The sequence below is a fragment of the Dermacentor albipictus genome, chromosome 1 (genome assembly GCF_038994185.2).
Source record: "Dermacentor albipictus isolate Rhodes 1998 colony chromosome 1, USDA_Dalb.pri_finalv2, whole genome shotgun sequence".
Classification (NCBI taxonomy): Eukaryota; Metazoa; Arthropoda; class Arachnida; order Ixodida; family Ixodidae; genus Dermacentor; species Dermacentor albipictus.
The window spans coordinates 203,475,869-203,764,226 of NC_091821.1; the positions used below are offsets into that span (position 1 = coordinate 203,475,869).

General features: G+C 45.6%; 7 protein-coding genes and 3 long non-coding RNA genes across 17 annotated transcripts in view; 2 read left to right on the forward strand and 8 right to left on the reverse strand.

Moving 5' to 3' along the window:
• Positions 1-17,730: 17,730 nt before the first annotated feature.
• LOC139054146 (tubulin beta chain) lies at positions 17,731-21,374 on the reverse strand. Of its 2 annotated transcripts, none has more exons than XM_070530755.1 (7): positions 21,219-21,374; positions 20,316-20,424; positions 19,757-19,864; positions 18,990-19,234; positions 18,671-18,870; positions 18,085-18,521; positions 17,731-17,983 (listed from the first exon to the last, which is right to left on the reverse strand). In XM_070530755.1, exons 1-7 carry the CDS (start codon positions 21,273-21,275, stop codon positions 17,802-17,804), a joined length of 1,338 nt encoding a protein of 445 aa, XP_070386856.1. In that variant the 5' UTR covers positions 21,276-21,374; the 3' UTR covers positions 17,731-17,801. The 2 variants fall into 2 exon arrangements, with proteins under 2 accessions (XP_070386856.1, XP_070386855.1); XM_070530754.1 differs by having other exon boundaries at positions 19,757-19,867.
• Positions 21,375-77,924: 56,550 nt separating this feature from the next.
• Positions 77,925-82,227, reverse strand: LOC139054149 (uncharacterized). 2 transcript variants are annotated; one of them, XR_011511043.1, is made up of 3 exons: positions 82,093-82,227; positions 80,275-80,382; positions 77,925-79,199 (listed from the first exon to the last, which is right to left on the reverse strand). It is a non-coding gene; the product is annotated as an uncharacterized lncRNA (long non-coding RNA). The 2 variants fall into 2 exon arrangements; XR_011511044.1 differs by having other exon boundaries at positions 82,041-82,224.
• A 3,754-nt stretch (positions 82,228-85,981) lies between these two features.
• LOC139054147 (NEDD8-conjugating enzyme UBE2F-like) lies at positions 85,982-86,944 on the reverse strand. The gene has a single exon (XM_070530756.1). The coding sequence runs from the start codon at positions 86,759-86,761 to the stop codon at positions 86,189-86,191; it is 573 nt and encodes a 190-aa protein (XP_070386857.1). The 5' UTR covers positions 86,762-86,944; the 3' UTR covers positions 85,982-86,188.
• Positions 86,945-87,540: 596 nt separating this feature from the next.
• Positions 87,541-109,939, forward strand: LOC139054148 (uncharacterized). 2 transcript variants are annotated; one of them, XR_011511041.1, is made up of 6 exons: positions 87,589-87,663; positions 87,751-87,855; positions 87,936-88,033; positions 95,263-95,329; positions 95,431-95,516; positions 109,580-109,939. It is a non-coding gene; the product is annotated as an uncharacterized lncRNA (long non-coding RNA). The 2 variants fall into 2 exon arrangements; XR_011511042.1 differs by lacking the exon at positions 87,751-87,855 and having other exon boundaries at positions 87,541-87,663.
• A 6,908-nt stretch (positions 109,940-116,847) lies between these two features.
• Positions 116,848-118,275, reverse strand: LOC139054151 (uncharacterized). Its single transcript, XR_011511045.1, has 3 exons — positions 118,216-118,275; positions 117,766-117,842; positions 116,848-116,920 (listed from the first exon to the last, which is right to left on the reverse strand). It is a non-coding gene; the product is annotated as an uncharacterized lncRNA (long non-coding RNA).
• Positions 118,276-128,852: 10,577 nt separating this feature from the next.
• On the reverse strand, positions 128,853-151,912 carry LOC139054153 (lysozyme c-1-like). The gene is made up of 6 exons (XM_070530759.1): positions 151,777-151,912; positions 144,994-145,135; positions 142,405-142,496; positions 133,308-133,371; positions 131,690-131,765; positions 128,853-131,054 (listed from the first exon to the last, which is right to left on the reverse strand). Exons 1-6 carry the CDS (start codon positions 151,837-151,839, stop codon positions 130,940-130,942), a joined length of 552 nt encoding a protein of 183 aa, XP_070386860.1. The 5' UTR covers positions 151,840-151,912; the 3' UTR covers positions 128,853-130,939.
• Positions 151,913-153,263: 1,351 nt separating this feature from the next.
• Positions 153,264-167,632, reverse strand: LOC139054152 (uncharacterized). Of its 2 annotated transcripts, none has more exons than XM_070530758.1 (7): positions 167,431-167,632; positions 167,278-167,365; positions 166,019-166,118; positions 164,922-165,012; positions 158,970-159,093; positions 154,063-154,318; positions 153,264-153,601 (listed from the first exon to the last, which is right to left on the reverse strand). In XM_070530758.1, the coding sequence occupies exons 1-7, from the start codon at positions 167,438-167,440 to the stop codon at positions 153,440-153,442; spliced, it is 831 nt and encodes a 276-aa protein (XP_070386859.1). In that variant the 5' UTR covers positions 167,441-167,632; the 3' UTR covers positions 153,264-153,439. The 2 variants fall into 2 exon arrangements, with proteins under 2 accessions (XP_070386859.1, XP_070386858.1); XM_070530757.1 differs by having other exon boundaries at positions 167,428-167,631.
• A 5,921-nt stretch (positions 167,633-173,553) lies between these two features.
• Positions 173,554-197,600, reverse strand: LOC139056289 (uncharacterized). The gene is made up of 6 exons (XM_070534396.1): positions 197,062-197,600; positions 196,866-196,978; positions 196,012-196,189; positions 183,750-183,995; positions 175,079-175,286; positions 173,554-173,926 (listed from the first exon to the last, which is right to left on the reverse strand). The coding sequence occupies exons 1-6, from the start codon at positions 197,495-197,497 to the stop codon at positions 173,803-173,805; spliced, it is 1,305 nt and encodes a 434-aa protein (XP_070390497.1). The 5' UTR covers positions 197,498-197,600; the 3' UTR covers positions 173,554-173,802.
• Positions 197,601-214,444: 16,844 nt separating this feature from the next.
• Positions 214,445-265,920, reverse strand: Sec5 (secretory 5). 2 transcript variants are annotated; one of them, XM_070530761.1, is made up of 27 exons: positions 265,646-265,919; positions 265,390-265,517; positions 265,118-265,288; positions 263,537-263,669; positions 259,734-259,777; positions 258,220-258,289; positions 257,573-257,697; positions 257,405-257,482; positions 257,150-257,295; positions 251,496-251,577; positions 251,311-251,413; positions 249,266-249,378; positions 249,020-249,183; positions 246,440-246,478; positions 241,351-241,538; positions 232,374-232,495; positions 232,208-232,281; positions 230,247-230,330; positions 229,989-230,119; positions 229,528-229,612; positions 229,350-229,466; positions 224,167-224,308; positions 220,593-220,648; positions 219,907-220,029; positions 214,910-214,971; positions 214,757-214,816; positions 214,445-214,669 (listed from the first exon to the last, which is right to left on the reverse strand). In XM_070530761.1, the coding sequence occupies exons 2-27, from the start codon at positions 265,496-265,498 to the stop codon at positions 214,582-214,584; spliced, it is 2,709 nt and encodes a 902-aa protein (XP_070386862.1). In that variant the 5' UTR covers positions 265,499-265,517; positions 265,646-265,919; the 3' UTR covers positions 214,445-214,581. The 2 variants fall into 2 exon arrangements, with proteins under 2 accessions (XP_070386862.1, XP_070386863.1); XM_070530762.1 differs by lacking the exons at positions 214,445-214,669; positions 214,757-214,816; positions 214,910-214,971; positions 224,167-224,308 and having other exon boundaries at positions 265,646-265,920.
• Positions 265,921-266,275: 355 nt separating this feature from the next.
• Positions 266,276-288,358, forward strand: part of Usp10 (ubiquitin specific protease 10) — a 116,627-nt gene continuing 94,544 nt past the window's right edge. For 2 of the 3 annotated variants that reach the window (XM_070530763.1, XM_070530764.1), the window contains exons 1-2: positions 266,276-266,433; positions 281,169-281,258. In XM_070530763.1, coding sequence (XP_070386864.1) covers positions 266,305-266,433; positions 281,169-281,258 — 219 coding nt within the window. In that variant the 5' untranslated portion in view covers positions 266,276-266,304. Of the gene's footprint in view, positions 266,434-281,168; positions 281,259-285,326; positions 285,365-288,358 lie in introns of all 3 variants that reach the window. The other variant, XM_070530765.1, reaches the window with a different exon arrangement.

The window sequence follows — 288,358 nt, forward strand, 5'->3', positions numbered from 1 at the left end:
GAATTGAAAAATTATAGGCCCAGTAGCTTACTTCCAGTATTGTATTATATTTTCACCAAGATCATTTCCAGTAGATAAAGGGCAAGACTTGACTTTCAGTCAACCAAGGGAACAGGCTGACTTCACGAAGGGATACTCTACATACAATGGATCACATCCATGTCATCAATGAGGTAATCGAGAAATCTGCAGAGTACAATCAGCCTCTCTACATGGCTTTCATAGATTACGAAAAGGCATTTGATTCAGTAGAGATACCAGCAGTCATAGAGGCATTATGTAATCAAGGAGTACAGGAGGCTTACGTAATTATCTTGGAAAATATCTACAAAGATTCCACAGCGACCTTAATTCTGCACAAGAAAAGTAGTAAGATAACTAAAAAAAAGGGGTCAGACAAGGAGACACAATCTCTCCAATGCTATTCACTGCATGCTTGGAAGAAGTATTCAAGCTGTTAAATTGGGACGGCTTAGGCGTAAGGATTAATGGCGAATATCTCAGCAACCTTCAGTTTGCAGATGATATTGTCCTGTTCAGCAACACTGGAGACGAGTTACAACAAATGCTTGAGAATGTTAACAGAGAAAGTGTAAGAGTGGGGTGGAAGTTTAATATGCAAATGACAAAGATAATTATCAATAGCCTGGCAAGGGAACAAGAGTTCAGGATCGCCAGTCAGCCTCTGGAGTCTGCAAAGGAATACGTTTACCTAGGTCCATTACTCACAGGGGACCCTGATCATGAGAAGGAAATTTATAGAAGAATAAAATTGGGTTGGAGTGCATATGGCAGACATACTCAGATCCTTACTGGAAGCTTACTATTATCGCTAAGGAGAAAGGTGTGCAATCAGTGCATTCTACCGTTGCTAACACATGGGGCAGAAACTTCGAGACTGACAAAGAAGCTTGAAAACATGTTAAGGACCACACAAAGAGTGATGGAACGAAGATTGATAGGCGTAACGTTAAGAGACAGGAAGAGACTGGCGTAGATCAGAGAACAAACAGGCATAGCCAATATTCTAATTGACATTAAGAGAAAGAAATAGAGCTGGGCAGGTCATGTAATGCATAGGTTAGATAACCGGTGGACTATTAGGGTTACAGAATGGGTGCTAAGAGAAGGCAAACGCAGTCGAGGGCGGCAAAAGACTAGGTAGGGTGATGGAATTAAAAAATTTGCAGGCGCAAGTTGAAATTGGCTGGCGCAGCACAGGGGTAATTGGAGATCAGAGGGATAGGCCTTCATTTTGCAGTGGAGTTAGAATAGGTTGATGATGATATATATATATATATATATATTATTTGAACACATTATACTGCATGTGTCCTCTCATTAAATAATACTCCAGGAAGACATTCTATTAATATACGAGGGTGAATCAGAACGTCCTTGCCCTTTTTTTGTTTGTTTTTTTTGGCCACATTACGGCAGTAAATGCAAAGTCAGCATATCCATTGGACCTTTCGTGGACCTGCCCAGCCTTATCTGCCATTAGCCTCGCGGCACAGCGCTGCTGTCATTTGTTGAAAATGGCAATTGCGCTTCACATGTCCACAGTGTATGAGCAACGAAGTGTGATTCATTTTCTATGGAGCAAGGGCCGAACGCCTATCGAAATCCACAGGGAAATGCAGCCCACATATGGGGAAAGGTGTCTAGCTTTGAGAAATGTGAGGTGGTGGTGTTGTGAATTCACAAAAGGCTGTGAAGACTTGCATGACAATGGGTGTTCAGGGAGGCCGTGTGCGTCACTGACTGACAACAACAGCGTCTCAAATTTAGTGCTGCGATGGGACAAATGTCTGAACCGGTGCAGGGTAATACACAGAAAAAATAAATTTTCTGTGTATTACCGCTAATACTCCCCACATTCCTTCTAAATATAGCTTAGCGTTAATAGGCAGTGCACTTGAAAAAACACGGACACAAAGAAATGAAGTGCTGAAAAAATTCGGCGCTTCATTTTTTTTGTGTCCGTGGATACCCGTGTTCTCAGGTATGCTTATTTATTAAGTCCATGTTTTTTCAAGTGTGATGCTATAACCGAGTCATCAATTGCCAACTAGCTTATCAGGACATCTGAAGGTATAAATATAAACTCCATGAAGGAGCTAGTTTTTCCAGGACACCATTAAAACAAACATATAACATTTTCGAGCACTTTTATATAGTTGCACTAGTTCCTTCGCTGTAACAACTTGCAGAGCAATGTTGGAAGCAATGTGAACATTTAGCACCATACTGTTATGGGAAAATATTAACTCAGACTGGTAACATGGCCCACCCCTGCAACCAAGGCCAAGGTCAGCACGAGCTCAGCACACCAGCCAAAATCATTGTCATCGTCTTTGTTGATGAACAAAGCACCCGTCACACAACTCCTGGCAGCAAAAGCACCGTCCCGGTGCCTTCTATGGCGAAGAGCAAGCAGCGGTATAGTACGGCTTGAGATGGGAGACATTAATGATTTCAGCCATAGGTCCCATAGATCACGATGTGGGGACCAGGGAGGAGACCTCATGTCACGTTAGTGACTTGATGCAAGAGGCGGTATGGGCCAAGATACCATTAGAGGAGTCTGTTTGAGAGTCTGACACGATGAAAAGGTATTCAGAGCAAGATGAGGGATTCAGGCTTAAAGTGCGCATCCTGGTGGTGATGGTTGTAACTAGTCTTTTGAGCAATGTGGGACACAGACAGATGATTACAGGCAATTGTTCAGGTGATGGCAGCATGGGCAAGCGGATGCCCGTGCTGACATTGCCGGGTACACAGTACTTGAGACTACATCAGAAGGAAGCAACATGTCGAGGGGCAGGAGAAGATGACATCCAGGCAAGAGTAGAGCAGCCAGAAGTGTCGATGTCATGAAGTGTTATATGCAAATGTAACAAAACATAATGGGGTGTCACAGTCGTGATGATCATCAGACACATACCGTGCATGGAAAGCATGCCTCTGCGCTTAGGGTTCAGCATTCCGTAAGTCCACTAGATTTGGGATGATATGCAGTTGTGAATGTGTGGTGAGTCGAGCACGAGCACTGAAGTTTGTCCACAACCTTCGAAAGAAAGCAGTGGCCGCGATCAGTGATGAGCTCACAAGGGGAGCCATGTTGTAGAAATACATTGTGGAGGAGAAAGTCTGAAATGTTGGTGGCGCAGCTAGTTGGGTTAACCCACTTGATTGTGTAGCGCGTAGCATGGTCTCTGGCAACAACAATCCATTTTTTACCGAAATTATACGTGGGGAAAGGTCGTAGCAAGGCCATTCTAATGCCAGAAAACGAGTCGCCAGGGGCAGCAGTGAGCTGAAGGAAACCAGCTGGGAGCAAGAAAGGCTTCTTGTGATGTTGGAAAAGTTCACAAGATGCAACATAGCATCAGACGGATCAATATAAGCTGGGCCAGATGAACTGCCATTGCACACGGTCAAATGTATGAGATATATCCAAGTGTCCGGCATTTGGGGTATCGTGAGGTTCTGTAAGAACTACGAAGATCTTGCAGAACAACAAGGAGGTAAGCTCTCTAGGTAGAAGCTGCCCGTGTACCATTAGAAATGAAGTTAGGTTGCGTAACAACAAGGAGTAGGCCTCTCTAGGTAGAAGTTGCCTGTATACCATTAGAAATGAAGATTAGTTTGCTGAATTCCTCTTTAGTGCGCTTTTCCCTCGATTATCAGCATTCGCAGAAATTAAGTGAACATATTATTTAACTATAAAATACGGAGCACAGCCATGCAAACAATATAACCAGCTTTTAGTCAGTTGAAAAAATTATCAAATGAAAAGTTAAGAACGTAAAAGAGACCTCAGATGTGGGCGACAGAGACCTGGAAATGACAAGTTTGGGTGCAGGAAGAGGAGTGGGGGGGGGCTTTGCACCAGGTCCCTCGCACCCTCTTTGAGAAACTTCAGAGGGTGCCTGAGCCTCCGAGCCTCCCCGCAACACCCCCCTCCCCCCCATCCTAACAGTCGGTGCCTATGCCTCGAAGTCAAAGTTTATTTGACATCACACGTGCAGGTATACATGATCCGATGTCAGGGAGACAGGCAAAAGCCCTGAAAATTGGCTTGACGAAGATCTGTGCCCTCTAAGAAGGCAGAAGAATGAAATGAGTGATTAGAGGTATAATATATACAAATAGAGTCATATTTTCTCTTTTTCAGTGCAACGGCCTTATACAATTTCTATCAACATAGAAAATACATTTACAATAATGTTATACAATTGAAAAGAAGATTTCATAGTGAACAGGGCAATTGCATAGTATACATATAGCAGAATTAAATGAACATGTCAACAAGAAACGAATATATAATAAATTGGTAAATAGTAAGAAATTAGTTTTACATTTTAAGGATAAGGACACAGTGAGTTCAGAAGGGATGGCAGTATGTATTGTAACATTTGAGTATCATAGTTAGGTTCGTATGTGACGGTGACGTGTTGGGCAATTGATTTTTTGTTAGGCTCAACAGGTGCTCAAAGAAAGGGTTGTCTTTGCGGTTTCCCAACCTATAACGTTTCCATAAAGCATGATTGTACAGTGAATCAACTTGCTGCAAGCCAATTTTAGTAAATAGTGGTTCTGTATGAGCATGAAATGGTGAGTTTGTAATAGTGTGCATGGCTTTTCTCTGAAGTACTTGAAGTTTCTGAAGATTTGATGCAGTTGTTTTCCCCCAAACCAAGAAACAATAGTTAGTATGGGTAAGAAAAAGTGCATTATAAATCAATAAAGTTATGTATGTTGGTAGTGATCAATGCAATCTTGTTAGCACTCCGACCGCATAAGCAAAGTTTGTTAGTAACCATATTTACATGTTGATTCCAAGCCAGGTGCCACAACTTCAAAAATTGTATTCCAAATAATAAGGACACTACTAACAATATTACACTGATTCTTTGGATTAAACAGCACTGCTTTAGTTTCATTAGTGTTTATAGGGAATAAGTCTTGATGAGTAAATCTTGATGACATGTCACTAGATCCTGTAACATCTTACAAATACATTGGCATCCACATCATCAGCAATCTTTCTTCATGCATTCATGGTGACTATGTTGCGAAGAACATTAACCGCATACTGGGTTACTTACGTAATAATTTTTCCCAATAACTATCGTCGCTAATACTACATCTGTATAAAACACTTGTTCGCCCTAAACTAGAATATGCATGTGCTATCTGGGATCCTAATCACATAATGCTTTCCGCTGCCCTTGAATCCATTCAGAACTGCACTGCTAATTTTATTTTGTAATATTACTCCTGTCATGCCGATCCAAAATTAAGACGGGGCGTTCAGACACAGTAGCACATTGTGGTACAGAAGTTACATAAACAGGGATTAAGTGCATCAGACAGGTTGGCCTGTATTTTGGTAGGTGGACCTATCTTAGTTGGAGGCAGCCTTGTCATTCTCAGTGAGCTAGTTTCAATGGGTTAGAACTCGTTGAGGATGACAAAGCTGCCTTTCACAAAGATAGGTCCACCTATCGAAACGCAGGTGAGTTAGGTTTAATTGGTTAAAACTAACCCTCTGCGGCCATATCGGCCATATTGTTCCCCCATCTACCAAATTTGATTTCAGTGGCTGATAGTTCTCCCAGGATAGCAGGCTAAATTCTACACCGTAACTGAATGACACACTTTGAACTTTGCTTACACGTCACCCATAACCTTCACCCTACATTCACAAAATATAAACAGGGTGACTAATTTATTCATTGAGGACACCACAGGCATCTTACTTAATGCATGAAAATAAGGAGACCCTCCATTTTCACAAAATGCAAACTCGGTGCGATGTATAATACTTTTGCGACAATGGGGAACAGCTGATAATGACCATATAACAATTTTAAGCACTTAAGAAATTTTTCACAAAGGGTGCAATTACCTGGCTACACTCAATGATCTGACTGAAAATTTGCCCATGCATCACGCATAATATGCCCCCTATTCCCTCAGAATGTCAACTTTGTGGCACATTGAGTAAACCCAATGTCCTGATGGGGCTTTTGCTAGTAGGGCTTCTGCTGCCAGGAGTTGTTTTAAGACGCACTGTAAACAAAGCATGCTCTCACTTTGCTTTGTTCCCAAAATCTTGTCATTATACTCCAATTATTAAAGCTGTTCCTTTTCTCCTCCCATGTACGTATTATTGTGCTGGAACCACAACTTCAAAGTTTGTGTGCCATCTTGCCATACAAATGTGTAATGATTCTTTCATCCCCAAAACTAGCACAAAATGGAGCTGCCTTCTCACCTCCATTGCCGCCATCACAGACACCAAGAGCTTCAACGGTATCATTAATGATGCCTTTTGTTAATGTTACTTGTTTTGAAGTTGCTATTTTATCTGCACAATCCTTATAAATTCACTCTCCTTCCTGTAATGCCCTTGGAGCGAGGAGATATGTTGAACAAATTTTGCTAAATAGATAAATAAATAAATAAATTAGTAAACATGCCTGTGTTCTGCGCAATTCATACTCTTAGCTTTTTATCCCTCCACATGTTCAAATAAATGTGAATTAAAACTCCATCACAATAGAGACACATAAGCTGTGAAAAGAGTAATATCAATTCACGGGGTTTAAAGTCCCAAAGCGACACTAGGGGTGAAAGAGATGCCATGATGTAGGGCTTCGGATTTTGACCACTGGGTTTGTTAATGCACACCTAAATCTAAGTACACAATCATTTTTCTGTTTTGCCCTCATCAAAATGCAGCTACCACAGCTGGGAATCAAACCCGCGACCTCATGCTCAGCAGAACACCATGGCCACTGTGCCACCATGGCGGGTGTATATGAAAACAGTGCCTTTCTTTGTTTTAAGTGTATAAAAATGAGAAGGGACAAAATCCACTCTCAACCATGCTGTGTACCAAGCTATTACAGCAACCAGGGCACCACCACTACAACACCTGTGCAACTTAGCATAGGATTCCAAGAGCTGCCAAGCTAAGAATGGATCACACCAACAAACGCCATTAAATTTTCCCCATGCTTCATGAACTAACCTCTCATTTCGCGAGTGCGAGTTCAGTGCTAGCTCCTGCTCATGCAGAACTAGCATAGCACTTGCACGAGCGGTTCTTTTGCAAAGGGCGTCGTGCCGAGCCGTTCCGTCTGAGCCGGCTCTTCTGGGTGCGACTTCGGTAGTTCTCAATCTTTCTCCGCGTTCCAAACGTCCGACCATGTTCGTTCGAGTTCCAGTCAGCTCGACTCGGACTCGGCTGCCGTTCTGTTTTCTGTCATCTGCCGTCGCTCTCGCCCAGCTCTTCTCCGCTTGCGTGCAGCTCCGCTCAGATCGTCGGCTCACGGCTCTCAAAGGCGAGATCGCGCAAGCATCTCGTTTCGCTACCACCGTACTTTCGTCAGCACGGCGAGGCGGGAGTGACAGCGTCTTATTGCCAATAATCACAAGATAAAGGGTTATCAGTATTAAAGCTTCGCGCTTTTAGAAGAAGAAATTGTTAGTCACAATCATATTCAAAATACATATAACACACTTATTCCGCTAACGCATTTGTCGTTTTTCTCGAAGCGAAAGAACTAGACTATGCATACCACAGCTAGGTTACAGATTTAAATGAACCGGTGAGCCGTTCAAATGAACCAGTTCATTCCATTGAGCTGAGCCGTCCCGAGCGACTCACTGAAGTGAGCCGTCTTGCCCATCTCTACCTATGACAAGAGGTTCAGGTGAGGAGAAAGGACGCTCGAGTTTGTGAAAATGCATACTTGAAGCATTAAACAACAGGAGGACAGATTAACTGAATACGAGACATGACCAAAATTTATTCTCAGAAAACCATGCTTATTTATCTGTCTACACAGATTATGAGCAAAATAAAACACTGCGCAAGCGCGCTCCTAACCCCCCCCCCCCCCCCAAAAAAGTAAAATCCAATCATGGGGGCACTGGTAGTGTTGGATGTGCAGCGTTTTTATCTAGCACTATCAGTGCCCACATGATAAGGGCCTGATTCAGAGCTTGCCTTTATGTATTACGCTTTCGCAGCATTTCTTTAACGTTTTTATGCGCATAGCGGTGCACGATTGAATTTTAGTTTTTTTTTTTTTGGGGGGGGGGGTGGATAGGAGCGCGCTTGCGCAGTGTTTTATTCTAATACTTATAGGTGTTATAGGTATTTATGTTGTATTATGCGTTGGAGCGCGCTTGCGCAATGTTGTATTATGTTATGGACAGTGTCGACAAATAAATACGCGTGCTTTTAAAAAAAATTAAATTATGGGGTTTTACGTGCCAAAACCACTTTCTGATTAAGAGGCATGCCGTTGTGGAGGACTCCGTTCCTGAACGTTCCGCTCTCCGAGCACTTCGGCAAGTCGACGCGCTACGTCCTGCTCAGCTACCAAATCGTCCCATCACGGGCGCGACGTGCTGAAGACGACGAGGACGTGAGCAAGAACTTGTGTGTGTGTGTGTGTGTGTGTGTGTGTGTGTGCGTGCGTGCGTGCGTGCGTGTGTGTGTGTGTGTGTGTGTGTGTGTGTGTGTGTGTGTGTGTGTGTGTGTGTGTGTGTGTGTGTGTGTGTGTGTGTGAAAAAATATGGGTTCGCGGTTGCCCTTGTTCTAGTATATATATATATATAATAAACTAGAACAAGGGCAACCGAGGGGGACCGATATATACTGCGCTGCGCTCAGCCAATCAGCGCATCCGCGCGTTGGTTGTCTCAGAGCACTGTTGCGCGTTGTGGCGCGTATATGTGTATATATTGTAACGAAGCGATAAGAGGCCGTCCCTCCGAACGCCTGCTTTACTTGTTCACTAGTTCATACTCTTCGTATTCGCTCTCTCATTTTCGCGCTGCCCTGCGCCTTTCATCTTTACGGTCGGCCACGCTGCAAGTTTCCGGCGCGACTTCGTGACCACTCTGATGGCCGAAGGTGGCTCTGGCGAACGGCATTGGCTGTTTCGGGGGGGGGGGGGGGGGGGGGGAGTCGCAGGTCTATCCCGTCGCAGTTGGGAAAGCGCGGCAGGAAATCATGGACTATAGCGGCCTGCCACACTGACGCGCGCCGTGCCAACAGCGAATCCGTCTGCTCGACCGTCGGGTGCGTCTTCGCTGCGTCAATTGACGCTGCGAAGACGCCTGAGAGATAAAAATTTAGCATAGAACGCTTTAATTGGAAAAAGAGACGCAGAAGAAAATGTCCCTAATAACATGTCAGCAGGACCCGATGAAATCCCCCCAAAATTGTAGGACGCTTAAGCTTCGCCTTTAAGAGTGGAACGCGCTAGCATTAAAAAATCCCTGGCTTTCTGGTAGAAACGCGGCCTCTTGCGTGGGCCGGTCTCCTGTTATTGTTTCGCGCTTTTAATAAGTTCTGAGATGATCCAACATAAAAGATATGCGCTATCGGTGTTCTTTTTTTTTCTCATCACATTCGTTTGTGGGCTGTCATTCTCAAAATTCCGAGGAATAATTCTGTCAAGAATGTAAGGCAACGCGTGAGTAACTTTGGTGATAGAAGAGGCGTTGGGTATGCGTGGTTCGGAAGACGGTCGACGCTGGACACCGGACGCGGGACGCCGACGCCGGGTTTTTTGCGAAATGCGGCCCTTAATGCTATCGCTTTAATACAGCTAGACAGAAACCTCGGTCCAAAGTGCGTGGCACTGCTGACTAGTGCATAGAGCAAGCGGTGAGAACGAAGAAAATTACGGTTTGATGGCGTGAAAGCAAGATGGACCTCATCTACAAAGGTACAGGTGATAAGGATAATACGAGCTCATGCAGGCCAGTTACAGTAACGTCGGTTATATACAGTATATAATGGCAATGCAAGCCATAAAATTGGAACTGTCGAAGTGGGTGGAGAAGAATGACGTACTGGGGGAACTGCAGAATGGGTTCAGGGCAGGCAGACGTTCAGAGGATATGTTTGTACTAACTTAGCGCATAGATATTAAAGGAGCCTATGACAACGTAGACAGGGAATTGTTATGGGATATTCTTAAGCACGAAGGCATAGAAGACTATTTCGTGGAGCTGCTGAGGGAGATACAGGGTGTTTCATCGAACGTTTTCAAATTAAAAAGGAAAACCTGCCTGCGGCAGACAGCACAATTCTAGTCCATGAGCTGGTCTACTCGAAGAGGCGGACATTACTTTCACACACACACACACAAAAAATAGAATGAATAATCGACTAACAAGAATTCACTAATCAGTTTTGACTAATTACCTTATGACACATATTGCAATTTACAAGTTCTAGCGGGTGAGACTGCAAGACATGTCCACTTGAAGAGAATTCTGTGGATGACTCCACTTACGAGATATGCGCCGTCAAACTCGCGGTAAAAATGCATTGTCGTTCTACTTGCTCTCTTTAAAAAAAAAAACAAAAAAAAACGTCGTTTTATGCATTGGAGCACAATATTACCCGAATGCCAATGGATTTCCTCGCAAAGTTCGGGAATTAATGTCGCGTAACATACTTTCATTCGAAAGCACGCGCACCACTTCATCGCCCGCTGAGAGAGAGAGAGATTGTAGAGACGCCATTGCGTTCTTCAGTCGTCACGCCTTTCCCTCCTCCCCACTCTAGAAAGTTTCGGTTCAGGACCTGTAAGGACTTTCGATCCATGACGGAACTCACGTTGTCGTTGTTGAGATGCCATGGTATCTCGTAAAGTACAGAGTCACCGACTTGAAGGTCAAGCAGAAATATTTCCTGTATCATAGATTATTCTTAGTGTGATGGGCGAACGAGCTGAAGCGCAATTTTCTTTGCGTCCTCAACAGTTTCACTTCGCCGCTACAATTTGGCCAGGTAAGATAGAATTACGTGCATCAGGTAGGAATTAAGGTGCGTAACCATACTGTAAAAATATACATGTGTAAAAAACAAAGGAAAAAGAAACGGAAGATGAATATTCTTGCTACGGACAATTTCATTCATTTGAAAGAGATTATTTTATTTTCAAAATGATTTTTTTATGCTAATGGCCAAAGGCACAATTTTTCTTGATTTTAACAGACTTGCTCCCCATACAGTACATTGAGAAACTTCGCATCAGTACTGTGAGCGAAATGAGATTTGTCTCTTTACTATCCTCAATTAAAATTTGTGTGCAACGTTACCAGCCACGCTAGTATACGCAGATAGATCTCGTATGTACGAGCCAATTGGTCTGTTTCTTAATAAAGCACAGCTGCAGTCGGGGCGAGTCAAATGCCACTAAGATCATGTCTATATGAACTCGTAGAGCGGATGCTTGGTTGTGTCGAGTAGTATCGAGTGCCTCGGCGCCAGGTCTCGTGCTGTGGTCACACCTCGTATATGGCTGACGTAGTGCTTGTCTGTATATGTATAATCTGTTGCAACCGCATCCCATGACTAACTGAAAGTTGTAGTCATTAACGGAGCAAAAGTGGCTCCCTTAATATCCCATTAAGACCCATATAGGAAAAAACTCTTCCAAGTTATGCAAGAACGACGAAACAGTTTATTTTGGTAAAATCCCAGAATAGAGAGCTAAGAATTAATTGATGCTTTTTGTCTTATTTTCTCACATAAAATTTTTTACAGTACAGTAACTTCGTGAGCAGACCTATCGTACTCATCGACGACGTCCAAGACTCCTGTGGTTCATCATTGATCTTGCATTTAAAGGGACCGCCGACAACTGGCCAGAATGTGTTGCGAGACGTTGATGGGAATGAAATGACCATGATTTATAGTAGTAGAATCCAGCGCACTGTTCGCGACTTAAGTAGGAATTATAATGAGATTACTGTACGTAAGTCGACTGTTATTAAGTGCAGCATAATTATTGCGTAAATTTTGCAGTTGGTATATTATTAGATACTCAAGCATCATTCTACGCTTCGGAAATCAAAATCACACGCATGGCTACGGCGGCATTCTGAACTTCGTATCACGTGTAAAGGCGTCGTTTCGTTTTCGATCCGATTGGTTCAGTTTTGACCGAAGCAGCTCGACAGGAAACCACATGAATCGCAGGAACATCGACTTGTTAAACAAAATCATACTTTGTCACAGCTGCAACCACACATACCCGCCGCGGTTGCTTAGTGGCTATGGGGTTGGGCTGCTAAGCACGAGGTCGCAGTATCGAATCCCGGCCACAGCGGCCGCATTTCGACGGGAGCGAAATGCGCAAACGCTCGTGTACTTGGATTTAGGTGCGCGTTAAAGAACCCCAGGTGGTCCAAATTTCCGGAGTCCCTTACTACGGCGTGCCTCATAATCAGATCATTGTTTTTGCACATGAAACCCGTAAATTTCTTTTTTTTTCTTTTTTTTAACGGCTACACGTGTCGTCTTCCTTCCACTAATGCCGGCGCATAATCGTTATCGCGCTCATTTGTTAACGTTTTCAGCATGCTTCCAGTGAACTACATCCTCACTGCAGATCGAAAAATTCTGATAAAAAATGTTCCACGGCGTTTTCCGCGTTAGCACTTCATGATTAGACACTCTGACCGGTAAGATTTCCATTGCAATAAAAAAACTGGTACCATGAAAATTGGTTGTCAGTCCCTTTAAGTCTGGTGACTACTGTTTGATTCGTCCGCTCGTTTATACCGTGGTATTGTGGATGATGAGATGACGTAAACAGTTGGTGTACTTGGAAAAACTCGCTCCCCAACTCTGGGCCGTCCAGCAGGTCGACGACGCCGCCAGGAAACTCAACCTCCCGGTTCCGTCGTGGGAGACGCCCACTCCATGAGAGCCCAAAGCTCTCGTGGCCTGCAGGACCTTGAATAAAGTTGATTGCCTTCCTTCTTTGGTTGTGTTTTCGAAACTGCTTAACTTTTGATGCTGCGACCGCTGTTGCACGATCTTATAGCAACTTCCGTGGTTACCACCTGCGAAAATGCTTTTTAAACAGGAAATGTAGACGCGGCTCTTTCCACTTCTGTGAGCGAACGCCCATGCACAACGAGTGGTATCAAGCGGATGAATGTTTTTGATTTAACTATATCCGCAAAATTATCCAATTGGGTCCATTGCAAGAAGGTCGTAGGATTCTTCAGCTGCAGGGAGTGACTCGAGCTATCCGTACTTTTTTGCTTTCCTCTTCTAGCAATTCTGGCATGTGTCACAACGTCGCATGTAATTTGCGACGTCGGTTATTTATTTATTTATTTATTTATTTATTTATTTATTAGATAATACCTGTGTCACCTCGAAGGCATTGTCGCAGGGGGAAAAGTTCGAGAAAGGCGTATTAAATCGTTCCTAGAAATAAGTAAAGAATGCATAAAGTAATAGAACATCAAGGTATCAAGGTAAGGAGCACAGAGCATACGCGAACATTTTCAAGCGTCACAGAGAATTAAAACAAAATTAAGACAGTAATGCATTGTCACAAACACAGGCGGGAATAAAAATATTAATTATCAGGTATTGAAACACATTCCTCCAGTAACAAATTCCAGTCTGTCAGAGTTTGTGGAAAAAAAAAAAAGATTTGGCAAAACGGTGGGAATTACAGCTGCATTCGCGCACCTGCTCCGAGTGGTTGAGTCGAGTCGAGACATAAGTTGGATCCGACAGGTAGTTGCGGCTATCGATGCCTGTTTTATTGTAGAAAATACGGTAGAAGAATTTCGCGATTAACGTTTCCCAGCCCAGCAATGCTTCTGTTTCAGTGATACTTTCGAAAGGGTGGTAATTATTGAAGACGAGGCGTGCAGCCTGATTTTGAAGTTTTTCTATTACTTTTATCAAATAGTCCTCATATGGGTCCGAAATCATAGAGGCGTAATCGGGGATACATCTGACATGCAAAAAATAAAGTGTTTCTTTAACTTCTTTGGACGCTTATTTGAAATTTCTACGAATAAAAAAATCATTTTGCTTGCCTTAGATACTGACTGCTGGATTTGCGCGTTCCATTTAAGTTTCGGCGTGAAAAGAACACCAAGGTACTTGCACTCCTAGACTATTTTCATTGTTGTGTTTTGAGCTTTTTATTGTGTTTGAGGTTCGGATTTTTTATTGGAAAAACAGATGTGATTACACGTATTAATCTTCAGATTCATTTGCCAGCGTAGACACCAATTTGCTATTTTATCAAGGTCCCTCTACAAGATTGTTACATCTGATCGTGAATTTATTTCTCTGTCAAGAACACAGTCATCTGCAAATAATTTCAAGGGGACTGTATGTCATCTACAATGTCATCAATATATATATATATATATATATATATATATATATATATATATATATATATATATATATATATATATATATATATATATATATATATATATACCTATTAGGAAGTACACCCATTAGGAACCACGTACTGTTTACGACCATTTAGATAGTTACAAATCCAGTTTCGGGTTTTATTAGGTATGTTCAAAGACGTTTAACTTAATATTCAGCAAGTGATGAGATATTGTGTCAAATGCTTTTTTAAAGTCAAGGAATAGTGCAGAAGGTGTTGACAAATGAATTAGTCTTAATTAATTAATCAAATTCTCAATTATTATAATTAGATGAAAAGTGGCAATGAGAAAACTGTAGAGCAACATGAAAATCTCATACAGCTTTCTGTTGCTCAATATACGTGCTACATAAAAGTGTTTTTCCGAGCGTAAAAGAAGCTCGCCAATACACACAAAATTGCCGCGCGACTGGCCGCTCGACGCACTCTGCGAGGCCAATTCTTGGACGTTTCACTATCATTATTTCTCAGGATGTCTACTAAGTTGACATTTCCAAATTCCCTGAGTTTTCTAGTTTTTCCCTGAGTGCCTTTGCAAAATTCCTTGAGTGATGAAGAACTGTTTTATGTCAAGACGGGCTGAAACCATATCGCCCGATGCTGTCACTGATATGAAAGCATATGAAAAAAAATATTTAAAAAACGACTTTATCCAATTTGAATACTAAGGAGTAGTGTTTATGTTATTCAAAAAGAGAATAAAAGGGGGGGGGGCGGGGGGAGGGCGGTGTTAGTAAAATGCACAGCAAATAAGATGTCTTCGAAAAAAATTGCAAATGGAGTCGGACATTCTCAAATACGAATAAAAGGAAGCATACAGAAGCAACTATTTTCGAACATTAACTATTTCTATCAACTGATAGCAAGCTCAGTGGTATGAGGCCCGAACTTTGTCACAATTAAGTTTCTCTCTCAAAGGTCGTCAACTGTCCTGACATATATGTCAGGACAGTTGAGGTATACTCTCAGCCCGCGCACGACGCCTCAATGTTGTGTTTCACTGCTTTAAAGAAATTATTTTGGTTTGGATAAGGGAAAGCTGCATCTCGGCATCAGACAACACTGTTTCTTGAGCTCAAGCTCCTTCAAAACGACGGAAGCACGCTTCCTTTCCCGTTCATTCCTCAATGCGTAGGTCCTTTCTGTTCTTGTCCTCCTTCCGCCACTCCTTCGCCCCACGGACCATTTGAAGCATCTTCTTGGTCAGTTGCACAGTCCACGTCCGATTTTTCAATCTCCCTAGGGGCCGCGAAAACGTTCGAAAAATCGGCCAGTTGGAAAAAAAAATAAATGCATGTCATTTACTGCCCTTAGGGGTTCAAACCGCCACAAGCACATTCAAAAACGCTCTGAAAACCTGTCGGTACACGTATTACGCATATCGGTGCTCGTACTGTGACAGGCAATACCGGGTGCACGCGTGTATAATTAAGGAATAGATACTATGTACCGTGGCAATAGCCTCTCCCCACGCTTGTTATGCTTCACTGCAATACTTTTGCGTACGCTCCACCAAGTAACATTTCTGTACAGAGACGAAGCTGACTTTCGGGAACCGGCATTATGCAACGCGCGGTGCTTTCCAAGCTTCTAAGCCAGTCGCGAGGACAACAAAGGCGTAGTCCGTGGCATTGCTGACAGCAGCGAATTCTTTCAATAAAAAACACGGCACCCAACGTCGAAGCAGCTAGGCCTAGCGTTGCCGCAGTGGCGGCTACGGCTGCCAGCTGATCTGCGTGCTAGAGCGCCGGTTCGAGGCGGCGAGATAATCAACATGGCAACGGTGGTGGCCTGAATTAATGCCGTTGCAGACCTGCGGCGAGGGCAAAACGTCCGGAAAATCGGACGGCGAAGAGTTCTTGCGTCCAAAATGTCAGGCGCTCTGGTACATTGACTTTATGGGGTACGTGGTGGTGCCGCGAAGCCGTCCGAATTATCGGGAATTAGGAAAGTCGATCGTTGACTGCACACTGGCAACTCCTCCAGCCGATGACAGGGCGTCAAAGACGATTCATTACGATTCCTGTCTGTTACTCGAGCCAGCATTACCGCGACTTTCGACCCTTTCAATAAAACTATTTTCCCTGATAGAGGCACAAATTCCTCGAGTTTTCCCCGACTACTCGAAATCCCCGAGAATTCCCGTTTTTCCTGGTTGGTAGACACCGTTTCTCAAGTTGCATCGCACTGTATGTTTATCGGTTTTCTCGGCAAGCAACTTCCCGTTACTCGTTTTCCTTAATGCAGTACATTTATTGTTTTGTGCTTATATGCCATGCCTTTTAATGTGCTTCTACCGTTCCCTTTCCATTCCAGTGAACTTACCAGAAGCTAGCATCAACAAGTTCATAGATCAAAGCTTCACGACATTAGCCGGGTTGCCCGCGCAGGCGAGCGTCAGTGCGCGCTTTCTACTACTCACTGAACATTGCAGCACCGACGCCGTAGCAGAAACCTTCCTCGCGGAAGTGCTTGCTGCACACCCGAGTTGCAGTCGATGGCTGCTTGCGGGTCTTAAATTTCACCATCAAGCTTCACGCAGCTTTTTTGTCCTGCGGGTACGTGTCTAAGGCTGACACCGGGCACCGTTGCGTACGTCCGGCACTGCGGTACCGAGCAGTAGCCTACCATGCTGGACGCCTCCAAAGGCAGCCACTACCTATTATAGTGCTTTCAAGTGTTGTCAAGCAGACACTCGAAGCGGGAAAACCTCCCCAGTTAATCAGGACCGCAGCGCAAGTGACGTTAAACTTTCGTTTTGAGCTTGATAGCGTACGAGTTGGCGATTCCTGGAGCTGTGCAACAGCACTTCCGACATTGGCACGCTCGTCCAGCCGTTAGTACTAGCGCGGAGCGCACCTTGGCGACGTCTGCGGAGGGCAGTGGCAGCACCGCTACGCGTGGCGCATGTTGTAGAGCAATCTGCCGCGGAGAACCTTAAATTACTTTGTTATACAAGCAAATACACTGTAGTGGTCTTCGTTGTAGCGGAGCTCACAATACATTGCGACATGCAAGACGACGCATGCTTCTGGCTTAGGCAACAATGTCAAACAAGGCCACAAAAGTCAAAGTAGTAGCACACATAATGCAGGCTTATGTAAGCATGAACTGTGCCATGATTTAGTGCTTCTATGCCTCGACAGTTAAGCTACATTCACCACTAGCCTAACATATCTTCAAATCGCACAACTGTCCCCATAGAATAAGCCAGCGCTGAAGCAAGGGTGAAATTTCCTAAACTACACACACAGAACTAAGGGGTATACATTCGGAACATTCAAACACCTCAAGCATCTCTAAAGCAATTACAGATGTTTATTACTGGCAGCACCTGCCATGGATCATAATTGCTTCTGTGTGCAAGAACTACCCCAAGCAGTCTGGGCAAAAGCGGGGTGCCCTGTACAAAAGATAGTGGTTAAAACCATGACACCTGTAGTGTAAAAAAAGAACAATATTAAATAAAAAACTTTATTTTGGAGAAAAATAAAAGCACCATTATCTCCAATTCTTTAAAAATTGGCTTGCTTATGCCTCTGCTTGGGCCTCCTCTTCATCTTCAAACTCTCCTTCCTCATCAGCTGTGGCCTCCTGGTACTGCTGGTACTCAGAGACCAGGTCATTCATGTTCGACTCTGCCTCTGTGAACTCCATCTCATCCATACCTTCCCCAGTGTACCAGTGAAGGAAGGCCTTGCGCCTGAACATGGCTGCAAAAAGAAATAACACACATTCAGTGCAGTGAGTGAATGCACATAATACCAATAAATGCAGTCCAAAGATTCTCTTTCATAAGAAAGGCGAGACTGACCAGTGAATTGTTCAGAGATTCTCTTAAACAGCTCCTGGATGGCAGTGCTGTTGCCAATGAATGTGGCAGACATCTTGAGACCACGGGGTGGAATGTCGCACACTGCAGTCTTCACATTGTTTGGGATCCACTCTACAAAGTAGCTAGAGTTCTTGTTCTGCACGTTGAGCATCTGCTCGTCAACTTCTCGCATACTCATTCGGCCCCTGAAAACAGCAGCAACTGTGAGGTAGCGGCCGTGGCGTGGATCACAGGCCGCCATCATGTTCTTTGCATCAAACATCTGCTGTGTCAGTTCCGGCACAGTCAGTGCTCTGTACTGCTGGCTGCCACGCGATGTCAGTGGAGCAAAGCCAGGCATGAAGAAGTGCAGACGTGGGAAGGGCACCATGTTGACAGCCAGTTTACGCAGGTCGGCATTCAGTTGGCCAGGGAACCTGAGAGCAAACAATTTTAGCAGTAAGGCACTGCAATGAACTCGAAGGAAACCAAACTCCTAGGGTTACGGGCTAAAACATGCAATAGTGAAAACAGCAATGTAGGGCACAAAATTTTGTAGCAATGCAGAGGAATCATGTATGCATACCTCAGACAAGTTGTGACGCCAGACATTGTTGCCGAAACTAGGTGGTTGAGATCGCCATATGTAGGAGTGGTGAGCTTGAGGGTTCTGAAGCAAATGTCATAGAGAGCCTCATTGTCGATGCAGTAAGTTTCATCAGTGTTTTCCACCAGCTGGTGCACGGAAAGGGTGGCATTGTAGGGCTCAACAACAGTGTCTGAAACCTGCATAAAGGATGGGTAATGTACCGTGAGCACAACTTGCAGAAATTGAAAAACTGCATGGAAACAATTGAAGGGCATGGAGGAATGAAAAGCGAGGCACACAAAGAGTATTCACAAACCTTAGGCGATGGAACAACACTGAATGTGTTCATGATGCGGTCAGGGTACTCTTCACGAATTTTGGAGATAAGAAGTGTGCCCATGCCAGACCCAGTACCTCCACCGAGAGAATGGGTAAGCTGGAATCCTTGCAGACAGTCGCAGCCCTCTGCTTCCTTGCGAACAACATCCAGAACTGAGTCCACCAATTCAGCGCCTTCCGTGTAGTGTCCCTTTGCCCAGTTATTGCCTGCACCACTTTGGCCTGAAAAGGTAGATGAAAAGGAGGTGCAGACTTGGGAGTTAAATTCAATGGCAGCTGTAGTGAAAACATTCACATCCCAAGGAAGTGCAGGCAGCAATGTCAGAGGCACACACTAAGTTGCCATAAAAGCAAGCAGGGTGCACACAAGCGAAGAGCGTATATGAATACTTCAGCAAGAAATGCAATACACGTACGCAAATAAAAAGGCTTGCTGGTGCTGCGCAACACTATTGAAAAAGTTCCTGACTCCACAGTAAATTAGGCTGTCCAATTGGGGTTGTCCAACTGCCCCAAAGCAGCACAAGGGCTATGAGAAATCATGCGTGGGGCTCTGGATTAGTTTGGACTACACGTGGTGTATATAATATGTTCTTTAAGCTTGGTACACAAACATATTTACATTCATACTAAGGGAATTGCAGCTGCCAAGGTTGCAAATCGAACCCACTGTCTTGTGCCCAGCAGCAGAGCATCAAAACTCTGTCAGGTAGTAAATTGCTGTGTGGAGAGAAAAATACTCACCGAACACAAAGTTGTCTGGTCGGAAGAGTTGTCCGAAAGGCCCAGACCGCACAGAGTCCATGGTGCCAGGCTCCAAGTCCACAAGAATGGCACGAGGCACGTATTTACCTCCTCAAGCAAAAAGAAAATCGCCACTTAGTGGCAGTTCACACGCACTGGGGACAATAATTTGCACAGTATAAAATCTGTGGCCCTTAAATGTGGCAACACTTAGCCAAGTGCAGTTAGAAGTTTAAGAAGAAACTCCCAACTGCGCAGCTTCACATAAGTTGCATTTTAATTTAAAGCTACAAAACATGCCCTTTCAACATCCAGCAACATAAGAAAGCAAAATATATACTGTAAAGAGAAAACATCAAAACTGAACTACATTGCAAAATCAGCGAGAAAAACGAAAATGGCGACAACAAATTGCGAACGGCGACACTTATATGATGGGCGCAGGCGGGCCGCCCTTCGCTGTTCCGGCATTGGTCAGACATGAGCAGCCCAAAACAACGGAAGGGCGGGCCCAAGATGTACGCCATGTTATAGACGAAAGCAACGAATAAGCAAGTACCAGAGGCTTCATTGTAGTATACATTGATCCGTTCTAACTGAAGGTCCGAGTCCCCGTGGTAAGTTCCGGTGGGGTCGATGCCATGTTCGTCCGAGATAACCTCCCAAAACTGCAAGCAAAGTACATAACAACATGCATAGTCTCGCACGGAAGAAAAAATATATACAGAGAGAGCACACTCATTTCATTAGTTGATGTGCGCGCGGCAATTGTCGAATTGCGCGCCACGACATTTCATTGAAACGACTGGGGCCGCTTGGCGGCAACCGGCTATCTTTGTTAAGCTATAGCCTAGATGGGAACCGGCCTCTGCCGGTTGAAAAATCTGCGCTACCAAAATGCAGAGAAACGTTGAATCACACAACACACACAACCTAAATGACACACAGTTCTGCAAGAATTGGTCGTGTACAAGATGTACTAGTCGTATCTGTGTCGGATCGCACTGCGTGGAGCCACACCCCGTACAAAAAGCCAAGCTCGGATAATTGAACCTTAACATGTAACAATGCATCTCATGTCGAACTCTCGCCATGTCTACAAGTAGCCAGTTGTGCTAGTGTACTACAATTATGTATGGGTGTTAAGAATATGTTATGGTAACAGCTAGGATTTAATGACGCCATAGCGTTCAGTCTAAACAGGAACCGGCAAAGGAGGCAGGCGCACATGTGGATTTCTTCGCGTAGAGCAACTTCTTTACTCTTGAGGTTTTATGCACGTCGCCAAGAACGCAGTTCCCATGTACGTTCAAAACACTGATTCGATTTCTGCCGATCAAAATTAACGGACACACCCGAGCACGAAGAAATCGCTGGAATGCAATTAAGGAAAAGCTGACAAATTTGAGCAACAAGAGCAATTCCAGTTCAACTACGAAGTCAAAAGCAGCTTCCACGTTACCTTCGCTCCGATTTGATTTCCGCACTGCCCGGCCTGAATGTGGACTATCTCACGCATCCTGAGACTTGAATTTGACACTACACCTCCAACGCCGAGATGATGACTGCCTGCGCGGCACAGGGGAAAGGGAATTTATAGCAGCGCTCGCTGCACGGGTGGCCGTTGTGAGCTCCGCTCATACGTGTTCCTACGCGTAGGTGTGGCAATTTTTTGACCCACAAAAGCGTGATAAAATAGGCTTAATAGGTACGAAATAAAACTGCAAACGCCGACAAACTTCTTTACTGCGCGTGAAACTTTGTAGCTTTGGAAAATTATTGCAATGCGGCGAGAACTATTTCTCCAGCGTACCTCTCGATGTCAGCGCCGCCTTTCGTAGTGGTGAGAGATCCGGTCTGTGCGCCTCGCCCTGCGCGCCGGCGGCTGCGCCGAGGACAATCGAGGCTGGGCCAGCTGGGCAGGCTGTGTGTGCAGGGAGCGCTGTGCGTCTAGAGCGCTACGCCCCGAGGCAAAAGCACTTCGAGACGCGCGGATGCCTAAAGAATGCTATGCATTCTGTGCCTACTTTAGTTCACTTTGAGCCTATCTATCTAACCCATCATGCCGTCGTGGTCGTTTTTTCAGGATATGCCTGACATGCATGCAGTCAAGATATTCATGATGATGTCACAGTCGGTAATGTGGAAAGAAGACGACGCTGATGGTGGTCTTAGAGACGACGAAGAAGTGTTTAACAGTATCGATGCTCTACGCTTGTTGGCTCAGCCATTAAAAGCCACTTGTAAATAGACGAACGCTTCTTCCTTCCCGTAACCATATCAATGTCATGATCTATTCTATCACGCCGTTGTGGTCATTTCTTTAACTATATTATCTCAGGATATGTAGCACATGACATGAGTGACAAGTATGCATGTCCTTACATGACAGGAATGGCATGTATTGTGACGTGAATGCCATGACATAAATGACGTGTCATCACGTGAATTACATGTTATGCCATGACTGAATGGCTTGATTGACATGACATGTGACACCACGAAATGCATGACATAACATAATGTCGGCGCCTTGCTTCTTTAGTGACACGTAGACTCGCATAACACACACAATTGCTTACTTTACACAAAGACGTTCGCCCATCTGGTAAATGTTTGAAAAAGCACCGAACGGTGCTGGATAGCCAGCTGCCTGCAAAATGCTTCACATAACGTCGATTCCCACACTTCGTTGGATGCGAATTATTTATTCATTTATTTCCTTTTTTTCTGGTTGCGCGTGTTACCTGCCGCGTCTGCGATATCTGGTACTTGCGGCAATATGTGGGAACTACTTTGATGCGAGCTAGATTCTGTACTTCTATCAGGGCTCCTATCAAACACTTATTTCATCTTTCTCACACAAACGCACAAGGATGTTCCGCTGTACGCTCGGCAAGATCGCGTTGCAGTCAGCCGCTTGGTTGAGTAGCGTAGCAACAAATAATAATAATAATAATAATAATAATAATAATAATAATAATAATAATAATAATAATAATAATAATAATAATAATAATAATAATAAAACGCCGAGTGGGATACAAATTTGGGATAGTTTATATTAAATGTCAGAGCCTGCGCGTTCGTTTAGCGTTTTTGTGTTGGGTTGGATGGCGCTGCTTGCTGGTAAACCCACACACATATTTCTGCTGCCTCCAAGTGTCTGTGCGCAGCGTTTTCACTCAGAGACGATGTCGCTCGAGTCGGGTAGTGCAATGTAATTAGCTCTGTGTTTCAGTTACAAACGTTACGTTCGCAATGTGTCATACATAATTATCAGGTTTACTCTCTCTCTCTTTTCCCCCCGCTTTGCAATATGTTATTCCCATAGTCCCTCCCTATGCAGAGTAACATGTCAGCAGTCATATTCACCCCAGCAAAAATATCTGCGTTCCAATTTTCTCCAGACAACGAAAATGCAAACGTACGGCTTTTGCTGACATGCCATGAGCCACATTAGACTTAACAACAGAAGAATGAATGTGTTAATTTGGCATCTAATCTTTTTTATACCCTCCACCGTGACATCACCGCTCGATGTCATGCATAAAAGAGCATGAAAGTTATCATTGTCGGCAACTGCCTTACACAGCAAGTGCCACGGGAGACGCTTGTCCATCATCTCAACAATAAAGAGATAGAGAGAGACAGAAAATAAGGAGAGGAAAGAGTTCTATAGGAAACCCTCTGTGATCCGCTTAGCTAGGACCAAACTTGCTTCATTGCGGTGTACTAAAAGTGCCGCGTGGGCTCGACACGCAACGAGTGAACAATAGTGTAATTTTGATTCTTTGTTTTGAGCGCATGCTTACAACTGCAGCTACAGTATAGATGTAGCTATGCTTCTATTTTTTTTATTTTTTTTTACCACGTAACGTGTGCTATACACGAGCTCGGAAAGCTTTATGGTATGCCTTGCGTCGAAATGAATGTTGGCAGATTTCTAAATGCCAAGATCTCTTTCGGTCGGGCTACTGCATCATCACCATCATCATGGTTACACCCACTGCAGGGCAAAGGCCTCTCGCATACTACTCCAACTACCCTGGTCATGTACTAATTGTGGCCATGTTGTCCCTCCAAACTTCTTAATCTCATCCGCCCACCCAACTTTCTGCCGCCCCCTGCTACGCTTCACTTCCCTTGGAATCCAGTCGTAACCCTTAATGACCATCGGTTATTTTCCCTCCTCATTATATGTCCTGCCCGTGCCCATTTCTTTTTCTTGATTTCAACTAAGATGTAATGAACTCGCGTTTGTTCGCTCACCCAATCTGTTCTTTTCTTATCCCTTAACGTTACACCTATCAATCTTCTTTCCATAGCACGTTGCGTAGTCCTCAATTTAAGTAGAACCCTTTTCGTAAGCCTCCAGGTTTCTGTCCCGTAGGTGAGTACTGGTAAAACACAGCTATTATACACTTTTGATAATGGCAACCTGCTGTTCATGATCTGAGAATGCCTGCCAAACGCACTCCAGCCCATTCTTATTCTTCTGGTTATTTCAGTCTCATGATCCGGATCCGCAGTCACTACCTGTCCTAAGTATATGTATTCCCTTACCACTTCCAGTGCCTCGCTACCTATCGTAAACTGCTGTTCTCTTCCGAGACTGTTAAACATTAGTTTTCTGCAGAATAATATTTAGACCCACCCTTCTGCTTCGCCTCTCCAGGTCAGTGAGCATGCACTGCAGTTGTTCCCCTGAGTTACTAAGCAAGGCAATATCATCAGCGAATCGCAAGTTACTAAGGTATTCTCCATTAACTCTTATACCCAATTCTTCCCAGTCCAAGTCTCTGAATACCGCCTGTAAACACGCCGTGAATAGCATCGGAGAGATCGTACCTCCCTGCCTGACGCCTTTCTTTATTGGGATTTTGTTGCTTTCTTTATGGAGGACTACGGTGGCTGTGAAGCCGCTATAGATATCTTCCAGTATTTTTACATATGGCTCATCTACACCCTGATTCCGCAATGCCTCCATGACTGCTGAGGTTTCGACTGAATCAAACGCTTTTTCGTAATCAATGAAGGCTATATGTAATGGTTGGGTATATTCTGCACATTTCTCTATCACCTGATTGATAGTGTGAATATGCTCTATTGTTGAGTAGCCTTTACGGAGTCCTGCCTGGTCCTTTGGTTGACAGAAGTCTAAGGTGTTCCTGATTCTATTTGCGATTACCTTAAGAAATACTTTGTAGACAACGGACAGTAAGCTGATCGGCCTATAATATTTCAAGTCTTTGGCGTCCCCTTTCTTATGGATTAAGACTATGTTAGCGTTCTTCCAAGATTCCGGTACGCTCGAAGTCATGAGGCATTGCGTATACAGGGTGGCCAGTTGTATGATGCTTGTATGATGATGAGTTGTATGATCTTGTATGATGCCAGGGTTAGCGGAGAGTATAAGTGTCACATATAAGAGGGAAGATAAAATAAAATGGTAGACGAAGAAAGGTTTCAAGAAGACGACGAGGAGGGCGTTAAGAATGACGTGGATTAACCGAGGACGAAAGAAGACAAAGAAGAAGTTCTCAGTGAGGTGACAAGAGATGATTGGTGGAGAAGTATCCGGTGAGATGGAAAGCGATGATTGGTGGAGAAGAGAAGAAGACGAAGAGAAGGATTACGTGGACTAACAAGAAGGCTATAAAAGAGCGAGGAAGGGCGAGACACAGGGGGAAGAAGAAAGCAGCGGAGACTCGGCGGGTGAGGGACGGTTCGACCGGAAGAGAGCGACGCCGGCTACTGCTCCGGCGTGCTCGTGTTCTACGGCTTTGCACTGCAGACTTCCTGCCGTTCCTGAGCCCGTTCCGGGGAGTCCACGGAGGACGCCACCACCTGCTACGGCCAGGGGTGTCTCTACCGCTGTTGCCACCCTTCCGGGTGGTGCCCCAACGCCAACGTCATCGGCCACACCTCCACGGGCGCTTGGACCGGGAGCGTGTACGACGCAACCAACGACGCCTCCAGCGACGCCAGCCCTCGAACGTCGAACGCCACTCCGACGCCGGCTACGGGACCCACACCACGCCATATCCGCACCGAACCAGACGTGAGCACGAACGCCAACCACTCTCAATAGGACGCTAGTGGCATTGTTACCGGTTCGTGTGTACTGATAGTTTTTGTATCTTGTGTATTAGTTTTGTTAGGTTTGTGTGCTGCTGTTCGTGTCACGTGGGTTCTATTAAATGTGCATCTGTGTGGGTACACCTGTCGCCTAGTCCATTCTTTCGGCCAGAGTGTTCTCCGGAGGAGATCCGTGCCAAAGACAAGTGGCGAGCCTGCCAGGATTTATTTCCTTGTTGTTTTTTTTTGCGTTGTCTCGGATCTTTCCGATCTCTCGACGGCAGAAAGTATGGATTTGGCAAAAACGCTAGAACTTGCGCTCAAGCTAGGGTTAAGCAAGGAAGAGGCGATGCGTCTCTGGGATGAGAAGAAGCAAAGAGGCAGAGAGAGGAAAGGGCGCAAGCACGCGCAGATGCTCGCGAGGCAGAGGAGCGAGAGGCTAGAAGAGCTAGTGAGGCAGAAGAGCGAGAGGCTAGAAGAGCTCGCGAGGCAGAAGAACAGGAGAAAAGGATAGAACGAGAGAAGGAGTTAATTTTGTGGAAACAGGCGCATATCGCAGGAGGCTATGAGGGGATCACGGACGATGATCCGCATTCTTTAGCTGGTACCGAGTCCCCTAGACCTGCTATAGTTTGTCCAAGAAAGTTGATGGCCCCTTTTGATGACAAAAGAGATGATTTGGACGCGTATCCGCAACGATTCCAGCGGATAGCTCTGGAACAAGACCAAGCTGCATGCGTTGCCGACTCTCGGGCAGAACTTGTCACACCATCTGAAGTTCCACATCTGAAAGGAAAACAAACGCCACTGGGAAATGAGGTGGTGACTGGAGCACCGAAGTCAAAAGAAGCAATGCCGGTGGCGGTGGGGCAAATAGGGGACCGTCCTGTATTGGTGCTTAGAGACAGCGGAGCCAACACAGCTTTGGTAAGGAGAAGCCTGGTGAAGGACGAGGAGCTTACAGGGGAAACATCGAGCCTCACTCTCGCAGATAGCACAGTAGGGTACATTCCTGAAGCCAGGATACGAGTTTCCACGGCATATTATACCGGACAGGTATCAAAATGCGTAGAGCAGCCCATCTACGATCCCATCTTGGGGAACATTACGGGTGCCGGAAGTGTCGAGGACCCCGATCCCGAGTGGAGGATGCTCGACGTTGAAGAACACCCAAAGGAGGAAAGGCCCACGACAGCTCAGGCGAGTGATGGGGGTGAGGGAGCAGTCAGTTTCTCTTCGGCAGTGGAGACAAGAGCTCAAGCGAGAGGCAGAGCAACGCAGCGTTTGGAAAGAAAGGAAGAGGGTAAGGAGAAGAGATCCAAAGACAAGAAACGCACAACCAAAGACATGTCCAAAGACAAGCGCACGAGCAATGACAAGTCCAAAGACAAAAAGAGCAAGAGCAAAGACAATAAAAGCAAAGGCAAGGATAGTAAAGAAAAGAAGAAAAAGAAGGGTTTCTGTCCCTGGCTAAGAAGCAAAAGCAGCAAGAGCAGCAAGAGCACCACAGAGGAAGTGGGGGGCAAGCGCAAATCCAAGAAGGCCAAGAAAGGTTCCTTTAAGGAAGGCAGCTCGAGATCGAGAAGCAAAGATAAGGCTGGCAAGGCTAAGTCCAGCAAGGAGAAGGCGGGCAAAGGAAGCAAGGAGAAGGCGGACAAAGGCAATAAGCAGAAGTCGAGCAATGAGCGGGGCTCCAAGAGGCACAGCAAGGAAAAGAGCAGCAAGGAGAAAGACAACAAGGATATGCAAAGTAAAGAAAAGCAACAAAGCAAGGAGCAACACCATAACAAGGATAAGCACGGAAGCAAAGGAAAGCATAGCAAGGACAAGCAGAGTAAGGAGTCCAGTAAGTCCACTTTAGCCTTACAAGAATACGCATTTCAGGTGGAATATATTAAAGGCAGAGATAACGTGGCAACGGACATCACGAGCAGAGCCAACTGAACAGCTCTAGGTATCTCTGGGAGGTATCTTGTTGTTGCTGCTGTGCTATGTATCTCGGCGATGTATCGTGTTGTTGGTGTTGTTGTGGTTGTTATGTGATTATACAAAGGAGTGTGTTTTGGACATTAACATGTTTATTAAGGACACCGTGTGGACAATTGCATTGTTCTGAAAACGCAGTTAAGTTGTGGACATTAACATGTTTAGAACACCGTATGGACAACGGCAGTGATGTGTTAGTGGTGTGCTTTTGGTGTGTGCTGGTCATCTGCGTTGTGCTGTGTGGTGTGCTCGGGCCAGAATCGCCACAGAAGATAGTCGGCTGGCTGGATGGCTTGAAGAGAAGGACGACTTGAGCAGTTTTTCAGGGAAAAACTCTTGAGAGAGGGGGCCCTTGTCACATATAAGAGGGAAGATAAAATAAAATAATAGACGAAGAAAGGTTTCAAGAAGACGACGAGGAGGGCGTTAAGAATGACGTGGATTAACCGAGGACGAAAGAAGACAAAGAAGTTCTCAGTGAGGTGACAAGAGATGATTGGTGGAGAAGTATCCGGTGAGATGGAAAGCGATGATTGGTGGAGAAGAGAAGACGAAGAGAAGGATTACGTGGACTAACAAGAAGGCTATAAAAGAGCGAGGAAGGGCGAGACACAGGGGGAAGAAAGCTGCGGAGAATCGGCGGGTGAGGGACGGTTCGACCGGAAGAGAGCGACGCCGGCTACTGCTCCGGCGTGCTCGTGTTCTACGGCTTTGCACCGCAGACTTCCTGCCGTTCCTGAGCCCGTTCCGGGGAGTCCACGGAGGACGCCACCACCTGCTACGGCCAGGGGTGTCTCTACCGCTGTTGCCACCCTTCCGGGTGGTGCCCCAACGCCAACGTCATCGGCCACACCTCCACGGGCGCTTGGACCGGGAGCGTGTACGACGCAACCAACGACGCCTCCAGCGACGCCAGCCCTCGAACGTCGAACGCCACTTCGACGCCGGCTACGGGACTCACACCACGCCACATCCGCACCGAACCAGACGTGAGCACGAACGCCAACCACTTTCAATAGGACGCTAGTGGCATTGTTACCGGTTCGTGTGTACTGATAGTTTTTGTATCTTGTGTATTAGTTTTGTTAGGTTTGTGTGCTGCTGTTCGTGTCACGTGGGTTCTATTAAATGTGCATCTGTGTGGGTACACCTGTCGCCTAGTCCATTCTTTCGGCCAGAGTGTTCTCCGGAGGAGATCCGTGACATGGTCTATTTCATTTCTAGTCTCACCCTTCGGGCTACTCCACGTCCACTTTCGCCTATCCCGTTTGCGGAAGAAGGTATTCATTATCCTCATATTATTCTGTTCCGCAAACTCTACCAATAACTCCCCCCTGATATTCCTAGTGCCTATGCCATATTCCCCCACTGCCTTGTCTCCAGCCTGCTTTTTGCCTACCTTGGCATTAAAGTCACCCATTAGTATAGTGTATTTAGTTTTCACTCTACCCATCGCCGATTCCACGTTTTCATAGAAGCTTTCGACTTCCTGATTATCATGACTTGATGTAGGGGCGTAGACCTGTACGACCTTCAATGTGTACCTCTATTAAGTTTCACAAGAAGACCTGCCACCCTCTCGTTAATGCTAGAGTTCCTGTATGTTACCAGCTATATCCTTATTAATCAGGAATCCGACTCCTAGTTCTCCTCTCTCCGCTAAGCCCCGGTAGCGCAGGACGTGCCCGCTTTTCAGCACTGTATATGCTTCTTTCGTCCTCCTAACTTCACTGAGCCCTATTATATCCCATTTACTGCCCTCTAATTCGTCCAATAGCACTGTTAGACTCGCCTCACTAGATAATGTTCTAGCGTTAAACGTTGCCAGGTTCAGTTTCCAATGGCGGCCTGTCCGGAGCCAGGGATTCTTAGCACCCTCTACTGCGTCGCAGGTGTGACCGCCGCCGTGGTCAGTTGCTGGGTACTGAGGGCCGGGGTTTGATTGTTGTGTTCATATAGGAGGTTGTGGCCAAGTAGTGCACCAGGGTGGCCAATCGTGCTCTGGTGAGGGAGTGCGTTACCGGTTCTGGTCACCGGGATCAGGCCACATTCCAGGCCTGTTTATGCAATGTTATCAACACGCGGATTTTTTTTTAATCCGGTGGAAAATTGCGCGGCACCGGGATTCGAACCACGGTCCTCTTGCACGCGAGTCGGATGTTCTACCTCTACGCCACCGCTGCACTCTCTGCAGGGTGCTGCCAAATACAGCACGTTACACTAATAAACTATAGCGCATTTGTTTTTTTCGAGTCAGCAGAGGTTAGCTCTAAACATCTCTAAAAGCAAGTTTGTAATATTTAGCGCAAAAAATAAATGCGCATTACTTCTCAGGGACCTGATGATGAACGACAGCCCTCTCCAGCATGTGCACCGCACCAAATCGCCCGGAGTCATGTATACTAGGCAAGTGCGTTCATGCGCAGCTTCACGTATGTTCTAAATACAGCCGTCCTTTACAAAGCGCGACACATCTTTCCATTGAACACACTTCTGACGCTATATCGTTAATTTGTATACGCTGTCGTATAACAATGTATCAGTGTCTACGAACGAACATACTATACTGGACTACAGCCCATCCAAGTTATAGAACACGGCAGGATCTTGTTTCTACGAATGCGAGATTCAGTAAACTTTGCTTTTCCGGTCCTAAACATACTGGTAAATACGGTGCGCGTCCCGATAATTTCGTTTTGGTAATGTAACACACACCCCTCAAAACCATATCATTCCACATACAAGTCCCACGCGCCAGAGCCAACTGCTGGGAGCTGCTTGCCAACATAACTATAGCCACACTCATATTAAACTAGGCACAGTTTATTCTCGCAAATGTGGACTTACCGGAGCCACCGCGGCGCATCGTATATCACGAACAGCTGTTATCGACACATCCTTATGCAGCTCGCATCCTCGTGTGCTACAACTGCCACCAAACTGGCTACAAACAGGACATTCGCACCAACACGGACATCTGCGCTTTGTGCGGCACATCCCATGCCGATGGTGGCGAGGCATGTCCGGTTTCCGGGCCACACTGCCGTTTGTGCAACACGACTGGCCACCTAGCCACTGACAGTACAGTCGGCGTCACCCTTGTGTAGAGCGCGGGAACGGCGGCTGCCTGGGCACTCAGGAGCCAGCGAGCGTCGTCTAAGGTTGTTGCTGGGCCCTGACGTGCCCAGCAGCTACCGTTAGGAGACCTCACACAAGGAGCAGGTGGACGGCCTCGTGCAGCAAGTCCCGCAACATACTGGGATAGCAACACGAGCGCATCATGACGTCGTCACAAGAGCCATGCGTACCACGGCTGCCACAACAACCTTTCGACATCCGTGCCCTTGATGAGGCAATGACAAGCGCGATCACCGCAGCTGTGTCTTCCCAACAACAACAGCATATCAATCACGGCAGTGGGAAGCAAACTACAAAAGCAAGCACAGCAACAGCTTGACATCCTAAACCAGCCCTCCTCGGCATATGAGAATCGCACAGCGACAGAACGGTCTTGGCGGTTGGCACCTACCACTAAACCCTTTACAACCATCATGGCTGACATACTTCAAGAGGCAAGACGAATGGGCTGTACGCGCCCGAGTCCCCGGCGGTTCTCCAATGGAACAGCGAGGGACTCGGCACCCATGCGCCGGAGCTGAACCTGCTGTTTGCGCAGACTGGTCACCCGCGGTTCCTGCTCCTGCAGGAAACGCGGAGCCAAGCCGCGAAAATACGGGCGTTCACTGGTTACTACCAACCCAGCAGCCGACATGACGACAGGCGTCGTCGACAGGTTGTCGAAGCCCAAGCAGCAGTGTTTGTTCACAACTCGTGCGCCGCGAGTCCAGATTGACAGATCCGCGTACTGCACAACTCACCAGGAAGTAGTGGCTGTACAATGTAAGCTCGACAGATGCTCCACCATCATTGCCGCTTCTGTGTACATGCGGCCTTATACGAGCAGACGGCAGTCCAGAATACGTATTTGATTGGATTGCGTGTTTACAAACTCGGTACCCATAAGAACGTCTTCTCATTGGGGGCGACTTCAACGCCCCAAACACGCAGTGAGGCTATATGAGAAGATATCGGCGCGTGGCACAGCACTGGTGGATGCAGCGGAGCGCCTGCTTTTGCAAAACGAACTCGACTATCCTACCCGTCATGCCCTACATCTGCAACAGCAAAACACGACCCCTGACTTTACGTAGTCCCAACTATAGGTATTGTGCGGGGGTAGCGCTGTCACTCAAGCGCCATGGGCAGCGACCATTACCCAATCTGGATCGGTGTCTACGGAACTACTAACCGTCGGTCCAGGCGGAAAATTCGCACTGTTGTCTGAGCCAGCTTCAGAGGGCGGATAGCCAGCTACGAGCGCACGCTATACATTTGGCGACTCGTCTACAACTAGCCAGCCGGGAGGCTAAAGGCGACCTCGAGGTGCTTGCCGACTTGCCTTCGCGTAATGCCCACTTACTCAATATGTGGGATCATAGTACCCTACTTTAAGCCAACTATAGAGCCAAATGACACTGCTACAGGGACCTACTGAGGGTGCGTCGACTCACAGGGGACTTGCGCGAAGCGCTTTATTTAGAGCCACTTATTTTACAAGGGGAAGGGTGACAGGGGAGGCTGCGAGAGCAAGAGCGCAGCTATCGCCGTGCTAGGGCATGCTATGCAACATCCCTCCGGACTTTTTTGTTTAGGACACTCGAATACGGAACGTAGCGGTCAGGGGGTCTCCTGTTGCGAACTGGGTAGTGACGCTCAGGCAGTGCAGACTCCTATAGCTAGCCCGGAGAACTGGAACCCTGGCATGGCGGACCGGAGGCTGGTTGACTTGAGGCTGTGGCTCCGGCTCCAGGAACGGCACTAGATGCGCCATAGTGTCATCTTCCGGTGGCACACGCTCGATGTGGTTCTTGTGACGAACCCACTGAAACACACCTCGAGGAGTAACGACACTTAGTTTACATGAAACTGGACCTGCCTGCACGAGCACAGTAGCTGATCGAGAACCATTTCTCACCCAACCTAAAGTTCCGGGCCTTAACACAGTCACCAATACTTAAGTGCTTGTGAATTCTTCGACCCGGCACTGTCGTAGAGTTTGCGTGAACTACCTTGTGGAGACCTTTTCATGAACCGAGGGCAATGCCAGATCGAGCCGTGTGCGCAAGCATTTGCGAAGGAACAGGACCGCTTAAACTTCGTCTGTTGTGGTGTGTGGAGTGTTACGATAAGCTAACAGGAAGTCTCCGAGAGCCGACTGTAGTGATGCAAAGGAATTCCTTCGTTCCGCTGTCTTTGCCGACTGCACGAAGCGTTCTGCTTGACCGTTACTGCTATGATGATACGGTGCGGTGCGCGCATGACGAGTATCAATGCTCCGCATGTACACAGCTAGCAAAAGTATTGGGCGTAAACTGATGGCCATTATATTATACGAGGGTCGCCGGAAAACCAAAATGGCAGAACAAACGGTGCAATCTGTCGTCTGTTTTCAAGTGTCTTTCATCACGAATACCTCGAGCCACTTGGCGTACTCGTCTATGACGACAAGTAGCGTGACACCCTTGAATGGACCTGCGAAGTTCACGTGAACTCGTTCCCAAGGAAGGCTCGGCCAAGCCCATCGGCATGCAGCGGAGCGGGGCAAGGGAAGTTACGTTGCAACTGACAGGACTGGCAGCTGCTTACTTGATGCTCGACGTCGCGTGCTATGGTTGGCTACTACCACTACTACACATAACTTTTCGCCAACCCCTTGGTCCACGTGATTCAAGGGCACCACTGGTGCATATCCTCTAGCATGAACGACCGGAAACGTTAGGGAATGACGACGCGGTTACCAAGCACCACGCATCCTTGCTGCAAAGAAAGTTCATTACTTGGTGCGCGATTAGGCCATTCCTTCAACACGTACTGCGAGTCAGCGTTCAACAATGGGTCTCGTCTCGTCTCGTCTCTTTAGAAATTTCCCGGCAATACACAAGCAGCGCGCTGAAGCGTAGAACATAAATGTTGTCTTTCTGTGCTTCACCGAAGGCCTGAAGTGGAAGACGGGAAAGGCAGTCGGAATCTGCATTTTGGAACGGCTTGAACTTTAGAGTAAAGTTGCACGCAGACTAAAGAATAGGGGAATAAGAATTCCCCGCCGAATGTCGTGGCGTCTTGGAGGTACCGGAACCAAGACCGCACGTCAACTTGTACTAGCGACGCCCATATCTAGCGTAACGTATGTAGCTATTGTCTACAGGGTGACGATGCAGCACGTCCAGAACTTGAACTTCTTATACAACGAGGCTCCCCGTTATAACTGGACTACCACGTCACACCCGGCTGGATTACCTGCGCTGTTATGCGCAACGCCCGCCAGCTTCGTCGTAAGTCAACATGCTAGGGTCGTGCAGTCCTGCGTGCTCTTGGAGAGACATCGGACCCGCTGCTAAAACCTGCACCACGGACTGACGCCGCTATAGCAAATGTGTCCTCCGCTACCTCTGTACGGAAACGCGTGGATCCCCGTCGCCACCCTCAGCGCAGACAGCATTACGCGAACAGACACGTGCAGAGCCTTGCTCGCGTCGAAGCATGCTCACATGTACACGGAGGCTGCCTTCCGCACTACGCCCGATAGCACATGAACCACAGTTAGGCATCACCGCATTGATTTGGAACGAACACGTGCCCAGGAATACTACACTGGAGACCAAGGAACTCTGGACGCATTGATGGCTCAAATATAGCGATCCGCGACGCCCTGCACTGGCGCCCTTGAGAAACCCTCGCCACTGTCTACATGGCGGGACGTGCGCGTAGTATACGTGCGCCTCTCAACGACCCCATTGGCAGTGGCGCACGCCACTGCAAGCCATCTTAGCGTCCGATTGCCGCAGCGACATAGTAAGCTTCGTGTCCCATTACGGCAACAGCAGCTTTGAACAACGAATGGAACGCCGAGAGTTCCGCGAGCCCCTGACACACTGCACACCCAAGGCTAGAGTTTGTCATGTGCTAGTGCACAAGACCAGCACTGGTGTGACGCTTACTCCGGACGTAGTGGCGTGCTGGCGTACGTGCGCATTAAGATATATAGAAAGAAAAAAAATATCGGAAGACGCTGTGGCTCACTTGCCTCCTGCACAGATGGGTTGCCCTGCGTGCGACACGACGGCTTCACCAACAGTTCGACGCCTCTTGTGGGACTGCCTAAAGTTCCAGGCCCTTCGGCAGAAGCATCGAGACCAAGTGGCTAGCTACGAAGAGTGGACCCGTCCGTCAACGGAAACCGGCAGCGTTCCGCGAACGCTCTACACCTTTGCGGTGCAATTGGGCATCGTCCGCATGGGGTAGAGCGTAGCAACTCTCAACGGCTGGCTGCCTTGATTTCCTAATATCCCTCCACCCTTTAGGCTAAGGAACCATCCGTAGTAAATAAAGCTTGATCATCATCATCCCGCAATTCCTTCTGGTGCCTCCTGCAACAAAAAATAAACTTTGCTTATCCGCCAAAATCGTTAACCTAGGGCGCTGTAACATAAAGCTATTCCAAACTTTTCTATTCCAATTCTGCAATCAGACCTCCTCGAATGGTCAAAAACTTTTTTGGACCAACCCCACTTCATCTGTCTTTCACGCGACGTCACGAAAACCGCGATAGCTCCCCATATGATGTGACGTGCACACACTGATTATGCATGATTCGACCGAACAAATGAGAGAGAGAGAGAAGAAACTTTATTAATGAATGGCCGGCAATTTCGTTGTGGTGGCCTCAGGTGGCGGCTCCAAGTCCTTGAACTCGGGCGGCATCTTTGGCTTGCCGGACGGCCCAGAGTTGGTCTGCCAACTCTGAACTTTTGAGAGCCGCCTCCCAGCGGCGGCGGCGCCGATGGAGAAGGTCCCCAGCGGGACCCGCAGCTGGGGCGGCGTCGGGGAGAAGCGAGCTCGAGGCTTCCCGTACTGTGGTAACGGCCGCGATTACGGACGCGTCGCGAACGGATGTGGTCCCATTACCGTGGTTGCCGGCACATTCCCATAGCATATGTCGCAGCGTTGCTCGCTGTCCGCAAGCTTTACAGGCATCTGTGGGATATAAACCTGGGTAGAAGTGATGTAGGACCGCGGGGCTAGGGTAGCTGTGCGTCTGGAGCAAGCGTAAAGTTACGGCCTCATTCCTGTTTAACTTGTCGTGTGGTGGCGGGAATGTGCGTCTTTGGAGTCTGTAGTGTTGGGTGAGATCTCTGAACGTGGTCAGGCGATCACCCCATGCCCATTGTGATTCTTGTTGCTGTGTTTCCGTTGTAGTGTCCCGATCCGGCATATCCGATGCCAGTGGCGTAGCTAGGTCGTCTGGCACCCGGGGCCCTTAGCTCTTCTCTCACGCCCCCCTACCCCCCCCCCCCACCGGGTGTAGGCGAAGAAGGCGAGGATATCGACAATTTTCGGGTGTCTTCAGACGTATATGACACCCCCCTCCCCCCCTACTGGCCCCGTGCACCCGGGGCCCACGGCCCCCCGGCCCCCCCTGTTGCTACGCCACTGTCCGATGCCCCGCTCTCGGGGGCGGAGGCGGCCACATAATCAGCGGCGGCTCGGCGTGTGAGTCCTCGAGCCGTGGCGTGGGCCGCCTCGTTGCCCGCGAGCGGGACATCGGTGTGTGCCGGGGTCCAGAGGAGGAAGACTGTAGAATTTTGGGGTTGCGAGGGCGATGACGAGCCGCCGTCGTCACAAATTTGGAGTATGCGGACCGCTTCCCGCGAGACGCGACCGCGCGCGAAGCCGCGGATTGCCGCCTGCGAGTCGCTGATCACGATCGCAGCGCTAGGCACCGTGGCCAGTGCTAGGGCTATTGCGGCTTCTTCGGCCGCCTCCGTGTGTCCTGTGGTCACTGTAGCGCTCGCGAGGCACTTACCCGTGCGGTCTACAACCGCGATCGCGTGTGCACTTTTCTCTCCTTCATATCGCGCAGCGTCTACGTACACCGCCTCGTTGTTGTTGCCAAACTTCTTCTGAAGGTCTCTGGCTCGTTTGTTGCGCCTCGCGGCGTGGTGCGTCGGGTGCATGTTTTTGGGAAGCGGCGGGATGATCAGGCGGTCGCGGACCGAGGCCTGAACCGCCATCTTTTCTCCATGCTGAGTGTGGTACGCGATGCCGAGTTTCTCGAGGATGCATCGACCTGTCTTTGAATTAGATAATCGTTCGTACTGCGCAATGTCGTGCGCCTCGATTAACTCGTCAAGTGAGTTGTGAAGCCCGAGCTCCAGAAACTTCTCGGTGCTCGCGTTGAGTGGAACGCCGACCGCCCTCTTAAAAGCCTTTCGTATCATGCATTCGACCTTGTTTTTTTCGCACCCTATCCACTTAAGGTAGGGGGCAACATACGTTATGCGGCTTATCGCGTACGCCTGCACGAGACGGATCGCGCAGTCTTCACGCATACCATTGCGTCTATTCGTGATGCGACGCAAGAGTCGGATCGTGTCATCTACCGAACGACGAAGTCTTCGCACCGTCTCTCCGTTATGGCCATTTGCCTGCAGGTGTAACCCCAGGATTCTAATTTTGTCTACGTGCGGTACGGGAGTACCATCTGCCAATATAATACGTATTTTGGAGTATTCCCGTTCTTCGTCGCGCAGGGTTTTACGACCTCTCCTTGTGGGTTTGTAGATTAACAGTTCGGACTTGGTAGCCGAGCACTCGAGGCCCGTTCCACGCAAGTAATTCTGGACCGCATCTATATACCCCTGCCTGTAGCGTTCGCTCGACGTGACCGCCACATCCTCCCCCGGGAACCCAGAGGGTGATGTCATCCGCGTATAGACTATGATGCAATCCTTCTACTTCTGTTAATTTCTCGGGTAGACCGAGTAGAACTAAATTAAAGAGTAATGGTGATATGACGGATCCTTGCGGCGTGCCGGACGGACCCGTCTCAAATTCCGGCGATTCCTCGTCGCCAACGACGATGCATGCACGCCTGCACGCGAGGAAATCTCTAACGTAATTATACGTTCTTTGGCCAAGTCCTAACGTTCTAATTGTTTTTAAGATTGCTTCGTGTTTAACGTTATCGAAGGCCTTTTTAATATCCAGGCCGAGGATTGCCTTAGTGGAGCTGGAAGTGTCGTCTACGATCTGGTGTTTAAGCTGAAGCAATACGTCCTGTGAGGAGAGGTTGCGGCGTAATCCTAGCATGGTGTGCGGGAACTCGTCACGATCCTCGAGAAAGTCGGTCACGCGGGTGAGAACTGCGTGTTCCATGACTTTGCCAACGCAAGACGTAAGCGAAATCGGTCTTAGATTATCGAGGGTAACTTGCTTGCCGGGTTTTGGAATCATGATAACGCGGGCCCGTTTCCACGCTTCGGGAAGGGAGCCCCCTCGCCAGCACTCGTTGACGTAGGTCGCGAGGCGGGAGATCGACTCATCGTCTAGGTTACGGAGAGTCTTGTTGGTAACCCGGTCCGGGCCGGGCGCCGATCGGGTGTTTAGTTCGAACAGGACTATCCGAATTTCCGCTTCGCTAAATTCCGCGTCCAATTTCTCGTTTGCGACGCCGTCGTATTCGGCATATTGGATGCTTTCGGCCTTCTTAAAGTAACGATCACGTATTGCGTCGAAGAAGTTATCACCTTTGTAATCTCTTACTAGTCTACGAGTCTTGTGGCCTTGAGCGGCCCTTGTTTCCTCCGGATCTAATAGGTGCCGAAAAAGGCGCGAAGCGCTCGCCCCGGCCATCTGCCTCTCGAGGCCGTTGCACGTGTCTTCCCACTGTGCCCTGGATACCTGGAGTGCGTGTTCTTCGATCTCTCTGTCTAATTGTGCTATGCGTTTGCGCAAAGCCTTATTGTGTCTTTGACATTTCCATCTCTTTAGAAGTGCTCGCTTTGCTTCCCACATGTGTAGCAGCCTGCTGTCAATTATCTCAAGGTTCGCCTCGGGCGGAACTTCGCTCGTTGCCGCGTCTACATCCTTTCTGAGCGTCGCGGTCCACTTGTCTATGTCCGTAATCGGCTCATCGCCTCGCCCCGCTTCTTCTCGTTTCTTGCGGAACGCGTCCCACTTCACAAGTTTGAGTTTACGGCCTTTGCTTACAGGGTTAGTCCCACGACCGCTCGGGCCCGTGCCTATCGTCATCTCGATCAGCATGTGGTCACTTCCTAAATCTTCTTGCGTGTTTTGCCAGTGCGCTGTGGTTACGTTCGAAACGAACGCGAGGTCGGGTAGCGTGTCGACACTCACGCTGTTCCCTCGGCGTGTGGGATCGGCGGGATTCGCGATCAGTTCAAGCCCATAGTCTTGCGAGTCTTCCCAAAGGTGTTTGCCTTTGGGTGTTTCTCGGGCGTAGCCCCAGGCTCCGTGGGGCGCATTAAAGTCGCCCGCAACAACTAGAGGCTCGCCGCCAGCAGCCGCGCGCGCGCCCCGGAGCAGGTCCGCGAAGCGGTGCTGCAGCGTGGGTTTACTGTACACGTTAAGGACGAAGAGTCCGCGGCCACACTTAGGAATTAATTCTACGAATACGTGAGGTATCTTTACGGAGGGAAGTTCGCGCTGCGCTACAGTGACGTTACGCCGAACGAGCACGGCGGCGACCGGCAACGGGCGGGGCGGGGGCGACGGCCGGCGCGCCACCCCCGCCCCTGGCCCCGCGCCATCTGCCACGTGGGGTGTAGACCGTTTCCTTCTTTGTCTGTTGTCCGTCGCGGTCGCATCTATGGCCTTGTAGCCAGCTAGTTTGACCGGATGGTTTGTCTCCTGTAAAAGGATTACGTCCGGTTTCGTCTCGCGGCTGCGTATGAATTGCTGGATATTAGCGCGCTTCCTCCTGTAGCCCCGGCAGTTCCACTGCCAGATGGTGTATTGTTGTTGTTTCCCAGTGTTAGTGTGGTTCGTTGCGTGTGTAGCCATGATGATGCCTGTGTTTAATTTAACCCGTCGCCATCGAGGCGACTTGGTTGCTGCTGCGGTTGTGTCTCTACGTCTGTGAGCGTGCTTTGCTGCGGCTGATTGTGTTGTTGTTGTCTAGAGTAGGGCTTGCTCATCGTTCTTATTGGTCTACCCGCAGCTGGCGGCAGCCTCGCTTCTATGTCGTCTATGCGCGCCAAGTGCGCGGCGAGCATTTGTGTTATTTGCTCAGAGAGCTTAGCCACCGCGTTATTAAACATTTCGTTCATATGTGCCGTCTGTTTTGCAAAACGTTCCTCGAGGCTCTTCTCGATGCCGTCTATTCGTTTCTCTAATTTCTCGTAACGGCCGCATGGCTGTTTGGTGTCGGGTCTTGCGGGATCTATAGTGCGATCCTTTTCGCGGTAACTGGACGATTATCCCGTTCATCCGCCGTCTCCATCGAGCTACCCTCGTCATCCGTGTCCAACCCGGCCGGCTCAGGCCGAGATGGAGTCGGTGATCGAGGCACCGAGGATGGCGGCATCATCGTGTGACGTTGCTGTGGTTGCTGCGATTGTGGAGGCTCGCCTTTCAATTTGAAATTTTCCTCTCTAAGGAGCGCGTTTTCGCGTTTAAGCTCGGCAATCATCGATTCTAATGGTTCTAGGCGTTGTCGTAGTACTCGCTCTATCGCTCGCTCGAGCTCGTTCCCACCGCCGCCTCCGACGGCGGGCCCGCCAGGGCGTCCCACCGGAGCGCCTCCGCCGCCGGGAGAAGCGGCGACAGCCGCCCAGCTCACCTGCTGCCCAGTGCTCCTGTGACCTTGTTGCTGCTGCCACGGCTGCTGCTGCTGACTTTGTTGACTGATGTGGCCGACAGCTGCGATGCCCGGACCGGCACCACCGCGCGCCATCGACGTGCTTCTCGGCCGCTGTGGCCGGTGGCGAGAGCGGGATCGGGATCGGGATTTTCCCACGGCGCCCTTCCCGCCGCGGCTAGCCGAGCTTCCTCTTCGGTTGTCGGTGACTAAATGACGGTCTATCTCTGGGTAATTCAGGTAGTAGCATCCGTTGCCATTACAGTCGCTGCTGCTGTTGTAACAGCTGCCGTACTCTGCGGCCGCTTCTTCCTCTTCTTGTCTTTTCCGCTCTAGCTGGCGGCGCTTGACTATGTACGGGGTCTTGTATCGCGCCTTGCACCTGCGGTCTCCCGTGAAGTGTCCCTTGCCACATAGTCGACAACGCGGCTCGCATTGGTGGTCAGGCGACGGATTGTTGCGTCCGCATCCACGGCAAATCTTGTCGTTGGGGTTGGGGCACACGTCGGCGCGGTGTCCCACCCTCCCGCACTCGTAACATACGTCAATTTGCTTCCTGTAGAGGGAGCATCTGACGAGCATAGGTCCGTAATATACGTATCTCGGTACGTGGAACCCGTCGAACAGAACGATTATGTTGTCTGTGTTGCCCATGCGCTTGGCGTGCAGCACACCGGGGTTGCGCTGCGTCACTAGATTAGCGATGACGTCTGCCGGGCTCTCGGTCTTTGTAATGTTCCTGATCAGGCCCTTGGAAGTGTTCTCCGGGGCGGCTTGATAGGCGTTCGCCTCGAACTCTCAGTCTCCGATGCAAAGCTTGCTGATAGCTCCGTAACGTTTAGCTCTGTCTTCAGACGGTGTGCTGAGCACCACAACGTTCTGTTTAACGTTCAGGCAGATGCTATCTTCCCCGGCCGCTTCTCTGCTTACACCCGCCGCGTTACGTAGGCAGCAGTAAATGCGATCCGTCCCGTAATCGCGTACGTTGAAACCGCCTCGGGGGCGTACGACGATTTTGTAATCGTCCGGCGGTAACTCTGGCATTCGGCTTGCCATGGCAATCTGATGCACTTGTCGGGCGTACTTCCTTTTGTACTGCGCTGAGGTGGTTCCCGTATTCGACGTGGCTGCCGTCCGTCGCTGCATATGCTCCTGCTGGTTATCCGCCGACTCGGTCACACCGTTGGCCTGTTTCTTCCTCTTAACATCGCACCACCCTGCTCCCTCGCCGAAATCTTGCGGCCTGATCTCTGTTCCTTCTACCTGGACAACTTCCATTTAACGCCGGGAAAGGCCTGGCACGTTGCCGTCGGCGACTGGGAGCCCCAATGAGCTCCGGCGACAAGTTAGGCTTTGCAAGCCCAGCCGCCGTGGCGGCCGCGCAATGGTGGCGTACGTGGAGATGCTAGGCTTAGCTTGCCGCGCTTGCGTGGCGGACAAAAGGCGCTGCCTATCGTCCAGAATATGGGCCCACCTGGCAGAACTTGACGTTGAGGGAGTCCTGAAGCTTCCGCCTGTCGCTGGCAAGAAGAATTTCCACGAGAAGTTCGGTAAACCGCCAAAAACATAGGAAAGTAGCGGAGCCGACACGAAGCACGTCCGCCCTGTGTGGTCTTCCCCGAACAAATGAAAAATAGTTATTTATGATTCGACGCCTTTTTACCATTAGACCTCGGGTATTGGTCAAAAGTTTTAGGGCTGCACCCACTTCACCTAACTGTCACGCGACGTCGCAAAACCGCAAAAACTCACCGCGTCAGAGTGACGTGTACGCGTTCAAGATGCATTAACATGCCGAACAAAACTTTTTTTTCTCTGAATAGCCGCAGGCTGCCCCGTTCCGACAGGAATAAAACATGGCTGTCACCGATCGTAGAGGCACTGGCTACTCGCACCTGTGAAGCGAGGGACCTGCTATAAACTAGGAGGTCACTAGGAGGTCTCCGCCTCTTTCTTTAGTCTAGCGATTGCGTTCTCGTTGTTGCTGCGGTATATATATATATATATATATATATATATATATATATATATATATATATATATGGTGAATCCGTCCAAAAATTTAATAGGTTGCCTGCGGCATATAGCACAATTCTAATTCATGAGGTGGTCTACTCGAAGCGGCGGACACTAGACAAAAAATGAAATTCATAATCGACAAATCAACAGAAATACACGAATTACGTTGTTTTGACCAAATATCTTATGTCCCATGCTGCAATTTACAAACTCTAGCCGTGGAGTTCGCAAGGCGGATCCACTTGGAACGAATTCTCAGGATCACAGCAGTTTCGAGATGTTCCTGAACTCTGCGGAGAAATGCATTGGCGTTCCAGCTACTTTTGTGCTTGAATGCATAAAACGACGTTTCCTTAAGAACGTAACTATAAAAATTATATATATATATATATATATATATATATATATATATATATAAACGAGAAGAAGGGGGGTTAACCGAGGGGCCCGATATTTATTAGTCATATCATCAAACACTGCCAGCGTTTGTTGGCTTCTCATGATATGACTATATATATATATATATATATATATATATATATATATATATATATATATGTGTGTGTGTGTGTGTGTGTGTGTGTGTGTGTGTGTGTGTGTGTGTGTGTGTGTGTGTGTGTGTGTGCGCAATTATAATTTCCAGTTCTTCAAGTTTTGGGGCGCACCGCTAACAAACAGCAAAATTTCACTTCGGACCGGAAACAAGACGCAATAGAAGACGCTCAATTCCCCTGCGCGACAGACGAAACGCATAGACAGCGCTGCCGCGAATTTAAAGAAGACGCGAACGGTGCAGTCTCCCCACAAAACTTGGGCACAATAAGCTTTATTCAGAACAGCACGCGAGGGAAGTACATTCGAGTCGCTACGCGGTTGGCGCGCACACGGTTCCTGCTCGCTTCCGTCATTGGTTTAATTAACGACGCGCCTAGAATGAGTGCGCTGTACGGGAGCCATTAAAGGGAACCCTCGAATTTGCCCGCGGAGAACGAAGGGAAGGAGAGAGAGAGAAAGAAAGATGACGTCGGCGCACCACAGGACGTGGACGTGTGTACTGCGGTTGCGGCCGCTTTGTATACGTATTCGTGGTCGCGAAAAAAAGAATAAGTAAACAAATAAATAGAGAGAGAGAGAGAGAGAACGGAGAGAGAGGATTCTGCGTTGGCGAGCGGCGGCGTGGGCACTGGCCGGTCGGCTTTTCGCCGAGCAGGGAGAGGGGCGTCTCCGCGAGAGCAGAACAAAACCCACTGCAAGGGGAGACTGTATGAGGCGAATAGACGGAGAGACCCGGGTCTTTATCGCATGAAGGTCAAGCAGTCTGGCGCGGACGGCCCGAAGCGGAGGAAATAAAAGGCCTGCAACAGCGCTGACCAAAATAATCCCCGAAGCGTCGTGTGCCCCGACTAAGATTAATAGCCAACGACGGCCATCGTCATTGCTCGACATGTCGTGCACGTGCCGCTGATGTTACAACCGAGTGCTTTGCGAAAGGGTATAGTATGCTATCTCGGGCGCCCATGGTAAGAAGCTCACTCTTCCCGCTTTCCTCCTTCGGGGATGAAAAATAAAAAACAAAAACGTGTCACTCGCGGTTCGAGTTAGATAATTACAGACGTGCGCATCACTCAGGTTCACGCACAAATGACAACATCAACAATGATGATGACGACGAAGACGACAGCAGCAAATCAGGTCTATTTGACTGCAGAATCAACGTATAGGTCGCTGAGGACATAAGTTACTACGTACCTCATGAGCGTTTTCAAAACAGGCTCGAAATACATTGTAACGAGCAATGCACGTACACGCACGCACACACAAACACACGTGCACAACAAGCGCTTGTGTGTGTCGTGTTCTCTCCGTGGTGTCTGTTCTCGCGTGGTTAAGGAATATGTATCGTAAATCGACGTGCCCAGCAACAACTCATCTTGAATAAAATGTTGCTTAGCCTCGCCAAGCCAATGGCAGCGAAACTGGCACGCGACAGCCCTGTGTGTGTGTGTTTGTCAGCGACATGAGACGTGTTACAAATTTTGGCAACAAGTTCTTAGGAGACATAGCCATACTACGCTACTGAGTTCGTAACGGCGTCAGTTAATGTTTCGAATTAGAAACCATGTGGGGTGCGGTGGTATATCAAGGCAGAAAGCTGGGCTAGTTGGTGTGTCTGTGTCCCTGTTATTCGCGCTAGCCTTTTTGATTAGCGGTGGTATACGCCACAGAGGAGAACAACACAAGTTATCAGCGGAAACACGCCTACGGGCGCCATTTAGGCCGCGGTGTTTGATAACTTGCAATCGTGGACTCATTGCAGTGCTTCATCATCACGCAGAATTATCGGAGCGAATGTCTGGAGAGAATGCATTTAAGGAAATGCGAAAATACTGGTTGCACTACTTTGCTTTACATTTTTTTTTCGTTTTTTTTGCGCGTGGAAATTGTCTCGGATAATTGCTGCATGAGGAAAACTAATAGACTGTTCTATCGTCTTCCGCACCAGCCACTCGTCAAGACGTCCTTAAATACTCGCTCAAGCCATGGTTTTGCAGAATGCTTGATTATATATACTGTAAGTACGGTCTGTCTTAAAGTCGAATTTCATGCCAGCTAATATTGGAGGGGATAGGCGTAGCGTTTCGTCTGTCCACTGGATGCTTACTGGATGGATGGATGGATGCAATAAGGTCCTGAGGTACGCGACTCAGCGCGCTGCGGGCCGTTCCCACGTTGGGACAGTCAGGCCTTGCCCGACCGCCGCATCGTGGGCCCTCTGGACAGCCCATAGTTGCTGACATAATGCATTTCATGGCCCTGGTAGAGATTAAGCGGGTGCGGTTCGTTTTGTTGTTGCACGCGCGGTCACCGGGCCGGTTCCACGTCCGGCGCTGTGATTGGTACGTGTGCAAAACGCCGGTGCAGCCAAGGTTTGTCCCACGTCAAAGAACGGAGTGGTAGTCGCTCGTACGCCAACAATTCATCTATTCTGCTTTTTCTAGCGTAGTCTATTCTTTAAGGAAGTAGAATACATTATATTCTAGTATACTCTTACCTAAATAGTTATACTATACATAAAAGGAGACGCCGAGCTCCTGCTGAAAGTAATCAGGATCCCTCTTCACAAAAGTAATGCTTATGATTTTGTGCAATTCGGAATATTTGTGCAGCTAATCAGTTTACTGACGGATGCGTTAGCTGTGGGCGAGGCATTCTCGCGCGCACCTCGATATGAGCGATACCTAATTACTAAGGAATGGAGGAAGTATACAGAAACCGAACAAAAATGAATTATCCACGTACATTGCAAGAACCTTTGTATGCATAATGCGACCACAAGGGCCCCCGCATGCGAGACGGAGAAGCCGCGTCTGGCAGAGGGCCAGCTGCCCGCGTCCGCCGGAGACGAGCCGCGCACGGACGCGAGGGAGAAACGTGCGTACACGTCAGAGCGCGTTTTGAACCTTGCCTTTGAAAGCACATGTCGTGGCGGCGAGTTGACTGTGTTGACGCAACACAAGTGTCGGTTCAAGTATTCTGGGTTTGTCACATAGTACCTGTTGTTCGTCGAACAATAACGTACGCATTTCTTTCCTGCAGACGTGGCTTTGAAATCGACGAAAGCGAGCGCCGCTCATAATTTATTGCAGCTCTTCTAGGGCCGTAGTGTAAACTTAAAAGCACAAAGAAAGAATGTGGCATTGTCGGATAATAATTTGCGCATTGTCGAATTCCATCCGGACGCTTGCTTTATATAGCGCCCGATTCCAATCACAAAGTATTGATTCTTACACCGCGCAACAAGCTGCCCGGAGTGAGAGCGCCGATAGGCGCTGAGTTGCGGTTCACCTAAATCTTATTAGCTGAGCGGCGGTGACTATAATTGCCTGCGTCTTGTACTGCGCTTGCGCTATGCCGAATGCGATTTAATTATTTGTGCGGCACGATGCACATAAGCACGTGTGCCTTCTCCCTGACCTCGCATTCGTATATGCGTGAATGAATCTCGAACGAAGACTTCCGGCTGCCTGTCGCAGTTGTATATCATAATATTGTCCACTGATCAGAACAAAATTATATTCCGTCGTTGATGTTGAAAATAAAATTGACTGGACTCTGTTCTTTTTTTTTTTTTTTTTTGCCGTGGCGCATGTCGCTTATGGTGCACAATGCATTGTAAGTGCCGCGTGGCTTATCGCCCTGTTATACCTCACTTTATTATTAATATTTCTTTTTCGTAACGCGTCAGATGGCTAGATAATTATGCCGTCAACTGCACTCACTATCGTCACCCTGGGGCGCGAAACAGGCGTTTTACTTCGCCATATCAAACGCGTCGCTGTGGCGCTATCGCTGACGCAATGGAGCGCGGGGTTCCGTGGCGGAGGGATGCCGCCGCACTTCTTCGTCTTCGGTCACTGTGTGTTTGTTTGTTCTTTTTTTTCTTTTTTTCCCCCTTTCCTTCCTGCCAGCGTCGTGTCGTCTCGCGAGAGCATTGCCTTTTATAGCGAGCCGCTCGGGAAGCAGACGGGAGGCAGAGTACGGGCAAGTCTCGCCGCAGAACGTCTCGCTGCGTGGATCTGCGAACCGCGGCGGTGTGCGCCTGCCAAACGGAGTAGCGCCCCGCTCGCGTATTTCTACTAGGGGCCAAATTCCTACGTTGCTTGAGGAGTTGCTTGCGAAGGGGTTTCGCAGGCGGGGCGCTTGTTAGCGTTCGCGTTATCTCCATCGAACGCGACCCTAAATGCGTGCGTCTTCTACAGAGAAGATCCTGCGGAGGGTGGAATCATTCATTTTTCTGTAATCAATACAATCAATATATATAATCAGTATTGCGCTGCTATTGAAAGTAAGTCTTATGTCATTCTGTTTTTGCAAGACACATCGCCATGCGCGGAGGAAACATTCTTGGAACTGTCTTACATGCATCCACGAGAGTCGCATTCAACTATTCTGCGCTTAACTCATCTCAGTCTAAGCAGTGCTTTTGCTGAGATCCAATGGGTGTGGCGCCTTTGTTCGAAATGACAGTGCCTGCAGGCACCACTTCCGACGAGAAGGCAAACGACTCAAGAGTCCGCAAAATGGCAACGAAGTGAACGGCGACAGCGCAGTAAGACCACGCGTTCGGGTTTGTGCGCACTCATGCCTGTGTTTCTACGCGCCTCATCCACACTGCATAACCATGATAACAGTATAAGTGTGCGTAGACTTTTGTAGTAGCATATTTGGCTGTCTGCGCAGGGTCGCCATTGATGTCGTCCAAACAGCATCCAGTGCCAGCCCGGCCGTCACTTGAAGAGTCCAGACTGAAGTTCTTGCGCTTCCGCCAAAGGGCCTCTTCTCCTCGGGCGTCCGCTCCTGTTGGGCCGGCCAGTGAGCTCTTCGTGTCTAGACGGGGAAGTGCACTGGGCTGACTTCTTCTCCAGCTGACTTTTCTTTATGCCGTGCGCCTTCCTCCGCGCTCTGTCTCTGCTTCTTCGCACCGCGCTGGCCGCCCGGCGGCGGCGTGCGGGCTCTTTTGCTCCGTTTTACTTGCCCTCCTCGCTTCCGCCCTTTCAGGAGGAAAGTTAGCCAACTATAAACACACCGACGACGAGACGCAAGAAACGCATCCGCCCCGCCTGCGCGGCTGCTGGGAACAGAGGCGAACCGCCGGAGCAGCCTCGGGGCTCCTCCGCGCCTGCCATCAGCGAAACGTGGCCCCCGGGGGCCACCATAGCGAACGATCACTGCACAAAAGGGCCTGGTCCAAGGAATTCGCGCATGGTGCGCGGATCTATAGTGTGCGCGGAACTATCCACGCTCAATTACTAAACTCCACTTTTACGGGTGTTTGCGCCACCAGCATAACTCACAGCTGTGTAATGCCAGACCTGGCTATTTTGTTCATTCTACCTACTGCCTATGACGACGAAAAATATCATATGCGAACACTAATAAACGAAACAGCGTAGGAGAAAACAGTTTACAGTGCTCAGATCAACCTTCTTCAATAACACGAATTAATTGAACACTGCGACCCCTGACAAAAAAATTCACCGACGATTACTATGCTTCCTAATGCGAAATTTGAGCGCAGCTCTAGACGTGTTTTCATTACGCGATATATATTGGCTGGCGCGGACAATCTGCCTCGTGCGGCGCGTTGCAAACGGAGCGAAGTGTGGCGCTTATGCCTCGCTAATCGGGAGATCGCGAGAGGCAGCGCGTGGGTGACGTGTGGGCCCGAGTCACAGCAGCCGCCGCAGACAGACCCCACAGACGAGGCGCGCTACTCTGGCGCCATCTCGTAGCTATCGTTGCCGCCCTACGCTTCTCACGCCACACCCTCCTCCTCCGCCTCCCTCCTTGCGTGTTTTATCCCCCGCTGTGCTCCGCGTTCGCTCTCTCATCCTTCGCTGTGCTCGTTCGTTCGGTTACGCCGTCGTCGGCGCTCGCCGCAGGAACGGGCGCCAAGAGCTGCGCTCTGAAAGCAGCTTACAGGCACGACTCTACATCCGCGACCTTACCGTATGACGCATAGAGATGTTAACGACAACACGCAAGCGGTCTCAGGTCTGTGCAGCCGAAAACAAATACATGGAATTGAGGTATTTCTATTTTCTCTCTGAGTGAGCAAATTTCGGTTCGTCATTCAGACATGTCGCTTAATAGCGTTCTTTCTTTTTTTAACCGTTCTCTTAAACCAGCATGATAGACAGGAGCAGCCAGCATAACGTTACACATGTTCTGTCATCCTTGTGTCAAGTTACGCTAATCGAATCTGTCAGTATGCCCCGACTGGCCTATATTCGATGCCGCCGAGTCGAGCACGGTGACCTTACAGAAAAGTAAGCACTGCGTCAATTTTAGCAGTCCGAGTGAACGACGCGTCCATCATCTACCGTTGATCCTAGCTATCCTCGAGGAAAGCGTCGTCCTTTCCTACTTTCGGCATAGCTACTGCCTAATTTCTAGCCACCTGCGGAGGTGGCGCAGTGGATATATGTCCTGCTGCTGCTGAGCACGAGGGCACGGGTTCGATTACCGGCCGTAGCGGCCGCATTTCGATGCGTGCTAAATCCAAAAATGCTGGTGTATATAGATGTATGTTCTCGTTAAAGAACCTCGGGTGGTCAAAATTAATCCGGAGCTCTCCATTACGGCGTCTCTCATACATCGACGTTGCTTCGGGACTTAACTCCACTAATCAATCATACCAATTTCTAGCTGTTAGTCACCGGTTCCGATACATTACTGTTCGTATACAAACACAAGCACTTCTTTCAGTCGTGCTGTCTGCTACGAATTCCAAAGTTTCCGGTGACGTGCAGAAAATGCCACAATCCCTCACAGCTAACAATCGCGTGACCATTCAGTGCAACATCATCGTTGAAAACTGTATGGGAGTCGTCCGGACCATGTCCTGACGCGCACCTCGGTCGTCCGTGGAACTGTAGTTACCGCGAAAGTGCAAGCACTTCTATATGGCCATTTTTGTTCTGCACGATGATGAGTCTCTGAGAGGATGAAGTGCGATAGACCGCTGACATTCTGGCCGGCACTCTGAACTTGCGCGTACATTATCGACTTGCTTTCACGCGTCGTCGTCAGGGCAACAATTGCAGCCCCCCAACTGCTCTGTTTCGTCGTTCTTGCTTTTAATTTCGTAGAAGCAGACTAGTACAGCGGGCGACGGCGTTTGCGTGTGTGCGTCCGGTGCAGAACGGGACGCCGCGCGCATGGCATCGATTTTTTTCGCTGGAAGTGACTTCATGCGACCTTGAAAGCGCGGGCCGCGTCGTGGGCGCGCGGTGTGTATTGCGCCAGGAAGGCGAACCCGAGGAAGAGAAATACAGTTGTCGCTTGTCCTGGCTTTTCGCAATCTAATCGCAGCGCACACAGCCGTAATATTACGGCATACTACACTGGTCGGTTTCAGAGCTCCATGGCCGCTCATTAAAGCTCATATATAAGACAGCAACTAAGTTTATACATACGCACCAGTGGCTATTATGAAGCCTGATTATTGCTATTAGATCCACTTATTCTGATACTATAGCTTTAAAACTGCCTCGTACTGCCATTGTGGCACTGTCCGGAGCGTTCTCTAAAAACCCGCCACACTGGCTTAGCAACTATATGGCGTCCTGCTACTGAGCTTGGCCGTGGGTTCGATTCTCAACCACGGCGGCGGCATTTCAGTTGCGGCGGAGTGTGGACAAACACACACGGCGTCTCTCATACCCTGTGTGTTGCTTCTAGACTTTGAAACCTACGATTTAATTAATCATAATCAGAACATGTCCCACAAGTTGCCGGTGTGCCGAATTCGGGCCGACATGAAACCAGCTACCGGCGCGTTTAGAGGAATCCGCCGTCCTTTTCTAACGCCCCACACTAGAACGCTTATTAAGAATTGACTGCAGGTTGTGCACTGAAATTCGTGGTGCACTAGCGTATATGAACGCTACTATCTTCTGTAACGTGAAAAGAAACTTCGTCACATGCCTCGCTCCACCTTTCGCAACTTCAGGGCGTCATTATAAAGCCGCGCGCTCCAGGAATCTTTGAAAAGGCGTGACATGTTCGATGGAACATCAGTGATCGTAAAGAAAAAGAAAAAAAAGAAAGAATCGCTCCAAGCGTTTCAAGTGTGTTGAAGGCTGTGCATTCGTTGAACAAAGTGGCGATCCCGGCCGTTTTCGTCTCCTTGTAAGTTACGAAGTCGCACGAGCGTCGCCAGTGAAGGTATCCGCGCTGGTAGTGTGCCGACGTGCCGTGGTCAGACATCTGCTGCCAGCCCGGGAGAAAGACGGAACCTATGACTACACCTCCCACCGAGAACATAATGTTCGGGCAAAGTGATGTACGCCAATACAACCGGGCTAAGCTAGCTGTATACCATCGCTGGACGCTGCAGGCGATCGCGCGGTCATCGCAGCGCGCCGGTGTCTGAATGGTTATATCGTCCGCGCGCCTTCGCGCACGCGGCGAGCAGGCAGGCGCCACGCACCGCCGAGCACGTCGGCCGGCTGCCTCCTCCCGAAGCCGCGTCACCCGCTGAGCGAGATGCCAAGGCCGCGCGCTGCCACCGCCCGTGAATGCACACGCCTCCGCCCCTCGACACCGCCCGAAAAAATGCAGAGCACCGCGAACGGGGGTTGCCGCCTCGCGTGTGATTCAGTTGCAGGCCATTGCGTAAACACGCGTCCCTGTGGCTTTCCTCGTCACGAGTAACACCGGGCCAACTTTGCTGCTTTCTTTTGGGTCTGTCTGAGGCATCAGAGCGAACCGGCTAGGGGAAGGTGGCTTCCGCAATTTCGCCCCGAAAGTGACCAGTTAAGGTGGCAACAAACGTCAGACTCGCCGTGTCTTTTGTTCTTTTCTCTCTCTCTCTCTCTCTCTCTCTCTCTCTCTCTGTTTGTCTGTTGACTGTTTCGTTCACTGTTGTCAAATTCAACGTGCACCGCGTTGATAAAGCAGAAAAAAAAATTGACTCGTTGTCGCGTCCCTGCGAAAGTGGATGTACCGTGGAGCTGTTGCAAAAGCACCGCTACAACTGCTGGGGGGGGGGGGGGGGGGTGGTACGCAATGCTTTTTTGATGGTTCGGATGCTTGTTTTTAGCCTGTTCTTTATTGAAACGTATACTGTTCTGCGTGTTGCATGGGCGATTTCAATGAATGTATGCACTGTTTGCTTCACTTTGCCGAGTGCTTGTAGCATCTGCCTTACGCGGGGGATGAGCCATTGTGTTTTTGCTTGCTTAGGAGGGTCCACGATACACCCCAGAGAGACAAGAACTTGCCAAAGCTTTCCAAAAACTGGACAATCGGCCGCTTTCTGTGCAGGTGCTGCTGGAACACCGCCCCCATCGCGCGTTGGCCCATAAAGCGGTGAAGGCGCTTTTGTGCTTCTTAAGGACGACGGGCTTGTGCGACCACCTGTGACTACTAATGCAATTTCTGTAAGACCACACACGTCAGCGAACTCACCGCAAATTCCTTCTTTCCTTCCCTCCTCTCTCTCTCCTTGTTATCTTTGTTTCCCCCTTCCCCATTCCCCCGGCGTAGGGTAGCCAACCGGACATTATTCTGGTTAACCTCCCTGCCTTTTACTTATCTCTTTCCCTGGAAGAAGAAGAAGGCGCCGACTAGTGCGGACGTGGAAAGATCGGCTCCCGCTTTCGTAAATATTTTCGGTCTGCTTTTTGTGTCACCTACCACGGAAATGCACGCCATTCGACACGGTTTCTTCTGAGGACTTCCTTTGGTGAGTGGCCTTTGCGCGGAAGCCGTGGAACTTTTTGTGTAGACCACGCCGCGGCGACGCTAGGCGCGGGTAGGCTTAGGCCTAACGCGACGAAGAGGGGCATTATGCCCGAAGTAGAAATGGTGTTAGGAGAGGCAATCTCCCCCGAAGAAGCCAACAGCCCAGGCTGGACGACAGCGTTGGGCAAGCACAAGAAAGCCCTGCAAGAAACACCAGTTTCAACGAACAAGAGAGCTCACATGGGCTCGAAGGGTGGCTGCCGCACGGCTGCCCCGCAAGGCGTGTTGCAACGTCTCGCAGCCTCGTCGAGGCTCCCCAGACTACCTAGGGAGCACATACGAATTATTGTCCGCCCAAGGGGCGGGCTTGACGTCAAGAAGATAAGCCAAATCAAGCTGGCTCAAGCCTTGGCCATGGCGGCTGCACTAGCCCCCACAGAAACTGAGGGCGACGTAATCTGCCCTAATTTCACTCAAAACGTTCTCGTCGTATCCACCCCGGAGAAGAAGAACGCCGCCGCTTATGCAGGAATCCAGCAAATCCGCATAAGCGAAGGACTCTACAAAGTAGCCGCATACATAGCGGCCCCAGACAACACCTGCAAAGGGGTCATACGAGGGGTCGACGCAGACATCAGCGAGGCCCAACTCCAGCGCATGATTGTCAACCATCGTAACCCGAAGGCTCTGGAAGTCAAACGAATTAAGAACACCACCACAGTGGTTGTCCTCTTCGACGGCATGAAAGTGCCTAACTATGTCATGTGCGGCGTCAGCCTTCTGCGCTGCACGCTCTACAAACGCCAAACCGAGGTGTGCTACGCGTGTGGCGGCTTGGGACATCGCGCGGACGTCTGCCCCAACCCCACCAATGAGGATTGCCGGGGCTGCGGACTAAGCTCACCACCCGATGACCACCAGTGTTCGCCGAAGTGCGCCCTTTGCGGAGGCCCGCATCTTACGGCGGACAAAACGTGTAAGCAGCGCTTTCAAGTCCCATACGTCGTACGCAGACGCCGACGGCGCCGTAAGCGCGCCAACAACAAGCACCAGCAGCAACAGCTGGCCAAGGAGAACAGGCCACGTGGCTCCAGCGCGGCGGGAGCCCCCAGGAGGGAGCGCTCCGTCACGCCCTCTGGTCGACAACGCAGCCTCTCCAGAGGGCGCTCTCGTTCCCGAGGGCGCTCTAGCTCCCGGGTTCGGATCCAGGAAACGCCAACCTGGGCCGATCGTGTCAAGTCGAAGCAGACGACGCCGGCTTCAAAGGTAACGCAGGTAGCATTGCCGGAGCATAAGGTTGATCCCAGAGTCGCTCAACTCATGCAAGAGAACGCTCGACTCAAAGCAGAAATGCAGCAGATGAGGGCCGACTTTGAGTCTTTCCGTAAGTCGTACCCCTCGCAAGTCGAGAAGCAACCGGTGCCCCCCTCAGGGGAGCCACAGGCGCGCTCGGGTAAACGTAGGGCCGCGCCCCCAGAGGGGGACGCTGACTCTATGGAGACCGAGTCCAATAACAAGGACTTAGAAAGCATGCAGCGGGCTATTCAGCAGCTCGCTGAAAGCGTGACTGTCCTCCTTAAAAGGATGGCGTCCCTGGAAAGTGCACAGGCCGCGTTAGCTACGGCTAGACAGCCTTCGAGGGAGCCCCGTCGGGCACCTTTACCCGCAAGCGCCGTCCCCGTCAACAAGACGGTGGAATGGCCAATCCAAGGCAATCACCATGGCGGTCAATCCCAATAAGTTGGTTGTGTGGCAGTGGAACTGTGCCAGTTTCCAACGGCGCAAAGCTCCGCTGCAGCAATTCGTTTCGGCACAGGCGGTCAAACCGCACGTAATTCTTTTACAAGAAACTCTCGATGACGCGCCCACCTTCCCGGGATACCGGGTTGTATCGATACGGGAGGAAGGAAAGCGGGGTTTAGCAACCTTGGTCGCACGGAAGTGCTCCTTTCAAGTACACAAATTACAAATTGGCAGAACTAGGGCGGAAATCATTATGGTCGAAATTATCCCTAACAATTGGCTTAAGAGCAGTGTCTTTCTTTTAAACATATACAGCTCGCCGTCGGATCAACGGCAGTCATTCGCCACGATCATGACAAAGGCGGTGGCCCTGAGCAAGGGAGCCCCCATAGTGATAGCGGGTGACTTCAATGCCCCCCACAATGCCTGGGGATACCCCCGCCAATCCACCAAGGGCAATCTCCTTGTCCAGGCAGTTGCTGACTGCTCACTGGAATTGATTACGGATGCTCAATACCCGACGCGAACCGGCACGTCGGTAGTCCGAGACACCACTCCGGACCTGGCGTTCGTCAAGAACGCCCCCGGAGCAGGATGGCAAAATTTGCAAGAGAACCTGGGCAGCGACCACTTCATTGTGGAGATTACCCTAACGATTAGCACAGCCCCTACCAGGGAATTTAAAGTGACGGATTGGGATGCCTTCCGGAAAATACGGAAGGCGGACCAGACCGACTACGATAATCTCGATAGTCTGTTCACAAGACTACAGAAGGACGTACAAGCTGCGACCAAGGTGGTTAAGACCGACCTAAAGGTAGATCGTATGGACGCGCGCCTTGCACACCTCCTAGAAGCCAAAAACTCCATCCTGCAACGCTGGAGAACGCACAGACTCCACCGCCGGCTTCGTAAGAAAATTGCGGAGCTCAATCGTACAATTGAAACTCATTCCATCGAACTGTCCAAACAACAATGGAATGAAGTGTGCTCCTCGGTTGATGGGCAGATGAGAACGGGGGGCAAATGGAACCTGCTCAAACACTTACTCGACGACTCGCAAACCAAAAGCAATCAGAGACTAGCCATCGATCGCATAGTTCATAATCAAAAGGCGGCGGGCGTATTTGAACACGTCCTCTTGCAAGAGTTGGCCGAAAAGTATCTTCCGCTGGGCCACTCCGGTGACGGGGATTATCCTTGTTATCGGGGGGGAGCGGTGGGGGAGCTCGACGCCCCCTTCACGGAATCCGAAATCTGGGAGGTGCTGCAAACGCTCAACGGTCGCTCTGCGCCGGGCCCGGATGGCATCTCCAATAAGCTCCTCCGAAACTTGGACGAACAATCAGTTGCGCTGCTCACCGGGGAGGTCAATAAAATTTGGGAAACGGGCCTAGTCCCCGACTCCTGGAAGACAGCCTCAGTGGTGCTCATCCCGAAACCAGGCAAACCTCTTGGGCCGGAGAACATGCGGCCCATCTCGCTCACGTCCTGCGTGGGTAAGGTGGCCGAACATGTCATTCACAACCGTATATCTAGGCATATAGAAAATAATGAGTTATTCCCTCACAACATGGTCGGCTTTCGGCCGGCACTCTCCACACAGGACGTCATGTTACTTATAAAGAGGCAAATCATTGATGTCGACACTAGAGACACTCGGGGCATCCTTGCTCTAGACTTGTCCAAGGCTTTTGATAACATCTCGCACCGGTTCGTACTAGACGCCATCTCAGATCTGGGCCTGGGGCCACGATTCCATGCGTACGTTAGCTCCTTCCTCAGGGATCGCAAGGCCACTGTCAAAATAGGGCAAATCAAATCGAAGGAATTTACATTGGGAGCGAGAGGCACCCCGCAAGGGGCGGTCATCTCTCCCCTACTGTTTAACATCGCCATGAAGGGCCTCTCGGACAGACTGGCCACAGTAAGAGGAACGGGTCACGCCCTCTACGCCGATGATATTACCGTGTGGTGCTTGGGAGGGTCTGACGCTGCAGTTGAGAGTGCGCTCCAAGAGGCGCTCGACATCACAGAACACTTCCTACTAGACACGGGCCTGAGTCTGTCACCAACCAAGTCCGAACTTCTATTGTATAGGCCCACCCGACGGGGGGTTAGGTGCTCCACACCCTTAGATCAAATTACCATAGCCCTCTATACGAAGGACGGACAACAAATTCACAGAGTGGATATCATCAGGGTCCTCGGACTCTTGCTGGAATCTCGCGGGGGCAACTCACAGACTATAGCCCGCATTACTTCAAAGACGGAGAATATGCTTCGGCTTATCCTCAGGGTCTCGAACCGCAGAGGGGGTTTAAGCGAGAGCAATCTACTCAGACTCTACCACGCGTTTCTGATGAGCCACGTTAACTATGTAGCCTCCGCGTTGCGCTGGTCTAAAGGGGATGAGGCCAAAATCGACGCCCTCATGCGCAAAAGCATCAAGCGCGTGCTGGGTTTACCACTCACTACCAGCACCGCGCGTCTCATGCAACTAGGCATGCACAACACCCTATCAGAGGTGATCGAGGCCCAACGAGTGGCTCAAATAATGCGACTATCATCATCGCGAGCGGGGAGACGCATCCTCGAATCCGTTGGATGCGGTCACCAGGAAATCACGGAGCGCAACGTGACCCTATCACCCATGGTCCGAGATACGTTCAAGGTAGATCCCATGCCACGTAACGTCCACCCTCAATACAATGTAGGGCGCCGGGTAGCCAGGGCTCGTTCCCTGTTAAAAGCGGCTGCTGCCACTCCGAATCTGGCATGTTTCGTTGATGCCGCCCAGTACGAGTGCTCTGATCACTATGCCGTAGTTTCGGTTGACTGTAATGGCACTCTCATTAATTCAGCATCCGTGCGGAAGGTTTCTTCAACAGTAGCCGAGCAAGTTGCTATAGCTATAGCACTGAAGGACCCTCTACGTTCCAATATCTTTACAGACTCCAGATCGGCAGCCCGAGCTTTCGCCTCCGGCTCGATCTCAAAGGAGGCGGCGGCCATCCTCGGCAGCGAGGGGGCTGCTGGTTTTCATAGCATCAAATGGTTCCCGGCCCATATGGGAATCAATGTACACTCTGAGCTTGTTAACGCCAATGAGTTGGCCCATGACTGTGCGCGAGGTCTTACACACCGCGGCGGTTCAGGTGGACTCACGGGCGGCGACTTAGGGCTGTATAGGGATTCGCTTCTCACCTTCCACGAAGTCTTGACACATTATCAACTTGCTCGGCGGGCCTTTCCGCTACCACACCCTAAACTTAATAGACCACAATCGTCGGCGTTTCGCATGCTTCAGACGGGGTCATTTCCCTCCAGGGGCAGATTCAGTCACTTCGCGCCTAACGTAGAACCCCACTGTCCAGACTGTGGGGAGGCGTACTGCTCCTTGTCCCATATGCTCTGGCAATGCCCTGCGTTACGCAGCTCATCGCTAACCACTCTAACCGACTGGGAGGCAGCCCTTAAGAGCGGCGACCTCTCAGAGCAACTACGGGCTGTCCAGAGGGCCTGCGACAGGGCGGAGGACCACGATCTTCCGACCCCGACGTGGGTGCGGCCCGCGACGGCTACGGGGACTCCCTGAAAAGGGGGGTACCCTAACGCCGGTTCCTCAGGACCATTAATAAAGTTCTTTGTCTGTCTGTCTGTCTCTTTCCCTCCTTCCTAGGAGGGTACGAGCCATTGCTGATGATGACAATTTCTGCTCATGGACGGACACGAAAATTGCCGACCACCGAGAGCCTTGTAAGACCGTATACTATGTGCTTGCCAGCACAAGTGAGCGAGCTTCCCCCGAGTCCGTTACGTAGCGTAAGCGAAGCGCTTTCTTGCACAATGAGTCGTTGGTGTGTGCCTTTCCCGTGATTGAACATCGAGGTCACAAGGCGACAGAGAGAACAAACATTCCTCGTGATCACAAAGGACTTCGCTGCACACTTGTCAGGCCCCGTCTCGTCGTGAGATGGCACTGAAAAGGAATCCTTCACCCGAGGCGTCTGTGTGTTTTGTGGCTCACCCACCGGGCTTAGTTGAGCTGAGCGTGTAGAATAATGCACACCGCGTAAGCTTTTCCCGATATTCTTTAGTTTAGTTTAGTTTAGTTTAGTTTAGTGTATCAGTGTGTTTCGCGTGCCGAAAAAAAAAGACATGTATGTGCTCGCATACACGCACCCCCCTCGCAAACACACACATACGTACACTGTACGTAAAAATAAATATGAAAACAAAGTTGACATTCCAGCAATCTTGCTGGGCGTGCTATCTCGTTAGGTGGGTAACACACTCAACTTAAATAATCAGAATCTAACCTTTCTTTCTCGTCCAATATTCGTAAGAGGCCGATGGCGGAAAACGCCACAGCAAACGCAGATTGGTAAGCGTTGGAGTGATTGGGCTGACATTTTGACGCCGCTGCAATAATCGACGACCAGCAGCGACACAGAATAATATATCCATCGTATAAACTGTAATTAAATGCCGCAGCTGTTTACAACACCTAGACGAGAGGGATATAGGACGGTTTATAATGCGAGCTCAGCATCTTTTTTAATGCCCGTTCGTCCCACTACGTGACAGCATGCAACCAACGCAAAATCACGACAAAAAGATTATGCACATCCGACGCACATATGTTGTACGTAAAGCGAGGCTCTTCGTGAAGCGGGTAGTTAAATGATCTACACCTAAATGGAATGCGTGCAGTTGTCTTTATTTTGGCCTTGAGCAACGTCTAATCTCACACAATACTTATGCACCGAACATGCGAGAACTTCTTCAACGTCATGCAATGTTCACATTTATGCACTACACCGTTCACAAGCTATGCCGAACAGCAAACAGGGGTTAATGCGAATTCACACTGTGACGCGTCGCCGCCAGCAAAATCTGCGAGATTCAACCACGTTGAAGCGCCCCCAAGAAAAGAGATTACGCATAAAATGGATCGGGCCTGCTTTCCGTTCGGGTTGCTCGACGACCGTGATTGGCCTCTACAAGTGCCTCTGGCGTTAACGTCAGTTCGAGCGAGGCCGGGAGTCTCTCGCATGGCGAGGACCATCAACGGCAGCGCGGGAACGGGTTGCCGCGGGTGCCGCCTTGACCATCAGTGCATATCTTCCGCTTCAGGCACAGTTCTTGCCAATCTAGCTGGCGTCCGCTTGTGGTAGGTTATCGTCGAGGTGAACTTAATCTGTTATGAAAATTTCAGTGTAATTTGGTCTTGATTGCTTACTGGTGTGCTTGGGTTGGACTATTTCGTACGGAGGTCAAGACAGTTGTGTAGAATGCCCGAGCCGCGTTCTCCAGACTGTGCTGGCGACATCGGCGATAACACGTGGTGCAAAGCCGGCTGCATGCGAGCACGCACGGCTGCATTCATGAGATGCTATGCCTCCTCCCGCACTGCTGATCGCTTTGTGCTTTGGCAGCTGCTTTGGCCGTCAGGAACGAGTGCGTTCTGTACAAGTTTATTGACCTCTGTACTACGCTGTGCCGCACAGTAACTTTTGATGAGCTGCCAGTTGTAACATATGTTCGTATCATATTATTCTGAAAAATAATCTTAAGAAATATATAAGAAAAGTCAATGCTCACTTGTCTTACTTAAATGTCATATCGGTTTAGTTATACTTGACAAGCTGTATACCAGACAAGAGTTGTACCAGACAAGCTAATGCCACGAGATGACCCATCAGTAAGTCACCCATATATTCATTGCGCTTAAATATAGCAACATAAATTTTTAGGCGCGTCTACATCAATGAAAACATTTGTAAAGTCTTGAGTAGGACCGCAGTAAAGACTGCAGCATTTGCATTCCGGTGTCATGCTTAGGATTTGGTGTAGATGCATGCCTAGATTATCCTATAATAGAACAAATCGCAATACTACAGAATCTATGTGAGGCTACAATTCCGATAGCTGATGCCAATGCTTTACGTGGGCAGGATCTGAAATCTGAAGCCTGTTTCTGAACGCACTCTACTCTATGAAACGTTACTTACAAAGTAACACTACTGCTAACAAAGCCTGCTATTATGGCTTGCAGTACTAAGTAAAGAAGGATGGGAAATACTTTTGTACACTTTATTCCACAGAATACTTTCTGCAGCATGGGTAGATGTAAATAAGTACATTATATAGATGATAAAAGGCCAGCCCAGCCTCAAAACTCAAATAATATACCACAGTGAACAACAATAAAGAAGTCTGTGCAGAAGGACATCGATACATTTGGAATATACAGGAAAAGCAGGATAGATAACCAGGCGGCGCTTGTGTCGGCGTAATGTGGTGCCGTATTTAAAAAAAAAATGTATGATTTCATAATATATGCAGCTCGTGTATGCAGCCCATGTACGCAGCGTAAAGAGCTTCGCTGGTGAGCCGTCCCCTAAGAATGTGGCGGCCTCACGAATTTTTTTATGCGTATTGTTCACCAGTCAGTCGAGCTGCCTGTCAGGCGTCGACGCATTGGTGACTAAAGTAAGCTTGCAGTCACCCACACGCAACACCCACAACGTATAGAGCCTTGTTCGTTATGTCTATGTATATGTCTCATGACGGCGAGAGACTGGCAGACAGTACAGGAGTCGTTCAAGATAAAGAGAGACAAGCTTTAACGATATGCTCGATATGTTAGCGTGGCTGATCGCCTGGCATGCTATTCCAGGTGCTGGGTGAAAATTAGTTGTCAAAGCTACTGGGCAGAACTCGATGCGAACTTATTATGTCAACAGCGGCATTCGATATCAGTAACTGGCGAGCTGTTCGCGGTAGCGTTTGTAACATTAAAGCGACTGTAGCTCTGAATATTATTAACCTAACGTTTTCAGCGACGCTTTATCGTTTTCTTTTTACCTGTTTCTTTGGTAGCAGGGATTCATGCAGCCTTTGGTTGCGTGTCCCAGCTAACGTTAGCGAAACTGGTCAACAACAACAACAACAACAACAACAACAACAACAACAACAACAACAACAACAACAACAACAACAACAACAACAACAACAACAACAACAACAACAACAACAACAACAACAACAACAACAACAACAACAATAACAACAACAACAACATGATTTAGAAAACACAGTGGCACTTGTCTTCTTACGATCGTAAGACCTACGTTGGTCGGTCTTCACACTTCTGAAGACCAAACACGTACGGTATAGGTTTTACAATTGTATTTTGCACCGTCTCTCTTAAATGTTTTTTTTTTTCGTTCAACAGCTTGGCTAACGTTAGCTGGGACACACGGTAGAGCGAATGCATTCGCAACTTATCGCCCTGGCGAGTTACCGGTCAGGGAAAAGTGTAACTTGTCACACCAAGGCTCCCGGAACGCACAGCTTGCCCCGGAGCTTCGTTTGAAGGCCACCAGTCTGCGTCGTCAATGTAAGGTCGTTATCTCGTGTAGTATTCCGTGTAGTAATATTGAATAGTCAAACGCAGACGCTTATTTTTCGAGCTGGAATATTTATTTTGGTGTAATTAGGCATTATGCTTGTACTAACTAGTGAAGAAAAGACACCTAACTATCAAAGAGAAATTGGATCAGTTTTAAACACAAGATCACTAATTGTCATTAAAAAAAACTGAGCGACTAAACTCTCAACATCTATGGAGCTGGTAGCAAACAACACTTCTTTGAATGAACGGCTGCTGTATGACTAGCCCTCCAAAAGCTTTAAGTAAATGGTGACTGAAAAAAAAAGAAGAAGAAAGGAAGAGGAGAGGAGGCTGCCGAAGGACTTGTGTGTAGTAAACACATGTAAAAGAGCCTGTTGCAAGACAAAAAAACTCACTGATTGTAAAACTGCTCAGCAAACCACACATCTCCCTGCACGATCTATCCAAACAGCTGGAATGTCCATATCGCAAGGCAACATTTCTGAAACGTCATCGAAATGTCTTTCCTGGATATAAAAAGTAACATGAAAAGTTACCAAAAACCAAAAAGAGTCCCAGAATGCCGCTGAGATTTTAAATGTCTTAATTAAAACGCTATCAACCAAAACAACCCTCTTTAGTCTCCAGAACGGCCCTGTGGGGCTAAACCTTTCCATAAAAATACCATCAAAAACAAAACAGCCCGTTTAGTCCCGAAATGGTACCACATGCTTCGCGAGTGCATGTTTTGTGGTGCCACGGAGCAGGTGTAAACGTTACGTGTTCGTTTTTAGTGCGTTTTGTGCGGTGGTTCTTTGTATCGAGCTCCTTCAGCCGTTTTTTGCGAGGCTCTTGGTTTGCCGCTCATCATTCCACGAGGTATTTATGCCCAAATTTAACAGAGAAGCTTGGAAACGGCAGCTGGTGTTGCTCGTTGTGGGTGGAAGCGGCTTGAGTGTCATTGTGCACGTATATGAGCGCGTCGTTCGAAGTCACGAATTAGTACTGCGTGTATTGTGAGGGTGAGCATAAAATAACGGGCGTTACAGAAAGGTAAGATGAACACCCTTAAGACGACCTAATCGTGTCAAGGCTAATTTATTCATGTGTTTAAAATACGCGATTCGCCTCGTTTTTCTCCTTTGTGTTTTATTCCTGAACCATAGCGGCCGTCAAAGATAGATCACGATGATTCTTACGCCGTACCTGTCGGTCGTTTCGTTTTGATTCGCAACAACATTGTTTTTATTTCAATGCCCAACTCCAAGGAACAAGTTTCCGACGGTTTTTCGGAATCCGCCAACGTCGGCCGGCTTTCATGCTTTGCCATTTCGTACGTCCACTCTTAAAAAGAGCTTGCACCATTGGGGGCTTGTCTTGTCTCAAAACAATAATCGCCATCTATCTTGCCCAGATATCCTTTTTAACGCTGCGCGCCCGGTACTTCCAGGTCACGAACCGTGCGCGCGTTATCAACGTGACAACGGTGCAGTCGACATCTCCTATGGAGATTCAAGGTGTCTGTCTCCATGTGCATCCTCCCACATGCACTCAGTGCACACTCTCTTCCTATTTATATTCCCCTTTCCCTCACCCCTAGTGCAGGGTAGCGAACCGGACGCTCGTCTGGTTCTCTCTCCCTGCCTTTCCTCTCCTTGCTTTCCATCTCTCTCCCATCAGAACGTTTGTGGGGCATTTCGAGGAGATAGGGGGGCCCTGTTTGCAGTTTTGACTTTTGGGCCTCCTGTTGTAAATATACTTATGCACCCCGTACTGTAAATACGAAATAAAAACTTTGGAAAAGCCTTGGAATATGTGGTTTGAGACATGACTTGACTGCCAAATACATTAAATGATAGAATACAAGGATAAATCAAGTGTTGCCATGTAGGCTTCCGCCGCGAAACCGAAAACATCGCTTGCATTACCCGTTTTGTTTCTGGATTGCTTCGAAAACTTTTGTCGCTGTTTCACTTCTCATAATTGTGATACTTTGTTTAGCGAACGGATAACACTAACAAGAACTGGACGGCCGTATGTTGCGAAATGTTTTGCTGGTTTTAAGTATTCGGAAATACCAAATATTTCATTTTCGAACACGAATAGGAATAGTTAGTGTGTAATATTCGATTCGTATTCGAAACTTCGAATATTCGAATATTCATCCACCCCTGCTGATGACACAAGCATAGTCATAGCTTAGCACGGAGCCAGGGGGACTGTCCGGATGTACTGACAACCGAGTGCGATTGACGAAAAATGGAGAATACCAAATCAACACCTCCGGTATAGCCTCCCGTACTTTCAAAGTGTCATTCGTACGTATGCACTCCTTCCATAATTTATTTGAAGCTCAGAGGACCGAAATGCCATCGACTTTTTTTTAACCACTTAGTGACCCCTCCATATGCGCAAACCCCTCCCAGAACTCCACCGCCACTACCACACACGTACGCAAAATATGGCCTCTTCTCTAAATGTGTAGTTCGCCGCACAAGGCCGGGACACGTCTTTACGAAGCTACAGGAACGATGATGGTAGTTGGAGCAGAACCCTCTCTCACACGCACAAAAAAGAAAAGAAAAAAGAAAAGAAAACGTATGTTCGGCCCTACTCCTATTCGGCAGCGAAACGAAGGAGAAAATTGACCCGAACCTTGAGCAGAGCGCGAATGACACTTCCATGCCATTCGTGGCGCCGACGCAGTAAAAGCTCTGCTCAAGCCGTGGTACGCGTGAGGGGGTGTGGTCGAGCCAAGAGCTAATGACGAAAGTCACGACACAGAGCGGAATACCACGAAGTCCTATATTATAGTGATGATTATGGTTATGATGACGATGATGATGATGATCAAGGAGATTGCTCACTAGCAACGTCGATAAACAAAGGGCGCCCATCCCTCTAGTAGACAATTGAGGTCCGGTACTTACATAAAGAAAGGAAAAAGAAATAGGCGCAGGGCTTATGAATGGCTTCGTCACCTTATGCTGTATTCGAAGCAGCATTCGCGCAAACCTAGCGCGCTGTAACGCAAAGCTATTCTGATATGTTTCGATTGTATTTCTGCCGCTAGCACTCCACGATTGGTCAACAATTTTTCCAAGGAGGCTCTATAACCTCCTTGAATATTTCGGGTCACCCCCGCTTTTCTCGCCTGTCACGCGACGCCACGAAAACCTCTTCAAACGTCTGGTATGACGTGTGCACACTGATGAAGCATGAATAGGCCGATGAAAAAAATATATATATTTCCGATACTACGCCTTTCTCACCATTAGCACTCCGCTATTGGTCAAAATCTTTCGGGCTGCGCCCACATCACCTGTCTGTCACGCGACGTCGCAAAACCGCGAAAACTCAGCACGTCAACGTGACGTGCACGCACTAAAGAGGCATTAATATGCCGAACAAAAGCTTTTTTTTTTTTCCGGGATAGCCGGAGATTGCCTCATTACAAAAGAAAAAAAAATGGCTGCCCGCCAATGGCTCTGACAGTGGCTACTCGAAGCCGTCGGGAAAAATGAATTTACCTGCTTATGATAGCAATTTTCGCGTGAAAGCATAACCTTGGTTCGGCTCGTATACGGAGGAGGGGGGGGGGTGCATTGCTCTGTCAATTCTTCTGCGCTGGTGATCCGTTTTAGCGGCATTTTTAACCTTCCGTAGTACGCCACTGCGATTTTCGACCAGCTACCGCAAACTAAGCAAGGGGAAGCGGGCCTAGCGCCAAACGCCGGCACCGCCCTACTCATCCGATTAACTATTTTCACTGCGCTAGCCCGGACCCCACGAAACCCTCTCCACTTGTGCACGCTCCTTGCCTCTTGTCAGCCAATTAGATAAGGAAAGCCTGCCAAGGTAAGAAATTATATTCGCTTTCAAAGCAAACAAAAGTGTCATCCTATAAGCAACGAGAACGTTTGATTGGGCTGTTGAAACAGCGGTGCGGGTCACTGCCCAGTGGTTGCGTCGGCGGTTACGTAAAGTGGAGAACGGAATAAAACCACAGTGGAACAGTTTTACGTTGTATGCCCCCTATAGGCACGTATTATGTAACAATTATTTTCAATTTTTACTTACTTTGGTGTTTTATTATTGGTTTGCACGAAGCCGCGCTCCCGCTGTCTGCGAGATAGGGGCAGAATCAGCGGGGCAGATTATTATAGATGAAGAGAATCGGACGAAAAGCCTCCTCACATGCATAATTTCCGGCGCCGTGGTTATCGTTCTTCTGCACATCGGCATTAGTTTTCTTTGTCAATCAAGGTTTAGGCTAGAAATTAATGCTCTTAAAGCATTAATCGATTAACGCCTTACGAGCGATTGTATTATTTTTTTTGATCGCGATTAATCGGTTGAGGTCACACGAGCGAAGTCAGGCAAGCCTCGGCACCAACGTCCCCGCTTCTATTGCTCAATAGCAAGGAAGGGAACGACAGATTGCTCTTCGATGTTCCGTCTAAGATATGGTGCCTCTGAATAACTCCTGGATAAACAGCACTCATACGCGCTGCATTTCTAGCCGGTGGCAAGAAATGTCTGTCTCTGCAGCACTTCCTTTATGATGCAGGTGTTGAACAAAGGGCCTGCGACATGCTACACAGGGATGCTCACACGTCCCATGGTGGTACTACCACAAAAGGTTAATAAGCTTTTTAAGCGTGGAAGCTTGGGCCTGCTGGTGATTCATTGGAAAAAGGACACGGCGCAACAAATGACAAGGACACGAGGGAGCGACACGCACACAGCACTCACTCAACATACAGTGCGACGCAACTTGAGAAACAATATCGAAATGTTCCTGAATTTAGAAGACACAAGAAAAAAAGATTCAATCGTCGCGACGGAACATGTGAACGGGAACGTGTGAATTAACGTGAACGATCGCGGTCCAGCGTGTTCTTCACCGTCATTCGTTGGTTGTTCAGATACGTTTGTCCAACTTAAAGTCTCTAGATATTTAGAAAATCTAGGGACATTAGTTCAACTATGGCACTTCAAGAGCCGGTTTTAAAAAGCGGTGCGGTACGTGCTTTTCCCTTCCAGTCGTGACGATGACCACTGGAGAGAAGATAAGCCGTTACTTATTATTCTTATTGGCGCCGGACATTTGTGAGTTTAGCACAGTCTACGAAATTCGATGAAAGACCGCCTTTCTTTTCCTTCTTTTCTTATTTCTATTATTTTCTTGCACTCTCGATCCTATCCGGAAGTGGGAAGCTCTGTCACGTCTGTCGTCGGCTGACCGCGCCAGCTTTCGTTCTCTCACTTTTTTTTTTTTCATTTGTCTTGCTCGGTGACCTACGCCTGGCGCTAGTGGCCAGCGCACGCGATCTGACCTTGCAAAGGCTAGCGCGTCCGGCGCCTGAACCGGGCTCCGATCGCGGGCCCGTCGCAGGCTTGACGAGCGCAAGCGTCCGGCCGGTTGGCCGGAATGGGCGGCGCCGAATCGGAGAAGGCAGAACCGGTGCGGCGGCAGCCGACGCCGGCGCTGGGTCTACGTGCTCGACTCGCGAGAGAGTTTCTCCCGAAATAACGCCGGCGCGCCACGGTGCGCGCAAGACTCGTCTGCTGCGGCGGCGGAGGGCAACGGCCTTTCCGGCGTCCACCGCCGGGGGAGCGGTGGCCCCGGCGCGGCGGCACGCATGCGTTGCGCGGGTTGCGCTACACTCGGGCGGCGGCGGAGCAATGGTTTCTCGCGCATCAAGGTACGCGCGCACTGCAGCACGTGGCCGGGCGGTGGACGCGGTCGCTGGACGTGGCTCTCGCCCGACGATGAAGGTGGCTGCACTCAGCAACTCACGGAAGCGCTTCTCTTTTCTATAATACCGCTTGATTTCGTGCAAACATATTTGAGGAATAACGTTAGATCGTTCAGACTGCCGTTTTTCTCAACTGAGATATATCGGCAAACTGCGCAACATTAGGACAAGTTGCGTTAGGACACTCTGCGTAGGATTCACACATGGATGGAAAATATTCGTCCGATATCCACGCCCCTCCCTTGTTTTCTTTTCTTTTCTCTTTGTGTTTCCCCACTCGGCCAAATGTTATTGACCTCTGTTAGAATAACCTACTCAGTTAATTATTAGTTCTGTATTTTATTTCATATATAACGATGTTGTTTCCGTTATTACAATCGTATGAACACAGTCTACCCGCCCCCTCTGTAATGCCTTTCGGACCTTGAGGGTATTCAAATAAATAAATAAATAAATAAATAAATAAATAAATAAATAAATGGTAGATCGACGAAGCCTCTGCGGTGACAGTCATTCCAAAGCTACACACTTCGATGTCCACCCCTACATCTGACGCCACTGATAAGTGGAGGGCCACGACAAGGGTTGCAGGCCCGTCTACGGCATCTGCTGATCGTTACAGAATAAAGGAACGAACTGATTTCCAGAATTCTGACGTAAATAACACTGCACAGCACAGTGAAACTTGCGGGGCATCGAGATCCAAGTCCTGCAGCAAATAGTGATTGCGACGAGGCAACTGACGCTTGCGGTACAGTCGAGGGATGCCAGACGCAGCAGCCTTCGACCTCAATGACGTTTTCCTGAATCTTTTAGGCTCAAAAGTCTGTACCCGGCAAATATACAAGGTGTTTCAGCCAACACTTTCAAAAATTTTTAAAGGTTGCCTGTGGCAGATAGTTCAATTATAGTTTATGAGCCGGTCTACACGCAGCGGCGGACGCTGCTTGCACAAAAAAATTATATGCAAAATCGACTAATTAACAAGAATTCACTAATTAACTTTCTAGATAATTATCCTCTGACCAATATTGCAATTTACAAATTCTAGCAGTGGACTTCGCAAGGCGGATCCACTTGGAACGAATTCTCAGGACGACACTAGTTTCGAGATATAAATTCCCGAACTTTGCGGAGAAATGCATTGGCGTTCCAGTTACTTGTGTGCTTCGGTGCATGAAACGACGTTTTGGTAACAAATTAACTGCAACGCCAATGCATTTCTCCGCGAAGTTCGGGAATTTATATCTCGAAACTGGTGTCATCTTGAAAATCGTTCCAAGTGGATCCATCCGCCTTGCGAACTCAACGGCTAGAATTTGTAAATTGCAATATGGGCCATAATGTAATTAGTTAAAACCTTAATTAGTGAATGGTTATTAATTAGTCGAGTTTGGATCTCAAGTTTTTGTGCAAGTACTGTGCGCCGCTTCGAGTAGACCAGGTCATGAACTAGAATTGGGATATCTGCCACAGGCAACCTTTAAAAAATTTTGAAAGTGTTCGCTGAAACACCCTGCATATGTGCGCACACATGACCCTCGATTTCCTCACCCTGGGGCTTCCAGGGACCAGCTCCCGCGCGTGCCCCAGCCGCGACACCCAGACATCCCGGAACGGTGGTGTTGATCCGAGACGCCGCGTAATCTATCTCTCCCTTCCTTCTACCTTTCCGAGAGCTCATTTTGCACTTTGCTGCTTACCCGCTTGGCGTCTAACATCGCGCGGTCTCAGATCTGCTGCGCTGCTCCTATAGAAACTGCATATATTTACGCGCTGTCAATGTGGCTCCTTCTTCTGCAATGTTTACAAGTGCACGCAATAGAAATCGAATACGGATTTGCTGACACAACAATCAGGCGCCACTTTGTTTACGAGTTGTTCTTTATTGCGACATTACGAGATGCTGTGAATCAGCGCGAGACGATGCTTCATGCCTATATCAGCCTTTACTGTTGACGCTCGCGCTTATAATTTCTGTTGTCTCACTAGGCTGACATTTTCAAGGTGATCATCAACTCGCTCAGCTGTGTATCCCCGATTTAGGTGGCTGCTTACGGCAGGAAATGAACTCCGGCTTATGTGCGATTTATAGAAGCGAACACTGCACGCTGCTTTAGAGAAATATAATACATTGAAATACAAGATGTAAAAGAAAAGAAAAAGAAAGAAAGTAATAAAAATAAAGCGCTTCTCTTGTCTTCCCGCGCGGCGTGTGTGTGTGTGTGTGTGTGCGTGCGTGTGTGTGTGTGTGTGTGTGTTTGTGTGTGTGTGTGCGTGTGTTACTCCGCTGCGTATAACCTGAAACGCACACTTAGTTTTGTGATGCCTCAAAAAGACTAGGTGGCTATCATAAAAGATAGGTGGCTATCAGGCGACACCCCCATTTTTTTTTGTGTGTGTGTGTTGTAATTGCGAATGACGTTGCACTATATTTGTGTAGTGAAGGGGAATATCCATTCAGTCGTCAACTGCGCATTGAACTATAGAGCAGTTCGTACACCAATGCTTGATTACCGTGTCGCTTTATAACTGGAAGACTTTCTTGGTAATACACCGCCGGTGCAGCCGCAAACCAATTAACAATAATCCTTTACTTACCAAGCGACGGCTTTTTTGCCTGCTTTACCAGGGAAACAAATAGAAGGGATGGAGCAAGGAAGCTGCCTTCGTCAGTCTTCCAACTTCGCCGGTGGGACAAGCAAATTATACTATACAGTTTTTTTTTACTTTTTAAAGTTAAGCCAGGTCAACTGGAGAATTTGTGCTGCGCGCTTGTGCGCGCGTTTTTGCACGTACAATACGTCCGTGCATGTGTCCGAGCACGTGGACAGCGACTTCACGGTTAATTGCGTGCGAGGTTCACCATGGCAACGACGAACAGCGAGCGGGCAATGCTCCTTTCGGAACCCGTACTCGCGTAACGTTTAACCTGACGTAGTTTTTTGCAACCGTGGAAAAGAAAGGGGACCCGGTGTGGTGGCTCGGGTGTCTACTACGTGGCGTTCTGCTGCCGTGCATGAAACCATGTCGTTCGATTTCGGCAGCCACATTCCGATGGTGCGCAATGCAGAAGCGTTCGTGTGCTTGCGCAGATTTAGGTGCACGTAAAATGCACAGCGTCTCTCATAGCGTCTCCCGTGTACGTTGCTTTGGAAAGTCAAACCCCGTAATATGATTTTTGAAAAGTGGACTTAATATTATTTGTTCATAACAAACATTCTCGCGAATTGTTTTTCGGCGGTAATCTTTATTGCCAGGAATTCACGAATTGATGGGCAGTGTTTGTCAGACCACAAAGTCAAAATATGCCTTCGTATCTATGTATGCCAGCGGCACTACATGTTTACCCCTCCCCCAGAAAAAAATATTCAAATAAAAATAAAAAGAGGGGGGGAGAGTAAAGGCGGAAAGTTCCTTGAAGGCACGGATGATACGCTGCGTACGCAGACTAAAACTGCGATATTATTACTTATTATGCATTTGTAATCAGTGCAGCACAAAGGCTCCTTGCCTAAAGGAGTCACACCCTTGTGGCCGCGACACATGTAAATTTGGGGCTGAATGCCAAGTCTGTCAGAATTTCTTTTTATTTCGCTTCTATATGGGCCTCGTATATAGCTTTGAAGCCCGCGGTACGGCCGTTGTAAAGCGCGACGTATGCGCTATACAGCGTACCGCAATCGCTACTCTTCGCAGTGGAACTGTCGCCACCAGCGCTCGTCGTGCAGGCGGCGAAGTGCTGGGCACTTCTGGTTGCCGTGCAGGCGGCAACCAGAAGTGCCCGGCGGCGGTCGAGCAGCGCGCGGCTGCCTCCGGTCCAGCGGAGAGCGGCGCGGCCCACTTGGGGACGAGCGCCACGGGCAGCGCGCGGGGACGATATTGATCACCGCCTGTTTTTCACCTCCTGGAAATTACATCTGCGCTGGGCCGCGGCGCGGAACGACGAAAACAAGAGGCCGCGGTGGTTCGGGGCTGCGCAACCAGGTCGGCGTCAGCGAAGTGGAGCGCCGCATCACTGGCCTCGCTGATGAGCGGGGACATACACGGGCGCCATCCGGCCCGCGGCGGTAATCGAGAGGCGGCCTGCGTGGAACGCCGAAATGGAGACGGACGAGGTTGAATCATCGTAGCGCACGCAGATTTTCCGGAGTTGTATGTAAGATAATCGCCGCGCCATACCGCCGCTCCGATCTCACCCGTTCTGACCGTCGCTGTTGGGCGCACACACATATGCGCACACGTTGCGCCGTGTGCGCGAATATCGAAATATTGATCGAATAACAGGTGTGCCGACGCGAGGAGAAACAGACGGCTCTCATGGTGACGATGTCGACCGCGCCGCGACGCCCGCGCGACGCTTGCTTCGCTTACGATTGAGTGAGTCATGTATGGGCACTGCGGCGGGCGCTGACGTGGCAAGCCATTCAAGCGCTCCGCGGTGCAGCGTCGGAGCGCCCGCAGACGCCAGTCGCCTCTGCAGCTTCGCCTCGTTTTAGGCCGGCACGTGCCGCAAGGTCATTCGCACTGATAAAAAAAAAAGATAAAAGCGCCGGTTGAACAGCTTCAGTTACGAGTTCAAACTCGAGACAGACCATACACAGACGTTGTCCCGGCGTATCGTATAATACCGCCAACGAACTAGCTATATAGCGCTTCAATTCTCTGTGGAAATGTGCGTGATGTCGGAGCGCGCTCCAACAATTTGCGTATACGAGCATTGCACGTTTCGGAGTCGTGAGCTCTCCTCATACGTAATTGTAGGCGTGCAATGCCGCATCCCTGTCGCAGGAACACGTGAGGTCTGAATTAAAGCTGTCACTTGGAAAACTTGGGGCGTACTATACTGCTAGAAGCGCTCATGTGTCATCGCCCGCAAGCTTCACCGAGGCTTGGTTGTACTGACGCCTCTACAGTGCCCACCGCGGTTGTCAGTGCGGAAGCTTCGACCACTTGGAACTTTTCAGGTCCTCTCTATACGTTTTTTAGCTCCACCTTTTAGACCTTTTTTCACTACAAACATCTACAGTACAATTGTTGCACAATATATGCGAGTGCCGCCGCAACTCTCCCTTCCTGGGGAGTTGCGGCGTCATTCCTGTATTTAAATTTGGTAACAAAAGTCCTGTTAACAACTACTACCCTGTATTTCTAACAAGTGTATCTGGAAAAATTCTTGAACACATCATTGTATCTAACATTGCACAACACTTAGAAGGAAAAAAAAAACGGTTTCTTCTTTCCTAACCAACATGGATTTGGAAAAGGTCTTTCCTGTGAAACACAATTACTTGAATTTACTAATGACCTTCACGCAGGCATGGATGATAATTCCCAGACTGACTTTGTATTCATCATAATTTTTTTCGAAGGCCTTTGACAGTGTTGCGCACGGACTTCTGTTCGCCAAACTATCTTGTCTTAACCTCGACTCCCTAACCGTTTTACGACTTCGAAAGCTCTTGTCATTCCGTAAACAGTTCAAGTCATTGACAACTACTCTTCTGATGCGTCTAATGTTACGTCCGGTGTACCTCAGCGTAGCGTGCTGGGTTCACTTTTATGTCTCATTTACATAAATGACCTTCCCTCGGGCATTTCATCGACAATTCGATTGTATGCGGATGACTGCGTCGTATATACCGAAAAATTCAAGGGCATCATGACCACATCGCTCTTCAAGAAGACCTTGATCAAACCTCCCATCGGTGTTCCTCATGGCAAATGACGTTAAATACAGATAAATGCAAGTTGATTACCTTTAGTCGTAAACGTATGAATTCTTCATTTAACTACACGCTTTACAATCGTTCTCTTTCCAGCACATCCTCGTATAAGTATCTCGGCGTCCATCTTACACCAACTCTTTCATGGTAAACTCATATCAACACAATTACAGCAAAATCATCACGTACATTCGGCTATCTGAAGCGTGATCTTTACGATGCTCCTCAATCTACTCGCAAGCTAGCATATCAAACATTTGTTCGCCCTCAACTTCAATGTGCTGCGTCCATTTGGTCACCTTACCAAACTTATCTAATCAATGACCTTGAAGGTATTCAGAACCTAGCCGCTCCATTCATCCTAAGAGATTATAACATACACTCTAGCGTAACGAGCATCAAGATAGCACTAACGCTCTCGCTTTTAGAAAAACGCCGAACTATATCGCTACTTTGTTCACTGCACAAAATAATTCACAGTGAGCACTCGTTTTCCTTAACCTTAACTCACCCATGCCGTTCTTCAAGACGTCTACATAATGAACATGGCTTTCAACGTCTCCTTGGCAAAACTAACGCGTTTATTTCTTCGGCCAAACCACTAGGCTATGAAATATTTGAATTATCTTCCGGACACAATAGCTAATATTGTTAATCGCGTGACTTTTAGACAGGAGTTAGTGCGCATTTTAAATGTGGATTTTGAATTGATTATGCAAATATGCCATGTGAACGTGTTTTAAACAGAATTACCGGTACATTTCCAAATTTCTTACTTCAGCCTGAATTGTCTAAACTGGATACGACCTTTTTCATTAACTATTGTATAGCTTCCATTTCCATAATGGTGAATTTATGTACAAGTTTCCTTGCTCCTTTTCATTGGGTAACCTTATTGTAACCACCCGCCCCCGTCACGCAATACTCCGTTTCGGAGACTGTGAGGACCCTGAAAAAAAAAAAAAAAAAGGAACATTTGTAGGAGACGGCGTGCTGCGTGGGCTCTCTGCATCGAATCCGACTCGTGAGCGCCGTTTACACGGTTAACAGAAGCTCGCCAACGTCTCCGAGTGAAGGCTGAACGGGCGAATGATTCTCTGAACGAACGGCTCCGCACTTAGCATCTAAAAAGCAGCAATGGCAAACCCTCTTTCGCACGCGTGTCGGGTCCTCGCTCGTGGCCGCATAATGAGGCAATTAGGTTCGTGCCCACCCGGCATCGGTGTGCAGCTGAAGCAGCGACCTTGCGTTTATGACGAAACGATTGGAAAAATGAAATAAATACTTATTAACAGCAACGTGATGCTATGTTCACACTACGGTCGTAACGCGCGTAACAGCTCTTTTAACATATTTTTATCGCTGTTCGAGGTGGGCTGGGACCGTGTTTACACGATCGCACCTACCTGGGCAGAAATTTTAGAAATGCGTGTATGCAATTGTCAACACTTCCTTCGCGAATGTAGTATGGAACGGAAACGTATATTGCGTCTCATAACGACGACCGAAAAAAAAAAAAGGACGCGAGATCTGCGCTAGGCAAAAGCATGGACTTCAATAGAGGTAACGAGACTGTCGGTCATGTCTTCTGTCTCTTCTTGAATGGCATTCAGTATGTGCTCACTTGCGGCGGCGCCGCCTTTCTAGCAGAATCGCAATGCTTACTTTACGCAGGCGCTCACTCGCGGTGCACCGTGTTTTGTTGCAGCGGATGTCGCGGCGCTTACGGCAGTAACGCGCAATAAGCGATTGACGACACCAGTGGTAGTACACTGTACCAGTGGCGCAGCTAGATATTTCGGGTGGGGAGGAGGGTTCTAAAAACGGGCCAAACAAATGCAAGACGGCGCACTATCGTGTGTCTTGCTTGCAGACCAGACTTGTTGCAGCTGAGGTAGCAGTGGAGATAACCGTTGTTTTCCAGCCAGACCTTCTAGCGAGTAGTACGGCCACGGCCACGTACGTATGAGTGCGGCACTATTTTGCAAGATGCTATGACTCAATCGCACTTTCGGCGTTGTGGGCATGCTATATTATTCGATTTTAAAAATACAGGAACGAAGCTTTGCGCTGGAACTTCGATAGTATCATAGGATGCAAGTTTCACTCAGTTTCTGTGACCTGCTGTCCGACTTGTTTGAAGAGATGTTTGGAGGTAACTTGCCATCATGGTATTGTAGCCATCACGCGACGCATATTGTTGTTTGATCACACTCGGGAATTGATTAGGCAGACAGTCCGAAGCAGGGCTGCTTCCCCTTTAAAAGCCTTTGTGAAGATTACGGCATCCGCAGTTCGCAATAAAAATAAGGGCCAGTAGCTCCAAGAGGTTCAAAAGTGTCGTGTCTTCTAACAGCGGTCTATTCTGAAAATTACTGAGACGTTTAGCTAGGATGGGCTCTCCACAGCAAGCAGCACGTGTTACGAAGGGGTCGGCGAGCTTCAGCTAGGCGACTGGCCAAGTGAAGTTCAGCGATCGGGAAGTGAGGAGACACTCTCCCTATGTCCACAATAATCTGCATTCCGCCAAGTTCGTCCTTGACGCCATTTGTGCGCCCCCTCGTATCTATACCCGGCTCCTCTACTCAAAATCCTATTCCGGTAGTCACTGGCACACTCCTCGACATTCACCCGGTTGTTGAACGGCGCGGTACATGCACTTCGAGGCCATTCACATACCTGCCGTACCACCTGTTTCTTGTGGCAATTTGTTAGCTTTTCTGGTCCAGCATCCTCATCCTTGATATATTTTGCCGTGCGCAAATCAGCGTTCTGTAGGTCTTTCTTATCCCGCTTTTATGCCGTTTTCATTCTTAACAGCGTGTACAAGCTAGCCTAACAACAAGCGCTTCTCAAGTTTATTAACATAATGAAAGTCTGAGATAAGGGGGGGAAAAAAGGCGGGCAGGGGAGGGGGGTGCTTAATATGCGTTTCCTAAGAAGACAAGCAAGTCGCAGCATTTTTGGAATGCTTTATTTCCGCGCAGCTTGGTCGACGACTCGGTCAAGTACCAGAAATGAGACGCTCTTCGACGACACGAAGGCCTGGTGGGGAGCAACAATGCCTCCAAGTTTTATGCACGCGCTTGTCCTATCTTTATCTGTCTGGAATTTTGAGCGCTGATCCCTCCTCACCCCCTTTTCAGTTATGGTTAATACGATCTGTATTGAGGTAGAGGCGTGGAGCCGTAATGTTCTGTGCATGGGAGGGGATCGCCCCCCCTCATTCGGATCGCCACTTGATCACGCTTTGCTTTCACATTCAAGCGTTCCTTTTCATCCATGTCACTCCTTTCGGTGCCTACTTCCTGAAACTTTCTGTTCCGTGGTAAAGGGGAGAGGCATTTCGACCCTCCAGCCTCGTCTCCCCTCTGGCTGCGCCAATGGACTTCAGCGAGTCGACTGCGCGGGCCACGGATCACTCGGCGTGCCGTTCTCATCCCGCCCCCGCAGATCGTGCGCCGCACCCGACAGCCTGACTCATCGCGACACGCGGGCTTTTCCTGCATACTCGCCTGCCTTGGGACGCAGTCGCCATGTTCGGGGCGCGGTGCGCTGCTGCGGGCCAAATTACTTATCGGCTGAACATTACGACATGGCACACAATTCCCACGCAGTCCCTTCCGTGCGTCACACGATCAACAATGTAAAAAAAAAAACACACACACATCGGGCAGGGGTATAAACCGCACGCTATTATGCGAAAAATGTGCATGTATCTGTGTACAGTATTTGAGATATGCAGGAGGGGAAAAAGGCAAGACAAAAAAAAAAACGCGCACGCAGTTTGTTTTAGGATTTCAATACTGGTGTGTGTGTGTGTGTGTGTGTGTGTGTGTGTGTGTGTGTGTGTGTGTGTGTGTGTGTGTGTGTGTGTGTGTGTGTGTGTGTGCATGCGTGCGTGCGCGCGCGCGCGCACGCGCACGCAGCTAGCTAAGGCCACAGCTAGCAGCAACCTTTTGTAAGCTGTACTCTAGACCCATGACCTCTACAACCAAGCTGGTAGCTCAGCTAATGCTCCCTCCACTTACCGCTAGTAGCCACCTTGGGAAGCACTGCTGTAGCTGCGGTGTAGACATTAAATGTCCAGGCTTGTTTCAGCTTCGCAAGTGCTATAGTTAGCTCTACTTACCATGTTTATGATCTTGGAAGGTTGAGTTATTTTACATGTCACTACAAAAGCACAAGAAAGGCAACGACCACTTAAATTTGGCTTCGACTGCGGTCAGTGTCTTTCTTGTGCCAAATTAATTCCTAACCAGATGAGCTGTTGCCAAGCCCTTGAATTCATGCTACTGTAACATTGCACAAATATTGATAATCATTTAAAGAAGTAACAAATACAGTGCAACAAAATATTTGTTTATCAATATATGGCACCAGTACTGAGATAGTTATCCCAACGTTCACAAAGAAATGCATTTATTCTCTATATATTGTTCTCCAACATCTTTCTTTTAAACGGCAAAACAACAGTTTTTTGACAAAGCTTGTGCAAGTATAAGCATTTTTAGAGATCAAATGGCATCAGCACTCACCAACCTTAATGTGTGCCAAAATTGGTAATGAAACATTATTGGAGGTTTCTATGCAGTCTGACGTCAGCTACTACGCATATATGGCAGAAAAAGCAAGTTTTCATTATGAACCTTTATTTTTAAGTGTTTAAGACACAGCTGAAACAAGTGTTGCAATGCAGTCTGAGCACACAGTGAGTGCAGGTAATGCATTGCACTCCACTCATTTTGTTCAGCCATTCTCAACGTTCGAGCATCATGCCTGTATATAGTTCTACATTTTCAGTCAGAAAGGACCATTGTTTTGTGATACTAGTGGATCAGTAATAGCACACTATACCATGCATGCATTTAGTAAGCATGTCTGTCAGAAATAGTGCAAAAAATGTACGATTCTATTTCCCTTCTTCCACAGGCTAAGAGTAGGTTTCACTGTATGTGCATATCATGTGCCAGTGGACTTGCACTGGTATGAAAATGCATGGATCCATATGCAAAAACCACATATACCATCGGCACGACCAAGCACAGCCAATAAATACCACTATCACCTCAGGTAAACTGCACTAATAAACAGGTGCATGCAGTACTAATCGCAGCAGAACTGGGTGCAAGTGTGTAGAGAGTGCATTTTAAGGAAGATAAAAGAGCATGCAGAAAGTCTGTTTCCCGCCTCTGCACGGACACAACCTTTCATAATGGCTCATAGATGCTTAAAAGAGCAGTAAAAAATGCAGTTTATTTCTTAATTACAAATGTGATTAAGTATGGTTGCTATGAATATGACTAATACAGCTGGTCCTTAGTAAAGGCAACTTCTTTCCAGAAAACTTGTACATTCACAATGCTATCTTTACAGTAACTAATGTTCTAAAACTTACTTTGCCTAAATCATGACTGCAAGAACTATACCATTGTCACACAACACACACACAATTGATTTGTGGTGCTTTCAAAAGTTACCAATTGGAATTACAACTGAACTGTGGCTGACCACAAAAAGCTTGTTGTGGGCCCAGGAGCCATGTTTTGATTAGGAGGCCCACCATTTCTGCTAATCACAATGGCTTGATTTTCACCCTGGAATAGTTTGTTGCAATCTTCTACAGAAAACTGGGACTCCCACCCAGAAAGTTAGTCGGTGATATCACAGCTACGGAACTTCCTTCTTCGTGCCACCTCAGGGAAAGATGCAGCTGCTTACAGAGGGATTGGCAGAGTCAATGGCTTGTAGTATTCTGCATGCGTTAAAACAAGACATCAACAATGTAAAACAAATTGTGCATTAAAATTATTACCGACTTTTAAAACCGATTAACGCACCTAGGAGAAATTCATTAAGGGAGCACTGACACAAAATTTTTTTGCCCCGCTTTGGTGCTTTTTTTGGTAGTTGCAGACCTCACAATTATGACATAGAGCCTCAATTCCTTGAGCATCACAAATAATTATTACATCACATTTTACGCAGCTAGTTTAACTAAGATGCACTCCAAGTGAAGCACTATTTTATACGTGAAGCAGGAGACTATTCACATCACCGCAACCATACTTGGAATTCATGCAGTGTCACAAACAACTCAAGCACGAGAATGCTGGCACAATGCAGTAGTCGACGGTGACATAATGACCTTGTCACTTAAAAGCCGTGAAACTGACCTTTCTAATCGCACTTCTTATTGAAATGCAGGAGGACTCGCTCCCCTGTTGTCCCGTCGAGTGTTGAATGACCTCTGTTTTTGCAGCATGGTCATAGTTTGTGTGTATACGTCAGTTGTGTTTGGTACCATGGGACTGCCACGTCAAGTTCTGGTGACATGAATAGACTTCTGTTTCACGTCCAAAGCCACACTACACTTCCCATGTTTTGAGCTGTCACACAAAAATGTAATGCATGAATTAATAATATTTCTGTATCATTAAACAAGTAACTGAGGCTCTAGCTATAGCATAATTAGTGAGTTGACAGTTGACATTCCTGGTATAAAAACTAGACAAAGATTTTGTAGTATACTCCCAAAACGAACTAAGTAGTCTGTTCTCAGCACAAACAATGACAAACCTCATCATCATTGTTTTGATGTGAAATTCACAATGAATATTGTTAACTTCATAAGGGAAAGGCCATTTTCCTTACTGATAGTATTTACACAATACAATTTAATTTGGCAAGCTAGAGTTCGGACTTGTATATCAAAGATAAAAAGCTAGAGGTTCCCCACCAACAAATGTAAGCACAGCTCACTTTCATATATTCCAGAAAACACAGTAAGAATTCTATGCAACTAAGGTTATAAAATGCATCATATTTACCTTTGAGTAGCAGATAACACTCAAACAGGAGTTTCTTCAGACAGTCTGCAACTGTTTTGATAGAGTGTGACAGCATATTAGCTCACATTGGGTCATTCCTAGCCACCTCTGAAATTAAGAAAACATTGATCAGCTGATGCAGGTAGCACAAACGACTAAAGTTAGAATAACAAAATAACACAGTGGCTATTAAGCATTAAGCTGCACGGGCTTACGTAAAGGAAACAGTTGGAATGTGATAGCTCACATTGTGGCCAAGTTCCGCGGACCGTTCGCGCATACCACGACATCACATGAACGTGGCATTCTCGCTGCTTGTTCCAAATGCAAGTTTCGCGAACCAGCAGGACCACCGCAGCAGGACGCGATAAAGGAACAACTGAAACTCCAAAGCGCGCGGCGCGCAAAGTCGAGCGCGCTGAGTCGAGCGAAAACGAAACCTTTCGATCACCCATACTACTGAAAGGTAACGTCAAAATGTTATTTTTTTTTTAGAAACGAATAGAAGTAGACAAGTAGCATTTTCTTCCGTCTTATAATTTAATGAAATTATCTTTTTAACACGAGTAGTTGAGTACTAGTGACATAAATTATGATGAGGAGTGCTTTCGTCATCGGGCTAGTACCGGAATGTCGCTGGGGGGTCTCAAATCGTGTCATGCATTTACCTCAATTTCTCGGTTACTAAACTTTTGTTCGCGATTATATTGACGCCTTAGACGCTCTAGAACATTGCTTTATTACTTTAACTTGACTTTATGGTAACCTCTAGTGTCCCTTTAAAATCAGCACGTACAGAAAAACATTACTGTCTGAAATAATAAACTTTTCAAAGCTAATTCAGCTTAAACGCTGAAATTTTTTATAACGTGACTTCTTGAATGGTTAACTGCAAGAGAGAGAGAGCAGGCATTCTGGATCAGAAGATGGAACAGTCGCGACAAAATTCGCCCTTGTGAAAGCTACGTGTTTCTGCTCAAACAGGAGGCACTGGCTCAAATCAAATTGCAGTTTATGAATATTGCGAACGAAGTGGAGTGACATCTTCAGCTACAAAAGTGGACGAACTTTAGTAGCAACATACCAGTGTGCGACGGCTTTAAGTGGTCGGATGTATTTCTTCATTCAGCGGCGGACAGCTTGTGTGTCAAGACTGTACGTAGCATCTTTTTGCACATAAGCAACTATGCATGTTAAACACCAGTATATCTTCTGAAACGCTCTTCACGTGCTTTTTATTTCATGTAAACATCAATGATGTTACAATAAAGCTGTTTATTGGTAGCAGGTTAGTATGATTAGCGTCATGATTTCGCTCGGCCTATGCAGCAGTGCCAACCTTCAAAGGTAAATGTACAAGCTAATTCCGAGTCATATATATATATATATATATATATATATATATATATATATATATATATATATATATATATATATATATATATAGGGATATACCTGGCCAAAGCAAGCGGACAGCGCAACAGCAATAGCAGAAGCAGACAACGCCGGCGTCGGTCGTCTGCTGTGCGGTACTCCTCACAAGCGTCATTGCGCTTTCGATACACATTTAACTTTCTATGCAACTAGAAATTATTCAGACATCACCTGTCATTTTTAAATTTAGATTGTAAGTGCATAATATTCAAAACGTTATCTATAATTAGTAAGTAAACATTTTTCTGGTATTAGTGCAACTACCGTTAGAATAAGGCGGCGCTTCGCCTGCGAAAATCCGCCCCATTGGCTCTATGCATAGAGTTTCTCACTCTGGCTCTATGGGAATGTCACGGGCTTGTCTTAGCTGCAGGCGGCCATTACCTTCGGCGACCGCACTTGTTTGCTGCCTGCTGTTGGTATTATTATTGCGAAAGCAATACTGCTCGCACTCTCGGCCCATCGGTGGTCGTGGCGCCTCCTTACGCAGCTGCGCGTCCCGTGACCGTGTGACGTCACGCCAGACCGAGAGACGGGGCCCCAGCTCGCGGCATCGATGGTGGAGGCGAAGCCTTGCGCGCCGCTGCTGGCAGCACCGTTGCATGTAGCGCCACCGTGAATAAGGCTGTCTAATATTTTCTCATGCTCACATATTTTCGCTTTCAAACAACTTTATTGCGCAGATATGGTTTTTGAACAGAATACATTTTTTTTACCTGCCCTTTTTGTTCATATTAATTTGCGCGCCCCCTTTGCGAGCTGCAAGTCGCAACGTGCTATCAATGTGGCGCCAGATTTGAACCGGCGTACGTGCGCGCTTCAAAACGTGCGTAGGAAATCAACGAAGCAGCGGTTTCCACGCGCTCCATTTGTGGTCCTAATTGCGCTCTACACGGGGCAACTGACACATCTGTTTTTCCATTTGTCAATTTCTATTGATTCAAGAATTTCCCTAGTTTGTTTTTTGTGTTCCGTGCGCATAATTTCGGTTTATTTCAGCGGGTTTGCAGCCACAATCGCTGCAATGAAAGGCTAAATGACCTGAATCTTTAGCCGTGCAGTGATAATTGTGCTCATTTAGCTCCTCGCATTCAAGCACGTGCTCGTCTGTCCGATGTATACCTTGTTACAGGACAGATAGACCTTGTAAACCACTCTCTCTGACGTAAGGCTTCCAGTGGTTGATTGCGCAGAGACTCATTCCCTTTATTGCGCCATTCACCCTTTTGCGCAAGCCCGACAATCGCACAGGTGCCGAAAACGCCACATCAACACCAGCCCTTTCGCCTATCTTTCGCAGATTGTGGGCCTATCGTTCCTAAAATACGCCCTTTATCCCACAATATATGCTCTTTTCTGTGTGTCCGTGAACGTGTCAGATTTAAGTGCGCAGCTTCAATATCACGTACGGCTCACCAACTAGCCCATCAATATGTATTAATCAACTTCTGATACTTGGGAAAGCGTAATTAATCTTATAGACGCCAAGTTACATTTCAACGACAACTAGCAGTGACATCGATAAAAAAAGAAAAAAAGAACAGAGAGAGAGAGAGAGAGAGAGAACCGGTGTTGTGTATATATAGAAAAAGAAACGTTCATAATGTGACTATACGACGCGCTATACTCTCGAAATAGCTGTGTCGCAGCGGTTATTGCTGTAGCTCCGTGATCCAGCACTCTCTGCATAGCAATATTTGGTGAATTGTTGACAGGGCCGCATGCTCTGTCTCTGGAGAGGTCAGATAGAAGCTTTTAACCGTATGCATGCTGCCGCTGAAAATTCCATGTGAGAGCACATTTTTGAGCTAGAAGTCTAAACATCGTATGATAACACTCGTAAGCAGTATGATAGGGAACACCGAATGCCATCATACGTATAATTAAATTCTGGGACATTAAGAACACGGTTCTATATATGATGTACGCTCTGTGTGCGTGCGTGTGATAGAGAGAGATGTGTGCTCTAGAGTACTTGTACATTTAATTTCACTTATTTTAAACTTATTTCACGGATAAAACCATTACGCGTATCCCAGGCAGTGTGGGAAATAAATCGACGTAAGCGAAGCTTTCTGTGCTGTTTGCTCTGATTCACGATAATTATAGCGGTGATGTTAACGGTGAATGTATCATTTCTTCAGCGTTTAGTACCATACGAGAGTGGCGAGTTGATGGCAAAGATTACCGTGCGTGTGCACCACTGCGCGCTGTTTGTCTGCGTAAAACACAGAACACACATCGAGACGTGTTTGCTTGAGGCGTTATTGCGTTCCATATGTAGTTCATGACCCCTGAAAATGTTAGCATTGTCATTGCCTTTTCTGTTACATGAGTGAGCTGCTTCAAACATTCTAAGTTTATTCCCTTTGGGGCTTATCTTGTCCCCAAACGATAATCACCTATCATGCGTGCTCTTCCTTCCTGTATTGCTCCTCTCTGCTACTTACAGGTCACGAATGGCATGCGCTTTATCAGCGTGACATAGCATTCTCGACAGGAAAGTAGCGAGAGCAGGGTTTTCAAGAAAGGAAACGCAAGCAGGGCAGATGACATTTATCGCTGCGGGACAAGATAAGCCCTAAAGGGTGTAAGCAATTTTGTAAGAGCGTGCACTTTAAAAAATGTTTACGCCATTTGAGGTGTATCTCGTCCCCTAAACAATGATCGCCATCTGTCTTGCGTAAATTGACTTCTCTGAAAACTCTGCGCTCGCTACTTACTTTCCTGTCAAGAATGATGTCACGCTAATAACACGCTAACAATTCCCAAACGTGTAACTACTCTAAACGGGCCGAGAATACGCCAACACCTCAATCCTCTCTAATCGCGGCTCAAGCCGTACAGAAAAAAAAAAAAAAGAACTGCAGGCTTTTTACCGGACTGATCGAACTAATGGCGAATTCGGCAAATAGCACCGGCCCGCACCGGGGCGACCAGGGGCGACGATGATTGGATGGAACGGCGCATTGGGGTGCCCCGGTGCGATCTGCCGAATTCGCCATGAAAAATCTTCATACGTTTCCATGCGTTTCTGCCGAGCGGCGGTGGAGCATGTATAAAGGGGTTTTACATTCAACAAGCAATGTACTGAACATGGAGGAAGGAAATAAACTTTTCTGTCCTCCATGGTACCGACCAGTACCGACCACATGATACAGACCAACGTTACTAGGATACAGACAGCAGAGACCGAGGCTTTCCCGAGGCTGAGGGTGTTGCGACATCTGGCGACATAAGGGCGCAACAAGGTTGTGACAGCACGTATCGGGCCCCTTACTGCCCTTACCCTGAAGACTCGCAACAATCACACAGATTCAGATTTGGGTGGCTCAAATGTTGCGGAAGCGCGCCTTCATCGACGAAAATTTAGCTAAATAAATGTGAGCCTATGCACACTATTCTGGAGTAATCGTCCAAAAGAAGTCACTCGCATCTTTCTAGACATGCGTTTGATGGTGCAGTACGATCTTTTCTCACTGCGCTTGAGCCTCATTTTAAAAGGTGCGAACACGCAATCAATGGTTGCTAGCAACGGTTCAGCACGCTTCGTTGTGTCGGCTTCTTGTCATCTGTATCCCGTTTTCATACAGTTTCTTCGAAGCAAGCCTTGTACCTCTATGTGGCAGCCCTTGATGCAAAAACAAATTATTTGTACTCTTCACAACCAGTAGCAACGACCATACGCCAAGCACTACGCCACTTGCTTACCTCACAGAGCGTAGGCAGTTGAGCAGAGCAGTTCGAAACGCAAGCCCTCGGCCGAAAACTCGAAAGAGAGGCTAAGGTGCATGATTCACACTACTTAAAATGAACCATTTTAAGGTAAACCAGTGCCGAGCTCACACAGAACAATACACAACATCCAAAGTGACCACTCCAATGCTTTACGGTTGATGTGACGACTCAGCAGAAAATGGTTGGGCGTGCTCAGTACCTTTTTTTTTCTCACTCGTATAGCGCAACTAGACAAGCGCGAACATACGAATGAACTGCAAACGCGATGTGCGCGGTTGACGAACGCGTTTTCGTTTTTACCGCAGCCTGCATCAGCTGCCCGAAGTGAATTTCAACGACAGGCTTGTTTTCTGACGCTTGCTCTCACGCGAATACGCTACTCAGGCTGCGGATCATAGTTGTACATCTGCCTGCTGCTTGAATAATCTTGCATGTGCATTTTTGACATGACACCATTCGAAACGTAATTTTTATGGTTAAGCCCCAACGTTCATGCCAGATGGAAAGCCCTCCCTCGTTCTCGGTCACACTTGAATTTGCAGACAATTCAAAGATAGCTTTATTCACGAGGTCGCGCTAGTGTAGACTTCGTTTGTACTCTGTAGAGAAGCACACGAAATTGATAGATGCAAATGATCCAGACACACAGCACAAGGTCACCAGATAATGGCAACAGATCAGGCCGCCACGAAGAGCCTGGCGCCGCGAACAGCAGCGGCGCCGGACTCCTGCTATGCACGCTTTACCGCTTCGCGTAGTTAAGCACGTATTCGCGCACCTTCGCTTTAAAGCCCTCTTTGTCTCTTTGGTAATGCTCAGCGGCCTCGTTGTCTAGAGGATCATCAAAGTTGAGCAAGTCCGTGAAAAGCGCGTTGAGACCCCAGACGATTTCCTTGAGAGTCCGCGTCGGCGCCCATCCCATGCCGTCGATGGAGCTTTCACGTAGAAGGCTCAGGCACACGTTTCCTTCCTCGTTTATATTCGGGTGCCAGAGTCGAGTCATACATTTCACCTTTGGAGGCACCATGTTGTAGTCTTCGGGAACTTCGACTAGAAACACGAAGCGGCCACCCTGCCAATAGCCCTCTTCCGGCGTGATGATAAGCTCGAAGCGATGGAGAACGTCTGGGTCATCAAACTTAAGCGTGCACGTATTTGGAAGGTTGGCCTCCATCTCTTGCACTTCGCGCACGAGCAACTTGTCTCGAACGGAAGCCCGGCGCACAGCTCCGGTGCTCTCGGGCACCAAGCTTTGCACAGCTTCTGTGTTGTTGTTCTGCGAGCTCTGCTTCAGCTTTTTCGACAATGTAATCATAATGCTTGATTGCTCCTTGCCACTCTCCTCACGCACAGCCTTTTTCAGTCACGAGATCATGTCTTTCGCGAACGTACCGCATGCGGAAAAAGTCGCAAAAGCACTTTCCTACCGTGAGAGGTGACTCAAGACGCCATCACCCCACCAGCGACTACAAGCGGACGCACACTGCTGCCTGTAGCGTCGCCTGTCGTCAAGAGCAGTTACTTTTCTCACAACTAATATAAATCTATGTTGACTTCAGAAGCTAGTTAAACTACGCGTGAGTACATTAATCTCATCCTCACAAAACTCGTCTTATGTCAGTCCTATCCTAGGTTTTTTTTGCTGGATGAAATCAACTTGGATTTTGGCTGGTGCCCCGCCACTGGGTCCCCCGCTTCGCGCCACATTTGTACAGTTTGAAGCAACGTTACTAGTAACGTTGGTTTGAAGGACCATCCCAACCATTCACACATTACCAGTTTGTCCTTTATTCTATGATATTACGTTCGGACCGGCGATAGACACTTCCACTGAAATAAAATCACGAACTGTAGAATCAGAAAAGCAAGCAGTACCACAGGCAGCTGAGGCGAGTAGGTAAAGCATCTCATGCGCAATGCGGAGGACGTGACTTCGGCTCCCACCCTTGATGCTTCCGAAAAAAACAACAAAAATTCAGTTTTTAACTTGTAACACCCCCAGCAATTAAAGAAAAAAAGAAAACAAAGATTTGTTGTGGAAAGAATATTGCTGAACTGCTTCGTTCAAAGGTTATAGGTGATTTTCGAGCTGCCAGCAAACATTCTGAGTCTGCCGAACTGTTTTTCTCAAAACTGAATTTTCTGCAATTTCTTGCTTGCAAATGCTGTCAGCCTGAAGTTGTACTGGTGACATTCCAAATAGTATTTGGGATGCAGGTAGTTGATACTTGACTATATTATATTGTTTATAGAGTCGCTTTCATACAATTGCAAACTCCTAAATACCTTTTCTGCCTTTTCCAGTTAACATAATTTGCAAAATATGTTTGCTGGTATTGTCTATAACTGATGTGCCATGTGACTGTTTTGCACATAGTAAAGTGACACTGGTTTGCTGTGCTTATTCAGGTAATCTTAGTCTGCTACATTCTTGTCTTGTTTCCACGCTCTGTGTTGCCAGAGAGGTAAGTGTGATCTACTGCTTACAGGACACTGCTGGCACTGGCTGATGCTGGCACACCTCTTGTGGCATGCTATTCATGTGGTTTTGCTGGCTACTTGCAACTACAATTCAACGAACACCTAGGTGAGCTTGCTAATACTCCATGTCAGGCCATGTTATCTCAATGTGCTGAGCTTTTGTTTGAGTTTGCAGTCAGAGATGCACTCTGACGGTGACCTGGATCATTTCTTGTATTGTATATTGGTGGATTCACAAAGATCACAGTCATACACCATGTGTAGTCATCTTCCTCAAAGCTCTGGATGAGTGGTAAAGTAATTGGTACATTGTTCCCTGATGTGCTTTGTGGTTGGAGGATGTGGTGTGGAGGTGGTGCTAAAGTTTGTAGAACAGTGCTAGGAAGTTCTAAGTTTTCCCACAGTATGTATAATATAGCCTGGAATTGAGTACTTTACAACTATAGTCATTGACAGGTGAAAAATGTAGCAGCAAGTGTTCTAAAGGGAACATGTATACCTGCGCTAGTGAATTACCTTGACCAATTCTCCCTCCACTTTCTTATATTTTGTAGCTGTGTTTGCTTTGCCTTGCTGAGGAGCTGCAGCATTCTGAAACTCTTCACACTACCATCAGAGCTTTTTGCTTGTGTGAGATACATTTTATTTATAGGAAAGGCAGGTTGGCTTAGAGCACTGCAGGGGCCCTTCCTCTGCCTTGTGGGATTCTGCAGAACCGATCTGCTGATAAAACTCTGGTAAACATTGTTTCCAGGTTATTAAGACCTCGGAATCCTAGAGGTGATCGTGCTCACGCGAGAGCTGGACCACCCGACATTCGAAACTAAAGATACGTTAAAGAACCCCAGGTGGTCCAAATTATTCCAGAGCCCACCACTACCGTGTGCCTCATAATAAAATCATGGTTTTGGGCACTTAAAACCTCATAATTTTTTAAAAACTAGAAGTGCAGGTAGCGCTGTGAGTTTGGCAGCGGTCCTGCCTTTCAGCAAGTTGAAAAGCATTAGGATAATTGGGAGTGGTGGCGAAGGACGATCTTCAAAAGTGGCAAGACATCACAAAGTAGGATCAGAATGATGAAAATTTAGAAAGATATTTGCATTGGAATGGTGGTGAAGAGATAAGAAACAATTTTAATGGTGAGAGACTTACTTCTAAAAAAATTCCTAGACTATCTTCAGTTGTCCAAAGTATCCTTTGTATTTTTCCAGAGCAGAAGACGTGCCTAAAAGCAGAATCGTTTACAATATTTTGTTGCTGCACAAAAATATGTACATTTTCGGCTGGAGTCATTGATGTGCGGCCCTTGGCACTGCTTTGTACGTAATCATTTTAATAGAAAAACAATAATGAAATAAATTTAGACAGGCTCTTATTGAAAGAAAGGGGTATCAAGTAAATTTTGGAATATTCATCAACAAATTAATTTGTGCGTAAAGGCATAGTGCAAATGGATACTGGTGTCCAATATTTTTCTTCACTATTTGCTCAAGAGAGTTGAGTATTCTGCCATGGTTTATCGGCATAATAAGCCGGCCTACTTAAATTTAGAATTTCAAGTGTCCATTGTTCTTAGATAAATACTTTAAGCCTATGCAGATGCTGCAGAATTTTGCAACATTGGTGAGAGGGATGTGAAAAAGAAAACGGAATGCAGAAAATTATGCTGTCTCATGGTATTTCTTAAAATGTCATTTTCATGCATTAAGTGGCCCAACCCTTGTGTTCACAGCCTTGCATATGTTTTTCTAGCACTAGGTGGGTTACCTGCAAATTTACGTGTGAAAAAAAAAAGACCATATCATATCCCAACCTGACAAAAAAGAAGGACAGTTATCTTCAACGCATGGGACTCTGCTGTTCCCCTGAAAAGTCGGAGCTTCTCCTATACCACCCCACACTCTGTGGACGCCCCCCACGGGGCTCCACGAATAAACGCCAATACTAGGAAATCAAACTCCACCTGAGGGATGGCAGACCCATACCAGTGGTCCTTAGCATCCGCGTCCTTGGTATGACCATAGAAGCCAACGTAGCCAACTCTACGGCTATCTCCAAGATCCTTCAACAGACTGCTAATACATCCAAACTGCTGAAACGAGTGACCAACCGACGAGGGGGTATGAAGGAAGAAAGCCTCATCCGCCTTGTCCAGTCTTTTATCATCTGTCACATTACTTATGTTGCGCCCTTTCTCAACTGGTACAAAGCTGAAAAGGCTAAACTGGACATCATCATCAGAGGAGCCTATAAGCAGGCCTTAAGACTACCCAACCACACCAGTACGGAACTTCTACTACAATTAGGTATCTACAACATGCTAGACGAGTTAATTGAAGCACAACGTCGATCCCAACTCGAGCGACTTACCCTCACGGAAACGGGCCGCAGCATTCTAACCAAACTTTAAATCACCTACCACCGCCAACATGGAGACAAACACCCAATACCACGCGACATTCAGCAATGGATACACGCTGACCCTGTTCCCAAAAACATGCACCCAGACCACAACAAAGAACGCAGGAAGGCACGAGCTACCTCCCTCATCAAAGCTTATGCCAACACCGCGGGCGTCACCTTTGTCGATGCAGCTGAACACCAAGATGGATGTCACTTTGCGGCGGTTACTACAGCAGGCGGCTTACTCCAACATGCTGCCAGCATTGTTACCCAAAATGCCAAGACGGCCAAGGAAGTGGCCATCGCCCTGGCCACTCTTCACCCAGCCTGTCACATCATACTGAGCGATTCTCGCACAGCAATCAACAACTACATCAAGGGTCGTATTTCTCAACAATCACTCCATATCTTACAACAAGCCTCGCATTCATCTGAAAATCAAATCACCCTCGTCTGGATCCCAGCACACGCTGGCGTTGTCCACCCGCACCTCACCAACCTCAACGAGGTTACACACTCCGTAGCACAAGGACTAGCCAACCGTGCCAGAGTCGGTGCACGTGCACCTGCAGGGGGCGCAACCGCCTTACAAGATACAACGACCTTGTGAAGTCATTTTACCTCGCAAGAAGAACCTTCCCCACCCCTCACCGCGAGTTAAACAGAGCACAGGCAACCACCCTGCGCCTGTTACACATGCCCCTCCCTCACACGCTATCACATCATATGCCCCGACATCTACCCATGACACACATGCAAGATCTGTAAAACCCAATCAGCAACACTCCCTCACATGCTACGGGAGTGCAAACATCAATACCCAGACCTTAATCCTGTGACCATCTCGTCGAGATGGCACGCCGCCCTGCGCAGCTTCCATCTCGATAACCAACTATGGGCTTCCCAGCCAGCCTACGAAGCGACGAAGAGGCAAGACCTCGACGTCCCATTGTGGGAGGCCTAGGCCCAGCTGACTAAACTGCTGGTTCTCATTAAAGTTCACTCTCTCTCTCTCTCTCTCTCTCTGTTGCCTACGCTGTGCATGCAATGTGCTTAACATCCTATGTGATAAGACAGCAGTAGACAGAGTCAGAATTAGCTCATATTGCTTAAGAAGGATGCCTAAATTGTCGACTGAAAAAATTTACACCATTATAATGATGTTGAATAAAGCAGTAAAAATGGTATGTTCCATGTGACAAAAGTTGCACATTGGGCTTGTTGGTATATCATGGTGGGAAAAGGCGCAGCGCATCAGAAAGAGGACAAAAGAAGAACACAGACTACACACACATTTGGCGCTGACTTTCAACAATGAGTATTTATTGCAGGATCACCGTATACATATATATCGTTCTGCTGCCTGCAATAGAACACGTGCTCCGAGCAATCTGATAGCATCTCTTGCGGCAGAGTGGGAAGTCTGTGTTAAAGAGTCATGCCGAGCGTATAAATTCCACCTCTTTTTGTGATAATGAGATGGATGGTTTGTTGATAAGAGACCCACTGAAGGTGGCGATGTGATATGCTTCAATGATGAGCCTGGTCATCTCGTTAAGGCATTTTTCTAGGGTCAGTGTATCTTTAAAGAGGGGCTGGCAGGGGCATCATTTGCAGTGCTATGCAAGAAAACCATTGACCTGCTCTTTGTTTAGATTGCTATTACGCTCTCTTAGCCTCTCGTTAAGGCATCGTCCGGTCTGGCCGATGCAGCAAGCTCAGCAGGTTATAGGTATCTGGTAGACGACACCTGTTATACGCCCTACAAGCTTATTCTGGTGATTCTTTTTGCAGGTCGTCTTCTTTGTACCTGCTGGTGTGGTCTTTCTACATAGACTGCTTAATTTGTTAGACACTGAAAACGCCACAGGAATGTTATTGTGTTGTGCTATTTTCTTGAGGTGATGTGACAATCCATGCATGTATGGTATGACTGCTGCCCTATTCTTCTCTGTATTGGGGCACACTGGCAAGGATACTTTCAAATGAAGTTGCTTCAGTAATCTATCAGCTACCGATATGGTGATGTGGTTAGGGTATCCAGTCACGAAGGCTTTTCACTTGTTATGTGAAGGTTACATTGATTAGATGCTGACACGATTTCTTTAGAGCATTGATTAAGCACGTCTTTATGATGCCTCTCTTGACAAGCTTAGAGTGCTAAGAACGAAATGAGAGCAATGGTTTGTTAGCGTGCAGATAACACCAGCATATTCGAAGGTAATTTACAACAATCTGTAGGTCTAAAAACCTTATGGCACCATCACTAGGTAACTCGAAGGTAATCTCGAGCGGCCTAAAAAACTCTTATACAACGCATAGTACATTGCCACATTCCTGTTCCAGATATTGGTACTTACAATCAATGAGCTTGGCATGATTCTTTAACACAGACTTCCCTTTCTGCCACGAGAGATGCTATCAGGTTGCTCGGAGCACGTGTTCTATTGCAGGCGGGATAAGAGCATATATGTGTGCTGTAATAGTGCAATAAATACTCGTTGTTGAAAGTTAGTGCCAAACGTGTGTATCGTCTAGATTTTTTTTTGTCCTCTTTCTGATGCGCTACGCCTTTTGTCACCTCTATGTGACAATATGACTGGACATGAGCATTACCCTAGTGGGTCACCAATTTCTGTTTAAAGAAGCTAAAAATCTTCTAGTGGCAGTGTATTATGGTATTTCTGAAAGCCTATTTTTTTTGCTGTCTCTGTTATGTATGTGTGTTCGCATATTGAATAATAATCTGTGAGGTTTCAGCTACTAATGAAATGTTTATTTCCTCTCAATGTTGCTGATTAGCCAGGAGGAGTGGATGCAGGGCAAAGAGCTGCTTGATACAGCTTGAAGACTGCCCGGTGCATGTTAATCACATGACGCTATCTTCACAATAACCCAGAACTCAACCTAGCTTCGTATAGGCGCAAGGGCTAATTAATCAAACTGAAGCTCTCTGGGCCTGGTTGAGCCTGAATCTTTCAACCCCAGGCCTGGTACAGGCCAGGTTTGAAACCACTGGCTTGGCTTGGGCGGGCCAACGCATGGCACTTTCAGGCCGGGGCTGGGCCTGAAATAACGGCCTGTGCAACGCTCTATGTTCACCCGAGTAGCTGTGCTCTGCACTGTTACTCTGCACTGGGGAAGAGGAGCAAAAGTAGTGATAAATGATGATGAGGGGAAGGGAATGGAGGAGGATCTTTGGACAGGAAGTCAGGAAAATACACCTCTTATCTCTCTTCAAATTATGTTTGTGCTGTGCTGTCTTCTCAATCCCCACACCGGCTGGTCTCGGCTATTCATGTATGTTATACATTAGTGCAGTGTGCTCTTACTTGCAGAACCACTGGTACACCTACATTTTGCATAGGTGCACTGTGTAAATTAACTAATTATTGAAGTGTGGATAGATGAAGGGCAGGCACATCACACTTCTTGGGAAGGTCCTCTCCAGCATTGTTCACTTGTCATTGCCCTATGGAATATGGCGTATCCAAATTAAAACAGGGGCAATGTCAGGATCTTCCTGTCTGTGTGTGTGGGGGGGTGGGTGGCAAAACATAATTCTAAATTTTTGATTGGGGTGCAGGTGGGAACTTCTTCACTGGGCACTCCATGTTGGTAGCAAAGGGGCAATTTGGGAGTAAGAGGAAATTTTTGGGGTTTGGTGTGGAAATGGGAAAGGCTTGACATTGTGCACATAATGGGATTTTTGTTATGTATGGTAGAATTGCCAAAAGTTGTCTTCATGCACAAAAAAAAAAAAAAAACTGAAACAATGAGTGACCACTTGAACCTGTAGCTGCAGTATAAGCTCTTCAGTACTGATGGACATAGGCTTACATTGTCTACCGGTGTATTTAATAAACTGCAAAGCTTACATATGCGGAAAATATTTGGTTATTGTTGGGGAAACCCTCATAGTGCTCTGAACATGTTTAGAAAGAAAGCTTGTTTGTGCATTCTGCAAATTAAGATAGCATATGGTGCAATACTATATTATCCATTCCAATTTTTCAGCATTTATTTGATGAGTTCTTAAGGGTCCCCAAGAATTATGAATTGCTTAAAACGTATTGTCCCACATAAAAAAAAAAGGTTTATCACAATGTATTAAATTTGCGGCAAGAGTTCCTGCACGTCTTCCGAGTGCAGTTTTTCTCAACATGGGTTCCCTCAAGTAATACAGCTCCACACCAACAATGAGTTAAGGCATGATGCATTCCCTCCGAGAGATCACATTCTGTTCATGAAGCCATGCTTCACTGTGTCACTGTGCAAATATGTTTTGACCTTCAATCCTTGTCCTGGGCAATGCTGTCAGTTGCCTAAAGAGCTGAAAATCCCAAGACTTTAAACCTATGAGCAGGATAAGGAAGCACTGTTTAACCAAATTTAGCAGTTGCCCTCTACACTTTAAAACTCGTGTTATGACAGGATTTTCTGTGCTAGAGCAAAATGTCTTAATTTCTGTTGGGCATCAAATGATACTGGAGCTGCTTCTGTTTTAAGGTGCCTTGTTGTGTGCATAAAAACTGTTTTTCTGGCATTGGATAAATGTTTATGAATGTCCTGCGCAGTTGTTTCACTACTAGGAATTCGGTCATAGCACACTAGCTCTGACAAGTGTCAGTATAGTTCCTTGGGCTGCTATACTAGTGCCCGAAGTCTAAAGATAGTGCAATTCACTTATATGCAGGAACGATCACTGCAGCTATGAAATTGCAAGTTATAATGCAACTTTATTTGAGGAGGTTAAAAAAAATGTGGGGTATTACTTATTGAACAGTGCTCTTACATAGCGGGCATTAATTAAGCGACTATTTAATGGATTCACTATCACTTCTATATGTCCTATGTGAAATAGTGTGTTAGTAAAATATTTAATTCCTATAACAATCATTGATGGTACATATGGCGCATTCTTATTTCTAGCATATGCCACAGACACTTCCTAGGAATAGCAGAAAAAAGGAGGATTTCAAGGCCTACATTAGAAAACGTATGTATTGTATGAGACAAGCATTAACATTTTCTTTCATTTCTTAAAACCTTTCAGTTCAATTATTTCTTAAAATGTATTGCTAATGTCATTTGTTAAAGGGTTAGTAATCGAAGAAAATGGAAGAAATGAAGAGCAAGAATTTCAGGAGGCAGTGAAAGCAGTCAAGTCTCTTAGTCCTACATAGGTAATATTGCTTACCTATGCTGCAGCGAAGTGCATGTTATGTCTGCTACAAAGTTTAGAATTTCAGCTTAAAAGTATTTTAGATGCCGACTCAAAACACTCTGTGTACTGAGATTTTTGCATATGTTAGAAAAAAACCGCAGATGTATGAAGTTAACCTTGAAGCTTTTGGATTTTGTACTTTGGGGAATCCGAAGCTTTGGGATTTTGAACCCCATCAGTTAATTATGTGCAGATAGTGTATGTTTTGAGTGTGTTTTGTTCTGCCTGTGCGGAAACCTTCTTAGCTTTTGAAGGATGTTGCCAGCAAGCATTGTATTTTCTTGAACTTAAGCACCACTTGAATCTAAGCATCCTCCTTCCCCCTCCCTTTCCTATTCTCGTCATGGAAGAGCATGAAAAAATAAATGTGCACCAATGTTTCATTTGTCTTGTATCTAAGAACATTTCCTAACTTTGGCCATTTTGAGAACAAAAACGTGACTGCCTGAAAGTGGTGGTTGTGTAGGTTGCTTGCACTTCTGCAGCTGTGTGCTCTTATGAAGGTTAGAATGCAGCAGCTGTACTTACAAGAAGACTGTATTGGAAGATTCCATCTCCCTTTCGTTTTTTTTTTTACATTGGTTTTCAGTTGTATGGTCCTAGTGAATTTTCGGCCTAAAGTATTGTCCTATCACAGCTTGGTGCAGCATCTGTGCTGCACTGGCACTGCCTGGACTCCTCTGGCACCACTGCTATGAACCATATGTGAAATGGATAAATTAAACACTATTTCTTGTTAGAGCTGTTCCTGCAGTGAGCGTTGGCGTCCTCATAACAGAGTGAATGATCACAGCGAAGGATAAAAGAGCGAATGCAAAGCACGGATGAAAGACTGCGTTAGCAAAGAGAGCACAAGGAGGAAAGCAGAGGAAAAGAGTATGGCGAAAGCGTGAGAAGGAAAGTATAATGCCGCACAAGATGGGCTTTGCAGCAGCGACAGCTGCGAGATGGCGCCAGAGTAGCGCGCATGTCGTCTGTTCACTGATGACCATGAAAGCGCTGCATGTGCGGAGGTCTGTCAGTGGTGGCTGTTGTGAATTGCGCTCATGCATCATCAATGCGTTGCCTTTTGCAGTCTCCCAATTAGCGAGGCAGTCGTGCTCCATTTTCAACGTGCCACACGAGACAGGTTGTCCACGCGAGCCAATATTGCGAAATGAAAAAAGTATACAGCTGCACTCAAATTTCGCGTTAGGCAGCATCGCTACAGCTGGTTATTTCTTTTTCCCATTTAATTCAAATGAGTTAGGTTCCCAAGGTTAGTCATGAACTATGGAGGATGGAAAAGCTGAGGAGAAGCCTTGGCACCACTTTCCGAGTGCTGCTTCCACGTATCCTGGACAAATGTATAGCTGGGTCACACAATTACCAAGTTTTCTGTCCTCTAGTGCCTTATGATAAAGAGAATTTGTGAGACTGTTGCTGTTAAAACTCTTGTGAAGGTGAGCGCAACATTTACTGTCACGCAAATTCTCTCCGTCATAAGGTGCTGGAGGACAGAAAACTCTACGCTTGTGTGGCTCAGCCGAACATTTGGCCAGCTGTAGCTCTGTGTGTAGGAAAGCTCCTCCACTTTGCCCACATCCGAGTGCCTGGACAGAACTCCCAACCACGGCCAACAGAGGCTGCAAGCACAGCAAGAAGGAGCAGAGCTTCCTGTTTTGGGCATATTGCTTATATTGTTATGTGTAGCTGGAGCCCAATACTATATACAATTTATTTACAGGGAAGCTAACGGAAGGCCAAAATGGCGACGCTATATCAAGCGGGCCCATGTCGTCTTCTTCCTCCTCAGTGCAGCCTCACTGTGGCGACTGTTCCGTAGCATCGCCCCCGGCGATAGAAGCACCGTCCCGGTGCTTGATGTACACATCCTCGGTGAAAGGTGTCTGGTATCGCTTTAGTCTCGCCATGTGAACGATGTCACTTGCAGCCGACGATGATGCCGATAGGTCGGCGGGGATGACTTCATACGTGACATCGGGTCACTTGTCGCACCACAATATGAGCAGGCATGCCACATCAAATAGTAAATTCTTTGTTGATCTCCAAGCAACAATCACTGTATGACATACACTGTAAAAGCCACAGGAAACACCACTCCAGCCACCATGCTATCCACAGCAATGCTCAGTTTGAGCTGCAGAAAGCAACCAGCTTCCTTAGCAATGACGACACTGCTGCTATTTGCCCTGTGAATGATGTGCGACTTGTGCCAAACTTTTTGCAGCACATCTGATATCGTTGGGGCTCCTGCTCAGTTTTCTTCCTTCTTCCATGGCCTAAATGATAAAGAATCAATAGAATGGTGCAGCAATAAAAAAGGAGGAGGAAAAGGTCAAAACTGAGTGTGGACATTAGCATAATTCCAGAACATGCCAAGAGCACTGCAATGGTTTGATGCCATGCAATGCAATGTGCACAGTATGTCCTCCAAAAGCACTATAATAATGATTTGGCTTTCTAGTGGTGTGGCTACAGAAGGGGTGTAGTGGTGCGAAAGACAGCATGCAAAAGCATACATTGGCTCTTTCTTGTAGCGGTTTAGTTGCGCATTAAAGTGATGAACCTGGGAACCTGGCTCATCACTCTAATGGAAAGCTGGTTCACCATTTGGTTCAAGAATTTTCTGCTTGAACATTGCAGAACTGGACTCACCACCATTTTTAATTTGGCCATTATCCCTCCATGGTACTTTTTCAGCCAAAGCAGGAAGAACTATTAGCTGTTGGTGTTGTACTCTTTCTATGTCACTTTTCAACAACTGAAGAATACGACAGTGTTTTGCACTGTTAGTGTTTTGTGCTCTCTCAAATTTTGGACTATTTGAGCACAGCTGGTTTAAATACAATTAGCTTAATTAGCTTGTTTTGCCACTAATAAGTCTTAGAGATTGCATTTTATGAGCCGGTGTTTGACCTGCTGCAGTAGGTAGCCCTGTGGCTATGGCGTTGTACTCCTGAGCTCGAGGTCGCAGGTTCAGTCCTGGCCGCGGTGGCTGCATCCCGAAGGGGATGGAATGCAAAAATGCTCGCGTACCGTGCAGTAGGTGCATGTTAAAGAACCCCAGGTGGTCAAAATTCATCTTTAACATGGGATTCCTTAACATGCACCTAAATCTAGGCACACAGGTGTTTTCGCGTTTCGCCCCCATCGAAATGCAGCCGCCATGGCCGGGATTCGATCCCGCGACCTCGTGCTTAGCAGCCCAGCACCATAACCACTAAGCAACCACGGCAGGTCGCTTTTGCTGTCGTATCAGTTTGAGCGCATTGATGCATGCTGCAATTCTTTTCAGGGCGTGCTGTTAAAAATACTTGCTTGTGCTCTGAAGGACTTTAGTGAGAATGAAGGGAATGATGAGCCTTGTTTCTAAACATGTGTTGAGGCTATTTTGCTTTTTGGCCATACTTGGGCCATGCACCATAAAACACCATATATTATCAGAGGCTATTTTGCTTTTATTATTCTCACATTTTACACATAGTACTTGGCATTTCTCGATATTTGGTATTAATTGACTGATTTATAACCTTTGCATGGAGCAGGCATGATCAGACAGACGTTAAGTGTCACAAAGTAGTAATCATATTGTTCAACAGCCACAGCAAAACATGAGCTTCAGAAGACCTAAATCTCATTGGCTACCTTTTGACTGCTTCTCCTGCCTCCTAAAAAAGCTGGCTTAGTTTCCAAGAATTGCAGGTGCACAAATTTGTGAAAACTGCCTCATTAGGCAATAGCTAGTACAGTAAATCAAATATTTACGCTGTAGCAGCTAGTGGCTAGCATACAAAGTAGCTGGCAGCAAACCACAGTTCTGCCACTTTTGACATTGAGACTGTTCAGTGTGTTTTTGGATCTGTTTATATTTCTTACAAGCTGTAATGGTAAATGCCTATGTGCCTTGCCTGTGCGGGAGAAGGGGAAACAACCTTATTGTGGTCATATGTTAGGAAAGTGGGGCCCCTAGTACGGGGCACAAATGGCCGTGGTGATGTTGTGGGCACGCCAGATGAGCTCCTGCTGAACCTGTGGGTTTCTGTTTCATAGCATGGCCTCCCAGCTATTAAGGGTTGGGATGGAGTTGCTGTAGGCTGTTTGTCCAGGTGGTGGACATTGGCACTCTGGTGTTATGTAAAATAACATCAAGGGGCCCCCGCTGGCTGGGGTGGAGGACATGTAGGAAGTGGACATTGGGGAAAGTGATTTCCTTACAGTCAACGTGTGCTTTCAAGATAAGGACTGATGTAGGAATGGCTACACTTCAACATGACAGCACCCCCGAGATCGCTATGTAAAGCTGCTCAACATGTAAATTTACTTGATAGTTGCCCATGTCTTTGAGCTTACTTACATGCAAGACAACTGAAATTGTCGGGCTGTTTGGTTATGCTCTAATGGTGGTATAATGAAGTTAATGGCACGCACAAGACTGACAGAGAAAGAGGACTAAGGGATGCCACTGTCTGCTGAAGTCAAACAGATTTAAAATGAAGTGCAAGATGCATTGAGCTTTGTGTGATATATCTAAAATTTTGATGTGCTATTGCTATTTGAAGTCTTGGCTAACAATTTTTTTTATCATGAATTTGTGATAAAGCCGGCAACAACTGAATAGGACTGCTAAAAGTAAGCATGGTATTTGGGTTCTCTCTACACTTTATTACTCAAACTATGAACCACCACATATTTGAGCTTGACCATCCGCAGGGCCATGTCAGCTGCCAGCTTGTGTAAAGTGGTGTACCACTGCGACCTTGTGCTCAGTTTCTGAAGCAAACTATGCACTGTAAAAAACACAGTATACCAGGTTAATGAGGAGGAGGTTTAGTACACGTCCTCCAGCAATGCCCGAAACTGCACACAGGCTGGTTGAAGCTGGCAGGAGGAGCAAAGATGCCCATGCCTAGGGCAAATACACAGGTAGGGCAATGATATCATGCCACTGAGGTAGCAACGCTTCCCTCAGCACACTGCAAAGTGAGGAAAGCAGGAAAGCTCCCCAGCAGCTACGCTGCACACTCCCGCAGTGGATAGAGGGCTGGGTCATGAGAGAGTAGAGCAATCTCAGTCAGCATTGCCACCAATCAGTGAGGCCTGGTGTAGTAGGACCATGCATGAGCACCAAGCACTGCTCTTTGGTTTACTGTTGTGAAAGAAGCAACACAAAATACACGCTTGCCGTAGGCAAAAGACATTGCAAATGAGCTCATGTCCGAGGGATTCACTAAGAGGCTGCCAGCCAAGGCGAAACCATTTACACATCTTGCGCCACCTCGGAGAGGTTTCACCTGAGCTCTCTCTTGCAGCTGTACAGTGCACAGCCAAAAAACTGAAGGCTAAATTCCCACCCTCAGTTGGTCAAATGAAAACTGTCTGCTCAATGGACCTTCTAGGGTCCAGTAAGCTGGCAGTAACAACTGGGTGGCAACCTGGTCGCCACTCTGTCTCACTGCAAATGGCAGGGGAATAGGAGCATGGGTGGAAGGATAGGTGAATGCCACAGGAAACACCAAAATACCCCCATACATACATATACAAATAAGTAAGATTACTAAACAAATTAAAATTAACTTATGGGGTTTTTTGTGCCAAAACCACTTTCTGGTTACGAGGCACGTCGTAGTGGAGGACTCTGGAAATTTCGACCACCTGGGGTTCTTTAACGTGCACCTAAATCAAAGTACACGGGTGTTTTCGCATTTCGCCCCCATCGAAATGCGGCCGCTGTGGCCAGGATTCGATCCTGCACCATCGTGCTCAGCAGCCCAACACCATAGCCAAAAGTAGGATTACTGTTTAGAGTGAGTCTGATTGTGTTCTTGAGACTTCGAGCCCAGCTCCAATCTTTTCAAATTCGACAAAGATTGTAGAAAATCTGAGTACAGTGGGGATTTCATAAACATGTTTTAGCTAATTAACCTATGTAAAAATAATAAGGGAGCTAATGTTTCTAACACATATCTAGGAATAAAAATTTTGTTATGAACCTTAAAATGCTTAGTTGATTTATGGGGTTTAATGTCACAAAGTAACAGCTGGACTATAAGAGACGCCACAGTGGAGGGCTCCTAATTTTGAGCATCTGTGTCATTTAATGTGCACCCAGTGCTCGGTGCATAAGTGTTTTTGCATTCTGCCTCCACTGGAATACAGCCACTGTGGCCAGGAATCAAACCTGCAACCTTGTGCACAGCAGCAGAACACTGTGGTCGCTAAGTCACTGCAGTGCCTGTGCTTTAAAAAAAGCAATGGCTACCTTTAGCTTGCACTGATAAGGCTTTGTTTAGGAGGTTGTTGCTTATATAGCAGAATTCTGTTAGCATAACATTGAGTTTTTTTAATAGCTCATTTACTGTGTAACCCTGTGTGTAACCCTGTGTCAACTTATGTGCCGATGATTGTGTTCTGTACCATGCTGTCAAATTTCCTAATGATCACGACATCCTTAATGATTAATTTGCATCATTCTGCTCATGGTGGAGACTTGGCAGATGCAAATTAATTTTCTTAAGATGGTTTCCAATTAATTTAGTAAGCACTCTTTCTCATGCCCTTTCACTTACTTATTTGATAGTTTCTCCACTGGGAAATGTGTCACAGTACAAGTACCTTGGTTTCCTCACCTATCGTGGTTGCTTAGTGGCTATGGTGTTGGGCTGGGCTGCTAAGCACGAGGTCATGGGATCGAATCCCGGCCACTGTGGCTGCATTTCATTGAGGGCGAACGGCGAAAATACATGTGTACTTAGAAGCGAAGCTTTGTTTGCCTCTTCCTTCGACTTTCCCACTGCCACTGCCCACTGGCACACCGCGTCGAGGGAGTGGTTTTGACCGTGTGTATACCTGACAGAAGCGCGGCAGAGAGGAAAGGAGTCGCTACAATCTTGTTTGGACGTTTGCACCGCGTCGAATGTGCACAATGGCCTCTGCAGCTCCCTGGGTGTTGCAACATTAGTGTCTTGATAGCTGTAATTATCCGCGACCCCCCGCAAAAGCACTGCAGAAACTGCAGCGCTTACCTTTCTATTAGTGTGCAAGTCGAGAGAGAAGCTAGAGAGAATGGTACAGAGGAGTGGGGAGAGGAGGCAGGGACCGGGTAGAACTGATGCAGTCACAAAATGAGAATAACAAACAGCCTTGCCACTCTTCGCTCACAGTTCCTATACAAGGAGGGGGGGAGGGGGTTTGGGGTGTGATAGGAAAAAGTTGACATGATATAGACACGACTTTGGTTGCAGGCAAACGGGATAAATGTAAGTGCGAGGTACGATGCAATATGTTTCTGTTTTTTTCTGGAAAATCAACACCATGCAAATTTGTCAAGCGGACAACTTACGCAGGGCACGCAGAAGTAGAGCTGCATTAAAGTGCACCGTAGGGTCTAGGTGACACTATGGAAGCGGTCGCATATCAAATCAACACTTCTGTGCCCACTGCGGTAGGTTTGTGGCTATGGAATTTCTCAAGGTCACGGGTTTGATCCCGACCACAGCAGCCGCATCTTGATGGGCAAATTATATATATATAAATAACGCCCATGCACTTAGATTTAGGGACATGTCAAAGAACACCATGGTACCAAGATTAATCCGGAGTCCACCACTACGGCGTACCTTGTAATCTGATTGTGGTTTTGATACGTGCAGCCTCGTAATTCAATTAAAGTTGAATACTTCTGCCACAATGCGATGTGCCATGTGAGGCAATGAATACGCTCAGCCCTCTCAGAGGTTATGAAGTATGGCACACGACAACGCCTCAAGCAAACACTTCACCCTGTGTATCCTGTGTACTATGCAGACAAACAGCAGTGGTGCATGCAAGGTAACGTTTAACATCAACTCACCACTTTCGTGTTGGACTAAACAGTGAAGAAACTAAATATTCACCATCAACACACCGCTAGTTATCATCAATGAAAGCAAACAACACAGAAAGCTTTGCTTGCGTGGATTCCCACAGTGCATAGGGTCCGCATAATTTTTTCATGCTCTGATTAACTCCACGATTTCCTATACTCAGCAATTACATCACACCCGCTAGACCTACATCCACTAGACACTGTCAAAAATGTTTTAAAATTGCCTGTGGCATTTAGCACAATTCTAGTCCATGAGCTGGTCTACTCCAAGAGGCAGATATTACTTGCAAAAAAAATTGAAATGCATAATTGACTAATTAAAGGTACACTAAAGGCAAATACTAAGTCGTCGTGGACTGTTTAAATACCATTCCAGAAACCTAGTAACACTTGTTTCATACCAAGAAAAGACTTAGTTTACGAGAAAATTGCATCTGAAGGGTTCGAACACCTTTTTCAAAATTCATATCACCCGCCATCGAACTGGGGGAGTGGTGACATTGCACACGCCATCACCGCCCTTTGCTGCTGTCTGTAAGCAAAACAGTGTCCGACAGACGGTGGTACCGAGCCAAGACAGTGCGGTGGATTCGTCGCTGCAGCTGCTTTTTGGTCAAGTGGTGTAGACAGTTTGGCATCTCGCGACATCACATGGAAGTTGAATTCTCTGCTACTTGCAATTTATGCTAGTTTCGTGAGCCAGCAGAACTAGCGCAGCAGTATGCGATAATGAAATTACTAAACGCGAAAGCGTGGATGGCGCAGAGTCATGCGAAAACAAGACCTTTCGACCGCCCACGTCGTGAAGGACAGTTTCAATGAGTTTTGTTTTCTAAAAATAAAATAGAACTGGACAAGTAGCATTTCATTTCATCTTATAATACAATACAAGGAGGTTTTTTGCAACAAGTGGTTGAGTACTAGCACCATAATTTAATTGAGGAGTGCTTCCATCATCGGGCAAGTACTTGAATGTCCGAGGCAAGTCTCTAACCATGTCCTGCATTTACCTCAATTTTTCGATTATTAAGGCTTTGTTCACGATAATATTCACACCTTAGAGATTCTCGAGCACTAATCTATCACTTTAGCTTAACTTAATATTTGCCTTTAGTGTCCCTTTAACAAAAATTCACTAATTAGGTTTTTAACTGATTACCTTAGGGCACAAACTGCAATTTACAAATCTTAGTGGGTGAGACTGCAAGGCACATCCACTTGAAAGCAATTGTGTGGATGTCACTATTCATAAGATATGCACCGTCAAACTTGTGGTAAAAATGGACCGTCATTCCACTTACTTTCTTAAAGGGCCCCTCACCAGGTCTGGCCATTTTGACCTGACAAGCACAGAGCATACATTGTGCGATAACGATCATGCCTGCAAAGTATTACATCGCTACGCGCTGCGGAAAGACCTGAAATTTCAAACCGAATGCTGTTTTCCCTTCTCCTCGCGGCCGCTGCGCTCCAAGGTGGAGGATGACGTATACGTGCTAGTGCGCCTGCGTACACATTTGCACTGTGACGTCGCTCGTGGTGACACGCAACTTTGAGAATTAGTCAAGGCAACATCTGTTATTTGTGTAATATGTTGCTTGATTAGACGAATTATTGTTTAGAGAAATGATAAAACACACAAACTGAATGTCTGCGTGTTTTTGTTTTACTTTGCACTGTAGCAAGAGAGATGTACTTCTGTTTCGTCTGCTTGTTCCCACATCATGCTGTTGCGTGCGCAGACACCGAAACTATGTCATTGTCTACCGTGTTCCAGCCCGGGATCATGCTCTGTAATCCGCTTGTGTCTGCCTCAGTATTCGTGTAGCACTGACTTGTACCGCTAATCAGGTGTCCTCATGCACAGCGCGCAAAATCGTGCACTGGACGAAACGAGACAATCACAACAGCTCGTGCGCAACGCCGTCAGTGGATGTGCACTGCGCTGTAAAAAAGCAAGAAAAAAAAAAGAATGAAGGCGGGTCCCGTGACGTATGTGTCATGCTATCCTTGAGGTCCGGTATGGGAGAACGCTGGGAAGGAATTTCGCTTGCGAAGGCTAGACGGGGCGAGTGGAGGGTCTCTCGCTTGGCAGTGGAGTTCGTCTCCTGAAATCATGGGTTCGCGGCACTGAATATTTCTGTGTTGGCTATGAATGAGCTGATATGGAAAACTATTGCGGTGGAACGCTCCCTAGAGGACACGTAACAACATCCATCGTACAATCAAAATTTGCTATGGGGCCTCGTGAGGGGCCCTTTACAAAACATCGTTTTTGTCATTAAAGCATGAAAGTAACTGAAACGCCAATGCATTTCTCCACAAGGTTAGGGAATTAATATCTTGAAACTGCCATCATACTGAGAATGTGTTCCAAGTGGATCCGCCTAGCAAACCCCCCAGCTAGAACTTGTAAGTTGTAATATGTGCCATAATGTAATTAATTAAAAACTGAATTAGTGACTTTTGTTAATTAGTCGATTATGAATTTAACTTTTTTGTGCAAGTTTGTGCCTGTTAGAGTACACCGGCTCATGGACTATAATTACGCTACCTGCCACAGGCAATTAAAAAGAAATTTTGAAAATGTTCGCTTGAACACCCGGTAGAACCTTTTCATCACTATACTGTCCTCGATATAAAACACTGGAATGCTTTATTGGTGTGTCCGATTTTTATTGCCTGCTGAACTCCATTCATATGTTGTTAACCATTGATATTGCATTATATATTGCTTCCATCTTTCCTTTGTATCTTGTGATCCCCACTTTTGCATTAGCACGTTGGGGCCACAATACTTTGAAATAAATAAATAAAAAAGTCGCAGTTTCACTTGAAAGCTGAAGCATCAGTTGAACAGCAAATTAGTGGACAGCTATATGAAGTAAGGATAGTAGTTTTATCGGCCATATAAACTTGTAAACATAGGCATACTAACTAAATTAACAAATATGGTGTCAGGCACGCACAAGCAAAAATTAACACATCTCACCCAATGAATGCGGAAACTCGCTGTCAGAACGCTGAGATGAGGAAGCGTGGCAGCAGCAGTGAGCGAATTGACTTTTGTGCTGCTTCTCGTATCAACGCGAACAAAGCCGCAAAAACATAGCGCATGGGCAGACTCTGTCCCCATTGTAGAGGGTTTTCAAGTTACGGTGGTGCAGGCAGGCGAGCTGCTGTATTATTCTTCAGGTCTTTATTTTATAGATAACTTCCTGTGAGTGGTTGAATAGTAATGATGTGTTTCCAGCAAGAGTGGACAATCTAAATGAAAGGCCAGTGTACTTTGTAGCACAATTGAAGGACGAATGATCTTAAACATGGTGCTAGCGCTAGGATTTCTGCCAAGCAGACATGACATCACAGCTGCTTGGCTTCAATTCTGCATTTGCAACATGCGCCTAGAGTTAATAATTAAGAAGAGTAATTAGTGAATATTTTTAATTAGCCATTTTGTCATTGCTATTTGTCTCTTCCAGAAACCCATCTGAAGAGGCAGAACAGTGCTATTTACCAAAGGGAATCTTTTAAAAATTCGTTCAAACTAAAAAAGCACGGAGGTAGTATAGTGTTCTGTGAAGACTGCGAAAATATGTTAAAACAGTATAAGCCATGAAAAAAAAAAAAAATTTACCCAGGTCTATAGTATTACACAAGTCTACAGACTATGCATAATTTGCCAGATTGAGCATATTAACAATAGTTGTGTGTACTTTGTACTTTATTCATCACTAAATATGAATTGTTTTCATTCGGTCAACTTTGTAATTATTGTTTGAATCTCTAACATGTCAACTATAAAGTTGTAGCGTGCCAAATAACCTTATAATCAACCATTATTTTATGCCAAAATTTACCTGCTTTTTCTTAAGAAAAAAAAATGCTCGCAAAATACGAAAAAAAAAGTGATGGGGCGCTTACATGACCACTATTGTGCTGTGCTGAAGTGTGCAATGGGTGAACAAGCGTGGCCGCAGCCCGGCTGTAACCACAGTGAAGTAACTGGGTGTTATGTCGGTTGCAGGCATCTGGGCCTCCGGCTCTTGCTGCATACCGGCACAAATGCATGCTACTGGATGAGCGATGACGCGATAAAGCATACAAGACTGCGAAAGAGATGGAAACAGCTTTTTATTCTGCTTCAAGGAAGGAAAGGATGAAGTGCATGAGAATAATGGAAGGCAATGACTGCTACAGTAACTTGCCCATTAGATAAAAGTGACCTGATAAGTTTCTACGTCGGGTGAACTCATCCAACGAGAGAGAGACTAAATTTTCAGTCGGACTTCAGGTGGTGAAAATTACTCTGGAGTCCCCCACTATGGCGTGCCTCATAATCAGATTGTGATTACAGCCAGTCAAACCCCAGAATTTACTATCTTTAAGATTTGAAGCTCAGTCGATTACTTTCGATACGTAGTTTCTATGCTCTGCCGAAGTCTTTGTACCTTTGAAAACCCCTGTTTTATGAGGACAAGGTCTTCCTTGGTGAGTTTAGATCGATTTGAGGTTCGTACAGCATTTGTAGTACCAAGTTGCCACTAGTGAATGGAGTGAATTGCAGATAAAACCAAGGTGTATAATATAGACATTTAGATAATTTTTTTAGGCCTCATTAATACCACAATTGGCTGACAATGTAGCATTAACAAAGGCGTCACAGTGCAAACTAACTTGAAATGGACTGTGAACTTAAGCCTTCAGATTGCATAGACTGAAACATTATTAAAGGACCTCTCATCAGGCCCCATTGCAAATTTTAGTTGTACACTGGAAGTTGTGGAATGCTGTCTAGGGATTGTTTAGCCAAAATAATTTTTCAGATCAGTTTAAAAGAAATTGAATGCCCTGCTACGATACTGCCAGGAGACGAGGTCGACTGTCAACAGAGACAGTCTCTCCCTCTGCCTTGAGTAGCATCTGCAAGCGTCATTCCTTCTGCCTTTTCACTTAACGAGCCCTGCCTTCTTATTTATTCCTTTTCTTGCGGCATGGCACGTGTCCGATGGTGCAGTATTGCACGTGCCGCATTGGACAATTTATGGAAGGAACACGTCATGGGGATGTTGCTATGACTGTGTTCTACGTCATAGTTACCTCGACTCTCCGGCTTGCAGCAGCACTTTTTTGATAAGGAGGATGCGTCGCATTTGGTTTGAAATTTCAGCAGTTTTGGTGGCGCGAAGCACTGTCATACTTTGCAGTCATGATGAGCAGTGCCTGAAGTATGCACTGTGCTAGCCTGTTTAAAATGGCCAAACCTGGTCAGGGCTCTTTAAAGGAAAACGCAGTCGACTATTTCTTTTTTTCGGAGTTTGAAGATGTCAACGTAATTAATCTCTGGTTTCTTCTTGGAATTCCTGTAATCTATGGCAAATGGTCACTTAACGCTGTATATTTTTCTTTTAATTTTACAGAGTGGTGTCTGCCCTCCCAATTTGCACTGTTGTTATTGGTGATTTCCATGGGCCACATTGTTTGTTGACATCTGACGTGAAGATATAGAGAAGCAGACAACAAATTTGGGCACAAACACCTGGCACAGGCATCTTTTTGTAGTAACAATGAGCCAAGCTTAGCAATATAAATTTTGGCTAATTTTTCTGCTAGATCTAGCTTAAGTCATTGTTTTATCTATAGACTCTCGAGTATGTTACTGCTTGCGAATGACTATGGCTGTGCACATTTTGAAATGGTAATCAGTTCAATAAGGCTTGCTTGCACAGATGTCTTTTGGTTGTCATGGTCAGTATGTGCACACATTCAGCATGGTGGGATCTTGGTGCTTAACAGTCATTAACAGTCTTAACAGATTAACAGTCATCAGTAAATTTTCATTCAAATCAACCTATATGTTGCACTTGACAGGGAGTGATCAATTTGAAGAAAAAAAAATTGCCAGGGTTGTCTTTTACAGACGCTATTAGTTAGGAAGTCGTTATTACAAGTACACTTGAGCCACTATACTATGGTATAGATTAAGTGTTAAGATTAAGTTACATTATGGTCATATGGCTGCACATGAAAACATAAAGGGTAAAGGCTCAACACCTTTGTCTCTCTCTTTTCACTCTTGTACATGTGGCTACTTTTCTTGCATATATTTTTTTTAGATTTTCATCAGCTGAAGAATATCTTTTTTTCTGTTGCAGCGACAAGCTTGAATTCGTCAGGTAGGGAGATGCAACCGAGAGCAGTCAATTGCTTTCGCAGCGAGTACAATTGTTACCCAAGTTAATTTGAAGAGTTGCAATATGTTCCATAGTAGCTGCGTGCAATGCAGATGGCCTGTGATGTGTGTGGATCCAACAAACTGTTGACATTGCACGATGAAGCTACGATAGCATTGCCATAATTGCTAAGCTGAGAGCACAGACGTTAACACGATTTTAGTATAGTTTTTCTGTTAAGAGAGATAGAATGCAAGTGCAATATCAATTATAGCTCCTGCATTGCAAATATTTATACTAGCCAGTTCATTGTAATGCTTAGGAAAGAGAAACTTGCCTACTTGTGCAACAGAAGAGTGTGAAGATGGTTCGATGTTTCAGTTGAACTTTGGTATTTTGTTTTACTGTGTTCAGAGCTGCTTGTGAAGGAAGGTGTTGATTTAACAGTGCTCCTTTTAACGCCTAGAACAGGGCCTGTACAATGAAAACAAATAGCAGGGTTAGCAATCTAATGCATTTTTCTTTTTTTTAGCAGAAGTCATCTTAGCGCTAGTGCCCACTTGTGTGCTTCCATTATTCTGTTCTCATATAATTATTGTAGAGTACAAGTGTGCATAAAGTTGCAGTTTAGTTACTGAAACAAATTCCACTCGGTTCATTGCTTTTCAGCTTTCTGTAACCTAGGCTGCCTTTACCGTGTGTCATTCATTATTACTAAACGGGTCCTGAAATGATTTTGATGGTTGTGCACAAGTGCACCAGGTTGGTAGGGTAGGTCCTTGTGATCATCAAGGGCCAAATTTAAATGCTCTGTGCAAACCATGGAATTTATTAGGTTTTAAACATTTGCATCACCGCAGATAGAAGCGGCACTGCTTGCCATGTTTTCACCTGTCTCAGCCTATTTTATGCGATCAGATAAGTTATGTCACTTGGGTGAGCAATTCTAATTGGCTTGCTAAATGATGTCATCAGGAATACTTGAAGCATGCTGCCTCCACTAAGATTATTTTTAATAGTATATCTATGCACTGTAATTTGTGTACCTGTAAAATAAAAACATAAATGCAATAAATGTGCCATATTTATTTGAATATACATCATCGCTTTTTTTTTTCTAAAATGAGCTATTGACCTATATTTATGGCCAAAGAATTTTGACCTATATTTGTGAACAAACCTAGCACAAGTACTGAGCTAACAGAGCTCCCCTGTTGTACCTGCCGTAAAGACAGCCTTGAGTTCATCCAGACTGGCTTTAAGAAATGCTACGTATTGAACGCACTCGACGGCACTGAAAACGCCTGTGAAGCAACCGACGAGGGCAACTTCTCCAGCGAAGATGCAGCTTGTGGTGTTGGCTAGCGAGGTTTGGTTGTCGATCTTACAGTAAATAAAGGTCTGCTAAGTCCATAGCCGTTCAGTTTTTTAAAGATACGGGTCGACCTATATTCTAACTATGTTTTATTTCTCGGCGAGTTTAATACACAGGCATCGACTTATATTCGTGTTCGACTTAACTTTGAGTAAATACAGTAGATGTTTCTTCAAACCAATGATGCATTTCTGCCCGAGAACACAGATCATCTGCTGCGGCTGTTGCCTGCACATATGCATTAGCACATGTGTGTGAGGGTAGGAGTGAAAGAAAGTTTCTTTCAAAAAGCTGAGCTTTGTTAGAGATCTGAGGCTGCACACAGGAAGTGCGAGACAGAAGTTAAGAATAGGGCAGTGGCAACGGCCACCAGTGAGACGTGGCAGAATTTTAAATGGCATTAGCAAACACTCGTCATCTTGCACTGCAAGCTTGTGCGAATAGTAAACTGCAGCAATTGCATGCAGTAGAAGCCGTGAGCAATGCATGTGAATTTCATTTTGAGGCCACCATCACAACAGTAATGGGGGTGAATAGCGTCGAAAAGAAATCCGGAAATGCACTCCATTCAAATCAACTGTAAGTAGACAATGCTCGGAAAATCCCACAATGTCGTGCCGAAGAAGATGGGACATAGCTCTATGGCTGCACAGAATCCAAGTTGAGGGGAACACTTTGGCTCAAATGTCGGGTTATGTTTAAATGCTTATAGCATTGAGATGTCAATTTTTGTTGCCAGCCAGCTGCATATAGAGTCAGGTTTGGGGAAGCGCTGGACATTAGGAAAGCTTTTCATATGGAGGGATAAATGAAAATGCTTGGAAAGCCTCAGAAAGCAACCAAATGTTGAGTTGTCAGTGCTCACAAATTTCCTCTTAACAGTATGCACCAAGTCATATCAACCAGAGATAATTGGTTGCTCTGCTCTTTATCTTCAACATTTTATGTCCATCTGGAAGGTTCCTAATGGCCTGCTAAGTGGCTCATGTTCCGTTTCCAAATTTAATGTCATGGTGCAGTTCCTATGCCTATCAAAAGCTTCTGGTTGTTGATTGTGCCGGTTGTGTGCCTGTATGCGTCAGCACATATTTTTTTCTTATTGTACACGCACATATGATGCAGCCGAGATTCATACAACGGCAGCATTTGTAGCTGGCTGTGCAGCTCAGAAAGTCAAGTTGGTTACAGGACAGTATGTGCCATTGAACAACTTTTATTTTCAATGGCATGGCAATCACTTCAGAGATGTTTCTTTTTGTAGTGAACATTTGCAGCTAAGACATGAAGGTAAAATTTTTGTAAAAATAACCTTTGAAATAAATTATGAATAAAAATTGCTTTAGCGATTCGTGGTTGATGCACTGACAAACACACATATACAGGAAGATGGTGGGCTGGCATGGTCGACACACTGAATGCAGTCATACAGATATGAACTACCCTGCACTGAGGCAAAACAAAAAAAGATGCACTAAAGAATGCTGTTCTCATAGGCAGGCTTTTTCTAGCAATAGTGTATACCATAGATAGTCCTAGCATCTGCTCCACCTTCAATCATGCAATATATGCACCTTTATCACTCCCTTAAAAAAGAGCACTCATCTCAAACATGGCGAGAGTTATATTAAATACTTAAGTGTCCATGTCCAGAATGTGCAAACGAACTCATCACTTGATGCAACCAAACTAAATCCTCCTATACATCACAACATGCCACAGGACCCAAACAAGACTGTAGTAGTCTTTCGGCACATGAAAAAGGACTCTGGTTTTTGTACACACGTACAGGATGGCTCTAGCAGCACATATGAAGTTGAGAAGACCTGCATATCGCACACAAAAAATGATACATAGTATTTAGCAACATGATCTGCTACGTTCTGGGAAGCACATCACATGTCATGAGCTACCTTAATGCAGTGGTTTTTAAAAATGTGCTTGCATAAAATTTCACCTCAATTTGATCACAAAAAAAAAAAACATGCAACACATGATGAAGTCATTGCGACATGTTTGAAGAACCACCCTGTACACCTCTTTTCACTGGTTTAGTACAATGCCTGCACCTCTTGGTGGCATGGAACAAACAATTGATACAGCAATAAATAATATGGGCCTGACCAGAAATCTAACATTACCATGCAAGGCAGCTGCAGTAGCTGGGCTACTAGGTTTTTTTTCTCACATGTAACCCTGTAGCATACACTTGCTGCTAGCAAAGTTGAATTACCTGCACATCCAAAACATTAGCTCATTTATTAAAATCATTTGTGTGGTTCACTCTTTCATTCATTAAAAAAAAAACGAGAGCACTGCTTCGTGCATTTTTGGTTCTCATAAATGCAAGCTTACAGTCATAAGAGAGCCCTAGTAAGTTCAGCATTGTCTGTACATTAACTTTGACTGACAAACAAACATATTTCAGCATTCTTGAGCTCAGCTACCTTCTTGATTAGTACTGGCAAGTTATTCCAACAGGTACTGTCCAGCACTCGGCAGTCTTGCCGCTGTGAGGAATTTAAATCACCGGTCTGTGTAATCTATTTTCATGATTCAGAAGGTTTTTCTTACTTCATGGGAGCTCACTTAAAATTTGCTGGATGCATGGATTTGCAGTAGAGGTACCTCACAAGCATTGTGTACTATAAAGCAGTGAAGAATGTTGCTGCGAGGAAAACACTGTAGGTATTCCTGGCTAAATTAGCTGCCTTTGTTTTTGTATACACAAAAAGCATGTCCATATTGCTTGGTTAATGCTGACTGTAGGACGTCTTCATTTGGGTGCTGGCCTGAAGTTGAGTGCTATGCTGTTGATGCAAAAGCGAAGACGTGTTGGGAGTGGTCCATCATTGAACACATGTCCCAGGTGAGAGTTGCACTGCAAAGATTGGGATGAGTTGCATGCTATTTATGCACATGAAGAGGCACTCACACGACTGCAGAAGTGACATGCACCAATTGTGCTGTGACCTCTGTGTTGCATAAACACTGTGTCAAAGTTTTGCAAAGCTGTTAAAGAAATGGCACCAGGATCATAGTCTTGCCATTTATTTTTCTTATTAGTCATATCATCAGAAGCCTACAAACACTGACACCAAGGACAACATAGGGGAAATTACTTGTGCTTAATAAATGAAATAAAGAAACGATAAATTAATGGAAATGAAAGTGGATGAAAAAACAACTTGCCGCAGGTGGGGAATGACCCCACAACCTTCAGACAACACTCCCAGGATTCTACTAGGAAAACATAAATATCCAAGAAAGTGGATGGGGTAACAGCGCCGCGGTAGCTCAATTGGTAGAGCATCGCACGCGAAATGGAAAGGTTGTGGGATCGTTCCCCACCTGCGGCAAGTTGTTATTTTATCCACTTTCATTTCCATTAATTTATCGTTTCTTTATTTCATTTATTAAGTACAAGTAATTTCCCCTATGTTGTCCTTGGTGTCAGTGTTTGTTGGCTTCTTATGATATGACTAATAAAAATCGGGCACCTCGGTTAACCCCCTTTCTTCTCGTTTGTTTTCCTTATGTTAGATATGTCTGCTGTACATGTGCTAAAAGAGCCGAATTTCACACTACGGTCATTGACCACCCAGGAATGCAGAGGCAAATTCATTGCTTTCCAACTAAAGAATATGTCAATGAACTAGGTTCAGTCATTTCTGTGGCCTCATTGCAGAGGCAAACTTCCAGTATTGGCCTCTTTCTAATTCATGTACTTTCTACAAGATATACTAATGACAATCTAAAGAAACTATTGTTTGCTACTACAGTACAATGTACTTTTCATACTGCAGAGACCACGACATAGTTCATATCCCAAAACACACAACTGATTACCAGTACAATGTGTCGTGTGGTTCTTTCTCTGTCTTGTTCTTTTTTGCATAGTTTTTCTTTTTTCTTTGTTCTCACAATAACCCATTTGTTCAAAATACTGCATTGGACTGGAAGAACCAGCCTGCCTCCATCATCTTCATCATGGATCCATTAAAATTCAAAACAGCAGCCCCCGATCACCCTTGGCAAACTTGCATGCAAAAAAGCTTTTTGTCTATGTTCAAACCAACCCTCTCCAATGCCTGATTGACCTTGAGAATAATTATATGAAATTTAAGTCTCTTGAGGAACTATGTTTGAGAGGGTGGGAATGCAGCGACCAGGTGCAGTGTGGTTTTGTGGACGGTGCTTGTACTGAATTCTTGGGTTGTCATTGAGTTTAGCACATGTTTTGTAGTAGTTATGCTGCAACTCTGCTGGCTGCTGCTCCCTACGTGGAGGGGCAATCTGCCTTTGGAGCTACATACATTTCAACTTTACACAAATTTGCTACCATTTTGATACTGTTGCTTCACCTACTTTGTGTAAGTGATCTTTGACATAGTTAAAAATACAGATTTACAGGAAGTGCACCCAACTTCAAAGCATAATGCATATAACAAAATTGTACGGTCACTCCAAATAAATTAGGCTGCTAGATGAAGCCTCTAAACATTATTCAGCAGTATAACTTGAGCTATAACAAATGGAAGCAACTGTTCACATTGCATGTCGCCAGTTGTCGTGTAGGGTTGTCAACTTTGTCAAGGCTTTAGATGGCTTTTTTGCTGCAATCTCGGTACCATTGTATTTTCTTGGTGTTCAAATAAAAGAAACTGAAATTTAACCCTGCTTCACAAAACGACATGTGCAAATGAAATAGACATTTAAAACAGTACGTACTTCACTTGGCTTCATGTGCGAGGAGTCGGGGGTGTGAGGTTGCAGACATGGCTGCAACCTCGCACTCCCTTCCATTCTGCATTGTCTGCAGCCTCTCGTCTGCATTCTCTAACAGCCTGTGCATATTATCTCAACTAACTCAAATTAACTGGACAGAACTTACTTCAGTAATGGTTGAATGAAACTAATATAATCTGCCACATAAATAATAGTCTGCCACTTTCAGCTGAGCATAACTTTTCTTTTTCATCTCCATTGAAAAATATACTGGAACCTCTCGACTATGTTAGACGAGCTGACTAGATCAGCTTGTTCTCCTAGGGGCTCTGCCACTTATGTATCAGCCAAGCTAAATACCGGTGGCAATGTAGGTGATGCGTTGCTTAGGCCAGTGATGAAATGTGAAAAAGAATGTAATTGGAGCATAATCAATGTACAATTCCGACCTTCTTGCTTCTCATTCCAACACATTTTCTTCAAATAAGCAGGGTTATTTTGGCAATACTTGATATTAATGTTACCAGCAAACATGCATTGGTTACTTCATTATCCTAACTGAAGGAACCAAGCGACCAACAGATTATCACTAGACAGAGAAAATAAAATGATATAAAGAAATACACAACCATTCTGAAACTGCTTAGTGACACTTATCAGTGCTTATCTGCTCGTCTGCTTGTGAAGTGGCTTACTGCTGAAGTGACGCTTCACAACATTTTATCTCACCAAGAAAAAGTTAACTTTGCATTTTGTCATTGGCAGCAGCGCATATGTTGCCTGAGCCTAGTGTTAGTATGGTCTGAGGAGACCTATGGATGACACTTTCCTTTCAGTGCTTGATTCTAAGAAGCTGAAGAATAAGTTACATTTCAAGGAGAATAATGGTTCTCCGGCAGGTTTCTTTTAACACCATACTATACTGCACCACTATGTTGCACCAAGCAGCAAAAGCTACACCGTGTCGGCATAATACACTTGCATTAAAGCTTTAGTACTACTCCAGTTGCACTCTAGTTACAACCTCTCAATCCTTTGTTTTTGCTGTGCTTTTGACAACAAATTTCAATGACCAGAAGTTGCAAAAAGAAATAGAAAAAACAAGAAAAGGAAAAAGAAAGCTCTGTTTACCTTTCTGCAGCAAACTTCCGTTCGTACCATGCCATGTGACGTGTCCTCTTTTCGTATAATGCTTGAGTTTGACTCATCCCCATCCACTGTACCTAAGGCCATAAAAAATGATGGCCAGCCACAATTCGAGACAAATTTGTGCTCGGAGCTGAGGAAGAAATGAATATATGGTGGCTTTAAGACTGGCTTTAAATCATTATTGATCAAAGTTCTGTGAAAAAGCACAAACTTCTTAATGTGGAATTCAGATACTATACTTTCCCTTGCTTTTGCACACACACAAGCATAGCCATTAATTTTTTGTTTGCTATTTCACTGCGTTTGATGTGTACACCTACCAGCTATGTGAATATGAGAAAGAAAAGCTACTAGAGGAGGCCAGCATCTCAAACAATTCTTTCTTGCCAATTCCAGCAGCTGCAGTTAGGCATATTCACAATCGGCAAGACTATGAGACATATACTGATATGGCCATAATTCATAAATCTATGATGAAATATGTGCACCACCACTATTTTGTAAAGCACAAATGACAAAACATTACAAGCTCCTCATTCTTTATTCTGCCTTCTCCCGAGTTCTACCTGTAGACTGCTCCTAAAGGCTACTGCATTAGCAAATTTAACTTTATGCCTGCAATATTTAAAACCGTTTTTTGTCGTAATCATTTTATTACATTACTAGTAACTAATTACAATGATGCTGTATCTCCATTAATAGTAATGCATTAAACAGCACTCAACAGCTGATCTGGTGCACGTGGAATGGTGTGCAAATGCTGACAACAAGCTGGTGGACTATATGTGATTGAAGACCAGTACAGTGCAAGAAATTATGGTGTTTCATGCAGGGTGCTTGGCATGTGTAACCAGGACGAGCTGTTGGAGACGTATCATTAAGAGAGCTATATATACACACACACATATGCCACACCTACCTGAACAAATCAGCACCGCAGGCAATACATGTATACGTTCCCTTCGCTTTATGGTTGACCCACCGGCCCCTGTATGCCTGCAAATATTGGTAACTTCAATGAAGTTACAGCTGCGGGATATATACGCAGCAAAAACACAAAGCTGGAAGTGCAGTCAGGTATAGCACTGCAGCTTTGTAGACACGCGTACGTGTCGAAAACTAAAACAATACCAATGGTCAATCACACTCTTCCGTGGCACATTGCGCAAGTCAAAACCACGCCCGACGAGAGCCGTATTGAAGCAGCACGCTGCAGCGTAATTACAACAGACACATGCGCACGCAAATTTACAGATTTTACCACCAGGCACTATTTACAACAACAGACACGTTAAAATCATTGATATTATCTTGTAAGGCTGCAAATGACTGACTTTTATGGATAAAAAACAGAGAGTGCGTAACTTACTGGTTCTGTACCTCTTTGACGACAAATATAAAATTGATCGGGGGTGAGTTTCTCACGCCAGTCCTTTTCAGTCATTTCCTTGACGTCCTTCTGATCTGCCATTCTGAGCAACTCTGCAACAGTGAATTGACGAAACTATAAGCAGTTAGTCGATACATCAGCAACTATGTAAAGGAGCTGCTAGGCTGTAAATACAGCTGAGCGTTGCCATTTTTGAAGTACCTTGCGAGTACTAGACTATAATCTGACGCTAGACAATATTAGATCCACACAAAAACCCGTTTGGAAAGTTCAAGTACCTGAGAAGTGAACAGATCGGACGACAGGCTTATTATTGGATGGCTGAACGGACTGTGCCGCGGCTGCCCTAAAAAGGCAGTCGCCTATCCCGCTCAAGAGCGGCTTCTTCACGATATTTCGGGCGATGCACAACGCAGACATTCCATATTAAGTTCCAGCAGCAAACATCACCCAACAGTCCTCGCTGTTACAAAGCTTGGGCCTAGCTGATGCTCGATTTAATAGAAGAAATAAACTTTTGACTCCAGTAATGAAGGCATAAGCGCTACACCACGCCGACGCCGCCACACAAACCGCACCAAGCAAAGCAGACTACGCTCGCGCGAATCGTAGCCGCCTAGCGGTACATTGCACCTAATTGCATCGCGCTTTTACTGGCATCTAGCGTTACGGACTGCAGTTACGGAGAGCCATAGGAAGCATCCAAAAATTCAAGCGGCGACCCGACGAGTCGCGGCAACGATGAAAGCAGTAGCAGCAGCGATAAAAGCAACGATAATATACAGTAGTGTTTATTGCTTATTTTGACAGTGAAAGATTTCTTTAAGTTACTGCTTCATTGTGACAAAAATAATTCGCATTTGAAGGCGAGTACTTTCGCTTTTGCTCCTAGATTGCCCTGGAGCTGCTCTTGAGTAAAAACCATCTTGGGCTAAGATAGTGCCACATCTTAAAAAGAAAAGGGAAATTGACAAATAAATCGCCCGAATTAATTGTGTACCACATTTCAGCTTAAATTTGCACATTGAGGTGTTCCAAGTATAAATACGAAATAGATACGTTCGTTAAGTGTTTGAATTCAGAGATTATATCATATTTGCTTTCATTTTTAGCGAGATATGAATTTTTGAAGTTCGCTCCTTCGCCACGTTATGCGTCGTTCCGTACAGCCACTTCACCGCATAGCACATCGGCTATTTCGCTGTAGTCGATGCAAGGAGGCTCTTGTGTTGTGGCCTCAACACGCTACACAGCCCTGGTTGGCGTCTTTTTCTTTGGCAGGGAACACGTTGTGAGAGATCGCATGGTCGCAGTATATTTGAAGATGGTTGTAAGGCTGGAAATGTTTCGTTTGGCATCACATGAAACTATACATGCCCACTACGTGGCGAAGCGAAGCGGTGGAGGAGGAGGAGGAAATTACCTTTATTTCACGAAGAGAAAAGGACGCAAGCTTGTTTCTGTCTTCCTGCTCTAGTCATGGGGATCCGAATAGGTTTCATGAGCAGAAAGTCGAGTTAATCTGGCACAATTACCTAGGTGTTTTTCGATGTTCTTATTTGCATATATGAAAAATCGCAACTTATACAAAACACTACAGCTAATCAAGCAATTAGCTTAATTCGTAATGACTACATCGACAAATGAAAGGTTGAAAAGGAAAAACCAGCCATGGGTACCGTTTCCTATGCGTCACAAAAGGCAGTGAAGAATTTGCAGTGCAGTCATTACGGCCAAAACTGAACGCACTAGCACTTCGTCAAGGAGAACTTATTGGGAATTTTGCTTTTCACGCGCTCATGAAAGTTGTTTGCTGACGTTACGTATATACGTAAGTCCATGCAGGTATTTTCCCTCGTGTGATGCCAAACAGGTGAAGTTGTACTCATAGGAAGCGTGGTAATGAGGCCGATCGTGCACTTTCTCCCTACGATTAACAATTAATATATGTGCACCGGAAACGTAACGCTCACTGTCTTGGAGTTGGAGCTCGCGCTGACCGATAAGAATTAAGACAGTCCCTGTATTACACCGGAAAAGCAACGAATGTTTTATTGACAACAAAAATATTGCCAAAGGGCAACTCGGCAGCAGTGTTTCGTGCAGCAGCACAGCAGCAGCTACTCGTGTATCGAGCAGCCGTGCTCGATACACGAGTAGCTGCCGCGTTTCTGAGATAAAGCGTTACTGTCTGTCACAACGTTTCCTACAACTGCGAGGCCGGTTACAGGTTGTTGAAGAGAGTTCCTGTGGTATGTCATAAGTTCCAACGCCCTGGGAAATGAAAACTCTCTCTGGCTCACCACCAAGATATCAGGTCTCTGAGTTCCCGGAGTGCCATGAAAACCGCACCACACAGCCGAAAAACATATGTATGCGTGGAGGAGTCTGTATAGTTTCGACGAAGGCTATACATTTTTGCTCGCCAATACACTTCGATAATCAAACTGATCGTGATATGCCCTCGCCTCGTTAGCAATTGCTAGTACAGTTTATTTTCTCTTGAATTGAATTCTGGAGTTTTACGTGCGAAAACCACGATTAAATTATGAGGCACGCCGTACCGGGGGACTCCGGATTAATTTTGACAACCACGGAATTTTTAACGTGTCCCCTGGTGAGCGTAGACGGGCGGTTTTGTATTTTTTCCCCCATAGAAATGCGGCCGGGACTCGATCCCGCGACCTCTTGCTCAGCAGCGCAGCACCATAGCCGCTTAGCCACCACGCCGGGTAGTTTGTTTTCTCTTTGCCTTGTGTATTTACAGCATTCTGCGGTGTTGTAGGGGGGCGGGGGACAACAAAGCGACTAAAAGTGCGGTATGATCTTGAATATAAGGGAATCCTCGCGTAATTCTTCCCCATATCTCATTTGCACGTCACGAAAGTGGCCAAAAAAAAAAAATCACATGCGCCGTGATAAGCATCGTCGTCGTTTTTGAACGTCTGGATAGGTGCTGATAGGTGATCTCCTCCATCGCAAGGAGATTCTCCGCCGCGCCACACGAGATTTAATTCCACCGTATGCATGGTTCAAACCTCCCAGGCGGCCTTACCCGCCAGGAGGAGGTGGTATTGCGGAGACTCCGTGTAGGGTGGCACTCACTACATCGGTCACCTATGCCTGGTCACAACACTTCCGTGAACCATTTGGGAATACCTGCCCATACTGACCAGCTCGAGCATCCGCGGTTGCAATCAAAGACCTGTTGTGAACATGCTCTGGCCTAAACCAGATACGACGGCGCTACCTGCAAACAGTAGCCTTCATCCCACGAGACCACCAGACTATGATTCTTGGCCCTATGGGACAAACCATCGAGCACTACTGATCTATATCGCCGAAACCGGTCTGCATTTATATATTCGATAGTTTATGCCGTTGGGAAAACTTTCGAAAAAAAAAAAAAAGGTGTCGATGCCGCATCCATGGCGAATCTTTTACAGTATCGCAAGAGCCTTACGGAAAAAAAAAAATAACTCACAGAACAACAAAACTATTGTTGTAGGATATCGATAGGTAGCGGCCGTAGCACCAGCAGCCGCACGGAGGGCTCCCTAGAGGAACAGAACATGACTGCGCGACTGCAAGCAGACGGTGGCGAAGGCGAGAAGTAAGGTACGCCTGCTGCGCCATGTTTGCCTTTAAAATTACGTTTAACTGCAAAGGAGCTCTTCTCCACGAAAACGAAAGTTGTGGCCTGATAGTGAAAAACTTAATGTAAAGTGAGCGGCTCCAGATTAGAATTGAACTAGAACGGCTCCAAAACTAGAATCGCGAAGTTGGCATGCTTTTAGTGGCATATTGTTGCTGAACTGTCGGCTAACGTCGTCGGCACTTGTTGAGAACATGATTCCCAACATTTCGCCGTTTTGCACAAGCCATACCTATAGAAAGGAAGCGTCAAACGTTATAGGCCAGAAATGTCTAAGCCTGTAGTAAAATGGGGCTATTGCAAGCAGTATGAGACGCCCTGGTAAACATCCGACCAGTGAGGATGGAAGGTATCTAAAAGGGACCCAAAACTAGAGATGCGTCACTGATGCAATCATTACGCATGCACGCACAGCCCTCCGCTGCCTATGACAGCATGAACGCGTTGATTTTGCCGTGCCAAGTAGAGCAAGCGGAACCCCCCTGAACCGGAACTGTCGAAGATATGCGTAGCATTATATGGCGGTCGGCGTGGTGCGGAATGTATATGTTTGGCAACGTAAATATATACATCTCTATGCTCGTACTCCTCACGCATATCTAAACAAATAACGCACGCTACATCAGCATAACCCCCACACACATAAAAACGCATAACACATTACACACCACGCCGACAGCCATATATATATATTTTTCATTTCATTTATACCCTTAAGGCGCGAGGACATTACAGAGGGGTGTGGTAGGATTGAGAAGAACGAATGACATTCATGGTTATACAGTATTAGCTAATTATTCACAGCTAATGATGTCTTGCACGAAATTCTTTGTTGTGCATGAAAATTCCTGGTTATACGATGCTAATTAATGATTCACGAAAACGAACAGTTTCATGTATGGAGGCGATTGATCCGGGAAGGTGGTTCGAGTCCCCCGAAGTTCGTGGGATAAATTAATAGAAGCAAGTTTTAATGCGACATGTGTTGATACCGACTATATTATTATGGGCAAATCGTGAAGAAATAAAAATGGGTGGAGGAAGTAGATCAATGCTATGCTCATGATCATCATGGTCATGTGGTAAATGCTACTTTATCATATGATCAATGCTACGCATATCTTAGACAGCTCCCGTTCAGGAAGGTTCCGCTTATGTTTACTGCGTTTAGCTATTGCTGTCCGTTTGTATAGTGTTATTGGGATAACAATTATTTGGATATTACTGACACATTTCTGCCGTCGCCGTGATGTTCTGTATGAAGTCCAAGGGCGATGACACCCTCGCCGCGCGCCGTATGCTGTATGTGCGAGTGAAAACGTACGAGATTGAGCCGACGATGGCGGCACAATCTCGCGCACCCAAGGGAGGAAAGTAGGGAGGAAGCGTGCCGTCTTCCGTCAAGCGCAAGGCATCAAGGGAGGGGAGGGAGGGGGAGGGCGTTCTATTCCGGCGGTGCTGTGTATCTGTGTGCTATCTTGAAAGTGATATGTGATGGGGACATAGTGTGCACGCCGAGCGCTGATAGCTTCGTGTGCGCTGTTTTCGCCGGTTCGCGTTGAAACGAGAGGCAGCATAAAGGTCAATTCGCTCGCTGCTGCTGCCTCACTTCCTCACTTCAGCGTTGCGACAGGGAGTTTCCGCGGTCATCGGGTGAGATGTGTTCATGTATGCTTGTGCGCACGTGACATCATGCTTGTTAATTTAGTAAGTAGTCGAATGTTTACAAGTTTAAACGACTGATAAAACTAGTACCATTACTTCGTATAGCTGTCTACTAATTTGCTATCGCAATCGATGCTTCGCCTGTCTGACGAAACTGCGACTTTTTTCGTTTGTAATAGAGAGAGAGAGTAAAAAAAAAACATGCAGAGGCAGCAATTCCTCCAGTTCTGAACTCATTTACTGCGACAGCAGCAGACTACAAAAGCGGGCACCGCTGCCTTCTCATAAACTGCGCAACGCGCATGCCGTGGTTTTCATTCGACATACAGTTTGCTTGCTGCGGCCTCCAAAATATACTCACAGATATCGCCACTTCCGGAGTCCGCTTGGCTCACAAAACCCTGCACAGATTGCCCACGCATCGCCAGTTTGCGCAATAGCCCAATTATCTTCCAGATACATTTATATCGTCAGCTGTCAGAGGCGCACTAACGGCGCCTTAATGTTTCCTGAGAGTGATTGTTGACAATGTTTTATTTTTTTACTGGGTAGCTTTAACTCATTATATTTTCACTGGCTTCTCGCAACGAAATTTTTGCTGCGCTGGTGGACGCCATTTATATTCCCTGTTCTCATTCTCAGCGCAACCTTATTTGGAGTGCCATTACTCAGATAATATAATAATATATGGGGTTTTACGTGCCAAAACCACTTTCTGATTATGAGGCACGCCGTAGTGGGGGACTCCGGAAATTTTGACCACCTGGGGTTCTTTAACGTGCACCTAAATCTAATTACACGGATGTTTTCGCATTTCGCCCCCATCGAAATGCGGCCGCCATTACTCAGATGGACAGAGCTCAGCGATTGAAACGCGATACTCAGACAGCATGGCGGCCAGCGCTTTTTATTGCGCCACCGCTGGACGCTGGGGAGATTAAGCTGATGCACTTTTGTGTCACATGAAGACGAGAGTCCTTTCGATGCACCGTGACGCATCGTGACGCATCGTGACGCATCGTGACGCATCGTGACGCAAGTAATTCGAATATTAACGATTCCAAAAAGAATCTTCATGGCGCGTTATAGCAACGCTCAAGCTGTTAGTTTCGGTGCGTGTCTTCTTTTAGTTGACGTACATGGCGTTCCATTCTTCGTCTCGTCAACGTTTGCGTTTTTTGCAACCCAACGAAGATGCATTTTCATTTTCACATACCTACGTTGCTCATGAAGTACTTTTATCCGCGCCTGCTGGAGAAGTTATGTAATCGCCTCTCTCTCTGTAATCGCCTCAGAGCTGTCGTCGTTCTGCAGAGGACTAAAAATTAGGTTAGCAGCTATAATATTTAAGTTGCGAGTATATATTACTCTCGTTGTTTTGTTTATGCCTTGCAATGGGATGCGGGGGGGGGGGGGAGAGGGTGTCGTAATACATATAATCTGCATGTCTGTATGCCATTCCTTACAATGCGTGCACCTGATCTATTTATCACTTCATTACGAGTTTCGGGTACTGCCTTTGTTTTGCTTGCGTTTTCAATGGGCTCTTTCTGAATCAGAATCAGAATCAGAATTTGAGAATGAAAGCGAGCAATGAGCACTGATGAGGAAGGCATGTTCACAGCACTTAACCTGATTGGCGGAAAAGGACATGGAGGTGCTTTGGCTGTTCTGTCCTGCGCGTGATACCTGCGACTCGCCTATTACAAGTTTTCCGTGCACGTGTGCGTGCGAACGTAATAAAAGTGCTGTCAAAGCTGGCTTCTCCACAATAAGGGTCTCTATGAGGAGAAGCCCACTTCTATACTCTCCCTTTGTTGTACGAATGATGCAGGTCATATCGAAAGTACATTATGCCTAAGGGCAACTTTCCGAAGAAAAATATCAAAGTATTTATGAGTGCGCGCAACCTAGAACGTTACCAGTCTATGATGTGTAGTTAAGCATAAGCATGAAGCATGCTGAACGCCGCGATGACGGTCGCAGCCTCTGGTAACAAGGAAGAACCATGAGAAATGGGATGTGTCAAAGGCGTATTGCACGCGGAAGCGGAACGAATGTGCATATGGTTGAGTGGAGGTGAGCATTAAAGTTACCACAAGTAGCAAGGTGGATCCAGGCCTTGCGCTGGAGCAATCGGAAGGTTGCCAGACTAACCAAATACAGTTGGACGCGAGTAAAAAGTTGTCGAAGGCATAGGAAGGGAGCCTTGTGGCAGGAGGGATGGAGTTTAGAAAGGCCATAGGTATTTATTTATTTATTTATTTATTTATTTATTTATACACATACCTCACGGGCTCCAACTGGAGTATAGCGTGAGGGGGGGGGGGGGGGGGGGGCAAGAGAAACAACATGTAGCGAAAACAGGAGAACGTAGCTATAACAACAAATCGAACGACTGATTCCAGCCTTTTGCGCAGATGTAGTGCGAATGAGCCGCAGGATATTACAGCTAACAGCGGTTTACGATCTTAGTGGCTATGGCGCTGGGCTGCTAAGCACGAGGTCGCGGGATCGAATCCCGGCCACGGCGGCCGCATTTAGATGGGGGCAAAAACACCCGTGTATTTAGGTGCACGTAAAAGGACCCCAGATTGTCTAAATTTCCGGAGTCCCTCACTACGGCGTGCTTCATAATCAGATCGTGCTTTTGACACGTAAAACCCCATAATTTTTTATAGCAGTTTATGACACATTTTTCTTTTCGTGCGCGCGCAACTCATATGGCTGGTTCCAGGTTACATCGATCGCACTGCTTTCGATAGTGGACCGTCAAGGAATGATGCGAGTCGTTCACTCTTCGCGCCGGTATATGGCCGTGCCTAAAGGGGAACCATAGCTGGTGGTGAGGCAGTGTACCTTTACGTACGCCTTATGCATCAATTATTAGCCAATCATCATCATCATCATCTCTTTATGTTCACTGCAGGACGAATGCCTCTTCCAGCGATCTCCGATTACCTCCACCTTGTGATAAATTCCAAGTTATGCTTGAAAATTTCTAATTTCATCACACCACCTAATTCTCTGCGGTCTTTGACTGCGCTTCCCTTCTCTTGGCACCCATTCCGTAACTCTGACGGTCCACCACGGTTATCTACCCGACGCATTACATGGCCTGCCCAGCTCCCATTTTCAAGCGAAGCTTGTATCCACTCACAAGTTTCGGTGGCGATATGGTCACGCCAAAACCCAGATGCTTCCAGAGCAGAGCAGCTGCGGAAAAAGGCGGTTTGATGAATTGACAGCTGCGCCGGCGCCGGAGCTTGAGACGTTACCAAGGATTCCAGCTGCATAGGCGCGCGCCCACGCCACCCGCGCAACGAGTCATAGCCGTTTCGCTTCAGCCGGGGAGGGAAAAAGCAGGGAAGGGTCTCGCGCGCGCTGCGCCGGCTTCGTTTCCGTTCAGTTCAGTCTCGGAAAAACGGTTGGGACGGCCACGCGTTGTGCCTTCCTCCGAGGAACGTGCAGCGTTCGATGAGCGGCGGCGAGAACTCTCCCGTGAAAGGGCTCGCCGTCAGCTGCCGATCCAGCCGTTAGAGCCGCCCGAGCCTAGGCAATCCAACAGCAACGTGAATAATATTCCGAGCTGAGGGAGCGGGATTCCGAAACAATCCGTCACCGGCCGTTACCTGTGGGTTACTTAACCATGACGAAGGCCAAGTGCACGCAGGACAAGCTTCGCTTACCACCATTTTCCGGTAGGGGAAAGGTTGGTCATTTTTTCCCTGTCAATGTAAACTAGAATATTGGCTACCCCGTTTGCTTTCTAATCCTAACATTTCTTTTTTTTTCGTTCAGTCGCTCTTTGCGCAGTCCTTTAACTTATTCTCCAAGTTTCTGGCCTATACGTTAGCACCAGTAGAATGAAATTATTGTAGACTTTCCTTTTCAAAGATAGCGGTAAACTGCCGGTTATTATTTGGTAATGCCTGCCCATGTGCTTCAACCTATTTTTTTTTTCTCCTGTACAATTCATTTTCGCGATCAGGGTCTCGTGTGAGTAATTGATCTAGATGAACATATTCTGGAAGCTGACTGCCAATCAAGAATTATTGTTCTCTTACCAGCCCATTAAACATTGCCTTTCTCTTCTGCATATTAATCGTTAATGCTACTCTTACACTTTCTTGGCTAATGTCCTCAATCATTTGTTGTAATTAATACCCAGTGTTGCTGAACACGACAATGTCATCTACAAACCATAGGTTGCTGATATATTCGCATTTGATCTTCACTCCTAATCCTTCCCAGTCGGATAGCTTGAATACTTCTTTTAAGAAAACAGTGATTAGCATTGGAGAGGTTCTGTCTCCTTGCATGACTCCTTTCTTGATGGATATTTTTCCGCGTTTCTTGTGTAGAATCAAGGTAGCTGCGGAGTTATTATAGATATTTGCTAAGATATTCACGCCTGCTTCCTGTACTCCTTGATTACGCAATGTATCCACAACTACTGGCATCTCAACTAAATCAAATGCCTTTTCGTAATTGACGAATACCATATAGAAAGGTTGGTTGCACTCCGCAGGTTTCTCGATTACCTGATTGACGACATGGATGTGATCCATTACAGAACAGCTCTTCCTGAAGCTAGCCCTTTCTCTTGGGTGATTGAAGTTATGTGTTAGCCTGATTCTATTGGAAAAAATTCTTGGTGAATATTTCATGCAACACTGAAAGCAAGCTAATGGGCCTATAATTCTTCAAATGTTTAACGTTTCCCATCTTATAGATTGGTATAATGCTGGCATTCTTCCTACTCTCTGGTACACTTGAAGTTGCCAGGCATTGCGTATAAAGAGTCGCAAGCCTCTTACGTATAATACCCCCCGCCCCCCACCCATCGTTGATTAAATAGATTGTCCTTCCATCTTCTCCTGACCCTTTTCACCCGGACCATTACTCACCTCAGAGTAATTTTTGAGGGCTGTTTGCTATAAGTGTCTTTCAGCCAACGCACGTGACTTATGACGCGTGCGCACATTAACCACTAAGTGTAAATAAATACAGTTGCCTTTCCCCGACTGAACTATCAGTGTGCGTCGCAAACTTGCTTAATTAATCACCCCCAATCATTAAAGCGTGTGCTGGGGGGTCTTATTTGGGGTCACCCCCAATCATTAAAGCCTGCGGGTCTTATTTTAACCAACTCTCCTTTTGGTTGGCTTGCCTGCTAGCTACTCGCTGTGCGTCACTGTGTAAAAGTTAACATGTGCGCATATCTCAGAATTTCGAGGCAAGAGGAGCATGAGAACGAACAAACTTGCAGAAAAGAGAAAACACGTAAGCGTGATCATTACCTCTACATGAATTTATTTTAATGAACAAACAAACATTGTGCAAACAGGTACACAAGTTAAATGACATCTAACACTGAAAATAGGAAAGCGGAACAAAAGATGGTGAATACAACAAATGCATATAACCATATACAGTGCCTGCCATCGAAGAAGCGCAATTCCCCGTTATTCACACATGCACAAAAAAAGGGGAAAAAAAGAAAACAGAGACAGCAAGAGTATTTATTCTTCTCCCGCTGTCCGATATAAAAGAACTTCCGATTTACTGAGGTTTCGCAAACGTGGTTTTATAATTTTTTTAATAGTGCTGGAGAAAGAACTGTCCTTTACGCTTGGCCTCCAAACAATGCGTCCGCTTGAGTTTCTAGACAGAAGTTTCACTAAGGAGCGATATATGCATAGTGTATCGTACACATACGCTTAGAAGAAACAAGAAAAGACAGAAGGTGAATAAACGTTTACGTTAATCCTGCAGGCTCTCCAAAAACAGCGAAAAAAAATGCGTAACAAGATGCATAAACTGAACAGAGCTGAGTCCGTTACTTGGAGGCGACTACAAACAGACACTTATACGAGTCCCATGTAACTAAAAACTTTCTTCCCCGATATATACGAGAGCGATATGTGCAAGCTATGCAAGTCTGTTAGAGCCACCCTTCAACACATGTTGTGCGGATGTGAAATATACCAAAATAAAATGGCAGTCTCCCCAGAAAATCTACGGGCGTGGTGGTCGGTCGTGCTGCTCAGCTCAGAACTCCAAGACCAACTTTGGGCCGTCCAGCGAGCCAAGGAAGCCGCACGGGAGCAGCAGCTCCCAGTGGACATCTAGGCGGCCCAGGCCCGGGCCTCCCGATCGCCGAATTCCAAATAAAGTCATCACATCATCACATCACAAGATGCAAGGAGAGACAACAGAAGGGCATGTGTTCTTTGAGTCGTAACACCAGGCGAGAAGGGCGAAAGCCCGTACATGCCAATGGGGGCACGGGCAAGCCTTAGCACAAAGCCACAAACATCCTTCTTTTTCACATTCGACGCTTCCACTGAAAGCGATGCTTTCCATAGGCACCGTCGGCCTTCTTATAGATGACTTCACTGTTAGAACGCGCGCGTCGCCTGCTACCTGGGAGGTCAAATTTGATTCCGACGTCGCCGAACCGTTGCCGTTGTCGCCGGTTCTTGCCATGCACACGGTACGACGAGAGATAAGTTACATACCTACACGTACGGGGCATTCAAAGTTGAACTGTCAGTAGCCCGAATACAAAGACATGCTAGCTTCGCAAATGCATGCTTGTACAGGCGATTTAACCGCTTCGGTGGACACAATTTTAGCGAATCGGAGTAAAATATACAAACATAATTCACACTTTGTGAACTTTTTTTGTGCTATATATTTCTCTTAGAAGCTCGAGGAAAAGGCAGCTCCATGTTGTTTGGTACTCCTGGAGCACGCTTTTTCCGAGATATTCATAATCAAATTTGACACTCGGTGCGCTAATTTTGCATTCAGAGGCGCGGACTCACGACACTCGTCGTGACGCAGCTGATTTGCGGCGCAAAGGGAGGAGCCAGTCTTGCTTTTGACAGCCGAGTGCAGGAGGGCAGCTGTTATCGGCTTCGCCCCGATTCTAGACTGGCCTATCAGAAGAGATAATATAATGGCGCATTGAAGGAGGTGAATCCCTACAATATGTATACCCTCACAATGCTGCAATTTTCACCTCGTTGTGCTCTTGAATATTTTAAACTTAATGCAATGGGGAAATCGGAAACAAAAAGCACTATGCCAAGTTCGTTCTTTTGTTTTCTTTCTTTCTTTCTTTCTTTCTTTCTTTCTTTCTTTCTTTCTTTCTTTCTTTCTTTCTTTCTTTACCTACGTGAATGAACACTTACGTTCGGCCACTTTAGTAGCGCATAATCGCGAGGACTGACAATGGGCTCCTATCTTTTCATCAAGCAATACAGTAAAATTTTCAAGATCCACTGTGCGCTTTGAATGCAACAAAGATAAATTGTTAAACAGTGCTACGTCAAGGTAAATGAATGTGTTAAAATAAATTAGAACGTGTCCTTTTTATTTCCTCCCGTAATTCCAGAGTACTGAGTTAACGGCTCCGACTTTGCCGGAAATGCATTCGTTTAAGTAGTTGCTGTAGTTGACTCCCCTGCAGAGGCCCCTCCACACGGCCCTGCAAGATGTTGGGATAAAAAAAAGTATTAACATAGCAGACAGCGGGTTTCAGTGCTTTATCACTTAGTATGGGTGTGCGAATATTCGAAAATACTGAATAACGAATCGCATAATGTCCTATTCGATTCGACATTTGAATCGCATAGTCAGTTTTCGTAAATACGAATATTTTACGAATCGTTTGCGAATAGCTTTAAGTCATCAAAGCACGATAACTTTTATCCCGGTGGCAGGAGCAGACGAAAAACCGGATAAGTTCAGGGAGCTAGACGTTTAATTCTATACCACGACCACTCGCACTCTTCCAAAAGTCCTGGGTATGCGAACAAACTGCCTTATTTGTTCCGAAAGCTCCATTCGGACTTGTAATAAACAACGCTTCATATAACGCGCATTGTTACGACAGAAACTTGCGAACATTGTGAATACGGTATAGGGCATGAGCGTAGCTTTTTATTAATGGTAAAATCGCCTGTTCTTTATTTTATTCGAAATGTACTCGATATTCGATTAGATTCGCTCCCGGGACTATTCGATTCGTATTCGATTCAGTCTCAAAAATTACTGTTGGCACACCCCTATTAGTCAGTGTAATTAAGTCTCGAGGTGCGCAACAGCCTTACACACACTCACCAGGCTGAGAATCCGTGCCTCTTATAAATGAGGCGCACGCACTCAACGTCGTCAGTTATGTCGTCATCCTCGAGGTCTGTTGAAAAGAAAACAGTTTCATGTGAGGAACAAAATTATTTGCCATCCGCGTCGTATCTGAGATGCTGTTTGGATACTGCGCGGCGTTCATTTTTAACCCAAATAGGCGCTAAAAAGTTTTTATTTGTGTGTTGACACCTGAAATGTCGCTGTGTTTCGGTGATATTCTGTAAAAAAAAAAAGTTATATATTGTGGCGATTATTGCCGCGACTAATAAATAAAGTCGGCAGAAGGCGCATTTCACGAGCGCTTGTTGCCCGCAATGCGCTTCCGAGTGCACACATTTTTGTCGGTGTTTTTTATTGCACAACCAGAAAAGGAAAAGCGTGCAGTGAGGAGCACACCAATGGAAGCAAACAGAACGCGCTATTGTCAGCATAAATGTATACAGTGCAAGATTTAAACGGTCGTATAGAAAGTGCTTTTTTTAAAGATTTCATTGCAGATGTGGGTATTGGAACAAGAGGAGCTGTTTAAAAGCATTAAGGAATCGCTGACATTGAATAAACAAACTCTCCTTCGTCCATTCGGCACCCGATGCACTTTAACCCGTTTCTGACAAATAAATTTGTAAACTGGAACTATTTAACAAACAAACAAACAAACAAACAAACAAACAAACAAACAAACAAACAAACAAACAAACAAACAAACAAACAAACAAACAAACAAACAAAAAACAAACAAGCAAACAAACAAACAAACTCGCGCGTGAGATGGCTTTCGGCAAGGAACGGCGGTTTACACCGCCCTTGCACGCTTTGGCTAACCGGAGACGTTTAGTGGTTGCGCTTAGGCGTTTCCAACCTGAACGTTCGGTTAAAATATATCAGAATGTCCCGTTAATAAGATTCCTTTATGCTAATAAAGCATGAAAATCCAGTGGAAATACAAATCATGGTAAAATAAACAGTGATCGTGTTTTGAAAATCTGTTTCGACTCATTGCCCGTCGGTCAAATTTTGCGCAGTAAAGCTTTCCAGTGACACGCGCTTTTGAGAAAATATTTGAGACCCTCATATGGTCTAAAACCGTTTCTTTCATTTTTCTTCTTTCTTTCTTTCTTTCTTTCTTTCTTTCTTTCTTTCTTTCTTTCTTTCTTTCTTTCTTTCTTTCTTTCTTTCTTTCTTTCTTTCTTTCTTTCGCTCTCTCTCTCTTTCTTTCTTCTTTTCTTGTAGCTTTATTAATTTAAATAAGTGATTTCCCGCTTCCCGAAAGGTCGGAGGCTAACAAAGTAAACTAAGCTAAATGACAAATAAAGTAAGCTGAGCAGAATGTTAAAATAAACGAGCTAAATATTTCTTTGTTTCTTTCACTCTGACTCCCGTTATTTCGAATGCTCAAGCTATATAAACATACAGTTCGCGTATGTATTTACGACAGCGTGCTTACGGGCGTAGCCTTGTTCAGTCGACTGCAATAAATTTTGACTAACAAAAGAAACAACGAAACTCTTATTTTTATGGATCACAAGGTCACGTATGCTGGACGGCTGCTGCATGCAAGGAGTTAGAGTGAATTGAGAATGATCTACGTTACCGGCGCAGTCAATGTAGCATTCATTCTTTGGTCCAGGTGGGCTGCACCAGTACCGGTCGTTGATCTGCAAGGAGGCAAGGAGAAGATGGCGCGTTTGTACTGCATATTCTTTTTCACAGCAGGTATTGTCACCAGCTGTCACTGCCGTTTGAAGCTCAGAGTAAAACCTGTTCAGAATCGCTTATCGGAACAAATGTGGGATTTTTAATTTTTTTGTCTGAAATTACACAATCACAGAACGTGTCTTCAGATTAGGTGGGGTAAAATACTGCTGTGGAATACAAAGGCATTAGAACTCCGGGCGCATGAGTCACGTACAAGTGCGGACACTTGGAAGTCAATGCGCTGCAGGTGTTTTAAGCGAGAAATTATAGCTTAAACGAATGTGATTGTCAACCACTCGCGTGTCAATGACTACTAATCAAAAATTGTCAGTTTTGGTACTTTTGGAGACCAGACCTTCAAGCACACATAATTTTTTGACTTGGCTATTAAAAAAAGATTTTCGTTTAAATTGTCATGCTTTATCATCAATTGGTGCATCTTCAAAAGCTTGACTATAGTGCAACACTACAACTAATACTAGAAAGAAAACGGACGGTTTTCTTCCTTAAGGTGCCCGGTCGTTGTTCGGGCGGTCGCTAAGTATTTAATAAAATTTGAAAGGAGGGAGAGGAAACGCCAGCCGTGGGAACTCTTTTTTTTTTTGCTCTAGGTGTTGCTTTCCATCTCCTTAAGTTAGTTATCAAAGCATCTGACTTTTCGCTGGTCATACAAGCTATAGACAAACAATTTATTATAAAACACAAAAAATAAAGATTATAGAAAAAAGAATGTACTATCATTATATAATAAAATAAAATATATATATAGAAACTCCAATTAGGTCCGGTTACTTTGCACTAGATCGCGTCGTCACAGCACATATACATCGAGAGCATCTGTGTGCACCAAGCAGTACGTGTGTATGAAGGCCCCAAACGGCACGTCTTCACAATGGGCCCGATATGCATCGCGCGCGATGCACCAGTGTTGCACTCTCATTTGCGATTTAGTTCCGCTAGTTGAACAGAAATACTGCATGCAGATTTAGACGAAATGGCGAGCCGGGCGGGTTGGTGCGCATTCATGGTTAGGAAAGCGTGAAGGGGCAAACACGGCTGAAGAACGCGTGACGGAACACGAGACATAGCAACACCCGTCCTTCCTTCGTCAGCCATCCGTTTTTGTGCCATCGCGGTTTCGTGTAACCGCGAATAAAGAAGATTCGCCGCGGGAACGGAAGGGACAGCGTTGTTTTCGGCGCGGGTGCATTACACGCTGCGCTGAATAGCTCAGCGTACGTCGGTTGTTCTTCGATGCTACTGCAGCGCGATGTTTTTTTTTTGTGTGTGTGTAAAGCGTTTAGCAGCATTACTGGTGCGGCTGAGCCAGATCGACTTGAATGGTGGGAACAGGAGAGAGAGAGAGAGAGAGAGAGAGAGAGAGAGAGAGAGAGAGAGAGAGAGAGGTCACAGTCACAAAGATGCGCGTCCCTCGCAGCAATAAAAAGGTACCACCCGGAGCCGCGACCTTAGAAACGGTGGCCTCGTCATTGCGTCGGCTCACTGTGCCTTTCCCATCGGGGAAACACGCGGTCGGAGTGTATATACACTTTGGTGCGTGTGTATAGTCTTCTCTGCACTCCATGTCGAAGCTCTATTGCACGCTCAAATAAATCTCCCGTCCACGTTGCATAAAATTAAACCAGCCACTCAGACTGCGCACTATTTGCGCATAGTATTAATGTACTTATAGTTTCCTTTCGCACTGCTAAAGAAAGCGACTTGAGCGAGAGAGTACGTTTGCGCGAAACTACAAAAATGATTATTTCTGCTTTCGCTCCACACACCTTACGCAAACAAAAAAAAAAGTCGCCGAACTTCAGCAGTTTTATTAACTGCTAAAGAGGTTTATTAACAACTAGAACGGATATATAGCTGTGGAAGAAGGATATTCTGCCTCCTTGCGTGTGAAATTATTTGGCCTTTTCTCGAAGCCTGTATAGCTTCTTTTGCTTGAATACGCCGCGCCATATATCCGCTTGGTTAGATTATACCAATCAGTCTGGACATAATAGGAACGAACGAATGACCCTCCCGGATCTCGGCTGGTCTCGTATTCCGCTCGTGTCTCGTCGACAGCCGCTGCCGTCACAGCATCGCGCGATACACGACAGCCTCGCCGAGCCGCTGAAGCCACAGCCGTCGATGTGAGCGCGCCTTCGGGAAATAGGTTTCGCTCGCACTTGGGTATACGCTGGTGATAAAGAGGTAATTGTATTTCCCCATATCAGTACATTTCCGGGCGACCAGAATGCCTCTTGGCGTCACAAGCCGTGACGGGGTTCGCTCTCGTTATCTAATAGTTGCTACGGGCGTTTTAATGCAAGCAGTAATAAAATATAGACTGAAACGGCTCGCACACACCAGCCTCTCAGAACGTGGTGGCATTGGTATTCATCCAGATAGCGTGTCCTCTATGTGGCCACTCATCCTTTCGAGGAAATCTTAACATTTTTACTGGAATCAGGTACAAGAAGAAAAGAATCGGCCCACTGCAGACAAAATTCACTGTGATAACAACTGTGCTCGGCTAGTGCGTAATGTTCAAACATAAGAACAAAAAACAGCAACAACAAGGCCGCAGTGGCGGCATATCGATGGGGCGGAATACGAAAACGCCCGTATACCGTGCGTTGGGCGCACGTTAAGGAACCCCAGCCGGTCAAAATTAAACCGGGTTCCCGTACTACAGCGTGCCTCATAATCAGATCGTTGTTTCGGCAGGTAATTAAAACGCCATAATTTAATTAATTTTAACAACCACCCACCGTCAATTGAACAGCGCATTTAACTCACGTTTCATCATGAACTCCACGTATGCGTGGAGCCCAACAATGACTGTTATTATCAAGGTGATTCGTGGGTCGAAATTTTCTAATCTAATTGAATATGAACATTCGAGAATTACGACCTCGGAATATCTAGCCGAATAATGAATAATTTCTTATTTCTAAACAAAACGACATATAAAAATTTCATGCAGTCACTTTTTGTTTAAAAGAAGGAAGAAGGATATTGGGCATGGCAGCATCGACAGAATGCGGAGCACTAATCCGTTTGTCTTCCTTGTGCAGCTGTGTGGCCTTCTTGGGTGTTTCAACGTTGGCTGTCCGGACATCAGCGTGCTGAACCTCTCTGCGCATGTCCATCTTTCAACGCATCAAGACATCGATCAAGAAATACGCCCACCAGCATTGGAATCTTGGCATCCGTATCATCATTCTTCGGCAACACGTTCTGATTGCCAGGAACCTGGACTGCAGGGGGCATCACAGTGCACTCAAGCTATAAATGGGATTCATGCTCGTTTTGCAACCACTGGGCATGGCAGCATCGACAGAATGCGGAGCACTAATCCGTTTGTCTTCCTTGTGCAGCTGTGTGGCCTTCTTGGGTGTTTCAACGTTGGCTGTCCGGACATCAGCGTGCTGAACCTCTCTGCGCATGTCCATCTTTCAACGCATCAAGACATCGATCAAGAAATACGCCCACCAGCATTGGAATCTTGGCATCCGTATCATCATTCTTCGGCAACACGTTCTGATTGCCAGGAACCTGGACTGCAGGGGGCATCACAGTGCACTCAAGCTATAAATGGGATTCATGCTCGTTTTGCAACCACTGGTCATGGCAGCATCGACAGAATGCGGAGCACTAATCCGTTTGTCTTCCTTGTGCAGCTGTGTGGCCTTCTTGGGTGTTTCAACGTTGGCTGTCCGGACATCAGCGTGCTGAACCTCTCTGCGCATGTCCATCTTTCAACGCATCAAGACATCGATCAAGAAATACGCCCACCAGCATTGGAATCTTGGCATCCGTATCATCATTCTTCGGCAACACGTTCTGATTGCCAGGAACCTGGACTGCAGGGGGCATCACAGTGCACTCAAGCTATAAATGGGATTCATGCTCGTTTTGCAACCACTGGGCATGGCAGCATCGACAGAATGCGGAGCACTAATCCGTTTGTCTTCCTTGTGCAGGTGAGCAAAAAGTATGGAAAATGTTTTCGTTCTAATGACCTATTCCTGTTGGTGCTGCCGTGCCCTCGGCTTTGTTGCTTGCTACAGGTTTTCACATTGTGTCTGAGGAAATTATTATTGTTAGCCGGAGACATTGAATCGAACCCAGGCCCTGACATGACCCGAATTTTACAACAACTTAATGATATTGCAGTCGACATAAAAGATATGAAAGAGAACAGATTACTGAACATAGAGAACAAATTAGATGCCCTGTCCAGGCTTGAGAGCCGAGTAACGTCCTGCCAAGAACAGGTTAGTTGTATGAGTACAACGATTGAAAGGCTTGAAGCAAGGCTTGAGCATCTTGAAAATTATAGTAGGAGGTCAAATCTGATCATATATGGCATCCCAGAAACTGAAGAGGAAACAAATGAATCGCTTGAAGAAACCGTAAACAAAGATATTTTTCATGATATTTTAGGACTCGACCCTATCCCTATTGAGCGGATACATAGGTTAGGTAAACCGGCAATTGACAAAACACGTCCTGTAATCCTAAAGCTTTTAGACAGTAGGCATAAAACTGTGATACTCAAGAACGGAAAGAAACTAAAGGGAAAAAATTATTCAATTGGCGAAGACTTTTCAAAGAACGTTCGTGAACTAAGAAAGAAACTATGGGATAGCGCGAAGCCGAACCGAGATAAAAAAGAAAGGGTTTCCTTGGTGTTTGATAAGTTATATATCAATAATATTCCTTACGTTTGGGACTGCGAAAAAAATGATAAAGTGAGGGTTCAAAAAAACGACGGGATCGGCGCAAGTCGGCCCGTGACGCGAAGTTGTACGCAGTTGCGAAACCGCTCACCGATAAAGTGAGTGGTTCATTTACCTCAGCTTCTTTCTTCACTAAGACAGATAGCTTGTCTTGCCATAGTAACACGGGCCAATCTAGTATAAAAAGCTTGAGAATAGTTAACATTAACGCACGCAGCGTTGCAAACAAGAAAGACTCGCTTGAACTTAAACTGCTGGAGTTCGACCCACACATATCAGTCCTGACGGAAACTTGGTTACATGAGGACTTAGCAGATGACCTGGTATTTCCTCCTCATTATAAAGTTGTTCGCAAGGACAGGACCTCAAGGGGTGGTGGCGTAGCCATTCTCTTAAAAGACTCTGTAGAATGCGACCTTGTATATGATGTTCCTGACCTTGAATGCCTTTGCATAAAAATTTCTTGCTGGGGTCATTCTTTCATCCTGTATGGTTGCTACAGGCCACCAGATGCCGCACCCGACTATCTTATTAAGCTACAACATCACCTGTCTCATTTCCAAAATAAGAAAATACTGTTAATAGGTGACTTCAATCTGCCAGATGTGTGCTGGTACCGCTTACAAGGCGGTGCTAAGTCTGGGAGCAATGCAGACGTTCTGTTTGATGTCATGCTTACTCATGATTTAGCTCAAATTGTAAATCAACCTACTCGTGTACAAGGTTCATCTTCCTCTATACTAGACTTAGTTTTTGCTAGCCGTCAATATTCTATGCATACTGTATCGGTCGAAACAGGCATTTCAGACCATCACCTCGTAAGCGTATCGATAGATTTAGTTAAGTCCCCTTACCACAACAAAAAAGCCAGTCACGTACGTTGTTTCAAGGATTATTCTAGGGCTGATGATGCCGCAGTGATTGATCATATGGAAACTTGTTTATCGAGCTTCGATGATAATGACGATGTCTGCAAGCTGTGGGAGCGATTCGTCGAAATGTGTCAATATTGTCTAAATGCCTTTGTTCCGAATAAACGCAAAAAAGTTCACAAACGCACACCTTGGATGACGCGGAAGATTATTCAACTGAAGCGAAAACTAAAAAGATCTAAGAAAAAAAACCACCAGTTAAGTCAGATTGAAACGCTTAAAAATAATCTTGAACGTGCGGTTCGTGAGTCAAAAGACTTCTACTTTAACACAACATTACCCAGTTTTGTTAAAAATGACCCAAGTAAATTTTGGAACTTCCTGAGTGACAGCAAGAAACATATCTCAAAAATAACAGCGGAGGGAGATACTTTGACTGATCCGATTGACATTGCACGCCATTTTAATTATTTTTTTCACAGCGTATTCTCTGAAGAAGGTGTACAAACTGTACAAAGCGCATCAAATTTTCCTGTATCGGAGGTTGACTTTGTTAGCCTCCCTGGTGTATTTGCTTTGCTTTTAGAACTGAAACCTAAAACTTCTTCTGGTCCTGATAATTTACCCAATGTATTTTTGCGACGCTATGCCGAAATAATTGCGAAGTTTCTTTTTGTGTTGTTTAAAAATCTCTGCTGTCATCAAAACTTCCGGTTGAATGGAAGACTGCTCGAGTTGTTCCCATCTTTAAAAAAGGTGACTGCACATTACTACAAAATTACCGTCCTATTTCTTTAACTTCCGCATGCTGTAAAATGCTCGAACATATTATTGCTAAACATATTAACAAATTTCTTGAAGAACACTCCATATTAAGCGACTTTCAGCATGGGTTTAGAAAGGGCTATTCTACAATAACACAATTAGTTACAATAGTACACACCTTTGCTAAAACACTGGATATGAATGGTCAAATAGACACCATATTTATGGATTTCAGCAAAGCATTTGATAAAGTTCACCACGAAAAACTGATTCAAAAACTAAAAAACATTAATCTTCCAGACATTTTAATATCGTGGATTCAAGATTACCTCACGAATAGAGTGCAATTTGTTTCAGTCGATGGGTGCAGCTCCAGTTGTCTCCCAGTCACCTCTGGGGTGCCCCAAGGAAGCGTCTTGGGGCCTTTGCTTTTTCAGATTTACATAAATGATATTGTTAATGTGGTTACTCCAGGAACTCATATTCGCTTGTTTGCTGATGATTGTGTCGTTTTCCGTCAAATTACGTGTACTAACGATCAAAACGAACTTGACCAGTGTCTTCGAAATGTTCTTGATTGGTGCAGCGAGTTTTCCATGGTTCTTAACACTGAAAAAACAGTTTCGATGCAAATAACACATAAAAAGAACCCAATTAACCACGTGTATACACTCGGATCATCAACACTAAAGCAGGTTAATAGCTACAAATATCTAGGTGTAACAATCACAAGCCGTCTTTCCTGGAACTCACATATAGATAACATATGCTCCTCTGCATTTAAAAAGCTGTGTTTTCTGAGGCATAAACTAAGAAATTCACCTTCTCACATAAAACTTCTAACGTATAACACTTACATCAGGCCAAAGCTCGAGTATGCTTCGGTTGTTTGGGACCCATTCACTAAACTTAACATAGATAAATTAGAAAGGGTTCAAAGAAAAGCTGTTAGGTTTATCTATTCCAAATTTAAAATCACCGACTCCCCCACTGACCTCATGGCGGCTAACAATATTGAAACACTTGAAACGCGAAGAGGAAAATATCGCCTTGAATTTCTTTATTCTTTACTTAACCATAAGTTTGCTTTGGATCCTTCACAGTACATATCCCCTCTAACCACACGTTATACCCGACATCATCACATTCACTCATTGACACCGTATTTTGCGAAAACTGACTGTTTTAAATATTCCTTTTTTCCGCGGACCATATCCGATTGGAACCATGTTATGACATCTTAATAGTTTGCAATATTTGTCTCCTTATTTTTATGTATATTTCTTTTCATTGTGTTCTGTATCTTTTGAGTTTTAAGAATATATGCCTGTCCTGCTTGGACCCTGAAAAGGGTCTGCAGTATGTACTAAATAAATAAAAATAAAAAAAAATAAAAAATATAATAGAAGCATGTAATGCCATTCACAAATGAACGTCCAGTCAACTGAAGAGCTTGTAAATTATAAACTGTTTTTGGTTATCTGGTTGCCCATGATGATAACATTAATGAACAAAAAGGCAACAACACGTCACCTGACGCAAACAGAGTGTTGAGCTCGTTGAAGGAGATAAGCATGATACTGTGTACATCATTAACTAGGAAAGAACAGCGCCAACTAAGACGATCACGAGCGGGAGAACTCGTTCTCCCGCTCGTGATCGTCTTAGTTGGCGCTGTTCTTTCGTAGTTCAAATATGCACCATCTAGCCCGAATGAATGTTGTTCTGAACCATGTGTACACATGTACACATGAGTTCGCTCAACAACTAGTGTCTCTGCGCAACAACTGCGGCTCTACTGCAGTGGAATCGTTTGGAACAATCACCACTTGCACCAGCGATTCTCTCTGTGGATTTTCATAATTGTTATATTGTTGCGATCCTTCATATTCGATCAGAAAACAAATATTCTAGAATTTCGAACGGTAGGTTCTCGAATTGAGTACAAATTGAATGGCAAAGACTATTCGATTCGTATTCAACATTGCGAATATTCGTAAAGCGTTGTATTTTACACTTGTAGAATAAATTTCGTCTATAATAGGTCCTTTTGTCGATTCTGCATCTATACTTTCAAAATTAATCACTCGTTCCTCATTTTGTAGAGCATTAGTAATTATCTCTGTTCTTGTAAGCAAAGTGCGGAAAGAGCGACTATACTTTGAGGTGCTTTGTCGTAGGGATCATTAGCTCATATCGTACTTCAGATTCAAACACGGGACGAAGGCCTAGAAAGACAGAACAACCAAGCATACTCGTTCCAAGACCCTCTGCCGTGTTTGGCGCTAATTAAAATACGATATGATTAAAAACCACTAAATCACTCAAACTTTCACGTTATGTGAAATCACTCTATGTCGCCGTATATCGTTAGTCAATACAGTGCAAACTACCCCCTCTCCTCCCCCCCCTCCCCAAAATAAAGCATGTATGTATATGAAAAGGTATATAATGTGTTTTCTACGTTTACCTGCTTCCCATTCATTATGAATCGTCATGCGCGCGAGAATGACAGCAGCGCCGACGACGCAGTTGGCGTGCGCCACTGGAGGTCACAGCTCAGGTGTGGGCCCCGAGTTTGTGAGCATTGGAGGAATGCTATATGCACGCGTACCTGAAAGAGACCGTGGTCTGCGCTGCCGTCCCAGTTCAGGTGACCGACTGCGCTGCTGTTGAAGAGGCTCTCATGCTCGGCGATGCACACCCCTGCGACAGCGTTTCGACAGGATTCACTGGCGCCGCTATGTCGGGCGAAGAACGATTGCCTATACACATCTGTGTGCCTCCACGGGCAATCATGCTACATCTGCGAGCGAAACAGAAAGCAACGCTTCAGCCAGAAATCTATACAGCTGAGGAGCACAGGTGCATTCGCCATATCACCGTTGCTGCGTCCCGCTCTTGGAGTAGAGGGAAAGGGATGGAGGAATTTTGGCCTTTCACACGGGGTCGGTCACATTTATTAAGGCGAGGGGCGGGTATTGAAGTGGTTACTTAGCGCGATAAAAACCGCACAGACAAGAAAGGTCGCCAACGCGCAGTAGAGCCTCTCCTGCAAATAGTAAAGGTGGAGCACGAAGGGCAAGAGCACAGGTACAACGACCGAAGGTGAGACCGGAGGTTATACTCTACGTGCACAAGATGTCACACAACCTTAAAAACGTTGCTAACCGTCATGGTATTCCTCTGTTTTTTTTCTGCGCCCAACCAGCTTTCGAAGCTGTGCTCTCGAGTTTGCTGTGAGAGCAGGCGGGGCTGCCGCACGAGGCATGCATGAGAAGCCCTTTGTTAAGTGCTCCAGAGGGGTTGTATATGCAATTCCCTTGCACCCTTGTGGACAGCTCAACATTGGACAAACCGAGCATTGCGTGAATGACCGTTTAAGGGGACATGTGCAAAAATTAAAGAAAAATGAGGATAATTAAGGGCGCACATATGGCGGCTCATGTTACCGCGTGGGTTTGTGACGCTCGATTTTCTGAGACTGCTATTCTGGGCAGGAGCGGCAACACCTCTTCTAGGCTTGCACTAGAGGCCTTCTTTGTCAAGAAGAATAGAGATAGGTGTATAAGTGACCTTTCCATCTCATTACTAGATGCCGATTTTGACTTCTTGCCCAACCACCTTTGATGTGTGCCTGTTCTCTTTTGCTTGGTATGCGCATGCGTGACAAGAGGATATATATGTACGACTCTATCTTTCCGTTAAACAGTTGTGAGTGTAGCGCTTGTCTACCTTTCTTGTCTCGCTCTAAGTTTACTTCACTTATGGAAAACCAACTAGTCCAACAATCAACTCTTCGAGGGGCGAGATGCACGTGGGAGCCACGCAACGCGCACATGGCTTGCGCCCCCTCACCTCCGCCTACCCATCCTCCCGCGGCGTCTCCAGAAAGCATGCATGTTTAGGTGCTGGTGAGCCCGTGCAACGTCCGTTTCTTGCCGCTTCTCGGACTTCTATGCATCGTATCGGAAATCACGCACAGTCTCACGCGCTGTATCGCTTTATTCAGCACCACGAATTCCATCATTCATTCTGTGGACTGTGACAACCTACGGAATCGCATAGCCAACTTTAATCTACAAACAACGCAATGCTGAGGTTTAATCGCTATCCAATTTCCTCTAAACGCAGCCGTTTTTCATTACTCGTGTATGGTAATCACGCTACACAGTTGTTGAGTTGCGGTGCCAAAATAAGAAGCTACCCGATATCAAGAGAGCATACATGATTCAATGTCATCCCAGCACGTTTCCTTTTAAAAAAAGAGGTCCAGAGTCCATGCTAACTCGCCGTCGTAACGTTCCGAAAAGGTTCCGTTGGCCTGCGTAATGCAAGGATTATTTTGCACGATTATATTCCATCTTTATTATCCTCCGCTCCGGTCTACCGTTCGATTCTCGTGATAACGTATGCGCTGGGCGCTATACTCGGGCACATCATGAAGCGCGAAAAGGAAAAGAATTGGAATATAATTACTGCATTACTTCGGACAACGTCAAACTTTGAGTGCTTGGCCGGGATTCCGTAGCGATGCCTTCCGCTCAATTTTATGCCACTCTTATCATCAACCGCTCACAGCCGGTTGATCCCATTGAGAACAGGAGTGCATGGAGCGTCGCTTTGGCTATAGGGTGTCTTGATGCGCGCGCTCTGACGAAGCCCGAAAACCACGAAAAGGAATAGCATAGGAAAAGGGCATCACTAGAAAATCGCTGCCCTTACTTAAACGTGACCATCGAAGCTGTTTTGTTGACAACCAACTACATACCGCACAAGTACTACGCGCACATATTTCTGCACAATCTCTCTGTGCTTTTAGGATAATTGTGTTATTCTTGCTATTAATATGACTTTCTTCTTTACAATTTTCAGTTTCTTTTTTCTCTTAACACGTCGCCTTCGACTATACGTTGTCTGCTCAAAAATGACATCCACCAAGATCCAATAGCGGCACCCCAGCAGCGATCGCAGCTTGACCCGCTGGAAGCAACAACTAATCTGGCGAGAGCAATCCAGGTTTATGCGAAGAGACCACGTTTCGGAACCACGCCTTCGGCCACTACACTCAGTGTTAACGGTCGCAACGACTGGGCTAATGTCCTTACCACCAGACCGACTGACGGTCATCGCGCGTCAACTAAGCAGCCACCTTTAAAACACGTGCACAGAGGTGAAAAAGAAAGAAGGGGCGTGGGCTCACACTGCGGTATCTGGTCTTCGGGGAAACCGTGCACATGGAGAAGTTCGCGGGCCAGCTCGCATTTCTGGAACACCTTTGCCCAGGAGCAGGGAAGCGCCACCAGGGCGGCCACCAGTGCGGCGTGGAACAGCATCTGCAAGCACTAAATGGCGACAATCGAAGTCGTGCAGTGCGCGATCAGTTACAATCGCGTGCGCGCGTTTTATGGACACGCGGGACGAAGCGCCGGAGGACGAGTACACTGCGAGGCGGACGTGTGCGACGTCTTAATAGGCGCGCTCCGGGTTCGGTCTTCCACGACTCATTGGTAGTCCGCGCGGGGCGCATCTCCCCGCAATCGTCCCGGTAGCTGCGTGCCCGGCCGACCTTACGAGCTGCATCCGCGAGAAGGGAAACAACACTGCGCGCCGCGTCACTGGGGACACCGGTGCGGCACGTCGCGCAATACAGTGTGGCCCGAGGGAGTGCGCTTGCCGAGTCAGTGCTCGGGCGTCCGCGGGTAATCGGCTTATCCTCGTCTGAACTTGTTTCCAGAAAAGCCAGTTGGGACACGTTGATGTATTTGTCTCGCGCCGATATACGGCCGCAGAGCCTTGAGTAAGTGACTGAGAAACGGGGAGTCCCCTTTACGTGATCTGAGAGGCTGCATATTGTCGCGGATGTGATGAACGGAGAGGTGACAGGCGAGTCGTTTGCCTACAGCAGGAGCGTCCTGGTGACCTAACTGGACAAGCAACGACACGACCATTCATTTGCGTCACGCGCCTATATAAGGAGTAATATTTTGCTTTCGCGAAGGTTGACTACGAAGTAATGTTGCAGATCACCAGCGGCGGTAGCTTAATGGCAGCCGTTGTGCTAGTGCGCACGAAGTCGCAGGTTTGAGTCCCAACAGCGGCGACCGAATTTCGACGGGGGGGACTGAAAAAAAAACCGTTAGTGTGCTTAGATTTAGGCGTATATTAAAGAAGAGGTCGAAATTAATCTCCATGGCGTGCTCCATTGCGGTGCTTCCCATAGAAGAGCTATAAAGGTGGAGCTATATCGCTGGTTGCACATGTTGAAGTGAGATGCGCTATTGCGCGACATGAATGAACATAGGAAATGACGTCGTATATGTGTCATTTCTGTCGTTCGTTCTTGTTGATTGGTATATCGCGTTTCGCTTCATCTGCCTGTGGTCCATAACCCCATCAATCGATCATATGTTGCAGACATATTATACTGCACGCCCTCCGATAGATACACGTACTTCACAATGCCATTACGCTGCCTTAATCGTGCGGGGTTAAACGCTACACAAGAAATGAAGTTTCAGAAGTCGTTGAACCTTACTTAGAATGCTAAAACTCAATACGGTCAGGAGCGCCTCTTTCTTTATCTTCAGATTTTCAGTTACTGCGACAGAGTACACGTCGCACAAGCCGTGCAGAAACAAAAGCAAGAAATTAGAATTGGGTTAAACCACACGTACGACGGCAAAAGCGACAATGAACCGCCCCCGCTGGTCGGTTGCATAACTCGCTGTCAGTTGTTTGCTTTGCCTCCAGAGGACAAACCTTGCAATTGTTTGTCCACACTCTGAACTTGCCGCTTCTGTCGCGTGCACGCGTGTACACAACTGAACTTGGAGCACCTCTTATTCTGCTCTGGAGCTTGCAAAAAGTATTGCATGCGTTATGACATCGCACACAACTGGCGGGAGTGTCAATTCCCCTCGTAGTGTGCCGACAGTGACGAAGCTTTAAAAAATGCTAGAATATGATCGAAGAAAAATTTACGACTCCAACCAAACGTTGCCGCGACGAGCAACGCAAGCCGTATATTTACCTGGGTCTTGCCTCGTACTCGTTCGCTGCCTGCCTTCCTATCGTCTATACAAGTGACTTCAGATTGAGCTCAGCTCGCGGAACTGAGGTCCCTTGCGAAGACTCTCGTCACTCTATCAACTGGCTCAGCTATAGCTTCACCGCGAGCTAACCTGTCGCAAGTGTACGCTGCGGTGTGCACCACCGCCTCTTTATTTTGGCGAGGCGCTGTCAGCGGTGCCCCCACATGTGTGACATACGCTTGTGCGGAAAGGCCCGTATCACGAACCACCATGTGGGCTTCGAAAAAAAAAAGGGGGGGGGAATCGTGTAGGCGTTGCCAATACGCTGGCTGGAAAAGTGAGACGTTTGCTTTGACGAAAATGATTGCTTAGCTTAGAAAATGACTGCCTTTCCGCCACCAATACAGCCGAAATCGCGAGACAAAGGAGGGGAAATATGAGAAGACTGAAACATTGATGGGATCATTTCCACTCAGCCCAACCATTGCTATTTGTGCCACAGTAAACAATTTGTCGAATACAGCCATTCAACTGAGAATAATAAGTTGACAGCTGCAGCTTCAAAGTCAAGCTTCGAGAATGCTACTTCACAGGGCTCCTTCGTTATAATTTTTTTTCCTTCTGACCGTTTTGATATACTGCGATAAAATAGATGTTCCCATGCTTTAGGAAATATGCCAACGGCTTTTGACAGAGTTGTGCATGTGAAAATACTAGCAGGAGTGGGACACGCGCATAACTCGCAACTCTAGCGCAAACCACTTCAATAACATCCCCCTTTCCGGCAATGGTATGGCCTTACACTAACTGGGGCGCCAGCCAAGAAGACTAATGGGTAGCAAAATTTTTACGGCAGCTGAATAGAGCTGCAGTCCTCGCTAAACGTTTGGAGGTCACCGCACGCGTCACTGAATCTGTGGTCAGGTCACGTATACCGCGAACCTCGTAGAGCCGTCTGCGCTAATCTGGAAATTAATAGATGATAATAGATTAATAGTTTAAGAACTCCATGGCTGGTGTGGAAGCCTCGCCACGGGACCCGCAGGTCGTTATAGTCACTTGCGTAGTGCCTTTCAAACTTCTCACTCAAGGTAGCGCACCCGTAGAACCGCAACATTGCTGGCCAGGGTATTTCGGACCAGTAAACAAACACGATGCTTAATTTCCATAAGTTTCCGAACTAAATGGTAGAAGTTCGCATTTCAAAATCAGTTCTGGGAGCTGGGCTATACTTATGCTGCTCTATAGTAACGTGCTGGTGAAGGCTATAGCTCGTTCATCTTTAGAACTAAGCTGAAATATCGCGATTCAACGTTTTCTCTGTGTCTCATGTGTGCCCGGTTTAGTCGACCTCGTTTCAGTTTAGTTCTATGCTGCTCTTTATGGCTGCGACCTCAATGAATCAATCGCTACTAGCTCAATAAATCGCCCAACCGGGAGTATATTCTCAGACCATCCAGCGCCCCGGATTGTGTGTATATATATATATATATATATATATATATATATATATATATATATATATATATGCAAGAAATAAACATAATTTGGCAAATAATACTGAAGGTAAAAGCAAAACATTCAAGTCAATCAAGTAAAGGGTGTGTCACAGATTTTGAATTATTTTAATGTATTGTAAGCGTGCTTCACCCACTTTGGGGGGTATCACCGTCTGGTATGAAAGCGTGGGCCGATCCCGAAGGCTGTGCAGTCTTACACAGAGTCTCAGAGCACTAGCCTTCACGAGGGAAAGAAAGTGGCAAGTGGCGCGCGCCCTGTACATACGTTTCAACTAGCGACGTTGGCTCGAGCGAAGCATGCGTGCGATCGCGCTATAATGTTTAAGGCATTGGGCTGCTTTGCTGCTGGAAGGCGGGCGTTGAATTCCACAAATCAGTCGGGGATTGCTTCATGGTACTGCAGGTGGGCTTCGCCTATCACGGAGGAGCGTTACACGCGAGCGCGCCACAGTGCGCACGAAATGGCGGCTCTGTAATGAGATACGCGGTATACAGAAAAAGTCACGTTGATAAAACGTCGTCCGCAGCACGCACAGCTGTCGAGACGACACAATCTAACTATGCTATCGCATACTTGCAGAGTTAGCGATATTAGGTACTGGCATCTTTTCTTTAAATGTGATGTTTCTTTTTCGGAATTTCTCTGTTTGGCATTTCAATTTTTTAAAATATGATGAATAATACATAAATTGTGCAAGTATGGCACAGAACGAATAAAATAGGGGGACATTAACGAGGTAATCTTTTCGTTTAGCAAAGGTAATCAACTAATCGTAGACGGCTTGGCAAACGTTCCTATGGCTGTAGACTAATGCACCGACGCGAACTGTATCGCAAATGACGCGTTTGACAACGAGTTTTCGACCTCCTTCCACCACGCAGGTACTCATTCGCCGCTGCTTTCAGCGTTCCATACCTAATCCTAGGCTTGCGTCGCGAAAAGGCAAGGTGTTAGACATCGATTTCTCCTTATCGAGACGTTCCTATCAATAGATCGCACTAAAATGTATTTAGCCGCTTATTGCTTTGTATATAAAATGGTATGTAATATATCTTGGGTTTGAAATATTCGTTGCTTTCACGGTGTCAAACCAGAACTACATCGATAAAGAAAACCCGAAAATAGGAAGAAAAAAAAGACGGAATGTCGATTTTTTTTTTCTCTCTCTAGAGCTTTTCATTCACGGAGCCTGCACTTATGGCAAACGCACAACGATTGAAGTGAAGATGAATCGTCTGCACAACACCGATCAGTGCCGTAGCACTGCCCTTAGTGAGTGTTTAAGACATGGCCACGATCAAATGTTTCGGATAAAGTTTCTCCTGGAGGGTCGCTTTTAACAAACCCACTTAGTAAGCTCACTCGAGCGCCCGAGTGGAAACTACGCTTCTTTTTTTTTTTTCTTTCTTCTGTATTCGCATGCATGTGCAATTTCGAGCACTTACTTTGTCGAATTAGGCTAAATGCTCACAGCAACGTTTCACGACGAGCGCAGGCGTATACCGCCCACAAGAGGAGTATATAGCAGACCGTTACTGCGATATTTTAACGAAAGGTGATATACGTTGATGCGCCAGAGCACTGCCATCCCCGATGTCACTTGACCACGCTGTCGGGAGGGATGATCCTCCGAGCATGCGGATGTTGTTGTTGTTGTCTTGAGTGGCTGTGGCATATATGGCATACATCCACAGTGGGGGATTCGCCATGAATCGGGTGGTTAAATTAGGTGCATAAAAAAACAACCACAAGGGAGTTGACAATTTGAATGGTGGAGCTTAAAAAGTAAGCGTTTTGTACTGCAGTCTCACTGTACGAACATGAGATCGCTGCGGAATCCCTCACGCTCGTCGTGTTTTCAGTGTGCTGATTAGAGTTTTTGTATCAAATAAATGTATGCCTTTTTTTCCCTGTCATTATTTTTCGGTTATAGTACGCAAGAACATAAACCGGTTGGAACCAATTTGAAACGTTTCTTTCTTTCTTTTTTTCGCTCAGGAAATGAACCGGAAATCAATCTTTTCTAAGAATCGAAAGAAAAAGAAAGACATAACGAAGAGGAAAAATCTAGTTGGACAGCCTGGCTGCTGTATAATTGGTGCAAGCTCTAGCGGAGGGACTCCTAGCTTCAGGGACAAGAATTGTGTAAGCATTGAGTCACGAGGAAAACTCCTAAAACGAAAACGTAATATCTGTAGATAAACTTCGCATCTGTGATCTCCTTATTGCTGGTCGAATACTCGATACTAAAAGGTTAATTAGTTTTTTTTTCTCGGTACCGTCTGCATGACTTTACGTAACAGCGTGAGGAATTTGACTAGCAGGTGACAAGAAATGAAGGGGGATGGGAGGAAGGCAATGAAAATGGGACAAGGACAAGAAACATGAATATTTAAGTACAATTTCCTCACTGCCACCTTCTCTGTTCTGCGCAATTCGCTCGATGGCTATGTTTTTCAATCAAGTTACTTTTCTCGCTACGGACGCGACAAAACTCTCGTACGCAAAAGTATTTGTGGAACAGTGACACTTATAGTAGCAAGAGATCCGAAGATAAAGCGTGACTTATTTTGCAGTGAACGTCACTTTTGTATATATAGCTGCGAAGATTAATAACCACATGAAGGGTTTAAAATGTCTGTTGAAGGGTTAAATTATGTCTGTTATGTTGTAATAAATCTGTATTTCTAGCGGCTGCCGACCTTATGTACTAGCTACTCAATGGCACACAGCTACGCTAATATTACAATTAATCATACTCACTCAAGCAATCAACTTCTCAAGAGTACAAACCTGGACTTGTTGGTGCATCGTTACGGAAAGAAAACAGTGGAACAACAACGGGGACCAAGGCAAAGATGGCATCAGAGCGTCTTTTTATTTCTTTGTTGATCTCTTGTACTCAGCACTGTGGTGTCGTCTTTGCCTTCGTCCCCATTGTTGTTGTTTGTGCGCTGGTTTTTTTTTTTTTCAGTATCAAACAGTCACTTTTAATTACGTTGGTATTCCAGAGGTCATTCCAATAATGATGTTCCTGGAACTCTTCTGAAAGTTGTGCGACCATACAGCTTCTTACTTACCGCTAGGTATTGGTGTTTTATCAAGTACAAGGCGAAACCGTACAGTCCCTGAAATAAAACTACAGTGGCGAATAGCGACAGTTTGCCTTTCACAAATGTAAAAAAAAAAAGGGGGGGGGGAATGGCGCCAGCAAAGCACCGCACGCTTAACGGCGCTCCGAATCTACACGTGCATCGTCATGCAGGCAGCGCACTTCTTCCGGGCCGATTATCGCGCTTTGCCCACTCACTGAGCCGTTACGGTGATAGCACCGTACGCCAATAACGCCCCAGGGTTTCGCATATATTACGACGCTCTCCACTGTCAAGGCGGATTCTTTTTTTTTTTTTCTTAGCTGACAGAAAGCCCACCTTTGCCGAGAGTCTTCGAAGACGTGCACCGAAGCCATCCTGCCGGTCGCCCATTTTATCCATCCTGGCAGAACCGGCTCGAGCGCGGGGCCAACGATGATCTAACGGCGCGCGGCCCGCGGGTTGTTTGCGAGGGGGCATTCATGCCCAATTCGCGTAGCGCGCGCGCGCGCTTTCGCAACACGCGGGATTATCGGTTGGAATTGCGCATCACGTTCTCCGCGTCGCGGCCCATCCCCTCCAAGGCCGGTGTGCCTTGAAGGCCCGCTGCAGCGGCGTGGACGAGCCGACGCACGGCCAGGATCAGTGGCCGCGACCGGCGCGCCTTCCTTAAACGGGACGATGTGCATTGTTGATGCGTCAAGAGCGTTCATCTCAAATCTGCACTTTCGCCCGGCGATATTTCAGGCAATATGCGTGGGACTTCGACGAGTACCGCGAGCCACCGATTGTCCCCGTCCCCCTCTCTCAAGGGCCGACAGGTTGCATGGAAGGTCGGCGGAGTGGTAACAGTGACCACAGCTAGTGAACTCAAACTAGCTAGTGAACTTGCATGGAAGGTTCGTGCGAGTCGGTGCTGCATGAGCGCGCTGCGAAAGTAGCGTGCGTTCCGCGAGCCGGGTTCGTGTCGAGAAATCCTCGTGTAGCTCCTGAAATGTATCGCGACTTCCATTTTCGATGGCAGATCCTTGTTGCGCACCTCAGAACTAGCGCACAAAATGGCCCGATATGAAATTTCCATTCGGTTATCAACTTATTTAGGCCTGTGATTGGATCTCAAAATCTTCAGTGGTCGTATATGAGGCCCGTGCTTACATGCAGTAGTGGAATTCCAAAAGTAAAAATAAAAATGTTAATAATGTTAGATAACGAATACACGCAATGCCGGACGAGCGGGTATTGCGTGTCACAACACGGGCAATGCGTATGTCGCTCGAACAGGCAGACAAGGACGCGGAATACTATGAGCTTTTACTTCTGTAACCTAGGTTCAGTAGAAGCACATCCTTAACACGGCAGATACACATCTGTAGACGTAGGAAAACAGCGAATGCCCCGCTCTCTCTCGTCGTAATTTATTGCCTTTCCGCCCGTACACGACGGATGCATCATTTCGTGTCAACGCACAGCTTCCCCTCACGGGGCACGAAAACAAGATAAGTCATGGGATGCCGCACGGCGACCCTAAACCCATCATTTATCGACGGCCAGCATGCCCAAGGGTGCTCCGTGGTGTCACGTTATTTACGACCTTCCGTCACGGCCACATTTTGGCATCCTCCGATGAGAGAGAGAGAGAGAGAGAGAGAGAGAGAGAGCTTTTCAAAGACATTACGCGCGTTCTCATTACGTAGGCGCTTGATCCCCTGCGTACACCGCTCGCTGAAAACACTCTAAGCTTGCACAAAGCGAGATCCCGGAGTTACGCGTACGCTGACCGGTTGCGCGAAGCCGCGGAGTTGGAGAAATAAATTAGGCAACACAAGTATACCCCTCGTGGAGCCGTATTTATTTACATGAGCGGAGCCGTACTGTCGTTCAGGAAGCGATGAGCGGTCGCCCATCGGCCCGTTGGGACGGACAAGCAGGCGGACGCGTGGTTAACGCACTCGCTCGCAGCTTCGTGGCACGCACGCGCATGGCGCCCGCCCAGGGATTCGCCTCATCGACAGAAGAACCATATGCAGTAGTGCTTGTGGCAGAAGTTCTCGCCGATGTTGTCCACGCGGATCCAGAGGCGGTATACTTGAACCATTAGGCCGAACACCACCAACGCCAACAAGGCCACGGTCACGTGGATGACAGTGCAGGAACTGCTTGCTTCCTGCGGCGGAAAGCATGATTGAACAGCTGAGAGAAGGCACGGCGGGAAGGGGATGCCAAGAGAGTTCTTCGGACAGGATAAACGCACTTCTGCATGGCTGAGGATTTTTGAGTAATATGTTGCTCACATTATATGTGATCATTATTGTATAGATGACGTGGCAAACAAGAAGTGAAAACCCGAAGTTGCCCGCACGCCGTCCAACAGCGTGCGCTGGTTACGCTTTGCAGCATGATGTCGCGCGAACGCTTTCTATGCAAGCTTGTGTTCTCTTTTAATCGTTACTCAGCCACTTGAAACGCGTGCTGCTTTTGTGGAGATCCACCTTGTGGCGTACTTCGAACTCGGAAGACGTGGATGACGAGACTCACTCTCCGGCATTTTGGCGTCGCAGTATCGAGTGAACCGGACACGGCCCAGAGCCGTCGCCGGTCGTACACGGTTTCGTCTGCTATACGCACCTGTCGGGCCGGGACGACACGCTCAGGAGGGACGTCCTGCGGTTGCGGCCGGGCCTCCGATCTCCAGCGCTCCGACCAATCGACCGTAGGCACCGCCGGCCGATCCGCCTCTTTCTCGTCCGCATGCTGGTCCTCCGCGTGCCGGTCCTCCGCATGCCGATAAGGCCGTTCCGGGAGCGTCACGTGGGCAACTGCGGGAGGTGGCGGCAATGGCTGCGGCCTGCTTATCTCGGGCGCCCTTAGCTGCACGGTGTGGCTGCGAAGGAACGCCGCACGCGGAACATGCACAGTTCCTTAAGGCCTCATACACTGTCCTTCAACATAATGTGAATCACGAATAATTAAAATGAACGAGGCTGCGTCTTCGTATTTGCCATGTTTGTATGAAAACGACGTGATACGACTCATCATATAGGAAGTTCTGACCAGGGGCATATTCATAGGTCAGTCTAGGACGGTGGGGCGAGTATGTTATTTTTTTATTTAACGTCGATAAACCAGGTGTTTGGTCTCTGACCGTCACAATAAGCTTAAGTCAGATTAAGAAGCGAATGCATTTTTTTTTGTTGTGCGTGTAAAATTTTTATATTCTATCAAATACTGAATATGTTCCCACGCATATACGGGTAATATATTTTTGAAGGGATATAATTAGAAGCATTATGAACAATTCTAACTTTCTAACGCTCTTGGAAAACCTTGAAGCCAAGTATGTCCTCCAATGCATTGTATAGGTTGTTTCAAATAATATAACTTGCATAGCGTGTTCGCTGCAATACGTTTGCCCGAAGCGAAAGTATGCAGCAGTAAACTATTTGAAGCTACCATTGTTTATACAAAGAAGAAAGATTATGACGAGAACAGCTGAATAATGATCACGTTTTGACAAAATCCAAACAAATTTAAATTACAGTGAAAGCTCGTTAATTCGAACTTCAATAATTCGAATTTATGGATAATTCGAACTGTACGATTTGGTCCGGCCAAGCTCCATAGAAGTCTATGTATAAAAAAGTCCGTTAATTCGAACGCGAGAAGGTTCCCCTCACGGATAATTCGAACTACGCTCGCCTGGCACACGGCCAGAGAAACGCGCCTACTGCCTACACACAAGGCTGTATTGCCTCCGAAACAGAGAGAACGGCGAGAGAAGGCAAAATCGGACAAAAATCTAACCGACGCGGGGTCAGCCAGAAGGCAGCCGCGGCTGCCGCCTCTCCGTTCTAAGTAACCTCGGAGACTTCTTGCCCGTTGCGAATCTCGGAGGCTTTGCAAATCTTGTACAGCTGCTAATGTTGTGCGGAGGTGGCACGGCAAGCTCCAAAACACAGCGAATCAAGTACGTCGCAGCTGCGCTTGCAATCAAGAACCAACGAATCAGGGCCTTCGCCACCTTCACATGTTCAGCGTCTTTGTCTCGGCAGTCTTCATCCGTTGTGCACCTCTGTTTTCAGCTTAGGAGGTATCGGCCGTCACGATTCATTGGGATGGTGTTAAGCATCGGCTAACGTTCGTTTCGGTGGACATCGGTGGTGTGGCACAGTCGGACCCAGAGCTTCGACTTGAAGATGGCATGTGCCCGCGGCACACGCCATCACTTTTTGACACGCCAAATTTCTGACATTCCCGACTGCTTCCAAATCGCAGTGTACTGTTGGCCTCCTTCACTTTCGTTAGTTCGAACTTTCGTTAATTCGAACTGAAGCGGCTTCCCCTTGCGGTTCGAATTAACGAGCTTTAACGAGAACGACTCACGATTAAAAAGGACAGAGACAGTGCTATTACTGGTTGAACATTGCAGCTTAGTAGCTCCTTGTTTTTCTGGTGCGGGGAGTACCGGGTAAACAATAAAAATGAAATTCTGGGGTTTCCCGTGCCAAAACTACAATCTCATTACGAGGCACACCGTAGTGGCTGGGGGGACAGAAATAATTTTGTCAATCTGGGGTTCTTTAACGTGCACCTACCCAAACCTGAGTACACGAGCGTTCTATTTTCTTTTTATTTCGCCCCTTTCGAAATGCGACCGCCCCGGCCGGTATCGAATCCGCGACCTCGAGCTTAGCAGCGCAACGCCATAGCCACTAAGCTACCACGGTGGGTAAAACATCGGGTACTTCAGTGAGTGAAGTGGGAGGATGGGCGGAGTGTCGGCTGTTTGGAACACTTTGTTGCTTTAATACATGCTCTTGAAATTCGAAGCATATCACGCGGTTATCTGGCGTCTTAACATATTCTGGCTGAAAACAACAATCTATAGAAAGCTGAAAAAAAAAAAGAAACAGACAGACAGACTTAACTCAAGTTGACATTACGTGAAGCGAAGCATTCTAGATGTGTGTGGCTCATGAACCATGTGTGGGATTTAAAAATATGCAAATGCGTGTGAAGCTGGACAGATCCAAGGTAATGTTGTTTGCCGTCGCTTGGAGATACTGAGATTACCTTTTTGCATTGCGCCTAATTACTTATTATAGTCTTAATTAATTAATCAACTTGTCAAATATTACAATTCGACGAAACATGTCAATGAGAAAATTGTAGAGCAACATGAACAACTCCCGACACAGCTTTCTGTTGCTCAATACGTGCTACAGAAATGTATTTTTCCGAGCGTGAAAGAAGCCCGTGAATAGGCAGTTTATTGTCTTGATGCACTCGTGGTGTTTCGGATGCGTCGGTTTCTTCTGTAGTGCAAGTGTGTATCGAAACGCGCCAAACGCCTCAACGCGTTGGCTTGCGCGCGTTGTCAACGCGAGATGCCGCTTGTCAACGCGTGCGTCCTTGGCTTGACGGTTTCAATGTCAGGCTTGTGTGCTGAAGATCCTGTGTTCGAATTCTGCCGTCGGACAATGTTATTGACGCTTATTCAAATACAACACCGTATTTTGTTGAGTATGATGCGCTTGCAAGGTCACAAAGCCGTTTGAAGCTAAATGGACGAAGTTTAGGTAAAGGCGTTGTACTAACCATCATTCCCACGGAGGAAGGGAAAACTGAGGAGAGGTAGTCACGTGGTATTTTTCGCTGTAGCGGCCACGTTGTCGTGGCACAATGCTGGTTTTGTTATGAAGGTGTGCGTCATGTGTGTGCTACTCCGTATAGGTCTCGTACCGCGGCAAGGGCGTCGTGTGTACAGGATTGCGTTAGCCTCCGCGTTTTGTTCCTCTGGGTTGTGGCCTGATGGGATTGGAAGGAGTAAGAAGCGCGAAACGAGCGCTCATGCAACCCCTGGGAATGCAACGTTCTGGGAATATATTTGCCATCTTCGGTGGATTCATGCTAACGTGTCACCATAGACTGAAACCACTGTGCTTCAGAAATATTGACGCTCACTTAAGTATCCTTACGTGATTTGAAATGCGAAAGCATAATGATTTCTCTAATTAATTGGGTACGTCCACGATACGTGACGTCATGCATTGTCACGTGTCCTTCACAACTCTACCCTAATCCACTTTGCTCTAATTTGTACCAGCCTTAATCCACTTTAATTCACCTTCATTCACTTTACTTCACTCCAATTCACTTTATTTGACTTTAATTCACATGAATTACCCATAATTACTACTAATTAATGTTGTTATATTATTTACCATCTTCTGTGTTACTACTGACGTCATACGAGACGCTGAGGCATCACATTGATTTTTTGTACCATTCGCTGCGGACAACGCCGGCTTTTCTGCCTCATGGGAATAATGCTTTCGCATTAATGTGTACAACCGCGAGCAAATGTATATAAACCAGGGATTGCGCGATAAAGCCTATTCTCTTATCTGCCTGTGAATGCAAGTTGAAATTGAGGACTGCAGTCCAAACTTGGCATTGCTGACTTTCCAGTGTACTCGTCAATTTCAGTTTGTGCACGTTAACTGCACACAAATTAAGTTTTTTAGGTGACCCTGCGGTCCGTAAATTTTTGCTCACGGGTGTACGATAAACGCCCTGCAGGTCAGTGACAGCTGTGCAGTGTTCCTGCTTCGGACAGCGGACGATGCATTTAGGGCACGCAAAAATGCCATGTGGAAGGATGGGAAAGAAGCGGCTGCTGTGAGTATAATTAAGGGACGAACCCTCCTTACCGCAGATATCTGTGCGCTCGAGGGGCTCAGGGATGTGGAAGTTGGCGGATGCTGCGCAAGAGTGAACGAGGCTCGACAGAAGAACGTACGCAACGAGTCTTTTGTTCATCTAGAATGCAGTGTCATCATTCTTTATCGATGATAGGTAATCCGATCCGAATAGACGCTGCCATAATTTATGACGTCACTAGTGCTGGCGCGCAAATATCATGGTGGCGTCGCCACTTAAGTCTTGCTTTGCCGTCTTTCCTGCATTGCCAAGCGTCCTTGCATGGTAAGGGTTACCTTTTTTGTTATTGCAAAACCGCAATTTACTAATACAGTTTACCATGATATTCATTTTTAGTGTCCCTTCAGCGAACTCCAGAAGGTCAAGATTAATACGAAATATTTCACTACAGGGCGTAAATACAGTCACTGTGTTTTCGTACTTAAAACTTCATCACTCAGCCTCAGTTCTCGTACCTATCTTTTCTGCCTTCCCTTCTCGTTACCGATATCCTTTCGTTACATGCCTGATTACGGGTATTCGACACCCTATATATATGCTTGACATCCGGGGACTATTCAACGAAAGTTTTAGCCCGAGGCTTGTTAAAAAAGAGAGATTCCGTATACAAGGGAGCCGCATACTTCTAAAGGATTGTTCCACTCCTATTCTCTTTAGTTTTTATCATCCGTCGCGTCGAGCTGCCGTTACAAAATTCTCTCTGAACAGTCTGGCCCACGTATATTGCATTTGGTCTGCACGCGACGTCAAGGAGCAAGCAGAGAAAGGCCCACGGCCGTTCATCAACACTCGTGCCGCGGTGCATCGCTCACCGGACGCGCGACACCTTGTTGGCGGGCACCAGGCGCCACTTATCCTCGATCGCCTTGTCGCTGTTGGTCGGGTTGACGTGTATGGCCAGGATCTCAATCTGGGCCTGGTCGGCTCGCCTCGTGCCTGCGTCGTGCAGCGCGCGCGCCTTCAGTTCGCGGCCCCGGCACCTATTTACGCGCGATGACACAGAACCACAAGCTCCCCAATTAATAACTATAGCGCTTTATACGTGGACCGATATCCTTCAATAACCCTGTTCGCACATATTCGGCGGGAAAATATTGGAAATGACGGCCAGTTTTGGTCTTTTTAAGGGATTTTGCAACCACATCACTGCGTCAGTAACGTCGGCGTGCACGTCACGCATTTCGGAGTATTATTGCAGAAACAACTATGTGGACACTCCAGGCGCATATCTGCCGTCTTCGTCACCGCGATGTTCCGTATAAAGTCCCAGGGCGATGAAAACGTCGCCGCGCGCCGTATGCTGTAGTGCGAGTGAAAGCGTGCTAGGGTGAGCCGACGATGGTGGCTCAATCTTGCGCGCGTAAGGGGGGAAACCGGGGAGGAAGTGCGCCGTCTACCCTCGCGCGAAAGGCGTCGGAGTGGGGGGCTTTGTACTCCGGCGGCGGGTGCGCATGGCGTGGCTGCGCGGGCGCTATCTTGAAAGCGACCTGCAATGGGGACGGAGTGCGCCGAGTGCTGATAGCTTCGTGTGCGCGGTGTTCTCGCCGCTTAGTTCGCGATGAAACGAGATGCAGAACGAAGGTCAATTCGCTCGCTGCTGCTGCCGCGATTCCTCACTCCAGCGTTTTGACAGCAAGTGCACGCCGTCATCAAGTGAGATGTGTTCACGTTTGCTTGTGCGCGCGTGGCACCATGCTTGTTAATTTAGTTGGTAAGCGAATGTTTACAAGTTTATACGGCCGATAACACTGCTATCCTTACTTCGAATAGGTATCTACTAATTAGTTATCGCAATCGATGCTTCGCCTTTTGGGCGACATCTTTTTCTTGTACTTGCTCTATTTTCGTGCAGGAAAAGTAGCCAAAATTTACTGACTTATTTTTTCACGTTCAAGTGCAACCACAATAATTTATGTGTAAATAATTAACCAGACACATGCAGACGTTCACAAAATCCATGGCGTGACCGAGAAGAGGTACGGGAATTTCGACGTGGCGTCGCACCCGTTCATCGTTTTTGCGCCCTCTCTGGCAAGGCTTTTCTCGCGGTTAAGACGAGTCTAATTGGTATTTCAGTCTAAAACATTTTGAAATTTATCCAGTGCTGGGCGGAATCGAACCCTCAAGCACGGCAGCCCGACGCTTTACGTAGGGGTGCGCGAATATTCAAAACTTTCGAATAACGATTCGACTATTGTCCTATTCAATTCGTTCCTCGGATCAAATAGTTACTATTCGACTTGGTCCTCGGGCGGAACAGTCGTCATTCGAAAATCTGAATAGTTTCGAATAGTTTTTCTAATGCTTCTCGTCTTTGACGCTACAGGGTGAGACAAATTGAAGCAAAAATGTGATAAGTTTCATCCCCATCCACAGGGGACATAACGTACGTGCGCTGCGTCTCTCAGGCTGCCAGACTTTTCAGGCTAAACACAATCACTCGCAGTAACACGCTCTTGGTAGTATCTTAGATGCACCACCTGTGTCCTCTCATCGCAATTAATATACGTTTAATGGCAACATATTCGATGCAAAAATGGCACCAAAGAAAATTTTCTTTTTTTTTGCTGTGCCATCGCCGCAGACACGCATTTCCACGCATTTGGTCGCAAAAGTATACACAGACGTGATCTCGCCCACAAACCTGCCCTTTTATACTTTATTTTCCTAAAACTATTATTTAATATTACTTAAACTTTTTAAACGCATGACCGCATATGCTTCGAAGAACCTTGAGTTTGCGAATAAACTGCTCAGTTGTTCATAATGTGCCCTTCGTGCTTTTAATAAAGCACGCTTTATAATGTACAGTGTAATCACAGAAAGTTTCCAATGTTGTGAGTACCATAATGTGAATTTTTTTTATATTATAATGGTGAGAAGGCTGCACATAATTTGCCAGCTATTAAAAAATATTCGATATTTCACTCGATTCGCTTCTGGTACTGTTCGATTCGCTGTGTACAACTACTATTCGCACACCCCTACTTTAGTGCGCTGCGCCACAAACGCCAGTGGGGAAGGACGGATTATTTCTCCGTGTTCGCACGCACCGGCGCGCCACGCATCTCTGACACCACGCCCGGACTTTGCGGGCGCGCCTCTAGATGGCGCAGCGTGTCTAACGGGAAGTGCAAAAGAGGAGCAATGCTGTAGTACACACCTCATACATGACGCATTTGGGCTATTCGCATAGTTGGATACTCAATGTAGATGAGTTCTTCCCGAATTATTTTTTAAGCTAAATTATTTAGAGCGTTCTGACGCTTACCAGTATTTCTTGTTAGGTTGAGAAGATTCGTGCTGTCGTTTAAGGCAAACAGAAGTGCAAAAATGATCACCTCAATAACCCTTTAATGAGAGAGACCGCACAAAAGTGTCATTCCTACATCCGGCCACTGCATACAATTGTCACCAAGGCGACATTTTTTTTTTTTCAAAGGACCTAGAGGAGGCCGAAGGCACTTTCGTCAGAGCACTTTTAAAGTCATAACTGTTCCGCGAAGCGCAACGTGTTTCCTTTCTCGCGTATACTACTTCGCTGGCAAGCCTTGATCAGACGCCCTTTACAGCATCAGCAATCAGCCTTTAAAAAAAAGAAGAAAAAAAGAAAGAAAACGCTCGTGACAGTCACCGACGTCAATGTCGAGCGTTGGTTTCTGCGACACAGCAGCAGAAATCTTTGACTTTCAATGACTTGGACTTTGCCCAAACATTTCCACTAACCCTTCCGCGCTACCTCCTTGATATAACCGAGTCTTGCGGTATACGTTCCCGGAATCAGCAAAGAGATGACTCAGAGACGACGTGTGCTGGGGTTGTGCACAATGCCAAGCTCCGGCTGCGTGTGTGGCTGTGTCCTTTAAAAGAGCGCGCTTCACATAGATCACCCGGACAGCACGCACTGATGGTTATTATGTATCTAGGGAAATATTCGATCGATCCTGCATAGCTGTAGGAGTCGCGTGCGAAGCTGATGTGCTCACCCACAGCAGCTAAGCTCGATCTTCACATTCGCAGTTTTCTGTTTGGCGCGATAAGCATCAATAAGCACTACGCGCACTACGCATTTAAACTAGCAGAAGTGCAACGTTTACTTTTTGCTGGTGGGACGTGAAAAAGGCGACTAAAAGAACCCGCCCCCTGATCGGTTTTCTTTGCCGTAGAACGTGTCGTTTTATTCCGCCGTCTATTTTGCAGCCCGTTAGCCTTTTCAGCCCAATTGCAAGGGTCCGCATAGTAGATGCCGCTGTACAGCACAGTCTGTGTGGTAGATAAGTTATTTACCACGACCGCTATCAAAATACGCATAAGTATCGATAGCAGCAGTTTCGAGATTAGCGTTGTTTTGTTTTTTACTAAAATATTTTACCTGCTCTTACGATCGTTGATTACATGACATATAGCACGCGGGAAGCAGACTTCCTCTTGGAACCTCCAAATCAGCCTTTAGAATTCCATCACTTTTTCAACTGCAGTAAAAACTCGAACTCTGATATTTCAAAATACTGGTTAAGTCGAACTTTATTTCGTGACTCGGTGTCAAATTCGTGTATTTTTCACTTCTTATCTCGAAATGTATTTGTGACATACTCGGGATACCTCGAAATATCGCCTGCCAAAATGTCACGAAAAAGTAATTACCCGAAGATTTCCACACTTTGTGCGCAGCTGCGATATCGCCAAAAAGTGACAGGGCCGCACGTTTGTAGCGAATTCCACTTCATTCTAAGCCACTCCATAGCCGCGTTTACAGGAATACGACAGAATGCAACAATAGCGCCTCACGTTTCCTAGAACATTACGAGGAATGCTATGCACCAGCTTTTACATAGCGTATTACCCCTGGTGCGATCGCACATCGAAGGCAAACCAGCGCTATCCGGCGTCGCCATCGGGGTCGCCATTTTCTCGCCAATCTTGCTGCCCCGCAGCTCGGCGAGCGCAGCAGATCCGCAGGAAACTCTCTTCCCATAATTCCTAATACGATGTGATTGTTTGCATGCGCTCCGAAAGTCGACTTAATCGTCTCAGTCCACCCCTGTCTGGCGCGACACGCTTTCCTAACGCACTAGCCCCGTTTACATGGATACGATGCGCTAGAAAGCTGATGTGGTGCAGTGCAATGCGCCACTTGTCGCATTCATCTAAACACGACTTATCATCCGTCGTTCACGGCCGGCTGATATCTCATTGATAATGCGGACGGAGTTTCGCTCTGACCCCTGACGAAGCGCGATAAGCGCGAGAAGGTACACGTGACCTCCGCCTCATGCATGCTCACGTGAGCGCGGGGCATCATCAACTCGCTTGTTCGCCGTGCTCTGCGTTTGTATGTTTGTGAATCCTCACGGGGTGGCATGTATCGGATGCCGAGCCGCACAATATCTTGCAAAAGTGATCTACCGAAAATACCGCTCCTGGAATATTCAGCTTTTGCGAGAAATTTAGCGGCTACTGGCGCCTCATTTCAAAGGCTCAATGTGGTCTATGCGAGCCCACGGACTTTTATTTTCGTGAATTCGCTTATCTCGAAACTCCGCTTATCTCGAAATTTTCTCTAGTTTTTACAATCTCGAGTTAACGGAGTTTTTCTTCGATACGTTTGGTTCACTTCAGCAGCCCCCCCCCCCTCTTTTTTTTTACGAACGTACACAATGCACATGCTCAAAAACGCAGCAAAAAGTGAAGCAGCAAAAATGCAAAGATCGAGACGTAGTAAGTGCTTGCAATGTAGAAAGTTGAGTGCGCCCACAGGGTATGCATTGATATTGAGTTTTATACGTCCCATCGGAACGTACTGCAATGTGAGCTCGCTTTATGTCAATCGTCGTACTGAATGGCATTTAAACGTTATCAGCGTGCGAATTCGGGATAGTAGTCTTATCCTTCGACAATGCTAAATTTGGGTATGGCGTATGAAGCGATAGGCGAGCGGCTATGTGAGATCGAAGAGTGTGCAGACTTTTTACTCCACGTTTCCCGCGTGGAGGTCGAAGAGTTGTTATCAAACTTGCCGTAGTTGACGAAGTGCCAATAAACAAGTGCCAATCGATCGGAGGACCATGCAGGGCAACACGAGCGTGTATGGTAAGTGGATTCTCCCGCGTATACACAATTATCTGAGTTAAACTTTATGATAGGCTGTACAGCGTCTCTGCAGGATCTTTATCTTACTGACGACTTCATTTAATCAGGCTCACCTGCACAGGCTCACGCGGAAGTAGGCGTTTTGTAAGAGCAGCTTAAGAACGCTTATATATCCACATGTTCGTGACTTCATAAATGATTTTTCGTTTTATTTCAGTCGTTCGTTGTTTTACTTAGGAAGCTTCAGCGTCTGCTAGATTGAGATTTAGGCGATGATGAATATTTCAAGTGAGCACGAGTCGGAGGTCCGAATCCAGGTTCACGAACAAGCGCGATGTCAAGCGGCACTTGAAACCTGCATGCACACAGTAAGTAATCTACGTCCGTGCGGGGTTCGCCGGTGGTGCCGTCCTGTCTGCATATAACAAGCAACAAACGACAACGTCTATGGGTGAAGGTGGGATGGGGGGTTGGGGCATGGACAGAGGCCCGGTGCTCGTACGTTTGCACCATGGTGCACGCGGAGCTCCTAAATCATAACGCCAGATGGCTGACCTCAGTATACTCGCGGTGGTCAGTCAGCCTGCGTTATAATTCAAGAACGGCAACCTCACTTGAGGTCAGGTATACCCGATGCTTGTAAGGCGATGCTCCTTGCAGCGCGTTTGACTCACTTGGACGCACTTTGAACTTGAGCGGCACCTTCTCGTTAGGCTTGAGAACGCCGTGGTCGGGGTTGAACTGAAGTCCGTTGGCCTTTGTTATCTTTAAATAGAAGAATGTTCCCACACGTGTTACCGTGCGAAATGCAAAGCGACGTTACGCGAAATCGCGCGCGCACGCGTTATGCGTAGCGGGGCGGTAACCCCCTGGCTCTGCTAAACGGTCTCAGCGGCAGCAGCGCTTCAAGGAGCAAATATTTTTGCGCTTTTCTCACAATTATGCCGGCATGCTGTGGCCAGTAAACTTGCCAGTCGTTACGCCATTTTTTTTTTCGCTCTAGAAGAGAGCTAATTGCTTAAAAGATTCACCCCTCAAACAATGTACTGAAAAATAAAGCAAAAAAATGGCAAAACACTGCAACTAATTCTCACAGTGATATGCAACTTTACAAATTTGGCTGGTCGGAATCTGACGCTATCAAAGGGATTTGCTCAACAAATACCATTGAATGGCGTGTATATCTATATATCCGGTACCGAACATCGAAAAACAAATCGTAAGGTGATTTCAGACTGCACGTGTCTTGCAGCAAAGATATAGTTGTCGCCCATCAAGCCCTTGTTATTTACCGCCTCCTTACGGTTAGGGGAACGGCAGGCATATGCACCTCGCCACTGTGGCCTCCTCCCCCAACACTTCGTCTTTGCGAGCAGCCATTATGCCAGCATGCTTGTTCTTGCTGTAATACATCGTAATACGGCAAGTGTAGTAGCTCGAGTGAGCCTCGGCTGTCGGGTACAGTGAAATTACCTTCAGCCAGCGACCTTATTGACCCCGCAGAGGAACAGGTATACACGGAGGCACCGTTGCCACCGCTTCGATGCATTCATCACCGCGCTCATCGAGCTCCACTGCGAAGGTAAACGAGCTGCGCGAACCACTACTTGTAGAATAACACGAGGAATGCTCATGCTGGAAGCTGCGCCATGGCGGTACCCGGGCGCCTCCTCGAACCATGCAGTACTCTCATATATAATGCGAAGTACGATTTCAGAGTGCGAGTCATCATTTGCGAACGTGAAGGCAAACAATGAGCAACGAAAATTACCCTGTAGGCCACATTGCGCGAACTCCCGTTGCCGAACTCGCACGCTTCGTACTGCAGATCCGGGTCGCTTTCTTGAACTTTGATGAAAGAGGCCGGTTTGCTGAGGAGTACAAATGTCAAGGAGTTATTAGAAAAAATGAGAAGATATACTGCGCATTTTTTTTTACTATACGGAGTTTTTTTTTTAAATATCGCTTGTAGTAGATAGCACGATTCTAGTGCTTGAGCTGGATTACTCGCAGAGGCGCACATTTGTTCAAAGAATTTGTTCCCAGTGACGTACTATTGCAAACTTGCAATAGCACGTAATTACTACTTGCAAACTCACCATGCATCTTCAATTCGCAGATTGCAATATGTCGTAAAGTAATTAGTTAAACTTTATTCGTGAAATTTGATCAATTAGTCGATTGTATGTTTTTATTTATCGTGTAGGTCCGCCTCTTGGAGAAATCCAGCTCAAGGATTAAGATTGTGCTATGTGCCGCAGGTAGCCGAATTTAAAGAAGAAACGCTGTATGGCCTAAAAAAAAAAACAGAAAATCCTGGTGTAGGCAAAGACAACTTATCTACATAATATATAGCTTAGAGACTAAATAAAAGAATCGGGAACAAACAAAGAATTCGTAGTTATATTCGCACGAAACCTTATTCTTCGCCAACTCGCTGCCGTGAGATCAAGTCTGAGGCGATGAATTTATCAATTTTCCTCGGTCTCTGACTAAATTGGGCACGAAACAAGTTCACAGAAACATCGCGGTATGTCAAAGTTGTCGATGCGGACAATCGCATATATATATATATATATATATATATATATATATATATATATATATATATATATATATATATATATATATATATATATATATATATATATATATATATATATATATATATATATATATAGAATTGAATATATATAGAATTGAGCTGTCTGCCACAGGCAACCTTTAAAAAATTTTGAAAGTGTTCGCTGAAACACCCTGTATGTACGTTACAGACCTCTTCGTAGTGGAAGCAAGAAATGTAGTCGGTCAGAAGTGTATAGTGTCCCTTTGAAAGAAAAAAAAAAAGATCCGAGGTGATCAATACCGACTCGGAAACCTTCATTCGCGTGCCTTTGAGGCTTATAAAAAAAAACTCGTCCTCAATTAACCGTCGCCTTCGTAAAGACACGACGCGCACAACCGAACAGCGAACGTCGCAGACAGACGGAGCACGTCGGAAGAGCGCGCCCCCGCCAGCGGCGGACTCACCTCACCCACGTGTGGGGACCCTTGGGCTTCTTGTCCCTGTCCAGGATCAGCGCCTTGTACTCCCAGACGGTCTCCTCGACCTTGTCATCTGCGGGCGGAGCGCGGCGGTGAGCGCCGCTGCGCGCCAGCTTGCGGGAGGCCGCCACTCACTGCCTGTCGTCATGGCGGCGGCCGGGGCACGGGCCTCCGCGAAGGCCGGCGACCGGGCGAAGGAGCATAGCGGTGCCGCCGCGACGCCGTCCGCCCAAGACGTGCACCGCCGCCGCCGCTGCTGGTGGCTCCGCTCTCGCGCCGTCGCCCCGTGGCGGCGTCTGCCGAGCCCTATTCTCCCATTCACTGCACGCTATATATAGTCATGTGCGAACGTAGGCGGAAAGAAAAAAAAAAAAGAAGGGCCCGAGAAATCCGCCTACTTTTTTGGCCAGTCCCCCCGGTAGTGGGTAAGCGCCATCGTTATGGGGTACAAGAACACAGCCAGACACAGCGCTGAATTGGATTGGGAAAACGTTTATTGAGCCTGCAGTAAAGCGCGCAGGCGCGCTTCGGACGTGGCCTACGTCGTCATCGTGGCGGGTGCTCTGCGAGGATCCCCGCTCGCCGTTGTCGGCTCGCCAGGCTCCTGCCTAGCCAGCACCTCGATGACCTGCTAGACGACCTGGAGTTGTTTTTCTTGGTCGTCGCTCCGCGTTGCTTCCTCGAGCTACCGCGGTATACGTCCTGAGTTAGCTTCGCTTGGATGTTTGGAGCAATCCCATAGCATGTGCTCGAATGTGGCCGTCTCCCTGCAGCACGCTCTGCACTTGTCATCGGGGTGCGATTATGGGTACATCCTATGCAATAGCGCCGGGCTTGGAAGCGTTCTCGCTTGTAGTTTCCTGAACAGCACGGCCTGCGACCTGCTCAGTCTTTTGCAGGGCGACGGGAGAAGTCTGCGGGCCAGCCGAAAGGCCTCGGTCAGTTCGGTCATCCTGTCTTTGGCGCCGAACCACAGCGGACGGCCGTTGCCTTTGGCGCGGTCGGTTAGTCCTCGCGCTCGGGCGTGTGCCGTTTCGTTGCGATTGGCATTCTTCTCCGACGCTTGTCCTGCGTGCGCCGGGAACCACTTGATTCGAGTCCTCTTGTCGCTGTCTGCCTGTCGGAGCAGTATGCGTGCCGCCGTTGAGGCAATTCTTCCTTTAGCGTAGTTCCTCACCGCCTGTCTGGAGTCGCTGAGGATCGTGTGGCATTATCGGCCTACGATGGCCAGGCCGATGGCTATTTCTTCTGCTTCCTCCACTTGCTTGCTCGATGTGCTGGCGGTCACCCGCACGTTGCCTCCGGAGTCGACCACCGCAATCGCGAAGCCGTTGCGGCCGGCATATTCTCCTGTCTAAATACATGTAGAAGGTGAATTAGTTTTTCTCGGCAACCACTGGACAAAATTTGATGAGCATTGTTGTATTTAAAAGAGAAACTTAAATTCTACTGTCTTCTGGTTTCCAATTTTTCATTTAGGCTGTCAATATTTTATTAAATATTGGCACAAATCTCAAATTTTCAGAAAACGAGACTATCACGTTTAAAACTCTGTAACTCAACAATGAAAAATATCACAATTCTGTGAATCGCATCTAATAGTACATCTACTGCGGACAAAATTGATATGTTACAAATGAATCTCAAACAATTTAGCATTATCGAAATACGGCTTTTGCATAACCCTTGTGCACCACGTAACTAATTCACGTAAGATACAAATTGACATACCGAATTTGTCCGCTTTGACTCTTATAATAGATACCGTTTGAAGAACCGCGATATCTGTTTTTGATGAAGAGCTTTTAGTTTGTAAACGTCGTGCTTCTATTTTTTTTCGCACTTGCAAATTTTTCAAAATATTTTAAACAAAATTCAGGCCCTAAATCGAACTTCAGCTTCCAACAGATACTAGAAGTTAACTTTCTCAAATTCAACAAATTCCATTAAAAGCAATCCAGTGGTTATCTCAGAAAAGCGTTTCTGCGTTTTACATTTATTTGAATAGGCCGCATCGGAGTTGGGCCCGAGCTAAAGCTTCCTCTTAAACAATTTGTCGAGAGATCAAATACATGAATAATAACTGCATTGCCATTGCCAAAGATGCTGCAAACGAATTCTTGAACGCTACGCACTGTCAAAACAAGTAATCTATCTATCTTTTAATAAAAAGATATACTCGTATGTGCCAGAAATTTTGCTCAAAATAACTGATATCAATGCTTCCACGTTTTTGTCTATTTAATAAGTAAAGAAAATATCACACGATCCTTAGAACTATATCAGTTCGAAACCAGCAAAGCAGTGCATGCCACTGATACGACAAATGTAAAGGCCATGAAATGAACAAGTTGAGGACAAATATGCTAATGAAACTTTGTCACTCAACAACCTTGTTTACGTTTTTGTACATATGCAACGGCCAGTGAAAAAAAATCTCAATGACATTGTCATTTATTCCAATGTATTACGCTGGAGCAGCTGTCATCGGTCGTGTATCGTGAGTAATTGCACCGAAATTATTGTCCCAACAGGGAGCACCTATATAAAGCCGTTCTGCAAAACATACGGGGGCGAGTGAAATGAAAGTGAGCCAATGCAAATATTTGACAAACGGGGTACTTAACTTAAAAGGAGTCTCCATGAGCATTTAGACATTTATCCCATTGACTAACGAGTCGGGCGATTCCTGTCTCATAAAACTCCTCAGGTTGCTGCTTCAACAAATCTGCAACTGACTCTTTCACGTCATCGTCCGACACGAATCTGTTTCCCTTAAGCTGTTTTTTCATTTGCCCCAAAATGTGGAAGTCGCTAGGCGACAGGTCTTAGCTGTATGGTGGATGTTTCAGCGTTTCCCACTTTAACTTTGCCAGTTTTGTATTAACCACATCAGCGACGTGGGGACGGGCATTGTGAAAAAATTAAAAATTAAATTATGGGGTTTTACGTGTCAAAAGCACTTTCTGATTATGACGCACGCCGTAGTGGACGACTCCGGAAATTTCGACCACCTGGGTTCTTTAACGTGCACCTAAATCTAAGTACACGGGTGTTTTCGCATTTCGCCCCCATCGAAATGCGGCCCCCGTGGCCGTGATTCGATTCCGTGACCTCGTGTTCAGCAGCCCAACACCATAGTCAGGCCGTGGAACAAGATGACCGCATTCATCAATTTTCCACGTCGTTTGTTCTTGATTCCGACACGCAGCCGATCCGGCGTTTCACAATATCGGAAACGATTGATAGTCGCTTCGGCTTTAGAAAATTCTATCAGTAATGGCTCGTGACGATCGAAAAAAAGAAAAATAGTAAACAACACCTTTACGGCGGAAGTGACGGCCTTTGCTTTCTTAGAGGGCGGTGAATTCGAATGTTTCCACTGTAAGCTTTGCCGTCGTGTTTCAGGCTCGTAGTAGTGGCACCATGGTTCGTCCCCGATCACAATTGCAGACAAAAAGTCGTCACCCTCATTGTGATACCGGAACAGATGAGTCAAGGCAGCGCAGGACTTTCTTCTGGCGGCGGTTTAAAATCTTGGGCATCCATTGCGCACACAAGAGCCGATGATCGAGATGTTCATGAATTATGGTTTGAACCGAACCGCGGCTGATGTTCACACGCTCTGCCAGTTCATCGATGTTTATCCTCTGTTCTTGTCTCATCAGCTCATCAACTTTTGCACTTGTGTTGGGGGTGATTGCACGATGGCTTTGGCCAGGTCTTGGATCGTTTTTGCAACTTTCACGTCCTTTTTCAACCGTTTGCTCCAGTGCTTCACAATGGCTAATGAAATGCAATGTTCAACGTACACGGCAGCCATACGGCGAATAATTTCATTTTGGGAAACACCTTCAGCTGCCAAAACATTCACGGCAACACGCTGTTCAACTTTTGGATTTCCCGTTATGTCACGCAACCATGTTCAATCCAGTGTACGAAAGCATTAAAGAACATTTACCCTCACATCTGCGTGTCACTTTTGTGGATGAAAGATGCCTGTGTGCTACGCGCATGCCTCGCAGATAATGAACCGAACCATTATTGCGCGGGGTGGGTAGGCTCACTTTCATTTAACTCGCCCTCGTTCATTAGAAGTGCGAAGACCCGAGACCTGAGAGACGAGCCGCCGCGAGAAACTGCTTTCCTGTTATACCGGCCCATATCGCGTGCTCCGCCAAGTGACCGATGTCACCTATGAAATTGTTCTAGCCACGCCCACTACGTCCTCCGGTGTGACAACCAGTGACATTGTCCACGTCACCCGACTCAAGCCCTACAACTCTCCACGTGCCTTGAATATTGAAAAGCACCGTGACGGCGCTTTTGCCGCCGGGGGGGTAGTATTACGATATTATCGGTAGATACCCGAGAGACGAGCCGCCGCGAGAACGACGACGAAGTGGGTCGGTGCCCTTGGCACGAGTGAATGTCGGCCTGGCGCTCTGGCTCCAGTCCAGTGTAAATAGCCTTTTTCGTCTGTGTCTTTCTACACGTATATATATATATATATATATATATATATATATATATATATATATATATATATATATATATATATGCATAGCAGTCTAGTACTTTGTCTATCTCTCATTCGTCTTTTTTCTCTTCATTAAGACCTCTGTCTATATACTGCACATGCCTCTAATAACTCTGCATGGTTCTATCAATTTCTTCCCTGCTTTTTTTTCTGCCAATACTCTAAACGTCTCTTGCTTATCTTGACTGCTGACCATTCCATTAGCTTTGAATCGCAGCGCTTCTGGAAGATGGACGTTCCCTACGGGTCTTGCTGGGCGAATATCTTGACATTCTGTGCCGAGTCCTTTCTGGACTTTTGCTGCAGCAAACACATGCCTTATGAGTGAGTGAGTGAAGAAACTTTATTACAGGTCCGGCGAGGACGCGAACTCGTCGCGCCCCGACCGGCAGGTCTAGCCCTCCGACCCGGTCGCGGGCACGCCGGACAGCCAGGATTTGCTTTTCTAGAGCGGGGCTACGCAGAAGCGAGTCCCACTCCTCCTTGATGAACTTGGGGTATGTCGACCCGAACTCCCAGAGCATGTGCGCTAGAGTGGAGGTCTGCCCGCAGGAGGGGCAGGCGTCGTCGCGATACACGTCCGGGTAAGCCTCGTGGAGAACGGACAGACACGGATACGTGCTGGTCTGCAGAACACATGCTTTATCCTGTTGCGAATTTTCGCTTCGGTATGTTTTTGTCCTTAGGCAGCTAGCTCGGACCTCAAATAGCAGGGCAGTGCCCTTTGTGTTATCACACAGGTTTTCCCTCCTATAATATATTTTTAGCTGCATTTGTAAATATCCACAGTCTTCTTCTTTTGTTCCCATCGTTTGCATCGTTTACCGTCTTCGTTTCTTTCACTTTCTTTTTGATGAGTCTTGGTTGTCTAATTACACTTTCACCTTGTGCTTGGTTGCCAACTTTCTCGACGTCATCCTCCATTACGTGTCCACGCTTTTGAGGTATGCATATTTGTGCACTCTGGCCGTCCATTTTTTTTCATCTACGTTCCTGAGTCTTTCTTCAAAACTAATTTTCCCTGCGCTTTCTTGACTTCAATAGAAGTCCAACCCATGCCACCCTACAGTGTCTCATTTGTGGTTTTACCGCGGGCCCCCAGTTGTTTCCGGAGCATGCCATCTTTTCGGAGAGAGAAAGGAGCTCGGCGACTGCATCGACTGGAAATAGGGATCGTGCATTGCCTGCTTGGCCGAATATATACTCGAGAGTACAAGACGCCGGGAAGTGAGGTAGCTAGAATATGTAAATACTGCAGTTATTTATAAATACATAGCTATTGACTTCTTCCCAGCTCTACTTTCCCATGATGTTTAGTGGCACGAGCATCGAGTGGCACTCTTTGTTTCTTGCGCAGCGCTTCAGGTTCACCCCCTGAGATGACCCGGGAGGAAATTAAAAATAAATCAGAAAAAGAAGAAAAAATAGTGCAGTACAATATTCATGGGTTTCATTATAGATATGATGTCAGAGCATAAGCTTAGTTACAAGCTGAGTTACTGAAGTGTCTGAAATAATTAGAATTAGAAATCACGGAGACGACCGGGAACGAAATTCAAAATAAATCAGAAGAAATAGAAAAAAAAATGAGTACAGTACAAAATTCATGGGTTTATTACAGATATTGAGAAAACGGCGCAACATCCGCTGCGTCACGCAACGTCGTCATCGCTGCCGTGGTTGGCGGTATTCGCGCGGCTTTCAATAGCGAGCTCCTCCGATAATAACACAGGTCCTTTGTTTTATTTTTTCTTCAAGAGAAAAAAAGGATCAAATTGTGTCGCAGCTGTAACGTAAGATTCGCCTGGACTTTTATAGTGCCAGCAGCAATGTATAGGAGGCTCCCTGCCAGGGCCATGAAAAAGTCGGTCTGTGCTCGGAGCACTAAAGAAATTTCTCCTGTAGTGGATAAGAGGCCCAATTGGTGGCCACCTAATTTACGGCCAGATGCCTGCAACCCCAGAGGAGCATTACTGGGCACTGCGGGAGCGTCCGATGGCAGGATGGTCCTTGTGCGAGCGATTCAGTGTGTCGGTGTTGCCCAGTTGCGAATCCGGCCCTGGGACAGCCCCGCCAGCCGGGCAGGGACCAGACCTGCGACCAGGAGACATACACTCAGTCACACGGAGAGCGCCGAGACGCTGCAGCCAGCGTGCGCCATCCATACGACTGAAAGGCCTAACTGAACTAACGGGCTAGAAGTAAAAGGTTGTGAGGATGGCGGTAGTGGTTTTCCGGTGTTCAATGTAAGAACACTGATCGAAAGCACCTCGTCTATATGGACGGCGTTCAATTGATGGCTCAGAAGGCAAGCTTCTGGCGTTTCGACGAGTTCAGTTTGCGCATTTTCAGTCATCAGCTAGCGTTCTCATGACAACAGCTTCACAGTTTCAAGAAGCGTTCCTACGGGAGTGCAAATTGCGCTCCATGGTGCCACAATATAATGTTATAAATGTGATGGGCGTCGGAAGCCGTTTCAGTCTGTCACTTGATGGGTGCAAAAGCGCGACAAACACGTTGCTATAGGTCTTGACCACTTCTATCAGCGGAGAGGGCCTGAAGGACAGAGGCGAGGCGACATATAACAAAAAGCAATACGTTTAATTACATCGCACTTGGTAAAGCGGCGTGTTTAGCCCCCCGACATGTTTTCGTTGTCGCGACAGTTTGAAGAACTGGGCGTGGGTTTTTGGCCACGTGATCACGTCTCGAGACTAACGCTCGTCACAGAGGCGACCCGTAACCGCTGGGAGTTAGGAGACCTTCTTGCGTACCGTGCGAGTTACACCGGAATCAAACCGGAACGGAAATACAGAGTACATCACTTGTTGCACTCTATCACTTGAAATTACTGCGTGATCTTGGCGCAACCGAACGTTAAATGCTTTCTCATCTAACTAAGCGGCGAATGAACAAAACCCTTGTCACTCACAGTGGATAATCTAGAAAAAAAAATGCGCCGTCTATTTTGCTTTCTCATGTTGGAGATTCATACCAGCATGGTATTAAATGAAGGCTCCTTGTCATCCCTAATGTTGCTCCTTGTCTCGCTCAAAATAAACAGCCACAACACGGATACCCTCACACCAGTAGCACAGTAACGAAGTATAAGGCATGCACCGCACGCTTTGTAGAAAGCAATCCACACAGTATACGATGCATCACGGATCGTCTCAATGCGAGGACAAATGCGAGGGCGCGGTGAAGATATTTTTTTTTTAATACGCGAGAGTCAGTGTAGCTCACCTGGACCCATCTGAGCGAGCGATGCTGGTCGAAGGAGCCGCGGGCCCGTGGGTATTCACGTGCTGCGAGCTGTACCCGCTGAACAGGTTGGTCCCGCTTCCAGCTGCAGCCGGCCGCACCTCGTTGGGCTCCAGGGGCGCCAAGTCCTCGGCGCCCTCGGACGCTGCCTTGCCGGCACGCCTTCTGTACCAGCGTTTCTGGAGGCCCGCTGGGCGCAACGATGGATCGCGGCAGCCCGCTTGAAATGCCACAATCTCGTGCTCCACAGCCATTAGTGCTGACCGCACGCAGTCAGCTATTGCGCGAAAGCTCAAGAATGCGCGATTCTCGTGCCACTTTGGAAGAAGTTTTGTTTCGAATCCTGGCAAAACGTTGATCAGTTTTAACAAAACAATGTTTATGAGAAGCACGAAAAAAAAAAATATCCTCTTACTTTGTTATGTCGCCAGCAATGTATTTCTCTCTGAAGTAAAAGGGGTTTAAATATTTATGTTCAACATACTCAACTTGTAACGAACAGTGCTTGCCGTAAACAGTAAACTGCGTTTTCGTCGAAATGCACTGAAACTGTCCGTACCTCAAGATCGCCCGTATCGCCTGTTAGCATACAAGTCAGTGACATTGCCAATACTTGATTATGCTGCGATCATTTGGAACCCTTACACTAAAACAAATGCCGATGAACTAGAAAAGGTGAGAAAAGAAGCCGTACTTTGATTTAATAGTTTAGCCAGAGAAATCGCTGCTCCAGTCTCAAGTTTATCTATTAGTTAATTAAGAGGCATGGCAGCGTTGATATAACGAAACTAATTCAATTCTCATCTGGATATTCCACTGAGTCAAAGGCATGAACCTTCAATAACATCTTTTATAACTAGAAATAATTGTTGTAAGTGTGATTAATTTCTACGAACTGTTAGTAAGTCAATAAACTAACCAATAGTGCAGTGACGGCGCCGATACTAACATGCATCGCGTTTAACCTGACCGATTTAAACGCTGTGTCATGTGTCAAGCTTACTGCCACTTTTATAGTTAACTCATTGTTGCATATTTGGTTTATCATTGCATTTGTGGAACCCACATATTAATATCTACAGAGGTCGCAGAATTTTTACATAGGTCCAGCGCTAGCGCGTTCGCGTTGTCATCAGATGTAGCATCGATGAAATAAATCATGGTGACGCGTGCCTTGACAAAAGAGGCGAAATCAGAATGCACCTGTAAGCAAGGGAGGCCCGTGGCTTCGCGTCCTATCTTCGAAGCATGGCCAGGTGGTTGAGCAATACCGTTTCCGACAAAAATTACTAGAAGAACCGCTGGCGCTTGTGTCGATACAGAAGATGTAAGTATGGCAATTCAGTCGTCATTTCATTTCATTCAATTTCTTTACCTCAAAGACCCCACGAGTGAGCATTACATCATGAATATGATGGACGACACATGGATGTACCTAAACTTCACAGATTCCTTCTGGCTTCAAGCGGCTTCGTGACATTGGAAACTGATAATTTACAACAATATGTTGCGTTATAGTAAATGCAACAATTTGCATTGATTACGCATGTGCACATGTACCTTGCTGCCTTTAGAAAAGTAAATACGAGTGCTAAGAAATTTAGAAAGATAAAGCGTAATAAATAACGCAGCAAGAAGGTCTGAAGTCACAAGCACGAAGATAAGTCAAATCGATGTACTAACCTGACAACCACTCCCATGGTATAGCTTAAACAATCGCAGCGTCAGCGTTCCCTCTAGTAATTTTTTTTTTTTTTGTAGGAAGCTCTGCGGTCCACAACATTTGAAGGCTTCTTCCAAGCGTAACTTGCGGTAAGTTGCGCTACCATTGCAAACCCCATGAAACTTGCGCGGGCAGACATTGGCTTGTTAGCTTGACGAATATGCTGGCCAAGAGCCATCCATGCTGAAGCCGTACGAAATAATGACTTTCTTTTTTTGACAGCCTTGAGGAAAAGGAAATACAGTTTCCTTTTTGTTAGAACTGCTGCCTTCGTTGTCATATTGGATATACCGTAGTGTGTATCGCGACTCGTTACCAATGTTGTGAGTCGGCTTGCTGAACCACAGCTTCTACCAAGGTCATGCAGCAGTCCGCCACCCCACGCCCGCCTACACCTCTCCGTCCCTGGCCAATCGTTGGCCCACAAATATTCCCGAAGCGACACACATCCGCCCTTGTGGTGGCTTCTTCTTCTATAAAGCCTGGTTATTTTGCCCTGTTGACCTCTCAATGAAGCTTAACATCTGAAACCGACCCAACCGACCAACCATGTAAACTCCAATAGGGGGAGGGGGGGGGGGGGCATTCCGCCTTCATCGAGACGCAGCCGCCATGATGGGGTGGCAAACCCGCCGCCTAAAGCTCAACAACATAACGCTGTAGTAGCCACTGAGCCACTCCGGCGGGTACGAGGCCTCGTATAGGAGGCAGATTCAGACCCCACCTTCTTTAGGTCAAAATATTTTCTATCAGTCTTGAAAGGCCGCTTATTTTCTCGTTTCACAATTAGCCACGCGCACAATGGTCTTGCGTTTCGAACAGCACTGCGTCTCGACTAACGTGCTTTGTTACCGACTTAGCGCGGAGCGAACGATTATTTCGCGTAACACGCGGATCAGTTCCGTTGCCGGTGGAGCGCGATAGAAGAGCCGCGTCGGTGCAGAGGCGTACGTGCGCGGTGTGTGCAAACAGCCGCTTTTCAGGAAAACTGCTGCGTGTCCCATGTTGTCTGGCGCGCTCACCGCTCTGTCAGTTCAAGGCGAAGATTGGGAAAGCCGCTAGTCACGTCTACAGCTCCTTGGCAGCAAACACAGAAGCACACTTTTTGCGACTGAACCGATATTTTTTTTCTTCCTCACTTTCTTTTGTTTCTTGTTGTTTTTTTAAAAATGAGAGCACTTTCTCGAATGTCAAGTATTTACTTTTGTCCTTAGCTGGCAATAATGGTCTCATTTAGTTTCCTGCAAAGCACTGTCATCGGTATCGGTGTGAAATGCCTTGTTCCAGATTTAGTTTTCAACTTTCTCGTGACAGCGAAGCATGCACTTTTTGCTTGGTAACTACGTTTGTCCATTAGTGTATTGTTCTGCCAAAGGTACTGAAAAGGAAGTACAACGGCAAATAAAGCGATAGTAGAGCATTGTTATGAAACGCATTCTTATTAAGAACACGCAATCTGTAGGATATATTGCGCACTGTCAAGCGACATCGATGGACCCCATCTGTTTACGGCGGTCACACGCACATTCAAGCGATTTGTTTGGAAAGGACCTCTGCGCCGTAAAGTGACGAACGTGAATGTCTACACTCCGCTAAGCGCCGACCACAGGGCCAGCATGTAAGACCAGCACGCGAGCACTGTATCACAGGCGCTCGTTCGCGCTAAAGCAACGCGCTATTCAGTTCGAAGTAAGCAGGCCCCCGGCACCGTGCAACGATCGGTGCACACATTTCCAAAAACTGCCGTGGCGCGTACACGACACTGGACATCGCGTGTCGATGCGTGGCGAGCGCCGATGCTAACGCTTTTGCGCTTGTCTGTCGCACGGGATTTGCAGTTAAGCACCTTCTATAAGCGGGTCTGTATACGAACGGTGCAATTTACAGCGGTGTACAGGTGCCTAAGTAGCGCTATACTGAACACCAGCACGCCGAGCGCTGCACTTCCGATTGTTCTTAATTTAAAAAAAATAATTAAAGAAATTAAAAGGAAATAAAGAAAGAAAAGGGCGCCATGCCAAGCACCTATATTCGGATGGGATCGCGCACGTCGCTATACAGAGGCCCGGCATGGAGATTTGAAAAAAACGAAGCGCGGTGAAGAATCCGTGGTGGGACGCGACGAGTGCGTACATGGCGTCCATGTATTTCACCCGGGAGCGCCGCGTCCGTATTGCTTTCGGGAAGTGACGACAAACTTTCGTGCGGTCGGGGGACGGAGTAGGCACTACGGGGTTGGGTAATGTATAGCAATTTGCGAAAAGGAGAAAAAGAAAGGAAGAAACGTCGCTTGGCGTTGAAGTAATTCTACAACCTCCGTTTCGAACGCGTCTCAGGGATGGGAAAGGCGAGCGTCCTCACGGCTTATAGGAAGACGGGAGAATTGGGGCGTGGTTTCGTAGCGATGCATTCTGCTCAATTCTATGACACTGTAAGCATTCCCCGTTCACGGCCAGCCGATCCTCTCGATAATGTGGGCGGAGCGTCGCTCCGACCTCTGACGAAGCGCGAAATTCGTGAAGGCACATTTGCCTAGACGTGGCTCCAGCCTGAGACATCACTCGTTCGAGCACTGTTGGTTACTATACTTCGGTGTAGCTAGAAATAACACAGCCATTGACCCCTATGATGAAAAACTATTGAAGAAAACCACTCTTTACGTCAGAATTAAGCCTGCAGAAAACCTATTGAACGGCGCTCTATATATCGACAAAACCCAAGAAGGCTACACAACGAGCGTCATATCAATGTAGGAACAATGACATAATTCCTCAACAAATGATAATGACATCTCAGAAATTTTGGATTTACTTCATCGAGCCTTTTACACTTTCTTGGTACTGCATGCGCGCTGCGCCGCGGCCTGTTTAACCATTGGAAACATCGCGTAAAGTTCATGCAGAAGGCAGGCACAATGTGCAGCGTATCCGTCGTTATGACAACAAACGTGTCAGCGAGTACTGCTCCACTTTGAGTTTATATTTCTTCCTAAGCCGAGGTTATAAAAAAAATTGTGGAGGTTTATGTGCCAAAACCACGATTTGATTATGAGGCACGCCGTAGCGAAGGTCTCCTGAAATTTGTACCACCTGGGGTCCTTTAACGTGCGCCTAAATATAAGTACAAGGCTGATTTCGCTTTTCCTCAATCGGAGTTGCGTGCAGATAAGACAACCGCGAAAAGAACGACATCGACGTCAGCTAACGCGAAGTCTAGCAATCCCCTGGCGACATTGTGCAAATTTGTTTCTGGCGACGGTGTAATGTACTGGAACAGCATCGCCGAATAAACCTGCATGCGCATCACTTTTGGTCATTTCATGATATTATAATCAAGGAATGAGGCCGGCCATCGGAGCGGGAAACTGCCGAAGTCATTGAAAGTGCCTGATGCTGCTTGCGAGTTTAGAACAAGACGAATCGCTTTGAGCGCATCATCATCATCATCATCATCATCATCATCATCATCATGTTTTATGTCCACTGAACGATGAAGGCCTCTCCCTGCGATATCCAATTACCCCTCTCCTGCGCCAACCGATTCCAACTAGCGCCCGCGAATTTCCTAATTTCATCGCTCCACCTAGTCTTTTGTCTTCGACTGCGTTTCCCTTCTCTTCGAACGCATTCTGTAACCCTAATAGTCCAACGGTTATCTAACCGGCGCATTACATGACCTGGGGCGCTATAACGTAAAACTATCCCAAACTTTTCTATTCCAATTCTGCAATCAGCCCACAGCGATTGGTCAAAAACTTTTTTGGACCACCCCCTCTTCACCTGTCGGTCACGCGACGTCACGAAAACCGCGATAGCTCCCCATCTTATATGACGTGTACACACTGATTATGCATAATTTGACCGAACAAAACAAAAGTAGTTATTTCTGATTCGACGCCTTTTTGCCATTAGCGCTCGGCTATTGGTCAAACGTTTTCGGGCTGCTCCCACTTCACCTGCCTCTCACGCTACGTCACAAAACCGCAAAAACTTACCGCGTCAAAGTGACGCGTACACGTTAAAGATGCATTAATATGCCGAACAAAACTGAATTTTCTTCTGAATAGCCGCAGGCTGCCCCGTTCCGAAAGAAATAAAAGATGGCTGCCGCCGATCGCTCCGGCACTGGCTACTCGCCCCTGCCGGAGAGCATGGGTGTATTTGCGTGTAATAAAACTTTTTGCGTGGCCGTGTAACGTTTTCGAGAACTTTCGACGGGTTTACGACCTCGCTCTGCCAATTCTTCTTTGCTGAGGATCCGTTTTAGCGTCATTCTTAAGCTTCCGTTGCTTGCCGCCGCGATTGTCGACGAGCCACCGCAAGCTGAGTAAGAGAAAGCGGACCGATCGCAGACGCTGGCACCACCCTCTTCATCCGGTTATCGATAGTCAGTGCAGTGGCTCGGCCCATCGAATTTCTCTCCCCTTGAGCATACTCCTCGCCCCTTGTGAGCCAATTAGATAAGACAAGCCACTCAGTGCGGGCAATGTTATTCGTTTTTCAAGAAAACAAAAGTGACCTCCTTTTAACGAGGGGAGCATTTGATTGGTTTGTTCAGACAACCCTGCGGGTGACCGCCCGATGCTTGCGTCGGCGGTTACGCAAATTTGACGTCAGGAGATTGGAATAAAAACATATTGGAATAGTTTTACGTTACACGGCCCCTGCTCAGCTCCGTTTTTTTTTTTTCTTGATGTCAATTAGGATATCGTCTATACCCGGTTTGCTCTCTGATCCAAACCGCTCTCTTTCCGTCTCTTAACGTTATGCCTAGCAACCTTCGTTCCATCGCTCTTTGCGCGGTCCTTACCTTGTTCTCAAGCTTCTTTGTCAATCTCCAAGTCTCTGCCCCATAAGTCGGCACTGGTAAAATGCACTGATTGTACACCTTCCTTTTAAATGATAACGATAAGCTTCCAGTCAGGGGCTGACAAATGTCTGCCATACGTGATCCAACCCATTTTTATTCTTCTATGGATTTCCTTCTCATGATGAGGGTTCCCTGTGACTAATTGACCTAGGTAAACGTACTTCTTCACAGAATCTAGAGAATGACTGGCGGTCCTGAACTCTTATTCCTTTGCCCGGCTATTCATTATTATCTTTGTCTTCTGCATATTAATCTCCAACCACACTCTTACACTCTCTCAGTTAAGGTCCTCAATCATTTGTTGTAACTCGTCTGCATTGTTGCTGAATAGAACAATATCATCGGCAAACCGAAGGTTGCTGAGATATTCGCCGTCGATCCTTACTCCTAAGCCTTCCCAGTTCAATAGCTTGAATAGTTCTTCTAAGCTCGCAGTGAAAATCATTGGAGAGATTGTGTCTCCGTGTCTGACCCCTTTCTTTATAGGTATCTTCCTGCTTTTCTTGTGTAGAATTAAGATAGCTGTAGACCCTCTGTAGATATTTTCCAAGGTATTTACGTAAGCGTTCTATACGCCTTGATTACGTAACGCCTCTATGACTGCTGGTATCTCTACTGAATCAAATGCATTTTCGTAATTCATGAAAGCCGTATAGAGAGGCTTATTGTACTCTGCGGATTTCTCGATAACCTAATTATTGACATGGATGTGATCCATTGTAGAGTATCCCTTCCTGAAGCCAGCCTGTTCCCTTGGTTGACTAAAGTCCAGTGTTGCCCTTATTCTATTGGAGATTATTTTGTTAAATATATTATATAATACTGGGAGTAAGCTAATGGGCCTATAATTTTTCAATACTTTAACGTCACCCTTTTTATGGATTAGTATAATGTTTGCATTCTTCCAGTTTTCCAGGACCCTTGCAGTCGATAGACACTTCGCATAAGGAGCCGCCAGTTTTCCAAGCATTGCTAGCACAATTTTTCCTGACTACTACGAGAGTCAGCACTAGCCCTATGTTTGCACTGATTTTCATTACATTGTACCGGTCCAGCGTTCCTCAATTTTCTCTCTTACATCATACTCTGCAGGTATTTACCTTAGAACGACAGAAAGCTGAGCTAGTTGGTAAGCCTCACCTCTCTCTTGCATTAAGTATTTACCTCACACGCGAAGGCGGCCTGTGATTGAATCCAGTCACGCATTGAGCTTATTTTATTGCGATGGCAATTATATGGACACTCCAGATGCACTTCTGCCGTCGGCGTGGGGATCCGTATAAAGTCCAAGGGCGATAAAATCTTCGCCGCGCGTCGTATGCTTTATGCGCGAGAGAAGGCTTGTGAGGGTGAGCCGGCATTCGCGGCTCAATCTCGCGCGGGCAAGAGAGGAAAGTGGGGAAGATGCGCGCCGTCTTCCGTCGCGCTCAAGACTCTGGGGGGAGGGGAGGGAAGGGGGAGCGCGTTATTCCGGCACGCTGTATCTTCAAAGTAATTTGCGGCGGGGACAGAGTCCGCCGCGCGTTGTGCTTTCACGGTTTATTTCGTGTTGGTGAGAGACGCAGTACGAAGGTCAATTCGCTCGCTGCTGCTGCCGCGTTTCCTCAATGAAGCGTTCTGACAGCGAGTTTCAGCGGTCATCGAGTGAGCTGTGTTCATGTTTGCTTGTGCGAGCGTGACACCATGCTTGTTAATTTAGTTAGTAAGCGAATGTTTACAAGTTTATACGGCCGATTAAGCTACAATCCTTACTTGCACATATAGCTGTCCACTAATTTGCCATCGCAATCCATGCTTCGCCTCCATGTTTCGCCTTTCGGGCGAAACTGCGCCATTTTTTTATTTGGAAACTGCTATGTACAATAACAGTCGCACCAAAGTCATCTTTTTTAACATTGCGCACCAAGGCGCATATTTCTAGCAGCATAACTATGAGAAAAAAATAAAGAAAATTAGGACGTTCTTTTACTTCTGTATTCTGGTGCGCTCCAACAGCCCGTGTAGCGACTTGGCAGTGAAGTGGCGATCGCACAGTGAAAAGAGCGGAAGTGAGGCGCGCACCTCGGAAGTGGTTGATCTTCTTGCGGCTAAAGAAGGCGCGCAGTGACTGCGCCCAGCGGTCGACGCGCTTGCGGCGCACCCCTTCCAACTCGGGCCCCAGTTGCGACGTGCCTTCTCGGTACCAGCGCTGGATCTGACGTGCCGCGCGCTCCTGCATCAGCAGCGAAGCACTCTGCGCGTCTTCCTCGACCGGCGCGTCCTCGATCGGCGGTCGCGCCGCTTCCAGGGCCAGCTCCTCGCTGCACACTGCGCGCGCAGTTTGAACGTCCATGCTCAGTTAAACTGCAGCGTTTTCACGTATTAGCTCGAGGTCTGCCGAGAGAGGAATGAAACGACGTACTCATACACTAGGTCCGGTGTTCATGGAACGATCCTTACCACTTTTCACACATCATGTTTTTGACGCCATGGATGAGTTCCGGCAACAGGATCGCGACACTGGGTCAGCAACACCGAAGGCACTGAAGCCGATGGGGATGATTAGATGTTAGGTTCAAGAAGGTTAATAATTTGGCGATTTGGTGATTCATCATATAAAAAGAAAGCACCGCTAACTGACGGGTACTGTGTAGCCAGACGGGTATTCCCTTGTTTAGATTCAGTGTTCTATGAACAGGTTATTCGTTTTGCTGGGGGAAGTTGTCTTGTCCTACACATCTAAAGTCAGTATCTCGTACATGCATATGAGGAATAAGCTGGTCGGCTGTCCGAGTGAAAGCTGTCATGGTTTCTATTCTGGGCAAAGACCACGCAGACCTCATATTGGTGTACCTTGATCTGTCGATCGCCCGGAATTCGGGACGGGTGGACGAGTCAGTGAATGGGGAACGCTGATTTTTAAATGCTGACTGTAACCTAACGTTTCTTGGTGCTCTCTAAAACCCTTCACCGACATTACTTGTAGGTCGTTATCTCACTATGAGCCAAGTCTGGCCTTACATAAGAAGCTATTCTGGGCTCCACTGCCACATTTTATGAAAACCCGCAAAAATCTGTGGCAATGTGTTTAGAAGGTTGACCTCACAGAAATGCGCATTGATCCATCCAAATCATTTTCCTGACTCGAACAATAGGACACACCTTTGGCTTTATTCTGTGAGGTCGTCATATTTTTAGCGCAAGTGCGCAGTGAAACCGCATTAGAACGGTACGTTCATGGTATGTGATTGTCGGTCGCTTGAGAGCAGGTCTGTTATGTAAACTAGCTTATATTGACGACAGTAGACAACAGTGCAGCCTAAGTTTTCAAAGGACTGCAAAGTAAATAAGTTATTTAAAGGAATATTCAACATCAAAGCGTTTCCATCGCATGTTGTGTTCCGTACAAAATTTTTTAACTTCAGTACTTCGCGTTGGCTGTGCTTTTGAGCGTTAATATAACAGATCTGAAATGCCGAGTCAGCCGTGAAGCAAGAACAAACATTAAAATGCATCTTTAACTGCGGCCCTATTATATACCGGACACTCCTGTCCTGTATACACAGATATGGCTATATCTCGACAGATAAGTCTATATACTTACGAAAAAAAAAAGACGTCTTAACACACAAAAATACAAAGAGAACGTCGTTTCAGCGCCTTTATGGACAAAAAAAAAAACATTGAATAAACTGAAACCGGTGTCCCCCAACATAATTTAACACCTTTAGCGCCATTGCAGCAAATTAAAACAATTCTATTACCTAAAATTAACGTAACAAAGTTACGTGAAATCCTCGTAATTCACAAGCTCGCACAACTTTACCAAAATTAAATTATGGGGTTTTACGTGCGAAAACCACGATCCGATTATGAGGCACGCCCTAGTGGGGGACTCCGGAAATTTGGACCACCTGGGGTTCTTTAACGTGCACCTAAATCTAAGTACACGGGTGTTTTTTGGCATTTCGCCCCCATCGAAATGCGGCCTCCGTGGCCGGGATTCGATCCCGCGACCTCGTGCTTAGCCTCCCGACACCATAGCCACTAAGTAACCATGGCGGGTCACAACTTTACCTACGTAGTCACCCGTTTGGTAAACGAATTCACTTCCGTAGTCAACTTCCCTCTAGTGTCTGCAGAGTGCATGCGAGGCAGCTGTGAGAGAATAAAAGCCATGGGGCGTAAGAAAAAAAAAAAAAACAGAAGTGTCGCAGGGCCAAAGCGCAACGTCGGCATGCATCGAGCACAGGAAATCCCCGAAAAACGACGGATCGCGTCAGCACCAATGAGCACCGCCGTTTACAGCTCGTTCGCACCGGACAGCGTGAATGGCCGAATAATTTTTCTGCTAAGCAAGAAAAGTGCAAAGCCTTATATATAGACTTTTCGAGTAAAATCATATTCATCCATCGTCACAGAGCTAATAACATATAGTGGAAGTTTTAAGCTGTGGCACTCAAAAATAAAAAAAAGGCCTTGTAAGAACAAATGAGGGAAAAAGTATAGGAACCCATTGCTCTATTTTTTTCCCTGTAAAATGTAAATATACCACAGAAACGGTGCCTTTCCGATGAAGTGCCACCCGCAGCAACAGAAACTGCTCAAGCTAGGGCATTAAATATTTTACACAATATTGACACTCTCATCCCTTGCATGTAAAAATACCGGTTATTATTAAAGACACAATTTATAAAGCTAAGAATGAAAACTCACCTCGAGCAAGAGCACAAAGTTGCCATCGAAGCGTAATGCAGTGAAAACAACACATACAGAACGAGCCGCCAATTACACGAGGTGAAATTAGTTTCTAGGGAAACTAAGAAATGAAAAAGAAACCGATCTTCGTAGCGGACACATAGGAGATGACTACTAACAGGACAGGTAAAGCACATTCTAGAGCTAAACCCGATGTCCCAAATTCCTGCGTATGAATATGTCAGTCCGCGAGGACTGTTCTGGGCTCTCGCCATGATCGCAATGTTTTAAACATATTATGATGCGTCAACTACAGGTACGGCTTGCAGCCATGAAGCTCTCCTTCTACAACATGAGGAACTCAGATGTGCCTCCAATTTAGACTCAGGCTCCGTACGTACAGATAACTTCAGTCACTGCCTTTGTGAATGCGCCAACTTGATCCGTCCTACCACGTTGTCTACCATCTGCGATCCTCAAAAAGCCCCCAAATTTGAAGCGCGTTAGCACCCCGTCTGAAATACCTAGCCCTGCATATATTGACACCTTCAGTTTTCATTAAAGTCTTTCTTTCTCTCTTTCAACCACAGAACCACATTGCATTTACTTTTCACCCACTTATATGGACGTTATCGTGTATGTTTGACGTACTATATGCGAATTTACCCAGGCGTGCATTCTTATCTACAGCTTCTTATTCGTGTTTTCCCTTTGCGCGCTCGGTGAAAGAGTTGATATCATCACGTTGTAGTGACGGCAAAGATGGCTGTGAAGGCGAATCGATGCCGAAGAGTAAATGCGAGTGTGTATATTACGAGCCCACTTCCTGCGGTCTGTATAGTCAAAGTGATCGCGAACATTTTTAACAGCCCTGTTCGCTCCATATCGTGCGCGAAATTCGCGCGAAAACAAACAAGTAAAACAACGACGCACTTTCGGCCGTAGTGGCGCGTTCGCGTGTTACTCTTTTTACCTCTTCTTTTTGTTCATGTCCGTGACTTGGCCCTTCCGAGATTTGTCGTGATGTTCAACAGTTCGTGTGCACAAGCCGTGAACAAGGCTTGAGCTGTGACCAATTTCCTGCCGAGTGAGTCGTGCGTGAAACCTGCGACGTAGTCACGACGCAGTCGCGGCTGCTGTGGGCGTGTGTTCGTATCGCAGACAGGAATGCAACCGCCGAAGCGTGTATACCCGCTGTCGACGCCCGCCCCCGAGTATTTTCGAACATTCGCTGAGTGTTTGTATATATGCCTTAAAGCTCCCTGAATCCCCCAATATGAATGCTCTCTGAACTGTAACCCGGGTGATAAAAAAAAAATTAAAAACAGCGGTATGATTTCAGTGTATGTATTGTTTTATGTTGCATTTCAAGTTTGTAAAATATATAAGCTCATGTGAACGATGTTTGTGTGAAACGTGCACGCAAAAGGCATGTCACGAATTGTGTGCAGTATGTGTGTCAATAGATCTGTATCGAATGCAACTGAACCTGCATGTCTAACGTCAACAGGAACAATAAGAGCCTCCGTCAGGCCACTGACACGGCCGTCAGCTCTTGCCCCTCTTTCTGTAGAAGAAATAAATCAACTGAACTGAACTGAAACCACGTTCGTGCGCCCGCATTTGTGGCCGGGGCTTGAAAGCATAATAAATATAACGCGACTGCGGAATATTAGAACAAAAAGAATCTTCTTGTATCTCGTCTTCGCTGCATGACCATGTTTTCTACGCATAGTTTTTTTTTTAATTTTCCTTTGAATTTCATAGTGTTCTGCTCTCTGATTTATGCAAGATACACAACTCGCCGGGTGAACACACATTCGCCTGTTCGCAATTTTTTTTTTTCCGTGGCTGAAAATTTGGCACTACCACGCGATTTTAAGTTTAGGGATTTACGGCCCCCAAAACTGCTCATGCAGTGGGTCAGAAGGAACGCTGAAATGCGAAGCTCTGAATTAATTTTAACCACACAGGCTTCTTTAACATACGCAAAAAAACACACGAGCGGTATACACAAGAGGCCGCATCCTGTCTTCATCGGAATGCGGCCCCTGCGGCCGGAAAACGAACCGACGAACCCGTACAACGAGGGTCCTTCGTTTTTTTACATCTTTTGAAGATCGGAATGTAAAAATCGGGAGTTACTTTTAAAGAGTAATACCGCGGATAAATAGTGTTTCTTTTTCTTTTGTCTGGCAGAGAAACCAGGAAAAAGTCGGTGGTTGTGTTGTTTTCTGACAGCTCAAAGTTCGGGATTCTGCTATACTAACACTTACAAACAGTTAACACAAGCGACGGTCTCCTTTAGGACACAAACGTTCTACCTAAGCGAGCGAAATCACTCACAGGAACACGGTATGGCAAGGAGAGCTGCTCGCAGGTCATGTGACAAGCTGATCTCTACAAATCGTCATTCACATGCATTATTAACGCATTAAAAAAAACTGCATTTAGAAAAACAACACTGGAGGTGCGTTTGGCAAACTCTTTACTTTATTCTCTTCACGTTGTAGAAAAAAAAAGAGAAAAAAACACGATAAAGTAGTGCACACATCCATGTTTCGGAGGAGGTGCGATGCTTTTCCTTATTTTTACAAGTCCTTGCGACGTACACTTTCTATTTCTGCGTCCCTCGTAGGCTTTTCGTGCCTTTCGTCCCCGTGTCTGTTGTCGTTCTGTTTTACTGGTTCCCGATGTACGCTCTTGGCAACAAAATGAAATTCCAACTATAGACAAATGGAATACCAACTAGATGAATCAGCCACGCCTCTTTGAAGGTAACGTAGTAGGGCAAACATCCTCTCAACGTCACAGCTACCGTTCGCAATGCAGGGCAATGTCAGCGCTGCGTCAGTTCGCGCTTCCCGACGCATTATCGAGTTTTGATGTATGCGACGAACGTGCGGGAAATGCGACGCAATGCACCGCTCTCGTGTATGCGGAAACGCGGCTACTAAAAAAATTTAAAAAAAACGCTTTCTTTCACTAATGGCCGGCAGGCAGTGAATATATTATATTTCCAAATATATGTCAGTATTCGCTTAAGTCTTAAGTGAAAGCGATGTATATACTTATTATAATAACAATATTACTAACATGATTTATCGTGGCCACATGTATGCTCACACAAGATGGGCAGCGTTCATTAGTTTTTTAACACCCGCATTTATTAGACAGCTTTACAATAGGGGCCCCAAAGGTTTGGGGCTCCAAAGAGTTTTGCGGGTGTTAGCGTTAGGGCACGCAGCAGTGGAGAGTTCTAAATAGGGCTTTGCCTTTGCGGACAGCGTCTTGCGCTTGCAGTGCCACTATACGGCGTCAAAGAACAGCTATTATAAATAATTAAATAAAGTATATCATTTTATAAGAAAAGTAATTTTGACATTCGCCTTTCCGCGTTTAATTACAATTTAGAGGTTATTATATTAGCAGCAAGCGATTAGTTGCGCTTGGTTTTGGGTAACCAACTTTACGTGCCTTCACCTCACAAGTTAAGCCGTGTTAGGCCTACGAGTCATGACATCGACAATAGAATTCGGAATCCGCGGCGTCCAATGAATCAGTCCACATAACACACGCTATAGTTGAGAAAAAGCGACAACCGCAGTCATTTTTCATAGCTTGCGAAAGTCTCGTGTTACCACGTGCTTTTGGTGCTGCTGCAGTTTCGGGCTAGGTTAGAGCCGTCGCTTCGATGGGTGCCACCATGTTTGTTGACGCCAAGTTTTTGGGGTAAAAGCGCGGCAGTTTGGGCGAGTTGGTATGTCATGACTTTTTTTTAGGCTTGTGGCGCAGCTCAGAACGAGCAGAAAAGGAAGGTGGAAGTGGTAATGAATAGGAACGGAGAACAGCGCTCACCCTGTTCTCCGTTCCTACCCCTTCCACCTTCCTTTTCCTAAAAAAAAAATAAAGCCTAAAAAATAAAAAATAAACATTTTGGGGCAACTTTTGGGGCTTCCGCTAAATCAGTGAATAGCGTGCCCGACGTAAAACCCAAACGCAGTTTGCGGCTTGCGCATGCGTAGTGGCTTCGACGCTATTTGTTTGGGGCCATGGACGTTTCGGGCCCCTATTCTAAAACTCTCTGTTATCCTTTATGGATGGGCCAAACTTCGGGGAGGAATCGGGTCTAACCCGATTTTCGTAAGTTTTCTTGGGGGTACAGAAATCGGAAATTGTCGGGTTTCACCTCGAAAACGAAGGATCCGCTGCACGGCAGCAACCGAACATACCCTGCCATCACGTCAGGTCACGCACTTTGCACAACTAAGGTAAATTGAGCGAGTGAAGGGCCCAATGACGAAATCCATTAATGTCATTTACGTGACTGTAGCGACTTCAATGAAATGAAAAGGTAATGGTGTCATGAGAGCGTCTTAAATGGGTCACTATACACTCTAAGAAAAAAAGGACTAAAAGGGGCAGGGAGGTTAGTCCTTTTGGGGACTAACTTCGTTAGTCTTTTGGGGGACTAAATCACTCTGTTCGCCTGCTGCGTCATGTACCACACACGAAGCGCCGCGACGTAAGATGGCAAGATTGAAAATTGCGATGACGCAAACAATGACAATCGCCATTTTCGGTTAATCAACAAAACGGCGAAAAATTATCGGGCCCCTGTACATATTGAACAAGCCAATTCACGTTTGTGCTGCCGTAAAACTATATATATGCGGGAGTCGAACCAATTCGGCCAACCGCTATCTTTATTTCTTTTCCATGACCTCGATATCACACACATGAGCTAACACACAAACGTACAGGTTTACAGAACAGGTGCAGAACACAGGTCTAGAAGGTAACCCATATCATATAACCTATAGCTTTCTTAAGCTAAACTATAGCTACAGGTATAGATGCATCTATATCTATCACCATGTCTGTGGGCTTTGTTTTTGAAAGTTCGGCCACCGCCAGCGCGGTTGGCTCTTGGCGCGGACAGGTTTACGTTGCACTCAGGCTCTAGGGGATTCAACTATATGCCTGGAGAGATGCGATTAATGAAGTGTGGTTATGCGCTTTACAGACGCGTTACTTGGAACGAATGAAAGCGGAGGCCGTATACACTAATGTGCGGATGGTCAATTCCACTTCATGGATTTCAATCCATCCATGGACCCTCGTAGTTCAAACTTCGGAAGCGTATACGGACTCTGCCAGCAGGTGCTCTTCCGCTATCCGCGTGTAATGTACGGCTATAGCGCATATAATCTTATTTCCTACACGGAAATTATACGGATCGGAAGTTCTGGCAATATATGAAGTACCACTGTTTACTCCAGGAACGGCTAGGTGTATAAAATTTAATGCAGGCAAATTTTACTTCACGGCCAACGCCGTTAGAATATTCGCGAAATACGGCGCTCCAGCGCCTGCTTCTGGTTGGTGGCCTTTTTCATGCCCAAAATTCCTCCCTTTACAGAGAGCTACGGTTCAAATATCGAAAGCTTCGAACCTAATACAAATATCTGAAATTTATTGGCTTCGAATATGGAATCAAATGTCGAATAAATTTTTTTATTGATAAATATGGACAATGGGACATTAAGCTAAATTAAGCCGAATTCACGTTGTACTGTTTGACGGAACGAGGTGACGAACGTCTTTGTACACAACGCAGTACACGTTGACAGCACACGAAGGCTCTTGGCTTCTGACGAACAAAGACACCGTGCCGGCTATAAAACAGATTTTTCTTACGGCCTACTGTATGTACTGCATGTGAGCGGGATAATTTTCATTTGAAAAAATATGAGCACGCAGCTGCACAAAAAGCAAATAAGAGCACGTACATAAATATTGTGTCCATATGCACAGAAGCCTATAAGCGTAGAAAGAAACTGACAGCGGCCTAAGCTCTTTCACTGCCCTCTGTCAAACTTTTCTCACTCATTCAAGCATTCTTTTGGTTGGCGCATACCTCGACAGAGCTATGTTGCTCTTTAAATGTTCACAGCGGGAAGGTTAAAAATAGATATAGCACAATGACAGTAGTAATACTTTTTTTTCATTTTACGGAAAACAGTTTAAAAAAGCGATAATGTTTTGTCATATTTAATATTTTGTAATAATAATAATAATAATAATATTTGGGGTTTTACGTGCCAAAACCACTTTCTGATTATGAGGCACGCCGTAGTGGAGGACTCCGGAAATTTTGACCACCTGGGGTTCTTTAACGTGCACCTAAATCTAAGCACTTAATATTTTGTAAGTTTCACGTTCTAACACTCAGGTGCGAGTTGCGAGTACAGCGATCTCCGTTTTTAGAGTGTCGAGCAGTCAGACAACTCCGACACAGATGGTATAACGGCCCCCTTCACGACACTTCAACGAGTTGTCACAATGCAGTCATACCAGGGGCGCTATAACGTAAAACTATTAAAAAACGTTTCTATTCCAATTCTGCAATAAATTATTAACCCTCCGCGATTGGTCAAAAACTTTCTGGACCACCCCCACTTCACCTGTCTGTCACGCGACGTCACGAAAACCACGATAGCTCCACGTGTGATATAACGTGTCCACACTGATTATGCAAGATTTGACCGAACAACAAAAAAAAATGTTAATTCTGATTCGACGCCTTTTCGACATTAACCCTCTGCTATTGGTAAAATGTTTTCGGGCTGAACCCACTTCAGCTGCCTGTCACGCGACGTCACAAAACCGCGAAAACTAACCGCGTCAAAGCTACGTGTGCGCGTTAAAGATGCATTAGCATGCCGAACAAAACTGAATTTTCTTCTGAATAGCCACAGGCTGCCCCGTTCCGAAAGGAATACAAGATGGCTGCCGCCGATCACTCAGGCACTGGCTACCCGCACCTGCCGGAGAGCATGGGTATATTTGCGTACAACAAAACGTTTTGCATGGCCGTGTGACGTTTTCGAGCACTTACGGAACGTTTACGACCTCGTTCTGCCAATTCTTCTTTGCTGTGGATCCGTTTTAGCGTCATTCTTAAGGTTCCGTTGCATGCCGCCGCGAGGCTCGACTCCATCGAATCCCTCTCCACTTGAGCGTGCTCCTCGCCTCTTGTCAGGCAATTAGATAAGGCAAGCCGCTCAGTGTAGGCAATGTTATTCGTTTTTCAAGCAAACAAAAGTGACCTCCTATGATTGAGGAGGAGAGGAGGAATGAATGAGGAGAGCGTTTGATTGGTCTCTTCAGACAACCCTGCAAATGACCGCCCGATGCTTGCGTCAGCGGTTACGCAAATTTGACGCCAAGAGATTGGAATAAAACAATATTGGAATAGTATGACATTATAAGGCCCCAGAGTACCGCATCCGCTTCGATGATAGGTCATTTCACCTAAGTGTAGGGATATCAAGTTTCAAAGATACTCATTCCCAATCATTGCTTTCATTTCCCACTTTGCACTTTTTACCCTTAACAGACACCTGTTGATACAACTGAGTTTTTTTTTTAAATCTCATTTTCTTCACGTACTGTTTTGAGCACTGATCGAAAGCAATGAAAAGGTCAAGTGCTATTATCCTGTCTATTGTTCGTGATCCCGTTTGGGCTATACGCTAAATGATATATGAAACGACCAGCCCTGTTAAGCCAGCCTTTCGTTCACCATCTCATATGCTTTTCAATAACTATATGTCTAAAGCCCCTCCATCGACGCGCCGGCGCTTTGTATGGAGGTGCGTTAACCATGTCTGCACTCCGTCCTCGCAAGGGCAATCTACTCGACTCTTCCGCCGTGGGTGGATCCACAGTCCATATACAGCTTTTTTTCAAATTTAAGCTAATCCCCTAAATTTATTAAAAAGCCGATGCTAGCTACGGATAATCTGCTTGCGCAGGCGGCATATCGCTTCGGCGGACACAATTTTCGCGAACAATTCTAGAAATCAAACGCATAATTAACCGAAACTACTTCATCAGCGTTTGTGCTGTGACGATTATGGTTATGCTTATATTTGAAACGTTACTTTCATATTTTAAGACAACTTCGTTTTGTTTGATTCTCGTGGAGCGCTTCTGTTTCCAGATGTTCAGCATCAGATTTGACACTCGGTCAGCTGATTTCGCATTCAGGGGCGTGGATCACGACACCACGCCAAGCCATGAGGGAACGTCAACGGGAGGCAGAAGCGAGAAAGTCAGTCGTTGCTTTCGTCAACCGAGCACAAAAGCACAGCTGTTATCAGCTTCGCCCAGCTTGCAAACGATGTGTCCCACGCAGTAAGAAACGTCACAATGTAGTATACAGTTGTGTCGAGATCCACGCCCCTGAATGCGATATTAGCTGACCGAGCGTCAAATCTGATGATGAATATCTCGGAACAGGAAGCGCTCCAGGAGAATGAAAAAAAAGTTGTCTTCAAATACGAGGATCTTAACGCTTCAAACATGAATATATGCCGTAATCGCGATAGCAAAAATTAATTAAGATTCTTTTGTTGATTATGCGATGTTTGATTCGCGAAAACTGTGTCCGCCAAAGCGCATAATTATCGCCTGTGCAAGCACGTTTTGTGTAGCTAGCACAGCGCTTCAATTAAAATTACCCATAGTTTAATTTTGAAGAGGCCTGTATATATACACGGAGTATCGCATGTGACAAGCCAAGTGCATGCGATGTGCACGCGATTCTGCGCGTATCTGTTGACGTTTGATCCACTGGTCCACTCCGTAAGAGCTCAACGGCGCTTCTATTATACGATGCGAGCGCGCCAATTCTTTGGCTGCGTAGGTTCAAACGTGGTTTTGCGACGCGAAAGAAGCTACCCTCCAATTCCTGGCGGTCTTGTTTCTTCCAGTGAGATCAACGACACTGGCAAGAATGAAAATCACGCGTTTCTAGGACCCCTCACTTAATCTCCTTTCGCCCTTTCCAAAGCATGCAGAGGCTCTCTCCCACTGCATCCACGAGCGTTCGAAAGCAGCATTCCTTCCTTGTCTTCTCCATTAATGGAGCCAACAGCCCACGTGATATTTACGTCACCATTCCCCCTTCTTTTTTTTCCTGTTCTATCTTTATTTCTTCCTGTGCACGCATTTCCGGAGCAGTATTGCGTGCTCCGCATTTCACGGGAGTCCCCAAGTTGTTGGCGTTGCTGTTGGCTACTTGCGTCGCTGCAGGCGCGATGTATGACGTAGACGTTCGAATAGACAGATGGAAAGACTGCGGAAAGAAGACACACGAAAAGACATGCACTCCATCTTTCCGTGTGTCTCTCCTTGTGTGGTGTGCTGCCAAAGCTTCAATCATAAATTGTGCCACTCGTCAGTTCTCAGCGCCCAGCTGTATCACACATTAAATGTCAATAGACTAATGAGACGTTGTAACGCGACGAACGTACAGTCGCGGACAGAATAAAATGGACCACGGGATCTCCGAAAACGTTCAATTCCCGAGCAGCCTGTAGCAGTAACCAGTAAAACTGCCCACGACAACGTTGTTAGCATATTCTAGTCGAGGTCCAAAATGCAAAAATCAGATTGCGTTGTGATGTTGCGGAGATATTCAGCTTTTTCTTAGATTTCATGGTACATAATATTCTGTCCGCGACTGTACGTCCCGTTTCAATAGGCGGGCGGTTCTTATATCCCTCAATATGCATCCATGGGGCACCGACAGCAGAAGACGAGCGTATACGTTAGCTCGGGGATGCAGGTTGCTCACCCGGAAGGGCGCTCGACACAGACGTAGCGGGCGTGATGAGTCCCAGGTACTCCTTGAGGCTGTTCTCGGTCGCCTTGAAGATGACAAGGATGCCTACGACGAGCGCCACCACGCTCAGTAGCAGCAAGAAAGCGCCAGTCTCGTTGTTCACAAAGTCCGGCCCCGCGTCCTGCTGTACCTGCACGACCCGCGGTGACATCCCACGTACACGTCATCGCAACATGGGCAGCACACATTCGTCGGCATGGAACAGACCTCATGGCTACGCGTTGTTTTCCTGAGGATGCACTCGCCTATGAGCCTGGAATCGACCACCGTTTACGCTGCACTCGTCAATGGGCTTTCAAATCCTTCATTCATGCTCCATGAGCAACTCTCGGGACGATCGCTATGCACTTAACGAGAATTCGATGGCTCTGTCAAACGAAACAACTGTACAACTTAACGAGGTTTGCGCACGTGTCAACCAAAACGGAGTAAGGCGGACTGTCGAGCTCCCAGGTCCGACTAATCGCACTGTTTAACTGCGCGTTGTTCCTTAAATAGGTAGGAGTAATTCGATCGTAGAAACTTGAATTCAGTTTCTGTACTCGGAATTCAGTTTCTGTACTCTTGTACTCATATACCGAGAATACGAGCTGAAACATAAGTAAAACTAAAGTATATCCGGTGATTTCATTCTATCTGCTTTGGAAGCGGCGACAAGAGCTGTGACCAGGGCTCTTCAGCCAAGACCTGTCGTTCCCCGTGAATGAGCGGTACGAAACACAGATAGCCATCTATAAGCAGCGCATTTGAGACCATAAAACCCGACGGGCTAATGGCAGCCGCCCTGCGCACGACGAGCTGCAGACCTCTTGATGTTCGACCCAGGACACCGACTTCTGAGCCTTGGCCGAGGGCGCAAGCAGTGGCGCAGAGTCTGGAGGCCACATTTCCGGCGATCCTTTGGCGGCTCCATTGCCCCCTGCACACAGGACGCCCACATGTTGAGGTGCGTCTCTCGAACGCAGCCTCGCCACAGGCGCTGCAGCGACGGACGGGCCTCACCGTTCTTCCAGTGGCGCATGAACTTGCGCCTGCGCCTCTTGATCTGAGTGAGCGTGACCACGGCGCCTGGAATCCTGCAGATGGCGCACGGCCCCTTGGCGTTCACGTATCGCGCCAGATCGTTCATCTGCTTCACTGTCTTCTGACCGACGTCGATGACGCGCTTGCGCTTAACGGTGGCCGGCCGGCTCGGCGCCGCAACGTTGTCGCGCGACGTGCTGGTGGACGCGTCACGCGGCATCACGTTTCCGTCCGAGTGACCGCGGCGCGCCGTCGACCAGTTCTGGACCGGCCAGTTGACCCCCATCCAGGCGGAGGACGAGCGTACCACGCCTCCGGCAGGTTCCACAGTGCTGTCGCTGGGTGCGGTGCCGACGGCCGCCGACGCATCCTCGGCGTCCTGAGGTACTGAACCGTTCGCATCGGGCACGGACATAGGGTCCGAATTTTGACCCAAATTGTCGCCGGAGGGGAGCAATTTAGTAAATGTGCAGCCCAATCATGTCTGGCTCCCTTGGGCGACGACGACGATGATGATGATTCCACACGTTGGCACATACCCGCAACAGGGGACTGCCCAGGTGGAACGAGAACAAAAAGAAAGGGGGTGGGGATAATAATAGCATGAATAAAAAAATTAGAGCCCAACATTGACATAAATATTTGCATAACAATAAAGAAATAAAAACACGGTCATTGAACAGCCATATAGAGAATTCAAAGCGGGAAAAACAATATAAAAATAAACAGAAAAAGAAAACGGGACTACCCGAAAATCTCTAAAATGAACCTCGGAATTTGCATGGAAATTTCAGAGAGAGAAAGAGAGAGAAAGGAGTATTACTGTCAAGTTAGCTGAGCAATCTTTTTGTGTTGCAAAGCGATTCACACTTGGCAAGGCAAACAGCTCTATTCATGGCTAAAGCAGAACTGAGACTCCGGGAGAAAGAATAAATGGTCAAGTCATTAAGCAACTGCATGTTTCGCCCGAAGGGTTAATCATTGACAGTGATTGCGCTCCGACTCCGCAGACGATGTTCAAAGTACACGCGGGAAAGGAAAGGGGGGGGGGGGGACATCTTGGCGCGACACAGCACGCGAGGCAACTCCTTCTGGATGGAAGTAACAGCGCCCTGGCAGCTATACGAAAGGTCTCACAACGCTGGCGTGCTGAAGAGCGCCGCCAGCTGTGGTGTTGCAGGCGTCGCACCTCGGCGAAGAGACCGGTGGTACACCGTCGGCGTTCAGGTTAACAAAAGCATGGTGTCACGATCTCGCAGGCAAACATGAGCACATCTCACACGATGACCGCGGGCACTCGCCGTCAAGAAGTACTGGTGAGCTATAGTTGGTTAATCATGATGGAATATGGCATGCAGTGCACTTCGAAACAAGGACCTAATACAGAGCGAAAAAACACGGCGCTCGTGTTTGTTCACTCTGTGTGACGTCCTTGTTTGGAGGTGCGCTGCATTATTCCAACTCGCTGTCAAAACTCTGGCGTAAGGAAGAGTGGCAGCGGCAGCGAGCGAATCGCCCTTTGTGCAGCATCTTGTTTCAACGCAAACTAAGTGGCGAGAACACGGCGCACATGCAGTCGTCAGCTCTCGGTACGCATAGAACGCCTAGACTCTGTATCCAACGCAGATCGATTTCAAGATCGGACCCGCGCCATACGCCGCCACCGCCAGAGCAGAACGCTCCACGGCTCTACAATTTTCTCATTAACACTTTTAATCTAATTACAATATTCGACAAGGTGATTAATTAATTAAGACTAATTATCTAATTAAGCGGTATGAAAAGATAGTTTGAGTATCTCCAAGCGACGGCAAACAACATTACCTTTGTTCTGTCCAGCTACGTGGAATTTGCATATTGTTAAAACTCTGGCTAAAGTTATCAGGGACACCCTGTATATGCCGTGCGCACGATGTTAGTACGTTGCGTTCGTGATGACCCGCGTAAGATAATTTGAAGGAACGCGAACTTCGCCCCGCTGGCGTAAGAATCTTGCGACGCTTACTTGACGTGAGACTGCGTTTGCATGTGCGATGCGTATTTAGTGTTTGAGACGAAAAATTATGTATTTGTCAGAACCTGTTCATAAGTACAGTGCTTAAGAGTTATTGAGAGGCCACAAGGCGTCTGGTCCAATATTGCGAAGCACCGATCAACGGGCGCCAAAAGGCCGTAGGAATAGGAACCGACGCGCAAGACGGTTATTGCCGGCCACTCGGGCAAGCGGCCGAAAGTAGGCGAAGGCAGGTTTAGAAATTATTTTTTGTTGTTGATTGGCGTGACCGTGACGCCCCGACGGTTTTTTTTTTTTTGTAGGAACCCTTGTGTATTCTCTGCCCCGCGCGTGCATTGAGAAGCTTACTAAGAAGGCAGGGGTGCGAATACTCCGAAATATGTGATGTCTCTGTGCAATCCTATGTCCACGAACTGCTGACAGTGTATGTGTGCCGACAGCGCAGTATGGCCGGCTGCCGTCGTTTCTCCTGTGTTTGTGAACGAACAATAGAGGCCCGCCACGGACTCAAGGGTGTGCGTGTGTGGTGCAATAAAAGTGCGCGACCTCTAACCGCAGGGGGGAGTCACCCGTTCCCTCGCCCCTAATTAAAAGGGGCGCGGCCAAGACCTTGGGAGGGGCCGGGATACAATTAGGTGAACTCGATTGGATCGTCAACAATATCTGCCGTTCCCCAAAACAGGGAACTAGGGAAATAAGTTATTTAAACGCAGATTTTAGATCGAGATAAGCAGTCTAGAAGCTGAGCTTACAATCTGCTGAAAAGCGTCAAGGACCAGCCGCGTCTGAACTGCGAGTTACTAGTTGACGTAAGAGACGACATACCAACGTCTGCAACGAAGCTCACGGCAGTTCCCTTCAAGTTAGCTCGACTTCCTCGAGGGAAGTCGTTAGGCCTAGACTCCCGGGAAACCCAGCCCAGCAGCAATCGCACCCACCGCAACAAGATCGGCTTGCCAGTGTTCTTCGGGAAAGCTCTGCTGTCGACTTCACGCTTTATGGACTTGCTACTGCTGCCCGGCCATGCGTATGCCATCATTTGTTTTCTTTTGAACTCTGTTTAGTTGACCACCGTTAAGTGTTTTGTGTAGGGTTAATTTCTATATCAACTGTTAACTGTGTTCGTTGTATTTCTTATGTCGGCATCATTGATCTAGATTAAGTGCATATGTGTAAGTGCTCTTGTGTTTCGTTTAAACCCTGAAACGCTTTTGACGATTTTCTACAAACGTAAGGGACCCTGAAACGCTTTTGACGATTTTCTACAAACGTACTGAGTCGTTAGAGTAGGTCCTTCTGATCATTAATTGACACATCTAAGTGCTCTGCGTAAAGCGAGTAATTTATTATAAGGTTTTAAAAATGCACATCGCTGCCGATCGCAGCGCACTGCTCGGCGGAATTTTAAGCCGCCCCTACCCATATGACCGAAATCACCCATATGACGTCAGTGGGGTGAGCTATCCGATTGGCTGACCAGGGCGCGTGATCGATAATTTTTCCAACTTTATGGTAAACAAATGATCTTCGTAATGGTTGGAATGTTAGTTAATTTGTTTTTATAAAAAGCAAGTAGCATAAAGAGAATGCACAAGAACAATTTTTCAGTACACTTAAGCACTTCCGGCACAAAGCAAGTGCCGTCTGCTTGTGTTACAACGTACTCCATTTTGACGAGAGCTCCGCGGTCAGAGTTGGTCTCAGTCTTTTCGCGAGCACTATAATTCGACTTTGTTGCCTTGTGGACTGCAAACGTAGCGACTGGCAATATGTCAAGCTGCGACATCATGTCCCTCTGCAAGGCAGCGTACGAGCGAAGTGGCTGCTGCACATCGGACTGCCGCTATCCGATCGGCGCCAGGATTTGCGCGTTTGTGGCCGTCACTTTACACCGGAAGATTACTAACGCAATAGCGTTTCGCGAGTCCCGTATTAGAGCAAACGTAGGCGCTAGGGGACAGGGTCTGGCCGCTTGAATGTGCCGTAACGGGACGAGCCGAGATGAGCAGAAGGGCAAATGTGAATGGTCTGCACGGTGCAGCCACCTGGTGGCATAGAACTCAACCATACACAGTAGCAGCAACGAAGCGTATTCTTTGCTGCTGTTGCGTATTTTTCTCAGGAGTGTAATCATCAACACGTTGTTTTTATAAATGTTTAAAATGTTTTACTCTTGGTTAGAGCAATATTAGCGCTTTGTTTGGCTGGTCGCTCAAGTGTCTGGACCGTGCAGACCGATCAGGCCGCTCACGTACGTCTACGCCAAAGTTCCTTCATCAGCTTGAGTTTATGCCTCCAGTCATTTGCCGAAATGACCAGCTTGCCTGTGGTTAACGGAATACCAGACACAATCGGCGCTACGACAGAATGCTCGCAACGCACGTTGCTTCGATAGCTCTCGCTTGGGGTCGACAGCCAAGCGGCTAGCGGAGAGGTTTCGCGCGGGTGGGCTCCAAAACCACCGGAAGTGGACGATGTGACGTCGCATCGTGACGCAGGACCAGTGAAGGCGGAGCTTAGTCCCGCTCAATTCTTACACCGTGGTCCCGCTCGCTCGGCGAACGAGTTGAGGAGGAAAAGCATGGCTGGGGAGGAGGGTAACTTCTAATCGCTTGTAGCTCCATTAATACGTAACGCTTCACTTAAATTGTGGTGCGAATGTTCTACTTAAGCTGTACCCTATGCGTCTACAAAATTTGTCCGAACCGTTTCAGGGGCCCTTTAAATGGTGTGTCGTTTTCAGTCGATAAACGATTTTTTTTTTCTCTTTCTTTGTCCCTACTCTGGCTCCTTCGCTGTGTTCGCTTAAGTACGGACCGACCAACCGGCTTGTATTGGCGGCGAGGAGTTACGGAGTCGCCATCTGTCGGAAGCACCTCCCTTGCGTAGTATGAGGGATCACGCGGCGCGCTCCTCATAGGTTTCGCTTACGGCGCTCAAAAAAACACCATGCGGCAGCCCTCCTGGACTTTTATGTAGGTACTTACAAAACGAGGGAAGTTTTTGACCGTCGATATAATAATCTTGGGCAAACTGAAAGCACAGAATCGCGATTCTGTGCTTTCCAGACGCTACAGACGCTATCTCTTTACCGAATACGTACAGTGAACGTCACTGCGCGCGGTCGCCGCGATGGGGTCTCCCGAACCGGCTCCTTGCGTGAAAGGCAGCCAAACGCTGAGAGTAAACAATGCGAAACATGTTCTTATAGTGGGGTGTCTGTATAACCAAATGGGGCATAACAGAATGGAGCCTCAATCCAGCGATCGTACGGGTTCGCAGCAGCCGACTGCGCGTCTGCATGCATGCCGGCGCACAATGTTTTGCTTTCGCTGTGAGCGCGTTTTCACACCGTGCCGTGAGCTTTAGGCCGCAGCATATGAGCATTTGACAGTACACTAGCAACCATTGTTGCGCGGACGCTATCAGAACTGCTCAAAAATAATTTCGTTATAGAGACTTCGACGCCTACGGCGACTGTGATGTGCCTTCGCGGCGATTCAATCTTTTTTTGTTTTGTAAATTCTTGGACATTTCAATATTATTTCTCAAGTTGCGTCGCACTGTATGTTTATCGGTCTTCTCAGCGTGCGATTTCCCCCTGCTTCTTTTTTTGTAATCGAGTGCATTAATTCTAAACACAAACATGACCATATGCCATGCCTTTTTTTATGCGAAGCATACTAGCCGCACAACCACGCTCTTCCTTGCTGCGCCGCGCGCACGTCATAACAGCTGCAAAAGCGGAGGCTGAATTCGTGCGCTCGCTTGCGGCCGCGTAGCTACGTAGCCGGGTCTCAGCTCGTGCGCTCGCCTGCATGAGTTGTTTCTTCGTCTAGCCGAACCAAATATAGCCAAGCAACAGCAGTTCACCAGGCTAAACAGTGGTTCAACAACTAAAATAAAGGCTAGTATGCTTCGCATCCTGGGCTTAACCTTAGCTAAGCCACAGCCATTTTTTAATGTAACGTCTTACCACTCCCTTTCCGTTCCAGTGAACTTGCTAGTATCTAGCATAAACAAGTTCATAGACCAACCCGCATGACATAAGCCGGGTAGCGGGCGCGGGCGAGCGTCTCAGTGCGCGATTTTTGCTACTCACCGAACATCGCGCAGTCCCGGCGCCGTAGCAGAAATCTTCCTCGCGTGTGTGTTTGCTGCATACCTGAGTTGTAGTCGATGGCTGTCTGCCGGTTCTAAGTTTCGCCAACCAAGCTTCACGCAGCTCCTTGCCCTGCGGCTGCGTGTGAATGAGGCTGACACCGGGCTCCGTTGCGTACGTCCAGCACTGCGGCATCGAGCAGTAGCCTACCATGCTGCACGCCTCCAAAGGCAGCCACTACCTATTATAGTAGTTTCAAATGTTGTCAAGCAGACACCCTATGGCGGGAAAGCCTCGCCACTTAATCAGAGCCGCGGCGCACGTGGGACTTTCGTTTTCAGCTCGCTTCGGCGCTTCCGAAGCAGCCGACGCGGCCGCTGTGTCCACGTGATCCCTCATGCCACGTCACGCCTACGGTGGCGCCAGCCCATCCAGTGGTGGAGCTCGCCGCCAATACCCCGTCGACGACTTCGCGCCGACGGCGAACGGGTAACAAGCAGTGATAAATATTAAGCACCCAAACAACAGTTATACATATCCTATTTCTCCAACTTACATAGTACATGTCTGTATTTCAGATACCAGAGCGGGGCCATAGCAGAATTAGTCAATTGTGACCTTGCTGCATAGTTCTTTGGTGAATGAACTTATGCAATTTAAGGAAAAACATCTTCAGCTATCCATACAAGACTCATTAATTCACATTTTATGTTTGGCACAACCACTAATCTACTATTACAGCATTTCACAACAAAGAATTCCAATTTCTGTTGTGTTTGTATCTAAATAGTTCAAAAAAATGTGAAAAAAGAAAGAGCTGTAACGACAATTTGTCTATAAAGCGTTCGCTTGCTGTAGCGCGCGTTAAGACACGAACGTGAGGATGAATTAAACAGCGAATTACACAGGGTGTGTTTTCCTATGTCAAATGTTTTCTTTAATTCCTGTTGCAGATACCAGAATTCCGCTTATTCATCTCGGCTACATTTAACAAGTGGACATTTCGAAATGAGTAGTAGTGCGTAAGTTTCTAATAGGCAAAATCGTGCCAATTATTTTTTAAATTAATAACTTTGGTGCACATGTTGCAAAGGTGGAAATGAGTCCGTTAACGTGCAGGGCCTATTCAGTTGGAACCAATCAGTTCCAAGATATACGACAAAGCATACGGCACAAATGCCTCGCTGTCATAGCAATTTTCTTGTTGCACAGCGAATATACGCAATGCTCGTGGAAAGTAATCAGGACATCAATTCACTTTGCTGACTCTGACTTCGTATATCTCGAAATTTGTGCTTGTTACAAAATTAGTTCCGACTGAACGGGTCCTGCACGTTCACGGCCTCTAATTCCGCCATTACAGCATGGGTCCCAAAGCGATTAAGTAAAAATATAGTTAGCGCGATTTCTTCAATTAAATGCCTCTGCACTTGCCGCTTATCCAGAATGTGATGTCCACCACCTAACGTAACCCTGTTGAAGAAGCGGAACACGCTGGTATCTGCGACAAAAGGCCTTTAAAGAAAAGTCGACATAAGAAAAAGCACCCGGTATACGTGACTCAAAAAAGAAAAAAAAAGAAGAAAACCTAGAAATGAATACCGGCAGAAGAGCGCGCTGGCCGCGGACAAGCCATGCTGTTGCCGTCGTGGGGAAGTTGCCGGCCCGTGTGTCGGTCGAACGCGGTCACGATCATTTAACCGGCGGCCATGACGCCGGCGCGCTGTCGCCTGCCGACAAGCCGGCTGGCCACACGAGCAACAACCAAGATCGGCCGGACCCAGATGGCCGTCTACTCTTTAACTGGCCGTGGGCGTCGGCCCGACCTTCTGCCGAGCTCATCTTTTTGCTTGGGCGCGTACGTGAGAGAAGCGCGAGAGAGGAGCCCGGTTGCCGCAGGCGTTCGTGCGCACCGTCGCGCCATGAATTTCCGAAACAACACGCAGGCTTTGCGGGATGGCGTCGAGTGTTCTTAAGGAAGCGCGAAAGAGGAATTACGCTGCAGTACACACGCCATACTAATTCGTTTTGACGGTGGCAATAGGTTGAGTCGCTATATAGATTTAATGCTAACGCATTACCGTCAAGAGTCATGGCGACATGGGTTTTTGCCATTCTAATATATAGGGCTACTGGAATAACGAAATTTCCGAATACCGAATATTTTTATTTATAAAGAATGTAATATATGAAGTTTGTATGCAGGCTGTTTGGTCATAAAGACTTATTTAGGTTATTTGATAAACGCATGTAATGTCATTCACATACGGTCAACTCAGCAGCTTGTGACAAACTTATTGTTCCAGGTATCAGGTGCACAGTGCTCCCAACGGCTGGAGCCATTTTTTTCACGAATTCGGATGAATAATTTCTACAGATTAAAAAAAAAGTTATTCACTTTCCCAATATAATTTCTGTGATGATAAATTTTTAATACGTTGGCATTTTAGGGCACCGCCTTTTTAAGAAATTATTTGATGCCGACATGGAGCACTGGGTATATGTACCACTCGGCCTGTGCTGGTCTTCAAGGAACTTCTTTGATGCCAACTTAGGTCACTGTGTATGTGTCAGTAGGTGTGTACCGCTCTACAATGACGAAACAGATCCCTTATATTTATCCGATGCTGAGCGGAATCGAGTCCACAGTCTGCTCAAGGTCAGCAAGCCGACGCCTGAACAGGCTGCGCCACAAATGCACTAGGTATGTGCCGCTTTGCAATTAACTCCTAGATGGATGAATGAATTACTTTCTTCAGGTCCCTCGGTGCGCGCGATTAGCGCGCGGCGGGCCGCTCCCACGTCGGGACAGAGAGGCCATGCCACCCCGCTGCGTCGCGGGCCCGATGGAGTGCTGTGCTTCAAGGTCCGAGCTGCGTAGAGCTCGGTTCCACTCTTCCTTGGTGGTCCTGGCCCCCGGCGCCAGGGGGCAACCCGAGAGCATGTGAGCAAGGCTAGCTATATCTTTACAAAAGCGACACGCATTGAGAGTGTGCGCGTCCGGAAAGATATTGTGCAGGAAGGCCGGGCATGGGTAGGTGCCCGCCATCCTGCATGTAAAAATGTAAAATTTGTTTTTCCCTTTTTGCATGGCGTGTACTGAAGTAGCACCACCACACTTACAGGCCTGCTGGTCATTTACAACGAAACATACAGACTACGGGGCTAACTTTTGTTCCCTCCAAAGGAAGGGCATGAAACCGCAAGCAACGATTGCAAGAAAAGAATGAAACCCAACCCACCACCATTCACCATACGATAGCAATGCATGGATAGGCTCAAAGCGAGAGACAGTCGCTGGAGCTTAGGCGGCGAAGATTTCCCGGAATTAGGAAGCCCACCCACCAACTTGAGCAGCGCTGCTGGTAGCACCCCCAAGCGAAGTATATCTGGATCTATACTCCAATCCCCCTCCCTATCATGCTGACGCTCGCCCAAATGTGTGGTCTACTCGAACGTGGCAAGAGGATAGAGTGGATCGAGATTCACGAGCAGCTTCAAATTCTTGTCGGTAGAAACTGTGGCCTCCCAGGGCCCCGAAAATAGGGTGCAAATTCAACAAAGGTTGTTGCATAATCAAAACAGTCAACTACAAAGCCAACACGCCCTCATGGACAAGCTGATCCAAAGCCATCAGAAGTGCGAGGAGCAAAGGGACCTCATTGACAAGCTGCAACAGAGATGTACGATATCCAAGAGAACATTCGACAGCAGGCCGCGACCCACCCATCCCAACGCAGATGTGGAATCCGTAGTTGACGCAAGATTCCATATCCTCCAAGAAACTCTAATGAAAAGCACCCACGTCACAACTGAGAAAATCATCCAGGCAGCAATAGCAAATTTTGCCGGAAGTATGGTCAACAAGATTACCATGCTAGACGCCAAGGTCAATGGATTTGCAGTGCAGCAAAACAATTTTATAGCCCATGTGAAGAAGACCTATGTAACCAAATAGCATCTCAACACCTCGCTAAATGACATTCAGCCCGACAGAAAGCAGGCACGAGCGAAGGGGCGAAATACCTCCCTTTCAGTTGCACCTACCCGCGAGCGCTGGCAGGGAACAGAACCAGCCGAACATGGTGGTTCCTAATCACAGGATGACAAATGTGCTCTATATTCTTCACATATGGCAGTGGAACTGTCATTCCTACCGACCACAGCACACTACCTTACAAGAATTTGTCAAACAAGACCCACCCAACCTCGTAGCACTGCAAGAAACAAATACACGAAACGTCCGGCTACAAGGGTACAACGCCCATGTACAAACAAAATGCACGGCAATCCTCACCAAGAAGAATCTCACCATACAGGCATTGGAACCAGTCCACACACTGATCGAACGCACCACAATAGAAGTCATACCGGAAAGGAAATCAATCGCACAAGAGCCTCTTCATACCGAGTGTGAACAGCCTTCCAAGAGACCACCTTTCAGACTTCGACCACATTGTGCGCGAAACTAAACGCATTGATAGTCATCAAGTCGTTATAGTAGGGGACTTCAATGCCCCACACACGGCCTGGAGATACCAGACCACCACAAAGAAAGGAGCCTGAGTACACAACACTGCACAACAGCACAGACTCACCATGTCGAACGACCCACTCCAAACCACGAGAATAGGCAATAGCGTCTCCAGAGACACAAACCCAGACCTCACCTTCAAGCTAAACGTGCCCTCAGCAGAATGAAGCCGACTCCTAGGAACTCTGGGCCGCAATCACCACATCCTCCAACTAACCATGGCCTACACTCGCAAGCCTGCCAGGGTTGGAACAGCCTAGGTAACGGAGTGAAAGTCATTCAGAGATGGGCTAAATGTCGAGACCACCATCGAGAACATAGATGAATGGCTGACGAAAGTCCTCAACACGGAGGAATGCCACACTAAGAAAATATGGCTGAATGACGTAGCGCCAGCTGCGAGAAGAGCTTTCCTCAACAGATGGAGGAGACAGAAGCTAAACAAGAAATTAAAGAAGTGAATCGCCCTCCTCATGGAGCAAGCACAGGCATCTGCGGAGACATCGGGAAGACAGAACTGGCACACATTCTGCGACAAACTCCAGGAAACCCTGAGCACAAAGATGTGGCACCTCCTGCGCGCCCTACAAGGACGTAGCAGCAACAGCACCTCTGTAGGCTCCTTCAATAAATTCAGAATCTGTGCGGCGACCCACCCGTTACTTGACCAAACCTTTCAAAGGCCGAACGCTTTGCAGCACTATCGACTCTCAGAAACACCAGCCTGGACAAAGATCAACAATGCATCAACAAGAATTTCCAGAACCTTCCACAGCAGGTCACTGCAGCCCTGCTCCAGTACTTCAATGCATGCTGGGAGAAAGGAGAGCTACCGGCTGCCTGGATACACTCGGAGGTTACCATGATACCCAAACCAAACACCTCACCATCGAGAACTTGTAGTCAATTTCCCTTGCATCATGCGTAGGGAAACTTTTCGAGCACACAATACACAACTGGCTAACCCTATAGGTTGAAGACAATGAATATTTTTCGAACACTATGTTCGAATTCAAGCAGAACCTGTCAGCGCAATAAGTGTTCCTTCTACTCAAGGAAGACCTCATTGACCACCTGAGCACCAGAAGCAAATCCTCGATCCTAGCTATCAACATAAAGGGAGCTCTTGACAACATCAGTCACAAAGCTATCCTCTGCAACATCGAAGACCTGGGCTGCGGGTCTCGGACATACGACAATGTCAGGAATGTCCTCACGGACCGCACGGCCACAGTGGGAATATACAATCTCCGCAGCGACAGCTTCAGACTACCGAGCAAAGGCACCCCGCAGGGTTTGATGATACCGTCGTTGCTATTCAACATCGCCATGATCAAGCTACCTAGCCTGCTCGACGCCATACTACACCTATGACACGGTTTTTGTGCAGGTGATATCACGTTATAGACAAGGGCCTCAAACACCGGAATGCAAGGAACACGCCTACAAAAAGCAGTAGATAGCGTCAAGAGCTATACCATCGAGAAGCCTCTGCTGTGTGCCCAAGAAATCGAAACATCTCATCCTCAAGACAAGAATGACAGGCAGACCACATGGCTGCTATGAACCCGATCCAAGCATCACCCTCAATGGAACGCCCATCCCAAAAGTGGAAACCCTACAAGTTCAACGGATACACATCCACAAAGACGAGTACAGGGAGGCTACCCTCCAGCGACTACAGCGAACGCATCTCGTCAGGAGAGTTGCAAGCCATAGAAGCGGCATTGAAGAATAAGACACGCTATGCGTGGTGCAAGCACTCCTTCCCAGTTGAATAACATATAGCATGCCTTACCTTGCGCTGAGGAATGCAGAGGTAGAAAAACTCAACATTCCAATATGCAAAGCCACCAAATTGGCCCTGGGACTCCCATCCACAGCTTCGACTACGATACTTCTCAAGATGGGCGTACACAACAACTGGAAAGAACTAGCTGAAGTTCACAAAGCCAGTCAATCAGAACGACTGAAGCTCAAGCCCATTGGAAGATCAGTGCTCCAATGGCTGAGCTATGGTGAAACCTTTATAGCCATCACAGACCGAAAAGAAAGAATTGCCCTGAACATCCCCGAATCCCTGTGCGTAGCACCAATCCCACGCAACATGAACCCCACGTACCATAAGACAAGCCCGAGTGGATACCCTATGGCGAAACGTAGATTCCCAAGGCAGAGAGCTAGCGTCTGCCACAGTCCGCGCACAAAACCCTGAGACTGCAGAAGAGGTGCCCGAATGTCCGTGCCCCCAGACGCACATAAAGTGTTGGTTGTTGAAAGTGCCAAGTGTAATACAACAACACTACAAGCCAGTTTAATAAGATGCAACTGGCATGAGATTGACCAAATAAAATGCTACGTTATCTAAACTGACACAACAAATTGATAGGCTGCCTAAAGGAGTGAGCCATTTTTATTGAATGGAAGCTATTTTACAGAAGTTAACTGCTCCATGCATTCATTGAGGAGCTGGAACATCTCTGCAGCAGACTCGATTTGAACAGCAGTCGCTTGCATCGTTCGTTCCCAAGACTTCAAAAAGTGCTGCTATTCCTTACAGTACTTGAACATGAACGAATACTCTGCAATTCTGAAATCTTAATTCTTGATTCGAATACCATTATTTGTACATACCTATTAATGTTATATAATGCCGCATGTATTATTGCGTTCAATACGAGTTGCAATGTGAGAATCTGTTCTTTTTTAGTAGGTGCTGCCATACTGCCATACAATGCCCATATGGCAGTGCTACACAAAAAATGGTGAACACCATTCCGATTACTGGTAGCAACCCGTTTACAAGAAAAGTGGCACTTGCCATTTTTATTATCGAGAGAACTGACGGCTGTATGCCCATGTTGCAACTCATATTGAGCATGACTGTACACATTGTTCTTCTTTTGGCAGATAAGTGTTTTCACTGAATTATCATTGTTATTAAGTTACTGCTTGGCACAAGGCAAATCTACATGCATACAAAATTTCTTCAATATTGTCACAGATTCTCTAGAGGAGTCTTATCTAATCAGATTGCATGCGTGATGTGAATATTGTTGTCCCTTCTCGAATGTGAAAGAGCACCAGGGAATGCACAGTAATACATGTATAAATAATGAATGGACTTGATCCAAAAGTTTACATTAGATGACCAATGAATGTGCTCACCACTATCGTTGCCAATCGAGTGTTGCCTGTCTTTCTGGGCACAAGTTCATCCAATAAACAGTTCATTTCTTAACTCAATTTATCAGCAGTATTTAAGTTCTTCACCGTCTCTACAATGTGATGATATACTGTATGTTTACCTGCAGCGATCTATACTTGGTATTTAATGTAATCGGTTGTATAAAAAAGAATGTGTTAAGGTATTGTGCATGTGTTCAGTTCACTGGTAATCTCCTGAAATGTGTTCTGTATACAAGGAAAAGTTGGAGCCCGCAAAGTATTAGAAAGTACAGTCGACCAATCGTTTAACAGTACTGCGTGAGCCTCGACTGGCCAACTGGACAGCGCCTTCTAACAGTGTGAAGCAACGAGATCAGCAAGAGTAGCGCATGCGCACCAAATACATTCGAAGGGCAAGTTTCATCTGCTAGGCTCATCCTACCAGCATGACACAGCCCCTGGCATGATTAATGCGGCACAAACTTCCCGGCTTATTGGAGATAGCAGGGGCATGTGTTCCTGGCTTGCGTGCTTTTTTTTCTTTTGCTGGCGTGTGCTGCTCTAGTGCACATGCACAGGAAAATAATGAACAAAACATGCAAAGCGGCAATGCAACAGTATCACATCTTTCTTGCGTACTTTGTTCTTTATCTTACGGTGCATGTGGACTACAGCAGGATATGTTCTAAAAAAGATGTATCCGGGTTCATGCGCAGTTGCTGTCGCTGATAAGCAGAAAAGCTTTCACTGCGTTAATCGAGAAAGGGACGGTGTCATGCCTGTGGGAACAGCCTAGCAGACGAAACTTGCACTTCGAGTGAACTTTGTGCACATGCGCTACAGGTGAAGATCTCGTTGCTCCGCGCCGTTAAAAGGTGCTGACTGGCCAGTCAGTCTATGCTTGCGCAGTACTGTTAAAGAGTCGGTCGACTGCACATTTCACGAAGGAAAGAACTAATTGATATTATTCGCTACTGCTGTGGAATTTGCTCTTCTGTATGCATTATCACAGAGTATGTACCAATAAAATTCAAGGGGCTTCAGATATTCACTTCAACTAATACGTTTTAGCCTACCTTGACCAAACTGCAGCACCATGTAAATACTGTTGTTTATTGTCAAATACCACACTGATTTACGTGATATTCATCAGCAAGAGTAATTGCAGTAAATTACGGCATTAACATTTAAAGGCTACGCAAAATCTCAATAATTCTCATTTGTAAGCCATCACTTCTGCTAAAATTTATCTCCGAGGCAAAACAGTAAACACGATCTATGGATTACACACATCATGGCCACTATCATGCAAGGATTCCTTTTGCTTGATTCTATTTCTTTTTTATTGTCCACCACTCTTGACTGACTGATTTGGGTGATAACATAGGCAGAGGGCTGCTCGGACCATTCACAAAGCATGAAAAATAATAGTGCTGGAATATAATCATAGTAATAATATAAGCGTCTATGAAGACGTGGAATCAGCGATGGGTACAGTAAAAAAAAATACACTATACTGATGGGCGACTTCAATGCCAGGGTAGGCAAGAAGCAGGCTAGAGACAAGTCTGTGGGGGAATATGGCATAGGCTCTAGGAATAGCAGGGGAGAGTTATTAGTAGAGTTTGCAGAACAGAATAATATGCGGATAATGAATACCTTCTTTTCCAAGCGGGATAGCCGAAAGTGGACGTGGAGGAGCCCAAATAAGGAGACTAGAAATGAAATAGACTTTATACTCTGCGCTAACCCTGGCATCATACAAAATGTGGACGTGCTCGGCAAGGTGCACTGCAGTGACCATAGGATGGTAAGAACTTGAATTAACCTAGACTTGAGGACGGAACGGAAGAAACTGGTACATAAGAAGCTGATCAATGAGTTAGCGGTAAGAGGGAAAATATAGGAATTCCGGATCAAGCTACAGAACAGGTATTCGGCTTTAACTCAGGAAGAGGACCTTAGTGTTGAAGCAATGAACGACAATCTTATGGGCATCATTAAGGAGTGTGCAATAGAAGTCAGTGGTAACTCCATTAGACAGGATGCCAGTAAGCTATCGCAGGAGATGAAAGATCTGATTAAGAAACTCCAATGTATGAAAGCCTCAAACCCTACAGCTAGAATAAAACTGGCAGAACTTTCCAAGTTAATCAACAAGCGTAAGACAGCTGACATAAGGAATTAATATAATATATTATAATATATATATATATATATATATATATATATATATATATATATATATATATATATATATATATGATATGGATAGAATTGAACATGCTCTCAGGAATGGAGGAAGCCTAAAAGCAGTCAACCAACCAACCAACCCTTATATATAGCTTTCATTGATTACGAGAAAGCGTTTGATTCAGTCGAAACCTCAGCAGTCATGGAGGCATTCCGGAATCAGGGTGTAGACGAGCCGTATGTAAAAATACTGAAAAATATCTATGGCGGCTCCACAGTCACTGTAGTCCTCCATAAAGAAAGCAACAAAATCACAATAAAGAAAGGCGTCAGGCAGGGAGATACGATCTCTCCAATGCTATTCACAGCGTGTTTACAGGAGGTGTTCAGAGACCTGGATTGGGAAGAATTGGGGATAAGAGTTAATGGAGAATACCTTAGTAACTTGAGATTCGCTGATGATATTGCCTTGCTTTGTGATTCAGGGGACCAACTGCAATGCATGCTCACTGGCCTAGAGAGGCAAAGCAGAAGGGTGGGTCTAAAATTAATCTGCAGAAAACTAAAGTAATGTTTAACAGTGTCGGAAGAGAACAGCAGTTTATTATAGGTAGCGAGGCACTGGAAGTGGTAAGGGAATACATCTGCTTAGGGCAGACAGTGACCGCGGATCCGGATCATGAGACCGAAATAATCAGAAGAATAAGAATGGGCTGGGGTGCGTTTGGCAGGCATTCTCAGATCATGAACAGCAGTTTGCCATTATTCCTCAAGAGAAAAGTGTATAACAGCTGTGTCTTACCAGTACTCACGTACGGGGCAGAAACCTGGAGGCTTACGAAAAAGTTCTACTTAAATTGAGGACGACGCAACGAGCTATGGAAAGAAGAATGATGGGTGCAACGTTAAGGGATAAGAAAAGAGCAGATTGGGTGAGGGAACAAACGCGAGATAATGACATCTTAGTTGAAATCAAGAAAAAGAAATGGGCATGGGCAGGACATGTAATGAGGAGGGAAGATAACGGATGGTCATTAAGAGTTACAAACTAGATTCCAAGGGAAGGGAAGCGTAGCAGAGGGCGGCAGAAAGTTAGGTGGGCAGATGAGATTAAGAAGTTTGCAGGCACAACATGGCCACAATTAGTACATGACCGGGGTAGTTGGAGAAGTATGGGAAAGGCCTTTGCCCTGCAGTGGGCGTAACCAGGCTGATGATGATGATAATCATTCAGTATCCGGGCCCAGGTTATGAAAATTACTTCTTGTGGAACTGAAGCATGTGCACAAAACACACAAGCTAGTGTTCAGATCAGGTTAGTAAGAAAGCAAATGACACACAAGAACTGAGCTTACATGTTACTCAAAATATTTTATTTGTGTCTGCGTCACTAGGTACTTTGAACTTGCATGAATAAATCATCTTTGATTAGGGCCTTCCAGGGATTGCCGATAATAAAGAAATAAATAATTATGGCAGTGACATCTGTCACACACTGACCACAACGTCTTCCTTGAAGCAGAGCAACTGAAGCCTCATTTGTGCACGAAATTTTTCGAGCAGTTCGTCCACTAACCTGTGAATGGTCAGAAAAAGGCAACCTTTCAACACCACCTCATGAAAAGGCACGTATATTGTTTCCACAAGATAAGCTCACACTTACTCTTTTTCTTTCGTGCTACCAAAAGGATCCAACTTGTTTCTGCATATCATAAAATAATTTCTGGAAGTGCACAAGAAACAATTATATTGCTGCTACAGCACTTAAGACAAAAGCAAAAAAAAAGAAAAAAAGAAAGGAGACTCATAACCATACCCTGTACTTTGGTTTCTGTAGAAATCCACAGCTTCCTCAAGTGCTCGAAGGTCGAGAGTAGCCTGAAAAACGTGTCCTCATAAAAAAATGCTGCTATGAGAATTCCCTGAACATTTTCTGGCCCACACAAATTTAAGGATGTACCTTGAAGAGCCAGTTACAACCACTAAAGATGAACCATACTCTGGTGACTCTCAGTTTCTAAACCCTACTAAGAGCAGTTGCGAGTGTTCAGCTTCTTGATGTGTTTGGAGACTATACCATGGGATATCGAGAAAGACGCCCTGATACTCTTAGAAAACACTGATAAAACTTCAATGCCACTGGAAGAACCTCTGGAAACTCCAAGACAACATCTATAATCTAATCAAAGCGAAGTCCTATGGTTTTAGACGTGGCCTCAGCACTATAACACAACCGACAGAATTTGCTCATGACATTAGCAGCTCCTTAGACACAGGTGACCAGATTGATGCAATTTTTACAGACTTTGCAAAGGCCTTCGACACTGTCTCACACCCTAAACTTATGCTCAAGTTGTTCGCTATACTGAAAAATGCATTCTTGGTTGGTTGGACATCGGACTTTCTTTTCCAGTGTTCACAATATGTACGTTTCAACTCAACCAACTCATCCTTGATGCCTGTTTCATCAGGGGTTCCCCAAGATCCAGTACTGGATCCTACTTTATTCCTGCTTTGTATTAATGATGTCCCATTACACATCTCAGTTAAAATACCCCTTCTTGCAGATGATTGCATTTTATATCATACAATTAAATCTCCAACTGACCATGCTGTCTTGTTTAACAATTCTTTCTCTGACTTCTGTAACTGGTCCAAAGCCTGGCAAATGAATATCAACGTTTCCAAGACTGTCTCCATGTCCCTTACACAACGTTCATACCCTTCTTTCATTGGCTACACTTTTAATAATAATAAATAGAGTGTTTGAATTCAAATATTTGGGTATCCTACTAACACACAATTTGTCATGGCTCAAACGTAATGATGTTACCTACCTGTAACAAGGTCCTTCAAGGACTAGGTTACTTACATTGTATGCTGCGCCTTGCTCCTCAAGAAACTAAACTTCTAACATATAAAACGCTCATTCGTCCCATTCTTGAATATGGCTGCGTTGTATGGAATCCATACAGACACTCTGACATCAAAAAACTAGACTCTGTGCAAAAATAGGCAGTGTGTTTTGTTTGCAGGAGATACGACAATGACTTTTCACTGTCAAATTTCTTTCCCCCTGTTTGGTCTTGCTACTCTTGCAGTGCATCGCCATCTTGAATGCCTAAAATTCCTTTACACGTTAATTCTCCTCGTCTCTTTTCTCTAATAATAATATTTGGGGTTTTACGTGCCAAAACCACTTTCTGATTATGAGGCACGCCGTAGTGGAGGACTCCGGAAATTTTGACCACCTGGGGTTCTTTAACGTGCACCTAAATCTAAGCACGTGGGTGTTTTCGCATTTCGCCCCCATCGAAATGCAGCCGCCGTGGCCGGGATTCGATCCCGCGACCTCGTGCTCAGCAGCCCAACACCATAGCCACTGAGCAACCACGGCGGGTTCTCTTTTCTCTAGATAACTATATGACCTTTTCCGAACATTCATTTATGAGCAGTCACCATGCCCTAAATATTTGAGCCTTTTTCACCCACAATGATTCTTAAAAAAACAGCATTTTTCCGTTGACAATTGAAGCCTAGAATTCATTGCTGGGAAACACCCGTTCACATGGAAAGAATTCGCACAAGCTTGTTTATAAATGTTTTTATGTTTGTTGTATATCCCACTCCTGCAATAGCCTCATTGAGGCTGCAGTATGTATAAAAAATAAACAAATAAAAAATAAATAAAGTAAGGTTATCTTCAAGTAGCTGCCCCACCACCCATACACAAGCTATGTTATGTTTGTTGAAAGGAGGTACTGTTTGTGTACCACTTCTAAAGGAGGCATATAGTGGATGTTGGTTCTAGTATTGCCTACCCTACAGCTTACATGCAGCAACAAACATGTGATGTCTGAAGTACTATCCATTGGCTTGCAGAACATGCATGATGTAGCCCAGTTAACTTGCACTGCATGAGCCACGACAAATACATGCTCCAGATGCTGTTAACTTGACAACACTATTCAATTTAGACAATACTAATTTTGCCCATCAGATTTTTCAATGTGGGAGGACAATATAACAATGCAAGTATTATTTGCTCACTAGTGCAAAGCAGCCATGGCATAATGGTTAGAACACTTGGCTTGAAAACATACAGTCTGTTCGATTCGAGCTCCACCTGGTTGGATACCTTTTTTACATTCTGTTGTGCCCTGCCTGAAGCAAAGTGTGACAAACACATGAACAAACACGATCGGCGCATTTCCTAGTTCATAACCACTATTCACAGTAAATGTTGCTGAAGGATAGGCCAGGCTTTGGAGACAAAAACTGGCTGACTGAGGAAGCACGCTAAATTGTCGGCAAACAAAATATTTCTGCTAAACTGACCTGATAACAGGGTGATCCTTTATTTTGAACACATCATTAAGCTAAGGAGAGTAAATTATGGGTGCAAGGAAAATGCCAAGCACTAAAATGACCTAGACAAACACTATAGTTGAGCACATGACATGACAATAACTATTTAATTTGCCATGCCGCTGTGCAAAGGATTTGCAACTGATGTTGTGTGCAAGGGAAGCCCTCTGATTAATTGCTATCAGCCCAGAATTTACACTTGTAGCACTATTAACTTATTGCATTCACAGAGAATGGGGAAAGGAAAGGCTGCGGGCATTGTAACTGTCTAGATAACTGTCCAGTGAGCAGTGTTGAAGTTTATCATTTAAAATTGCTGGAAATCACTAGCATGGCAAATCATTAAAGCAAATGGCACAAGGAACAACTCTAGCATGAGCAATATCAGTCAAAGGTGGTTCCTTGATTTTAGAAACTTTACTCAAATTATGAATTTTTTCCCAGAACCATAAGCCAGTGGAACAAGTTACCATCCGATGTCGCAACGATTCTCTCAAACTCGGTATTTCCAAATTCAATAGACCGTTTTTTCGTAGGCGCCGCCATATTGTGAACGCAGTGGCGCCGCCTATGAGCAGCGCCATACTGGCTTGGGTGAACGGTCTTTTGCATGGCAGGTATACGCTCGGCGGTGGGTTCTGGCGTTTGTTTTCGTGGTCGTGCGGTCTGTTTAGTATGACGTGCGTCTTTTTCGTGGTAAACAGTTCTGTGAGACGTGCTGGAGTGGTTTAAGGCCTCATGGCCGGAATTTCTGCTGGCGTTGAGTTGGACGCAGCGCGATGTGTGCGCGCATATTTGAGCCTACAATCAGCCTCGGAGATCAGTTGTGTATTTCTGAATGTTCCAATCACTAATGTGACCTTATTGCAGTATTATCCTCTATTTCTAAGCTGCGGTTTAGGAGCGATGAAACATACGCGACGATTGTAACAGCGTGGGTACTGCTCTGCTACGATAGGAACTGTGCTGTTTTTGACAAGCGTTCAAACTGTTCGCTGCAGGTTACATTGCGTGACTACTTGGTTGGATGGATGAAGTTTCCACCCATGAATAAAATAGTTTTGGCTAGTAATAGCAGCATACCTTACAGTTTGAATTAAGCTTGTCCAGCAAAGCAACCGTTTACGAACTGCGCGAGCGTCCTAAGCAGTAGCAGGTGCTGGATTACAGATATCTTTGTTCTGTATAGCGCATGGTCCAAGCATACGGCATCAGCGGTTATATATTTATACACGTTGTGCGGCGTAGGCCCGTTTTCTCTTGCTTTTTAGAGAAAGAGGATGATAACCGAATTTTTTTTCGGTTGTGTTCGTGGAGTTCTCTACGACGCGCTCACACGTATTACGGAAATTTTGCGCTCAAAAATAGCCATCGCATTATTTTTAAGCAAACCCTCTCATATATTATGACTGTATACAGGCCAAAAAGATAATGCCGAAGCACACAGCTTATATATGTACCGTGCTGGCTCACCAAAAGCAGTGATCGCTGTGTTGAGCAGCGCCATGGGCCTCATGCTGCAAGGCTAGCGTAGACATATGGTAATTTCAAGCATACTAGACTTTAAATGCGTGAGAACGATGCCAGTGTATCACAAATATTTGATAGCGCCTGCCGCTTAGGTGTTTCGTGGTTGCCTTAGGTTGACCGTGCACGAGCATGCGCTCTTATGTTTTATGTTTTACTCCCTACGCCAATCGATCAGACAGTGAGCTGATTTACCATTTAATGCTGGTAATACAGAGACGCCGGTTTTCTTTGTTGAATTAAAATCGATATAAGCAATATAGTAAACAACACATACATGCACCGCGACTGATAATGCGCGTACACCCAGCTGATTATGCGCGTCACAATTTTGTGCCCCCAAGACATATTTCTGCCTACAGTAGTTGCCGATGCACCGAAAGACTTCCCTGACGACCTTGTACGAACGAACATGGCGTAAATTTCACAAATTAAGATCTAAAACATCTCGAAATCGTTCCACAGCACGCGACAGCAATATTTTCAAGCAGCGCTGCACCGGATCGCCCAAGCCAGAGAGGAGGAAAGGCTCTCCGCGCGCCCCATCCTCCTCGCCCGATGAAACGGTCTATAGGCCCACCGAAGTAAGATAATGTTTCTTTTTTTTTGTGTGTGTGTGTACGCATGTGCGAGTATGAAAGTGTCCTGGGTACGTTTTATTTTACCTGCGTTATTTATTGGTTCTTTGTTTGCTTCCCCCCCCGCTGTAACGCCTACGGGCGCTGTGGGTATTGTGACAAACAAATAAATAAATAAATAAATAAATAAATAAAATCTACAAAGGAACTCGTTTTCAATGCAGGAACTAGTGTCTGCCCATCTCGAACCTATGCACACTGCGAAGTGTGGAGTTAAAGTTGTATGCTTATTTTATTTCTACTGATTCCACAAGGCTATAACAAAAGCAGAACACCATACCTGCATGTTTCCGTATTTGGTAAACTTCTCCGTGCACTCATAAATACGAGCTATTTCTTCTGCCACACACTGCGCCAAAGGTGTCATAATGCGGCCAACCAGTGGTGGTGAAATAGTGTACACCTGCATTGGAAGCGAGAAGTCTCCTAGTAGCACCTCTTTCCATCTGGCTTTGTGCATATGTATCCAGTCTCAAACAATGTAAAAAAAGTTTCACTTCTAATTTTTGCATGCTTATATGCAGATGCTATACCTAAAACGGACACTGTTCAGTACAAGCAAAGGATACTTGTTACATTCTTGTTCGACTAAACATTTTGCAGAGGGTAGCGATTTCACAGTAATTATACCAGAAAAAGAAAAGTGACAAAAGTGTGACATTACGGCCAGTGCACTGAGTGCAGCATTTGTTTCACTATTGTAAAATGCACTATTCTTCTTAAAGAAGAAAAAAAGGGAGTTGGTTGAGAGTGCATGAAGCATCTTGAGCAACAAGCAAGAACGACAGAAGCAAACATTTTGTTTATATAGTTTTAATGTCGTCTACGTGCCTGAGGTAACTAACCCTCAACTTAGCCTAACATGCCTTAGGGAAAGTTGTTATTCAAATCATCTGCAATTTCTTTACAAGCTTTGCATGGAAGAGACCACTGTGGAATAAGAGAAAAAAGTGTGTGTATGCTTACCTCTGCATGAACCTCAATCAAGTTCATCAGAACCTCTTTGATGTACGGACTAACTCCTGCAGGAAAAGAATCAGAATCAGGAAATAAATAAAAGGAATTATAAATGTGCACACAGGTGACTGCCACCTCTGTCAGAAGTGCTCATGTTACACCTTAAATTGCATTTCAATAATAAACACCTATATTAGGAATTTTGAAACTGTACTTTCCCTCAACTGATCATACTTGCGGGCAGTAACAGTACCTACAACATACTGTTAATTTCGTATCAGGGCAGATATTTAGTACACGGACATCTTCAGATGTTGAAAGCAAGACACAACTGTCTTGACCTTCAATGAACAACCAAGGAGGGAATATCTGAAATGCAACATTCACAAATGTAGGCTCACCAGCCAAGTTCTTGAATGCTTATGTCAACAGTCCATGAGAACAATCTGGATACAAAAGAAGATTCCTACAGTGGCACCAGGCAGCACTGGTTAAAAACATTATTTAATACATCGAAGAGACCAGAAAGGATGATGACCAGAAATAAAGTTTGCAAGGTTCTTTTTATAGAAAGGAGATGCAGCTCCTTCTTGTTTTCGCCACTCTTATCAAATGTGCAATGCATTAGGACTCTTCCAAATCTGTGCAACTTCAAGGTGGTTGTTACATAAAAATCTTTAAATGACCCCTTCATGTTGCCTAGCAGGACTCTGCGTGGTCTACAGGAGATGCTATGGACTTGAAAAACAGCAATATCAGAAGGTCCAAATCTCTCATCTATCCTCATGCAATTCTTGTTACTGAGGCAGGGAGTAATGCAAAACTTGTCAACGTAAACATAGAGGTGGCCAAGCAACCATTCCAAGTCCATGTCATCAAAGGTTTTCCAAGTGACTCAAAATATAGTGGCTGTCAAGACTTACTGCAAGCAACATAGATCACACAATCAGTGAGGAAACAGCATGTGAGCATTGGACAACTACTGCACAAAACGCAAAAGGAAATGCTGTCACGAATGGCTTCATTGCCTACAAAGAAGTAGGCTCTTTTGCCTCACAGTAAAGCTTTTAAAAGTTACATAAAATTTTTTAACATTATGCTCACCAATAGGAAATCAATAAAAAAAATTTTCAAATTTCTTGCAAGCCCGGTGCCTAATTTGGTAAAACAAGAACAACAATCATAGAACATCGCTTGTTGAAATAATATGCACAAGTTCAAGGATCCTTTGTTCACCAACCATGCTCTTGATGTTACAAATGAAAGCTCAGTTCTAAACAAAGAAATATCAAGGCAAGCCACTCTGTCACATGGGTTTGCAAATGTTAAAGTGTGATATTCCTGAAGACCTCAATTTCAATGGAGCCATAGTGCTACACATTTTAATTTTCTAGGGTTAGTTTACTATAAAAATGTGATTATATGATGACCCTCTGTGACATCCTACTTTATAGTGGAGTTTCTGTGCAAATGATTCTAGTAGCTCAGGTTTCTACAGGGCACCAAAAAAATATACCCTGCATACTGCTCTTCCCCATCTTTCCAGTTAAAAGAGGCGGAGCTAAAATTATTTGATGATAGCTGTTGCACAGATCGTGTCCGTGCGTTGAAGCCTTCATAGGCAGCAGCTATGTATGTAAAAAGGGTTCACTAAAGCTGAATTCTAAGAGCAACACAATTTATTCAGCCACAAGGGCACCGGTATCTCATTTACATTTATGAAACATTTTATTGATCATCAACACTAGCTGAAGCAGCAAGTGCTAGGAGGAAACCACTGCGTGTTCTAAGCATGTGTTTTCAGCAATTGAGATGCCAGTGTCTAGCATTGTAGTAAAGCAGGTGCATAGGTGGTAAAAGTGCCTGTTTTGAATGGGTGGGCCCTGTTATGAGCTGCAAAATTTCCAATTGGCAGTGGTTGGAATGGTCTTCGGTGTTTTGGAACAGCCATTGGAGCAGGCAAAATCTGCTTTTGGAGCAGCTGCGCCTGTGTTTGGAGCAGACGCAGGGTTTACACAAAAGCACATGCCAGGTGTATAATATTTAGTTTAATGTTCTCGCTAGCTTATATGGTAAACATCATAGGAACCATGACCAATATAAGTACAAGAACACATTATTTTCATAGACAAGCAAAATTCAAGCCTCTGACCTCTTCAATAAAAATGTTAGCACAGTTCGTAACAGAAAAAAATGGAAAGATTATCATAATACTATAAACATTAGAGATGGAACCCACTTTCAACAAAAGTGTTATTTTGTATTATCCTAAACAACAGAACACATTTTAAAACATATATTAACCCATTTTAATAGTTTAACACAAAGTATCACAAGGTCAATGTATATTAGGAAATTAACAGAAATGGTGTCGTGATGTTGTACATAGGAACAAGCTGCTTGAAGCATGAGCATGTTCGTAAGAACATGCCTTTACACAGAAATGAAGGTCCAGAATATATCACTGCCTTTCCTTTTTTTGTACCAGCACAGCACAAAAAAAAATATCAATAAGCACTAACAAAGCATAAGACCTAGCAAAATTAAATTGTGATGTGCTTGAATTTCAACACAAGCATATTCGTATAGAATGTACATTACAGTGTGCACTGCCCTGTTTTCTCTTTGCCTTATTCACCAACTCTAGCTGTTTCGCATTAGCTGCCATTTTCTCCCTCGCTTGCATCAACACATACCCGCATACCCACTCTGAATGTCACTGAAATTTTTCATATTCCTTCCATGCTGAATTAGCAGTTCTGCATTTTTTAGCATACACTTGCTTTGCCAAACATCATGGCTCAGCAATGGTGCAACTTAAGCACAGATGACCCTTTGATTCCAGTTAGCGCAGATTGGCACAACTGGCGCAGCTTTCCCAACACTGAATTGGTTGTATTGCAAAAGCAAATATCATGAAGTGGGGAATGAGGAAGATGATTTTTTTAATGACTATTGATGCAGAGCTAGTGCTGATGAATCAATGTGCAGGTATATTGAGTAAAGATAGACCAGATAGCAAACAGCAGTGAGAAAAGCAGATAGCACACTACTGCATTTTCGTGTGTATTGTACCTAATATTGCACAAAAGTAACGGACTCACTACAGTTCCCTGAAAAACAAAAGAAATAACACATTTAACCCCAAGTAAATAACCTCATAGAAAAACGCTCAACTCTTAATATAAACAGTCCTGCAAAATTATCGGTGTAAAGCAAAGCTACAGAAACCATTTTGTATGTTCGGGCATTAATGCTCTCACTGATACTCTCCGTCGAAGTGTATTATGCCTCAACAAAGAGTAGCAGGTTTCAGGAGAAAAGGAACATATAAATTGTGAAAAGAGGCTTTTAACAAACATTTGACAACAGTTACATAGTTTGCTTAGGTGTGACCTCGGGAAAGTGTACTGCAGCACATACATATGAAGATTTTAGATGCTCATGCCTTAGACTCTTTCAAGACATGTATCTCGGTTTTACGTTAACTCATGGCAGCTAAGATAATTTACATCTGCTAAGAGATACAATAGATTGTGAGCATAGCATACTGCAACTGCTTTCAGAAAGGACTCATACAGACCCATAGGTTCAGGACACCGCTTCCAATCGAAGGCACCAGCATACATACTGGGCTCTATGGCCCCCACAACAGGGTCACATTTGGCTTCAAGAAGCTTTTGAAACAGCTTGTTGTCAAGATCCATTAGCCTGGACTGGGCTATCTGAAATGCAGTGCATTATTGAGAAAAAGTGAGAGTAGTGAGTTTTACCGTAAAATACTGTGGAAGTGCCCACCCCACTTTCAGCGAAAGTGGGGTTAATCTAGATAAGGGTGCTTGTTCGGTCGAAGCAGTAAAAACTAAGATGGCGGCCAACAAAAACTTCGAGGCAGGGCTCTGGTGGCTACAGAATTGAAGAAAGCATGTTTATTTTCAAATGGTAAATGATGGGGGTACACTGGCAGCACCTACTCATCGTCACTGAACCCAGCGAACGACTATTCCGAGTCAGTGCAGAATAGGAAGTCAATGCATTCATTGCTGACACTCATGCAACTTGAACAGATCGGCGTGAACATACCTGTGAACAGCGGCTGCATGCACGATTTATCAAGATGTCTTACAAAAGCTTGTGACCAATGGGGTTTCTTTCAAGGACTGCTCATTGTCACCCTGCATTACCTTCATCCCCATTGGTCTTTCGCTTTTCACCGCCAAGAAGCAAACACCCCCGTCATCACCTCTAGCGGTCTTGTAGCAACTGCAGTAGGGTGAATATTTCAGCTGATGCTGGTGCTTTGGAGGGGGTGGGTATTAACAAATAATTTTCAGAATTCTAATGTTTTGGAAATGTTAATACTGGGTGCTTGTATGGAATTGTGTGCTTCTGTGGTAGTTTACGGCTGTTCTAATCACATACATTAAAGTTTCTGCTAGGCCTAGGGGATTGACCAATGAACCATCAAATTAATCAATTTGTGCTTTTATCGTTATCAATTAGAACCAGAAAAACTATACATATTTACAAAGCAGCTAACTTTACCGTAATAAATAATGAATTAACTGCATTTCTCGACACTTTCCTACCGAATTTTGAAAATCGGACATGTTCGCCGCTAAAGTTCAGGAACTAATTGAAAAGTACATTCCATCCCACATCATTACTTCTAATTCTGATGCTTCTTGGTACAATACCCATCTTAAGTGCCTATGTAACCGCAAAAAATGCCTATATCACTCCGCAAAACACTCGCCAACTGCTACACGCTGGTGTGCCTAAAAGTCCACATTCGACACGTACGTAACAGCAATAAAGAACGCTAAATCTAATTTTCTAGCTAATGTACTTTCATCAATGTTAAAGACTCACATTAAAAAGTTTTGGGGTGTAATCAACCCCTTGCATGATGAGCATCTAACCCTGGAAGACCCATTGGGCATCCTTATACCTAAGGAAAAGTGTGCTGCCGCCCTTAATGACGCATTTGTGCAAAATTTTTCTGTCCCCTACAATGACCGCCTACCTCCTACTCGCCAGTATCATTATGTAGTTATGCCTCCAGTGATAGTGGATACGGCTGGCGTTGCGAAACTAATTGATTCCCTGAACCAGCACTCATAGCCTGGTTAAGACTCTATTAACTCAAGATTTCTTAAAGATACCAACGCCGTTAGTTCAATTATACTAATAAAACTTCTTCAGCCAATCACTGAATACATCTACTCAAACTAGCCAATGGAAAATCCGGAAGGTGGTTCCACTGCATAAATCAGGTAACAAACATTTAACAGCTAATTATCGTCCCATTACACTCTCAAGCACTTGCTGTAAATTGCTTGAACATATAATCGTCAAACATCTTGTTAACTTCCTGGAATCCAATGCATTTTTTACACCAGCCCAGCATGGATTTAGAAAAACATTTTGATGTGAAACTCAGCTCGCAATCTTTATGCACAAATTACATCGTACTTTAATCATTCATCATTTGCAGATTGGAATTTTTTAGACTTCACTAAAGCATTTGATAAGGTCTGTCATAAACTTCTACTTTATAAACTAAGTCAGCTGAACCTTGACACTAACAGCCTGAAGTCGATTGAATGCTTCCTCTCCAATTGCTCTCAATTTGCAACTGCAAATGGCCACAACTCCCCACTTCGAAGCGTAACTTCCGGTGTACCTCAAGGTTCAGTACTCTGGCTTCTTTTGTTTCTCATTTATATTAACGACCTCCCTTCGTCACTATCATATAACATTCACTTATTTGCTGATGATCGTGTTATCTTTCATGAAATAAGTAATGCAGAGGATGCTAACCGCCTTCAGTCTGATCTAATTAGTGTAGCAAACTGGTGCAAACATTGGCTAATGGAACTAAACGTTGGCAAATGTAAAGTGATGCATTTATCCCAAATAACTAAGAGCATGCCTACATATTACCTAAATAATGTTCCCTAGAAATTAGTTCACCCTTATAAATACCTAGGTGTGCATATCTCTGATAATTCACCTTGGAATGTTGATACCGACTACGTAATTCGCAATGCTAACCGCATGCTTGGCTACCTGCACCGTAACTTTTCAACTGCCCCTTAATCCCTAAAAATGCTTTATACTACCCTTATAAATCAGAAACTTAAATATGCATGCACTGTGTGGGATCCTGACATTGACAAACTAATTAATTCATTAGAACTCGTGCAAAATAATTCAGTTTGTTTCATCTTAAGTAATTACAACAGAACTGCAAGTGTGTCTGCCATGAAAGCCAACCTTGCACTTACCCCACTTTCTTCTCGTCGTAAAATCGCATGTTTAGTCCTTTTTCATAAATTATACCATCATAACGATTTCATTTTTCAGCCACAATACGTATAGCCTCGAATCGACCACTGTTACAAAGTTGGTCTTGAATCACGTCCCAGTGAAACTTTTTCGCAGTCATATTTCCTGCAGTCATCCACGGAATGGAACCATCTTCCTGGTGAAGTTGTATCCATTTATGATAATTAAAGATTTCGAGCAGTTCTCGCTAATATTGTGTAATTTAAGCATTTCTTGTTGTTGTTTACTGTATGGTTGTAAACTAAGTACTTTTGTATTTACCACTTTACTATCCTAGTTTGCTACCAATTTATCATGACGTTGTTAACCCTAGCTAAAGCTGTATAGCCTTTGTACTTAAACGTTCTAACTACTTATATTTGTTTCTTTTCTCATTTGCTGTAACCCACTCCCCTCTTTAATTACTTTGGTTCTGAGGGTAATAAATGAATGAATGAATGAATAAATAAATAAATAAATAAATAAATAAATAAATAAATAAATAAATAAATAAATCAAGTGAGGTCACATGAACAAAATCAAGCAAGCATCGATGTCGGTGTCCCCGCTTCACTTGTTAAACAGCATGGAAGGGAAGAAAAGAGCAAGCGACAATATTCTGACTAAGGCGGTGCCTGTGTGCATGTCTTGTAGGAGTAGGGACAAGAGCCGCTCATGCTCGCTTTTTAAATTAAATTTTTAAAATGTTAGTTGAAGTGCAGACTTAAGTTTTTCGTTTAAATGAATATTAATATATTTCCAATCTCAAAAGGAAAGTGAAATATAAAGGTGGTGCGTGTCAATCTGGCAAAAAAGGCTTATTTGCATTATTTGATACATGTATTACCAGTAATATTTGTAAGTCAACTGAGAAGCTTGTAAATGAGAAAAAAATGAAAGGTGATTGTATCTCATGCACCATGACAATGACTAATGAAACAAAGGAACAGTACATCACCATATGCACACAGCACTGCTCTGTTTGCTGAAGGAGCTAGCTAGGTGTAATACTGCAGCACCACACAACATTTTAAGGGGAGACACTCCTCGAAAAAAGATCTTTTAAATATTTGTACTAGAGATTTAAAAATCCAACCACTTAGAGCATTACAAGCAGATTTCAAATATGTCGTCAGTTTCTGTGTAGCTGCTATAGTTATTGAGGTATGTCCTACACAATAGCAAAATAGAGCAATTTTGTGGGCATTTTATTGTGTAATAAATTTTTGTGAAAAGCTTTGTGCTGTAGCTTATTTAGCTCTTTGTAGACCGCTAAGTGCTGATATCTATTCACACAGCGTCTACAATTACTGCAACTAACAGAAATGATTATTCAGCAACTTTGAACAGTGAATACTGAATAGCACCCCATTGCTGTCTTAGAGATGTTGCTCGGGCACCTTGTCTAATAAGAAATTGTGGTGTGTCCTGATCATCAGAGCGACTAGAGAGGGGCGTTCTATGATGAGAGGCTATTGTATACAGAAGATCCAGTCAACTCCTTTTGCCAATTGTGCAACAGTGTTTAACCCTCAGTTCCGGGGCACATGTTTAGCCATAATAAACCAGGTTTTGTACTGTCCTTTTTGAAGACTGCTACAAAATTGCTGCATTGATGTCTTACAGTATGAATCAGCCACATTTGATTTTCGCATCATGACATAGCTTGTGAATGATGTAATGCATTAACATAAACACTTCATGAGACTAAAGTTGTGTCATGTGAGGTACAGAAACAAACACCGCATAGGTTGCACATTTCCATAAGATAAACTTAAACCAATTGTATGCATATCATTTAGTTGCATAGCATTTAATCAATCACTTCACACAGTATCTAACATGTACACTGGATCTGCAATAATTTATTTCTTTATGTTTATGAACAAAAACAATCAGTTTGGTTTCCTTAGCTCCATAAATTTGATTACACAATTATTTTCTCAATTAGAAAGTTCCACTAAATCAGGTCAACATTTGTAAAGGATTCCCAGTCCTTGTTTTTACTACACTAAATGCATTTATATTCACAGTGACCACAGTTATAATTTACCACATTCCTTCTCTGTGATCAAGTTCTAACATCATTTAGCATGAAAACAGTAGGCATGACTTTGTAATTACTTTATTGGCTTAGAATGTATTTCATAAAGTGTTAAAGGAGTTAAAACCTCTGCCGCAGCATAAAAACAGGACTCATGAATGGATGTGCATTTTAATTTCTCACACCCAGAACACTGCCAGCATTGTATCTTTACATTTACAGAATTTAACTGCAAATAACAGCCTACATGTGTGTAATATAACACTGGTGCTCACTGCATTTTTGCCAAACCTGCGAACATTTTGTCGAGGTTAGTTCTTCCTAATATCTTTGCAAAATGTAACACAGATGCAGGTGACATTCCAAACACTGTGGATCTTTGAAAAAATTACCTTTATGACAGGGGACATGTCAGGGTAACCATGTCGTTTGAAGCTCTCTTGTAACCTTGGAATTACAACCCGGGATGTAAAACTGCAGTTGCTGAGGACTATAAGCAGTCGTTTTTCCTGTCAGGAAGATTTACAATCTTGGTTACAAACCTTCAAGATGCAAATATGATAAGCATACCAATGGTGGAGTTGTCAATGAGTCTTCCCGTTTTTGTTTCCAGTTCTTGGCTCTTTGACCGGGAGGAATTATTTCAACAGGGCTCCTGGAAAGAGAAACAGGGCTCCTGAACAGGAAAACATGCTCTTTTGCTGTGTGTTGAGTTATGTGTTAAAATTAAATGACTCAATGCCTGAAACCACAAGTTACATTAAAAGAAAGACTGAATTCCTAATAAACTGACTAATTCTGCACTAAAATTACATCTCACTTCTCACTAACTGTATGGGGCATATATACCTAAGTGCACTCCTGTTGCTTTAGCCTGGAAGAGCAGACAGATTGAAATCTTACATGCAGTCATTTGGCCAGATGCTATGTCCCTGCCAACTCAAAATGAAGCGATGATGAGACAGAGTACAGAAAAATGTGCACTTCTAGAAGGTGCCATAAATATATGTGAAGACATTCAGTCTGCTCACCCAATAGAGTCAATCATAGGTGAAAGGCGGTCAGGACTCAAGGCACATTTTTCCAATGTCTCAACAAAGGCCAGAAGCACCCCCTGTGCAAGTTGCTTGATGGCCCCTTGTACGTTGATTTGTTCGAATACCTAAAGCATGGAAACGTCAAACATGCTGAATACTTCTAATCTAAGCTAACACGCAAGAAAATAGTATGAAACTGGAACTGGAACTGGAACAGAGATTTATCTATTTTCATGAAATTGTCAGCCTCACCTCCATTTCCTTTGGGCCAGACACTAGGATGTTCTCACGAACCAGCTGTAGGGTCTCAATGATCCTGTTCTCGAACATAAGAGGCTGTAACACGCACACAAGTAGAAACTAATGTTACACAACTTCATGCAGGTTACTATTATTAGTACAGCTCATACAGAGCACGGGATACTTGGTGTCTTAAAACTTCAAAACCAAATATATGACAGAATGAAAAAGGAGTAGAAACATTAAAACAGAAACACTAAGGAATTCTCTGTGCTTAAGACAATATTTGACAGTTGGTTGAGTCACTCCGACATGGCTACATAGTGTTCTGATGAAATCTGCACTGTGGGCGTTAAACAAATATAAGCCAACTCAACAAGATTGAAGGATAAATGAAACTAAGTGAAGAAATTTGGTTCCCTTTCCAAGTTTGCCACAAATGAAACAGCACAACCAAAACATCTGACTTGTTTGACTGTGTAAAACAAAAAGTAAGGTTATTCCCGAGAAATACTGATGAGTACTAAAAAAAGTACATAGTTGAAGTATAAGAAAGGGGATGCATTAGATAGCCAACATCACAGCGTGTCAGTCTGTTTCCTCATGGTCATTTTGTAACTGTAGAACAAAGCAACTTGCTTGGCACTGTGGCCGCGCTCACACTTTTGCAAACTCATGCTCGGATTCTCCGCTTTCAATAGCAAGTGTGAACAGGCAAGCATTGTGTGAAGTTAAACTGTGATACGCTACAAAACCTTTTTTTTTACCAATGTAATAAAAGTGGTAAAGAAGCAACGATGTCAGGTGCCTTTATTTCATGCTAAAGTGAAGTCCATGATAGAACTTGATTGCAAAAAACTGTAAAAATTATCGCAACTCATTTAAATTAGCAGCAATAGCCAGAAGAGTGAGTGCAACATAGAACAGTGAAAACTGCTGTGCCAGTGATGTTTGCCTCTTGTCATTCTACATACAATGTCAGAATTCAAGCTATCCATACTTTCTTCATAAAAAGATAAAGACCACAACTAGAATGCCAGTGAATTCAATGCATTTGGTGTTGTTCAAGCAAAGCCATATTTCATTCATGCTTAACTCATTACTGAACTACATACTGGAAGAGTTATGTAAAGCAATGTTTCTTTCTGCAATTTTCATTCCATATCGCCTGTCCATAGTCACTGGCTGTAAAGCCTAACACTAAACAGCAAAAGTTTGGCAGCTATTAAAATTAATTCAATAGATTCAATGAACTGTAAAATTTAACAGAACATCTGCAGCTTAAATACTTAAGGCACAGTTAATTAGTGTTCTTTACCATGAAAACAACTCAGCCTTTAACACACACAGCGGTGCATTCCAACTGTTGTAAGAAGTTGCTGAGCAAATTATATGGCATTTTCACTTGGCAGACAACTCCAGAAACAAGCAGTTTGCATTATTACATTTGCTTCGTAGTTTTCGCCTTTCTTTCTATAATATAGGCATTAAATCCTTTAAAATTTATGACAATGTCCTCACTTTAGACATTTTCTTATAACATGTGCTCTCTTATCCTAATTTTACTCGATTCACTACCCATCGTAACTTGCTCTTGCCTGGTATCCGTGCTATGTATGGTAGATCTATTTTGCTCTTTTCTTCAGTATAATTTTGGAATAGTTGACACACACACATGAAATCTGCAGCTTCCTTGCAAATATTTAAGAAAAACCTGAAACAATTTCTGTTTTTAAACTATATATAATTCCATCTACGAGTGAACATTATTGATGCACTTACATATGTATTTTTCTTTTGCAGGATATATGCTCTCTTTAGCTTGGTTTGCCTTTTTACTTTGTAGTTGTACTCATTTTACTTGCACAGGAGGTTCCACCAACGGTGATTAAACTTTGGGACCTACTTCTGTATATGCAGAACCATATAACATTTCTAATGTATGTAATAAACTTGAATTGAATTGAACGCACCAGTTGTGTTGTGCCTCCACATCGATCATCCTGTTCGAGCCGCCAAACCTCAGACTTGAGCAGATTTCGGACATCTGCAAAAATACAGAACACAAAAGCCAATGTGAGCTTTTAGCCTTGGTTAGCCTTTGATAAGATAAGATTCATGTGACAAACACTCCCCTACCTTCAGCAGCCTGCCCAAAAAGACAGGTCATTGAGTGCACACGAAGATCGAAAATGAGTTGTTGAACCTGGGCAGTGTGTTCCTCGGGTATTTCCAGCTTCAGAAGTGACACATAACACTTTCTGAAAAATTTTCAGAAAAACCATGAAACATCTGCAGTACAGAGCTTTAGGAGACTTGGCTTACAAATCACCGCTTAAAGCATTGTTTGCCTCATTTTCCATACATGCACCAGAGCATTTTCTCATGCAACATAAAAATATACCAGGACCGACTTTGCAAACTACCAGGAGCAAATTTACAAGATAACAGGTATTGCTTAGAAAAATGCAAATTTCTTAGATGGTGTGTTAATGGCCAATGGTGCACTTCTAAAGCTTTACTGAAGCTTTAAAGTTAATGTTTGAATAGCCAAATTTTCTAAGCAAATCGAATATTCTCAAAACACCACCACCGAATAGTGAATCGAATACAATGAATATTTATAATTTCTAAACAAAGTGAAATATGAAGGTCGCATGGAGTGTTCGGCAACAAAGGTCTTATTTGCATCACTTGAGACATGTAAAGTCGTTATCAACTGTATTTCAGCTCAACTGAGAAACTTATAATAAACAAATGAAGGGTGATTAAATATATGGTGCACAAAGACCATGCGAGTAATGAAACAAAGATACAGCCCATTACAAGATGCATGTAGTAGAATGTAGTGCTCACTGAAGGAGCAAAGTGCATTACTACAGCAATGTAGTTTTAAAGAAATTCAAACTTGGTAACACTGACCAAAATACACAACTGCCTAGTTTAAATAGAGACAGCAAATTCTTAGGCAGCCTAAGCTGAGACGTGCTTGTTTAACAACAGGAAACTATTGTGCATTAGTGATCTCCTCTATCCATTCACTAAGGAACTGGTTTGTCTGTGCAACAACTGCAGCTCTCCGGTAGCACAGTCATTCGGAAGAGTCTACACTTCCATCTTTTCCATCATCTTTAGCATCAGTCTATCTCCCTGTGAACTGCAAAAACTGCTGCAGTCCGTATGTATCTATTGACAACTTTGAATAGTGGATTCTCAAATCTAGCATGAATCAAATAGCAAGGTCTATTCAAATTGATTTTATATTTCAAATATTTGCACACCCCTACCTTAAATGCATTCCTCTTGTCCCGTGTTTCTCCACTAAAGTCCGAGTTAAAAACGATTTACTTTAATTTTTTTATTTAATTAAAGAATTTACTTCAGTTAGGCTGTGTTGTGGGCCAAGATTTATAAAAAAATGCAACTGCAGACTCATATATTTTGATTTGGGCTTCTTTCATAATAAAAGGAAACAATCTTTGAGCCGCAACAGAAAACATAAAAAGTGTTATTTCAGGGATTGTTCCTTTTTTAAACAATAGAGCATAGAAAAATAACTCAATAAGTTACATACATTTGGTCTTTCTGAGACAATCTACGGCATTAATATCACAAGCCATTATTGAATTCCCAGAAGATGGCTTTTCCAAACAAACATAGTCACTTAATGCTTGTACCAGCCATAACGTCTCTAAAAATTGATCCAGAATAAGAAAATTTGGTATAGACATTGTAAAAATGTTGAAGTTTGATTAAAATCACGCCAGCAGTTCAAAAGTTAATTTTCTTGCACGATGTCCCCCCTAAAGCACGTGTTTCTAAAAGAACACAGGTTCACAAAAGCCCATTTGTACTGCCTCCACTACATATGACATAACATAAGCCAATCATGAGTGAGATACTGGTGATTTGTTGCAGTTGGTGCTACCGGTGCTGTGCAATGACTTCAGCTTGACTTGGCATTTGCACAGCACAAAATGAAGGTTTGGTGAAGAGAAGCCTGCAGGCGGCACATATCGATATGTGGCTCTTCCCTTGAGCTAAGTCTCTCCTGAATGCACACTGGAGGCAAGCACCCGACGCGAGTTTCTGCATGCCAGGCAACTATGGTAAGTGCAGAGTCAAGAATGCAGGAGATACTCCTCCAAAAAAATGCATAATGATCTGACTGCCTATTGTCTCTGTAAGGGAAGACAATTCCCTCGCAAATAATAATGGCATGGAGGGGAGGTGACCCAGTTCTTCAGCAGCAATGAGAGTGCTGTAATTATGCACCATATGCACGAAGAGTTAAAACTGCCGGTTACGGAAACAAAGAAGACAGCTCAGAGTGCAAATGAGTAGTTTGAAAATGAATTATGAAAGGAGGAGAATTTTACGGATATGTCGAAAATACCTGCGTACCAATGCCCCCTCCCCACAACACCACCCTTTTTGTTCTGTGTAAGTCGCTGAGAAGATGCATCATAAACAGAATGGCTTGGCTGATAGAATCAGAGACATGGGTATCACTTGCACCTGTCCATCAAAAGTCTACCCAAGAAGGGTGCAGAGTTTCACAAGGAAGTGCCTGGGCAAGGTGAAGGCAGAAACATGGTTATGAAGGGTAAGGAAAGAGAAGGAGGAAGGGATGAGGTGATTCTGTGGTGCAGGTACCATATTTCTGCATGTATAACCTGTCATGACGTATAATCTTAGGCTCTGGAGAAGAAACTCGATATGGCCGGCGATGAATAGGACTGGCATCACCAGTATTTATGTGATGCTTAACAGTTGAAATCTGGCCCAATTGGCAATTGTTGAGGTCGAAGATGTCGTGGTAGGAAACCAAAAGGCGATACAGAGCTGCTGCTAGTTCAGGCAATAGGTCCGCAGCAATCACGGGACGAAATGTTGCATCAGGGCAAATAGCATCCTGTGGACATGAAGAATCTGAGCAGACGTCTACTGCAGCCGTCGTGACGTGGTCATCTCCTATAGCATGCAGCGTTGCAAACGATGTGCTTTGGGGCAGAACTACCTTTGTCAGGCCAAAATTTATGACAGGGAGGTATGTCCGGTTATCGGCGACGGTGACAATGGAGTGGGGCACAGTGATATTGCGCATCAAAAGGACATCAGGGACAGCTGTGATGACGTAATCACCATTGGGCACAAGAAAAGATTATAGCAAATTGACAAAAGTCAAGGCTTTAGGCAGCAGGTGGACGAAGGTGGTTGTACTAAAGGTCGGCAGTTCGGCATGAATATACGTGAGTAGAGGATGTTCGAGACAAAGGGTACCGGCAGAATAGTCGATCAAAGCTGAATGCGCCGTAAGAAAGTCGAGTCTGAGGATTAGGTCATGGGGACAGTTGGTTAGCACTTTAAAAAGAACAGGAACGTGGCGGTCAGCGATACTTATACGGAAAGTACATATTCCAGCGACGTCAACAGTGCTGCCATCGGCCACGCGTACGGCTCATGTAGTAGCAGGCATGAGAACTTTCTTCAGTTGATGACGGAGGTTACAACTCATTATGGACACCCGGGCTCCAGTATCTATCAACGCCATGAAAGGGACACCATTCGACGTGAATATCAAGTAAGTTCTGGTTTGCTGGGAGCGTCAATGGAGGATTTTGACACGACGAAGATAATGCAGCACTACCCCCAGAAGCTGCATGGTCTAGTTTTCATTCCGGGAGGGTCCATAATTGGTCGGCACCGAATAGTGGCGCGGCTGGGGCGACGGTGACCGACGGCGCTGAGGTGACAGCGAGCGAGCAGGACGACTGTGATCGACGGATACATCAGAGGTAGGAGGCATACGGCGAGGCGAGTAACGGCGCGGGTCGGCATATGGGCCAGGAGACCGGGAAAAGGAGCTCAAAAACAGCGATGTCTAGGAAGTGCGCGAGTGGCGAACGACATGGCCAATGCGGAGGCAATGGAAGCAAATGGGCTTGTTGTCTGGAGTTCTCCACTCGGAAGGGTTGCAGTATCTGGGAGGGGAATACAGATCGCTGTGAGGCGTAGCTGTTGGCACCGGTCGGGCGTTGGGTCAGGAGACGGAGCAGGCAGCAAGAAAACCTAGGTTTGCAAATTCTTGCCGCACAACTGCCTGAATGAGAGAGATCGCTGTGGCTGGTTGGTCAATGGTGGCGGCGGCTTTTGGCGAGCTAAAAGCCGCAGCATTCCTTGAAAAGGACGTCGATGGTGGACACATTTTTGAAGACCAACAAGTTGAACACGTCGTCCGTGATCCCTTTGAGTACGTGACCGACCTTGCCAACCTCGGCCATTTTCTTGTCGACCTTCCGGCAAAGAGCAAGCACGTCTTGAATGTACGAGACATATGATTCAGTAGAAGACTGAACTTGGGTAGCAAGCTCTTTTCTAGCAGCCAGCTGCCGACCGGTGGGATTTCCAAAGAGTTCACTGAGCTTCCCCATGAAAGCATCCCAGCTAGAGATATCGTCCTCGTGTGTCTGGAACCAGACACGAGGAGTTCCACCCAAGTAGAATACAGTCGAACACGGATATATCGAACTTGAAGGGGATCGCGAATTAATTCGATATATCAAAAATTCGATATAAAAATACAGGCCCAGAGACTTTACCTGTGGCGCACGATGACCTACCGATCGGCGCATTCAAGAATGACAACTATTTCCGCACACACGACGCAACGTAATGCTTTATTTGCGTGAAAAAAAATCGCTTATGTTGGTCTGCTTCTTCGCCTTGCAAATGAAATTAAAGACGCCAACCTCGATCTTATCGAGGCTGTTCAGGTGCGAAAGCCCGGTTCCTTCCATGTCGCCGCAACAACGGCGAATCAAGCTGAACGCTGCTGCCACTTCAGCGGCGGAGTACGAGCGTGTAGCCGCGCCCTCGTCCGGACGATCTTCGTCGCCACTTGAGCTGTCAGCCTGGGTCCCTCTGACTGCAGCTACAATATCCTCGTAGGCGAGGCTCGCAACAGCCTGAACATTGCTGTCAACGTTCACATAATCGTCAGCAGACACTTCGGCTGTAACGGCAGCCGGGAAAAGGGACGACAACTCGCGAAACGCGTCGTCCATGCACTCGTTGTCGCCGTCGCCGTCTTCGCAGGTTTCAGGAAGTTTGGCTGTCACGAGGCCTGCCTTCCGGAAGCAGTTGGCCACAATATCCTGCTTCACGTCTCTCCAGGCGCCCGTCATCATTTGAATGGCCCCCAGCAGGTCAACCTTAAGCTCGGTGCCCATGCGGAGGTTCACCAAAAGCCTATCAATGAGTCGCCTCCTGTAGCCGACTTTGAACGACTTAATGATGCCCTGGTCGAGCGGCTGCAACTTTGCTGTCGTGTTCGCTGGCAGAAACTTGAGCGCGATGTTTTCGAGCTTGCAGGTGGTGTGATGGGCCGAGCAGTTATCGACGAGGAGGCAAGCGTGACGCCCCGATTCTCCCAGTTCGGCGTCCCACGCTTGCAGCCATTCTGTGAACAGCTGACGCGTCATCCACGCCTTCTTATTGAAGGCGTAGCGAACGGGGAGCTGCTTACAGTTTTTGAAGCAGCACGGTGCCCTTGCTTTGCCAATCACAAAGGGCTGGAGCTTTTGAGAGCCATCCATGTTAGCAGTGAGCAGAACGCTCACGCGGACTTTGCTCATCTTGCCCCCGTGACACGTGCTGCGCCGGACGTCGAGCGTCTAGCTGGGCAACATCTGCCAAAACAACCCGGTCTCGTCGGCGTTGAAGATTTCTGCCGATGAAAACTTCGCGCAAATTTCCGGCCATTCCTTCGAAATCCACTGCCGGATATCCTGGCTGATGACGGCTCCGCTTTCCCCAGAAATGGTTTTGCCAACTATCTTATGGCGGTTCTTAAACCTCTGCAGCCACCCTGTGTTGTCGGCGAAGTTGTCATCACCGAGTGCAGCGGCAAACCATATGGCTTTAGCCATTAGCATTGGGCCATCCACCGGAATGTTCTTAGCCCGCACCTCTAAAAACCACGCATAGAGGGCCTTTTCAACTTTCTCGTGGGCAGGAGCGCGCACACGACAAGCTCCCGACGTTCAGAACTCCGCCGCTTTTGACTTTATGTCCGCCTTGTTTTTTAACAAGGTGCTTAGAGTGCTCCAAGGAATCCCGAAGTCGTCTGCCACCGTCGCACTTTTCTCGCCCGCCTCAACATGCTGAATGGCTTTCAGCTTTGTCGCAAAGTCCAGGTTCTTGCGCTTCTTGACGCTGCTTGTGCTTGCTGCGGCCATTGCTTCCGCGTCAGCTCACCACGATCCAGTCACACGTGTCGTGAGACGCACGCAAAACAATAATGAACACGAAACACAAGAACGCGCACAAAACACAAGAATTCACGCGCGCAGCCACCGCCAACAAAGCGCTCGTGATGGCCACCTCCGAGGGCGACAGCGACGTACGAAAGGCACGAGCTGTGGTTGGCTGAGCAAAACTCGTGAAAAAGCAACAAGAAAAAAAAAGGCAAAAGGAGGAGGCCACCGCCGCCTTCGTTCCTGGCTACCTTTTCCGAGCCGATCACTATGGTTACGCGGGGGAAGGATGAGAGACATTGGGAGAGAGAAAAATAAAAGCAGTTCCGCAAGCAGGGTGTTGCCGCAAGTCGGAGAGCGTGCGCAGCGGGAGTACCGTTTGAGCCTCCCTCCCTCTGCTCTCACATTTTCCGAGCCTTTCGGGGAGGCGCGGAGCACGCGGGTGCAGTGAGTGTCGAGATCGCGCGGCGTTCTATATATCCAATGGCGGGTAAAAATATCGTTCGATATAAGCGTACGAATTTCTATACTTTTACACAGAATTTTCAAGGGGATAATTTACGAGTTCGATACAGACAATAATTCGATATATGTGGGTTCGATATATCCGTGTTCGACTGTAGGACATTCACTAGCATAATGGTGGGGTCCGAGTGATTGTTTCGGCTAACAGGCTCATTACAGGCTGAGCCAGTCCTCAACGGCGACATTATCTTGGCTGGAGGCCAGGATCGCCAGGATCGAGGGGATTAGTAACCGTAAGTACGTTGTTGTCGGGGTCGCAGGAGTAGAAGCATACAAGGTGTCGTCATCGGGAGCCATGGCGGAAAGCAGGACGGTGCGGCCGCTGCAGAGCTCCGTGGCGAGGATGGCGAACGTCACCCGCCACCAAAATGTTAAGCGAACTATGGATTAAGAACTGGAGACTACCTACAAAGTATATTTAGAAAGGATAACTGCAGCGCTAGCCAGTTCAGCTGACAGCTCGAGAGCCAGAGAGCGTTCGTCATCTTCGTCAAGGTGTCCGTGTCCATCGTCCACAAGAAACACGCAATATGCATGTATCAATATGAGTTTGCTGGCACCACGTGTGCTATTCGCTAAGTACTGGATGCAAAATGGTGACCCCTAAAGTGTAGGAAAATGGGCGACCATGAAGGAGGAAGAAGAGAGCTTCAACATGCAGGGTTGGGGAGGAGGTGGAGTTGCCTAGGAGATAATAAAACTTTGAAGGGCAGAGAACCTTGCATTGAGGTGTGGCTGCAGGGCAGCACGCACCTAGCTGCCGTAAAGCAACACTTCATGGCAAAATTCGCATATAATCTGCACCCCCACTTTACTGTTAGGTTTTTTGAAATTTTGGTGTGGGTTATAGGCGCAAAAATACGGTACACAGGGGCACTTGCTGCTGCGTCTTTGATCCTTTGCTTTGCACATTCCCATGTACACTGCTCCATGCCAGGGCTCTCACATGGTTCAAAATTCACTTCCTGGTATCGAGCCAAGGTGCTATTTATTGTTCCGATTGTACAACACAAAAGGCAATCCATGGCCTCAGAGCTTGTGTGCATAAAAGAGTGCACTTGACCTTGAAGGCCACAGACTATAGTGAAAAAAAAAATTAAATTATGGGGTTTTACGTGCCAAAACCACTTCTGATTGTGAGGCACGCCGTAGGGGAGGACTCTGGAAATTTCGACCACCTGGGGTTCTTTAACGTGCACCTAAATTTAAGTACACGGGTGTTTTCACATTTTGCCGCCATCGAAATGCGGCCGCCGTGGCCGGGATTCGATCCCGCGACCTCGTGCTCAGCAGCCCAACACCATAGCCACTGAGCAACCACGGCGGGTAGACTATAGTGAAAAGAGCCCAGACAGTTCCAAATGAAACTTGATCACCATGCTACTTGAGAGGTCTGGTGAAACAACTTGTCTGTCTTTGCAACTTCTTAAAGTCTCACTGATACAAATATTGTACACTTTCTATGAAAATGTAACATAACACGATGAAAGTAGAATGAAACATGACATTTGAAAGGTTCATTTGTTTACAGATTTCATTATAGAGGCCCTGCAAAGTTCCTGAGAAAGTTTGTCGGGCAGCACCGGTAGAATCATCAAGATACGGCGATTTCATGCACTTTGTGCCACGGATGTGACATCAATGCGCGGCACTATCATTATTGGTTAAAAATGTAAAGTGCAATTTATGTTCGCACCCCAATATTGTGAATACGCCGAAAGAAACTACTGCATTACGTTTTACAGACACTTTAATTAGACTCACATAATTCTCAGACAAAGACGAGCAACATGTCATAACGATTAGAATGACACATCTACATGTTGAACACAACATACCAACAACAGCTTCGTGGAAGCTGTTGTAACCATGGCAGTGACACTATGACCTTTGAGATCCAACTGCATGTCACCTAGTTGTGGAGGCCATGGTGACAAGCTGAGCAGGCTTGGCCTCTATGGCACGCCAACTTCCTCTATGTAACATTGATGTTTTGCAGCTATTGGGTGCGGCACTAAAATGTCATGGGAGAGTGAACTGATGCAACCAGAGTCGCAAAAATTCAAGTAGAGAGTAACTCTAATTTTGCTTGTATTTTAAAGGTTCTGTAGTCAATTACTTGAGTTTGTGTGCATGAATTGTCATAATTACTGTTGCTCTTAGTTCTTTAACATGCTAAAGAAAGGTCTAGAGCAGGAACGGTACCCGTAAAAAATGTTACAGGGCCCCTTTAAATCTAGGTTCAATAGTGAAGTTTGAGTGCACCAAAATCCAACAAAAGAAAGAAAGAACTTGCTGCTAGAAAGTTCATTGCTTTCGTGGACAATACATACCTTACGCAGCGAAGGCACTGAGGCAACCATGGACCAAGACGTTCGCCTTGAGTGTGGCCTGGCCAGATGCCCTTGGCTCCATCAGACTCCTCGCCAAGACCAGCACCAGCCAATGAGCGGTGCGATGGTGGTAGCAGTGCCACACGCACTTCCCAGCAGAGCTTGCCTACAAGTCGTCCCAGCATGTCCTGCACAAGACCTACACTTTAAACTATGGCTGTCCAAATTAATAGAAAAATGTTCTTAGCGATGGAGAGATTACAGAAACATTGCTGAGAATAAAGAGAAAAGAACACCATAAAAAGTAAGATTTTTTTGGTATTGAAACCAACCGTCTAAGTTCAATGAATTGCTAACATACTTTCCTTGTAGATAACTTTTTTTTTACAAAAAGCATAGAAACTTCTTGTTGAAAGTGAAAGATCCACAAAATGTCGGGCAAACATGGGATCTGACGTTCAGCCACACATTTTCTGTTTTCACAATTTCTTTGTGCTTTCTGAACAACTTCGGCTTGCATCATGCCAGACCATTTAAAGCTGCTGACACATCACGTACTCGCCTAATGCCACATTTTGCACTCATGCTACAACGTAAATAACTAAATAGGGTCATTTCAATTTTCATTTTCACTTTATTATACTGTCAGCCTCATTTGGGCTATAACAGGGGTGGACAGGAGCGTACATACTCAAAAATGAGCCCTCCTTATAAAACAACTATAAATATATAACAATGATTGACAAAGGGTAGCCAAAGCTCTTTACTCTGAAGCACAGCAAACAGTGCATAGAATACACTATACATCCTTAAGGGGACACTAAAGCAAAATAATAAATCAGTTTAGACTAATGAAGCATTGTTTGAGAACCCTGCAGGCAGTCATTTCAAAAAAATAGTTTGATTATTAGACCAAAAAGTGAAGGTCCAAGTATCAGTATTTGAATTTCGTGCCGAAACCTCAGCGCCGGTACGTCAGCGTGACGTCAGGGATTCCAAAGTATGTTTTCGCATTTGGGCCACGTTGGCTGAATAAAGGTTCCCGAAACTTGCCATGTTTAATATTTGATTCCTTTAGAACACAATGTAGTCAATCTGTACCGCTATATATAATTAGTAGGCCCTAGAAGATGCCATCAAAATCCAAGACGTCACAGCCCTCAGGTGCAGAAACTTGAGTAGGCGTCGCCACCCTTATTTTGTTCTTGCACTTTTTCTGGCTTTCCAAACGTCTTATCGTTGTAAGAGTGGTGTTTTTGGTGTTGTAGAACGGTAATTTACTGATGCAGAAGAAATAATTTTTCACTTTGTTGTCCCTTTAAACACTAAGTCATTTAGTTTTTTTACGAAAGAAGGTACACATTCAGATGAAACAGTGGAATTCGGCAGTCTGTTCCACTCACTGATCTCATCAAACTTACTTATAACAATACCGGTTTTAACAATATACTAGTTATAACAATGAAAGGTTGCTGCACCGTCACCTTTTGTATGTTTTCTATGCGGAAATAACCCACTTACTACAACATTCCCATGCCATATTATTGGTTATAATGATGAATTCTGGCTGCTGGATGCCCGTGCCAGAAGGTAATCGAATGCGAAATCCTTGAATAGAAAAAAGAAAAAAATGAAATGTTGCTGCTGCATGTTCACCCACCACCCCAATTGCCACCGCGTGCTTCTCTCCATGACAGATGCACGCCAGTCTTGCGTGCATCCCTCCTGTTGCACTTTCACCCCTCCGAACACGAATGGACTGCGCCCATAGCTCTGGGCCGCACCACCCTCCAAAAGATTAATGGACCACACCAACAGCACTGCTGGCGCCGCTCCCAGATTGCTCGCTGGGCCCTCACAGTTGGTTCTTTATTCTATGGCTCTCATTCTGTACAATTCAGCTAATTATTTAAGTCGCCCGTGCTTGTCTTTGCTGGCTGCGTCGAAGCTATTCCTGGCCACGTTGTTTCTCAGCCTCGTTTCACTTGCTGCCAAAACGGACGATGGCTGGTCTGCCCGCAGGTCATCGGCAATGCACAACGTTGCCGGTGAAAAGAAAGAGCACTGCTATGGATTTGAAAATGAAGTGCTTCTAACCTATGAGGTGATCGTTACGAACGTCTTTGCATCGGATAGCGATAGTCACGGCCATGACGGCAGTGCATACGTGGTAGGACAGGCTGCCTCAACGTTGTGCCCACGGGAGGTCCTGTAGATGATTCAGTCCCTCATGCGCTTGTTTTTGTGAGGCACCTTCCACTTCACTAAGTGGAGCAATTGGATGCCTTGGAGAAGGATGTCAGCAAGCAAGCGAGGCTGACGAACGTGCGGTTTTCTCATGCAAGTACGTGGAGAAATGCTTATGGCAGTCACGTCCCAGCATTTCTTCTGGATTGCTCAAGCTGAGATGCTGCCCTCCCGCAATTTTTAAAAGGCGCCTTTTGAGGCCACCAAAGTGATGCCTTGGCGGAGCTTGTATGTCACTTGCCGCCCGTGACCCCTTTTTGGCAGTTGTTATAGCAGTGCCATTCTTGAACACTGACAGCCACGCCTTGTTAACAACATGCGATCGGAGCATGCAGGAAGCAGAATTAAACAGTTAAACGAGTCAACACAATCAGAAGCCGGATGGAAGAAGTATAGTTTTTTCAGAACAGCTGCGCCATACCCCATTCTAATATTTTTTTCATGCAACCCGGTTATAACAATGAAATTTTCGTGGCACTTGAATATTGTTATACAGTCAAACCCGGCTATATCGAACTCGCAATAAAATGAAATGCCTATCAGTTCAATATAGAGCATAATTCAATATAGGCCTGCTAAAGAATTGGATGTCATAAAAGCATATACCATTTATAAAATCACTTTATTGATGAAACAGCTTAGTTTCACAGGTAATAGCCCTGTATTTTCATCTGCTTGGGCAGTTTCATTGCCAGCAATGCACACACTTCTCCTCCTTGTCTAAGGAGTTGGAGCAGCTGAGGCCGCAACCTTCCACATTCGCGCAGAAGCACCGGACTAGTGCGAGTGCACCAATCACGGCGGAGGATGTGGGCAAAGGGCCGTCGTTGCTTTCCTCATTGTGCCCACTTTCACTTGTGCTCGGTACGATGTCCGCAATGTAGTCTTCGTTTTCGGGCTCTTCCGTGGTGGCGACACCATCATCTGCACTCACAAACTCGTCGACCATTGATTCGTCAACGGCTTCTGGAAATTCTGACAGCTCGGTCTAAACTTCGGCAACAACAGCAGCGGCTTCGTCGCACTCATCAGAATTTACAGTCATCACCAGGCACGCGGAAGCAATTTTGAATGAACCCCTTGTACGCGGCCGTGCATAGACGTCGGGCGCCACAGGCACCGGGTCACAAGTTTGTCCGCTTGAGCCCTAATCTCCTCCTTATTCTTCAAGATCGTGCTGAGAGTGCCCTTGGAATCTTGCATGCTGCGGGGCATCCAACTTCTCACCGCGTTCAACCCGATTTATGATTTCGAGCTTCACGGCAAAAGGCAAATTCTGCTGCTTCATCACAGCAACACTGCGAGAGAAGGACCACAAGGCAAAAACACAATAAACCTGAAAAGCAATGAGACAATTCGTACATGTGCCATCTCGCATGACGAGGGCACAAGAGCCTCTGATTGGCTGCCTGAGCAAGTGCTGCGGGCGGGCCAGGATAATTTTTTGCTGGAGGGTGTCAACGGCTCACTCGACGCAGTGCGGTCACGGTAGGGAGAGCGGTTTAATGGAGCCGGCGGCACCGAGTTTCCCCGCCACTGCGAGGGAAAGCCAACTTCTGGGGGCACTTTTCCGCCGATTGATGTTCTATATAATGGGAGTCGCTGCTATTTTTGTTCTATGTAAGCCTAACTTTTGCTATATATACTCATTGTAACTATACCATGTTCCAAAATTGTTCGATGTAAAGAATAATTAGATGTAAACGGGTTCAACATAGTCGGGTTTGACTTTAAGTGTGTTTGACTGTACTGCACTATGCTGGAATGTTTTTAAAGCAGTGCAAGCATTAATGCACCGTAGCGACCACCCAATTTTTCGAGAATGGCATCAAACATCTTTTACGATATGCTCAAATTGCTAAACAGCAACAAAATTGAAAATGGAGCAGGCTACCCAACACGCAGCGCACGCTGAACACGAACACATTATTACAGTGCAAATATGGTAGCCGAAGGCCAAATGTTGTAGTTGGTCAGAAAAGGGCTGGGAAGTCATTATGTGGGTGCCACGACAACGAAACCACAATGATGAGAAATCAACACCATACACGCATGTGCACACATTGATTGCTAGCAGACACCGGGATCAATACACACTAAATGTGGTAACGATGCAGACTTTGCTCAATTTCGCAGGGAATAGTGTTTTGGAACATTCTGAAAATACTCAACCTGCAGACCCACATTTTAAAATCCCGAACAGGGCAGGTCAACCTACAGTGTCAAGCTGCCTTCCCGTAGCGAGCACATGTGTGGCGCAGCAGCGGAGTCCCCTCGCTGATGTCACACACAAGAGGGCACCACACAAAATCTCAGGGCTAATCCTGATTTGCCCAAGCAGCTGTATCAAGCAATACGATAACAGCTGCACTATATTTATTTCGCATGCAAGCTCATCCTGAGGACAGTATGGGGATTTTCCAACCTCCTCTGGCTTGTTATATCAGACAGAAGGATCAGCTGCTTCTTCGATGCAGCTCGTCAACTATCTAAGGACTATCCATACCAATCAAATTAAAAAGACCATACATTGGTGCGCAAAACAGGCACAAATAAATTTCTTTTTGAAAAATGCAAAATAAAAGGCACAATAAATATGCAAATAAAGTCAACAGTTGGAAAGCCAAATATCAGAAATTCAACAGGCATTGTTTATAAGGAATGCCGAAATGTGAGCAGTCACTGTGCTTGTATAAGCACATACTTGTACAAAAGAAACTAAAGGGGAAGTCACGACACACCAACTGCTAATACCAAAAATTTTATCAGATGCATATCTTGATTTTTTTTTCCACAGTTAAAATTGTGATAAGTAATGATAACAGGATGTTGCTATATATACCTTGAAATCCTTTTCATCTTTGGGGTTTACTGGAACATTCTGCAAGAAAAAAAAATCAACTTGAAGTCAACAACCACAGGACATCCCAGAGGAAATGCAGATTAAACTAAATGGCTTGAGAACACTTAATGTAACGCCAAACAGCAAGGTCCCAAATTCTGGGTAGCATGCACTGTCAAATTAATCTAATGAATCCTTTGAGGCAACCATCATATAACAAAATGCACACAATATATAATATTATGGCTCTCATATAATCAACATCCTCATTCTTTTTGACATCTTGCCTTCCTTAGCAGGAGCAGAAGGCAGCAATTTGTTTACTCTGGCCTCCCATCTTCCACCTACCTTTAAACCCTTTAACGCCGGTTGTCACAAATTTGTGACAGACCAAAAAAGTACAGCCTATGCCCTGGCAATGTTTTCTGGCTCAAGTGCTGGCTTTCAAGCATTCACAACAAACAATGTTTTTCAGCGCTGACGTGCAATGCCATTTAGGAGCAATAGCGGGAGCGTGGCAACTATTGTTTGGAGTCACGATCAATGAAGTGCTCGCACATGCAATGTCAACTCTTTTCTAGAGGTTTTGTGAGCATAAAAAGAGCGAGTTCCTGCTTCCAAAAATTACTTTAGGTTGTTTACATTCCAAAGATTACAATGGGTGTGTAGCGAGCTTGAGAATGCAGTTAATTTTTGTATTGCTGCTTTGGCTATGGTATGTCGCAAATTCGCAACATTCGGCATTTGTGGCACTCAGTGGTTGTAGCAACATGTTGTCCAAAGACCTGGAAAGTGCCTTGTTTTTTGTCAGGGAATGGGCGTGAGGTCCTTTTATGACAGAAATTGTGTGTGTGTGTGGGGTGGGGGGGTCACCTAGTGTGTGTCCCCCTAGCTATGCTCCTGCCTGCAGCCTGCGTTAGCACTGACAACACTGGACACCGCTCCACGGTCAACAGCACAGACCAGCCATGCAAGCAACCAGGGTCCAAGGGACAGTTCTCTATGAGTGCAAAGTGCAATGTGCACCTCTGACTGAACAAAAATGTCAACTGTTTTTCAGAAAAAGTTCTGTCGCCCATTCATTATGTTTGTGGCGACCTTTAGTGCAAAATAAACAGTTTTGCGCAAGCTAGGAACTGCTTCACTCATTTCTGTTTCTTACACTATGTGTGCCACATTTTTTACCTGTGTGCCGAATGTTGCAAATTTGCTACCTACCCCAAAGTTTATACAAAATTTAGTCTTCAATTATGAGGGCTAAATGAAGTTACAATCTCCAGCAAAAATGTTTTTCTGCTGTGCCTTTAATATTTCCGACATTAAAGGCCAACTGTAACAAAGTTATGGACCACATAAATAGCTTAGATTAAGGGAGTATACATACTGGAGCCTCTGTGCAAAATTTGATCTTTGAAATACGAGCGGAAGCATCACGAAAGCTTGTAGAAATAGCTATTTCTGATACCGAAACTGAGAAGACCACCTCCATTACTGCTTGCCGGAAGTGACCCATGACCTAGTGCACAGTGCTCAGAGATAAGCCCAGAACACATATATGCTTGCAATTGACAGAGCATCAAAGTGCGCAATCTAAATTTTGCTACTATCCGTCGGCCAAGCTGTTGCTTTGCCAAGATTGGTTCAGTGATATATACTAATCATGTATAACAAATTTAGCCAAGGTGAAATTTCATTGCAGTTGGCCCTTAAAGTGTTCTAAAAAGGACTGTCCAAAATAAGCCCAAGAAGGTGACATGTTTAAGTTTTCACATCTTCGGTTATAATAGTGCAATAACTAAACACCATTTACAATTGAGTTTCATTAGCTGAACACTAGTTAAATGTTATGCTTATTTTCTATTATGCTCAAACAGCTGTCCATACAGCTCTGCACAGGGAAAGCTTATTCATTCGATACCAGGATGTAGAGCGTCACTTCCTTTGAGCAAGGGAAACAGCAGATGGCAGATGATGCGAACAGAAGCCATGCCAAACACACAGTCAACATTTTTTCTGAAACTTGTGGAAAATAAAAAATAAAAGGAAAATAAATCTGGCAGGCAGAAGACTGCATTGCAGCATGCTTTAAAATGTATCTGGAAGGTTAGCCTTCCACTACAACACACACTATTCAATTTGGCCAATTGACGTGCTATTTGGTTTTTCATTATGTATAGTGCAATAGTGCGAAACAGGACATGCAAGATGACAGAGAAGATGACGAGAGCATTTTACCATTGTCTTCTTTGCCACCTTTTGTGTCCCACTTGCAATACACTGTACAGTCACTGTCACACTTAACCCCAAACATGCCTTAGGTGCCTTGAATGTGCTGGCTTAATGCGTCAGCTTTCCGAAGCATTCAAGGTTTTCTCCTAACAGCCTGTGTTTGTTTACGCTGAGATGCTTTAGATGTGTCTTCATTGTTTGGGTTAAGCCTGACCGCAGCTGTACATGGCATTATTACTTGTTCTCAAAAGCTTCCTTCTGGTTTTAAGTAACAGCTTCAAACAAAGGAAGAAGTTTCGGTAAATGAAACATTTTTAACCATGAAACTTAAAACACCATGAGCACATATACCTCTAAGACAAAAAGGTCTCCAGCAAAGTAGGCTTGACCCAGTTTCCAGAAATCAGAGAAATGCTTCTGGAACAGCTCTGTAACCTCCTCCACGAAAAGCACCTGCTTTGGCTGAGTTTCGTCCTGACCCTTTCCAAACTGTTCATCTTCATCGTCACTAGCCACTGCAACACACACATCATTCAAGTACAAGCAAAGGGTTGGAAAGCACTGAAACACCTAAAGAGAGAAAAATACAACACTCACAGCTGACTATATGCTTTTGCTTGCAGGTTATCACAGAATCGTACAACCAACTGTAGTTGTGCCGTACCGCATCCCATGCTGGACTGCCAGGAACTTCCAGGCTAATCAAGTATCTGAAAAAGATTGTACATGCCAGCATTCCAAATAAAGTTTTTGTTTCAGAAAGCAATGCCCTGCAGTTCAGAGAACACATATTCTTTAAAGGAAAGTTTCATGAAGTTCTATCAAGTGAGCGGCTGTGCAGCATATCATTCCAGGCAATCAACAACATAAATGTGCACATGGTAAGCAGTGCGACTGTACTTTCACAACAAATCTGCAGTCAGTGCTTGGCATCATAAAAGTTTCGGTCAGCCTAATCTTAGATTTTATTTTCTTAGTTGAATAAGGTGTTAAACCAGCACAAAACTAATGGAAACTAATTGGGACCAGAACATCTGTTTTCTTCTAATTCATGCACATTAGTTTTACTAATGCAAACTAAATAGCCAACGCTTACAATATGTTGAATGTGGTATAAGTTATGCTTCCAATCGGGGTAACTAGCACTCTTACTTTATAAAACATTTTGTTTCCCTGAATTCTATGATTTTAAAATGTTTAGCTAGGGAGTTCGAAAAACTAGGCAAGACTCCTGAGCTTTATTTTTATTTTTACGCAACTTACAGATGTGAAAGAATCTGTTTATCCAGACTACTATGTAGTGAAAGCATCTGAAACATAACTACTTTCAAATCTGGCATGACAATCTCCAGTTCAGCAAAAAGCATGCACCATATATCATAAGCCAAGACACATGCAGTGGTTTCATTAGTAACACCATCAACATAACATGATTGTTTCTCATCTGTGTAGTAGTGCTGTCCTTTGTGAATTACTTTTCTTATCTTAAACCTTAACACAATGAAGTGTAAATAAAGTGGTTTCACTAAACGTGTACATCCCAGCAGGTAGGACAAAACAAGAAGATACAAGACAGTGCGCTGTTGTGCTGAGAAAATGTAAAAGGAAAAGTGCTCAATGCAGAAGAAATTAGTGGCAATAATGCAATCAAGTGAGCTAGTTGGTAGATGTTTCGGTAGCCAAAGAGTGCTGAAAATATGAAAAAACAAAAGCGCACAAGATAGTGTGTTGGTTAAGGGATATGCTAAAACAAGATTATTAACAGCACATGAATGCTATATATAAGGCATGCGCCTGAAATGCTGTTGAACATGCAACTGAGGCATTTGAGCCATTTGCTATAATTACAAGCACAGCTAAACTGAACCTAATAAATAATGGAATGATCCTTTATATTCGTATACTCTGGCTTTTAATCTTTGAGTCAAAGCAAACTGATTATTTTTATATGCCATGTCCGCAGTGGCTACGGCATTGTGCTGCTGAACACAAGGTGGCAAATTCGATTTCTGGCTGCAGCGGCCGCATTCCAATAGGCGTGGAAAGAAAAAATGCTTGTGCACCCTGCTTTGGGTGCATAATAAAGAATTTCAGCTGGTTGAAATTACTAAGGAGGCCTCCTCTACAGTATCACTAATAACTCACCTTGCAGTTTCAGAACATTAAATGCCATAATTTAATTACATTTTCTAATGATATAGCCTCCAGCTAGCCAATATGCAAAGTGAATAAGCACTAATATGAAATAAAAAAGGAAAGAGGAAACAAATTTTAAAGGATATCAATGCTGCTGGAGCTGCAAAATGTCACATTACCAAATGAAACCAAATGACAGGATTAAAACAAAACTATAGTATAAAAGTAACAAATACTAATCAGGTTAGGTAAGACATGACAAGAAAAAAAAAAGAGAGTGACTGCATTCAATTAGCAGGTTAACAGCTGAATGACATTTCGAAGATCACACTGGTTCATAAATGTCAGTTAACCATTGACTGAGTGACTGCACCTCCTTTCTTCAACTATCAAGCTGAAACAGAACCCATCTTTAAAGTTGGCCCAACATGTTTATCATGAGTGCCAGTGTCTCCATTCCAAGCACAATAACACATGTATACATACTTCATCCGCTTGAATCTCACCTAATCAAACGCTTCTGCTCGTCTACTGGCATGGGTAGCTGCTTGAGACTGTTCATGAGCGAAGTGCGAAATCGCTGCACTCTCTGCTCCACGTCGTTAAATACTGAAGCAGAGAATAAAGAACAAAGCCACAGCTGTATCAAGAAATACACCATAGAAGTGTTAACAAATATAAATGGCCGCACCTTTGCGAAACACAGCAACCTCGGTGTCCTGGAATAGGGACTTTGCTCGGTTGTAGTCATTGATAACAATGTCATAGTCTCCCTAGTTAAAGTGAAAAAAATAAATAAATAATTATACTGAAATAAAAGGGCGCTGGGAGAGGAAAGGTCACCTTGATGGTGAAAGCTTTTAGTCTAGCTGACACCCTGTAGCTTTCAATTTCCATCTCAATACCAAATACTTGTGCATCATAAAATTTACGAAAGAAGACACCTGACAACAGTAACAAGTTATGGGCAATATAGTTCAGATTAGGATCACAATCATTTAAACACCGTTTGTATCTGTATTTGAGCAGCAGGGACACAAATCATTGTTGTAGCAACCATAGGTCATAGTGTCCATGCTTAAAAGATGGCTTTCCTGGGCTATGGCATGTAGAAAATGGATAAAATGCACCATTTTCATGATTAAGCACGTGAATCTGAAGTGACAAACTGATGGGATTATTGAAATTGCCATATGTGTAGATTAAATACAGCATCACATAAGAGCTCTTCAGAGAAGTTTTGGCAGATGTGTGCGATTAAATATCTATATGCTTTATGGTCTAAACATGAAGTGTGGCACTGTTAGCTACACCTCATAGGCGATAAAAAGAAGTTCAGAATGATGTTCACCAATGCCTGGCTGCATGCTCAGGCTGCAAGAAAACACTTCATCATAGCTTTGTCTTCTGTGAGAAGCTATAGATGGCTATACGCAATGCGCTGTGCACAGAGTAAAAGGGTATTAGCGTGCCTGTTAACTTTTAGGCACAGTTTATTTGGCCCTAAATACATTTTCATGGAAGAGATATCCTTCTTGAAAAGCTTGCAGTCCTTCATACGCAATGCATTGTGGCATCAAGAGTACCGGAGAACTGGAAGAATGCCAACATTATAAGAATCCATAAGAAGGGAGAGGTTAAATAATTGAAGAATTATAGGCCCATTGGCTTGCTTTTAGTATTGTATAAAATATTCACAAAGATAATTTCCAATTAAGTCAGGGCAACACTTGACTTCAATCAGCCAGAGAACAGGCTGGCCTCAGGAAGGGATATTCTATAATGGATCACATCCATGTCATCAATCAGGTAATCAAGAAATCTGCTGCGTACAATCAACCTCTCCATACGGCTCTCATAGTTTATGAAAAGGCATTTAATTCAGTTGAGATACCAGCAGTCATAGAGGCATTGCGCAATCAAGGAGTACATGAGGCTTACGTGAATATCATCAGAAATATATAAAGATTCCACATATACCTTGATTCTCCACAAGAAAAATAGAAAGTTACCCATCAAGAAAGAGGTCGGGCAAGGAGACAATTTCTCCAATGCTATTCACTGCACGCTTAAAAGAAGTATTCAAGTTATTAGAGTGGGAAGGCTTAGGTGTGAGGATCAACGACGAATATCTTGGCAACCTTCGGTTAGCAGATGACATTGTGCTGTTCAGCAACACTAGGGATGACTTACAACAAATGATTGAGGACCCTAACCAAGAAAGTGTAAGAGTGGGGTTGAAGGTTAATATACAGCAGAAAAAGATAATGATGACAGCCTTGCAAGGGAACAAGAATTCAGGATCGCCATTCAGCCTCTAGAGTCTGCACAGGAGCATGTTTAGTTTATCTAGTTATTTTACTCCCAGGGGACCCTGATTATGACAAGGAAACTTACAAAAAAACAAAAGTGGGTTGGAGTGCATATGGCAGGCATTACCAAATCCTGACTGGAAGCTTACCAGATTCATTGAAAAGTGTACAATCATTGCATTCTGCTGGTGCTAACATACGGGGCAGAAACTTGGAGGTTAACAAAGAAACTTGAGAACAAGTTAAGAGGAAGCTTTAGCTTGGGCTCAACTGCGATGCTGCCTATTCAAACACCAGTTTCTGAGATAACCACTTGGTCGATTCTAATGAAATTTGTTGCATTTGAGAGAGAAAGTTCAATTTATTGACTGTTGGAAGCGGAATTTCGATTTAGAGCCTGAACTTGTTTATACGTATTTTCAAAAATTGGCAAGATTGAAAAATATAGAAGCACAAAAGTTACAAATTTGTAGCTCTGCCTCAATAAATATTGCAATTCAGTAAACTGCATCTGTTAGAGCATCCAAAGCGGACAAATTTGACATGTCAATTTGTATCTTACGTGAATTTCTTACATTGTTTACACGGGTTTTACAAAGGTTGTACAAGCATGTTAGTGGTTTATTTGAGAGCCATGTATAATACACCAATTTTGTCTGCTTTTGATGTACTATTAGGTGCACTTTACAGAATTGTGATCTTTTTTCCTTGCTGAGCTACACAGTTGTAAACATGCGAGTTTCATTTTCTGAAAATTAGCGATTTTCCCCAATTTTTATTAAAAACTTCACTACCTAAATGAAAAATACGCCAGCAACAATCACTAGATTATAACTTTTTCTTTCAAATGCAACAAAGCTTATCAATTTTGGTGCAGCAGTTGCCGAGAAAAAATTATTTCTCCTTTCCCATATATATTTCGATAGGAGCCCCCAAGCTAAAGCTTCCTCTTAAGGACAGCACAAAGGGCGATGGAATAAAAAATGTTAGGCATAATGTTAAGAGACAGGAAGAGAGCGGTGTGGATCAGAGAGCAAACGGGGATAGCTGATATTTTAGTTGACATTTAAGAGAAAAAAATGGAGCTGGGCAGGCCATGTAATGCGTAGGGCAGATAACCGGTGGATCATTACAGTTACAGAATGGGTGCCAAGGGAAAGGAGTGCAGTCCAGGACGGCAGAAAACTAGGTGGAGTGGTGAAATTAGGAAATCTGCAGGTGCAAGTTGGAATCAGATAGCACAAGACAGGGATAATTGAAGCTTGGGAGAGGCCTTCACCCTGCAGTGGACATAAAAATAGGCTGATGATGACATCATCATCTATCAGTGACACGAAGATGTAATAATCGAGGATATTATTCCTGATGAGCCCTCTGGTTCTGACAGTCTGTGCTTGGTTTAAATAAGGGCTGGGGGGGGGGGGGTGGAATAAAAAATAAAGAAAGAAAAAATGCTCATAACCATCTAGCTCCGCATTAAAAATTTTTGAAATATTCAAACACATTTGGAGGCTCATTGGCTGCCCGCATATTCAATGTCAATAAAACCTGCTCAATTTGAACAGTGTTCAAACTTTCAGCTTTCTTACGTAGCCCATGCAACATGAAAAAGCAGTCACAGCAGCTACAAGTGACCAGACATAAATATTTAAAATAGACTCCATAGGTGCAATACACATTATATGCACACTGACAAAAGTTGCATAAACTATAATTTTTAGTGAAGCATACAACCAGCAGTAGACTACCGCCTGAATAAGTTCATGTCACAAGCCATATCCAAATATGTCGCTGGTCTTTCTAGCACAAGAGAAATGAGAAAGCTATGAACTGCATTTATGCAAGCAGCAACACATTAACCTCCTGAAACTTCTTGTCTGCACTCAAGGACATCAGCTGTTAAGCTTTTTCTTTAAAAGAATTAAAGCCATAACCAAAAAAATCCCACTTTGACTTATTTGATCTTTTTGCTTCACTGGTGCTTGTATAAATTGGGACTTATACTTGAGACTTCAGTAATTTCTCTGGCCCTGAACTTGGTACCAATAGCATGACAGTAGCAGGCTCTTATAGTAAGCGATGACATTCTCTCAAGAACTTCTTTACAATGTGCACAACATTGTACTGATCTGCTACAGTATTAACTGTTAATAAAGGGAAAAAGAGACATCCATCCAATCATAGCAATTGCTACAAAGGAAACCCATACGGGTTCCTCGAATGAAAAGCCCCGCAGTTAAAGAAAAATTTGTCCTGGCCCGCGACTCGAACCCGGGTCCACCGCCTTTTTGGGGCAGCAGCATCAATTGCATCAATTACTACGATTGGGTGGATGTCTCATTTTCGCTTTATTAATTACTTCCCTCCGCTTTGCGGGTTTCCGCAGAACTATTACGTCAGTATTCCCCGCTGTGGCCTTTGAAACACATGCACAGATGTCAGCAATCTCAGAGTCTTTGTCGGGCACATAACCCCACACAAATTACCAAGTGACAATGCCACGCAATAGCACAGTGGTAAGTGCGTTAAGCTTGCTGACTGCATACAGAGGCATGAGTTATAACCCTATTGGTGGTAGTGCTGTGCACAATGTTTTCTTCTTCTTGGTCCTATGGCGAGGGTGAAGCTGACAATGAGAAGATGGTCAGGTAATAGTGATGATGACAGCCATCGTCATTGGCATAATGGAAAGGAGAGATAGGCAGACTGACACGGCAAACCCAGTTTCAAGCTCTGAACCGCTGTCACAGTAAATGACTCTGAAATATAACATATCAAATGCTGCAAGCTGTTCCAATCCTGGATGCAGTATCACTCAATCACTTAATCTTTATCTAGTCCCCAAGGGAGAAACACGCAGCCGGGAATAAGCTGCTTAGGAACAACTCAACAAAGCACAGTCTTGTATTTTATGGGTTTCGCGAGATTACACGGCCCAAAATCCAAGCTGGCTTTAGCCAACTTAACAAAAACCTGCAACCCGATCAAGTGAACCTTACTGTGGGTCTGCCATGAGTACAAATGGAAGCTACTGTGACAAACTCTAAGCAGGTTTCACAAGATAATTACTACCGACCACATCCCATGCTAAAGGAAAACTAAAAATTAAATTATGGGGTTTTACGTGCCAAAACCACTTTCTGATTATGAGGCACAGCGTAGTGGAGGACTCCGGAAATTTCAACCACCTGGGATTCTTTAACATGCACCTAAATCTAAGTACATGGGTGTTTTCAGCCACGTATTTGCGTACATGCATATACATGCCACGTACATGCGTATTTCAGCCATTTTAAGAGTGAAGGGCCTCTGGTTCACTTCAAATGCAATGTACTGCTTCCTTATCAATAAACAATTAACTAAACTGATGGAAAACTAGTAAAAATCACTCATATTATGGGTAGCAAGTACAGAAATTTCAATGGGATGCTTCCACCAATCTTTCCTTTCAGCGAATTCTGTGGCCTACAAAGCGCCCTTTTACAGGGAGAGCGATTTTCTTTTTTTTTTGCATTCTAGAAATGTAATTTATTAATATAGTTAAACTTCATATTTACTGCCCTCTTGAAATTGATATGTTGCCATTATTTTGTAAGGTAGTCTGTCCCAGCTCGAACAAAAGCAGTGGGCAGCTAGCACAAGGTCTAGTATGTTCCCCGTATCCTCTAGCGAAAAAAGTTTTCTGACATTTATTAACTCATTACTATGAGTGATTCATTGCAAATATATCAGGCAAAAGGGAGGCCTTCAAGTCTGCACGTTATTTACAGCAAATCAACCCCCTGGTGGCCGAAAATACTAACATAATCCCAACAGATGCCATTTTCTCTCACATAAATGGGATCATCTATTCGAAAGATATATGATAAGCAAGAGGAGGAGGTTTTATAATCAATAGAGCAAGCAAGAAACACAGGCAGAACATAAAATCTATAAATGGTAAATGAAGCATTAACACAAAAGGTTTTTACAAAACTACAAAAGAGAAAGGAAAAGTGGATGCAATAGCTGGCAAGCAGCTTAAGTTGCATACCTTTTGAATGTTCTTCTCAATCGTGACAGGAAGGTTGAAAAGAAACCTAAACTTCTGCAATATTCCAAGGGCATTGCGTGTTGAATCCGCTTGATCTTTTCTGGCCAAGATGGATTCAAAGATGTTTTCTGCCTCATTTTTGGATCCTTTAATTTAAATATTAAGGTAACATAAGCCACTTAAATAAAAAGCAATTTGAATCTTGCCAATAGCAGACATCAACGAAAAACGAAAGCAAGCCAAAGTTATACCCACTTGTCACAGCTTCATAAAGCTTTTCAGTCAAGTCAGACCCCATCTCTTGCTTATCTTTCTCCATGGCCTTCTGAAGCTCTAAAAGTGTTTAGTTGAAGAAGAAAAATATGAGATGTAAACATAAAAACACAATTTCTTAATTCAATTACACAATTTTAAGGTACCCACCATGAAGGACATCCAGACAAACAACAATGGCATTGACATTTGACTTCAGAAATGATGAAGGACCTTCCTGGAGCTGGCCAACTTTTCGCTTTAAGCTTAGCAGCCCAGCTTTCAGGTCACTGAAACTGTAAAGAAAATAGAAGACCAAGGCAAAAACAATAAAACTAAGTTTCCATCGCTTCCTCCTCAGAAAGAGAAGTGTACACATCTGAATCCTTCTACAGCTTCAACTACAGCCTTTGAAAAACCTGCCTAGAGCTCAAAGCTGCTAACAAATGCTGCTTGTTCAACACATGCTCAAAGGACAGCTTGTATTGTGCGATGTACTGCACACGAGACGGACAGTGCTACTGGCACGTCTGACTCTTGCCAATCGAGGACATGTGTGGCATTAATGCACAAATCCATTTTCGAGCCATGTGAACACTGTCCCCTGTATTTCCATGCAGAGCTGTCGATACAGGGTTAGTGTGCAACGAAGCAAAGAACTGCACCACAAGAAGTTCTTGTAGGGGCTTGACCTTTTAGCAGCACACTCAGAAGCAAACCTGCGGCTCCTAGCAACTGATGCAAGTTCGCTCTGCAATAAACCACCCACACACTGTAGACAAGACCATACAGTGAAACAACCACAGGCAAAGCCTCACCTTGTGCTGTTGTAATTCTCCAAGAGGTAGCACGCAGGGTTGAAGTTCTCAGAAAGCAAATTTCCTGAACCTTGAAGTACGTACAAGCAATGAAAAGAATAAGAAAGTTCCCTATATTGGTCACTTAAAAAATTGTTCCACCTGGTGTATGACTCCTTTTTCCCATATTTTTAGAAGGGCAGCCCACCCCTTTATACATGGTCATCATCGACTTGGTGCAGCCATGTGCCATGCAAAAGCAACTTTTTCACAGACTTACTACATGTGTAACAATGCAGGGTAAACCTGTCGAAAAACTCATATGCACCGTAACTCCCATATCCAATCATCCCACATGAAACATATGAGACCACAAAAAAAAAAAGACCTTTCTTGGAATATGTTATACAGGATTATTGGATATGATAGTGATGGGGCATATGAGCTTTTTCGATAGGGAATGAGCAAGGATTACCCGGCTTGCTAGCGCTAGTAGTTCTACAGCCAGTAAGACGAACTGTGACCTGCAGCTGAACAGTACAAATGACTTGAATGGGTACGCTGCCTCATCAAGTAGCAATATATACCTCCTACAATGTATGCACCATACTCAATGAAAGTAATGACAGGTATGCAATGTTCAGTAATCAGGCATGCTTATAGTTTACCATTGATTAGGCATATTTTTAAAGACAGAATTATTTCATTTTTTAGAAAACAGCTTCAAGGCTACCAAAGCTGAAGCTTCTTTCCCCTGGATTTAAAGAAAGGGTGTATTAAGCATGAAACACTTCTTGCCCTCATTGTATACAGCTTGATAGGAGCAATTCACAATACCGGAAAAGGCATGACAATTCCAATAAGAATCCAAATAAATGTCAATAGAGTCCAATGTAAATTATGGGTTCACCACATGGCAATGAAAAATTTTGAAAATATATAAATGAAACTTTGCTCACAGACACTACTGAGGAGTCTAAACCAGGCACTTGCAGCCGAGCACAGCTGAGAGCCAGACACACCAACCACAGAGCTATCACTCAAGTTGAATGTTTTATTGTTGGTAGGATTATGGCAATGTGCATGACAGAGGCTCGGAGTGAGACATTGTATGTGCATGTATTTTGAGGCCACTACAAGGTAGCGTGCTCCATCAGCTATAGCAATAGCCACTGGGATACAAACCTCGCCATTTCATATGTGTGCATGCAATACAGCAAGGACTCCCAAGAGAGAAAGTTTCCTAATCAAATTATTCACCTAGCGCACTGCATGATATGGGAGGCAGGACTCTTAGTCCAGTCCCAGCTGTTTCATCCATAACCACAACATTGCACAGACATCTTGACATGAACAGGCTAGGCGGCCATCATGTAGAAGTAGGCATGAAATATGACATGCTGCTGATTATAATCAAATAAAGAAGCAGTTCATGATTACACTTACTTCCATTTATGTAAGAAGACTGACTTTATTTTAACATTTATAAAGTGCTTTGTGAGAGCAAAAGAAAAAAAACTGCAATAATAAAGTACCTTCTGGGAACAGCTGTCTAAGTTCTTCCTCTGGGAACCGTTTCCTGAAAAATAATACAGTATGATTTTGTAATTTTACTATGTCTTAGGGTAGAGATGTGCAAATATCAGCTTTCAATATGAATCAAATGCTCCCATTTTTAATAAAGTATTTCATTGGAGAAATGGATTTGCAGCAGCTAGTAATGTTTGGCTGTGTCCAAGCATACAGTGTTGTTATAACGCAACTTACTTCCGTGGAAAGGGGGCCATGCACATATTATGATATGTGCATATTAGTGGCATGAGGGCCAAGATTCGCCGAAGATCAAATACGCATGTCATGGATGCCTGCTACTGGCCTCTTCAAGGGCCAGCTTTTAAGCCAATTTTAGCCAGAAACACTTGCCAACAGCTGCTTTCTAGAGCGAAATATATGGTACAGGAGACATTACTGCTGTACAGAAGCAGCACTTGCTGAAGGAACTTGAACATTTGCTTTCCTTGTGTGCAATGCATGAATTACAAATGTTTCACTTTTGGGATGTCTCTAGATTTATCATCTTGATTGATACAAATACCTTTTCTTTCTCCATTGGTAGAGCTCCCCGCGTTTGAAACACTAACATGATGTGCATTGCTGAACTTCCAACAGTCACCTCACATTAATTGAAACTCCTAGGAACCACAGGTTCATTCTTGAATCAATAAATGTTTGAATTATCTAAACTGAATTATAATATTGCCCAAAACAAAATTTTGAGTTATTGTACACACTGCATACTGAAAACAATGTCAAGCAAAGTACAAGAGTGAGTGAGTGGCCACTGCCAGGTTTCATAGTGAAGAGATAGACCCAGCGCATACACATCTAGAATATCAAGGCTGTGTATACATGAGCACCATCTTGTAGTTGTCCCTGTCATCATACACAGCCGTCTTATTATTAAACTGCAGCTAAGGCAAAAATCTGGACTGGCTGAGTGCCCAATTTATGTGACATATTCACAGAACAGGAACACAAAATGCAAAATAGTACGCAGGGCAGATACTGACATCTGTTGACTTGCTACACGAACATGCAGCACATAGCAACAACAGTAGCAGTGATGATCAAAAGAAACCAAACCACTCATTTCACATGCAGGGTGTCTACCAAGTTGACATTTTCAAATTCCCTGAGTGATGCAGAACTATGTTCTATGTCAAGACTGGCTGAAACCATATCGCCCGATGCTGTCACTCTCTAGTAAGCATGCGAAAGCATTAAAAAACTACTTATCCCATTTGAATACTAAAGAGCAGAGTTTGTTAGTCAAAAAGAGAATAGAAGGGATAGGTTAGCAAAATGCACAGCAAATTTCTTTGAAAGAAAATGGCAAATCGAGTCGGACATTCTCAAATACGAATAAAAAGGAGATGCATACAGAAGCAAATATTTTCGAATATGAGCTATTTCTATCAAATGATAGCAAGCTCAGTGGTATTAGGCCCGAACGTTGTCACAATTGAGATTCTCTCTCAACAGCTCGTAAGTCAACCTCAACTGTCCTGACATACTCTCAGCCCGTGCACGACACCTCAGTGTTGCGTTTCACTGCTTTGAAGAGCTTATTTTCATTCGGATGAGGGACACCTGCATCTCGGCATTAGCTAACACTTTGTTTTTTCAGCTAAAGCTCCTTCAAAACGGCGGCAGCACGCTTCCTTTTCCGTTCATTCCTCAATGCGTAGGTCCTTTCTGTTCTTGTCCTCCTTCCGCCACTCCTTCGCCCCACAGACCACTTGAAGCATTATCTTGGTAAGTTGCACAGTCCACGTCCGATTTTTTTAACTCCCTGGGGCCTCGAAAACGTCAGAAAAATCGACCAGTTGGGAAAAATAAATGCATGTCATTTACTGCCCTTAAGGGCTCAACCCACCACAGGCACATTCGAAAACGCTCTGAAGACCTGCCGGTACACGTATTAGGCATATCGGTGCTCGTATCCTGACAGGAAATACCGGGTGCACGCATGTGTAATTAAGGAATACATACTGTGTCCCATGGAAATAGCCCCTTCCCACACTTGTCATGCTTCCCTGCAACACTTTAACGTATGCTTCACCAAGTAACATTTTTGTACGAAGGCGAAGCTGACTTTCGGGAACCGGCATTATGCAATGCACCGTGCTTTCCAAGCTTCTAATATAACCGCGAGGACCACAAAGGCGGAGTCTGTGCCATTGCTGACAGAAGCGAATTCTTTCAATAAAGAACACGGCATCCAACGGCAAGAAGCTTCATAGCGAACGCCGAAGCAGCTAGGCCTAGCGTTGCCGCCATGGTGACTACGACTGCCAGCGGATCTGCGTGCGAGTGCGCCGGTTCCAGGCGGCGAGGTAATCAAAACGGCAGCAGTGGTGGCTTTGATTAACGCCGTTTCGGACCTGCGGTCACGGCAAAACCTCCAGAAAACAGGACGGCGAAGAGTTCTTACACCCGAAATTTAAGATGTTCTGATCCACTGACTTTATGGGGTACGTGGTGGTGCCGCGAAGCCGTGCAAATTATTGGGAATCTGGAAAGTTAGTCGTTGGCATTACACTGGCAACTCTTTCAGCCGACGACAGGACGTCAAAGACGATTCATTACGATTCCTGTCTGTTACTCGAGCGAGCATTACCTCGACTTTCGACCCTTTCAATAAAATTACAGCTAATTTTCCCTGATAAAAGCACAAATTCCCTGAGTTTTTCCAGACTACTCAAAATCCCAGAGAATTCCCGGTTTTCCCGGTTGGTAGACACCCTGACATGAGTTTAACGGAGCCTCAGAACAGGGAAAATTGCTTTTATAAAGAAAATAAATGAAGGTGCTTGCATAGTCACAAGCTACAGGAAGCATGACGTATTGTTTGGTTTCATTTACAATTAATTGCTGCCAGTCCTGGTGTCACAATATACCATATACATGTGCAATAAAGCTGTGAATGTCTGCACCCATCCTGTTTATTTCATGCTTCCTGTCTTGTCGCTCAGTAGCAGCAAAATTCCAAATCTAAAGAAAAAAGATAATAACAGGTATAAGCACCTTGAGGTGATGACAGTGATTAACCATTTGACTGCCACTACAGAGTATACTTGTTTTGTGTATTCAGTGCACATACTGCCTCTGCAGCTGCAACTTATGTGAAAAAGAACTCTGCACATCAGTTATGCCATCTACTGAAATGGCATCTGACCACACAAAACTTAGGTAGAGTGCATATCTCATGGCTCCGTCACTCTGTCTTGGCAGTGCAGGCATGGCAAAATAGGTCCATCTGAACATTGACAGATGTGGGAACTTATCTGATGAATTCTGAATCAGGAGAAAGCAAGGATGAAGAATCTGCCTCTACGTAGCATGAAATGTCCACTGAACCAGTACTAAAAGAAAACCTGGCAGTGGCTGAGAAGCAGTCAGAAAAATACACACAAGTCAAAGGGTTAAGGTACCTATAGTGCTTATGTGCACATAGGCATGCATGTATATGGGTTTTCATTGCTTTCTTTGTCACATTGCGTTTACATGGTAAAGTGTAGAGGCTCCACTGAACTACATATAACATTTAATGCCTTTAGTAAATAACAGATTATTACAGACATGAAAACGGACTACAATTATTTTACCTTGTAGTAACAAAAGGAACACTGAACATATTCTTACTTACAATTTCAAGTCTGTTTGATAATATAATTTTTTCCCCAAACCCAAATTATTCAAGGGCCACCTACTACATGCAGATCGTTCAGCTGGATCACTGCCATCAATAATGAATGATCAAAGATCAACCACTGACACAGACTCATCCGAGATGCCGAGTGGATCTTCTGGGTGCAGCTGAGCAGGGGATGCAGGATGACCCTTTCGGCCAAACACATCAGAAAACATGTGCGACTCATCCACCCAAATGGCCGATTCCACTGTTGGGCCTGCAAAAGACGAAACAAAACTCAGCGTCTTAATTAGGGCACAAGTTTGGCTTCAGGCCATGTCAATCAAGAAATCACCAGTGTCAGGGAAGTGGTTGGGGAAGTAACAAAAAAGCACTTTACACGCAGAGTTTTATGCTGGTATGTGTCTAAATGGTACTTTTCATGGGGAAGGGCAGCAAGAACAGAAGGTCCTAGGACCCACTGCAGTAGCCCAGTGGCTGTAGCATTGAGCTGCTAAGCTCAAGGTTGCAGTTTCGATCCTGGCTGCATTGGCTGATTTCAACAGGGGTGAAATATAAGCACACTTATGTACCATGCATTGGGGGTATGTTAAAGAACCCCGTAGGTCAAAATTAAGCCAGAGTCCCCCACTATGGTGTGCCTCGTAATTGTATTGTGGTTTTGGCACATAATAACCCAGTATTATTATTATTAGAAGGCCTAAGAGAAGCTGGGTGCAGAAAAAAGGAGGAAAGGGGAATGAGATTTATGGTGTCTGTCACTAAGGTTTAATTCCAGGATGTAGCAAACAGCCACTCTCATGCCAAGAGTGGCTGTTTTCTATTGCAGAAGCACAACTTGCTAATACAGCCGAACTTTGTATTCCTCTTTAGTACCTCTTTAACAGATGATGTAATTGCGTTTCAAAAGCTAGAGCAATTGAGGCTTTTGCAACAATGCCGCCATAATGCAGACTAGACTGTAGTAAAGACATGCTGGTTTTGCTGAAATTATCTGAAGGGAAGGAAGTGCATGCATATGATTCCTACACACAGCTACAACAGTCTTAATTGTAGATGCTTCTAGCACTGTGAAAATGTCTATAAGAGAAAAAAGTGAGTAGTCAGAAATGTGTCAGTACTCCTTTAATTTATGCCGGAGAAGCACTTGAATATGAGAAGTGCTGCGAATAAATGTTGACCACCTGGGGCTTTTGAACAGTACCAAAATCTAAGCACACAGGTACTTTTACATCTTGCATACCTCTACTGGAATGCAGCTGTTGCAGTCTGTAAATGAACCTGCAACCTTATACTTAGCAGCAGAGCTTGCACTTATGTGTGTATGCACAACAAATTTTCATTTAAGCCTGCACTCAGCCATAAAAATTGTGAAGAAGCACAACACTACAACCACATGCTGATGGACACTAGTGCACTTCGCACAGCAAGGTTGCATATTTTGCAAATTCGATTGAGCGATTCCTTTAATCAGCACTTATTACCCGCGCAGTGTTACAATTCAGTGTACAAGCTCGATCTAGGGGTGGGACTCCCGGCGTTTCGTATTTCAGCGCATTTTCTTCCTTTGAATCACATCTCGCATACGACTTGCAGCTGCTTGTAAGCAACTGAACTCATCTTAAACAAACACACACACACAAAGAAAAGCTCCAGACATGACACGGCAGCTGTGAAATGACCAGATATAAACGGAGACCTTACCTATAACTTCCAATATCCCGCGGAAATTTACAGTGCACGTTCCGACACCCCCAGACCTTGTGGTGACAACCACCTCGCCTCGTCCTGTGCAGACTCGTGTCCGTGTCACTATCTTGCTCGAAGATTTCCACTCAGAGTACATAGAACAATCGACCCCGCAGATGGTCACGTCTGCAAAGAAGCGAGTATTGAATGTTTAATCCACTCCCTCACGCCGTCTTTCATTAATTTTTTCGACTAGAATTATTGACATAGCACCACGCATCACTCACTCAGAAGATCATTTTGGTCCAAGCCCAAGTTTTCACCACGGATGGTAACTTTGGTTCCCGGGGGACCTTCAACTGGGGACAACCCGGTTACTTTCGGAGGCTCTCCCATTATATATCAATCGTTATATCTAAAAGGGTGAAGAAAAAAAAAAGGACCAACACACAGTAGCAGCTTAATAAGTTGTGTACACAGAGTGCGAAATCTGCGGACAACAAGCATATGAACGAATGCGATTATCAAGTGCAATATTTGTACCGTATTAAATGGGCGTTTGCAGGGCCACACTAGCCACGAAAGTTACTGTAGGAAACGAAGTGAAAACACGCATGTAAATGACGCACATCCTCAGTCCGATCAAATGAGCAGCACTCCTGGTTTAATATCGCTGGTGCTACATGTCTTCTACTCAGACAATGCGGCTGAATCAAAGTTTCAAAATGATATTTGATATCGTTCACAGCACAGAATAAACAAGCGTTCACAGCGCTAGTCGGCTGTTTGACGAAACGTCGGAAGTGCCGGCAGCGCCGGAAGCTCTGGCCCATATCCACAACTCGGAGCCACGCAGAAAGGAAGTCGTCCCAGACGAAACGTTAAATCTGAACAAGAAAAGATAGTTTAATATAACCAACATCAGCTATGCAGTTACTTTTGTTTCTGGGTGAGTTATTTAATAACATCACGCGTTCAAAAACCAAATTAGCTGCTGTTTGTTGAAAAGGCCGACTTTGTTGTCCCTTCAGACAGCGTTGGTTTAACCTACAGACAAACGCACATAAAGGGCATTTTAAATTTTATGGGTTTGAAAGAAGTGTATTGTGCCATAATTATGATTATTCCACCGCGATTGTGATCATTGTGATTCTTGCTTCATTGTTGCTAGACTGGGCACGTGGTGTCAGCTGTGTCAGCGCATGCTCCAGCCAGCGTACTCCGGCGCTCCGGCGGCCGCCACCTCTTCCGCCATTTTTAGCAAAACATGTCTGTTTGCGGCGTTTGTATGCCATGACGCAGAGGTTTCTGCCATGGGCGACGCGCGTTTGGTAAGTGATACCGAACGTTCCTTGCCAAGTGCCGATTGTAGGCACCTTTGAAGCAGCCGGGATTCACTGACGTGACCAGCGTCGTTATCGGCTGCTTCGACAGTGCCAATGAACGGCCAGAAAGCTGAAGTCCGCAAGTTTTAGGCCTACTGCTTAACCCTAAATGTGTGTTCAACGTGCTCTTATGTGTACTGTGTGTTTAACGTACTTAGTTGTTATTGCTTGCTGCGTCATGAAAAGGTAGTGTGAACTGTCAAAAGACTGTTTATCAAGCATTAATGCCTTTCATGTTGTTACACATTCTGCCAACTGCTTTGGTCGGCGTCGACTGCACATGTCGAACGTTGCTGCTGAACAATACAGAAGGCAAAAACCTACAAGTCTAACTTGTGTCATCATGTAAGATTGAGTTCGTGCAGTTACGTTTGCGTCGTTAGGCCTGCCCTTAGCAGTGTTTACACGATGAGATTTGTTTAAACTGTCTTTACGGTAGCGTAAATGTTGACTAGATTCAATGGGTATGACCTGGTTGTTGCTGCCACCTTGCCTCCTTTAGCTGGAGTTTTTAGAAGCCGTAGCAAAGTTATCCCCCCCCCCCTTTTTTTTTTAAAGTGACATCCAGATTCTTGGGGTCGGACAAAGTTTGCGACAGTGTCTGTTCTGACCAGTGCATTTTATTAGCTTGTGTAAACTGGATTAAGCACAGCTGTGTTTAACGAAGGCACATTTTACAAACTCAGATCTCGCATCCCTTCAATCTCAAATGCGCTATACGTGATAACATCAAGTTGCGGCGCGATTACGCCAACCAGATAAACTGATTTGAACTGGTCGAGCACGTGTTGTGTAGTATGGGCGAAGGTGGTGGCAACGTCAAACCTGCCAACAAAAATATTCACATAAACCAGCATAATGCCGCTAAACATGCACACAAATTTTCTTTTTCTTTTTTGCGAGCGCAATATTTGTAGAGGTTGAAGAATGTGCAGTTCCTTTTTATGGAATGGCATTATTTGGGCAATGCTGCTTTTCAGTTGCATCTATTGTGCTGCTTGTGTTGTGCGTGAATGCTTGCATTGATATAGCGCGAAGAGCCAACTTAATTAAGTGTGCAGATGCAATGCACGTTGGAATCGAACTCAAGTGGAGCTAAGTGAAGCAGTTAAATGCTTTACTACTAACGATGAAGTCTACAATTTCGTTTACTTTCTTGCTATATGCATGGTGTAGTTTTAGGAAATGTTTACCTGCCACAAACCTCACTACTTTATTGTCATGCAATTTTTATGGCTGCACTACATCTCACACAAGCTATGCCATATTGCAAGCACCAAATCAGGCAGATACTGAGTGCGATATATATATGTAGTGATGTCACAGGGACTAAGGCGGTGTATGATGCTTGGCAAGGGAAGAATTGCGACAGGTGTATGCATGGAAAAGTATGACACACATCAAGCAGCAATTAGGGATTCTGTACGCCTTGTATCGTAGTCTGAGATGACCCATTCTGAAATATTGACCACGAACGAGCATGCACCTAGTGACACCTACTGAGTGTCTAAATCAAAGTAAATCACCGAATCTGGTAAATATGGTTCACCATTCCATTAAAGGGCCCCTAAAACGGTTCGGACAAATTTTGTACACACGTAGGGTACAGCTTAAGTAGAACATTTGCACCACAATTTAAGTGAAGCGTTACGTATTAATGGAGCTACAAGCGATTAGAAGTTACCCTCCACCCTAGCCATGCTTCTCCTCCTCAACTCGTTCGCCGAGCAAGCGGGGCTAAGCTCCGCCTTCACTGGTTCTCCGTCACGATGCGACGTCGCATCATCCACTTCCGGTTGTTTTGGAGCGCGCCTGCGCGAGACCTCCCCGCTAGCCACTTGGCCATCGACCCCAAGCGCGAGCTATCGAAGAAGCGTGCGTTCCGAGCAATCTGTCGTAGCGCCGAACGTGTCTGGTATTCAGGTAACCACAGGCAAGCTGATCATTTCGGCAAATGACTGGAGGCATAAACTCAAGCTGATGAAGGAACTTTAGCATAGACATACGTGAGCAGCCAGATCGGTCTGCACGGTCCAGACACTTGTTGGCGCAGTGCTTAACCAGCCAAACAAAGCGCTAATATTGCTCTAACCAAGTGTAAAACATTTCAAACATTTATAAAAACGTGTTGATGATTACATTCCTGCGAAAAATGCACACCAGCAGCCAAGAAGAATACACTTAGTTGTTGCTACTGTGTATGGTTGAGCTCTGTGCCACCAGGTGGCAGCACCGTGCAGACCATTAACATTTGCCCTTCTGCTCATCTCATGGCTCATCCCGTTATGGCATAGTCAAGTGGCCAGACTCTGTCCGCTTGCGTTTGCCCTAATACCGGACTTGCGAAACGCTATTGCGTTAGTAATCTTCCGCTGTAAAGTGACGGCCACAAGCACGCAATTCCTGGCGCCGATATAGCGGCAGTCCGATGCGCAGCAGCCAGTTCGCTCGTACGCTGCCTTGCAGAGGGACACGATGTTACAGCTTGACATATTGCCAGTCGCTATGTTTGCAGTCCACAAGCCAACAAAGTCGAATCATAGTGCTCGCGAACAGACTGAGACCGACTCTGACCGCGGAGCTCTCGTCAAAATGGAGTACGTTGTACACATGCAGACGACCATTGCTGTTTGCCGGAAGTGCTTAAGTTTACTGTTGTTAAGTTTGTGTTGTTTACTCTTTATGTTACTTTCTTTTTATAAAAACACATTAACTAACATTCAAACTATTACGACAATCATTTGTTTACCATAAAGTTGGAAAAATTATCAATCGCGCGCCCTGGTCAGCCAATCGGATAGCTCGCCCCACTGACGTCATATGGGTGATTTCAGTCATATGGGTAGGGGCGGCTTAAAAATCCGCCGAGCAGTGTGCTGCGATCGGCAGCGATGTGCATTTTTAAAACCTTATAAAAAAATACACGCTTTACGCGGAGCACTTAGATGTGTCAATTAATGATCAGAAGGACCTACTCTAACGACTCAGTACGTTTGTAGAAAATCGTCAAAAGCGTTTCAGGGTCCCTTTAACAAGACAGCCTGTGAGCTGACAGCAGGACTCTTACACTTCCTTGAAATCCTTGAAAATGGGTTGGGAGTGACTTCTTAACATTCGAATTAACTATGAATGTAAAGTATGAATTCTGCGACCGTGTGGATTGTGACATCATAGACGCAGCTTCTTTCTGCACGAGACTGACTGACGTAGCTTCTCACCATGCTGGTTCACCAACTTGGCACCTGGGATGACGTCAGTGCAAGCAATCTATATGTTGAGGTTTTATGTAGGAAGACTTTTTATTATGCAAAACAGAACCGGACATACTTAGTCAGTCCACAGTTATATAAACCACTTTGCGGGTACCTTTTTATAAATTTTGCGCATATATCCCCAAATGGCATCCGTCGAAATAGTGATTGACAGGCCAAAACCTGGAAAGCTGGCTAAGAAAGCATTGCTTTAAAAGTCAGCCATGACCTTTGCTGTTTTCTGGCTATACTCGCCTGCGTGTGGATGTGTGAATCATACTCGCTCTACTGTATAACAGGCTTTGAGGTTAAGACAAAATGTGTCAGACCATCCTGCAGCAGCAATTCTATTAGGCTTTGCTCTCAACCTTGTGTTTTTATCCATTGCGCCAATCTGTATCACCTCTAAAAACAGGCGTAGTTGCTGCAGAGTACTTAGACTAGCTTTGTCTCTTATACCTCTGTCACACGCCGCATGTAATGTCATTCAGTAATTGACATTCATACCGAATGTCGTTGCGGTCTTGCATTCCCTGTCTACATGGGTATACAGAATGGCATTCGCAATTAATGGTGATGTTTATCCGCGTGCAGGCACGCGGCAATTGACATGCATACTTCGAGGTTATGCTTCACCCTGTGAAAATTGGTGAGGTAATCTTCCCACACTTTCAGCAGCACACAGCTCATGTGGTTGGTCCAGTGCGCTTTTTGCTTCTCATTCTCCGCTGACGAAGCTGCACAGTCGGCTTCCATGGTTGTTGGATGGGCTTTAGCACTGCACCACTTTGAAAACAATATGCAGAAATGGAAAAAGAAATACTATCGTTTGTAAACATGGCTGACAAGAGGTGCTAGCATCCAGTCGGAGACTGGGAACAAGAAATATCTGCTCTATACTACTTAAGTATCCTGCTGTACGTCATAACAATATTAAAAAGCTCATAACAGCAATTATGACCTTTATACTGATTACATTTTGTTTTAACTTATCGCTTTTGTAATTTTTTGCCAAGCCCCTACTGTCAAAATTACACAAGCCTTGCTTGCATGAGTTCGGGAAGCTTGGTCAATGGGCGAAAGCCATTAGCTGGGAATGTCATTCACTATGCCCGTGTATAAGCAACAAAAATGGCATTACAGTTATAGCATACGCTATGTGCTATAGTACAGCATATGCTAAGCAGCGTACATTCGTTAGTTTTAGTAGCCCTGCGAAATCTTTGGATCCCAGAGGCCATATGCCATCGTTGCGGCAATCTCCAGACTGCTGTGATAGGTGGCGCTGACATCTCGAATGTTTCGAGAGGCGATCTTGGAAACTCCGCAAGGTTATTCATTATACTCTGTTGTCGAAGTGGCCTAAGACTAAGGGAAAGCCGTTTAGTCATTTCTACAAACGAAGTGCACTTTACAAAGGAAACACCAAATTCAATTCGAAGCGGGCAGCCGGGACTGCGCCATGCTTCATGCAAGCTGCACACACCACGTAAAGACGCTGAAGCGGAATAATACAAATAGCGTGCGTAAGCTATACATTATGGGTGGTTTAGCATTCTGTGCATGCGCGCTAACGACCCGCTATGTTATAGTGTACGTAATGGTATGCGTACGCTAAACTAAAAACTGTCTAGTAAGACCTAATCTCATTCACTGCGAATGACATTACAAGCGCCGCTTGACAGTGGTATTAGACTGCATCAATAAGCTGCTTGACTGGTGATACATCAAGATGGCATTTTAAATTTTTGCCTCAGTGCTGATGTATTTAATAAAACATTACACATAAAAAGTGCTGCATGTACTTTCAGGAACTACTGAATTGCTAGTGTTTATCCCAAACACACTATTAAACCCATTTTACTTGAAAATATGGTTGTACTGCTTTTCAGTATTTTTCTCTTGGCCAGCCAGTGCCTTTCAAACCATTTCATTCACAAGTTTGCTATTTCCACGTTCACAGTTGAGTGATTTGGATAACACCAGCAAAAGTTTTGCTGTGTCACTTCACATGCCTCAGTAGTTGTGCAAGACTTTTTTTTTTATTTAGCATATCTTTTTTTGCAGTGGTGTTTACTGGAAATGTCCGCTCATTTAAAAAAAGTTGAAATGACCAGTAGCGTTGAAAAGCCCTGTCATTTGTCTGAAGCTCGTTCCTTCTTTACCCATTCGTACCCAAGTATTGTAATACTCTCTTTGCAAAACTGCACCATTTATTTTAAGGCAAGAAGTCTTTGACCTCAGTTGAAGTTGCCAGGCAAAGAATGTAATCTTGGTATTTCATACTTTGGGTGTATGCTTGAGAACAACAGGGGTCAAACAAGGGATGTGTCTCCTGAGCCTACATTTTTGCAAGCCTCCAGAGACGACCCTTGTTTGATCAGTTGAAGTTGCCATCTTCCTGTGTTGCTGTCTTGTTTGAATTTTGAGAACTGCTACCATCAATGCGATAAAAGACCACATCATTGCAAGTGCCTTGGAAGAGGCCCCGTGTGGCACACATAATGCCTTCAATACTTCATACATAATTGTGTGGTACCCTGTCTCTCTCACCAATGCACCTGTGAAACTGTTGGCAAGAGATTACTGAGAATTGAAGCATAAAAATGATAAGCGTACTAGAAGTTGTGCCTAACAGCGCATACAAGCATATTTCCCCTGAAAGTAGTTAAAGTGGTGCACATTTCTCCATTTCCCAGTGCAACATTGTGCTGTCTGCATGTTGTCATTCAGTTCACTTGGTGCAGACTTTGTGCAAAATGAATTGTAGTGTTATATGCGTGGGCAATGAGGTGTAGGGCAGGAGGTGCTCGGCCCGGTTTGTAAGAACATGAAATTGGCATGGAGCGAGTGTCAGCCAGTTAACGAAGCGCATGGTTATGAACAAACCTTGCGTGATTTCATGTTGCTGGAAAGTGAGACAAGGCAGAATTGTGGGGGCTATAGTGTATGCACTGCAGTATTACACTTCTTGAAAGTATTGCACATTGAAAAGTTGTGTCATGGTAACTTGAAGCACACCGCCAGATCTCTGCTTGCAACATTAATGGCCAGTTTGCACATTTCATGTATGTTTCTCAGATGGGTAGAAGACGTGGCCTGTCATACTCGGTCCACGTGCACAACTAATTGCACTTTAAGCTGCCACATAGCACTGCAGTGCTCACTCTGAACATAACAGGATCATGCTTTCTGAATCTACTCAGCTGTTTAATGTAATTGGCTGTTATGTAATGATTTGTGAGGGGAGAACTAGAATATTGGGGGCGAGGGCTTACAGAGTCGCCATCTGTCGGAAGGGCCTCCCTTGCGTAGTATGTGGGATCATGTGGCGCGTTCCTCGTAGGTTTCGCTTACGGCGCTGAATAAAAACACCATGGGGCAGCCCTCCTGGGCATTTATGTAGCTGCTGTCAAAACGAAGGAAGTTTTTGACTGCTGATATAATAATCTTGGGCAAACTGAAAGCACAGAATCGTTTAGAGACGCAATCTCTTACCGAATACGTACAGTGAACGTCACAGCACGTGGTCCCCGCGATGGGGTCTCCCGAACCGGCTCCTTGCGGGAAAGGCAGCCAAACGCTGAGAGTAAACAATGTGAAACATGTTCTTATAGTGGGCTGTCTGCATAACCAAATGGGGCATAACAGAATGGAGCCTCAATCCAGCGATCGCACGGATTCGCAGCAGCCGACTGCGCGTCTGCATGCATGTCGGCGCACAATGTTTTGCTTTCGCTGTGAGTGCGTTTTCACACCGTGCCGTGAGCTTTATGCCGCAGCATATGAGCATTTGACAGTACACTAGCAACCATTGTTGCGCGGATGCTATCAGAACTGTTCAAAAATAATTTCGTTATAGAAACTTCGACGCCTACGGCGACTGTGATGTGCCTTCGCAGCGATTCAATCTTTTTTTGTTTTGTAAATTCTTGGACATTTCAATATTATTTCTCAAGTTGCATCACACTGTATGTTTATCGGTCTTCTCAGCGTGCGATTTCCCTCTGCTTCTTTTTTTGTAATCTAGTGCATTAATTCTAAACACAAACATGACCATATGCCATGCCTTTTTTTTTTAATGTACAGTCGCGTTCATAAATTTGGAGACCATGTGAGCCCATGGCCCTGTGCATTCGCGCGGCGTCTGGCGGCTCGGTGCCTGCTGTCCAGAGTGTCGCAGCGCGCGTGCGCGTTCATGCTATCTCGCTCGCCTGCTCGCTCGCTTGCTGCGCACCCACGAGCGCGCCGTTCACAGGAATTCGGGGCCGCTGCCGCCAGTTGTGCTGTTCGCGAAGCAATGGTGCGGCATCTTCGATCCCCTTGATCCGATCTCGGCGCTGTATTCGACGCGCTCAATGTCGGCGCTGTTTCCGACAATCTTGATGCGCTTTGTACAGGTGCTGCAACGTCACAAAATGGCAGTATGCAAAATTTGTGAGAACGGGAGTGAGAGTGCAGCCAATCAGCAGCCGGTGAACCATTCGTGTCATGCGCAGTTCACTGCTTGCCGATTGACAGCTCTCTGCCTGCCATGTCAGAAATTTTACATACTGCCAATTCGTGACGTTGCAGCAGCTGGACGGAACGCGAAACCAAGAAAGATCTCTGATCGCGCCCCTGGTGGCAACGAACGCAAATTACGATAATCGGCCCACGCGCCAGTGCGCAGCGAGCATGCACGCAGGCAAGCGACATAGGGTGGACGCTGATGCGCGCTGCGACACTCGACAGCAGGCACCGAGCCGCCAGACGGCGCGCGCATGCACACGGCCACGGGCTCGCATGGTCTCCAAATTTATGAACACGACTGTACGTCTTACCGCTCCCTTTCCGTTCCAGTGAACTTGCTAGTATCTAGGATAAACAAGTTCATAGACCAAACCGTCCTGACATAAGCCGGGCAGCGGGCGCGGGCGAGAGTCTCAGTGCGCGATTTCTGCTACTCACCGAACATCGCGCAGTCCCGGCGCCGTAGCAGAAATCTTCCTCGCGTGTGTGTTTGCTGCATACCTGAGTTGTAGCCGATGGCTGTCTGCCGGTTCTAAGTTTCATGAGCCAAGCTTCACGCGGCTCCTTATCCTGCGGCTACATGCGAGTAAGGCTGACACCGGGCTCTGTTGTGTACGTCCGGCACTGCAGCACCGAGCAGTAGCCTACCATGCTTCACGCCTCCAAAGGCAGCCACTACCTATTATAGTACTTTGAAAGGTTGTCAAGCAAACACCCAAGGCAGTAAAGCCTCACCACTTAATCAGAACCACAGCACGGGTGGGACTTCAAACTTTTGTCTTCTGCTCGCTTTGGCACTTCCGAAGCAGCCGCTGTGTCCACGTCACATCCATGCCACATCACGCCGACGATGACGCCACCTTTTCAAGTGGTGGAGCTCGCCCCCAATACCAACAGTCTGCAAACTTAAGCATTGCCCACAGTAGCTTAACTCATTGTGCTATTTGGTGTTCAAACATCTTGTGTGGAAGCGCTCATCCTCATTTCTTTTCCCCTATCACACTGTTGAACATTTGCTCTTTCACACAACATTGCCCCACAGGTTCATGCCTACCCTCAAGAACTTGCAGAACACTATACTAGTCTATATGGCCTTTTGTTGCTGTAGGATGCTAAACCCATTCAATCAAACCTATACATATGGTGGTCCCTGAATGACTTGCGACTTGGTCAGGGTGCACTTAACTGTACCACCATTCTATCACATTCTTGATTGACAAAAAAAATTGAAACACGGAGTTCACAAATCTCTAACTTTGCATTGAAAACAGAGGCGCGATCGGAGATATTTTGTTCGATACGCGTTCTGTTCAGTTGCTGCAACGTCACAAAGTTGCAGTATGCAGAATTTGTGACAGCGGGGCGGAGAGAGCAGCCAATCGGGAAGCGGTGACGTCCCCGGAAGTTTACCTCCGTCGTTTGTCGTCTGCTTGCAAACAGTATACTACAAAGCCAAATGTTTCTCGTCTTCCAATTGAATGAAATCTTTATCTAAAGAAATGTATTTTTTCTTCTGAAGCCAAACACGTTTTCAAATAGTAGTACGTGTAACTACTGCAATTTATTACTATTAGGTTCTTTGCGTCGCCCTTAGGTGGTGTCGCACACAGCAAGAAGGAAAAAGAAAAAAAAACGACGGGAAGAGTGGCGCACTTTTCAAGAGGCAGCGTCAACATCCCAGTGGCTCGCTGGCACCGATGATGTTGTCGATTTCTCTGTACAACCAACGAATTATTTGTTTCGAGAAACAAAAACGACGCCGGAATTCACTTTCTGCCATTTCTTCAAACGCGTTTCGCACCGCCACCCGCTCTCCTCCTTCCTCTAGAAACGCCAGCGACCCGTGTGCTTAGATTTAGGTGCACCTTAAAGAACCCCAGGTGGTCAAAATTTCCGGAGTCCTCCACTACGGCGTGCCTCATAATCAGAAAGTGGTTTTGGCACGTAAAACCCCAAATATTATTATTAGAAACGCCAGCGCAACAATCTAAGTTTCCAACGGAAGCGCCATTTTCTAGAATTAAACTATAGATTGGATTAAAACGTGCCATTCCGCAGCCGAGAAGGCCGCCTGTTGGATCCAATCCAATCCACCAGACGCGCCATGCGAAGCCATATGATCGCTCCAAACTTCTCAACTCCCGTCGCGTTCGAACGAAATGCTCGGTGGGCGGATGATTGACGGGAGCATGTCATCATTTTGACGTCACCAAAAACGGGGCGGTGCCCCGCGGCTGGCGACGTCGGTGCGGAGTAGGCCAATCGCGCGCGCCGGTAACCGAACGAACGCGCTGAACAACCATCTCCGATCGCACCCCAGATGTTGCAGTTCTGTAAAGTGCACTTCAAGGGAACAACTTTGGTATGAGCTTACAGCTATGTGTAATTGTTGCAGTGTCTATGAGAGAGAGAGAAATAACATTAGTCTTAAATAAACTAAGGTCCCAGTCTGGGCCTCCTGGTAGGCTCATGCCTCCTTGCCCAGCAAATTAATTCTTGACCTACTGCACCAAAAGTGGCCACCATACTTTTTCGAACTTTTGTGGAAGAGTGGTCCACTACTTGCTGCCAAGATGCTGGTTGGGTGATAGTGTTCAAAGGATTGTTTTTCTGAAGGTGAGTTAGTGGTGTTGTGGCTGGGGATCCAAAGATGTGGAATGTACTTTTCTCGTGGGGGAGTGAGGGAACGTTGGGCTGGGCCCGATATACAGGACTTTTTACACACAAGTTTATATTACACATTAACAAGGAAATTCAAAGTAGTACAGAGAGAGTTCATGAAGAAGTTGTAGCAGCTAATCACCCCCAACCGTCCGTTGCACTTTTTATCTCCTGCGGGGTCATTGTTCAATCGCCTCCCCTAATCCGGTGTCAGGAGACCAATGACCTCAGGTCTCACCAATCCGGAGGTTTGTTGCCCTCTCCCTTAGAAGGGAGTTTTGTCGGAAACACGCACATCACTGGGCACAAACAAGGAATGGGGGATCGTACACTGACTCAGGGTGTCTACCAACCGGGAGTTCTCAGGGATCTTGAGTAGTCTGAAAAAACGCAGGAAATTTGTGCCTCTATCAAAAAAAATTAACTAATTTAATTGAAACGGTCGAAAGTCACGGTAATGCTGGCTCGAGTAACAGACAGGAATCGTTATGAATCGACTTTGACGCCCTGTCGTCCGCTGGAGGAGTTGCCAGTGCACAGTCAATGACCGACTTTCCAGATGCCCGATAATTTGGATGGCTTCGCGGGACCATAACGTACCCCGTAGAGTCAATGTATCAGAACGTCTGAAATTTCGGACGCAAGAACTATCCACCGTCCGATTTTCCGGTCTTTTTGCTCTTACCGTAGGTCCGAAATGGCATTCATCAAAGACGCCACCGCTGCCGTTTTGATTACCTCGCAGCCTCAAACCGGCGCTCTCACACGCAGATCCGCTGGCAGCCGTAGCCACCATTACAGCAACGCCAGATCTAGCTGCTTTGACGTTTGGTATTAAGCTTCTTGCTATTGGTGCCATGTTTTTCATTGAGAGAATTCGCTGCTGTCAGCAATGGCACTGACTCTGCCTTTGTGGTCCTCGCGATTGGCTTAGAAAGCACGATGCATTGCATAATGCCGGTTTCTGAAAGTCAGCATCGCTTCTGTACATAAATGTTACTTGCGGAAGCATACGCAAAAGTATTGCAGTGAAGCATAAGCGTGGGAAGGGGCTATTGCCACGGGACACAGTATGTATTCCTTAAACGCATGCACACGGTATCTCCTGTCACAGTATGAGCACCGACATGCCTAATATGTGTACCGACAGGCCTTCAGAGTGTTTTCAAATGTGCCTGTGGCGGTTTGAGCCCTAAAGGGTAGTAAATGTCATGCATTTATTTTTTCCAACTTGCCGATTTTTCAAACGTTTTCGCGGCCGCTAGGGAGTTTGAAAAATCAAACATGGACTGTGCAACTGACCAAGAAGATGCTTCAAATAGTCCGTGGGGCGAACGAGTGGCGGAAGGAGGACAAGAACAGAGAGGACCTATGCATTGAGGAATGAACGGGAAAGCAAGCGTGCTGCCGCTGTTTTGAAGGAGCTTGAGCTCAAAAAACAGTGTTGCTTGATGCCGAGATGCAGATGTCCCTCACCCAAACCAAAATAAACTCTTTAAAGCAGTGAAACACAACGCTGAGGCGTCGTGCACGGGCTGAGAGTATGTCAGGACAGTTGAGGTTGACTTGCAAGCTGTTGAGAGAGAATCTCAATTGTGACAAAGTTCGGGCCTCGTACCACTGAGCTTGGCATCAGTTGATAGAAATAGCTCATATTCGAAAATATTTGTTTCTGTATGCATCATCATCATCATCCTGGTTACCCCCACTGCAGGGCAAAGGCCTCTCCTATACTTCTCCAGCTACCCCGGTCATGTACTAATTGTGGCCATGTTGTCCCTGCAAACGTCTTAATGTCATCCGCCCACCTAACTTTCTGCCGCCCCCTGCTACGCTTCCCTTCCCTTGGAATCCAGTCCGTAACCCTTAATGACCATCGGTTATCTTCCCTCCTCATTACATGTCTGGCCCATACCCATTTCTTCTTCTTGATTTCAACTAAGATGTCATTTACCCGCTTTAGTTGCCTCACCCAATCTGCTCTTTTCTTATCCCTTAACGTTACACCTATCATTCTTCTTTCCATAGCTTGTTCCGTTGTCCTCAATTTAAGTAGAACCCCTTTCGTATGCCTCCAGGTTTCTGCCTCGTACGTGGTTACTGGTAAGACACAGCTGTTCTATACTTTTCTCTTGAGGGATAATGGCAACCTGCTGTTCATGATCTGAGAAAGCCTGCACCCCAGCCCATTCTTATTCTGATTATTTCAGTCTCATGATCCGGATCCGCGGTCACTATCTGCCCTAAGCAGATGTATTCCCTTACCACTTCCAGTGCCTCGCTACCTATAATAAACTGCTGTTCTCTTCCAAGACTGTTAAACATTACTTCAGTTTTCTGCAGAATAATTTTTAGACCCACCCTTCGGCTTTGCCTCTCCAGGTCAATGAGCATGCATTGCAGTTGGTCCCCTGAGTTACTAAGCAAGGCAATGTCATGAGCGAATCTCAAGTTACTAAGGTATTCTCCGTTAACTCTTATCCCCAATTCTTCCCAATCCAGGTCTCTGAACACCTCCTGTAAACACTTGGTTAGAGCAATATTAGCACTTTTTTTGACTGGTTAAGCTGTGTGCCAACAGATGGCTGGACTTTGCACACTGATCAGGCTGCTCACGTACGTCTACGCTGAAGTTCCTTCATCAGCTTTAGTTTATGCCTCCAGCCATCCATCGAAACGGCCACCTCACCTGTGGTTACGATGCAGACACGTTAGGTGCTGCGTCAAAATGCTCGCAATGCACGCTGCTTCGATGGCTTGCGCTTGGGGTTCAACTGCCAAGCAGCTGACCGAGAGTTGGAAAGGTTTCACGCGCTCTCTCCTAGAGAAGCAGAAGTCGGCGACACGTGCTGCCGTCATGGCGCAGAGCCAGTGAAGGCGGAGCTTAGCCCCGATCACTCTGCGAATGAGTTGGGGAGAAAATGCACGAATATGTAGGAGGGTAACTTGTAGTTGTCTGTAGCTCTCTTAATATGAGACTTTTCACACAAATTGTGGTGCGAAGTTTAGATGTACCCTACGCGTCAACAAAATTTGTCTGAACCATTTCAGGGCCCTTTAAGGTAACTATTTCAAAATGCTTGCCAAATCGAGCATGGCTTTTTGGCATAGAGTTTCACAAGTGATCTGTACGTTACTAAAATTGGAGGTGGTGGTCATAAACTACCAACACACGCACAAGTCAGCCTGGGGAGGTATTCTGTAGGAGTCCACTTAGTGGACTGTCCATTTTGGTCGCTGCTAATTGGCTGGAGCTGCTTGTCTTCTCCTTGCTCGTACAGCTGCATCCAATCGGCAGCGGCCGAAATAGACAGTCCACTAGGTGCACTCTTACAGAATACCCCCCAGGTCTAAAGGTTGCAAGCAACACAATTCCCATGTCCCACTGGAAGGGATGTATGGTAGCGTGATTAAAAGATTGGACAAAAGAAGACACACAGGGTTACACACACAGCTGTGTGTGTCCCTGTGTGTCTTCTTTTGTCCTGTCTTTTAATCGTGCTCCCGTACACCCCTTGAAGATGCATTCCCAACAAGCCCACATTGCAATCCGCATGTCCCACTTAAAGCTGTACGCACACTGCATAAACAGTTTCGTCCTCTTTTACTCTGCATTAATAAGCTTGGTGCCCTGCTTTTACTGTCTTCTGAACTCGTATCACCATGCATGAATGGTACCACGTAACCCCCCCCCCCCCCCCAAATTTTCCTGTTGTATAGAGGTGACTTTGCGGAGAAATTTGTTGCACGTTCAACGAATTGAGATGTCATATCATGATTTTGAAATCGGCGCTACCTTACAGCAAAAAAATGCAAGACAAAATATTGTCAGTTTTCCTTTACTTGCGGTTTAGTTAAGGGAGTCAAATCTTACGAAAGAATGGACATTCCTTACTTTACTGAATAGGAATTTAATTAATGGGTAATTATGGGACTCACTAGAAAATGAAAGCATCTTTCTACATTTTGCTTTCTTTTAAGAAAGTCTGCTGCACTTGTAAATAAAATTGTGTGACCTTGATGCATCTGTTGACTGTCGTAATACATGACTGAAGGGAATATTGGGGGGGGGGCAGTGGGGACTTCACACTCTTTTGCATTCCCCCACTTCGAATGTAGCTGTGTCATCTGGTGATGTCAAAGCAATTGCCTAAACCTAGGCCTGGGGTGCTGAAGTGCTGTGCCTTTTCTTTTTTCCCTTCAATACATATGTATGGCGTGTCGTTTTATTCTTTGTTTTGTTTTTGATTTTTCTAGAGCCTGGAGTTTTTCAACTGGGCTGATTTGCCAGATAAAGATCAACAAATTCTAGATGAGGCCTTAAGGAATGGAAGCGATTGTGTTGAGGTAAGTTGCAAAACCTATGGTGTATACACCAGGGAGGCGTGTCAAGCACAATTAGGCAAATGAAGTATGTGGGATTGTGTTATTTCCTGTGTTGTGCGTTCAGCCGTAACATAACCTAGATTTATAGGGCTTCGATGTTCATAACTGCTAGCTTGAGAATTTATAGAATGGCACTTTGAAGGTTATGTATAACTGACATCTGCTATTAAAAATGGGCCAAGCTCTACCGACAAGCAAAGTGCAGTATATAAAAATTTGCATTAGGTGTATTTATAACATCACTGTATAGCAGACCACTGTACACTTGATGCAGTGGCACTTCAGTTGTAACTGCTGGCTGTGGCTTAATGGGCCCATCACCAGGTTTTGGCATTGTAAACATACAATTAAGTTTTAAATCATAGGGTGGCAATTGTGTTTGCAAAGTATCGAGTGGCTGCATAGCATGAAAACAAGCTAAATTTCTAACAGGTGCCCGCATGCCCTTCCTTTTGTGTGGTCTCAAAACATGCTTTTGTGACAGAGGGACGACAACACAGTATTACAGGCACTCACAAGGGCATTTATTGCGCCTTTTATGCACCAGCTAACTAGCTGAAGTATTACCGATGGAACATGCCGATGGGCGTGCGTTTAAATTGAAGAAAATGGATTCACTGCGACAGGATAGTGAGTGAATATGTTTGCACCCATGCTGTGCACCGCCTACTTGTTTGTGTGTGCTGCCACATTAACGATGGCACAGTCTAATGATAGTGTCTTTCCATCCTGGTGTCTTCCTCCTGAGCCTTTCGTAGGATAGTCTTGCAAACGCCTGGCAAGCGCATGAAACGTCCACGCAGCTTGCCGACTCCAAGCCAGAAAGAACTGGTTGCTCCCTTTTGCGCCCTAGCAACTCCATTGTTAGGTGGTATTAGCAGCACAACACTTGCACCCTCTATTGTACTAATCAGCAAATGCCACTGGCGTTTAACTACCCGGACAAGCCGGATTACAGGAGACACAAGAGCCATGTGGGGAAAACTATTAGGGGACGTGTGAAATTCGGGCATCCCCACACTTTAGAGGGAGCCCCACTTCCAACTAGAGAGCCAATGTTACACGCACAAATGCCTCTATTGCAAAACCTCTATTGCAGTGCTTTGCCTGCAATGTCGCCGATTATGGCACATGACTTAAGAAAATCATACAATGTCAAATGCACAATACCACCACTAGGTGTGAGCTGCTCAGCAAAAAGGGGAAGAGAAACACTGGGCTCTCAATGTAAACATAACGGGTTCCCTCGGTTGCACTATGGGAGAAGGCAGGGAAAAGTCACTTGCGAAAGCTAGTCGAGGCTGAAAGAGACTTTCTACATTGGCAAAGAAGCTTGCTTCCTTGAAGCATAGCAACATGACATTTCAGTTTTTCCTATGTTCTCAAATAATGAAGCAATTACAAAATTGTGGCATGGCACCCTCTAGACAGTGCCCTACAACTTCCAATGTAGAACCAAAATTTGCAATGGGGCTTGGCGAGAAGCCCTTTAAGAGGTGTGAGAGGTAGATAAAAGCTTAGAGGCCCTGAACCACATTTAATTAAATTGGAGAAAGGCGTCAGAAGTGGAAATGGTTGTTTCAGAAATACTTTGCCTCATAAAGTACTTCAGTGTGTTCAGCACCCGCCGTGGTTGCTCAGTGGCTATGGTGTTAGGCTGCTGAGCACGAGGTCGCGGGATTGAATCCCGGCCACGGCGGCCGCATTTCGATGGGGGCGAAATGTGAAAACACCCGTGTGCTTAGATTTAGGTGCACGTTAAAGAACCCCAGGTGGTCGAAATTTCCAGAGTCCTCCACTACGGCGTGCTTCATAATCAGAAAGTGGTTTTGGCACGTAAAACACCATAATTTAATTTTTTTAGTGTGTTCAGCAGAAGCGTAGTTATTGGCAATCAAACATAACCTCCGCTGTGCTCCTGTTCCTTCTTCAATGCCTTGCGCTGCAAAGGCTGCGGTGCAGTGCGACATGCCCACAGTGCTCTGCCTTCTAAATGTCACGGGTGGCGTGCAGTTCAAATTTCATTTTGTATGTTAACGTAGACGCCATGACTTCCACCTTCGGTGCCTACAACGCGCTAAACATAGGCCATACGCAGTTGTCCTCAGCGAGCCGCAGTGCACTTAGCCAGTGAACTCGTGGTGGCACCCCGCAGCGGCCGCGGTATCTATGCCATTTAGCCGACCGCAGCTTGATGTCAGCCATTGGCCAATAGCAGCCATCTAAAGGAATGACGAAATAAAGCGGCCAGAAGAGAGTGAGGACAGGGCCTTCTGTTGAAAAGAGAGTATTTGAGAGAAATGTGACTTCGTAATCCGTTTGCGAGCTCTATGCAGCGTGTGCTACCCATGGACCAAGTTATTTCAACATGCCCGAGAGGTGGTTCAGGGCCCCTTTAACTGGAGTAGGTCAGTTCTTTGCATTGCATAGTGCAGTGCTTAACCAGCGCTGAAAGACTGATTGTTGCTGAGAAAATAATTTTTAGGTGAGATCACCAAAGAAAGTACCATCCACACGTCGATGTAGGAGTCTAGGGCCCAACATTGAAATGTTCCTTAGCACAGTAGGGAAGCCTTCATTCCGGTGAGGCCACCTTATGTCACTCTGAAAGCTTCCTTATTGAGGGGCCCTCAGTGAAGGCTTCCTTGGTGCTTCCTCAGCGTAAGGTAGCTCCGAAGCTACCTTGTGTCGTTATGCCGCTCCTGGCCTTGAATGAGTGCTTCATCTCACTGCTTAGCCACGTGATGTTTTGTTTGCTTGTGCATGTGCGTGGTTGCCCGCCTGCGGAGAAGTGCGAGCACGGTACGTCTTGCCAAGCATGTTCGTTTCAGTCGCAGGTTTGGCATGAGTGGCGTTGTTACAGTGTTGCATGACGCCGGCATGCCAGCGTTGCTGAAGCACATCAAGTTTTGTGCTGTAATGTGGTACTTATTTACGTTCAGTAAATAAAACTAGAAGAAAGCGTACACGTGTCTCTATATTAGCACTTCAATTTAAAAATTGTGACGATACATTTTTTATTGAATACTTGTGTTCGCATAAAGCCTTTAAGAGATCCTCTCGAACCCAGGCATGTGGCAACCGTTCCTTATGTGATTACGGTGAAGGGAGCTTTCAAAGTACACTTGCTCCTCCATCGGTCCTTCACTGTAAGGAGGCCTCTTATAAGGTTAGGAATGGGTCGATGGAAGGGAACGTTTCATTGTTTGGGCCTAAGGCTACTGCGTGGCCGTGAGGGCAGCTAACATGTGTATCTGTTGATGAAAGCACTGGGGGCAAATGACTAGCTTTGAGAGCTGGATCCATTCTTCAGCAGAGGCCGACAGTGTCCTCGGGGCACCATATGTCTTTGCTGCTTGAATTGGGCAATCTCTGCATAGTGCAATTATGTGGGGGAATATTCCTCACCCTTTCAACATCTCCCAATCCTCAACCCCATCGACCTGAGTAGGCCGATAAGCTGTATATATTTAACAAAGATATACCATCATCATAGTCATGAAATTAAGTAGTGAATTAGTGTTGTCGAGACCTAATATTTAGTTGTTCAAAAAATTCACATAAGACTTGGAACATTCCTCCAATTCTGACTATCAGTATTAAAATAATGAAGTGAAGCCTGCAAAGTTTGCCTTCAGAATAAAAATTTATTTGCTCATAAGTGTCCATCGTTGTTTGACTCGGACATCTCTTTAATCACTGTATTAACCACACCTTGTCGCCCTCTTTGCAGTCCATTGCATTTCATATTCCTAATTTTCTAATCACTCTGCTACAATGGCAAACGAGACAGTGGCCCACCTAGACCAGTTTATCCTGCAATGGATGCAAGTTTTCAGAGTTCCAAAAACATGTGACAGGACTGTTGCTGCTAGCCTAGCGTGTCAAATAACTTACCTTTTCATCACCCTAAGCAAAAATTTCGTCTGGTGCCTTCTTGTGATGACATAACACTGGCTCTAACACTAGGCTATGCTGTGAGCGTGGTTTTGATTTCGTATCCAATTGTAACGTGCAGCCAATTTTCAGACCAATTTTCTTGGAAAAAAGGCGTGCATTAGAATTGGGTAAGTACATAATCGTTATGAGTGGCTATTTTCACTTCAAAATCCTACTGCGTGTTCGGCGGTAGATAATGTCTAACTCGTTCACGGGCTCCTAGAGATGTCAAGACGGTTTGCAGCCACTGGAGTTGTAATTAGGGCTGCCACTGGGATCAGGCACCTGTGTGTTGACTAGTCAAGTTTGTATTTGGTGAGGGCCACTTTTAGAATCAAAATAAGTTTTTCTTCAGCAAGAGCCAATTTCAGGATTTCAAGGACTTTTGCTCAGGATCAAATGAACTGTATGTACAAACTATAAAAATTGCACAAAGTATTGTTGTAGCTGGCTCCATATTTTCAGTGTAGTTGTGCTTCCTGCATTTACAAAATTTTTCTCGTTTGTAAAATTTTCCTAATTAGTAAGATTTTACACTCTACAGTCGCCAACCGATAATTCACACTCAAAGGGGACCTCCAGCTGAAAGTCTGAAATTTCGGATTTGCCATAAGTGACATTATTCCATAAGTGCCCCCCCCCCCCCCCCCCCCCCCCAAGAAAAAGTGCTGTAATTTTGGCTGATCACTTTCGATGTTGCTTTTTATTCTGCAAGATTTCAGCACACGTGCAAATCACACTTCGCGAAGTGCATCTTTTTTATTCCGCATTGAAGGACCAAGATGTCTGGACCGCGAAAACAGTACTCGGCTGCTTTCAAGAGAAAGGTTATTTTAGCCGCACAGGACATCGGCAACAGTGCAGCCAGGAGGCAGTTTGGCGTCAACGAGGAAAGCCCTTTTTGCGTGCAGCGAAACGCGAAGAAGCTTTCGCGGCCCGAAGAGTGGGACATTCCCGGAAATCGAATTGCCCTGACGGAGTTCGTACTCTAACAGTGAGCCGCGCATCTAGCTGTGAACGTGGAGCTCATGTAGACAAAAACTAAGGAGCTTGCAAGAGAAAAAGAGCTATCGCGGCCCGCCTTCAAAGCAAGCAAGCACTGGATTTATCGCTGCATCTGCCGTGCTGGTTTTTTCTTACGCCGCCGAACTTCGATTTCGAAAACATTCGAAGAGCTGCTCGTGGCTTTCCAGCGCCACATAATTTCACTGCGCAAGTCCAAGAATTTCCAGTTAGGGTAAATCTCCCAATGCTGACCAAACGCCGGTTTATCTGAACATGCCATTGCCCCTCACCGTGCACGAAAAGGGCTCTAAACAAGTTTGTCCGGTCCACTGGCAACGAGAAAGTGAGTTACCGTCATGTTGTCATGCACGGCAGACGGATGCAAGCTTCTGCCCTATGTCGTCTCCAAGCGCAAGACAGTGCCTGAAGGTGCCAGATAATCTCGTCATGAGATGCCATGAGAAAGGCTGGATGAACGAGAATCTTGTGCTCGACTAAATGAAGTCCGTCTGGTGTAGGCGGCCCGGCGCACTGTGCTCGTTCCTGTCCATCCTTGTGCTGGACCTATTTCGCTGCCATTTGGCCGACTCAGTGAAGAGGCTGTTGCGTGAATCCGGCACTGATCTCGTCGTTATCCCGGGTGGGATGACGTCTCAGCTGGAGCCTTTAGATGTTTGCGTGAACAAGCTGTTCAAAGGCGTGGTCAAGCGGTGTTACGCAGATTGGGTGCGTTCAGGTGAGCCTGCAGTGACGCCGATCGGGCTGCTCAAGCGGGCTTTGCCAGCCGCGCTATGCAAGTGCAATGTGGACACATGGGCCAGTATACTAGAGGACCTTGTGCGTCGCTCATTCAAGAAGTACAGCATCTCGAATGCACTCGATGGCACAGGATGAGTACCTCTGGGAAGATATGTCTGACAAAGAACTATCCGAAGAGAGCGCAGCTGAGGAAGACAGTGAATGAAGTGTGGAGTGCAGTTTAAATAAATGTTTTCCTCGAGTTTTTCTAACTCGTCTTATATGGGGATAAAACTTTTTTTTTCCATTTCGCGTCTCAAAAATTTCACCTCGTACGTATGCGAGTTTGTATTATACGTGGGTTTTTACGGTCGCCCTCGATTGAGCAGAAATAGTCTAAATTATCGAGTGACACACTTTAATGTGGCCGAAATTTCTTTACTTGCAGTGAGTGGTGCAGTGCTGCAAAAGTGTCTGAATTGAGTATTTCTGCATTATCGGTCAGTGACTGTTGCAGCCTTTTAGTAGAGAGAACATGTAGATAAAAGTAACCCACAGCTGTGTAAATTTGTTAAAATAAAATGTTACTTTAAATCGATCTAACTCTATTCAACAGTCGACACAAAATAATTTCCTTGGCACTCTGACCTCATGCCCTTGTGCCATCAAGCATTATCATTTTTCAAATGTTGCCTGGTATAGGTGTGCATGGATTAAAATTCATGCAATATTATTGGGTCAATTCATTTCAAGTGTAGCATGTGTAGTCGACCATCTCAGATTCCTTTTTAAAAAATCGTGGGGTGTACTGCCTTTGATATTTTATGGTAAAATACTTGTTTCAGGTGCCATGAACTTAGCACACACAAATGAAACATGTTGTGCCGAATAGTTTCTACAGAAATATTGTTCTTATCCACTCTGTGAAACCTATTTTCTGTAATGGGAAGGTATCTTTCAGGATTATAGAATTGTGTTGAAATTTTTGCTTTCACCCATGAGAAAAAAAAAAAGCACTGTATGATTACTATTACTAAAAAAAATGTCATTGTTCCATAAGGAGTTATGTCAGGGTTGCTTTTTTAGTTTATGCAAGCTCATAAAACTAATGTGAGAGAAAATAGAACCTTAACACTCTGCGTAAATTTTGACAAGTTAGAATAATTTGCATTTTGACTGCTATTGTGACATGAATTACACTGCAGCAATTCAAGTAAAATAATGGCATGCATAGAACGTTTTCTAATATGCTTTGCTGACAGCAGCTTGTCCAGGTGAAAGCTTTAACCCCTTCATATGCCAATTCTTTCCATTAAAAATTTGGTTTTAATCACATTTCTTGTGCCTTCAGAATCGTGAAAACTGCAGTTGCAGAACAA

What these genes read in the sequence shown, in the direction of transcription:
- LOC139054146 (XM_070530754.1), bottom strand. Translation starts at nt 21,275, where the DNA reads ATGCGTGAGATAGTCCACATTCAGGCCGGGCAGTGCGGAAATCAAATC. An exon ending in ATACTACAATGAAGCCTCTG is followed by an intron (nt 19,868 to 20,315) that starts GTACTTGCTTAT and finishes TTTTTGCTTGAG; the next exon opens with GAGGTAAATACGTGCCTCGT. An exon ending in GTGTTGTTCCATCGCCTAAG is followed by an intron (nt 18,871 to 18,989) that starts GTTTGTGAATAC and finishes TCCTTTATGCAG; the next exon opens with GTTTCAGACACTGTTGTTGA.
- LOC139054147 (XM_070530756.1), bottom strand. Translation starts at nt 86,761, where the DNA reads ATGATTACATTGTCGAAAAAGCTGAAGCAGAGCTCGCAGAACAACAAC.
- LOC139054153 (XM_070530759.1), bottom strand. Translation starts at nt 151,839, where the DNA reads ATGGATAAAATGGGCGACCGGCAGGATGGCTTCGGTGCACGTCTTCGA. An exon ending in CAGACCACGGTCTCTTTCAG is followed by an intron (nt 133,372 to 142,404) that starts GTACGCGTGCAT and finishes GCCTCCTTGCAG; the next exon opens with ATCAACGACCGGTACTGGTG. An exon ending in ATGCTACATTGACTGCGCCG is followed by an intron (nt 131,766 to 133,307) that starts GTAACGTAGATC and finishes TCTTTTCAACAG; the next exon opens with ACCTCGAGGATGACGACATA.
- LOC139054152 (XM_070530757.1), bottom strand. An exon ending in CGCGCAATGTGGCCTACAGG is followed by an intron (nt 165,013 to 166,018) that starts GTAATTTTCGTT and finishes TTCTATTTAAAG; the next exon opens with ATAACAAAGGCCAACGGACT. An exon ending in AACAAGGTGTCGCGCGTCCG is followed by an intron (nt 154,319 to 158,969) that starts GTGAGCGATGCA and finishes GTTCCTTCGCAG; the next exon opens with CCACACCGTGCAGCTAAGGG.
- LOC139056289 (XM_070534396.1), bottom strand. Translation starts at nt 197,497, where the DNA reads ATGTCCGTGCCCGATGCGAACGGTTCAGTACCTCAGGACGCCGAGGAT. An exon ending in TGTGTCGAGCGCCCTTCCGG is followed by an intron (nt 183,996 to 196,011) that starts GTGAGCAACCTG and finishes CTGCGCGCGCAG; the next exon opens with TGTGCAGCGAGGAGCTGGCC. An exon ending in GCTCGCTCAGATGGGTCCAG is followed by an intron (nt 173,927 to 175,078) that starts GTGAGCTACACT and finishes TCCTGGTCGCAG; the next exon opens with GTCTGGTCCCTGCCCGGCTG.
- Sec5 (XM_070530761.1), bottom strand. Translation starts at nt 265,498, where the DNA reads ATGGGAGAGCCTCCGAAAGTAACCGGGTTGTCCCCAGTTGAAGGTCCC. An exon ending in CGGGATATTGGAAGTTATAG is followed by an intron (nt 263,670 to 265,117) that starts GTAAGGTCTCCG and finishes CGTCTTTTGCAG; the next exon opens with GCCCAACAGTGGAATCGGCC. An exon ending in TACAGAAACCAAAGTACAGG is followed by an intron (nt 214,817 to 214,909) that starts GTATGGTTATGA and finishes GTGCACTTCCAG; the next exon opens with AAATTATTTTATGATATGCA.